Source organism: Topomyia yanbarensis, chromosome 2 (assembly GCF_030247195.1).
Source record: "Topomyia yanbarensis strain Yona2022 chromosome 2, ASM3024719v1, whole genome shotgun sequence".
In the NCBI taxonomy this organism is placed as follows: Eukaryota; Metazoa; Arthropoda; class Insecta; order Diptera; family Culicidae; genus Topomyia; species Topomyia yanbarensis.
In genome coordinates this window covers 125,488,707-125,777,064 of record NC_080671.1, presented here as the reverse complement: position 1 = coordinate 125,777,064, position 288,358 = coordinate 125,488,707, and the positions used below count along the sequence as shown (strand labels likewise).

Sequence of the window (288,358 nt, the reverse complement as noted above, 5' to 3'; positions counted from 1 at the left end):
TTGACGTTCGCAATGACCAGTGATACCGTGATCAGGATATTACTGGCGTCGATTCTGATATGCCGGTTGGCACTACGATTGGGCTAGGGTGCTTTTATTGCTAAGATCTTTGATTTACAAAATCTAAGGATCTTAGCAGAAGCGGCATAGACTCACTTCGTCGAAGCTGCGTTTGGAATTATGATTATTTTAGAGGTTTAACAGAGCCGGATGACATCCACGATGGTTGGGCTTCTGTCGAGTCCGATAACTGCCTTCGATCGCACGATTTCGTCCTTCACCGTACGAATTGGCCTGATCAGTGGGTAATGCGTCTCGTCACAGCTCTCGGTGATCCCGCTCTCCCCTACTCGCGTCACGATCAGTTTTTCGCTCAAACCCGCCGCCGCAATCATCCTTCTGGCTCTAGTGGTGCGTGCTCAAACCGCTTGCCCGACGGCTGCGTGGGAATACTATCAACCGCTCACGTCGCGGGTCTGGCCGGATCACTACTATTATTCGCGAAATCACTACTCTACCGAAATTACTGACCGGTGCGGCTAGTTGGGACCTTTCACTAGTTTTCAGTGGATAAATTAATAACTTTCGTGTATACTGGCACTTACTCTCCCCGCTAGATCAAATATGTTTGGTGACAGTGGCGATTGTGTGCGATCTCGCTTTAGAGGCAGTGGTACGATCACTGTCGCCACTGCGATAATTATGTGTTCTTCCTAGGACGTGAATCCTGTTCCTGAGGTGATTGTTTTCACATAATTGCTTTCATTTAACTCACCATTTCCATCTGTTTATACGTTGGATACCACCAAAAAAGTCCTAAATAAGATATTGCCACACGGAAATGCTAGAAATCGCATGGCAACTAAAATTTTAGTTGCGTTTCTGAAATCGATTAGTTAAAATTTGGTACAGCTAAACGATTGCTGATTTTTCTAAACTTTCATTTTTGATTTTGCTTCAAAAATATAGTAGCTAAAACTACCAAATATCCAGTTGAAAATGTTATGCTGGCAGTTTAGCTAAGACTCACACCAAGCGAAATAACTCTTTGAATTGGTTGCAACAACCACATATATTGTTGATTAAAAACGTTAGTGAGTTGAAATTAAAAAGCAATTTAATTGTTTTAGTAAATCATTTTTTGATTCGATTCCCCAAATTGTTGTACCAGTTAACTATTTTGTAAGATTGAGGAGTTTGTGTTTTGGAAAGGAGGACATAAATTATTACAATTATTTTCCTTTATTTTTAATGGTTATACATGATAAATAGATCAATTAATGTCAAATACTTAAATATAATAATTATATTGGGTCGGATAAACTTCAATCACAATACTGCAGTGGTCATCGGGTAGCAAAGTAACAACTAATCGAGTGCGTGGCGGAAATGTTTTAAAGGATGCATCACGAGATGGACTGAAGTAATTTGTATCGATTTTCTGAAATAGAAAAATTAATTACTTCATTTTAAATAGTATAATATCGATCCGGAGTTACCCGAAGATACTTTTCCTTGTCAAACGCAAATCTACCTATGTCGCAGTCTATAAAAATTATAAAAAATGCAAATAATTAAGTAATACAATACATATATCAATACTTAACTATCTTTCGCTCTTATCCGCTCAAAAGATTAATATAATACGAAATAAGCGAACTGAAGAAAGTTTTACAAACAGATCAATTATACTTGCACATATAAAACGTGAGTTTAGTGATAATCTCACAACGAATTTCATTGCATATTCTTTTCGTCGTTCTGATGTTCGACAACTATAATCTGGCTGTTGAGTATTTTTTTGATAATTGGAAAACAGTTCTTACAATCTAGATTAATGAATATTTTAGTCCATCATGAATGAGGTTTAGCTTTAACTGTACTCTTTTTCAATCGAGAACCTTAATCAGTTTAGCCATTTACTCTGCGTCCATTCTAAGCTCATAACTGGTTTTATGAAATATTCGCTTCAATTGGGATTCTCCTGCAATACCCTTAACGCTTAGAATTTGTCCAAGAACTAGTCCCGGGGCAAACTTTTGAAGTGTACTCTTACAGCAAACTGAACGAATTTTGAAATAGATGAATTACTGAGAGGCTAAGAGCTGCTCAGCTTAGTAGCCATCGTATGCATTTGTATCATTACTGGAAAGTCACAAAGAAAATATATTTTATGAAAAATATGTTATAGATACTTATCTGACAGTAGACTGGAGCCCATCATCGCCTTGTAAATTTTCCTGAAATTCAATTAATTGTGTAAATTGTAAATTTGAAAAAACGATTCTAAATCATACCTCCTTTGTGAATTTGTGTAAAAATGCAATTAGTCATGAATTCATTTCATATACACATTCGTAAACAAAGAGTGAGCAATGAGCATGCAAGATCCAAACATAGAAAGGTGGAAACATTCGTTGTTTTTGAATTAGTCGTTTTCTTGCGTGCGAAATTAATCACGGTGGTCGGGTTCACCAACCAATTGACACGAAGGCTGCAAATAAGTAAATATTCCGAAAATAAGTATATATGCCGGGAATGCAAAAGGTAGAAATTTGCATCACTAAACGATTATTTCCAAAGATCCCTCGAAAAAATAAATAAGTATGACAATCACCAAACATTTAGAAAATGTGACCACCTTTCTATTTTTGCATTTTGATTATCATGAGTTTCCTCTTCTGAATATTGCAAGGATGCCTGCTTGATTTGTAGCAGCAGAAGAAACCCAACATTTTTTGTATTGCCTTATGTCTGAAAGATATTCAAAAAAGTAAATTAGTGTCTAACAAACAAATTTTTAATATGTACCGTTGAATTTTAATTGTCAGATGTATTGTGTCACTTGAACAAACTGTAAACTGAGGTAAATTCTGCAACAATATGTAAAATGGGTATTTTAAATTTATCTCCCATGCGATTTTTGGGCGAACTTTTCATCAATTTATATTATTTAATTGCTCGATTTCGAAATCAAAAATGTTTTTACATTTAATAAGCACTTGTGATACGCACGGTACACAGAATTAGCACATATCCTAGCCTTCGAGCATTCTTCAACCAATCTGTATATATTTGCTATAATCAATATCTTACGTGGGATAAAACTTTTATTATTGCATCTAAAATACGAAATAACAGGTTCAATAAAAAAAAACCTGCAGATTTATTGGCATCCTTGTATCGGGTCATCTTTTGAAATTGCCGGGGATGGCAGGTAGTATTTTTTGAAATCTGCGTAGCATTTGTAAAAAACCTGTTTAAAGAAAACGTCTCAAAACAAGAAGTTGCGATCTTTTTTTAGTTTGTTATAAAACAAGGTAGTCTCTGCTAGTTTGTGTATTGTATCAGAAAACTGTGCAAATCCGTGCAGTTTTAAAACTCTGTGCAGCACATTGAAAATCTCTGAAACGCAGATTAATTTGTGCACCTGGCATTCCTTGACTGTGCTGTGTTTTGACATTTCATGAAAAGGCTTTTGTAAAACCCATGCAGCAGCCCACTGAGAAAGCCAAAAAATCGACACAAAGTTTTCATTAGGACCTAACTCGCAAAGTACTCAAATAGAGAAAAATCAGGTTGAATATTCTAGATATTCTACGATGCTTTTTCAATTGCAGCTTTTATTGTAGATACAAAATTTGTATTTTTATTTAATACTAACTAATACCCATTGCGCGTTGCTGCGACTTTCAACGCAATAGTAGGAAAACACAATTTGGAGCAGATAATCTCCAACCAATAGCACACAAACATGCTCCATAACAAATGCCCACCCGAATAGAAATGTACAGTAACAAAACCATGATTTTCACTGTGACAGTACAGTAATTTTACAATAATTTACAGTAAGTTTTAGTGTTATGCTACAATACAAAAACAATAAACTTTAACGTTTTTACAGTAAATTTCAATGTAAAATAGACTTTTACAGTGAAAAAGGGGGGTGGTTATGTATCTTAACATTAAAAAAATCAATTTTTCTCTATACATTTTTTTCTCGAAAACAGTAAAATTTAATGTGAATGCACTGTATCAGTTTTTTGCTGAACAGTGAAATTTATTGATACATGAAATTTTATTGTAAATCTACTGTGAGAACTTGGCATCGAACAATGTTGAAACAGTAATAACTATAATATTTATTGTTTTACGATTGTTTGTAAAGTAAATGCTATTGTAAAATTCTATCCGGGCACTCTGTATAATTTTTTACGGAAATCGGTTAAGCCGTTTGGAAGTCTATAAATCATATACATATATGTATAGATAGATAGATAGATAGATATAGTTCTGCGTGTAAGATTATGTGGTTTATGTGGATTCCACGTGCCATATATGAAAGAGCATAATTTGACCACCTTTCCATCTTGATGAAATGTGCAATGATTAAGGCTGGATGTTGTTGGCTCGAAACAAAACTTGTCGAAAGTAAACAAAGTTCATTTCATATCGTCAACCTGGCGCCCAGGTGGTGAAATCGTTAGAATTCAACGGGCTGCTGGAGCGTTGCCAGCAAATTTTTATTTCCAGATTAAATCTTACCAAACTTCCCATTTAAGCTCAGCCGGAATGCTGGCTGGTTCTAATTCGTATACCGTCTCCGGTGACACAACCGATTCTAGTAATGTTTAAGGAGTACCATTTCGATGCGGCTTAGCCGCATAAACGAGGCCTAGGAGCCGAAGCGGCGCAAAGCCGCTGAGGATCCGTCGGCCAACCTGTGATCCACTCGTCTGCCCGGCTTACTCAAACATAGGGGTTATCACTAGCTTAAGTCCAACTGAGCGGTAGCGAAGTCGGACAGCACGCGCAAAAGCGATGTGGCGTAGCCATATTGGGTGGTGGACACAAAATAAAATTGGAAACGCTAGCAAAATGTAAATATCAAATGAACACTCAGGATGAACCTAGGGCCCATATTATTGGCTCGGATCAAAACTCGTCGAAATGTAAATAAACGATAGGTTCATCCGTAGTGTTCATTTGTGTTTACATTTTGCTAGCGCTGCCAATTTTATTTTGTGTCCACCACCCAATGTGGCTACGCCACATCCCTATTGATTTTACTTATGTTATGCCTATTGATTTTACACATAGATTTTTGCAATTAACGGAGGCATATAGACACTATTTGCTGGCACATAAGCCTTATATGTGTATTTACAAGAAATATTAATCTTACATTCACATTTCATAACTATTAGGGACATAAAACCCCGTTCTATAACAATATGCACATATAACTTATGTGTGTGCATACATAGTTTATACAGTTGACACATAGAAGGTATGTGTGCGCGTAATAACAATAGCATTTCTTCTTCATATGAATTTTAAGCGGTTTGGAGCTAATAGAATTAACGTTTGGATTTTTTTCAGTGTAGGGATAGCCCCTGTGTTGGGCCCATATTATTGGCTCGAATCAAAACTCGTCGAAATGTCAATTGACGATAGGTTCATCCGGAGTGTTCATTTGTGTTTACATTTTGTTAGCGTTGCCAATTTTATTTTGTGTCCAGCACCCAATGTGGCTACGCCACATCGATTTTGCGCGTGCTGTCCGACTTCGCTACCGCTCAGTCGGACTTAAACTAGGGATAGCCCCTATGTTTGAGTAAGCCGGGCAAACGAGTGGATCACAGGTTCGCTTGCTTCCGACGGCGGGTCGGTGGCCACCTCGCCCGGGCCTCGGTTATGCGGCTAAGCCGCATCGAAATGGTACCCCTTAAACATTCTAACTTGAATCGGTTGTGTCACCGGAGCCGGAATACGAATTAGCTCTAGCCAGCATTCCGGCTTAGTTAAACTGGGAAGTTTAGTAAAATTTAATCTGGAAATAAAATTTTTTTGGCATCGCTCCAGCACCCCGTTGATTTCACCACCTGGGCGCCAGGTTGACGATATGAAATGAACTTTGTTTACTTTCGACAAGTTTTGATTCGAGCCAACAACATCCAGCCCCCTGTGTTTGAGTAAGCTGGGCAAACGAGTGGATCACAGGTTCGCTTGCTTCCGACGGCGGGTCGGATTTAATCTGGAAATAAAAATTTTCTGGCAACGCTCCAGCACCCCGTTGAATTCTAACGATTTCACCACCTGGGCGCCAAGTTGACGATATGAAATGAGCTTTGTTTACTTTCGACAAGTTTTGATTCGAGCCAACAACATCCAGCCATGAACCTATCGTCAATTGACATTTCGACGAGTTTTGATTCGAGCCAATAATATGGGCCCGCATGCTACATGGGTTCATCACTCAGCAGGCCAATTGAAAGCCTTTTGCACTATTGACAATAATTGAATTATTCTCGGCCGTGTAGTATATGCTAAACACGTAACATAAAAGTGTATTTAGCATATACTACAAAAGCCAAAGATTTTCAGTTTGTATGTTTTATTAAATCTTGATAAAATAAAATTAATATTTATGTCAGTTTATACTTGTTATCAGGCCATGCAAATTAATGCGATTTCAGATCCGGATTGAGGTAGGTTCGTTCGAAGCTGTAGTTTTTTGCATTTATTTTGTAAACATTAGAGTTTACCTATACGCTGCTTTAATCCAAAACCCAATGCTGCATTCACGTGTACCCTCTTTGTTATAGATCGGTGTAAGTTAGACCGGACTAGATGACAACGTATTGATTTCGTGAAAAACGAATTAAAAGTTTGAATAGCAGCATTCTTTACGTTATAATTGAAAATAAATTTTTGCTACAATTCTTACGTATTTTAAATCTGGCAAAATATATTGAAGGTAGCTGAAGAAAATCTTAGTCCGGTCTGACTTAACACCGACCATATAATATAATATATACTACTATAATTTATACTTAATTCAGTGCAGTGCTCCCTATAAAATCTTCATGGTATGGTGTTTTGGTAGTTTTTTAGTTGTGTTTTTGCTGTAGTTTGAGCAAGCAATTTCCTTGGTGCTAAATATGTCTATAATTAGTTACGCTTCGAAGTTTTCATGCGGTGTTTTGGAAACTCCACTTTGTTTACTTATGTTAGTATCATTCATTCAAAAACAATCAATTTCTTTGCAGATCCGAAGCTTGATGGAATCATTAAATTATTTTATCTTTACGGATTGCAATGTAAAATAAGTTTCCTCGTTAGTTTTATCCTCAAATATTTTGTGTATTCCTGATGCAGAAGTTGATTGCTCTCTGGCGAACCATTCTCTGTATATGGTGTGGTTGGTAAAATTAAATAGCTGATATTATAAAGGGTGGTTCGTCTAAAAATTACTATGAAATATTTAAAGTTCAAATGGGAGGCGTTTGAAAGAGCTATTCATATCAAAGCGTGTACCGAAAACTATGATTATGCAATTTAAAATGGACTTGTAAACAGGGCACATACATAATGAGTGTTCTGTGAACGTAATTTTCTGAGAAACTGATGCAATGGGTATGCCCGAATATTTCTGATAAATAGCAATATGTTAAAGATGGAGGTGTTTAACTTCACCAATCCGAGAAAATTACATAATTTCAAAACAAAGTAGATACTATGCGCCATTCTAATGATCATACATACATGCTTTAAAGTAATGTCCTTTACCTTGGAATCTCTACACCCGTGGTTATAAACTAATTAGAGGTGGCATTGATGAAATTCAGGACTACCTATGTCATCTAATCAGTATGGCTAGTCAATAATAGCCTCTTCATACAATTCATTTCCGAATTTTGCAAACGTTATTAGCGTTTCTTTGTTTTATCTAGGTTAATATTGTAGCCGAGCTTAATGGTTTTTCATTAACTCGCGAGTATCTATAGTGATGATACACAAATGAACAATGGTTTTTATTCGGGTAATCAAAAATATTGTTATACTTCCATGTCAAATAATCACATTTTAAGAATCACATGTAGCACTCTTGATAGCACTACTTAGTTCCCATCAGTAGGTAGTAATGCGTACTACATTAGACGCTTGCTACATGGAACATGACAAACACTATAATGTACTGCCATTCACCATGATTCATTTCAGCATTTTTACAGCAATTATTCTTCCGAGAATAGAAACTATGTAGATGTATTATACGATTATTCAACAAACACTTTGACTTCAGCGACAAAATATTTTTCTGTTACTATTTGGTGCAAATAAATTAAACACAAATATGCTTCGAAAAATTTAAACTATTAGTAGGGTTTAGAAACTCACTTCAAGATTATTCAACCGTTTTTTTTTATTTTAACTTCGTAACCAATCGCTTTCAGCTTAACTCCAATATTTTTAAAGAAAAAAATATAGAGGGTTATCTTATGTACGTATCCCTTTCAACTAAAGGAGTGGTCAAATTTCCATTGAAGTTGTTGTTTTTCTGTTTGCTGTCTTTCTTTTCATGCAACTGACAGCATTCAAAAACAACAATTTTTTTCAACCAATTGGTGAAGCGAAATTCAACAAAACAGTTAGTTGTAGTAACTATTTTTAGTTGAAGCAGCCAAGACGAAAAACAAAAACTGCAATATTGTATTTTTGTGATTGCGGGGTTTTCCGTGCAGTTACGTCCAAACAGTAGATACAGAACACTAGATTAGGATTGTCGCTGGTGTTCCCATTCCGCTAGTTGGACCAACTAAAAAGCAATCTGACAATTATTAGAGATGTGAATAGATGCAATTACACTACTAACGTCTCCTTTGGAGAGTTTTTGACATCTGTCAGTCGGTCCAACTAACGAATCAAATTCGTTAGTTGGACAGAGGTGTGGCCCAACCAGCGAATCATGACTGTACTTCTATTTTTTCTAGTGATTCGCCGACTAGGGGCAGATCACTCTCATTGTTTTCGTCTCGGAACATGTTTGTTTTGCTTTCGGTATATATCTGTCAAGGTATCGAAAGTCTCTCTAGTAAAAGTCTTTGGTCCGCACTTTTAGTACACGCAGAAAACTATAGCCTGCTTGTAACCACAAACCATTTAGTTGAACTTCAAATTAGTAAAATGTAGAGTTTACCTTTTTTATTTCAGTCTCGTTTATTCTACTGTGATTTTATGCATTCAAAACCGAAAATGTCAAATTTACAGCAGAATAAACAATAGGCAAACAGAAAAATGATGTGATATCTGTTATGGAACAAATTTCTATGTGGCATACTATTATAATTTCATTAATTTTCACATGATATCTATGCGTGACAGATAATTTTGTTGATCTACTACAAATTGCAAAAAATTATGTGTGAAATCAATATATTCAATATAACGAATTTTCTCGGTACAAACTTTCGACTGTTATTATGAAATGAAAGAGTTTGTATATACCGCACAAGGAAATGAAAATTCATCAAAATTCAGTACAGGTTTAGAAGTAGATACAGAACACTAGATTAGGATTGTCGCTGGCATCAGTGGTAGGAACATCATTGTTTTGATTCCGGGATATACCTGCCAAATAGGCCAAATAAAAAAAAGCAAAAAAATAATCCTCTATCGTCGTTTCATAGCGACGAATCATTTTTGTTCCTTTTAGCCAGCAACACAATGGCCATTATTGGCTGATGTATTCTCACTAATTAGAATGCACAAATTATCTAAACCTGTACTGAATTTTGATGAATTTTCATTTCCTTGTGCGGTATATACAAACTCTTTCATTTCATAACAATAACAGTCGAAAGTTTGCACCGAGAAAATTCGTTATATTGAATATATTGATTTCACACATAATTTTTTGCAATTTGTAGTAGATCATAAAAATTATCTGTCACGCATAGATATCATGTGAAAATTAATGAAATTATAATAGTATGCCACATAGAAATTTGTTCCATAACAGATATCACATCATTTTTCTGTTTGCCTATTGTTTATTCTGCTGTAAATTTGACATTTTCGGTTTTGAATGCATAAAATCACAGTAGAATAAACGAGACTGAAATAAGAAAGGTAAACTCTACATTTTACTAATTTGAAGTTCAACTAAATGGTTTGTGGTTACAAGCAGGCCATAGTTTTCTGCGTGTACTAAAAGTGCGGACCAAAGACTTTTACTAGAGAGACTTTCGATACCTTGACAGATATATACTGAAAGCAAAACAAACATGTTCCGAGACGAAAACAATGGGAACACCAGCGACAATCCTAATCTAGTGTTCTGTATCTACTGGTTTAGATAATTTGTGCATTCTAATTAGTGAGAATACATCAGCCAATAATGGCCATTGTGTTGCTGGCTAAAAGGAACAAAAATGATTCATCGCTATGAAACGACGATAGAGGATTATTTTTTTGCTTTTTTTATTTGGCCTATTTGGCGGGTATATCCCGGAATCAAAACAATGATGTTCCTACCACTGATGCCAGCGACAATCCTAATCTAGTGTTCTGTATCTACTGTCCAAACCCAAACAAATTAATTAATTGTTTGGGTCTTAAAGCTAACGATCAGATTCGGTTAATTTTTACCTTCTGTGCAATGCCAATGGTTTACTGGCCAAAAATGCAGGGCGTCATCGCACAAACCATTACATCACTGAGAACTGACATACAAATAGTTTTCAATGTGTGTAAGAAATAAAACCACAGAGAACAGACATATAAGCTAGAACAAACTTTCCCGAAAAACCTGTGTAAACATTTAAATGAAAATACGTTGAAAATCACCATCGTATAGAGGTTCGCATGCGTGAATCACCATTGTATCCAAGTTTGCACACAAGTCCCGTATCGCGATTGCTGGCCGATAGAGGCGCCGACCAGTGACAACACTGTACCAAAACCGTAGCGTTAAATCGAATGATATTCTGGTTGACCTGGCCCTTTAACAATTGGCAGTTGTGTTTTGGATGACTGCCATTTGATTTTTGTTGCAATCAACTTTTCGTCTTTGTATGCAAACATCAAATGATAGGCATACAAAAGATAAAAGCAAAAGTTGTAAAATTCGAAATAGCAATCATTCTGTTTTGAAATGTGATCATTTATTTTTCAACAACTAAAACGTCACATTCGATCAGATAGTCTCATGTTTAATTTATATAGCAAATAAGAAAATCGAACTACTCCAAATATTTTTTCGCATGCATGTCATCAAAAAATTGAATGAAAGTTGCTCGAACAAGCAGTTCAAAGGAATTTGTTTTTATATACTTCGTGATGAAATTTATGCAAACGAATATTATTTTAATTGGTTTATTTAAGAACTATTGGCTATTATAATAAACTTTTGAAAACATCTCTAAATAGTATCTAATAGCTGCTTTTCGGTGAGTTTGTATTTAAACATTTCCCCTTAAGTAGGACACACATATTATCGCAGCCTAGATTTTACAAATTCGTATCCATAAACACAAATCAAATGCTTACAATTTGCTACCGTACTATAAAAAGATGGTTGTTGCATTCCAAATTTTGCTTAGTATAGTTGCCAATCATAATGAATCGAGTCGCGACACTGCACCTTGTAGCTTTAGCATAATTTATGTTACTGAATGAAGTCAGCTGCTCACTGGTCTTTAGCTATTCATTTGAATGCGATTCTATTAAATTTAAATCCCATGCTACACTTATTTGTTGTCGGTTATTAATCAAATGTAAGATATATCTAACGCAATCAAACGAAATAAAATAGTAACAATTTTTTAAATAAGATTATAATGAATTTGAAACAAATTCAAAACTCCCTTTATAATTTCCTCTATTTTTACGTTTGACAGATGGGTTCTTTTCAAATGTTTGGCTAGATATGGTATACAAATAGGATATTACGGAAAGAAGTTACGGAAGTTTGCGGCATCCGATTTGCTCTATTTTATTGAGATGCGTGGTATTAGAAGAATCCTGATGGACGGCTTTGAACAAAGAGAAACAATATTGATCACAATATATTCGCGAACGGAGGTCTTAAGGAGGTGGAATGTACGTAATATTTCAAAGGTTTTCTTCCATTTAATTCCACTATTAAACATAGTGGAATTAAATGGAAGAAAACCTTTGAAACATTAATATTGATCAATGATACTCCATATAATTATCACAGATCCTAGCTGTCGAAATCGTACAAGGATATATCTTCACATTCAACGAGAATTTAAAAAGATGCTACCCGTAGGATGCATCCAGTCAGTCGAGATTTAGCGTAGTTTGGATTTACTTCATTTCCAACCAAGTATTTTTTTGAAAATTACTCTTGGTAATAAGAGACGGCAATTCATAGGTACACCTAAAACTATGGCTGTGCGATGATGTCGTATTTGATACCATCGTATATATAAGAAAAACATCCGTCTTCTCAAGCTTAAATAAATCCAGGACATTGTCGTTTGGAAGTTGATTAATATATAGGAACTCAACGGTTTCTGTAAAAATGGACAAATTGATACGAGCCGCTGATATTTGAAAATTGCTGTTCGATTGGATCAATACTACGTTTTAGTCACATTCGTTTCGGAGAACCTATTACGCCAAGCTCTTTGAATAGAGGAAATATGCTAGCGGAGCATGTCTGCTTCCATTCACGAACAATAGATACAAAGTTGGCCACATCTAGCGAGTCATAGCTGTAGGTATAATTTGTCCACTGGTCTACCAACTTCTTCGGCCAGGGTTTCATTGGTTTCGAATTCATCGGAGCTTTTCAAAGTTAAGAACTTATATGTCGTTGGTGCAGGAGACGCCAGTTGCTAAAGGTTTATTCAAAATGGTCTCCACGGGAATGCGCTGTTTTCAAATATCCAATCAAATCTTGTTTGGAAATCCGGACGTCTTGTACAGTGTGTAATTTTACTAAATTTTTGATTGTCTTTGAACATTATTAGTTTCTTATTCGAGAGACATGTGCAATTTCTTTTTCTCACTATTATCACCGAACATGCCATGATCTTTTACTTTGTTGGCACACGAACATCAGGACCACATTGAGCTATGCGGAGGCATGGGAGCTATACTTCTTAAATCCCTCTCCTCGCGACAGTGATTCGGAATATATTGGGTTAAATATATATGGCATATGGCACGTTCCGTATGTAGCGGCGGCAACAGTCCAGCCGGCGCGGTCATCGGGATAGAACCAAATCCGATCGCATATCGGTTCCTCATGTGGCATATCCTGCAACTCCCGAATGTGCAAAAATTCAGTGTATTGATTGCGGGACTAAGATCGCCTTGAAAACAAGAATCGAGCAGGCCCGTGAAAATTTTCCAGACTTTTGGGTTGCCACACGTAACTACTCGTTGTGGAAGCCATATACCTCCGTAATATTTCGGAACCAGTAGTTCCCAATGATATCCATTGTGCTCTTACTGGGATATCAAAACTTAATGGCCATTTCGGCGTCACAATTGATGTAGGCACCAATTAACAGAGTTGGCATCCGATGAACGCTGTCCTATTCTAAAATGATTAACCAGATCGTGAAACTGACCGTGTACAAACCTTTGCCAAACATTTTACCTCTTGTCTTTTTGACACCTTATCCAATACTTCGTTCGCCTCGTCTTTCACAGTTGTTTGCTTTTTGCAATTCCAAGACCGTCGCGGATGATTTCCTGTATGCTCTCAAGACCCCCATGCCAGTGATATTGTCCGAAAATGGGCACAAATAAATCGTTTGAACTGTATGTATTTTTCCAGTAAACACTATTAACAATATTTGTTATTTTTCTTGACCTGAAAAACAGTTTACACTACCAGGTTATCGTTAACACTAATAAAATTACAAATATTTTTTTGCTCTCGTGAACGGATGTGGTTTTAGTAAATGCTGTTACTAGTAAAGAGAAAAAAAACTAAGAAATACTTCTCCCAATCGCATTGCGCGCATCAAATGATTGTCATTTGGTTCAGCCCGAGCACTGAAAACAGATGAAATACGAATGATGAACTGCTGTGATTTGGAATGATGATTATCAACGCCATCGTTTACTTTTTCGAGTGCAATCAATTCCTTTACAGTTATGTTTATCATTTGAAAATCGACAACCTGTTCATTCCAATTCAAATATGAAGTCATTCGATCTTGAATTCACTATTTTTTGAATGATTGCCATTCGAAATCGTCAACATCGAGTTTTTAGGCCGTTCATATGATAAATCATACGCGATATTGCAATCATTTTTGTTCAGTGAAGTTGCTACTTGCTGTTGTTCTTTTAAGGCGACCGGTATGAGTTACTTCATAGCACTAGAGTTCCCAGTCATGTCGCCATGGACCATGTTGTCCAGTAGATATGAGAGCTTTCTTTTAAATTAATTCAATTGAAGGACGTGAATGATTAATGATCGCGCGAGTGCGGGGGACAGTAGGTTTTCGCTTGAGACCGCGTTTGAATGTTTATAAGTGCTGAGACGTTAATATTATCACCGGGATGTTATCATGTTTGCGTGGATGACCGCGAACAGCATTTGTATGTTTGTTTGTCGCGTGTATGTGACTTCGTGTGTATAAATTCGATTTTTATGTAACGTGTAGTTTAGTGGATATGAACATTATCTTTTTTTTTTAATTGGTCCACCTGAAGGCATTGGACTTATGCTACTAGGCCCGAGATTAGAGGTTTCCGGACGAAACTGATTCATCGATCCATGATCGTGCGAACAAGGGCATTTGGAGGTTGACTCCTGAGACACCGCGTTTGTGAACCTATAAGTGCAAAACCGTTCACCCAGTCACCGGGGTGTTATCCTGTTTGCGAGATCGTGGGTGTGGTTGTGCGTGGATGATCGCGAAGGAATCGAGCGTCTGTATGTTGACGCTTGTGTTGCGTATATGTAACTTCGCGTAGATACATTATTTTTATAAGCATGTGGCCATTCGCATGTTTCTGAATGATCGCGCGCAGACGTCTTGTCTAGTTTTTATTTATATTGGTCCAACTGAAGGCACGAGTCCGGGCTGCTAGGACTAAGGGTAGTGACCAATACATGATCGCGCGATCGGTGTGTTGATGATTAAGACAGCGTTAGCAATTTTTTAGGTGCAAATGCTCACTCAATTACCGGGGTGTTTGAATGTTGGCGAGATCGCGGGCGTTCGCATTTGTGAGTAGGTTTGTTTTATCGCGAAGGCCACGTTTGTACGTTTGGAATGAGATATTGTGAGTTTATATGAGAAAATAAGCAATTTGTGTGAGTGTTAGCAAGGATTTAATTTAAAATAAAGCAATAAAAGAAAGGTGCCTCCAGAGACAACTTGGCCCTAAACCCACATTGTATATTATTTGACCATAATAAAGGTCACCATGTTAGGTACTAAAATTGATCACAAGGTAGCTTAACTAAACAGAAAATAATCGTATCCCAAGTTTCTGTGATATAATCACTGTAATACTACTTTGGTGGAAAAGCTCCCGGACCACATCAAGGTACAGTATCATGCCGAGGGCCTACGCACTGAAGTATTTCGGACTAAAATACTAAATAAACTTCATTTAGCTTCATTTCATTTTATTTCATGATATCTATTATGCATGTAAATGTATAATATACTGTAAATCGCCATCATAAATGTTTCACAACAGAAATACCCCCATTCACTTACTTTTTATTTAATTTATAACTCATTGTGTCTTTTTTGCAGTCCACAAAACAAACAAAAGAATATTATCGGGTAAGTTTGTAAGCAGTGCATTTCTCATACGTACGTTTCAAGTTACTATTAACGTAGCAATTGGTTGTCTCTATCAGTAACACATCCTGACTATAAATATGTTTTCAATAACCATTCTACGTTATTCCATCTGTGTTAGGTTCAATGTTTTATTTTCTATTGCATATCCTGTCCTTTTCTAATATACTACTAAAATTTATAGTATTTCTGTAAGTTTAGCGTTTTGTGCCGATTTGTTCCGGCAATCGAAGGTTAGATCTACCATAGCCCCGTTGCAGCTACAAAGTTTGATTTTGTTTGCCAATGTGGAGTTCATACACTACCTTAGTTTAGTGATGGATTTATTCATATTTTTCTACTCAACGGATTCTTTTTATCAAGTTATCAAGAACCTGTAACACAACAAAATCTTAGGTTTCATTCGAAAAGGTTCTTCCATTTACTTCGTTCTAATAAAAAAAGAATTAGCCATACACAGTTAGTCGAGCTTATCGATCAAACAGAACGTTTGAATTATTTACTAGCAGCGGCACACGATGAAGGAACAATCGGATTTCCCATTTATCTTACATCAGTACCACAGACATAGAGGGTAATAATTTAGTTTACAAAATAAAAATGACCTAAAACTAACTCTCCATTAGTATAACATGTTCAACACAGGCCGATGATAATAATAGTACAAAATGACTACAACCGTTTTTTCTCATTTTAATGTTTGTTTCGCCCCGGTACTACCCGCTGCAGCCTATAAGCTGGATCACTAATGTTCTCACAATGATGCCTACCATCTTCAATTTTAGCCGAACTGGAACTACGACGACACTGACTATCACTGTTAGGGTTCATATAGTCGCCGATTTGCTGATAGATAGGCACAAAGGCTCGAGAGCCTTGGTTTGGGATCGGTTGGTAATGGGCTGCAATCGGGATGCTCAGCACAGGAATGCCACGGTTTTGCTGATACTAGGTGGCACTGTTACCGGCGGTGCTGGTCGAGCTAGTGATTCCGAACACCGGACTGATACGCAGGAATACTCGCCGCAGTACGGTTCGTAGCTCCGGTTTTAGGTCAAAGCACATCAGATCGCACATAAGCACATAGTAGCTGGAGATGTGAGCGGCGAACTGCAAGGAATTGTGAAAATAATCACAAAATTTTACGACTTTTCCTATGTTTAAACAATTGCAAAAGCATTTTTGGGCATTGGATGCACAATCAAGTATGTCATACTATTAGAACCCCAAATTGGCAAATATATCTAGAAAAACTCACCCTTGAATCCGGCATCTTCAGCAACCGTGTCATGACCAGTAGCAGAAGCGATGTCCACGCATCCCGATGCGGTTCACTCTGCAACGACAGAAAATAGTCCAACGCTTCCGTGCAGACGGAAATCAGTCGTTTCTCAATATCTTGCCAGTCGCGCCGCCGACTTTCGTCGCTGTACATCTTGAACAGTATCCGTAATACGCAGGCCAGTGATTGCGTTTCCTGCTTCAGCAGGTTTGGTTTCAGGGAACCCTTGAAACCGGCCTTCCATAGCAAATTGCGTTGTTCGTGGTTAGAATTAAACTTTTTCGCAAACCGATGGCTCTGCAGGAGACAATCGATCAATTGTAGCAGATGAGGTGTTATCAAATAGCTGTACATGCCCTGTTCTTCCCGTTGACATTCTTCCGTAGAGAGTGAATGGTTTAGGGCGGAACTACTACCAGCACTAGATCCGGCGCTGTACGACAATTCAGCAGCGGCCTGGGCGAGTGTTTCAGCGTCCTCCTTTCGGGAGGTGGCCGGAAAGAAAATAATATTATCGATCGTTTGTATAAGTTCCAACTGAACGACACACTTGATTAGTAGGTTAGAGAACAGCACCGATGTGTTGTTTACATCTATTGACTTGGGAGAATGTTCCTGCAGATCCGATTGGCTGTACACTGAGTGTTGGGATGGAGTTCGTTTCAGGATACCCTGACGAGGAATGTCACCATTATGGGGGAAGTGAAGTACATGTTGGTAGCTTTGGGGGTTGGGGTCCGGCTTCCAGTAGAGTAGTTCATTCGGGAGAGTGCTGTTGAATATATCCAACATGCATTGGCAGGTCTTGTCCCATGTCTCCTCGGTGAATTTTAGGCCATTGGAGATTACCAGGTTCTCTAGGCAGTTAGTTCCTGAACGAGCGAGCTGCTCGTTATTCTGCTGAACGCACCAGTGCAGTTGACAGTAGAGGTCTTTTAGCAGCATTGGCCCGAGAATGTCGAAGTATTGGGTAAAGACATCGATAATGGCATACAGGGCGTGGTTGCAGGTGGTAGTCATCCATTCAGCCTTTTCCGTGTGGTGTTCGGGAAGTTTCATATTATCGAAGATCCGAAACAGAATGTTAAACAAATCTCGCCACCAGTTGGCTTTGTATGCATCACCGTGAGTTTTGACAATCTCGAATAGAACCGTTAGCCCTCGTGTTCTAACGTCCAGCTTGCATCGATTAACTACGCATGATAGCGAGAAAAGCATGGGGAACCATCCTCGAACCCAAACTCGGTCCTCTTCAGATACGGACACGTCATTCTCCATGCCAGCATGTTCTGCAAACAAGTTTGGAGCATCGTTCACGCATAGTGCACATGTCCTAACAAGTCGTATCGCTTCCATGCTCGTGTCAGGAAACTTTGCGTTACAGGCAAACTCGGAGAGACACTTGACCGCATCCTGGAAAGAATCTATCATTATGGGAAACTGCGACTGATACAGTTCAGTGATAATTTTTCCTGTCGTGAGGAAAGCCATCTCGACAATTGCTTCGTCGTGATCTCCAGCAGCCAGATGAAATACGGAAAAAATATTCTTCCAACCTGATTTGACATTGTGGGCCTGAGAATTGACCATTTGTGCAACACAACGCACCACCATATCCCGAATCGCTGGCGAACTGTTCTTCTTCATAATGTGTTCGAAAGGCCGCAAAAAGTCCTTCTGGAAACGGAAGTTGGTGAACTCTCCTTTCTCGATAAACTTCATCGACAGTTGACGCAGGGAATCAAGCGCAAAGAAAGCTATTTCCTCGTTGGTGTTGCAACCGACGGCATTGAAGTGCTCGCCCAAAATTTGCCATATCCGGGACCACTGCAAACGGATACGACCCATGTTGTAGTAGGAAATTTCGACAATTTTTTGCAATGAGAACATCCTCGGTTGCGGTCTAGTTAGTTCATCCAACGACACTTGGCACAGGGCTTTAACGAAATCTACAATGGCATCTCCATCTAGCCGGATTGAACCGGTGAAAATTCTATCCACAGCAACTACTATGCTCTGAGAACTGGTCTCGCCAATATGTTCCTTAGCCGACGGATCCAATGCATCCCGATGTGAGGCTGAACCCGATAAGAACTCCGGACGGACACCAGTTCCGATGAGCTGAGCTAGCTCCAAATGGGAAATGCATTTGACTATATCCAACCAACTGGTGCCAAGGTAGTTTCCATCCGTGTGGGCTACCATAATTAGCGTTTTGATAGTATCTATGTTCTTGGCTTTCATCTCATTGATGGGAGAATTGGCGGTTAACAGAGTGAAGCGAGCTAACGCTTGGACGTAGGCATCTCTTTCCAACGTCATGTGGAAAATACAAGTGATACGAATAGCACAACGAATTCCGTCTAAGCAGAGACTAGCAATTTCTGGATCATCGCAATCCTGTAGGCCAACCGAAAAAGCGGCTAGGAACGAGGTCCAAGCCATCTTGAACATTGGTCTTACGTGTTCCAAATGTTTGGCTGATGTAAACGGAGCTTTCACATGTGAAACGGATTCCATCAGATTTTTGGCCGTCGTTGAGAGGGCTTCCATTTCCACATTCCATAAAAGTTTACGCTTTTTCTCGTTAACAATAATCTGCTTGCCCGGCTTGCTTGCGATCGTGTTTTTCATCTTAATCTCATGCCCTGATATCTCATCGTAGATCTGCGACAGGTATTCTTCTGGAAGGTCCTTGTTATCACTTATGCCTCTGTTCATTTTGATGTACTGTTCCTTAGTCATTTTATGTTTCACCTGAGGTGAATGTAAATCTGTGGTTAGCATGATAACCGAAAATGCCAGGACGTACACAGTGTCGGCTGATGCGAATAAAGTGTTATTCGGATTACAATCACAATATCTGCTTGCAAATTTTTCCATCAACCGATCTATCTTCTGCGCCTCGCCAGGAAGACGGAATCCCTCTAAGAAGTATCGCAATGCTGCTACAATATCCAAATCGGAAAAGTTCATAGCATCGATATAGGCGCACATCACAGCCTTGCTTTGCTCATCATTCTCACCCAGATAGTCACCGACCTGTGTCTTGTCCAACCGTTCTTCTTCGTGCAACCACTTGGCGACATCTTCCACAGTCACACCTAACAGAGCTCGCTCCTGCAAAAACTGTATTCCTTTCTTCGGTTTCCTGTTGAACATATCGATACCAGTTTCCATAACTTCCTTGCGCTGCTTTCGCTCCTCCAGTTCTTCTGGAAGATCCAGTACCTCACGATTCCCACCAGAAGTATTGGTACTTCCTACCGAATTGATGCTCAAACTTGAACCTCCGTGTGATTTCAGCGGATCATGGATTTCCTCCGAGCTCCTGGAAACACCGATAACTGCTGACGATGGAGGCGGGGGAGGATCCCCCAGAGTCGTTTGAGAGTTTGGATTGACGTATAAATCCTTGCTCCATTCGACCATGCACTTCAGTATGGATACCACACACTCTAGTCCGCGAATGCGCATAGATTTTTCCTGATTCACCGATGTTCCCAGCTCCAATGCTTGTCTACCTTGAGCAATCTTCGACAGGTCATTAACCAATCGTTCGAACAGATTTGCAGCCGAAAAATCACAATCGTAATTTACATAGATATCCACCACACTCTGAGCATCTGCGCAAATTCTGGTTAAGGCCTGTATGACCATCCATTTGTGTTCAAAAGACGAACTCGTTGCTTCTAAGATGTTGAGAAAAATTTCTTTGAAAAATACTTCAATCTGCTTCTTCAAATGTGTCTTGAAATTGGACAACAGCGCAACAAATATTGAAAGTGACAGTTCGAATACCTCCGGCACAGAACTGCCACCATTCTTGGACAAAGCCACACACAAGTACTGCTTGATCGCCATGATGAACATTTCATTCGAACGGAAGACCGGCCCCGCGTTTTGTAGAATCGACAGCAGTAGATGCAATGATAGAATTTTCGAACGCAACTCGTGTGACTTTGGATCAGGATGCCCCTCCGGAAGCGGCTTCATCGAAAGCTTGCACAAAGCTCGAAAAACCAAAAAGGCATCCTTCTGTAAGATATGAGTGAATTTCGCCGTTACGATGCTATCGTTTTCACTGGTCACCTCCATGCTTTCCTGTGACGGAACTCTAGCAATAGAAGCACTATCCGTACCGCCAATGGACACACCTCCGATGCTACTGGTGTCAATATCACCCTCTGAATTCGCATTTCTGCAAACTTCTTCAGAAGTCGCTGCAGCGGCTATCACATTATCCACCATCTCATCAACTATTGCTCGTACCATGTCATAATCCGGATGCTTCTCCTCTGAAACTTCAACGGCTGTATTGACAGCTGCATCTTCCTGTCCAGCACTTGCAGAGCCGACAACTGGAACCATTGCTCCATTGGCTAGATACTCGTACGCTTGATTTTCCATCCGAGTGAAAATCACGTTCAACATCTGCGTTAATGTCGCCCTCGCCGTCGTTTGATTGATCAGATTCTTGCTCGACAGATAGATATCGTAGCAGGTTCGTACTCCTTGTAGAACCGTACCTTCATGAACTTCCACATACTGTGAGGTAACTACCGTCAACAGTGCCTTAATAATCTGCAGCTGCACTCCTTCGTCCGTTTGCGGGCCCATGAAGCAGTTGCAAATTGTAGTTACAATTCGATCGATGAGAAATTTACCCGGATTCGAAGAATCCGGAATATTTCCCGTCAAATGGCCATAGGCAATCAGTTTCTGCAGGCAGTCCAGTGCCGTTACGACGATCCGTGGTGTCTTGCTCTGACAGGCCAACTCGAACGGCAGAAAGTACTTTTCGGCGTTAATGATGTTAGCCGAGTCGTTCTTTGGCAGCGGCAGGGCTGCCGATGGAATCGGTACCTCTCCATTCTGTTCACTTTGGCCCGCTTCCTTCAGCTCTACCTTGATGTCCTCTGGAAAGAATGAAATGAGGGAGAATACATTATTTTAGCATTCCGTTGGTTGAAAAGGTGATCTCAACGATTTGATGATAATCGAACAAAGTTAGTTTAAACAATTTTATAGGTTTTCAAAGTAGATATATGATTATTTTGTGGTAATAGCTCATTAAATTTTCTGATCAAACGTGAAATTTTGCAATATCCAAATGCCAATTATATCGTTTGGCATAATGTTCATTTGGCATTTTTGTTATTTGGCATAATTGTCGTTTAGCATAATTTGAAATATACATTAAATTCTTTATTATATTAGGTGTTGATGCCTAATGTGGCTACGCCATATCTCTTTAACGTTAGTGCTTAAACTAGTTCATAGCCCCCTATGGTTGGAAAATACGGACAAACGAATGGATCACAGGTTTGCTTGCGAGGGTCTGCTGCTTCTTAAGACGGGTCGGTGACTACCTCGTCCGTCTCAGTAATGCGACAAAGTCAAGGGCTATTTGGTATATAGATTCAAAGAACTGCTCATGTTTGAAAGGAGAATCAACCCTTATGTTAAGTAAACCGCGCAAGCGAGTAGATCAACAGTTGGCTTTGCGAAATCATTTAACAAGCAGATTCAAAGAACTGCTCAGGTTTGAAAGGAGAAATCAACCCTCAAGTTTGAGTAAACCGGGCAAACAAGTAGATCTCCAGTCTACTTGCGAGGGCTATTTGGTATACAAATTCAAAGAACATGTTTGAAAGAAGGTATCGACCCTTATGGTTCTGTTGATTTCCATCCATCATCTGAAACTTTCAGGGCTTCTTTGACGGATCATCACCGAGATGCACCGCTATACAGGTGAATACGACGATCCATCTTTTCTCTTTTCTGTGTCCCACCGTGACTTCGACCGGACCTAGATAATCAATACCCACTGTACTAAAAGCAGGTAATTAGAACAAAAGGTACACATCGATTCACCTTACACCATATGCAGTCCCTATTCGCCTGCAGTACAGCAGCACGTGCCTTTGGTATCCAAAACTTTTGACGTAGTTCATTAAATTCAGTTTCCCTGTTCGTGTGGCCGTATTTGTAGTGAAGGTGCAGGATCAACTTTTTTGTGATGTTATGTTTTCCAGATAGGATGATTGGGAACCTCATGTCAAAGGGCAGTTTCTTGTTCGTCTCCAATCGACCGCGTACTCTCAGAACGTCTTCTGCGTCTAACACCGGTGATCTCTTGTACAGAGTGCTGTGGCTGATCATCTTTCTTATGTACATTCCTTGTTAGAGCACTCATTTCATTGGGAAAACTGTCGAATTGTGGCTGCCGCCACAGAACGGTTTCCGCCTTTTGAAGTTCCTCCTGTTGAAGCGGTTTCTTGATTGTCGAGTAGTCCGCTTTGATCAACCGATAGCGGCACTCAGATGGTTGGTAAGTCACAATCGGCAAACCATTTTTTTACGCCGACAGTTGGAGATGAAGCGCATATCAGTTGCCATCACGCGTACTAGTTTCGTCCAGCTGGGAATAGCTTCGGCTTCGACCCCCGCGTGATGCAGCATAATTCCTCTAGATTCTTCTTAGGTTTCCTCGATTGTTTCAACAGAAGGCCACTGCTCACTCTGTAGGTACAGTACTTAGGGTCCTTAAACTTATTCCGATTCGTTGTGTAATGGTGGATTACGACCTCACTTGTTGAGAACATCTGCGATATTTTGCTTTGTCGGCACCTATCTCCAGTTTCGCATTCGGGTTCGGGTTAATTCCAAAATTTCACCCACTCTAAACGCAACAAACTGCTTGAATTTAGGCTGGTCAGACTGCAGCTACGACAGTACCGTTCGTGAATCTGTCCACATAATAGTTTGACCGAGTGTGTTTCCATAACAGTTTGCCTCATCGGGCCCCCAGAACTGCTGCCATCAATTCTAACCTAGAAATCGACTGCCGCTTCAGTGGTGCGACTTTGGCTCGCGGAGATGCCAGGTACTTTTTTTCAAATGTCTGCAATAATAATTTTAAAAGTCTGGGAAGAACAAAAATGTCAGGAAATCTAGTGTAATCAAAAACCTTTACATTCAAAAATCTGTAAATATCTGCAACCAAACTAAGAAATCTGCAAATATCTGCAACCAAACTAAAAAATCAGCAAATATCTGCGTCATCGAAGAAATCTGCAGCTTAAATTAAAAGTCTGCGAATTTGCAGACTTGTCTGCAAATCTGGCATCTCTGTTGGCTCGTGACATGATCAGGCTACACTTCACTGCTCCATTAACGACCAATCGTAGATACGTAACAAAACCATACGCGTTTTCACTCGCATCAGTAAATATGTGCAGCTCGAGCGTCTCTATTGACGAAGACACAGCGTCTCCAAAATAGCATCACGGAATGCGTAGGGCCTCCACTTTAGGCAGCAACTCCGTCCATTGTTTCCCCAAACACCAATTTGGTTCATCGATCTCTTGGTCCCATTCACACCCACTTCGCCAGAGATGTATTTTTTATTCATTTCGTTTATTTGATAGGCACAAATGCGTTATCTTGGCGGTGCCGAATTCTTTTGTTTTTACACTTTGAATATCTTAAAACTAGGAGGTTACAATGTTCAAATATTTTGTTTATAAACGAGAAAAAATTTACAGCTATCTTAAGACTAGAAAAAAAAATCTATATATAAGAGAGGGGGCAAAAGATTTTTTTTTATGAAAAATTTTAAAACAAGGAATTCAATAGTAATAGTTTTTTAGGAATTTTTTTTTATTTACAGTTATCTTAAAACTAACAATATAGTTTGGTACACAAAAGGGGGAACAAATATTTATGAAAAATTTCACAGATGTTTTAAAACTAGGGATACAATTCTATTTACAAGATGGGGGACAATAGTGTTAACAAAGAGTAGAAATTACAACTATCTTAAAACTAGGAATACGGAATACAAATTTGATTTTTTATCGGATACTTATGCTTGGTCATTTCCAAAATCGGTGTAGAAGTAGTTGTATTAAGGACAGGGGAGAGAAGGCGTAGATGGTGACCGGTAGAGAAGAGCAAAACTTGCACCTTTCGGGCAAACGGGAGATCAGCGAAACAAATTTGCGCCTCAGTCTAGTAGGTCGGATTGGCGGATGGTATTCTTCGGACCCGCGGGGAATCCTTCAAAGGGAATCCTTCGGACCTCGAGTCGCTCTCGCTTCAGATTCCGTAGTGATAAGGGCGACGGCGGTTACATAGTGGCAGTCTGGAGCTTATCTGTTCCACACGGCAAGAGGAAACTTCTAAAAACGAGAAATAAAAAGAGAGGGGCTAAAGTGGGATATTTATCGTTTTTATGAAAGTATAAATAAGGGACATATAGGGGAAACCACGATTTGCCAGCATATCTCGGACTGGGACATTGGGTGGTCTACCTCGGGCCCGAAGGGAATCCTTTAACTGAGACCTGGCGTCCAAATACCCGGCGCATACCCAGACAACGTGCTCGTGGTCGTGATAGCCCTCGTCACAAGCGCACAGACTACTCTCCGCAAGCCCAATACGCCGCAAATGTGCATCTAAGGTGTAGTGGTTGGACATAAGTCGGGACATTACACGAATAAAATCCCGACCCACATCCATCCCCCTGAACCAAGGCTTCGTTGATACCTTTGGGATAATCGAATGTAGCCATCGTCCAAGTTCACCATTGCTCCACGAGGTTTGCCAACTGTTGAGTGTCCTCTGACGACAAATACTAAAAAATTCATTGCCCGGGATAGAACAATGAGAGGGGATCCAAACAAAGGTAATATGATAAGATTTTTCAGATAACGTACACAAGGACTCCTGTATCTTCCCCAGAAAATACGGGAATTGCTTTTTAGGCTTCACCGCACGAAGAGCCTCGATAGGGCTGAGGCTGTCCGAAATGATGAAGTAGTGATCTGTGGGCAGTGTCGATGATCCCAAGGGTGTACTGAATTGCAGCTAACTCTGCGACGTAAACTGAAGCGGGATCATTGAGCTTGAATGAAGCGGTGATAGTATTGTTGAAGATACCGAAGAGATTTGATCCGTCAGTGTAGAACATTTTGTCACAGTCGACTTCTCGAAATTTATTATAAAATATATTGGGGATCACTTGAGGACGTATATGGTCCGGGATTCCACGAATCTCTTCCTTCATGGATGTGTCAAAGAATACAGTAGAATCAGAAGTATCTAGGAAACGAACACGGTTGGGAGTATACGAAGGATTAATGCTCTGTGCCATGTAGTCGAAGTACAAGGACATAAATCGGGTTTGAGAATTAAGCTCGACGAGCCTCTCGAAGTTTTCAATCACCAACGGGTTCAGAATGTCGCATCGGATGAGCAATCGATATGAGAGTTCCCAAAATCGATTTTTTAGCGGAAGAACGCCCGCCAGCACTTCGAGACTCATCGTATGGGTCGAGTGCATGCAACCCAAGGCAATGCGCAAGCAACGATACTGGATTCTCTCCAGTTTGATGAAGTGTATGTTTGCAGCGGAGCGGAAACAGAAACACCCGTACTCCATCACCGACAATATCGTTGTTTGGTAGAACCTGATCAGGTCTCCTGGGTGAGCACCCCACCATGTTCCAGTTATTGTTCGGAGAAAATTGATCCTTTGTTGGCATTTCTGTTTCAGATACCTAATGTGACATCCCCAGGTACCTTTAGAGTCGAACCAGACCCCGAGATATTTAAATGTGAAAACCTGGTTGATCGTTGCACCCATTAATAGAAGCTGGAGTTGCGCCGGCTCACGCTTCCTAGAAAAAACAACCAACTCAGTTTTCTCCGTGGAGAACTCAATACCCAGCTGAAGAGCCCAAGCAGACAAATTGTCCAAGGTATTTTGTAATGGTCCTTGCAAGTCGGCAGCTTTGGGCCCTGTAACAGAGACCACCCCGTCGTCTGCAAGTTGCCTTAGCGTGCATGAATTGGCAAGACAATCGTCAATGTCATTCACGTAGAAATTGTAGAGCAGGGGACTTAGACATGAGCCCTGGGGAAGACCCATGTAGCTAAATCGCGATGTTGTTAAATCGCCATGCGAAAAGTGCATGTGCTTTTCAGACAACAGGTTTAGCAAAAAGTTATTTAAAATTGGTGAAAGACCATGGTGGTGCAGCTTCTCTGACAGAATGTTGATAGAAACTGAGTCAAAAGCCCCCTTAATATCCAAGAAGACTGATGCCATCTGCTCTTTGTTAGCATAGGCCATTTGGATTTATGTAGAAAGCAACGCAAGGCAATCGTTCGTCCCTTTGCCTTTGCGGAAGCCAAATTGTGTATCTGACAGTAAGCCATTTGCTTCAACCCAATTATCGAGGCGAAACAAGATCATTTTCTTGAACAACTTCCGAATACAGGACAGCATTGCAATCGGCCAATACGAGTTGTGGTCGGAGGCTGGTTTTCCTGGTTTTTGAATGGCGATGACCTTCACTTGCCTCCAGTCATGAGGGACAATGTTACCCTCAAGAAACTTGTTAAATAAGTTCAGCAAGTGCCTTTTTGCAGTGTCAGGCAGATTCTTCAGCAAGTTGAATTTGATTCTGTCTAACCCTGGGGCGTTATTGTTGCATGATAAGAGAGCAAGTGAAAACTCCACCATCGAAAACGGTGTTTCGTTCGCGGTATCGGGTGGAGACGCAGCGCGGCACGTTTTCTGTACCGGGACAGAGTCCGGACAGATCTTCTTGGCGAAAGCGAATATCCAACGGTTTGAATATTCCACGTTCTCGTTGGTACTGTTTCGGTTACGCATACGTCGAGCCGTACCCCAAAGAGTGCTCATCGCTGTTTCTCTCGTTAACCCGTCGACGAACCGGCGCCAATAACTGCGTTTTTTGGCTTTCATTAGACTCTTCATTCGCTTTTCTAACGACGCGTACTGTTGATAGCTAGCGGGTAACCCGTCTTCCCGGAAGGCCTTATATGCAGTGGACTTCTCCGCGTACAGCTCTGAGCACTCTTTATCCCACCACAGTGTGGGAGACCGTCCATGGGTATTCGCGCTGGGTACTGGTTTAGTCTGAGCTCGATTCGCACTGTCGAGAATCAAGCCAGCCAAAAACCTGTACTCTTCCTCCGGTGGAAGTTCTTGAGTGGATTCGATTTTAACGGATATCGCGGTCGCGTAACTCTTCCAATCAATGTTCCGTGTGAGGTCATACGAGGCATTGATTGTTTTCGATGGTCTTGAACCGTTAGCAATTGAAATCACGATAGGCAAATGATCGCTACCGTGGGGATCAGGGATCACCTTCCACATGCAATCTAACTGTAGCGAAGTCGAGCATAGAGATAAATCCAACGCGCTTGCGCGTGCTGGTGGTGTAGGAATCCGCGTTATTTCTCCCGTGTTTAAGATGGTCATGTTGAAATTGTCGCAAAGATCTTGGATTAATGTTGATCTATTATCACCATGAAGACAACCCCATACCGTACCGTGCGAGTTAAAGTCTCCCAGAACTAGCCGTGGTGCCGGTAAGGATTCCGTGATATTACAAAGCGTTCGGTGCCCTACCGAGGCTCTAGGAGGAATGTAGATGGAAGCAATGCAAAGGTCTTTACCTTTGATTAAAACTTGACAAGCGACAATTTCAATGCCTGGTGTCGAAGGGAGGTTAATTCGGTTGAAAGAATAGCACTTTTTGATCCCCAAAAGTACTCCTCCATAGGGGTTTTCTCGATCCAGACGAATTATATTAAAGTCGTGGAAGTTAAGATTTATATCGGAAGTTAACCAAGTTTCACATAATGCGAAAGCATCACATTTTAGACTATTAAGTAAAAATTTAAAGGAATCGATTTTCGGGAGGATACTTCTGCTGTTCCACTGTAGAACAGTGATCGAATCGGTGACCTAGTTCGATGACTTAGCCATCGAAGGATACGATCGCTGCAAGGAGGGGTCATTTAGTAGTCAACTGCTTCAAAAATGTTTGCACTATAGGGAGAAAACGTATCAGAAGGCTTTTAAGAGGATCAGTAACACTGAAAGCTGGGAAAATTAAGTCCACTATGTCAGAAAATTTCATTAGTCCGCTACTGGACTGAGTATCTGTTTGAAAAAAGGGGACACTTGGGGTTTTTGGTGTCCCTGGAAGTGGCGGGTACTCCTTGTTAGAATTAATATTTCCAAGTCCTGGAGCAAATTGCTTCGGCTGTAGTGCATCACTTCCGTTGGATTTATTGATTGTAGTTGGTGCACTCTGAGGGGACGACACCCTTACGAGGCAATTTAGGGGAGGCTAGATTTCTCCTCTTCCTGGATTCCCCTGGGTTAACCAATGATGTTCCCTCTTGTGGGTCGTCAGATTCTTGCTCAACGCCAGCCAAAAGAGCAAAGGAATTTTCGGAAGGGACAGATGGCGAAGCATTCTTTAGCATTTCTGCATAAGAATGCCTCGAGCGATCCTTAAGGGAGCGCTTAATTTTATCCCCGCGCTGCTTGTACGCCGGGCATGACTTAAGAGCATGCGGAGGGCCCCCGCAGTAAATACACTTCTCAGTTTCTCCACCGCAAGTGTCATCCTCATGCTCTCCCTCGCATTTGCCGCACCGTTTTTTATTGCCACAATAAGTGGCTGTGTGGCCCAGTTGCTTGCAATTGCTGCAGTTCATTACCTGCGGTACAAACAGGCGAACAGGTAGGCGAACCTTATCCAGGAGGACATAGTTGGGAAGGGCAGACCCTGAGAAAGTCACCCGAATCGAGTCTGACGGAGAATAAGTTGTCTTATCATTTTCAGTTTTTGCGGAATACAATTGCTTGCATTCCAGAATCTTCACCTTTTGAAGTGAAGGGTCCTTAAAGCAGCCAACCCCGTACTTCAACAGGTCTTCGCACTTTAGACCCGGTTCGGCGACGATTCCATCGATCTCCACTGCCCTACAAGGCACATACACTTTGAATTGCTTCGTAAAACGCTCGCTGCGAGCAATCTGGTTTGCCTGGTCTAGGTCATTCACTAAAACGCGTATCTTATTAGCTCGAACACGTGTTATCTGAGCTACGGCCGGGTAGTTAGCAGTCAGCTCCCGTGATATCTCTAGAATATTGGGCGATTTCGTGTTGGGCCGGAAATACACCACCCAGGGTCCATTTGAACTGGCTGGGTATGTTTTAATACGGGGAGGACTGGAGGAATCAGGGGAGGGAGTAATTTCGGGTTTATCCGGTAAATCCATGGGAATATCATTCCCATCCAATGTTCCTTCGCCCTCGGCCCTTAAGGCACGAGGATAGCACGTGGTGTAAACGAGAGATGAAACTTGTATTCAGGGGAAAGGGAAAAATAGAAACCGATCGGGGAAAGGGAAATGAAAGAAAGAAAAATAATACTTAGCTTATATAGCGGCGTGTCCGGCTATTCTGGTATTCACTTCACCAGCCTGGGCACCGGCGAACAAAGACTGTCTCAAACAATGGTTGACCTTCACTGACAATATATATTCTTGTTCACTTTATGCACAGCACCAGAAAACGAACTGCTTCGATCGAGAGCTCGGAGAGTTATGAGCCAGAGATGTTGTATCAGGATCTTACCATGGATCGTGAATGGCGGAAGCAGACCCAATGGGTGAAACAGTCCCATGACACAACTTAAAACGATCCGCTTTGTCGGCCGCTTGTCTTCAAACAAATACGCTTTAGTCTCTGCACGGTGAGTAACGGCAAACGTCAACGCATCTTGGTTCAAGTACCAGAACACTCCAAGCACGCGCTCACTGGACGACTGCTTATTTCGTTGAAAGACCACTGACCTCGACGATTTGTTTTCGCCCAGAGCCGATAGAACCACCGGCTAATTCGAAATCCAGTTCCTCATCTCAAAACCAGCATGTTCATGAATAAACTTCACCTGCTTCGCTCGATCTATCATCGCCTCTTCGATGGTATTGACACTGTCGAAATAGCCATCGACGTAATGCCGACCATCGATGGCTGCTGCTGCTTCAGGATACTGTATTGCATACTCCATACTTTAATTGATGGTATATTTCTCTGATGTCTTCTCCAACGGCGATTCGTCTCTCCCGAAAACCGATAATCACTGATACCAGAGGCGCGAGTAAGTCGTTCCCCTTCAGCAACATTGTGTTAAGCGACAATCCTTGTACGGTTGCCGCCGCGACTCAAATAAGCCGATTTTTTTCGGATGTATGACCTCATTTAACGGAAAATACCACACTTTGTCTTTTCCGGCACCGGTCATTTCTTCTTCGGTCGCTAAGTGAGCATAATCTTTTTCTTAAAATTCTGCTATTTGCTGTCGAACATTTTGATACACCTCTGGCAATTTATCCAACTTTCTTTCTAGCTGCTTCAGACGTTTCAACGCTATGGGATAGCTAGCTGAGAAGTTCACCTCGTCCGTTTTCCAGAGTATCCCAGAGTATCCAGAGTATCAATCGAGTTCGTCGATCCTCAGCCGACTCTTTTTGCACCTTAACCACTGATTCTTCTAGCGCATAGTGGCTCTTCAGGATATCATGCAGTTCTTCATTAGATATTGTTTGATTCCCCAGAAAACGGCTCGAAGAAGTTGAACTCATTTGACGCGGTCTATATACAGTCCAACCGAGCATGCACCGAACAGCGACCGGATCTCTTGTCGTTCCAATTCTTGCTTCCAATGGGGCGAACGTGTGGACGTTGTTAAGGCCGATTAGTACACCCAGTCGACCATCGAATAATGCGATTGGAAAACCGATGTCGATAACTCATTAGCGTCCAACGTTTGGCGAGGAAACATCAGCTTTTCAACAGTGTTAACTGTGCGCAATAAAAACTTCTCCGAGTCCCTAATGCCCACCGCAGATGTCCACACGTTCATCCGCCTTGAATTTTTCTCAACGCGATAAACGTCAGACGTCCAGTTGATAAGTAGCTTCTCTTTCACCCCTTGTGAAGCAAGGACTGTAAGTGATCTGTCTCCACAATGAATCTGCACCGGAATCATTCGGAACATCATGGAACTGCCGGATCTGATATATACACTCACAGTCACCCACGTTGAGGCGAATGTTGAAGCGACATTGACCACTGTGACCATCGAGACAAATGTTGCAGTTCCCATTTTGTCACAATTCGCATCCGATCCGCATGCGGTAGATCGCGGAGATCTTGACAAAACCGAAGACGGTGATTTTTTCGCTGACATGCACGCAAGTTTTTGTTTCTTGCGTTCAAACACATTGGATTCCGATCGACTTACCGCGCTGTGATTATATACTGCGTCTTTTTCCTTCGGCTTGCTTCTTCCGGCTGTGTCGGCTGTAGACCTGGTACCTGATTTTTTAATCGATGTTGACATTTGCCTCACATGCATCTGCCACCAATCTGGAGACGATGTCGGTAAAGGTACGCAGTGTGATTGTATAACATTCCCCCGAAAACCATTCCCCAGAAGAAAAAATACCGAAGCTTTTTCCACAGAAACACATATTCCAGAAGGCACTAATTCCCAGAAAACTGATTCCCAGAAAGTGCCAAAGCCCAGAAAACTTTCACCCGGAAAGAACCATAACCCAGAAAACCGTTCCGCAGAAAGAACCAAAACCCAGAAAATTATTTTACCGAAAATTTCGTTACATTTAGATCATGTGTACTTAAATACTTGTTGTAAGTTTGCTATTCACAGAATTTTTTTTAATATTTACGCATTGTGCTTAAATTTAAACGCATTAAAAAAAGATGGAAAGATCTACGGGTGATGATTAGGGTAAGTGTACCAGTTATAGCAATAGTTAGTTTAGTCTAGCATATTATAACGATTTTTTTGCAAACCAAAAGTCACATTCTTTGCAACTTTTCAAATTAAGGAAGTTTCAAGTATCCGCAATAAGTAAACAAACAATAAAAATGCAGATATTACTCATTGTCGTTCTTAAAATGGTTTTGTAATCCGTTCCGTTTTACACCAGTTATGGCAATAGTGTTCCTTTACTTACCACATACATGTACCAGTTGTGACATATGGTGTGTGCCATTTGTGGCATTACTGTGTAACGGTTTTGGATCTACTGCATACTTATGTATGGCAATTCCCGAAAAAATGTTCTTTAATCAATTAGCATATGTGTACTGGTTATTTTATCCCAAATCTAATTCGCCTTCGTGTTGTTTGTATTATTCACAGTTATTAGTATGTTGAACACTCTAACTCTTCTAAATTCATGAGATTAACATCCGTTTATGCATTACAATCAAGAAAATCGACTTGATGTCCAAACTTCTCCAATGAATAATCAAAGTATTCTTTCATTATGTCTTGAACAGCTTACTATAAGTCTATAATGCAGTATGATTTCATTAGATTGTCCATAAATATCATAATCAAGCATAGTTTTTTTTGGATATTTGTCTTTATTTAAAATACTCTCATTTCATCGCATAAGTATACGAGAAATAAAATTTTATTTCATTTTTCTTTTTTTTTGTTTCTTCTTGAGTTCTTCTTTCTTCATTTCAACTTCAACTTTTTGCGCTTGCGTTCTTCAGCTTTAAGCGTCTTAATTTCTTCGCGTTTAAGCCGCAAAGCAACTCGTTCCTTGGCTTTTATCAATTTCCGTTCTACTATTTCCTTCTTCTCTTCCTCTTTTCTGCGCATTTCCTCAAGTCTCTAACCAGCCGTCAGTATGGGATAATATATTTTGGAATAGTTACGATGCTTTACACTACGACGTGGTGTTAGTGGAAGTTCAAAAAAAGAAGAAAGTCTACGCTTTTTGTTGGATTGTTGACGGTTTGTAACTTCCTGCAGTGGTGTGGATTGGCATGGGTTCTCATTATTGTTCGGTTCATCTAGAAAGTATACAATTTCAACTATGCTAATGTTAGGATTTTTTGCGTTCTTACTTATACATTTATTTGACTGCTCAACTAATTCAGAATCTTGCAGTGGATTGTTGGAAATAGTATTTGATACATTAGCTATCGTCTCTATTTCCAACACCGAATTTTCTGTTCCACTTCGTCCATCTTGCCTATCTGAATTGAAAAAATGTTTATGATTGAAACTTACAACCTTGTTAATTCAAAATTCTACCACCTATTTCAATCGGCTGCCGAATCTGCGAATCAATCAATTCGTATTCAACAACAATTTCCGTTCCGTGGATCAGAGCTTTCGATACCTTGAAACGAATTTAGTATAAAAAAATTTAACTTTATAAAAATTCAATCATGTTACCATATTCAGTTACTTCATGTACTGCTAAAGTGGATTCGTCGTCATTTGTACCTAGATTCTCTACAATACCGAAATCATTGCAACCAGGTTCGTAGAAATTTTCAATAATGATTGGATCCATCCCAACTGTTGGAGCTCTATGAGGCCTGACGAACGGATGCACAAATTCGCGATAGAAGAAGCGTATAATTCTATCTTCACGAGAAAGTTGACTAATATCGCCTTGTATTTTTTGCATTGTATGCGGACCAATCGTGTCAACAGCTTGGACAACCTTATCGAATTCTATTGAAACATATCGTGATTGAGATGTCTCCATAGAGATAGCTGGATGTTCAGATGAAGAAGTGGAACGAACTGACGTCGAAGGCATGTGCTCAGTATTCTTCGAAATTGGTGAATATTCCGCCTCAGAACCACTGCAAACTAGGTTTGAATTTGGATCAACTTCTATGGGTACTGTTGCGGTTGCCAAGGTGGACAACGGGCTATGGTACGAAAGTGTGGGATGAGTAGATGCATCATGTAGTACTTGTTTACGTGCAATGCATTTAGTATAATCTACACTATCAGCTCTAAAAGGGTAAAGGCCACAACTTTGAAAGCCATTTTTAATGCTCTCCGTTTTTATGCCTTGCTCTACTGCCTGCGAAAGTGCCCTACCAAAATGTATTAATGTGAACATTTCTCCGCAGTGTTCAAAGCGCCAACTTTGAACCACACGTCTCCATGCATCTTTCAGCGGTTTGAAAACGGCAACATCCGCCGGCTGCGTAATATGAGTGGTGTTTGGATAAAGTGATACCAATATAATACCCAACTCTTGACAAAGGTCTGCCACCTCCATTGCTTTATGGGAAGCGTGGCCGTCCACAAAGAAAACCACGGGAAGTTTGACAGATTGCTGCACAAGAAAGGGGTGAAACACTTTTTTGATGTAAAACCGAAAATTATCAACATCCATCCAGCCACGATCACTAAGTCCTATAGCCCACTCGCTTGGAAAACCTTCTGCTACTTCTTTACGCATTCGTTTTCCGGGTAGGATTACTTGAGGAGTAACTACCGCACCGGCCGCACTGAAGGAGAACATTACCGTCACATTTTGTTTCCCAGGAGCTTGTTCTACTTCATAGACGTTACGGGACCCAGTTCGAGCAATAACTTCTTTCGTTTTTGGATGAAGATAGAAGGAAGTTTCATCGCCATTGTAGATCCTAGATGGGTCTTCCATAATATCAAAGAATCCATTTTCCAGTAACCAATCTTTAGTCATGGTAAACCATCCACGGATATCTTCTTCACTGACTCGACTACTGGCCGTCGTTACCGCTTCCGGCTTACGCAGTGAAAGACCAGGATTTCTTCTTAAAAAAGCACCAAACCATTTACGGCCTAAACCAAAAAATCTTGTTGTTAACATGAATATTAAGTTTGGCTTACGTGACTGTACCTGGTATGTTGTTTTTAAAAGGCGTTTGGCGGGGATTTGATGCCAAAAACGCTTTTACTTTTGCCATCAGAGCTGCTCGTGTAACAGGAAAACCCCGGTCTTGCATTCCGACCAACCAGCGAACAATACCGTCTTCTTCATTTTTAGTGAGTACTGACCGAGGACCTGTGGTGTTTTTGTTTTGCCAGTTACCACTCATTCGGTATCGAATTGTGGACATAGCAGTTCCGTACATTTTGCAGGCCTTGTACAACGGCATTTCACCCTTCCGTATGCTCGAAATGCACTTGTTAATGGTTTCTTCCGAGCATTTTTCACTACCGGGTTTTCGCTTAGAACCAACCATTGTACTTTGAAGTTTATACTGAACAGTAATTAGGTATGTACAATCACACAAAACACTAAAACGTTATGCCTAGGCAGTTATTTGCAGAGTCGTAGAATGTACACAAGCTTATAGCCACAATTGGAACAGTGAAAAACGGCCTACTTCGCACGATGCGAAATAAGGAACATGGCTAGTCAGGTGTACCAGTTGTAGCAGTAGTGTATGAACAAAGAAATATGGATAAATGATGCATATTTTTTCTTTTTTATCAAAACTACTTCTATTAAATTTACCTAGAACGCTATTTGTTAATATTTATTGTGCGTATTGTACTCATTTTTTATTGAATTGGAAACGTGTATTCTTAGCTGAACTAGTAGATTCACGACGGGTATGACAATTTGAAATAAAATAACAATAAAATATTGCAACACTTTTGTAATGTTATCAAAAGTATCCAAAATAAACAGTACATGTATTATAGTTCCACTCTGTAACAATGAATTTGGTAGTAACCAAAGGTTTTGTTTGATAAAAGTGTTTTTTTTTCAATGATGCCATAACTGGTGCTATTGCCATAACTGATACTCCTACCCTATATGTAAAATGAATGCTCTCGGTTCCTATTTGATAGAAAAAATATTTTAATTGGTTTTGAACTAATTTTTGCATTTAAAACCGCTTGCTCCGCATGAGGCAATAGTGACGCAATTGCTAATTCCAGTTCCTATAGATACAAAACCCATTGATTACTTTTGGAGCATGCAACTCTAGGTACATTTGGCCCACTATAGCTGCAAAGGAGCTCAAAAATCAAGGAAAACTCACTATTTCAGTTGTTTTTTAGCAAATTTCTATAATAAAACTTGTGTTACCTTGCGAGTTTAGTGCGAACTACAAATCAAAAAATAATAAGCGGCGGTTGGCATTTTAATCAAGCGTTTAGCTTACTACTGCAACTAGTAGTACACCGCGGCTATTGGAGCATCCACCCTATTGTTTGTTAAATATTCAATAATCGTCGATTTTCGATATTTGCGGCATCGCGCCGCGGAAATATCCCAAAACTCTATACTACATTTGAGTTGCAAACACATTTTTTTTACGTTTTAACGACATTCAATTAGCTAGAGATTACTGGGTAGGGAAAGTTATGAAACTTAGAGCCATAGTACTCAAGTGAGAGCAAGGATGTGAAGTAAACAGATCGGAAAGCTAGAAGTGGCAGGGTCATTAGAACAGGCTTAATATCATGCGGGCTTAATTTTTGCCTTCTGATAATGAGGGTCGAGCTTAGGCAGAATAACTACGAATCACCCGAGTTCACTATCATGTGTGCCGGTTGTCACGGTAAAGATAGATACGTCTACCTTGCTACGTTGCTATTCCTTAGTGTGCTGGAAAGAATGAATCAACCCCTAGGTTTAAGAAAACCGGTCAGACGAGTGGATAACAAGTTTCATTCCGAGGGCTATTTGGCATAGATATTCAAAGAATTGCTCATGTTTAAAAGAAGGAATCAACTCCTATGTTCGAATAAACCGAGCATACGTGTTGATCACAGGTCATGCCCTTATTGATTCATCTGCTACATAAATTGCCATCCACGGGTCAATCGGAACATTGAGCATTGAACGAACGTTCCTGCCCTTAGTACACATGCTCCTTCTAGATAAACCAGAATTTAACTACAAAAAAGCTCTAGAACTGATAAAAACCATAGCAGCCAACAACAATATTACAATTAATCCGTCGATTGTATTGGCAGGTTTTGAAACCGCTGAGATAAACGCTATAGCAAGGATTGTTCCCAATTCTTTACGATATGGTTGCTTTTTCCACTTAACGAAACATTGGTGGAAACGGATCCAAAAATTGGGATTATCTGGAATTTATTTGAAAAGCATGCAAATGCAGATCTCTTTCAGACAAACCCAGGCCTTGGACTTTTTGAAACCTCAAGATGTGCCTGAAGGCTTGGGTATTGTCCGTGTTTCAGCTCTGGAATAAATGTCCCCGTACTTCGATTACATAAAAAATACGTTTTGGGGAAGCGAAGGGTTGGAAAACACTGCGCACAGGCACAGGCCAGATTTTCCCTTGAATTATGGACCATGCGATACAACACCCTCAATGACATACCCAGAACCTCAAACGCAATAGAAGGGTATCACAACCAATTAAATGCACTCTTAAAAGGTACCAGTGACCTTAAACTTTATGCAGTTGTGAAAGCATTCAAAGAGGAAGAGCAGTCCACGTAGGCGGAATATATGCGATATCTGCAAGGAGATATGATAAACCGGCGTCGCTGTAAAAAAACAGGTAGGAGTGACAAAAAATTAAAAGAAGTTCTAATTTCCGACCAGGAAGATGGTACAACATTAAAAGATACCATTTTATCAATAGATCTTATATTACAAAACCAAACCTGAATATTAATACTAATAAATAAGTTATCTTCAGTTAAAATACCTCAATTTCTAGGAAATGGTTTTTTCTGGGGTATGAACTTCTGGGTATTTGTTCATTCTGGGTAACGGTTTTCTGGGCAAAAATACTTTCTGGGAAAAGGTTTTCTGGTGATTGGTACTTTCGACGGAATGGTTTTCTGGAGAATGGTTCTTTCTGGGGAAAAAACTGCGGTGTTTTAGTTTCTGGGGAATGGTTTTCGGGGGAAAGTCGTACAACCACGCAGTGTTACTATTTTCTTCTTTCTCTTATACTGCACCCACCGACACTTTTCTCCACCTGGGAGTTTGCTGACCAAATTCTGGATCAGGACCGGATTCACTAGATGCAGTGTAAGCTCTGCTGCTTCAAGATGCTCGCAAAGCTGTTTATAAATGGGATGAAACTGGCTAGCCTGTCGGCTCTTGGCGGTTCAAGTTTGCGCACCTTATCTATAACTGTTTCGATTTCGTGCCATCAACGCATGATACTCGACTTGTTCGCATACGTCCATCTTGCTCAACAACTTATTTAATGGACAAATGATTTACCATGGTAAACGTACCGTGGGCATAGAAATACTTATGGCTGATGAAATCACGACAAAATCAACACATGATTCAGGTAGCAAGCCAATGCGTTGCGCTTGGCTATATTTTCCCCTACATCCGAAGATTGCAGGTTCAAATCCCGTCACGGTCACCATGTAATGGAGAAGTCATGGTTCGCCATGTAATAGCGAAGTCAACTTAGTTGATTTGTAATAACGCGAGCACGATTCGGCAATTGTGTAACCAGATATAATGAACTACATTCTGAGAGTGTTGCCGACCCGCCACCGGAAGCGGTGTCCCCTAGCAAGCAAACCTGTGATCCACTCGTTTGCCCGGGTTACTCAAACATAGGGGCTATAAATTAGTCCAGATCCGACGGAGCGACAGCGATGTCGGACAGCACACGACTTGAAGCGATGTGGCGTAACCACATTAGGCGTAAATGTTATTTATTATTTGGTAAAGAAGAATAAACTAAATAATTTCGGTTCAATTTTAGTACTATTAGTAAACAAACTCCTTTAAATTGATTTAAATATTTAGGTAGTTGCTGTTATGCTCAAACGTTTGAGTTGCATGCCAGTGAATATCACGTACAACCGTACATAGATTTAAAAACGAGGTATTAATTCCGAATCGGAACGATAAGTAAAACAAATCGGCCATAGAACCATCGCAGAAACTGTACATGAAGATGCTAACGAAGTTTGACTACGTGGTACAGGATGACGAAACCTATGTCAAGGAAAAACAGGAATATTATACGTCGACTGGAAGAGAAAACGCTGCAGAGGAATATCTCGTGTGGCAGGTCATCTGTTCCTGTGGCTTGAAGAGTGGCATTTACGTCAAAACCGAGACCATCAACCAAGAAATTTTTTGCATGAGTGCCTGGAAAAATGTCCGTTTTATGTAACACAACTGTTCCATTTATTTGGATTCTGTGCTGGCTTTGAGTGGGATTATCCAGCAATTATGTAGACATAGATTATGCAGTTCGCTTATGCTCTAAAATGTAAAAGACGCTACCTTCGCCTTCAGTTTATATCAATATTATAACATGTAAATGCAAGTAAATTGGTGATGGAATGTATATTTCCTCTGAACTGAGGGCATTCGATTCTGCGTGAAACTTTAGTCAGTTTGTAAGTGAATGAATGAGGAAGGCGTTGAAACTGAATGCTAGTTTCGATAAATGCACACAGGAATAGACAACCGAATTTGAGATTTCGCGCTACTGGTTCCAATGTTCTGTTTCAGTGGATTCCTCAAACACAGTATTATTGCAGTTACAGTGTTTAGATTTGTGGATTTTTAAATGCATTTAATTAATTTTTTTGGATCACTGCATTTTGAATATCTTCTCAAGTTCTTCATTTTGGAATTATTTAAAAATAATCGTCCATGAAATTGAAAATGTTGGAATATTTTTGTCTAGGTTTTGAATGATTCCAGCACGTCAATTACCCCTTAAAAATTGGAGCAACTTTTTCAGCCATATCAACTTTAAAGACACCGATCAACAAATAATATTTTCAGCATAAGGTAAAAAAATCTTGCAACGAGGTAAAATTTAAGATGTGCAACTAGAAACATCGCTAATTTTCCGAAATCAGGTAGCCTGTTCACTTGCTTTCAACCCGACTGCTGCTTTTGAATTCAAGATTCGTTACATGCACCATCTTCGACTGTCCGTTCGCTACATCGTATCTGGCCTAATCGTTTAGCAACCATCAATTAAATTGTTTTCTGTTTTGCTCCACCAATCACCAGCAAATAAAAATAAAATAAAAAATCGAATACATATGCTTGCTACACACACTCATTGCAACGTCATCGATTAAGAAAAAAACGAAATATCTAGGTGCTAAGCAAAGCTTAGTATCGATTCCAAGTAATATAAGAAAAATCAATAACCCTTCAGTTTCAATAATTCAGAAACATACGCGCTACACCATCAATGACTAATGACTATACGTTTTTCCCTTTTAGCAAATAATGTAGTCCAAAAGAGACACACTCACCCAACGCCGCATCGCAGGCCCGTTTCAGCTGCGAATGGTGGGACCGTTTGATGTCCTTATCACTGAGTATCTTCTCCAGGGCACGGACGATGAACATTTCTTTCGTTTTGGTACTGCTGCTACTGATGGTATTGCTAGGTGTTGGCATAATTTTGTACCAGCTGTGACTACCCGTGGATCCCTATACAAACCGGATGAGTTGTACGTCCACCATGAACCAAATTCAAGCTAAGGTTTCTTTTCTTGCTTCACTATTGTTTGAAACATCATTCTGATCTAGTTCCATTTGCGCATTACATAGACACCAATTTCACAACATTCCTAAGAAAATTCTTTGCTGCAAATTAGCATTGCTACCTTGCAAATTAAAACCGACCCAGCTAGAGATTCAATGGAACTTCACAGAACACGGGATGACAGCGCAGAGTAGATAATGTGCACAACAGGAATACTGGACGGGATCTCCTCACTCGAGTGATAGCCTTGGAAAAATTGTGATAACGTAAGTAATCCACTTGTCACGGTAAAAACTGGATCGCTCTCAACTCATGTGGAGCTTTAGACAATGAATTATCACTTTGCTGGCACGATTAAACGATGTTTAATAGCTAAAATATGGATTTTTCTCTCGACATTCGTAATTTTCAGCAGTTTTTTCTTTCCCTTATTTTTTTCTGAATTTGTAGGCACGTAATGGAAAAATGTCAAAATGACACTTCACTCGTCTTTTTAGTACAAACGAAAAATAACACAAGCCTACACTGCACAAAAATTGTTCATGGAATTAAATAATTCTCGCATTCTTTTCATATGGGCCAATACACCAAGAGAATTGAGAAAAAAATGTTTATAATAATCTCTAAATTTACTACAGCCAAAACCCGTTTTTATCAGCCCCATCGGTGTATTTAGTTGAAAAAAATGACGGTAACGACAAAATATATTTATTTTTTCCTTTCATAAACTGTATATGTATATAGCGCCATATTTCTGGGGCTGGTAAAACCATAACGGCCAATTTCTTCACTGGATGAAAACCGGTTTTTGGTTTTTATCCAGGTAAAACAATTGGCCGTAAGAGAAGAGAAGACAATCGCGCAAGGGGCAAGCACTAAATCTCCAATACGACGCAGTGCCTCGGCAGTGCCAAAAGTCCTACATAATCTGTTACTTTAAGTACCACCCGCATATTTGGTGACCATTCCTGTAAGATAACCGCAATTGTACTTGGACCTTAAAAAACCATTCCCTGAAGTTTCCTCTTATCATTAACGAAACGATAAACCAACGCTTCCGGCAATCATATTGACTATTCCACTTATTGTCAGCGCCACTTGTACCATTTGCCGAATAGGTCGTTAAGTAACGTTACCATACAAAAATGCCGATTTCCTCGAACAAATTTTAGGGCATATTATAAGGGGAAAGGTGATCTTATAATCCATTTTTGCGGTGCTACATTGTTATTGGATATATATCAGCTAGGTACATTAAACATTCTACCATAAACATTTCTTCACCATGTTTTGCGATTAGTATAATCTTACACTATACACAATTCATTTAATGTTTTTTTTTTACAATATGACAAATCGTGCCGCAAAACAAACATGGTACCATATCACAAATCGTTTCGATCATTTGGTGTATTGCGACCACAGATAACCATTTCTCGAATAGTACAGTTATAGTTTTCGAGCGACACTATGCCATGGGCAAAATGTGATGAGTGTGTATAATAAACTATTTTATCGACACTATCAAATGCGGCAGATGTAAAAAGAACTTTATAAATGTTTTTTTTTCTGATTCACCCGCTCTTCCCCCTCCCCCCTCATCAGTTCGAATAACGTTTTTTATTCTATCGATTTATGGTAATCTGTGATTTGATTGCATGCCATCCTCCATGTTCGGTTGTTGACATCTTATGGTGGTGCTACTGCCGCTTTTACCAATTGAGCTATTTCTGTAATCTTGAGGAACGTATTTTGGTCTTCATAATAATCTAGCCACAATCGACTTTAGGAAGAGGGTAAATCGACATGCCATATACTAATAAACTGCTGATGATTACGAATGACCATGATTGTAAGAGCTGAATAACTACGGATCATACGTATATGGTTGGAACTTCAATTCAAATTTTCCCTTAATTTTCCTTGAATTGGTTTAAGAGGACGTTTGCGAGCCTTTCGGTGATGGTGAGTTGTGTGTTTGATACAATACATTCATATATAATATATAAACCGTTGAATCTGGTTGGTTAGGCAAATCGAGAATCTGGATGATGCATCCGTTATTAGAATTGACCATCTCTCCTCGTCTTGACAGGTGTATAGCAACTTCCGGCAGCTGTGTACTTACGTTGTTAAAAAGACATTTACATTTACATTGATCCACTTAAGAAAAAGGTATAAGCTCGGGTATTAGAGGAGGATTTGAAATTCTTGAGTTGCTAGGACTGCAATATATGGTGTTAGCCCTTCTTTAGAAGTTCATCCTAAATTCGTGAAGCTCCTTCCTACTAACAGAACTTCTTAAATGGCAGTGTTACGATGTGATATATTTTGCCATATACGAAACTTGTTGAATGTGCTTATAAACAAATTGTTGCTATAGATGAAATGTGAATTAATCTAATCGACCTTCGCTGAGTAAAACATTATTGAATGCCTTGTGGATTCATTTCACCATTTACAGAAAGGTATGAAGCTTTAGATTTTGTCCAAAAACGAAACCTGTGCGCCAAAAATTAAATTTGGAATTTTATCCAACCTAAATAATCTGATTTCCACTTGGTAAGAAATAATAATAAAGTATTAAAGCACTTTATCCGTGGATACATTATTATTTTTTTCCCAATAAATATGTGCAATAAACAAAGATTCGTTATTTCATTTTAACAACACATTCAATTTAATATAAAGGATTACTGAAAACTGTAACCAAACGATTCGACTTGAGGTGAACATTATGGTAACTTTGTAAGGAAATTGTAACGATACACGTTTTTCTTTAAAGCAAACCTTACAGAACCATATGAAAACGACTACCATCATTGTGACTTCAATTCAAATCGTTTCGATATATTTTTTAATAATTCTGCGGAAGCACCTCAGCTCTTTTGTAACATACAATATTACATTATAACTATTCCCTATATTGTAACAATAACTCGTATCTTCATTCTATAATTTCATATAATTTTACAGGAAAACGCATTTATCGTAATATCATAAATAGACCTTAACGTATGTGATTACCATAGCACTTATGATTTTTGTATAATATGGAGGATTCCAGATAAAAATTTTATTTATGCGGGCATAAAGTACATTAAGTACAGCAAAGATTTGAAAAAGTGCACGTCAAATTTATTGTACTTTACTGAAACGATTTTAAGTACCACGCGTTCGTTCTTTAAATACGCAAAGTATTTTAATTACTCTCAAGATGTACTTCAAATACTTTAAGTACGTACACATCTAGGGACAGATCACTCTAGAAATGTATAACAAATTTGCATCAAATTAGAAAAAATGCATTTAATTTCCATCTTTGCATCAACTTTGCACTCCCTCGCAGAAAAGTTTGTTTAACAAACGTCCTACGCTGATTCACTTTGTTCGACGTTTTGTTGAATGTAGGGCTAATTTTTTGTAGGGTTTTGACGTCTTACACGCAACGCAAAATATATTGCACGCAACGCAAAATACATTATGAATTTCTATTTTGATGGAAAGAAATGCATTTAGCTGATTTTAAAAAATTCATCACAAGTGATCTGCCCACATCGACATTAATTGCATTAAGTATATTATAAGTACAATGGGAGTATTTTTAAATTTTCAATACGACGCACTCAAACCTGCTAGTTCTTGCCCCTCGCAATCGCGTAGCTATTTTGATCCAATCCTAACCTTAATATCGAACCAGCTTCTGATTGATCGTTCTGCCAATCATGAGCGTTCATTATATTTTCAAACAGGATGGAAAACGATGCTGCTGAATCTATTCTGGTTACTTGGCACACACATTAACCTTCCATACAAATTGAATAAAAGTCCTGAGTGACGATATAACTATGTGTATTGAGACATGAATAAAAATTAAATTTTATTTCTAAAAGCAGCTTGCATTGTAAATTCATGGTTGAGGTGCGATCTTTGAGGTACAATTCTTTTCGGCAATTGCGAAAAGCATACAAAAGGAATCTGGCAACGATGAAAGCTTGTTGTCTTTAGATTTACGGGATTTAACGGTTTTTGGATACAAGAGCGAATTTTGTTAAAATGACATTTATGGATATATCACCTCGCAATAAAGCTTTCGGTAATTATTAATTTTACAGTCCAGCAAATTCTATGTACAGATCATCACATGGAAGATCTGAACCAATTGTAATCTGGAATACATCAAAAGATCCAGAGCGAAGGCGTTTCGTGGCCCATAGTAAAGAGATTAACGAGAACCAAGAAAATCAAGCGCTGCGAAGATTACATTTATAATTAATGTGTTCGATAAAGATTTGTTTTTGTTCTTCTAAACTTTCCAATAATTTTTAATATTGAATTAGTTATAAGCTTATTTGGTCATGAATAATAATTTGGCTTTTTCAATTCATAACAAAAACTAAAGGGTGAAGAGTTGTAGGGATCGAAATATTCAATCAGTCGGTCCGATCGCTTTGAGATTAAGAAATGTCATTATATAACCGCCATTTCTAATGTAGGAGTTTAGAAATTGGAATGCGAATTAAAGAAGGTCTCTTTAAGTAAAAGACCGTCATAAAGTGAAGACCTAATAATTAGGGCGTATAAGAAAACTGTCAAAATTTGGGCAAACCGTTACCAAATGCAAATATGTTAATACGGAATACTCTAACGATTTTTCGAGGAAACGTTTTAAACAACCCGGTAAACTAAAATAGTACAGTGTCAAAGTGACAGTACACTTTGATGAAATAGTTACAAAACTAACTGCACTGAAAAATTATAAACAAATTGGTTGTTTCCACGGTTACTACTCACGTAAAACCAAACATTTTAAAAACATTTTGATAGTTTGCCGTATGTATTGATATCTATCAGTAATTATTAATTGGATTGGGCAATTAAAAATAAAATTATTTTCAATAACGTTTCTTTACACAAACGCAGTAGTCCAGCTATTCCATTATATTGACGGCTATCCGAAACGTGAACTTACCAGTCATTGAAACAGTTATGACAACAATTTTACCATCAGAGCTAAGGGTATGCAGTTTACTTGAGGGAAAGCAGGATCACCAACATATATATATATATATATATATATATATATATATATATATATATATATATATATATATATATATATATATATATATATATATATATATATATATATATATATATATATATATATATATATATATATATATATATATATATATATATATATATATATATATATATATATATATATATATATATATATATATATATATATATATATATATATATATATACAAATGAACTGATGAATTTTGTATCAGTGGTTTTTTTGTACTAAAATTGAAAATTGAAATCGCAAATTGTAGCCCTGCTGAACACTCGGCTTGTCATTTTCCTTCTGCTTTCTGAAACTGAATTGAATTTTCCAGATACGTTTTTTGCCATTTGGTCGCTAGTAAATCTTCAGCAGTGAAAATAGTGTTTTTTCGTGTTTTATACATATTTTTTTTATACAATATAACTATCAAAAAGTGCATATCTTGAACAGCTATCTTTCAATTGTACGCAGATATATCTGTAAAGGTAGGTACCGGTACAACGAAAGAATTGAAACATAAGTTGCTATTGAAATCACATCATGGCGGAGCCGGAATCATTAAATTTCATTTTGGGAAACGCTAGCTCCCATACTAGTTATATTGACTTACAGATAACAAATTATGGTATGTGTATTTCCTCAATCTCTATGGCCCAAAAAAAATTCCCAACGTCGTAGGAAGGCAAATTTGCAGTTTTTAATTTTTTTAGCATATATCGAGGACCATATGTGTTAAACGGTATTGATTAAACTTTCCTTGACCTGATGTACAGTGTAAACTAACAAATTTTCGTACGCAATAAAACTACAAATTAAAATTAAATTAATTCGCATGAAGTATGCTGCGTATTTGTACCGGTAAGGCATGGTAATGTAAATGCGTGTCAGATCTTTTTGTGCAGACGCCTTTTCAGCTATACCGTTAGGCTCATAAACGGCTATTGGACATTATCTTAAATTCATTGAATCAAATTTGGATTCGATTGAAAAGTCCAAGTAGAATTACATTCAGAACCCAAGAATTCGAGTTGATGTTTGATGTAATCAAATTGTACATGATTGTCATCTACTTTCAGAAAAGCACAATGGATTTACCTCCAGCAGAAGATTTGAACGGAATAGTTGCCGGTGAGAACCCTCCTGTGGGTCAACCGACGAACCAACCGAAACGCCAGTCTCGAGGTGTAAAAAAGAATAATGTTGGAGCCCAAGATGCTCTTCCCATCGAAGAAGCTCTTAAGACGGAGTTGACTGGGTCCAACAACATGAAGACACCAATTTCACTGCTGCAGGAATTATTAAGTCGTCGTGGAATAACACCACAGTACGATCTGATGCAGGTGGAAGGAGCGGTTCATGAGCCAACCTTTCGCTATCGGGTGTCTTATCAGGACAAAGATGGTATGGTCGAAATTTTTTTTTCATTCAAGATAATTTCAACTATCATTTATCAGCTATGGGAACCGGGAAGTCGAAAAAAGAAGCAAAACATGCGGCGGCAAAGGCGTTGATCGATAAACTGACCGGTATATCTTTCAGTGATCCTCCGGCGGGAGGGATAAGCATAAAGTCGTTAGAGTGCGTTATTTAAATGTACAGTAGTTGATACTTGAATGATTATTGTTTTTAAATTGGCAGGCAAGTCGCCGATGGCGATGATGAACCGACGGGTAATCCTATCGGGTGGTTGCAGGAAATGTGTATGGCTCGCCGTTGGCCACCGCCAACCTATGAAACGGAGATGGAAGTTGGTCTTCCCCATGAACGGCAGTTTACCATTGCTTGTGCGGTATTGAAGTACCGTGAGGTCGGCAAAGGTAAGAGCAAGAAAATTGCCAAACGACAGGCGGCTCAGCGAATGTGGCAGAGGCTACAGGACCAACCGTTGGAACCGAACCAGATCATGCAGATGCTCGACGAGGAGGGAAATGAAGAGGTAATTTAAGGTTATGATGGGTATTCTCAGGGTTGAGAATTAGAGAGGGAGGTCGACCGAAACAAATATTTTTTAAGCATGACGATATATGAGCGACCGAAAGGACGCAAGGATAGAACAGGCTTCGTAAAACCTGTTTCAAATATAGTCTGAAAACGGGATATAAACTTCAAGCATCAAAATTGGACCGGGACTTTTCTCTGTAAGAGTCGGATAAAAAAAAACTCAGTATAAAAACCGGTAGAAAATATTTTCAATTCATACAAAGTAGTTTTTGTTAGCCGACTTTTGATTTTGAACATCACGATAAACGGATGCTTCTGCGTACGAATTATTTATTTTCAACCGAGTTTTATACTGGTGGATCATTTTTGCCGAGTTTTACGGGTTAACATTTTTTAGCGATTCTTATGCTGAAGGATCTCCATCCGATTTTTACGCTTGAAGTTAATTTCCGATTTTTATATTCTAATATATTTGTAACGGGTTATACGAAGCATGTTCTGTCCTTGCGATTTTCATTTTCGGTTCCTCATTTATCTCACTGAGAACGGTTAAAACATGTTTGCAGATCACCCCAATAGCTGTAACTTGAGCTTGTTTCGTCTTCGACGCATCAGTGTGGTGTAATCTAGTTGATCAGTACACATTAGAGATGGGCAAAACGATTCAGTTTGGAGAGTGAATCGTGTCCGATTCACTCACTAAACGGATTTGACTTTTTTGATCGATTCAGTGAATTGTTTCAGTACTTTGTAAAATATTTGCGATGAAACGGGAAAAATGTATTTACTAGTCGTTTAGGGGGCGGGTAAGGGATTCAGCGTGAATAAAAACACTTGCGATTTTTTCTAGCAATTAAGGCGAAGCGTGATCAATTTTTCATAACTTTTGTACATTATAATGTATTATTTCAATAACATTATGTAATTTGTATATGCAAAAATATCGACAAGCGACTCTGTGACGAAGCTTTTTGTAGAATGTCTCTGTAAAAAACACGATTTGTGGTGTTAACTGTCATTCAAAAACTACTTAACCGTTTGAAATGAACCTGCATACACATTCTATGTATGAGATACCTAACACCGGTGCACATCAATCGAAAATCCCATTACTAACAAAAATATGATACTTGTGGAGTGCGCAGTAGTATATACGGCCTCTATCAAAAGCAAGTATCGGACCAACAATTCCTCCCTTTCCTTCTGCGATCTACGTTCGGGCTTGACCGGCAACGGTATTGATCAATAAACACTTTAGGATTACCAGGAGTAGTTGCACATTGAAAGATGTAGTAGCGAAACATCTTAAGCATAATTATCCTTTTATTCTCTGTGCGACTTCAGCTAGACCACATCGATAACGGAGTAGCAGCCAGGGGTGGTCGCACAAGCTCTAGCTCATTTGAAATAAAATTTTATTATGCGCACATCCACTCATTGCTGAACTACCTTGTATCTGTGTGGGGCCGTGCCAGTATTTCGAATCTGAAAAAGCTACAAACGCTTCAAAACAGATGTCTTAAAATTATTTATAAAAAACCAATTATGTACCCTACTATTTTGTTATACAATAATAATGCCCATAGCATTTTACCTTTGCTTGGGTTGACTAACTACCAAACAATAATATACATCCACAATGCTTTGCATAATACTATTGCTCATAATAATCTAGAATTTACAACAGGCATTCGAGCTCACAGCACTAGAGAAGCCAATCATTTATTATACTCCAGAGTATCCACGAACCTTGGTCAAAGACGCATTTCTTTCATCGGACCTAAGTTATTCAACCAGCTTCCTACTGATTTAAAGCAAATAACATGTCGCACTCGTTTCCAAGCAAAATTGAAACTAATTTTAAAAAATAAAATAGGAGAATTTTTAATATAAACTTCGTTCACCACCAATCGAGCTTATTCCTTTAGTTAATTGGTTAACATTTTTTTTAATAAAACAATTTATAAATGCATTTTTTCTAGCAATAAGTAATAAATAAATTTAAATTATTATAAGCTTCCTACAAAGCTACGATGGGACCCTTAAATTCTGTGTGTCAGTATCGACATGTTGCTTATCAGGTTCGTGACAGTCGTGCAGTTATATATGCTCATCAAGTGTAATAAGAATGTAATAGATATTTCCACAATGTTATATTGAACATAACCAGCCATTAAATCATAGCTTGGATAAATGAGAAAGGGACAATTGCATCACTAGGTGGATTAAAACAGGTTTTTTTTATAGTAAGATTTAAAAGCTTCAAAATCCTGGCTTTTAGTGTATTGGCACTGTGCGGGACTAACCACTAAAACACTTCTTACTCTTCCTGCCCTTTTCCCACACAGTACTACATCAAAGTACTACATAGCTTTCGTCGCGTCTCTTTCTTTTGCTCGCGAGTTTTACGCAGCTATCTCGGAACCGCCCTTGATTCATGAAACGACTCGACCATTGAGCCATTCAACTCTCCAGTCTTCTCTTGCTTTCCGTCTGCATCTATGATGTCGGCATTTAGCTCTTGTCTCAGTGAGTCGTTTAGCTGTTGATTCTATGAGTCCCCCGCGGTGCACTCACCCTACCACAAGATGAAAGATACCTGGCTGCGGAATTTCCTTCGGTACCGATGTCCGTGAGGCAATTGGCTTCCATTTTTGTTACGATATAGTCGGATAGTCCACGGCTGTGAACCCGGCGCTAGATTTCTCCCGAAACCGGTATTCGTTCTCGTAAGCCATCTTGCTCCCCGCTTCATTGCCGTTATAAGCATATTTGTCCCATGTTCTATAGGATTTCCTATATACATAGGACAATTAAGCGTAGAACGCCAGTTCAACCCGATCTAGTCTCCGGCGGTGGACCTAGCCTATTCAACGGGTCAGCCAGTACGTGCTGAAGTCTGTCCAGAGATTCCGGGTGGAGCGACATGTTTTACGCGCTCTAATCCCTGGTTGTGAATCTAGCCTATTCAAGAGCTAACAGGTAGGGTGTCGAGGTAGGTCCAGCGATTCCAGTAAGGTTGACACCGATGGAGAGTTCCCCGACTGCGAAAATTCCGATTTGAGGTTGGGCTTTCTAGCCGGTGGCGTTACTTTGATTGTCCCTTCATCACTTTCTACACAGTTTGGAGAGTATACTCGTAACTTCTCTGTTGACAGCATCCTAGATATATTCGTCGTGGCACATCACTTCGACGATATTATCAACTGTCACTCCACGCACACCCCTTCGAATGTCTTCGAACCTAGAGTATTCGAAGATCATATGTTCCACCTTCCTTTCTCCGCGCTTTCTCACTCCTGCTGCCCCTTAGCCAACGAGTCCGCTCTTATCAGTCTCCTTGCGTTACGTTCATTCCTCAGCTGATAGCATTCCACGTCCTTAGCCAGTGATACAGATGGGGATACTCCCGGCGATTGCGGTAATTCTGCTATCTCACTCAATCTACTGAGTTGATGCGCTTGAGGTTCACATTCATTGGGGAGATGGGACAACTAGATCCTGGGCTTAGTAGATCACCCTTATTTTTGGGTATTGGTTTCATCTGGGTGATTTTCCATCTGCTAGGAATATCTTCGCAGGCGAAGGCTTCCTGGAAGGGAGTTCCTGAAACTACGTTCGCTTTGCCCATCTAATGAGTCTCTTTAGGATTGCTCTTGTTTTGACAAATCATATTGTCATGGTTTTAAGTTGGTTATGGTTTGTTTCGCAACATTTCTCGTTTGGTCTTGTAGGCTTGATTTATTTCCTCGGACCACCAGTACTTGAGGAAATTGCCCTTTTTGGCCTTGACGACGAAGCTGGCTTTACTAACTCTCTCTTCGATGATTGTCTGCACTTTCGCTGGGTTGTTGACATATTACGATTCTGATTGATTAGATCCGCTACTTCTTGATTACCCGTTTCACCGTTCCTGATGCCAGCGGGATCTTGTCCCGATTTCTAGTACGATTGACAGGAGATTGCTCCGAAATCCCTGTGGAGTCACTTCCTAGGATGTTTTTGATGCAAAATCTCGTGGCGGTAGTGTGAGGCCAATTGCTGTACACGTTGGAGTACCATCGTTGAGCAATACGAATTTGGAGTTTCAAGATGCTGTTGAGCAGATTTCTTTTGGGGCAGTTTAGCGAATTAGTCCCAACTTTGGTGGTGACTATACTGCCTATAAACGCAAGTCAGTCCCATGTAGATAGGGAATCCCATAGAACATGGTACTGACTTGCGATTATGAGCAGTATAGAAATCGCCGTATTTTTGAGTGTTTCAAAGAATTCCATAAATATCCTTCCGGTTTCTCCGGAAAGGTTTTGCCCCGGCGGGACGTACACCAAGATCAGTATAAGTAGCCTTTTGATAGCTTGATACCTACCGCATCAATATGCAGGATGCTCTTGAATTGAATCGTTTTGTAGTCCAACGTCCCGAGCATCACAATGCCTACTCCGCCCGTAACCTTGGTTCTGTCTGGCGAATTTCAGTTTAGAGTGTGCCAATCTAAACGGTTCTTCCTTCTTCAGCTAAATTTCCTGCAGCAGTGCCACGGTTACCGAATTTTCCATGAAGAAGTAACTGAGCTCTTCGCGTGTTTCAACGAGGCAAAGCCTTTGGGCATTATCTGCTGGATTTTCAGTTTTATACACGCTGCTGTGGCGGTCTGCTGGTTCTCGTGTATTCTTCTTCTTCCTGGATCTTGAGATCGCTTATCTGCGTTCGGATCCGTATCTCCTGGAGAGCCAAATACGGTCGTTTACTCCGAGCCTTGGGAATGAACCTTCGTCTTGTTCGTCTCCCATCTCCTCCAGGAGATTGTGAACCGATTTTGCAACTTGGAGAAATGAGTTTCCACCTGGACGAAAGGAATTTGTCTCTCACTCATTGATTTCCGTATTTGAATGTGTCTTTGTCTTTCCGGGCACGGGTAATTTGCTTCGTATTGGAGCTTGCAGTTCGGCGAGTTAGCGTCTATGTTGCAACACACGGTGGGATAGTTACCTTCACAGGTGGCACATCTTGTGCAGAACTGGGTTCCATAGCCGAATGTCCAGCAGTTTTTACATTGGTGTATAAGCAAGATGTGCGGCTCAGGTCTAAAATTGCAGCCGAAAATTTTAACCAATTTTGGCACTTGTGCTCCTTCAACTGTCATCTTGATGTCCATGGTGTCCTGGAGTTAGCCATTACTGCCTTGTCGTCTTTTGACTCGTTGAATCTTTATTGCTCCTTGTTCCACTTGTGTGCTCTGTAACATTTCAACCTTCTCGCAGCTTGTGGGGACCCCTCTAATGAATACAGTGAAGATCCGATTTTATCATCACCCGATTTTAGCACCCCCCCCCCCCCCCCCCCGATTTTATCTACCCCCGATTTTATAAGCTTTTTGGCCCGATTTTATCAGCTTCATATAAACATTGATAGTTGGTAGTTTGATGGGCTCTAGCAGACAAACCAAGTTGAATTATTAGAGATCCGAAATAGGCAACCTTTTTTTTTAATTTTGCACTGTCAGACCCCCTTAAGGGAAGTTTAAACTAAATAATCACCTTCACTGATATGAGGCTATATCTAGGGACTAAAGAAGAATATTTTAAGAGCTTCGGTTTATTAAAAAGAAAGAAAAATACATGTCCCGATTTTATCAATGTCCCCATTTTATTAGCTCCAAATTCACCAAGGGGTTGATAAAAGCGGGTCTTCACTGTATAATGGTTTTGTTTTTGGGGTCATACAGTCTCGACTTTGAATCGGAACCTCCTCAGTTTGGTGATTTCTGAGAATTTGGCAAAATCTTTTCCCTTCAAAAAGTGTCTTGGGAAATTTTACTGCTTTCTTCGTTTGTTGCCTTGGATACGGCCGTTGGGTTTTTTCCTGCACTCTATGATTCGTTCAATCCTCTCGGTAGCCTTCGCGCTCGCTACCGCTATGTTTGAGCCGTGTACTGGTTCCCAGCTGAATCCTTCCTTTTCGATCGATACTGAAGTTTCGATGGGCGAGAGGCTTTCCGCACTTTTTATTTTTTATTGAACTCTCCGCGATTTGCCGGATTGTTCGCGTGGTTTGATGCTCTGTCGATTTCACTGGGACGCTTCGATCGAACTTCTTCGCGACGGGAGTTATGCCATCTTTTTCCGAATTTTTCCACTTGTTGAACCTGCACTATTTGAAGGGATTCTTCTTAATAGCACTCCACCAAAAATTATAATTTCGCACTTATATTCGCTCTCGTCGAAGGGTTTCTCCTCGTTGGATCATGTGCTACATCCCAGTCAAAAAGGGCAAGTTGCTGGCTAACGGGCGGCTATTTGCCAACTCGGATGCGCTTATTGCTCTTCAATTTGTCAGCAAATTGCTGGCAATTAGAGGGCCATTTCAAATGCAACATTTGGGCGATTTGCTGCCGTCATTTTTTGCCTACCCCCACAATTTCTTACATTCGTTGGCTTAATGAAGTGCACTAAACAAACAAATTACAAGCGAGAACATGCCAATTGTCCAAAAAAATAATTTTAAGCTTAAGCTAAACATGAACCGCCATGCTGGAAACACGCGACAAACAGTCCATTTTAGCCGCCAGAAAATTTTAAAATTGCCTTTAAATCGCATTCGCAAATTGCATTTGTTCCTAGGGGTAAGTAGCACAGGCAAGTTGAGTCAAACGTCAAACTGTTTAAATTGCCTGACCATGCTCGTCCGCATTTTTTTGACTGGGATATTTTCCTTTTCCGTCTGAGTTTTAGGTTATGTCGCTAGTAACTCGACATGTGATACGCGCACTGGCCGGTTTTCAGTTCATAAATCGCGGTCTAGTTCGCTTTTATCACTTCGAACTGTTTTATCCACTCGAGAACAATTTCCACTGCATTTCTAAACATTTTTAATGTTATGTTTTATTATTCTTGTTTTACTTATTGGGACTTTAACCTCGATGGGTCATTCGTTCCTTATTGTTAAGGTCAATCATAGTTTTACTTAGATGTCTGAATAATGAATAAACGATCATTGCTATATGCAAATTCGAAAAATTTAAACAATCCGTGCAGTTTATGGTATAGGTTTTCGCTAACGTTTCTAATACTATGTTCACACTACAGAGTTAAAACACGTTTTAATAATTAGCTACAAGAAAAATGTCATCAAGATAGCGTTAAAACGTGCTCGTAGTGTGAACGTAGTATAAGGGACAACACTAAGTGAAAGTTTCATGATTTAAAAAATAATAGACCTATTAGTAACTGGTAGCTTTGGAGAATTAATTGCTCCATTAAAAGTCTTTGGGGATCTTTCCTAATATTACATTTGTGTTGAAAATGTATCCAAACTGCAGAAAAATGTAACACATTGACAAACTGCAAATTTTGCCAAGTCCTTATGTTCGAATATAGCAAAAGTCACACAATTTGTAATTTTAGCGAAAGATTGCCAATTTCCTTTCTCAGCAGAAACATGCTAAACTCTGAAGAGGATTGGTTCGAATAGTGTTAATGCTGTTAAATGTTGTCATCGCTCCTAAACGAATTGTGTGCTTTTTCTGTATTCTAGCTGAAGGCAGCCACCATTTCCGGACGCTATTCCGGATTGAAAGATGCTCGCATTTCCAGTCTAACAACCGGGCACGGGCAGAAGGTTTCGCAGTTTCACAAAGGATTGAAGTCGCGCTGTGGCGAAACATTGCGCAAACTGCAGGTATGTGCATTCGTTCGTATTTTGATACTTTCCTAAATATTTTCAATATATATATATCATGAGATCCTTGTGTACCTCACAGGGTCAAGCTCAATGTGATTATCAAGCATCACAGAAAAGGATGCTAGAAAATTTTAGCCAGCCTATTCCGTCGTTGAAAATTTTGAAGAAGATTTGACTTTTGTTCGTTTGAATTGTATTGTCTTAATTGTAATCGGATTTGTCAATAAACTTATTATCAGCTGAATCAATTGCACCGTGCCACGAGGAGCTTTGCGAGTCGCTAATATTGACTCACATTGCAGCCCCCAGGTTGGCGTTTTGCGTGGCTCCGCCGCCGGGGAGAAACTGAAACGAAAATGCCCATGAGCCAGCCGTTTAGTTTTTTTTTGCTAAACGTGATATGGGAAGGCCTCCAGATCGATCCCACATTTTTTATTGCCGACCATTTCCGCTTCAGGAGGCCCGGATTCTGGTTTAGCTTGGGAACGATCGGGATGTAGAGATACCCCCCATGCCTGTCCTCGGGCACTTATTTTTTTCGGTATCTCCACCCTCGCAAAACGGCAATTCGTTTCAGATTTCGACTGAACCACTGGTTTCGTGGCTAGCGCCAGGCTGTAATGGTTGTAGTAAGTATTTCAAGGTAAAGTAACACAACAGTTAGTGGAAGTTAATCTGCAGGACAACGAAACGAAATAGATATATTTCCAATGCTAATGAACGCATATAAAATCGTGTCAACTGCATATTTAAATCAAACAAAGTTCTTGAAAGTCGCTTCAAAATATTCAGGATATAAGATTACAAAAGAAGAGATATTCTAGTAATAAGATTGGAAAAGAGTGAAAACATACTAACAAAAGAAACCACACTTCATCAAAAACTAAGAACAATGGAGGCAGTAAGAGTCAGAGGCGGGTATGAAAAGTGCTGCTATGGTTCGCAAAATCCCAACACATGTTCACGGGTGGTGCACACTGTGTGATATTGATCTTGTGCACAAGGTAAACAAAACAAAAATTAAAATTGAGTTTCGGTTTCGAAAACACAACATAATCCATCGTTACACGTTCAATATATAAATGTTGGACTATAGATTATTATATGTAACTATTTTTTTTTATATATTTCGGAAAACTTGTTTACATGGCCTTACGAAATTTTTGATTCCACCCAATCTACAGGATATAGAAATGATCTCCGCATACTGGATACCGGTGAGACCGTTTCATGTACCTATTTTAAATATCACTGCAATATGGCCTGTATTAAGCAATAACATTTTTCAGAGATTTGTATGATATGAATTTATATAATCTCCAGCCAACTTTTTTTTTCGCTTTTTTGATATCTCCGTTATCTATGATAACTGTTTCGGTTTCGAGCGTTTTCCTTAAGTAGATGATAGAACTACTATAGAATAAAAATGCTTGTAACGACGAGGCCAGGTGTGTGGAGATGAGCGGGTCTACGTCATTGTAGATTGTGGCGAAGCCTGATATGGCCAAGGATATGCTCAATTCTGCAACTCCATCTACGATTTGTGCAGGTGTTCGTGCAATGCTATTCTATGCACAAGAGCATACTGATTTCTCGTTGAGAATAATGGAGCTCTTATTAGTATTTCTGCAAAATTTGCTATACATGAAGGGAACCTTTCAGGTTATTCGAGCGTTGTTTGTCCGCGAGGTAATATAATAGTTGATGTGGACTCTCCCCACAATAGGCACACTTTCCAGCAATGCAAGAGTCATCCTAATGATTCTCTACGTACTCACGTACCGAGTCTTATGGCTACCATGACTCATTTTCTTGTAATTAGTGCAATGCATGACGTGCGGTACAAATAACAGACTGCAGGTCACCCATACATGTTTGTAATAACATACAATTTTTCCCCGTTCTGTGATATTGACATTCCAAAACTCCTTATAGCAAAGGGTCCTTGATCCAGTTAATTTTGTTCTTCAACAGATCTACGCAAGAAAAACTCGAATTGGTAATCACACCGTCAATCTCAACATGGTGGGCGGGCATGTAGACGCGGTAGTCTTTCATACAGTACTTGTCGCCAGTAATGCCATTTGGTTGCTGGAAACATTCTGAACTTGGCGAACTTCCGAGATATCTGTCATAGATGCATATTTCTGCGCTCTATCGAAATTTTTAGAATACATTGCGGATTATCTCTGATCCTAAAAAAGATCAGATATGGCCCGACTATGTTCAATGTGTATGATTTTTAACGGGAAGTTGGAGTCTTCGATGACGAATTTTGTTCGACATCCATTTTACCATCAACTAGGCGACGCAAAGTGAAAATATTCATAATGAGTACGAAGAGACTAAAACTACGGGAGGTATAAGAAATTGAATGTCGAGTAAGGGAATAGTAAAGTAAAACCTCCTATCTGTTGTACTCGATGTATGGTTGGATACTACCGATTTACTTAGCAAATGGCAAAAAATAATAATTCACATATTTTTTTGCCATTTGCTAAGTAAATCGGTAGTATCCAACACCTTTAACAGCAACAGATCCATCTCTGTGTCACCCGCTTGCGCACAAAGATAAGTAAATAATATCAAGGATATAAATGTCGTGGAATGTCGTGCACCGTAATCAGCAATCCATAAACCAGATCATAGCTTCTAGAAATTGTCTCCTCTTAATACGTGTACAGTCTCCCGGACATATGCTCCATCTGTTACCTAGCATCTCCCTAGAAAATGTTTCAACTATCGAAATGATGATATTACAGACTAATTTGCAGTGAACTTATGTTTAAAATTTGACAAAGCTTCAATTTTCTGTTAGTGTTGCCTATTGACGGTTTTGCCCGAAACAGCATGGGAAGTTTCGGATTTCCACATCGGTTTCGAAAAAAGATCTGAGAATTAGTTTCTGAGTTTCTTATAAAATTATTGTATGCTTCGAAATTGAATGAAAATTATATTTCTCCGACTGATGTGTTCACTCTGCTAAGGAAATAATAATTTAAAATGGCTTCTGCTATCCAGCTTTTTATGAACCATAATGACGGCCAATATAGTTCCATTCGTATATGTCAATAACCCTTATTTTAACAGTAGTCGTTGCGCTATTTGTCCAGTACGAATCATTAATTGCACGTTAGCCCAATGCGGTGGACGTTGGTTCTATGGGTGGTAAAAGCATCGCTAATGATGTAATTATAGAGGCAGATTTCATTTGCTAAATAACTGTTATTCCAAGCGACTATTATGCCAAACAAATGCATCTTTTACTTTGAAGTCATGCCAAAAGAAAATTAGACTAACGAACTTATTTTAAGCAACACTCCCCCCTCATTCGAGTAGATTGAATGCTATTGAATATCAGGACAACACGAGAGAACAGCTAACCTATTACACATTTTGCTCTTCTCACAGGTCACTTGCTTGAACGATAGAACCGTCGATTTCGTTCAGATGCTTCATGACATCGCTTCTGAGCAACGCTTCGAGGTGACCTACGTGGATATCGATGAAAAAACGATGAGCGGTCGTTTCCAGTGTCTGGTTCAGCTATCTACACTACCGGTTGCAGTGTGCCACGGAAGCGGTGCTACGGCCAAAGATGCACAATCGATGGCGGCGCGTAACTCACTTGAGTATCTCAAGATCATGACCAAAACTTAAGCCCGTATGATGGTAAGCAAAAAAAAGTTTATTAATTGGCTTTATACTACTATATTTTATTGTTTAGCAAAATGTACCCAAAAGCTCAGTCGATGATGTTACTATCGATAAAATAATGGTGATCTGCAGGAGTCACGCATATGACGGTGTTCAAACCTTCTGTTTATTCCTATATCTTGTTCTGAAAATCTACATTGGACGCTGTTTGAACACACTAAAAATAGTCATCATCGACACATGACTGAGCCGTAATCAAGTTTTGGCCGGAAGCAGCTGACGAACATCCCCTCTTGACGCACTCGTGAGAGTGCGAAACAGCTGAACACGCCATCCAACGGCGTCAATATTTTTTAAACACATTTTTACTTTATGTATTTGTCGAAACAATTTTTACCAATTGTACTTTTTGTTTGCCATTTCTATCATCTTCGATTCTCATTCGTACAGATGATTGTATGAACTTGAACGAACAGTGTGATTGTTGTGTTTCTACATTATTTTTATTTGTTTGGACGATTTTGTCAATTATATACACTTTAGCAATTAAGAATTTCTTCAATTGGCTCTCGGTTTTTTTATTATATTGTGTAAACTCAAACGAACGTTTGTTGACACTAATTAACTAAATACATAAATAACTAGTATCGCTATCAAGTATTTAAATAATAAACGCAAATTTTAATTACTCTTAGCTACATGCAAAAATGATTGCGATTGGCATTGCACTGGAGATCTACCTCCTGCAAACATTGATGGTTATTATTAAAAAAAATCTTAATCTATAATTGAACGGTATGAATATACGATTAATATGAATCATGCAAGAATGAGCAGTCCGAAACTCACAAAGACATTCGAGTTATTTATGTGTATAGTATAATAGAAATTCAAATGAACATAGACGCAGAATAATATGATCAAACAAAGAAAAATGATTAGAATACAACAACAAAATTAAACTAAAATTATTTTACCTCAAATATCGGAAGCAAAAATGTGTACGTATTGAAGCCAACATGTGCATGCAAAACCCTTGCCGATCAGCAATAAATCGAACAAGGGTGAATTCTTGCAAGCATTAACATACAAGCTATACTTTGCATAGAATTAGTGGGTTTTATTTTCCAAAAAATACAACATACAAGTTTAACTAATCGTCTACTATTTAACTAGCAACATTTTTATCTATCATTTGAAATCTTATACCAATAATGTTTGTTTTGTTTTCGTTCTCGAATAACTTTTTCTACATAGTAACAAATACGTTTTGATAATTGAACACGCTTCTTCATATTAATTGTAAAAAAAGTGAATGTATTTGCTGTTCTTAACCCAATTTTCATATCGCGCAAATATTTAAAAATATATTGTAACATGCTACATAACGCCAGTCAAGGTATATTTATTACAATTAGTGGGATTTTGTCAAATATCTAATCGAGCAAATTAATAAATGAAACAAACATGAAGGATAAAAGTCCCATATTTGTAGGAAAATGGGCATTATTTTAATGCAAAGTATAGAGGTTGTAATGAGTCATAACAATAAAAAATACGCGAAAGCATACACCATACAAAATGTTTTACATGCACCGAATACGTTTTTTTGGGAAGGGTTCCAGTTCATGTACGCTGATCAACTTGTGAAGATCAGACTAGAGACTCACGCTTTTAAAGGCGTATTGGGTGCATCATTTTTCTGTCTTGTAGTTTTCCTGTATTTCGGGCAAATAAGTATCAATAATCTAATACACTGTGTTCTTAACATAATGGGACAAAAAGAAATCCACGGTTACCGTCCAGCAGGGCCGGCGGATTACGTGGGTAGTATGGGTTGTACTACCCACTTGAAAACAACCGAGGGGTTAATTACCCACTCCGAAACCTGATATTTCAGTCTGCTATTTTACTCAGCACGTTTGCGTTAACTTGGCAATGTAATTTCTTTGCTTTACAATTAAATTTCTTGAAAAAAGGGGATAATAATTACGAATTGTTTGAAATTTTCAATCTCCCTCCCCAAGGTTTAGGGGTTTGACGGTATTGCAAACATCATCAAGCATATTGCGTGCATCAGTCCTACAGAACCTCTGACAGACAATTGCTTTAAGGTGGTTGATCCTGTAGTTGTGAGGTTCCTGCGGCAGGCGATGGAGAGGTGGATGACAAAACAGCAGCACAGAATTTGTGAACACGCGTAGCGGTCTAGAACGCTCCGCATCTTATGGGGGACATTCCAAGGCGATTCATTTAGCCCACTTTGGTTTTGTTTGGCGATGAACCACTTCAATATGACACTCAATCGAAACGGGAGTGGCTACTAAATAAAGTATGGAGAAAACTAACCGGATGAGGTGACCCATACCTTCTACGATTGGACGATCTCAAGATCTGTGCTGACTTGACGGAACGACTGGGTGTAGCAATCAAATTAGTAAAGGATTAATTGGTCGACTCTAGCTGCTACAAGATCGGCGAAGGCGACATGTTTTAGGACATGATTCGTGGCGAACGTATAAGTATTTCGGATTCCGGCAGCTCCTTGGGATTTGCCACACCGGCATCAAGCTTGAGCTCCGAGATAAGTTCTTGAGTCGAGTGAACGGTGTCTTGAAGTCTTTCCTAAACGCGAGGAATCAGGTGAGAGCAATAATTATGTTTGCCATCTACATGTTGCCCTACAGCTTCGGCGTCATCAAATGGAGCAATCGGTAATGTCAGCCAACAAAAATTTGATAACTAGAAACTAATAGTTATGCATGTTAACGAACAGAAAATTATATGTCGTGAGTACACATTATAAGTTGATGAATTAGAGATGCTTCTTTTATTAATTATTCTTTCTTCTGTCGTGCTTCGCATCACGCATCGCGCGATGGTGCAAAAACAGACTTTTTCTTTGGTTCTGCGTTTGTGAAAAAAGTGGTTCAGAATCTAATCTCAGAATTTGTATTTCAAATAAAAAAAATATATCTATTTCTATAAACGTTGCTGAATATATAATTAAACTTTCTTTGAATACACTATATACTATCTCTGTCGAAAAAAGGAGGAAAAACAGAAATCAACGCGAAAATTTACGATAACGCTAACGTTGAATTCAACGAAGTGCGTTGACGATGACGATGAAATCAACGCCAAATTCAACGCCAGTAATGGCGCTGAATTCATCGTTATCGGCGGGAAAGTTGAATTCAACGTTAACACCTACCTAACCTACAATTAGACCAATTAAAAAAAGAAAGCTCACATTTTCACTGAACAACACCCATGTCCCATGCTGACATGGCAGGGAACTCTAGTGATATGGGGTAACTCACTCTCTGTCAGAATGTGAACCGTACACCGAAAACTAACTATTAGAATGACGGACCATCTAAGAACACACGCCAATATGTGAATGCCCACACGGTTACAAAATTGAGTTTATACATGCGAAGTTCACATACACGCGAGCATACGCGACAAACATGTTAACATACGAACGCATGCGCTTTCCACGATAATACACGCACCCCTACGTCCGCGACAGCGCAAACTAAATAGCACCCCGGTAATAAGGCGAACATTTTAGTTTGTCGCGTCCGGAAATCTTTCCATACATTCAGTTGCACCAATCAAAAATAAATCTCATATCCACTAAGTAACACGCTCCATGGCGGCATCACCGAAAACTCTAGTGATATGGATGAACTCACTTTCTTCTAGCATCTGAATCGTACACCGAAAATAAAGTATCAGATTCACGGTCCGCGTGCGATCATCCAAGGACACACTCGAATATGCGAAAGGTTATAAAATAGAATTTATACACGCGAACTTACGTACACGTTAGAACACGGAAGATACAAACGTACACGTCAAACGCCCGAGGCCTTCGCGATGATACACGCGATCGCGAAGCCTAACCCGCACACATCGGAATCTCGTCTGCAACTAAGCTACCAAAAATATAAGTAGCAAGGACAGAACATGCTTCGTAAAACCCGTTTCAAATATACAGTCGTGATTCGCTGGTTGGACACTTTTTAACTGGACCGCTTTTTAGGTTGTTAGGACCATTGTTCAACTAAAAAGCATCTGAACGTCAAAATCATATGTCAAATTCATTTTGACAATCTATCTAACAATCTTTTACACTACTAATGTCTTCTTTGGAGAGTTTTTGACATTTCTCAGTCTGTCCAACTAGCGAATTAAATTCGTTAGTTGTACATAGGCTGTGGACCAACCAACGAATCACGACTATATTAGTATATAAAAAGCGGAAATGAGCTTCAAGCATAAAAATCGGCCAGGGACCTTTGTTAGAGTCGGATAAAAAATCTTTAGTAAAAAAACCGGAAAAAATATATACGATTCTTACAAAATAGTTTTTGTTAGTCGACTTTTAATCTTGAACATCAAGATATACGGATGCTCTTACGAGCGATTTATTTATTTTTAAACGATTTTTTATACTGGAGTTCATCCTTGCCGAGTTTTACGGGTGAGAATTTTTTAAGCGATTCTAATGCGGAAGGATTTCTGTCCGATTTTTTTGTTTGAATATTTCCGATTTGTATATTCTAATATGTTTGAAACGGGTTTTGCGAAGCATATTCTATCCTTGCGACTTTTATTTTCGGTCGCTCAATTGTAGTGAGTGACTCTGACGGGGAGCCTTTCCGAAAACCTTGCTCTACAGCTCCAGTAGGACAACTCTCAAAAAAGAAGGTTTCCATGTCACTGTTAGCATATCAAGCAAAACAAGGAAACTAAATTTGAATATTTATCTTGTTTAAAAATATGTATATGAGACATATTGGGCCTAGCCAGCACATATCGAACTGGAACGAGGCCGAGGAAATCTGTTAGCGGAGATCTGACGCCGTTATACTAGGCGCACGACCAGACAACATGTTTAATGTAGCGATACCCATCTCCAAAAACGCAGAGACCGCTCTCCACGACCCCAATACGCCAGAGATGCGCATCCAACTTTTAATGATTCGACATGATCCAAAATATCACCAAAGGTAGTCGCGACCCTCATCCATCCCCTTAAACCTTGGTTTGTTGATATCATTCCAAACCATCCATTGTTCCACGAAATATGTCGAGTTTTGAGCGTCCTTTGACAAAAAATACTGAAAAAATCGTTGAAGCGCTAACCGATTTTTCATGTAGGCATGGTCGTTAATAGATACCTATGAAACCATGTTTCGTGCGGTACATCTTGCAGCATAGCCTCTTATGGTCACCCTGACTACTACTATCATAATAATTAGCGTAGAAGCGATGCATAACTGTCATAATCTTCTATGCTTAACTCGAGTATCTGTGATGTCAGATAAATTTGCGCTTTTAAAGAACAATTATTATGTCTATATACAGTATTATCTTTTCATCGCGAAACGTCTATAGTTTGAATGCGGATCTACATGGAATGCTGCAGTCTTAGAAAAAGAATTCGTTGTACCGTGTATTCCGATCAAATTTTTTTTTTCTCTAGTTAATTCGTCGGCGAAACGGCGCCAACATCCGCGTTTTTCAGCTTTCATAATGCTGCGTAAATTCGGACGATCCGTCGTTCAAAAGGATATAGGACTTTTTCGCGTACAATTGGGTCATTATTAGAGAAAAAAAAATCTTTTTTTTATTACATACATCGATAAAGCTGATTTTCGTGATTACAACAATGTTTTTTTCCAACTCAGGGAACGTGAAAATAAAATTTAAATTTAAAATAAAGAAATATGTTGTCAGTTTTGATTTGACACTATCAGAAGCATTTGACATCACTAAAAACCAACTTGAGTATTCTGAGTTCAAACATAATTTTTCGTGAAGTAGACGAGAAATGATGAAAAACTACGTATTTGGTTTGCTTCTAGCAGATCAGGGTCGATTTTTATGACAGTTTGAAGATTTTCTCAATTTTGGCCAATAAAAATGAATTTTTATATGAGAAAATCGGAGTTTTTCCCTTCAAAACGGTATATCTCAGGATGCGCTAATATTATATTGGGATGATAAGTGTTTTTTATGTAAAAATGTCTGAGGAACGCGATGGCATTAAAATTTTCAAAATAAAATATACGTATTTTGAGAAAAATTAACTTTTAATATTTAACTGAAAAAAATGCATAGTTGGCAACACTGTCGGCAAAAAATAATATTTTTTATAGTCTCCTTGAACAATTTTCTTCAAAAGCCATCTTGTGGTTTGATTCTAGATTAAATAGAACCGGAGATATGATCAAAAGAAAATCAAGGGTTTTGGCAATTTGCCAAAACGGGGGGTGCTCCCATGACCCGAGGGGTGGTTCAATTGACACAAAAATTTGGGTTTTTATATATTGGCCCTAGATGAACAATTCCTCCAAATTTTGTTCAAATCCGTGAAGGTCGATTTCAAGTTTGCATCTTTTTTTGATCACTTCGCGTGGAATGACCCATATCGAATTTCACGACAAATGATGCCCTGTTAGAAAAAATTAATACATGTTTTCCTGGTTTTCCCGCAGGGTCATTTTTATTTGACATGAACACCATTGAGTTCTTTGCGAACGGTCTCACGAACACTAATGAAGCTTTCTGGTTGAAAACAATCCCATTTACTTTTGCCGTCTTTGTTTATTATTTTCCACCAGCTTGTGATGTAGTGTTTGTGTCATGTGGCGTGTACGTACATGAGCCGTAGAAAAGTCTATACAATGTATATAGTTTTTTTTTTCATTTCGGGGGTTGTCTTGATAGGCCAGATGTAAACAACCGCAGTTTTCCTATGTATGGTTGTCTATGTTTACATAGGATTTATTTAAAAAACAAAACAAAAAAATCGTTTTTACGTATCACAATGAATTTTTTTTTGAAATAATGTTATATATAGGACCTAAAATTTATCGAATGGAACGGAAAACTATATATAGCCCAATGACCCAATTCTTAGCACACTCTGTCCCAGCATGGAGTGCGAGACCGTTAACGGGTGTTGGCGCCGGGTACTCGTTTCGCCTGACCTTTAATTGCAGTATCGAGAATCAAGCCTGTCAAAACTTTTTATTCTTCCACCGGAGGAATTTCTTCTTTTGATTCGGAGGTTTCGGATATAGTGGACTGGACGTGTAGCTTTTTCAATCAATGGGTACAGCTTAATTGTAGCGAGCTCGAGTACAACAATAAATCCAGCTCGCTTGAAATTGTTACAAATATCATGCAGTAAGATAGAAATGTTCCACTGGTTTGAGAAGGAAGGAGGTCAGATTGATTCGTCTGAAGCTCTATTTCTTATCCAGCTTTTTTATCCACGACCTCATCCAATTCGATTGCATATTAACTCGTAGGAAATATCCATGAACCCTAGCCGCCATACCCTAATAAACATCGTATGATTTAAGAGCCTAACAAACTGTTCAGGGTATCACCCAAACAATATATGGAATCGTTGCACTAGATGGGCTAAAGTTCGTGTATAATTTATTTTTATTAGGGTACCATTTTCGTAGAAGTCTAATTTCGTAGATTTGAGATTACGGTATATGACTATATCTAGCGAGACGTTTAAATGATCGCAGACGATGTCCTTATTTATATTTAGAAAGCAAACATACCGGATTCTTGTGTCTGAGCTGAAATAAACTTTACGATCTGGGACAAACGTTTCAAGCTTAGATGTACCTAGATTGAGATTCTCATGTCAAAACTAAGGTTGACAGTATCAAAACAACAGTTTCAGATTATTGTTTCCAACAAAAAAACTGTTCGCTTAAATCGATTAATCGAAATCAAAAAATCAACTTAACGTTATGATGAATCAGTTTTCCGTGTAAACACAATTCATTTTCAATATGTATCCGAGTTATTTTTTAATTTCAAGCTTTCAAAAACAAAAAAATTAAAACCGTCTTCGCGAGTTTAATCTCAGAAATCCAATTCTCTGGAGCTACAACATCGCCGGCCAATCGATAGAGAGTGTCAGTTATCAGAGACCTTGGTGCTAGAGGAAGATCACTCTAGGAATTTATAACAAATGTCAAACGAGGACGTGCTTACATTTTTTTTAGAAAATCAAATAAAAATATTTCTGATGTTTTAAAGATTGTACCTAAATGCTGTTATATTTAGAAAAATGAGCTCTACCGTTTTATGAAATAAAAGGAGAATTTTATTCTTCATTTAATGACCCAACTGGGTGCATGAAGAATAAAATTCTATTTTTAATATATAAATCGTTACAGCTCGATTTACAAATGTAACAATATTAATGTCTAACTCGTAAAAAATCAGTACAATTTTATATTAATTTACTACGAAAATGTACACAAACCCTTGAGTGACACTATCGGTCTTACTTGAAAATGGCTTTAGCCACACCTTTGAAAGTTAACTCATCAAAAGGATAGGGGCACCCTAATAAACATCGTATGATTTAAGAGCCTAACAACCTGTTCAGGGTATCATCCAAACAATATATGGAATCGTTGCACTATATGGGCTAAAGTTCGTGTATAATTTATTTTTATTAGGGCAAGGCAAGGTGTGGCCATTTTCATTCGATTTGCAAAAAATCTTTCTTTTTACGTAGCAAAAAGGTAAAAAAACCTAATACGTATCTTTAATGTCAGCTGCATCGGGAAAATAATAAAAACAGCATATAGCTTAATGACCCAATTTCTCACTCACAAACAGTTATAGCTATATACCTTTTTATTATCAGGCAATCCATTAGACGTTTGTTTGACAATTCAGCGGTGGGTCCTGTCAACAAGTCTACTCCTGCGAACAGAAAAACTCGTCCGACAAACAACTTTCGTTAGTCCGATTCGTTTGATGTTGGATCAAATCAACGATATTGTCGGGCGTCGCACCCCTCGGAGTAACGTCAGAATGAGTAAACAAGAAATAATCAGCTGATCCGAAACGTCTCATGGATTGCCTAATTAAAGGTGTCGTCTCATCCCATAAATGAGTAAAACAAAATTGGCGTGCATTTCTTGACATTTCAGTTTGACACATTAGTGACAGTGGCATATATGACAAAATAATGTGTTGGTATTTATCAAGACGAATTGATGGATACGCCATCACACCCATACAGGAAACTCGTTTGCGGAAAAGATCAGTAGACTCAGACGGTAGCGTCTCAATACAAAATGTGATTGTGTGGAAGCCTTTTCCTGTATTTATGCCCACATGCACCCGTGCTCCTGAGGATTAGCTAAAATAGCTATGAAGTCAGATTTCGTTTACGCATACAATCTTACGAAAAAACTACCTTTCTCACGTGAAGACATCTTAGTTTGCGATTCCTTCGTTTGAAGGAAACCAACGAATATAATAGCGAATCATACTTTTTCGGTGAATTTCCTTCCTGTTGCAGCGGTGTGAGTGTTTTGAATTTCGCAAAATTTTCAGCCAAATTGATCAGAATACTCCGGAAAATAGCATTTTTCCGTAGATTGGGTGTCGCCACCTTCGGTAGGAAGTACTTGCAGACAACATTTATCCGTAAAATCGGATATTTCCGTGGTTGAAAATCTTTGTTATCTTTTAGCTCGTGTTCCTAGTAGAGAAAAGACTCTAGATTAATAATCGATTTTCTCGGCAGTGTATTGTGAAACCGAGTGCGTAGTTTCTCTGCACACCGAGTGCTGAAGAGAAACCAATTAAAGTTTGGACCGGTTTTTCCGGATTCACCGGAAGATAACCTATAGCCTTCGTCGCCGAGGTTCCTTGGAAGATATGTTGCCCTTCAGCCCTCCGATTGTGAAACGTCTGCTGGGCTGGAAGAAAGCATCGCCGGACGATTCCGTGGAAGGTAAATGGTGTGAGAAAGCAGTAAAAAGTCTGGTTAAAAAGTTGAAAAAGTCCGGCGCCCTAGAAGAACTGGAACGGGCTATCACGACACAAAATTGCAACACCAAATGTGTCACGATCCCAAGGTAAGTTTACGCTGCGATACGGATAGTTTAATCTTGTCAACCAATGCACAGAATCAGCTGGCAGGGATTAAGTACTATCTAGTATATTGCTGATAGTCCAGTGGAGGCTTTTTGCTGATATACAATAAACGCTTGAACCAATCTTATTAGGCTCTTCGTTTTGTGTTGTAGAAATTAGGTTTGAAAGGAAAATTGAATGGACAAAAATAGAACATTATAACCTCATCCAAAGTTTTGTTGGCTTTCAATTTTCTTTACTAGGTTAGGGTTTCAATTTTATTAGGCATATGTACCAATCAAGCCTTAGTCGCAAAACAGTGAAGTGCTTGATAATCTAATCTTGTTTTTCTATCTCACGTTGGTTACAGTTGGGATTATAGCATAAGCCAGAAAGTATCCAATTCGTCATGTAATGGGAATGCTATTTTACGGCGTTATAGAGGATGTCCGTGATAGAAAAAAATTCTGGTGCACCGAAATTGTTTATTTTCATACTAGCCTTGAAATGCTTCTAATGCTCTGATGAATTTCAAGCACACAAATCTGCATTACGCTTTGGTGAGGCCATCGGCAGGATGGCGGTAATTAATTCTATTCGCAAACCAATGCCTCGTCTCTCGCTCTAAAGAACCAGGAGAGTAACACTAATACCGTCAAAAGTTTCGAGTCTGTGAACTAGCTCCATGCTTTATACTGTACTGTGCGTCTGCAGCGCGTCACACCAGACATAGATTTCTGAGGGGTAAATCAATAATCAGGATTCATTGCACTCTGGATACAATGCAACACACAGGCGCAAGGTCAACAACATTTGACACTGTACATAATATACTATAGCGAAAAGGAACAGACGGATAACGCTTTTGCAAAAGGAGTATATTGTATGTGCCTGTTTTGGGCTCATTTGTCATTTCTAATCCTTCAGTCAGTGTTAAATGGTATGTTCCCAAAGTTTAGCTTATTGATTCTAATGTCTTTAATAATATTCGGCACAGTATCCATCCAAACAAAGTTTTCGATATTTTTGGTTTAAATTTATTGTTTAGCCACAAATGTTTGCGTTTATGGGTGTTGTGCTCATCACGCGTTAGTTTTTCAATACATCAACCAAGAGGTATTCAGAGGCAATTTCAGGAAAATCAATTTTTTGTATTTTTCCATCTTTCACTTAGATGAGGCATGAAGGTGCGGATTTTCCGAAAGGATACGTGGGTTGAAAAAGGTTTAAAATCACTGCTAGTATCATAACAGAAAAATGACTTATTGCAACTTGTGGGTTTATTAAACAAGATTGGAAGAGTCCTAAAATCCTGATGAGACCATAGCAATATAACAATGACAATACAGTGCATTCGTAATGGCTGGCTATCCGAACCATGCTTCGATCTGGATATGGTCCCATTAGAATCAGAGCTTCTGTTCTAACGGGACGTCGCCCGTTATCAGTCATGTCATGTGAACCATAAATTGTGTTTAAATTTTTGGATTTAACATCTATACTTATAGATGTTAAATCCAAAAATTATTAATTAATTAATTAATTAATTAATTGATTAAAGTTTGCTGCCGTATACTGACGAGATAAAATCGGAATGTAAACCCAACTAAACCCCATCAGCACAAATTGTTTCTTCCCGATTGTCTCCTTGGGGAGAGATACAATTAAGCTTCTTGAAAGGTTTCGAATATAGTTTGCTTTGTTTATCCTTTTCTTAGATGTTTCTATCCTTCAATAGATTGAACCTAGGTTTAATTTCGTTTTGTATATTTTGATAGATGAATTTCGCAACAACATTGCATAATATAATTATTACTGATTATTGGAGATGACCTACCAAATAACGTTTAAAACTGTATGAAACAACGTGATCAAAGACAGTGGAAAAAATCTAAAAATTTGTTCCCAGATACAAGGAAGCAATGCTATATCGTATGTGGTTTATGTTATTTATTTGCTAAGAGCGGTGCAACATTTCTGAAAGCATTAATGACTCAACAAAACAATTAAGGTTCTTGACTGGATTCTTTTTTTCGCTCTATTCTCCTTCCATGAATCGCACTAGGTGGACATTGATCGGAACGTACCGATTCTCTCCAAAGCTACCAGTTGCAACATTTTAGTCGCTCTTAATAGTTGCTGATTCTCCCTGTGTACTTTTATCACGTTGTGCATTCGACTGCCAAGAAAAATAATGAATTTTTGACAACTCAATCGGCCCACCCCTGAGTCGATTCCTAATCCCATCAGGAGTACTTGCACCAAATTTGAAGCAAATCGGATAAGTCTAACTACCGGACCAACGTGCCTGAAGTTTGCATGGGATTTTTCGACAATTTACATGAAAAAAACCCACTAGCTCGCATTTTCGCACTGTATGCATCGTATTATCACTGTAAGTGAAAATAAGAAAGATAATTTAATCGTCTACAACTTTGTCGAAGACTGCTAGTCAATCCGACTTTGTTAAAAGAAGTTATTAAACTTTTAACGAAGTGATGTCTGAGTCAGTTTCGCATGGGGCCTAGCAGTGGATGGTTGTGTACCAGATGAATATAAAAAGTACCGACTGTAAGTTAAAAATCTATTAATCTTAAACACTAATTAAATTTGTAGTTTGGTAGTAGCATCGTGCTTCGAAAAAATGTAGTTGATCCAAAAAATCAAGGGAGGTAGTAACTCGTATCAACTGACAACCATTGATTCGCGGCGCTTTTTGGAAATGGTTCTAATTGTTTTAAAACCAACGATCGAACAAATAAAGCTAATGTTATACTAGTTTAGCAAAATGTGCACCACGCCGAGTTATGTGATCACATTATTGTGTTATCAAAAAATCTAAGTCAAAAAACCCTTGCTAAATACGCGTTTTAGACTACATTCTTTTGCGTACTTTTTATTATTTTTCAAAGACAATTGCACTGAATGACGCCGAATTTCGCATCGAATTCATAAATACGATAAAATGAAATCCGATCGTAGTGGCGTTTATGTCACACTTGCAGGCAAGAGCTGAATAGGAACGATGCTTTGTTTAAAAGTTAGCAGTAATTTGATCATGTGAAATAAACTAAAACTTGTAAACCATTCGAAGTCCACTTCCAGATCAAGAGAGATAGCCATTCAAGTTTCATAGCGCATTTTCCGTAATGAAGAAATATAACCTGAGAGGTCGATTTAATTTAAAATCATGACTTATCCTGGTCTGGTGGTTCAGACGGTAAGACGTTGGTCTCATAAGCCAGTCGTCTTATGTTTGAGGCTCCACCAGAAATATTCTTCAGTAGCGTCATACTGATCGGAGATCTGTGCCTAGAATAGTCTCCCGCAATCTCGGTGGCCGCTGAACTTCTTTTGTTTTAAACAGTCATGCATTCCTCGCGCATATTTGCTATAACATAGGGTGATGAGCCTATTTTCACCATACTAAGCAAGGTGTCTCACTAATTCAGTAATTTCTTGCCTTACAATCAATGGAATGCGTAAAAATTGACATCAACCGCTTTGCTTCGTTGCTAAGAACCAATATAATAACACAAATGCGTTGAAAACAGTAAAATTCTCGTGTTTGAGCACAATGAAAACTCGAATCGAGTGCCCCTGTTGTTGCGCTACCATTTGACTCAATGCGTTGAACAAAGATGGCAGACACTGCTCTAACCAACGGCTTCAAATGGGTAGGGTGATAATAGAAACATAGCGCAAATAGGCTCATCACCCTATGCAAATTTCAATCTATCGGCAACAATTTTCGAAAAACTGACCGTGATAAAAATACAGTGTAAACAATACACTCTAAACTACTTCTACCCAATATTCTTAGATGCTGAAAGTGTCATGTACATTAAAATCGGCTGCGGTAAATTTTGCGAAGGAGTATAATCTACCCAGTAAGAGCGTGATTGACGATACAGTTCGTCGTTATATTTATTTCGAAGTTTAGTACGTTTATTTAAAAATAATCGATATTTCAAAGCATTTACTTTAGCAATCTAGCTAAATACATGTGAGTTGTTGATTGTTTACCCTCCTTTGGAAATTAAAATTAACGTTACTCATGAAATGATTCGCGCGAAAACGACCATTGATACTGGTAAATTAAATTACAGAAAATTTTATTTCGAAGATCTTGGTCGATTTCTTAGTGATCAAGTCTAGTCATTTGTGGTGGTTGATGTACTCAATTTACCTGTCCAAAGTTTTACATCTATTATTACATCATGGCATAACGATAATTTACCAAAAATAAACCATCAACTCTCCTTAGAATAATGCTGTCCTGAAGTATGCGAAACGAATAAAAATTCAAGCTTTACGAATAACCACCGCCTGACAGTCACTAGAAGAAGATATCAATACACTCAAGTTTTTTTTACGCGGTTTTTTTTTGCGCGGTATTTTTTTACGCGGTTTTTTTTTCGCGGATTTTGAAATTTACGCGGTTTTCATTTACGCGGATTTTGAAATTTACGCGGTTTTCATTTACGCGGATTTTGAAATTTACGCGGTTTTCATTTACGCGGTTTTTGAAATTTACGCGGTTTTCATTTACGCGGATTTTGGAATTTACGCGGTATCCATCAATGAGGTTCCCTTTATCGCGGATTCTTAAATTTAAGTGGTCTTCATTTACGCGGATTTTGAAATTTACGCGGTTTTCATTTACGCGGATTTTGAAATTTACGCGGTTTTCATTTACGCGGATTTTGAAATTTACGCGGTTTTCATTTACGCGGATTTTGAAATTTACGCGGTTTTCATTTACGCGGCTCGTATCCCCCGCGTAAAAAAAAACCTGAGTGTACCTGAATAGCGCTTGCTACCACATATAGGGTTACTGTGCTCTAATTCACCCTAGCACCTCTATTCATCCCACCCATTTGAACACATTAGTTAGAGCAGTGTCTGCTATCTCTATTCAACGTATTAGCTCAAATGGTAGGATCTATAAGGGTGCGTTGTACTCGACTTTTCGCTTCGCTCTAACATGAGCATTTTACGTTTTCCGAGCCAGATTTTTTATTAATGTGCTGCTTAAGGACGAAAAAAAGATGTTAATACCAATTTAAGCGCAATCCAATTACTGTAAACCGAGTAATTAACGAAATAGTGTGACATCGCGACTAATGAGATGAATAAGGTCTCGTCTACCCTTTTTGGCTCGTGTACAGCAAACCTTCGAAGTAATCCTAAAATATTTTGAAACTATGTGCACTACAAGCACAAAGTCAAATGATTTTCGGCAATGGTTAGAAGTATTTTTTTTTGCAGGTTACTTTCATAGTGGTTTCAGTCGAGACAACGCCCCCACTCTCCTTGAAACTGAAATTGCTACTGAACACGTCCCGTGTTATCTTGTCGATATGGCTGTTTAACATTTCAGATGAAATGATTTGTAGAGGCACACAAAAGCTTAAGACCTCTTATTCGTTTAGACCAGATGCAAAAATTAATAAATGTGTGTTTTTCCGTCAATCTGGAATTGATGTACCCGGTCTACAAACATGATGAAAAAATGAATGAATTTTTGTTTTTTTCTCATAACTTTTTAATGAAATAAAAATTTCAATTGCAAATTACGCCATCTTGTAGTCAATTCGAATTGTAAGAGCTATGGATAATATATCGAATACTATGTCCCGTCGGTAATATGAACATATTTGAAAATCATGCCAAAACGAGGTTTTGTAAAAACGTGCGGTAACTTGATCTCCCGCCTACTGGGACTAAAGAAACAAAGCACACTATGATCTATAGGCACGAAAGTTCAGCTAACCACCTATCCTGACAAATTAATTAATAAGACTACCTTTTTAGATGCACGACAAACTTTAACCACAGTAGAAAGCCAAGACAAGTATTTGCGGTAAATCTGGCTTTTTCTACCTTCAATAACTTCTGCCATCATTTGTTTACGGAAAAAACATTTCAGATGAATTAATAGTGTCAGGTACGTTATGAAAATGAAGTTTTCTGTTTCTTTACATTTTGAAAGTGTTTGAGAGAACTAATGATAGGGATCAAGAATACCCAGCGTTACAGGGATCAAACATACCTGTTGTATGAGGTGAACAAAATTCAATTTTAAAACTTTTTATTCGAAAAACGTGTTTTCTAGGCAAAAGCCCTTAGAAAGTAACCGTACTTGAAAATATTTATAAATAATTAGTTCGACGATCTCATACAGTCATTCAAAAAATTTGTGAAAAGATCTTCGAGATGGATTTAAGCACATATTTTCTAAAATAATACACAACTTTTCCAAACCAATACATCAGATTTGTTTTTTAAACATCATAAACGACCAAATACTTCATTTTCTTTTTATATTGTGATAACTTTATGCGTGTAGCTTAGGAGATATGGCCAGGGAATCAAATATCCCCAAGGATCAAGTGTCCTCACTCTCCCCTACATCCGTTACACTCGACATTTGGAGAATCTTTTCCCCGGGTATTCCTAATGGCGTTCTTGTGGTGAGAATGCGGGTCGAAAGATCTATTCCCTCCTACTTAGCTTTAGAACTCACGGAACTACTATTAAATTACATGAGTTGCAAACTCCTTTCTTGCATGGTTAGCAACCGATTGCCAACTCTTTGGAAAACGGAAACCCAATCCAGAAGTAGGGAAGAACATCTGATGGCGGGTTCCAAAACAGCTTTAACGATGATGACCTTGACTTGAAAGACACGAGAGAATTGGATGACTCCTATGACGCAGTAGGCAACAAACAAACGTTTCCCCATCACGAAAGAAGGTCCCCGCGTGCAGTAGACAGTTATGTGCACGAGTTCCAGCGGACAATTAATTAGATTTGTTTTTATGTAAATATTTCACATAATGTAAACATAAAAAACACCCACGGTTCCGTTAAGCTATCACTATGAGCCGTGTCAAACAAACGAATTAAATATATATATATATATATATATATATATATATATATATATATATATATATATATATATATATATATATATATATATATATATATATATATATATATATATATATATATATATATATATATATATATATATATATATATATATATATATATATATATATATATATATATATATATATATATATATATATATATATATATATATATATATATATATATATATATATATATATATATATATATATATATATATATATATATATATATATATATATATATATATATATATATATATATATATATATATATATATATATATATATATATATATATATATATATATATATATATATATATATATATATATATATATATATATATATATATATATATATATATATATATATTAGATTGTTACGGCGAGAACCAATCATCATTTATGTATGTGAAAAAATGAGTGATGTACAGGGTCCGACACTCGAAGTGTAACCAACTTCAAACCGGTCGCTCATCTGTCGCAATGGCATCAGCTATTTATACATTAGATGAATAACATTTCGGAGAATTTTTCACAAACGTCAAAAGTGAGCGCAAAAAAGTGATCAGCGAAGGAATTAAAACGCTGATAAATCACAATCAGCGGTTGTTCGTGAGCTCAAACATCAAAATTCGAATAAAGTTTTTGTTGATGCACCATAATTCGTTATAATAATACTGGTAACATCACAAAACGCCATGGAGGTGGTCATCAGACGACTGCATAGTCACGTGAGATGAGAGATGATTCGAAACGTGAAGCAGCTACTTGAGCGAAATTAACAAAGAAATTCCAATCAAATTGCTAAAGTACTGATAATAGCCGACTGCAGCATCCGACGTATAATGAAAAACGAGATCAAGGTCAAGTCATACATAAGAGTTTCAAAAGGTCCACCATCTCACACCGAAGCAGCAGCAAGTTAGACTTGAGAGAGCGAATAAGTTGCGCGCTTGGCCAGATGCGGTCAGATTTCGAACATCGTATTTTCTTCCGAAAAAAAAATAAATTGAGCCATTCGTACTCTCAGAGCGATAAGGTTTACTTGATCGTTCACAAGAGAATTTGAGTCGTCTGTTGGCCACCAGGAGGCAGCACTTGCCACAAATAATAGCAGAAAGGCGCTCTCCAATCGATATATTGTTGGGAAAGTGTTCTGGAGCCTTCTTTGAAGTCGTGGGCAGACAAACATTTTGATCGAAGACGTTTCAACAAGACTCGGCAGCATCTCACAAAGCGCGAGTGAACCAAGAATGGCTGAAAATCATGGCGATCAGAAATTCATTACGACCACACTATGGCTCTCGTATTCATCGGACGCGAATCCAATGAATTATTCTCTCCTGGGCCATTTTGGAGAGCAAGGTCCGAAGTAAAAAATACACCAGGCTCGAGATGCCGAAGAAAACCTAATATATGGCCTTTTTAATTTGTTACACTTCGAGTGCTGGGCCCTGTATGTAAGACATGTATTATATAAATGTATAAAAAATAGTAAACTTATGCATGATTTTGTGAAGGGCTATAGGCAATATAGCTTGACTAAGAAGTAGTTCGAAAAATAGTGCGAACCATTGCATTATATGGTTAAAATGAGCTCATCGTCCAACTACTGTTCAGACAAACACAACAATTTTGCCAAAAATAAATTTCGTGGGCCTCGTTCAAAACTGACTCAAACATCACTTCGATAAAAGTTTTGTAACTTTTTCTGATGAAGTGGGATCGATTTGCAGTCATCGCCAAAGTTGTAGACAATTAATTTACACAATGCCATCTAACGGTGAAATTGCGAGCAAACGGGGGTTTCTCCATGTAAATGGTCGAAAAATCCTATCCAAATTGGTCCGATTTAGTTCGAAATTGGAGCAGATACTCGCGGCGGGACTAACAATTGATTGAAGGTTTGGGCTGGCGGCCAAAATTTTTCTTTTTACTCTAGTGTTCATCTTAAAAGTATTGCAGGTATGATTAGTTAAATCGTTAATGTGACTAAAAGAGTACACAAATTCGTTGTTGATAGAAATTTGATGTGCTAGGGTCATAAAATTAGTTTTTGTTCTATTCTAGAGATCACAACCACAATCCTTCCAATCTTAGAAAATTGACAATACAATTTCCGCTTAGTTGTCCTGGCGATGTGATGCATCCCGCCGATTCAGCTGTGTATTTTGATGCTTTTTATAACTATTTTGTTGCAGTTATAATAAATACAAATAGAATACATCTTGGTGTGACATAATGTTTAGTATTTGTGCACGGATCTAGGTTGTATATGTCAGTGATTTGTTCCGTATACATGTGCAATTCGCCAAAATATGTTTTCACCGTTCTGCCTCTATCTTTATAACTACGTTCTGCTTCGCACATTTCCGTCTGGAATGACTGCGGGGGTATTTTTGCATTATAAATTTTGAAGTGAGTCTCGCATATACAGGCGACAAATGAATAGTTTACCTCTGTATGCGTTTTGAGTTTCATAACGTATATCTAGTGTATATGATTGCCATGCGCCATAATAACCATCATCATGTAGAACGCAAGAATTTACACAAAATATGCGATACCTGGAAGCATTTATGCATAATACTATATACATTTTGAACTGATGTCTTTAATAAATTGCTCGTCCCGCTTCAACTTCGGTGGAGTCGGCCATCAGCTAGGGTTCTAGTCAGTGCCTTCGCCTAACTACAGCTCACCTGCATATACTTTTGCCTTTCGCAAAAAGGCATCCCCAATGAATGACGATGGCAAAACAGAACACAAAAATGCTTTAATTGAAGAACGACAAGACATGAAATTTGCTCCCGAACTCTGTGCTTTATTATGCATCCACCAGTGATGAAAAGTTATTGGTCAGTGTAATAGAGCGAATTCGAAGAAAAATCAAAACGAGACTATTTTCATGGAAATTGTTACTAATTTAGCGATGTAGAAGAATAAGATTGATAAGTCTAATAATACCAAATCAATTGAACGCATAGCTGATTGATGGCGTATCGCACTGCAGTTAATAGTCGATCCGATTAATGATTTTATACAGTACGATACGCACCCATAGAAATGAACCACGCGGCTCCATTATTGTTGTATCATAAAAGAATCACCTACGTTTAAATTTCATGAATTGATTCGATAAGCATGTTCATCTCCCCCATTAAGATTCTTGTTTACCTCTCCTGTCGCCCTGTGGGCAACTTGTGCAAAAGCAATATCCATCCCAGGCCCCCAACCGCCCCCTTGGTGTCTGGCGCTGCACATTTTTTTCCTAGGTGGTGAGTAGTAACAACATTTGGCTGGAGTATGGTAGACAGTAGACACATACACACGGAAAGCAGTCCTTCTCTCGGGTGTAACATTTATTCGTGCAAACTTAGGCGCACCGCTAGCTGGCATGTGCTGAGTTTTAACAGCAGGGGATGTTCACTTTTCTGGCAAACCGTGAATGAGGTTAAATAGTTCCAATCGTGCAAAAGTTTAGCATGAGTGAAACTATGAACTCTTGTTTATGGATTCATGGTGCGTCGGAACTCACATGATACTTGCAAGTGTTGAAAAGTTATGCTGAGTCACTCGAGAACAAATTTCCATGAACCCATACCCGAGAAGAAATGTGAAGTAGTAGTACAGTCATTATATGAACAGTAACAGTCAAGTTTAATGTTGTGCTGCAGTACAAAAACAATTTATAGTATTATTATAGTGTTTTTTTATGTCAAAGCTTTTTATAATGAATCGTCCAGATTTTATTAAACTCGAAAATTTTGTTTTGACAAAAATATGCATTCGGTACAGTTTTGCCTTTCTCATATAGGAAAGTTATGCAATATCACTGAAAATAGACAACGCTTATCATCTTGTTTCAACTCCCTCCGATGATAAAATTCTGATCTTGTGATAGTTTCTTGTGTAAACAACCTTCCTTGTGGAATGATAACAGTGATGAACAGTTAACTTATCTCATCTTATTTTTGAAAGCCATGGAAGCTGTCTTTATTCACATTGTTGAATGCAAACAAGGCTTCAATAATTCTATGCATAGTGACCAAATTTTAAGTATGAACCAAATACTACTGATATGGTTAACGAACGTCCTGTATTCACAAGTCTGTATCACTTATGGCTATAAGTAGCGTTTCTAGACATATCCGTGATTTTTATATTTCCAAACTGTGTCAATTGAAAAATACATTCTTACTTCAAAACAATAATACAGAACCGAACCAAAGATAGATTGGTATCAATTTACAATTATCTGCAATTGTGTAGTTTAGTGAAGTATCTTATGACTGTTAGGGTTAGTGCCAAAAAAACAAGAGTTGCGGTAACGAGATAGGCGTTGGCATTGATTGATATGAGTGTTGAGCTTTTCGGCGTAACAGGTGATGTTGATATAGTGGCTCGTAATTTTGAGACTATGCTGGAATCATATATCTGACTGAAGGCTAAAGCAAAGCGGATTGGAATGATTTCAAATAGATCCAAGACAAAATACATTAGAGCAAAACGAGCTCGAAGTAACCGATGAGTTCCTGTATTTGCACTTATTGATTTCCGCAGATAACGATCGTAATCGTGCCTAATTTGCATCAGAAAAAACATTTCAGTCGAACAAAGCACTCTGTCGTAAAAAGTTCGATTTAAAAATCGTTCATTAGACTAGTTGTCTTCTACGATTATGAATGTTGAACTATGCTGGCAGAGGATGCAAGCGCCCGTAGCGGTTTCAAAGACCGAACATGGAGATATGAACCACGAATTGCAACAGTTGCTTGGAGAACCACTCGTCATTCGCACAGCAAAAATAGTTTGTCTGTGATGGGCTGGGCATGTAGGACTCTTTCCTTTTCACACTGCGGGAAGCTGGAAACAAAATGTATCTTTGTAAGAAACGTGGACTTTCGCGGAGGTAGACTTTAAACTTTATTTGAAACTATACCCGAATGTTTTACAAAACGAATGAATAAGAAGTAAAAGTGCTTTGGCAGTGGTCATGACCAACGAAAAGGACGAAAATCCGTTGATAGATCGCCTGCTGAGTGAAAGGAGTACTTTGTTTTGTTATTGGACTGACACACAAATGGCGAATGCATAAATAGATAAAGGAATGAGGATTATTGATCCAGAGTGTACGAATTAATCCATCGGGATAATCTTGGTAGAAAACTGACTGCTTTGATGGCCTCATAAGCCCTATCTACAAGAAGAATTTTAAAGTAAAACGCAATAATCAATCGAGACATAACGAACCATAATACTCTGAATTGTTTCCGGTTGGATGAATTGTTTATCGGCAAATTTCGAAGCGCATTTTGCGAAGGGCGATTAACGACGGATTAAATGGTTTTGTCTGAAAAAAATCCATGAATATTGTAAGTAGGGGTTTGCCCACTACTCGGGTTCTTGTTTGCCCGGCGAACCCTTCTTTTCAGGGCGGCCTAGGTGCTTCTACAGAATTTCGGATTTTCGTTTCACAAGAAAAAAGTGTAAACAAACAAATAAATTAATAGATTTACCGATTTTTATTCCACCAAATTTCCTCTGCTGCACTGTCAATGAAGTTGATTAGCTGCTTCTGACGATGGCGGGAAGGCGGGCGGTTTCTTCCGGCCGCGTTCTCCTGCTGGTGTCGTTAGCTGCTCCGGCAGCGGTCCTTGGCTTTTAGCTAGGGAGGTGAGCTTGGCTCCTTTGTTGGAACCTCCCTAGCGACGTTGGCGACGAATCGCCGGATCGTCTACTCGCCGTAAACGATCCCGGAAGTTACCGCAATAAACTTCCCAGAGGGAACCTTTGTCCGCCCGGCTTCGTTCTCCTTGGCAATTAACTGTGAGAACGGCATTGGTGTCACTTGGGTCCTTTTTATTTAGCCGGGGAAGCGAGTGGCTCCTTAGCGATTAGCTTCCCGTCTCGGCGACCCTACACCAGGACTTTTTCGTATGCCCGGACCACACACCGATACACTGACGGATTTCACTTGCCCTCACACGCGCGCACTGAACTTTTGTTACGGTGGCGGGAAACTGTCCCGAACAAAAAGGAATAAATCTGGAACGTCTGTTCCTGGCTGTGGTCCGTCACTTTCTAACTTTTTCACGATGGCTGCCTTCTGCACTCGACTATCACAAACCGCCAACCGCCTTGTCGCACAGCTGTCAACGATGAGCAGCATAACCAGTACACACGAATTTTTGCAAGAGGAGAGCGGTAGCCTACCTAAGCCCTATGTTACTAATTCACAAACATAAAACAAAAATTATCTAACCTATCTGTACGAATAAAACCGTTCACAAACGCGAAAATGAACAAAAAATTACAACTAAATGTGAACGGTACCGAACAGCGGTGAGCATAATTTTACGTAGACAATACACTCTACGGAGTGTATACGCAAAAAGGGTATATTTCCGCCCAGTGCTAAATTGTTACCCTGACGGGCTACAATATGAATGGTAGACTCATTTCTCGTTCATTTATTTATGAATTTAAAAGCAGCGTACGATTCCGTGGAATGAGACGAACTGTGGCAGATAATACTTAAATATGCCAAAACTGATTGAGTTTATTGCTATGACTCTAGTTGGATAAAAAATAAAGGTCAAAATAGCCAGTCAGATATTAGAATCATCTGTGACGTTATAACGATTGGAACAGGACGATGTACTTTCTAATCCGCTGTTTAACAGTGAATATCTGGTATACAAAGGATAGGAATTATCATTACGAAATCTGACATGCTTTTAGCTTCGCGGATGACATCGACATCGTCGAAGTCGATCGAAGAGCAGTGGAAGAGGTGTTCGGCTGACTACAAAAAATGACTAGACAAACTGCATGGTAGCTGGTAGATAACGAGCCAGTCCAAATGGTGCTGATTCCGAAGAAGAAATGGATAGAATGAAATTAAATTTTGCGACACATAGTTATCGACGAATTTATATACAACTTTACATAAAATTCATATGGGTCATATAATGAATATTTGGCTTCATTGAAGGAGTAAAATTTAATTCCAACAAAATTTGGCATCGAAATCTAAAAACCTTTTAACCAAATATTAAAATCGGGATTATTCCGGTATTCCAAGTAGTAGCGTCCAAATTTTACAACCAAATATAACTTTTATTAATAGTAATCTTTGTGAATTGGCCGATATGGTGAAAGGTTCATTGTATGAGCACGAGAAATCCATTTTAATGAAGTTGTGTTGCTGACAAATTTTCGCCCTTTCCACAAAGAGTTCGGGACGGTTTCAAACAGATAATATGGCCAATGGATCATCACATAGTCATCATTTGACTAGATATATCACATCAAACCTTTTGCCGTTCATAGATTTTTTTTAATCTTAAATTTCATCTCTCTGCTCAGAGATTCCGGACCAATTCTTGATGGCTAATGATGTCATTGGTATAATAACCAAATTTGCCATTTCAAAAATTTGGGTAACTTTCTGATCTTCGAGTGAGTAACAATCGCTGGAGAAATCCGTTTTCGTTTTCAATTCACAAGAAGGGGGACAAGAAGAACATCGAAAATTACCGTGGAATTTCTGCACTATGCGGCATCTCAAAGCTATTCGAGTTAGTTGTGGGCAACCGGTGTTTTTCACTGTAAGCAATATATCTCAGCATAGATCAGCATGGGTTCATGCCCAGCCGCTCTACTATGACGAATCTATTGTCGTTCCCTTCTTTCGTCCAGATCCGAGAATGGTTTACAAGCTGATGCTATCGTTAGGGTATTGAATAAAAAATGAGAATGATTTCAATACCTTTCTGTAATTAAAGTAAAGAGCGTAATTTTTTTTCTCTAATAGAATTGCTCTCTGGACTCCCCAGAAATGGCATGTTTCTTTTCGCTTGGGTGCCGTCAGTTAAATCGAAGATGGCGTCGAAACTGCAAGCACTCCGCGAGCGTGTTGTACGGTTTTACGAAACGCATGGTCATCGTGGAAAAAAGATTACGGTAGACCACTTTCGAGACGTAAAGTGCCCGTGAGTACAGTTTACCGGATCCTGGCATCCCTGAGCGTGGAGTCCGGTGCCGGTGGTTAACGAAGAACTACCGCGGGACATCGTGCTGGACGATGAAAGTAATTTTCCGCTCTCGAAAAGCCACATTCCAGGAAATGAACGCTACTATTCTAGCGACAAGTCGGCCACACCCCCGGAAGTAAAATATAAGTATAAGCATAAATTTGAAAATAAAAGTTATACTGTACATCGCCATATCGTACAGAGGGATTTCAAAACCGTGGCTCAAGCCGACAACAAGTGTACCAGGAGGAGTGTCTTAAGAAAATTCTTCTGCTGTTCTGAAAGGAGCATCATGCGGATGGGAAGTACGTCTTCTGGCCAAACAAGGCGTCTTCCCATTACGCCAAGAACACGCTGGAGTATCTTGAGCAGAAAAAGATACCGTACGTGCCGAAAGAAGGGAACCCGACCAACTAGCCCCAGTGCCGTCCCATTGAGGATTTTTTCGGCTCCCTCAGGGTCCTAGTGTACAAAAATAATTGGCGGGCCAAGGTTACGCAGTTAACCACCAGGATCCGGAATTGTATCCGGAAGATGGACGTCATTGCCGTCCAGCGCTATTGTGAGAGCGCCGCGACTAAGTTGCGTCGTACGGCTAATCATGGTCCCTTCTCCAATATTCATTGACGTTTTTTGAAGAATAAACATGTTTTTAATAAAAAAATGCTGAATTCGTTGATTTTTTTTGTTTTTTAACTCCATGACTAAATAAAATTCTCATTTTTATTGAACACCCGTCACACCGATTTGTCCACTGTTGTTGGCAAAATCAACAACGACTTCACCATTGCCAAATTAGTCCAAATAGGATTCAATGGTTCACTCATTCGTTGGCTTCAGTCATACGTCGTCGGCCGTAGGCTAAGTGGTAATATACGAAACGAATACTCCGAAATGTTCTACAGCTATATCTGGCATGTCGTAATGAAGCCATCTTGGACCACTCATCTTTTTACTTTACTTCAACGATGTGAACTACAGACTGTGTGGACTGAGTTGCACGCGAATGATCTCAACATCTTCAATAGTACTTTGGAGGCCGCACATTTCCTGTAGCAACAATTCGATATCTTCAGGATTTCGTTTAGCGATAATCGAATGTTTCTGAAATAAGTTTCTCTAGGAAAAGAAAAACTGTTAGCTCCGATTACAAGGGTCTTTTAGGACTGGCTATTCCCCGAGAATGTTTCGTGAAGGAACTTGGACAACCTTCAACAGTGAGAACACTTTGAAGCAGTTTCCTATTAAATGGCTCTCCTTGAGCGAACGTATCGTTCAATTGCTAATTCATCGAGCGAAGTCATGGATTTGATCACTGACTCCCACCAGCGCAGCTCAATTTCAATATAGTTTTCATATACCTAGATCGATAGTTTGTCCAGTAATATAGAATATCGAATGAATTGAGTTATTTGTTTCTTACGCAGTATAATAAATGTTTCATGTAACTCATAGTGACGCATTATTTCCACGCGCATGCAAACATAGATTCTTTTATTACGCAAACTGTACCAGTATGATTAAGTCGATTAAATATTGCATTAGTGCAGTTCCGTTCACACACGATGCACTGCAAAACGACGACACCTTAAATGAACACCCCTACAACAGGTGCATTCAATGGATCACGAACACTATCCCGAATATTTTTGTTGTGCAAATTCGTACGAGAGCACCATTCAGAACCGTACGCGTCCGTATAGGAATCGTTTACCCGTGCCCAGACACAACAGCAGACGGGGAAAATACAGAGAGTGAATTTAGTCATCCGGTCGCTCCATCTAGCCAGTCAACCTCCCAGCCAAGCCGCGCTGCAGTGCAGACCGAGCTCGGTCGGTTGGGCATAGTTTATTATATGGATACACATATATTACATCCAACCATTCCAGCGTGGGCTTCGAAGCGCCTCAGGACGTCGTGTCGCGCGTATTGCGTTTCTCAGTCGGGACCCCCACGGAAAGACGTTCCGGCATAGTAACGAAAACATTGCTTGCGAAAGGATAGACTTTCTCTTCCCGTGTGTCTGGAATCTCTCGCGTCTCTTGGATGGTTCGAAGCGTAGGAAGCAGAATCTACGATGTGTTCTGTTTGGTTGTTTCCCTTTTGGAAATAAAATATGAATGTTATGTTGAATGGGGCGGAAAAACTAGAAGCTTCCCTAAAATGGCGTACAGTGCTTGAAAGAGAAGTTTGTTATTAATCGTTGGTGTTTTAGTGGCAGAATTGGTTATTGTTAGTGATTTTCGCTGGATTAAAAACGATACCACATCGGATTAACGAGTATAGCAAAAACGACAAGCTGAATCAACGAGGGACGACACGAGTGCGACATCGTCTAGACTGGCCTCGGCATTGGCAGTCAAAACAAATATTGATTAACCACGATTGTGACGGTAGTAGAGAAAACAACTAATATAATAGCACCCCTGTTCTATAGAATGAAGAGCATGTTTGGGGAGGCGTACTTCGAACACAACATAACAAGTGCTTATCGTCATTATCTACAACCGAAGACGCGTCATTGCTGCTTCTGTTCGGTTGAAAGCGCTGGAATTGATGTGAGTTGCTAGATAGAACTGGCACCTATATCTAATTATGTCGAAGGTTTATTAAGTGCATTTTCTGATATGTGATTATAGTTCGGAAGCTTGTGGTCTTTGTAAATATCGTTTAATAATGTCTAACAATAACTCATCAAAGCTTTGAATTAATTTATGTTCCTGGTTTTTTTTCTGTAACAATATCGAATTTAGTTGCGCGGTTCTTCTAAAACAGCTAGACTGCTATTAATCCGACTGTAAATTCTATTTGAACATAAAACGTATGTGCGTAAAAATTGTTAGTTTTATCATCCGCAAAATTGCGTGCAAACTGTAAAATTTATTCAAGTAGGCACATATTTTATGTGTGCGTATTGATATAGAAATTTCATCTATCGAAATTATGTAATATGAATGTAAGATTATTTTACTTCAGATTGATGTGCAAATAGTATTTAGAAGCCGCCGCTAATTGCAAAACTAGAACAACAATATTAATAACCATTACATGCATATTTCTATACCGTTTATTCAGAACGTCAAATCTAACAAATGTAAACAAACTGAGTTTATTATGCCAAATAAAAGCTAAGCATTGACTCTTTATCGTCCACAAATAATAGAGTAAAATAATAACTCTTTATATAATAATTTAATCTTAAGTCAAAATGTCACATACCATATACCAAAATTTTGCTAATATTTTGTAGATGTGATGTTTTGCGATGTGATGTTCATATAAGTCGACTGTTGTTAGCATCTTTTACCAATGCCAAACCTCATATCTACACTCTCGGTTGCAATAAAGCACATGAAATACATCACAACTACAAGCCCGTCTGTTAAAACGTTACAGTAAAATGTGCCATCTACAAACGGTGTTGCCAAGACCACATATGTAAAAGAGCATAATAGCAAAAGTGATCGGCGAAATGTAATAAAATAATAGTTATCAATTATCTCCCTATTATCTTCGCGAAAAACATATAATATGCTTTTACGATCCTGCAATGAGTAAATGCAGACGTGATTGTAGAATTGATAGCCTTCTGTGTGCTTTAAGTGTTAAATAAATTTAAAAGTTCCAAGGAAATTTATGCTAGCGATTTTCTCCGTTTGATGTTTCTGTTAGATATGATGTAATGAAAAAAACTCTAGATTTTTATATATGCATACTCAACAATACACACACATCGGAATTTATATGTATCACCAGGATTAATTTTGTGCGGTTTCCTGAATTAGTACCGAAATTTATGCAATTTTGTTGCATGTAAGTTTTGTTGTACTATCAGTGATTTACAATCTGTTTAAGTTCACTCAATTGCGATTTGGAACAGTTAATTTATACTAGTGATAATTAACGTCAATTCGATCAAGAGTTTTGCTAACTGTTTTTTCAATGTATTATAATTTTAATTTTCAAGAAACGAAGATACTATATTGACCATTTGGTATCAAAAAAGCGACTTGATAGAATACAAAGCACGGTTATCGAAAATACACCTTATGAAAAATGCTATCATGCTCGTTTTGCCTTAATTTGTTAATGTTTATTTTTATAAATAATGGCTATACAACTGTGTATCCGTTTTACCCGAATTTTCCCCAAATGCTGGGTTTTTAGTTTAAGTTTACTCAAAATCTCGGAAGTAGGTTTTATTCGGCTGATCAAAAATAGTGTTTCTTATACAAAAAAGTTCAAGGATTCGATTGTAGATACATAGAATGACCTCACGAAACGCGTGAGTCTGCTTTACCGCGATTCTTCTTAAAACTCAAAAGTGAAGTCAAACATTGCAATGTGGTTGATCAATAGTTGTTTTGCTTGTGTTGAAAGGTCCAGAGAATCAATTGCAAATAGTTAGAATGTCCACACGAAATGGGTGAACCTGTTTTATCCTTATTCTTCCCATAATTCAAGTTTGAAGTTAAAAGCCAGGTTTTATAGCTCTATCGGAAATCGATTTTGATTCTTTGAAAGTTACACATTAGAAATATTACTTATATTCTGTCGCCTTCAACCTGTTTCCTAGAAGTATAGCCATGGTAAGCTTCAAAATTAAGTTAGGGTAAAACAGACTAACATGTTTCGTGTGATTATTCGAACCATCTTCAATCGAGTTCCTGGACGTAAGAATTACTATTTATGATCAACCGGATTCAGCTTCTTTCTGAGATGTGAAGCCAGATTTAACTTCACACTTGAGTTAATGGAGGAATTGGGGTAAAGCGGGTACACACGTTTCGTGCGCTCATTCTAACTATCTTCAATCAATTCGGCGAACTTTTTACATAATAATTACTACTTTTTAAACAATCACATTCAATTTATTTCTGAAAAGTGGGGCCAGGTTTAACTTCATACTTGAATAATGTAAGGAATTGGGGTAAATCGTAACTATCTTCAATCGATTCCCTTGAAAAATTGCTTTTGATCAGCCGCTTTCAGCGCCTCTTACAGTATCGAGTTTGTACAAAGTCACACATTCAATAGTGGAAGAATTGGGGGAAAACAGGTACACACGTTCGATGCTGTCATTCTCACTAGCTTCAATCGATTCCCTGGACTTTTCTGCATAAGAATTATTGCTTTTGATTAGCCGCATTCAGTTATCTACCGCAATCAAGATTCAAACACAAAGCCTCCCTCAATCATTCACTTGAAGGCAGAATTTTCATGACAAAACCGAACGTCTCAATTTTAAATGGATGCTTTTTCATTCATCAACCAAAACTGTCATCTGCTCTGTTTATGTTAAATGTTTACATGTTTGGAATTTTCAAGAATATATGAACGGTATTGAGTATGTTAAATGTAGTTTTTTTGAAAACCCTAGTCTGTGTTCCAGTAAATAAACGTTCACAGGGTCAATAAAATTGAAAATGAATGAAAAATGACTGAGCGGCTCTGTTTGAATGAATGATGCAACTAATACTGCGTGTTCGGCACACACGCTATTTTGTAAATATTTCTACTAGACTTAAAACTACTGTGAAATCACTGAACTACAATTAGAAACTAAAGTAAAACTATATTTTGTATACGTTAAAATAGTAACGCTACCCTTGGACTAGAAATGATTATGCCAAATACTCAGCCTGTGTAATTTGAAACGAGCACTACTATACATACACTCTGCTGTGTAGCAGTAGGTAGAAAATATTTGGAGAGAGAGAGAGAGAGAGAGAGAGAGAGAGAGAGAGAGAGAGAGAGAGAGGAATGAAACTATCGTCTCGATCACAGCTGATCACGGCTAATACTATGTATATAAAGCAGCGTTGCCATAGTTGCGGATTTTTCCGCAATCTTGCGGATTTTCCGCAATTTAAAATAGAGTGGCGGATTTTTCAGCGGATTTTCTGCATTTGCGGATTTTTTGCGGATTTTTCATGATTGAATCAAATGGTTGGCCTTAATTTTTCAATTTTAAATTGTATGTTTAATCACAATACGTACATTATATTATTTTAATAAATTAAATTGTGCAATTATTGGCGTACAGGAATGTAACCGACTTTGACATATAGGGGAACATGGGGAGACTTGCCCAGGTTTTCAGCTAAACCTGCATAACTTTCTAAAAAGTTTTAAATCCTTCAAAACTCATTGAGATATGATGTAGAAAGGGAATGTGCGTGCTCATGATTTTTTTCGCAGAATTTTTAAAACATTTTTGCAAAAGATGTAAAAGTTTTTCTGTGAACGTTTTCTGTGGTCAACTGCGGGGAGACTTGACCAAGGCCTGGGGAAACTTGACCAAGCAAAAATTGAAAAACCAGGACAAAAAATAAAGACATAAAACATACTGTAATCCTTTTTTCCATATTGTACAGATCCTCAGGTAACAGTAAAAAATATAAAAGGGTTGCGTTTCATAAATTTCGATTTTTAAATGTATTTCCTTTTAAGGATTATCTGTACTGCTTACATTGCATGTTCACACGTTACGAAATTATCCATATTACTGCTAACTTTGACTACTAATACTAAAATATATAGACTGGTATTTTAGGTGGGATTTTTGTGTGACGTGATTAACGTTAACAGTAGATACCACAGCGTAGTAAAGATCAGAAATTTGGTATACTTCTTCAGATTATTGTCACTTGGTCAAGTCTCGCCAACATTGGTTCTTACGTTCGATGTCGTGCAAATTTTAGTAATAATAATTCCAATGTTCCGATTAATGTAAAATCGTTTCACTATAAGGAATAAGATGTGATATAAGTACTTTGAATGTAATTATTAGTTGAGTGGATATGTCTATACAAAATTTGAAAAAAAATACATAATTTAACTTAAATTTATTAATAACGGAATATTTTCTATAAGGAAAGGATTTTTTATTCCAAACTTTTAAAATTGCCTTTTAAAATTACAAAGCATAGAAAATTTTTTGAATTTTTTTTTGGAACCTCATAGAATTCGTCATAGCCAATAATAGAATTCTGCGCTTGGTAAGTCTCCCATGTTCCCCTACTCACTTAACTCAGCTAGGAAATTTCTGGAACGAGTAAACAATTGATTTCGAAACGGCAAAGTAAATTTTGGTTGCTGAATTTCAGCGAAATAGTTTCAGTAACCATTGAGAACTCAATAAAAATACATTAAGTGTTGATTATTTTCGACCGTGTTCCTCATCAGCTTGCTGTGGAAAAGCTAAGGCGGACTAGACTGCCGGACTAGACTGGACCGGCGGACTAGACGGATCTTCTCGTACCTTGCGAACTGTAGCGCCTCGGTGCAACTTGGAACTATACTCTCGGATCCTCTTCACATTTCATCTGGCGTTCCTCAAGGGAGTCATCTCGGACATCTTCTATTTGTGCTCATTGTGAACAACCTCTGCAGTGAATTATCGTCTTCTAAAGTCATGTATGCTGATGATCTGAAAATTTACCGTGTCATAACAACTATGATAGACTGTTGTGCATTGCAAATGGACGTCGATAGGATCATTGACTGGAGTGACAGAAACGGAATGAGTGTGAATATTCAAAAATGCAGCACAATCACTTTTACACGAGTTGGACTCATCAAACGCAACACTATGCATTACACTGGTTCGCTGTATTCTAGAATATGGCGTTACTGTTTAGGCTTCTTATCACACCATACATATTAATCGTATCGAACGGGTACAGAAGAACTTTATCAGGTTTGCACTTCGTCGGTTACTCTGGCAAAATCGTTTCCAGCTTCCTTCATATGAAGATCGCTGTACCCTCATCAATCTCCCTACGTTGCGAAACAGACGGATCTTTCTGCAACGACTTTTCATTTTCGACCTTCTGACAGACAACGTAGACTCTCCTGCGCTTCTAGTAAAACTTGACCTCAACGTTCCTGGAAGATCTTTCCGAAGAATTGTTTTTTTTCCTACGCTCCACACATTGCACGCAGTACGGCCAGAATAATCCTTTGGATGTTTGCTGTCAACTCTTCAACAGTGTCTATCATTTGTTTGATTTTAATATTAGTAAAGACTCGTTCAAATTAAAAATAGGTTTAAGTTAGTGTGCGATGTAATTTTTTTTAATCGACGACAATACAATACAAGTGTTGAAGTTCGACAAAAAATACTATAAACTGAGATTGTTTCTTCAGTTCCGCTTTTCTCGTTGTTTCAACTATTCACTAAGTATATCTTTAAATTTTTAAGCATTCAAATTCAAAAACGCTAAAGTTTTAAAACTTTACAGATTTAAAAGTCTATAATTTTGAAAGTATAATGCTTTAAAATCAAATTTATGAATATTTAATTTTTTGTTTTGAATTTATGAATATTTTTCTTATTGATTTTCAATTTATTAAATTTCAAAATTCTTGGATTCTCAAATTTTTATATTTCTGATTTTTAAATTTTGAGAAGAAATGGAACTTTAAAATCTTTGAATTTTAAAGTTTTTTATGTTTAATCCTTTAAACCTTATGTTTTTAAACTTTTTAATTCTCAAATTTTGATATAATCTTTATATCACAAAATTTTCAATTAACAAATCTTCAAATTTTAAAATATATAAATTTTTAAATGTTTAACTTCTTGAAGTCTCAAATATATTTACTTTTCGAATTAAATTTTTTTAACAATGATATTTTTAAATTTTTATGCATTTCAATTGTTTAAATCAAAAATTTCAAATTTAATGTTTAGGCCTGTAAATTTTTAAATTTCCAGTTGAACCTGCAAAAAAAATATCTTAATTGTTTATTAGATTTTTAAATCTTCAATTTTTTAAATTTCTGGATTTCAAATTTTTAACTTTTTAAATTTTTGAATCCTCAGATTTTAATATTTTTTTTAAATTTTTATATCTTTCAATTTTCAATACCTTTAAACTTTTAAACTTTTGAATTTTGAAATTATTTTCTTTTTGAAGTTTTAAATAACTTTTTTAATTTCATAGTTTTTAGATTTTTAAAATATTTAATTTCTAAAATTTTAAATCATTAAGCTTGAAATTTTGAAGCGCGTTGATTTTTAAATTCGTGAGTTCCTGAGTTAGATTGTTTTTATTTCGATTATAGACGTTTTGGCCTTAGGGTCATTTGCCTCCTTTATCAGGATAGAAAAATCTCTTTAGAAAACCCTCTAACTCTATGTGCGAGATTGATAATTGAATCCAAGTGAGCTGCGAACGAGGCAAACAATTTATTATCTACGCTATGCCCGCCCCTTTGAAATTGATTGACGCATCCTTAAATTGTTGTGCTTTTTGGTCATTTTTCAGTTCAGGTTTTTTTTTAATTTTTAATTTATTAGGTTTTAATTGTGATTTTTCGATCATTTAATTTTCAATTTTTATATTTCCAATTCATGTTTTTTTAAATGTTCCTTTTTGAAAATTTCTGGTGCGCAGAACTAAATATGCGTCTGGTCGAATTTCCGCAGCTCCTTTAGTTCATTGAGAAAGTGGATTTTCTCCCACATTCAGCGGTGAGTGTGGAAAAAGTTTTCAGTCAAACATTGAAAATTGAAAAATAAAAGTTATTCATACAAAACGATAATAGATTGTAAAAAAGCTTAAAAAGCCCTTAATAGTGGAAAAAGAGGGGCTTTTATTGCTTGCGGATTTTTGCGGATTTTTACGTCAGCCAGTGATATCAAATTTGCGGATTTTCCAAAATAAATAATGGCAACGCTGATATAAAGTCAGTTGAAAATAGATCTGGTGAAGGAAGGTTGTTCGTTTTCGTTCTCGGTGCGATTTAAAAGAAAGCCGTCGGTAATTTTGCCTAAGTCAGCAGGCAGCAAATTTTACAAGTCCCCAGCGGGTTGGTGGACTTAGTGTTTCGGTTCGTTTTTTAATACGGTGAGCCACAGTGCAAGTTGGCTAAGTTCCCTAGCGACAGGTGAACTATTCGGTGCGGTACATTTCGCGTGTTGTACCATCGGTGATCGCGGTGAAAGGGCGATTCCGATCGATACATTAAACCGGCCAAATTGAAGACGGTGAGTGACAATAATTGGCCGTGTTTGGTACTGTTTTCGTGCGCGCTTGTGAGTTGCTGGTTTCTAAAACCAGCGAAGAAAGTCCTTCGGTGGCCGGCAAAGGTTCGTGCTCGAACATTTTGGTCCTTCGAGCCGGATAGAAGGCAATTCAAACCGCAAGTGCGTTGTGCGGTAGTGAGTGAACCGCGGGAAAGGTACCGCTTGGGCGAAGTGTAGCCATTGCGTGGCTGAAAAAGATCGCCATCGCGTTTGTGAACTGGCGGGTGCGCCGTAGTGAAAGTCGTTTTTTCGTGCGAACGCGATCGCGCGGTTAACATTAACGTTTTGCGCAAAGGTAAATGCGCTAGTGGAAAAGCCGAAATACGACGGCTAGTGCTATAGATTGTGTGGTGGAAAGATTTTAGCGCTACCGCGATTACTGTCGCGTGTGAAGCGCTTGGACTGTGGCCATTTTTCAAGCCATCGAGTGGGCCATTGTGACTGGTGGCCATTCAACGGATCGGGAGGTAGCTGAACCCCGATAGCCGCGTCTGCAGAGCCATTTTGGACGCTGAGTGAGCGTCGCTTGGGAAGCTGTTGTTGTCAGTGAAGGTACTAGTGATAAATGTCCCTGCTTGTCATTGAGCAACACTTCTGATTCCGGACTGGAATCCCCGGTGAGTCCTTTCCAATTTTCCGCCACACGTGGCTTGCAGTAGCATTTGTTTTAATTTAAGAAAGTGGGTGACCTTCAGTCATTGTGGCAATCGGTGGACGGTCCGCGAATCGAGTGGAAAATCGTTTCGCGCCCTCGATTTGCGATACCGCGTAGAAGTGGGTTAGTTCGCGACGGGAAGGAGCAATCGTTCGATTATAAACTGCTCACTTCCGTTCGAATTTCGCGTTCGCGAAGGGCAATTCATCGCGTCGGGAAGGATTATTCGTGTCGAGTGTGTTTTGTCCTCATTCGGTTCGGTTTCGCGTAGAAACGGTTAGTTCGCGTCGGGAAGGAGTCCGTTATCGATTTAACTGCCGTTTCCGTTCGTAGTGCGTCGTGATGCCACCCAAAGAGGAGAAAGTGTTGGGAGACCGGCTTGTCCAGCGCAATGGATTGCTGGCAATTCGTGATGCTTTGGAGAAGTTCATCATTCGGTACGATCCTGCACGTGATGCTTTTCAGTTGAGTGTTCGTATAGAGTCGCTGGATAGGGCTTATGCACAGTTCATGGAGGCGCAGGATGCAATTGAGAGACTGGACAAGGAGGAGTTTCTGGCATCACACCTGGCGGAACGTGTCGATTTCGAGCAGCGATACTGCGCAGCGAAAGGCTTCCTACTCTCCAAGGTTCCTGTAGAAGCGAGCAACTCAGCTTTGAACACATCCATGATGGCAAATCAACACACTTTCTCGACAGGATTCCACCTCCGTCTTCCAAAGATCGACCTACCGAGATTTGATGGCGATTTCTCACGTTGGTTGTCATTTCGAGACACCTTTACGTCCATGGTTCATTCCAATGGGGACATACCAACGGTCGCCAAGCTTCAGTACCTTCTACAATCGCTTGAAGGGGACGCAAAGAAGCCGTTCGAATCAGTTGACGTCGAAGCTGACAACTATGCGTCAACATGGGACGCCCTACACAAGAGGTACGACAATCGCCGTTTTCTCAAACGTCAGCTGTATAGGACACTCTACGAGCTGCCAGCGGTCAAGCAGGAATCTGCTAAGCGCATCCACAGTCTGGTCGACGATTTTCAGCGCCATGTACGGGCGTTGGCGAAATTGGATGAACCTGTGGAGCATTGGGATACGCCGCTGGTGAACATGCTGTCGTATAAGCTGGACCAATCCACATTGCGAGCATGGGAGGAGAAAACGAGCAGCCAGGACGATGTCAAGTACGAGGAACTGGTTGAGTTCCTGTACCAGCGGGTGCGCGTCCTCAATTCTGTCGGGTCAGACACGCAGCAACCGGCACCTCCAAAGGTGGCCGGCCCCCCGAGTTGGAAGGGCACGAAGGTGAAGTTCGCAGCTAACGCAGCTGCTACGCCCAACCAAGATTCTCCATGTCATTTAGCATGTTCAGACAGCCACTCCCTCCGCAACTGCCCAGTGTTCCTAGGAAAGGATGTCCGCCAGCGCCGAGAGCTGGTTTCGCAAAAACGGTTGTGTTGGAACTGTCTGAGCTTCGGTCACCCAGCCAGGAAGTGTGTATCGAAGTTTACGTGTCGTACGTGCCACGAAAGACATCATTCCCTGTTACACGATTCCTCTCCATCCAGGGTGTCGTCGAGTCCTGCCATTACGGGATCATCACAACAATCTCCACCGGTTCAACAGCCGCATTCGTCCAGTTCGGGTTCTGCTCCACCGCAGGTCAGCATGGCGGTCCAAACCGCATGCAGTATGGTTCTACTGGAAACGGTTGTTCTCAACGTTGTTGATGATCACGGCAGGGAATTCAAGGCTCGTGCTCTACTCGACTCGGCGTCAATGTCCAATTTCATCTCCGGTCAGTTAGCGAAGGTTCTCCTCAGCCGTCGCACCAAGGTGGACATTTCGGTCGCAGGAATCGGTCTCTCAACGCAAAGGGTGAAAAATGCCATCACCGCCTCCATTGAATCGAGAACTCAGCCATTCTCCACTAAGCTCGAGTTTCTCATTCTGAAGCAGCCATCCGCAGAGCTGCCGACCATGCCGGTCGATACGTCGGCGTGGAAATTCCCGCAGGTTGGATTAGCAGATCCACAGTTCCACGTCCCAGGAAGGATTGACCTCGTCATCGGAAGTGAGGCCTTCTGGGAACTTCACACCGGTAGGAAGATCTCGCTCGGTAACGGTCTTCCGTGGGTAGTCGAAACACCATTCGGATGGGCGGTCTCTGGTTCCGCGTCCAATGGATCTACCTGCATTCCCCGGATCTGCAATCTCTCCATTACCAATGAAGATTTGGAAGCCGCACTTCAGAAGTTTTGGGAGTTAGAAGCGATTTCCACTGGGCCTGCACACTCACCCGAAGAAAATCGCTGTGAAGAGTTATACTCCAGTACAGTCAAGCGTGATTCGACTGGAAGGTACGTCGTACGTCTTCCTCACAACGAAGATCCAGAAGTCTTCCTGGGGGCCTCTAGAGCCATCGCAGAACGCCGTTTTTACAGTCTGGAGCGCCGTTTGCAACGAGATCCTGCAATCAAGGAATCGTATCATCGTTTCATGGACGAGCACCTACAGCTCGGTCACATGAGAAGGCTTGACGAGCCTGTAGATGACGTGAAGGCTCACTGTTATCTCCCACATCATCCCGTGTTCAAGGAGTCGAGCACTACTACGAAAGTTAGGGTCGTTTTCGACGCGTCCTGCAAGACGGCGTCAGGATATTCGCTGAACGACACGCTGTTGGTCGGACCCGTAGTTCAGCAAGATCTACTCTCCATCGTGATGAGATTTCGGACACATCACGTCGCTCTGGTTGCGGACATCGAGAAGATGTACCGGCAAGTATTCGTGCATCCTGAAGATCAGCCGTTTCAGCGAATTCTTTGGCGCACGGGCCCTGATGAACCCATCGCTACGTACGAACTGCAGACAGTAACGTACGGAACAGCGAGCGCTCCGTACCTAGCTACGCGTACTCTGCAGCAAATTGCACAGGATACCAAGCAGTTGTATCCAATCGCAAGTGGGCCAGTTACGGAAGACTTCTACGTCGACGATTTTCTTTCTGGGGCGCCGGACGTAGAATCCGCCATCAAGCTGCGTCGTGAGGCATCGGCAATGCTAGCTTCCGCTGGATTACCGCTCAAGAAATGGGCATCGAATTCTCCTGAAGTTCTTGGGGATGTACCACCTGATGATGTGGCAATTCAGCCGTTCCATAATCTTCAGGATGACCAGGCCGTCTCCACGCTCGGCCTCATTTGGGAACCAAAGTTGGACATACTCCGGTTCAAGGTTCAGTTGCCGTTGGCCGCATCCGTACTGACGAAACGCAAGGTGATGTCGTACATCGCCCAAATCTTCGACCCTCTTGGACTCGTGGGTCCAACGATCACCAAGGCCAAACTCTTCATGCAGCGACTTTGGGCTCTGAAGCAGAATGGCGAAGCATGTTAATGGGACACGCCGCTCCCGTTTACACTCCAAGAAGAATGGAAACTGTTCCATAACACACTACACCTGTTGAGTGAAGTTCGCGTACCCCGCTTCATTTCGATGCCCGACGCCGTCAGCATCCAGCTTCACTTCTTCTGCGATGCGTCTGAGCGCGCATATGGGACATGCTGTTACGTCCGAACCGAAGCACACGGCACAGTTTCGGTCCAGTTGTTGGCGTCCAAGTCCAAGGTAGCTCCGCTTTCTACTCGCCAGACAATCGCCAGACTGGAACTCTGCGCCGCACATTTGTCGACCCAGCTGTACAAGAAGCTGAACGCGACGCTGAAGCTTCCTGCGACTGTTCATTTCTGGACAGATTCCACTACTGTCCTCCAATGGCTTCGCGGGAACCCGAGTCGTTGGAAGACTTTCGTCGCAAACCGAGTCTCGCAGATACAGCTTTCAACCGATCTCAACCGCTGGAAGCATGTTCCTGGAGTCGACAATCCTGCTGACGACATTTCCCGAGGATTGAGTCCTACTGATCTCCTCAACCGTACACGATGGTGGACTGGGACACAGTGGCTAGCAAGGTCTCCGGATTTTTGGCCAAATCCAACGTTACCCGCAGCAGAAACTCCAGAAGTGTCCGCCGAAGGACGCAAGATACCACTAGTTGCCATGACCACGACACAACTGAGTTTCTGCACTGATTTATTCGCTCGCTACTCCAACTTCTCCAAGCTGCGCCGAGTGACAGCGTTCATTCAGCGTTATCTGCACGTGCTTCGTGAACGAGCCTCGCAACGTCGTTCGGAAAAGGAGAAGTACAAGCCACTCGTCATCCCGAACATTAACCCGCACCCAGTCCATCCGCTTACCGCACAAGAACTCCAACACGCCGAACTTACGCTCTGTCATCTCGCGCAGGGTGAACTTTTCGCTGAGGAGATTTCCGATCTCGCTAGTGGCGAACGTGTCGCAAGATCTTCCACGCTGAAGTGGTTGAACCCGTTCGTCGATCCCGAAGGCACCGTACGTGTCGGTGGCCGGCTTCGCAATGCCGCGCTGACCGATGCGAAGAAACACCCGATCGTCCTCTCTGCCAAGCATCCGCTCGCTGTTCTGTTGGCTAGTTTTTATCATTTGAAGCTACTGCACGCAGGCCCCCATTTCCTGCTAGCCACTCTCCGCCAGAAGTTTTGGATTCTGGGCGGCAGAAATCTTGTGAAATCCGTCTTTCACCATTGCCACACTTGCTTCCGTAGCAAGCCCACACTAGTCCAGCAGAGCACAGCAGATCTTCCGGCATCGAGAGTATCTCCAACCCGACCGTTTTCCGTCTGCGGAGTCGACTATTGCGGACCTTTCTATTTGAAGTCCGCTGTCCGCAACCGTGGCCCAACGAAGGTGTACGTGGCCATATTCGTCTGCTTCTCTACGAAGGCAGTTCACATCGAGCTACCGCTTTCAAAGGTGCATCGAATGCACTGAACCGCATCTACCGCATGCTGAAGGTCGATGAGTCTGATCGGAATCAGATCTTCGACTGGTGCTCCGACAACGAAATTCGCTGGAAGTTCATCCCACCTCGAGCACCACACTTTGGCGGTCTTTGGGAGGCTGCAGTGAAGTCAGCGAAGACACACCTGTTGAAGGCAATCGGCAACGTGAACGTTGCGTACGAGGACATGCTCACACTGCTGGCGCAGATAGAGATGTGCCTCAATTCTCGTCCGCTGACTCCAATGCCGGACGATCCGTCCGATCTCGAGGTCCTTACGCCAGGACATTTTCTCGTCGGGAGCAATCTCCAAGCTGTTCCGGAAGCTGATCTGAAGGAGACTCCTGACAACCGCTTGGACCACTGGGAATTAACTCAAAAACGGTTCCAAACTATTTGGTCTCGCTGGTACCCGGAATACCTGCAACAGCTGCAGTCTCGTGCTACGAAAGGCTGCAACCCGCCTGTCTCCGTCGACGTTGGCAGAGTCGTCATCGTGAAGGATGACAACATCCCGCCAACCAATTGGCCTCTCGGCCAAATCATCAAATGTCATCCCGGAGCCGATGGCATCGTTCGTGTGGTCACTCTACGAACCGCTGCAGCCAAGGAGGTTGTGCGTCCTGTGGCCAGAATCGCTCTACTACCGACACCACCAACTCAACGAGCCGACTGAGAGTTGTCATCCAGGTAGAGCAACCCGGACGGGGAGAAATTGCTCGATGCGCACCTGCGCATTGCACAGGTAATTGCAATTCCAATCCCCTAACCCCAATCGTTCGATCTACCTGATCTTTTCTTATTTCTCGGTCGATGGCGATGAACTACTCCAAGGGCAATGGTTGCCAGTCGCTGGATTTGTGGTGGACATTATACACGAGCAACTCAGCTATCACATTCCCGAGTAACATCTGCTATCCTCAACCGAGATCATCGACATCCACTACCCGGAGCAAGCAACACCAGAACAAACACACTTTAATTTTTTGTTGAAACACCGTAATGTTTCAAGGTGGCCGGAATGTTCGGCACACACGCTATTTTGTAAATATTTCTACTAGACTTAAAACTACTGTGAAATCACTGAACTACAATTAGAAACTAAAGTAAAACTATATTTTGTATACGTTAAAATAGTAACGCTACCCTTGGACTAGAAATGATTATGCCAAATACTCAGCCTGTGTAATTTGAAACGAGCACTACTATACATACACTCTGCTGTGTAGCAGTAGGTAGAAAATATTTGGAGAGAGAGAGAGAGAGAGAGAGAGAGAGAGAGAGAGAGAGAGAGAGAGAGAGAGAGGAATGAAACTATCGTCTCGATCACAGCTGATCACGGCTAATACTATGCATATAAAGTCAGTTGAAAATAGATCTGGTGAAGGAAGGTTGTTCGTTTTCGTTCTCGGTGCGATTTAAAAGAAAGCCGTCGGTAATTTTGCCTAAGTCAGCAGGCAGCAAATTTTACAAGTCCCCAGCGGGTTGGTGGACTTAGTGTTTCGGTTCGTTTTTTAATACGGTGAGCCACAGTGCAAGTTGGCTAAGTTCCCTAGCGACAGGTGAACTATTCGGTGCGGTACATTTCGCGTGTTGTACCATCGGTGATCGCGGTGAAAGGGCGATTCCGATCGATACATTAAACCGGCCAAATTGAAGACGGTGAGTGACAATAATTGGCCGTGTTTGGTACTGTTTTCGTGCGCGCTTGTGAGTTGCTGGTTTCTAAAACCAGCGAAGAAAGTCCTTCGGTGGCCGGCAAAAGTTCGTGCTCGAACAACTGCGGTTTGAACATAGTAGGGCATTATTTGAGATTTGTTCCTCCTTCAAGACCAAACAAACTGTACGCTTTTGAAATCTCTCTCTTTTTTCAAATATAAAGCAGAAAATGTTTGTGGTTGTTTGATGTGTTTACTGTGACCGACCTTCCACCACTCACACCCGTCAAACCATTCGGAATTTGATTCGGAATCCTGAATGGAGTCAGTATGGATTCCAAATCAAATGCAACAACCGATTCTGAGTCAGAATCGGTTGTTGCATTTGATTTGGAATCCATAATGACTCCATTAAGAGATCCGAACCGTTTCCGGAATGAGTTTAACTGGGCAGTTGACACAAGCCTTTGGGAAGCACACTACCCCGCTTGGAAGAAAAACGGGCAGCCAGCAAAAATCCGTCAGGATTCCGGCAGCTGTCAAAATTATCAAAATTGCGCTGCCAGAATTCAGCTATACTCCTTCCAGTTATGGCAGGCAGATTCGCCTCACCGGTTCTGTTTTGTTTATCGTTGTTTCATTTTCGCCATATTTACATTTTTCCAAGAAGGATTTTTTTGGCAGATGTAAAAATAAGGAGAAGCAAAGATTTTGGTTTCAAACATGGTAAATAATATGGATTTCATGTCTCTAGACATGTTTTTATTATAAATTTACATAAATTTTAAAAAAATTAAGAAAAAATACAAGCAAAACCTGAAGCGGTACGGTCCTGCCGGTGCGTGCATGGCAGAAATCCGGCAGAAAAAAACCGTTAATAACCGTAAGGCGAAAAATTCTGCCAGAAACGGTTGTTGCATTTGAGCCCGCCGGTTTAGCAGCGCTCTGCCAGCCAGACCCCCAAAAATTCTGCCAGACTTTTTATTTCGCTGCCGGTTATCTGGGGGAAATTCTGCCAAGCACGTCCGAGCGGGACCATCAGCATCCCGGTCAGCGTAGCAAGCAGAAAGTTAGCAAAAGTTGAGCAAAGCGAAATTGATGCTGACAGAGTTTCTGCGAGCATTTTGCGCGATTTGTACGAGAATTCTGGCAACGAATTCGCTCAAATATAACAACCGTTTCTGACAGAAGCGGTTAAACCAACCAATGCTGCTCACTTTTATCCAGAATCCAGCCAGAAATGTACGACCACATCTTTGTCAGATGTTTTGCTCGATTCGTGCTACATTCTACCAGGTAGGAATTGCCAGGATCTTTGCACAGTTTATGTCCGAGTTATGCCAGGGTTTTGCTCGGTTCCTGTCAAAATTTGCCAGAAAACGCGAGCGAAACCGAGTTCGCCCTAGCTCAACTAACCCGGCAGGATACGCGCAGAAATCTGACAGGGCTGCCAAACCAAGACTTACAGAAATCTAGCAGAGCGGTCTCTGTCAGAAAATTTGTTCACTGGGCTGGACCTAAGCCAGGGCAACAACCAAAGTGTAGTGAAAGTAGTGACTACGAAATGTGGCCGTCTACAGCAGCCCCGTGAGATGAATTGGGTCATTAAATGAAGAATAAAACTCTTCTTTTATTACATAAACCGATAGAGCTCATCATTCTAAACATCGCCTTTGTATAAGTTTAACCCTTAAAACATCAGTATAATTTTTAATTGATTTTCTACGAAAATGTAAACATGTTCTCGTTTGGCACTATCGGTTTTCTTTGACAGTGAATTTAGCCACATGGGTTAGCATTTTTGATAGTTATCCCAGCAAAAGGATAGGGATCAAGGTAGTTCAATTGGAGGTGTGGTATCAAAAATTCAATTTCATAAAATTATTTTTATTTGTTGTTTTGTGTACAAAAAATTGAAAAAAATGTTTGACTACGTATCTTTAAGGTCAGCTGCATTGGAAAAAATCAAAAACAGCGTATGGCTTAATGACCCAATCGTATTCATAATCTTCGTAATTATCTACGGCGTGATATCGTGATAAAAATCACGAGACTTATCTCAGGTTCTCATGAAGAAGTAGACATCCAATTCTTGGCCGAATATCAGCTTATTTTGTGTCTTTTGTAGAGATCTGAACAGCTGAGATGCCAGCAAATAATTTTTTGGCTGACATCTCAGTAAAAGTAACATTTGTTAGCTGTGACGCACTGTAAATCACCAATCAAATGTTGAGATATCAGTTTCGAGATTTGTTGAGTACACGCTCGACTGATTTTTTTTTTGTATTTGTGTATCGCATACTCACATATATCACCAAAATAGTAGATCTACATACTATTATTAAGCTAATTGAAGTTCACTGGATATACACTTGTTTTCATTACCAGTGGAATACCGAAGCACTTCACTATTATAAACACGAATACTATCCTACAATAAAAATCGGTGCACAAAAGACATTGAGTCAAACATATTTTTAACAATTTTTTATGTCAATCGGATATTTCGTTTCGGAATCCGTAAAACCTACACAGTCAGTTTGGCTTTTATAAAAATAGATTGTGGGATGCTTGTGATCGTAAAATTACCTCATAATCTTCAGCCTATGTCAACATTGCACTCCGATCCCTGAGGTCATCGTTGCATTTTGCTGCTGCATGTGGGACGAACAGTGCACTCATTAAGTATTTATCCATTTTGATATTTGCTGCGCCAGCACCAATACGAATTTTGTGCTGTACATGGCTACCTATCTACCTTCCTATTCCATGGATGTATCTTTCGGGTCCAATAGAGCGGCGCGTATCGGTGATGGTTTCATTTCCTTCGCCCATGTGGGAGACACATAACGCGTGAGCGTACATACTACAGCCAATTAATTAGGATAATAAGCTATTGAAAAATCCACGCGGTGTTCACAGCATTTCGGAATTTCAGCATTTTTCCGCCGAACGATCGGTATCAACAATCACTAGTGAATGCTGGTCAAAATGTCTTAGCGATAACAAACGAATATGTTTTGTGAATGTCAGATTTAACAAGGTATCGTAAATCACTTTTTTTTCTTGCAGAGCCCGCCCAGCCAATGGTGAAAATGGAGTTGCGTTGAGGAAAGGCCTTCCACACGTTATCTACTGCAGACTTTGGCGCTGGCCCGATCTTCAGGTATGCATGATCATGAACGCTATCAGTGCCCTGCATGATTAGCATAATTTATGCGAGTTCGTTCCTGGCTATATCATTCATAAAATGTAGCAAATGATCTAACTATTGATGTTTATTTCTTCGCAGAGTCAAGCCGAACTGAAAGCGCTGGATATTTGCGAATACGCGTACCACTTGAAAAAAGACGAAGTGTGCATCAACCCGTATCATTATACCAAAATCGACTCACAATCGCAGCAACCGTTGACGATCCTCGTGCCGAAGAACCTATCCACATCTCAGGGAGGCGAAGGTTCCGTTACCTATACCTTGGATGATTTGAGCAATACCGTACCGGTTAACATTCAGTACAACAATGCGCTGAAGTGAGTGTTTTTCTTTGTATCATTTTGTTTACAATGTAACCAAACCATTGTTTTTTTCTGTATTTGTAGTGACAATTATGTAACCAGCCCACAGCCAGTACAGCAACAACCTCAGCAGCAACACCAAACCGCACCGTCATACATGGAGGTCACACTGGGTCAGCAGATCCCGACCAACACCACGATTATGGACTCGGTGAATGTCGGAGTGAGCACTATTCCAAACACAGAAACACCTCCACCCGGATACATGTCGGAAGACGGTGATCCTCTGGATCAAAATGATAATATGAGTGAGTTTATTGTTGGTATCCCACTGTATGTTGAACTATGTTTCAGTTTGCGTTAGGAACCATGTTTTCAGTTGGTGTGTCTTCGATCTGCTAGCTTTTGAAAAACTGAGACATTGTTGATATTTTGATCCATCAGGATTTATTGAAAATGGGTTTAAACTATCCGGTAACTCGTCCGTTGTGAGCAGTGTTGAGACCTGAGAGCATTCTAGATTCAGTTGGTATACGATACGATTCCCTCTTTGTGTAGTGGATGGGTTAGATACCCTCATCGAGTTCGTTACTGAATGTCGTGGTGGCTTATTCTTAGGGGACGCGGTAAAACCTTCCTTATCCAAAGTTGGTCGCCGGAGGTTAGTTAGATCGAATTATATTTGATCGTAGTGTCCAGTGTCTATTAGAAATAAAAGCGGAATATCCTCGATTATCGGATAATTTGCGATGATTTTTTCGGCAGTAAGTGGTCAATGTACACACAAATTTTGAAGTTCGTTGAAATTCACTATAAGGCAATTTGATATGCGGTAGAATCGACTCAATAGATCATAGTAAACTTTATATGCGCTGCATGAAGTCTGAAGAATACACTTTGCTTGGTTCCGTCTTCACGTTTGTCCCATTTGAAGGGTTTACTATAAACAGGTAATCTTCTAGAGTGTCGAATAAAGTGAGTGGTTGCCTTCTCGATAAAGCTTCTATTTATTTTTAATTCGCTTATTTGACACGGCTCATAGCGGTAGCTTAACGGAGCCGTGGACCTTTTATATGTTTACAATATGTAAAAATACAAACAAATACACTAGTTTACAAATTTTGGGTTAATTGCATGAAGTTAAGAAAAAAGGTGTTCTCTAAGTCAATTTTGGGTCGCTGAGCACGAAAATCATATTCATTTTCTTTTTCAAAGAACCGTTTTTGTGATTTTTTTAAAAAAGGTGTATTTAAGCACTTTTTGCAGTTTTTAGTCAATATCTCAGGAAAAAATCTTCCGATTAACACAAACGACTCACCATTCGAAAGTTATTGATGTGCCCATTCCAAAAATGTAAAACATGCTAGTAATAAAATATCAATAATTTAGGGTTAAGAGCAACCAAAGTCAAAAAAGTAGTGTTTGGTAAAATTACAAATTTTTAGTTGATTTTTCATAAAAAAAAAAATCAGCGAAAAAAATCTTTTAAAATCTTATGTGACAGGCAAAGTTCTCACGTGAATTTTATGCCTAAGATCACGAAAATCCGACAAAAACTGGCGATGTTATTAGGTACCGAGTGAAAATTGCTCTGTTTTTCACATATCTCTTTTGGTCTTAAATAAGATTAGACTAGTTTACAAGAAAAAGGAAGTTACGAGAAATGATACTTTATTTCTCTTTCAAAGCAGTTCGAGCTTAAAAAAAAATTCTTTTGCTTCCGCTTTTTTGTTTTTGGTCTATTTTTTATTACAGTAAAATAATTTTTCATATTTTCAGAATATAATGTGAAAGATTTTAACAATTTTAAGGTAATCGCGATAAGCTAAGAAGAAAGGTGTTTCCTCAGTTAATTTTGGATCGCTGAATACGAAAACCAAGTCCATTTTTTTTTTTCAAAGAAGCATTTTCAAGATTTCTTTGAAAAAGGTGTTTTGGGCACTATTTTAGTTATTTGTCAATATCTTGTTCAAATAGGATCCGATCGAAACAGTTCGAAAGGTATTGATGTGCCCTTTCCGAACATGTATAATATGCGTAGATCAAATCTCGACAAACATATGATTACGGCTTAAAAGCCAACTGTCAAAATTCTCTTTATAGTAAACAAAAGAAAAACGTTTTCTCTTGCATTAACTGTTATGAACTGCGTTTAGCGAGTAACGGTTTGTCCGGAATTTCCTTTCAAAGAGAATTTTGACAGTTAGCTTTTAAGCCGTAATCGTATGTTTGTCGAGAAATGTACATTTATAATGATTACAATCGACCAAAGTAAAAAGTCTAATGCTCGACCTTTTTTAAAAAAATGCACATTTCTGGTAAATTTTTAATAATAAATCAAGGACAGAAGGAAATTCTTTTAGAATCTAATTAGATAAATAATCTTTTTGCATAAATTTTAATCCAACGGTCACAAAAGTCGGATGAAAAAAGGAAGATATGAAGGCATGGTGGTTTTTTTTTTTTTATTCAAATCGTTTATTTGATAAGGCACGTTGCGTTAGCTTAAAGGTGCCAATTTTGTTTTGTTTTACATTTTAAATTGCTTAAAACTAGGGGATTACATATTGATTTTTTTAAAAATGAAACTAATGCGATTTTATAGCTATCTTATATATCTACACAAGGGGATAATATTGTTTTCGTAAGATTAGGGAGGTCATTTAGTTTTTGTGGCAATATGGTTTGACATTTTTATCAGTGAGATTATTGGAGCAAATAATGTTTAATTAAGGGGGACAATTTTTTACGACTAACTTAAAACTAGGAATAACTAGAGGGCATGATTGAATTTTGTAAAGATTCGTAATTATAGTTATTTTTGTGGGTAGTAGAGTTGGGCAATTTCAACGAGATTATATAATATAATAGTTAAAACTAGAAGAGACAAGAAGAGCTAAATGCTTCGTGATGATATTGGGGGGGGGGGGGGGTAGGGGTGTTACTTCTGGGTATAAGAGGCAGGGGAGGGAGGGTAGACAAAGATGGCAGGGAGAGAAAATTATTTCAGTTTCAGGCATCGTGAGATCAACGGATGGATTACAAACTCGGGTGGCCTTCATCAGGGGAATCATGTACTGGGACGCCGGGTGGTCCTCCTCAAGATGGCAGGGGTTTTTCCAGACGATTTCGTAGTACGGCTCAGATGTGGATCGGCTACATTTCGAGTTAAGCGTGTTATGTTCGTGCCGTAGGTCCCGTGTTTGTTGGCTCATTCGATACAGATGCTTTGATACAGGTGGAAGAGCGTTCTGAGAATGATAAGGAGATAACAAGGGGCAGTTAGACTTGTATATTGATGGTTTTCACAAAGGTGTATATAAGGGACATATAGAGAACATCGCGGCTTGCCAGCACATCTCGAACCGGGACGTTGGTTGGTCTTCCTCGGGCCCGCAGGGTATCCATTAGCCGAGACCTAGCGGAACTGTACTCGGTGCACGCCCAGACAATGTGCTCGATGTCGTGATAGCCGTCGCCACAAGCGCAGATACCACTATCCACGAGCCCAATACGCTGGAGATGTGCATCCAGCGTGTAATGGTTTGCCATGAGTCGGGACATCACACGAATGAAGTCACGACCCACATCCATCCCCTTGAACCAAGGTTTCGTCGATACCTTAGGGATTATCGAATGTAGCCACCTTCCCAGCTCTCCACTGCTCCACGAAGTTTGCCAACTTTCGAGGGTTCTCTGATGAGTAATACTGAAAAATTCGCTGAAGCAAATTGGTCTTTCGTAAACGTCTCCTTCTAAGGCACCCACCTTAGCTAAGGAGTCTGCCTTCTCATTGCCCGGAATGGAGCAATGAGAAGGGACCCATACCAAGGTAATCTGGAAAGAGTTGTCAGATAAAGCACTCAGTAGCTCCCGTATTTTCCCCAAAAAATACGAGGAGTGCTTGCCTTGTTTCATCGAGCGAATAGCGTCAATGGAACTGAGGCTATCCGAAACGATGAAGTAATGGTCTGCGGGTAATGTTTCTATGACTCCAAGGGTATACTGAATGGCAGCTAGTTCTGCGGCGTAAACTGAAGCAGGGTCACTGAGTTTGTAGGAGGCGGTGAACTTTTGATTGAAAATACCGAAGCCAGTGGATCCTTCGAGGTTTGATCCGTCAGTATAAAACATCTTAGAACAGTCGACTTCTCGGAATTTATTATAAAAACCACTTGTGGGCGTATGTGGTCCGGAATTCCACTAATCTCGTCTTTCATGGATGTGTCGAAGAAAACAGTAGATTCAGAAGTATTTATGAAATGCACACGGTTGGGATTGTAAGAAGAAGGATTAATATTTTGCGCCATGTAGTCAAAGTACAGGGACATGAAACGGGTCTGAGAATTGAGCTCAACAAGCCTTTCGAAATTTTCAATCACGACCGGGTTCAAGATATCGCATCGAATGAGCAATCGATATGAGAGTTCCCAAAATCGATTTTTCAACGGGAGAACGCCCGACAGCACTTCGAGACTCATCGTATGGGTCGACTGCATGCACCCTAAGGCGATACGCAAACAACGATACTGAATTCTTTCGAGTTTGATGAAATGTATTTTCGCGGCGGAGCGAAAGCAGAAGCATCCGTATTCCATTACCGACAGTATCGTTGTTTGATACAACCTAATTAGGTCTCCTGGGTGGGCACCCCACCATGTTCCGGTTATTGTACGAAGAAAGTTGATCCTTTGTTGGCATTTCTGTTTCAGATACCGAATATGGCATCCCCAAGTACCTTTCGAGTCGAACCAGACCCCTAGATATTTTACTGTGAAGACCTGAGCGATAGTTTGACCCATTAATAGAAGCTGTAGTTGTGCTGGTTCACGCTTCCTTGAAAATACAACTAGCTCAGTTTTCTCCGTGGAGAATTCGATACCCAGCTTAATAGCCCAAGCAGACAAATTGTCCAGGGTATTCTGTAATGGTCCTTGTAGATCGACAGCTTTGGGTCCCGTAACAGACACCACGCCATCGTCTGCAAGTTGCCTTAACGTGCAGGAATTGTCAAGACATTCATCAATGTCGTTGACATAGAAATTGTATAAAAGGGGGCTTAGACATGAGCCCTGGGGAAGGCCCATGTAGCTAAATCGTGATGTCGATAAGTCACCATGCGAAAAATGCATGTGCTTTTCCGACAACAAGTTTAGTAAAAAGTTGTTTAAAGTCGCTGAAAGACCATGCTGGTGCAGCTTCTCTGAAAGAATGTTGATCGAAACTGAATCAAAAGCCCCCTTAATATCTAGGAACACTGATGCCATCTGCTCTTTGCTAGCATAGGCCATTTGAATTTCAGTTGAGAGCAACGCAAGACAATCGTTCGTCCCTTTGCCTTTGCGAAAGCCAAATTGTGTATCTGACAGTAAGCCATTTGCTTCGACCCAATTGTCGAGGCGGGATAGGATCATTTTCTCGAACAACTTCCGGATACAGGATAGCATTGCGATCGGACGGTACGAATTGTGGTCGGAGGCTGGTTTTCCTGGTTTTTGGATGGCGATGACCTTCACTTGTCTCCAATCGAGTGGGACAATGTTAGTCTCGAGAAACTTATTAAATAAGTTCAACAAGCGTCTCTTGGCAGAGTCAGGCAGATTCTTCAACAAGTTGAATTTGATTCTGTCTGGCCCCGGAGCTTTATTGTTACACGACAAGAGAGCAAGTGAGAACTCCACCATCGAAAAAGGTGTTTCGTTCGCGCTATCGTGAGGAGACGCGGCGCGGTAAATCTTCTGTGCCGGGGCGGAATCCGGACAAACCTTCTTGGCGAAATCGAATATCCAACGGTTTGAATATTCCACGCTCTCATTAGTACTGTTTCGATTTCGCATACGTCGGGCTGTTCCCCAAAGAGTGCTCATCGATGTTTCTCTCGTTAATCCGTCGACGAACCGGCGCCAATAATCGCGTTTTTTGGCTTTCATCAAACTCTTCATTCGCTTGTCTAACGTCGCGTACTGTCGAAAACTGGCGGGTAACCCGTCGTTCCGGAAGGTCTTAAACGCGGCGGCCTTCTTTGCGTACACGTCTGAGCACTCTTTATCCCACCAGGGCTTGGGAAAACGTTTTTGTATGTTCGCGCCGGGTACTGGCCTAGTCTGAGCTTGATTCGCGCTGTCGAGAATCAAGCCAGCCAAAAAGCTGTACTCTTCCTCCGGAGGAAGTTCTTGGGTAGATTCGATGTTGTCGGATATCGCGGCAGCATAGCTCTTCCAATCGATATTTCGTGTGAGGTCATACGAAATATTGATTGATTTCAATGGCCTTGAACCGTTATTGATTGAGACTACAATCGGCAGATGGTCGCTGCCGTGGGGATCAGGAATTACCTTCCACGTGCAATTTAACCGCAGCGATGTTGAGCAAAGGGACAAGTCTAAGGCGCTCGGGCGCGCTGGAGGAGCAGGAATCCGTGTCATTTCACCCGTGTTTAAAATTGTCAAATTGAAGTTATCGCAAAGATCCTGAATTAAGGAAGACCGGTTATCATCATAGAGGCAACCCCATGCTGTACCGTGAGAGTTAAAGTCTCCTAAAACTAGTCGCGGTGCTGGCAGGGATTCTAAGATGTCTTGTAGCCGTCGGTGCCCAACCGCGGTGTTGGGGGGAATATATATGGAAGCTATGCAAAGGCTTTTACCTTTGGTTGTTACTTGACAAGCGACAACTTCAATACCTGTTATCGAGGGAAGGTTAATTCTGTAGAAGGAATAGCACTTTTTGATCCCCAAAAGCACTCCTCCATAGGGGGTGTCTCGATCCAGGCGAATAATATTAAAGTCGTGGAAGTTGAGTTCTATGTCGGAAGTTAACCAAGTTTCACATAATGCAAATGCATCGCAACTCAAATTATTTATTAAAATTTTGAAGGAATCGATTTTCGGGATGATACTTCTGCAATTCCACTGTAGAACAGTGATCAAATCCGTGACCTCGTTCGATGAGTTAGCCATCGAAGGATACAATCGCTGAGAGGAGGGGCCATTTAGCAGTCAACTGCTTCAAAAATGTTCTCACTGTAGGGAGAAAAGCTAACATAAGACTTTTAATAGGATCAGTAATATTGAAAGTTTTTATTATCCAGTCCACTATGTCCGAGAGTTTTATAATTCCAGTGCTGTGATTACTCTCGAACTGAAACAAAGGAACACTTGGGATTTTTGATGTTCCTGGAAGTGCTGGGAACTCCTTCTCTGAGCTTAATCCTCCGAGACCAGGAGCTAATTGCTTCGGTTTGGTTGCAACACTTCCAATAGATGTGACTTTCGGAGCCCCCTCAAGGGACACCTTCTGGCCTTTACAAGGAACTTTACGAGAGGAAGTGTTCCTCCTCTTCCTATAAATTCTAGGCACCCTAGTAGATGTTCCCTCTTGTGGGTTACCAGCCTCGCCCTCGTCAGGAGGCAAGTGAGTATAGATGTTTGCTGAGGATGGTGGCGTAGCATTCTTTAACATTTCTGCGAAAGAATGTTTGGATCGTCCCGCAAGGGAACGTTTCAGTTTATCCCCGCGTAGTTTGTACGCGGGACATGCCGAGATATCATGCAGACTCTCCGCACAGTAAGGACACTTTTCGGCTTGCTTACTGCACGAATCATCTAGATGATTCTCCCCGCATTTTCCACAGCGGGCCTTGTTGCTACAATGGGTGGCTGTGTGACCCAGCTGTTTACACTTTGTGCAATTCATGACCCGCGGCACAAACAGACGCACAGGCAGACGAACCTTGTGCAAGAGCACGAAATTTGGCAAAGCGGTACCAGCGAAGGTCACCCGATAAGAGTTTGATTGGGGGTACGTTTTTGAACCATCCCCCGCAACTACTACTGAGTGCAAACGTTTGCACTCAAGTATTTTAACTGGCTGAAGTAAGCGGTCTCTGAATCGGCCAACCCCGTACTTCAGCAGATCCTCGCACGTCAAACTCTCATCGGTTACGACGCCTTCGGATTGTACTCTTACAGCCGGAATATACACGTTATAATCCCGCGTAAAGTGCTCACAGCAAGCAATATCGTTTGCCTGCTTTGAGTTGGCTAGCAACACCCTTATCTTGTCCGAGCGGACCTTTGAAATTTCGGTCACAGCCGAGAACCGTTCCGTCAGGTCTCTAGAAATCTGAAGAAGATTCAGTGATTTAGTCTTGGGCCGAAAGAAGACCACAAATGGACCAGTTGAGAGTTCTGGATAGCATTTGGGCCGGGGGGGAGCCTTAGAAGTTGAACCCGATTCAACTTCCATTTGACCATCCGGAGAGGGAACCATAGAAAACGTCAACGCACGGGGTCAGCGCCCGCGCAGACGGAAGAAAGCAATAAATGTGTTACAAAAGACAAAAACCACTTAGCTTTAAACTGGTGTCCAACGACGAACCGATCCAGCTTATACAGCTGGCTATTGTTTAATCCTCACACGCGAACAAAAGACTGAGGACCGAACCGAACTGGCAAAATAACCTTGAATGCGGATTAAAACTATTCTTTATCGCCTCACACAGCACTACGGACTAGAAAAAACAACCTCTGTCTCGATGGAGAGCTCGAAAACGAATGAAGGCATGGTGGTATGAAGCACTGAGTGAAAATTGCAACTTTTTATTTTTCGCACATTCATTCTTTCAGCTGAAATAATCTTCTATACTTGATAGTTATTGTTTGTGTTTGGTACTGTCTTCTTCGAGCTTGCATCCATCCATCCTGCGGCATTTGAATGGTTTTGGATATTTCATTGTACAACTAAGTGCTCTTTTTAAAATGTGGAAATATCGTTGGAAAAGTTTTGTTTTGTCTATGGTGAGTACATATTTTACGAATTAAAGGAATTTTAGCCTTCTGCTTCAACAGACTTCACAGCAGATTCTCAATGCACAGAAAATTACGTGGCTAGTGCGACGATCCCACTGAGACTCCTTCCCGATAGGGACTCGAATATTTGACGACTGGCTTATGAGACCAGTGCTACACCCAGAGATGCCAGGTACTTTTTTCAAATGTCTGCAATAATAATTTTAAAAGTCTGGGAAGAACAAAAAATGTCAGGAAAGCTAGTGTAACCAAAAGCCTTTATATTCAAAAATCTGCAAATATCTGCAACCAAACCAAAAAATCTGCAAATATCTGCAACCAAACGGAAAAATCTGCAAATATCTGCGTCATCGAAAAAATCTGCAGCTTAAATTAAAAGTCTGCGAATTTGCAGACTTGTCTGCAAATCTTGCATCTCTGGCTACACCCTCTAAACCGCCGCACCAGGGCAGGTCCGCTAAAATCATAAAATTTCTATTTCGCTCAATGTGCCATAGCATCAACATTTTTCATCCGATGTTAGGCTTAAAATTAACGTAATCATATTATTTGTTATCTTAGATTTTAAAAGGTCCGAAAAAAAAATTGTTTTTCGGTAAAAAAATCATTTAAAAATGAGTAACTTTTAAAAATGGTCAAAAATACACTTTTTTTAAACTTTGGTCGCTTGCAGCACTAAAAAATTTACATATGATCGACACATATTATATGTTTTTGGAAAGGGCATCTCGGAACATTTCAAACTGCATATTGACTAAATTAATTGGATGATTTTGACACGAAATATTGACTAAAAACTACAAAAAATGCTCAAAAACGAGGTTTTTGAGAAAATCACAAAATCGCTTCTTTGAACAAAAAAATAAATATTGTTTTCGTGTTCAGCGACCTAAAATTTGTCTAAAAACACTTTTTCTTGAAGCTTCATTTTTCTTGTAAACTAGTGATATTGATTATCATCTAACATCTGTCAGCTCGCGTACTGCGTCGGGGGGGGGGGGGAAGGGGGTACTGTGTACTGCGTTAAGGTCATTTAATTCTCTCTTGTTTATCACGTCCAGGTCATCATCGTTGAAGCGGTCTTGGTACCCGCGATCAGATGTTCTTCCCTCCTTCTTGCACTTACGGTTGATGAGTGTATAACCGTCGTCACTGCTGTTATTATCCTTGTCGATGTTTCTTACAGTTGATTTTGAGGTGCTTGTATGCTTCTTTTGCGGCTGTTATTATTGTCTGAACGGTTGTCCCAAATTTGGCCACCCTTTGTGGATCAGGTATTGGTATTGAAAACTCTGTTTTGGGTTGGTTTGCATAGATGAGTCGGCAGTCGGTTTAGATGTATTCTGCTATGCATCTTCTGCGCAAGCTTGCAAAGCGTTGTCTGTTTAATTGTAGTTCCGTGAGTTTACAATAGGAAGGAATAGGTTTTTCGAACCGCGCCCACACGCCGTTAGGAGTTCCCGGGAAGCATTTTCTCCAAGTATCATGTGTACGTGTAATAGATTCTACTTTTCCGTATTGCGACATTCATTTTACAATTGACTCAGAAGGGGTATGAGGTGATAGGTCATGTAGTCTTTCTTCTATATAGTCCTTTTTTATGCACACGGGAATCTTAATTCCAACGTTATCACTTTCAACCACTTGTTTCAAGTTGTTTTGCAAAACGAACCGCTCGGCTTGGGCTAACATGTTGAATGATACTAATACTGCATTGCCAACATGATGATACTGAAGGTAACCGACTTCCTTAAGCTTAAGCTGCCCTTTCATTTTCAGAAGGTGCTCACAAAAACTCGGTCGTATTGAACAAAATTTAAAGTCAATGACGGACGTTGAGACGAAGTAAAGCGTTTTCATTAACTAATTTGTTCTCGAGACAATGCACACTAGGTCGAGAGGCAAGGGGTGAGTCGCTTAGAACAATGTGCCATACACACTGTATCACCTACGATAAAACGATATAAGATTGCGATTCACATTAATACACGATCATTTCACTCGTTACCACAATGTGTGGCACAATGAGGCACACTTCTGACAACTCAAAAACTGTCAACAAAGTGTAGTTAAATAATCATAGCAACCATTGCTTTTGTTTTACTGAACACCATGGCACATCGTGGCACATTGCGGCACAAGCTACCACGCTGTTTATTTGTGAGCACAATTCGATTTGTGCTAAACGACTCACCCCTTGTCGAGAGGTCTGTTGTTCACTTGACTCCATTGTACGTATGGCTCCGTCAGAAGCAGAAAATCAGGTACCTGCTACGCCGCCTTGTGTTGCAAGCCAAGATCTAAAACGTCGTGTTATGGTCGCTTTCAATTGGCGGAATCGATTCCATACGACACGGCTATTTGGTGTTAGAATTCATTTTATTATACACCAATTTGTCATGATGTAAAATATTTGTCATCCATCAACATGACGGAAACATTTATTTTTCTTATATTTGTTGTCCAATATTTTAGCTCGATGACAAACATCTGAAGATCTACTCATGCCGTATCGTTTCTATCTAGTGCGGATCGAGCTTACAGCAAAACGAGCAAAACAATCAGCATTGTCAGTGGGGCCTATAATGTGTGTACCCACAAAGATGTGGGCTCATGTCAGTTCAATACAATCGGGATAGGGGTGCCATATACGACTGAAGTTCCGAATTCTATCAAAAGATGGATCACTGGCAGTTCGACCGAGTACAACGAATTTTCGTTGTCTTCGACGGCAAAATGATCGCTCCTGACACTGCTACTAGTCTCAATAAGCCTCAATTTGTGCGAAAAAGTGTCCGAATTCACCAGTTTCGAAGACTGAACTGGCGGATAGTGAATTCACGAAAATGGCAACTGGTACATCTGCGAGTGTCATCAAGAAGATGATAACTGGAATATCTGCTAATTTTTGGAAGATGTCGAGAGCGACTGCAGTCACTTATGCCGAGAAAACCACAACGGAGGGTATCATCGGGCCAGTAGTAACTTGCCACGGGCGTCCGTGGGGATGCGGACGTTCGTGTATTTGTTGTTGACTAATTGTTGATAGATATCTGCACTAGGGATCGCCTCTGCTCATGTTGAGAAAGTATGACAAATATTTGGAGCTAAAGACCCGCGAAGAACCGATACATTTTCATCGCCGACTGAGATGGCGCATAATCAGCCTCTGATGTTTTCGTGTGCGTTTGCTGAGATTACTGGCTGTGCGAAGCAATCCACTTTGTGATCGGGATGTTCTGGGAGGAAGAATGGCATTAAAATAACTATCGAAGCACAACGATCCTCAATGCCGCCTAAAAGGTTCTCTATCGGGCTCTGTTTAGCAGACTGCGTCCGTTGGTAGAATCTTTTGTTGGCGAATACCAAAACGGGTCTCAAGCAGGATAATCAATGCCTGACAAAATGTTTACGCTGCGATAAATTCTGGACAAACTCTGGGAAAATAACTTGCGGAGATACCATCTGTTTGTGAATTTTAAGGCGGTGTATGATTTAGTGATATGAAACGAACTGTAGTAGATAATGCTTGAACACGGCTTCCTAGCACAACTAATTAGGTTTATTAGTGTGACGCTGGATAAGTCAACGTCAAGCGTCAAAATAAGCGGAGAGACATCGGACTCGTTTGTAATGCTAGATGGATTGAATCAGGATGATGCACTTTAATCTCTTGTTCAACATAGCGCTCGAGGGTGTGATACGATTTTCCAATCTACGAAACAACGGGACTATCGTCACGAGATCTCACATGCTTCTTGGCATGGCGGACGATATCAACATTATTGGCGTTGACCGCAGAGCTGTGGAAGAGGTTTTAATGGATTTTAAAGGGGAGACTAGGAGAGTCAGGCTGACTGTAAACTCTGATAAAGTAAATAACATGGTAGCTAGTAAACATCGAAACGGTCTGAACGGTGTAGATTCCGAGGTGGAAATCGATAACATACGGAGGGAGGCTGTCGACGAATTTATATATCTTCGAACTCTGGAAGGCATGTGATAAATATGTTAGCCGCGAGCATGTTGGAAGGCGAAGTAAAAAGCATGTTGCGCACAGAAAATGGAGACACAGATCCCGGGGGCACTCTATTAGAGTCGTTGTGTGTGTCCTGCTTGTAACCACCAATGCGGACTTTGAAACTATGCTTGCTGAGCTAGTTTAGGAGAAACTAGTCAAATTTTCTGGTAACTCATTTACCTCAATAACTGGCGAAGCACTTGCACCCACTGAACTATATTGTAGGCCTTGGCAACATTTAGTACCGCGGCATACTGGTTCTAAATAAGTTCATAGCGAACCGAGGCGTTGTTGAGTTTCACATTGGTGATCCAACACACTTCCCATCCAAGAAGGACACCATTTCAATGTGGCCCCTCATGCCAATATCATGTGTAGGGATGGTTTAGCTGGGAACCAGAGAAAGGAGTACTTAAGTTATATTCCGAGTCCCAGGAAAATTATTTAGGTGAGATTCCAAGTTCCTCTTCCGATTGACAAAGGGTAGTTGCAGTGCGGTGTAGATGTACCATGAGGAGACGTGATTTCCCATGGCTCTTTGGGAATTGATTTCTAGATTATCTTTCTGACCTAGTTTTTTGAGTGACGAAAGTCGGCTAATCTCGCCTTCCGAAAGAAATGCTAATGTAGTGTCCTGTGGAGAGAGCGTAAATCTTTAAGGTATACTTTGATTGCTGACTCGACCTCAGGATCTTATTGGTTTTATTGCAGTATACTTCAGTTCGGGCTACCTGTCGCCAGAAATCCAAATTCGCAATTGGTCACTGTTTCCTTAAGTACTGATCGAGGTTCAACTACAGGGCTGGACAAGAGTGCTGGAAGGGATGGACACATTTTAAGCAGTCGTGTTGCGAAGTTCGCTCGGATGGGAGTGGTGGAGTCGTTACTGAGAATCACAGTGTTGTGACTTTGTCTCTACGATTCATCTCTGATGTTCGTTTATGTACCGGTGTTCTTCCCAAGTACTTGAAATATGCACTGCAGTTTGTCGAACGGCTTTTTTTTAATTTTATTTGATACGAATCAAGGCGTTAGCTTCACGGCGCCAATGTCCAAAATAAAAATCAAAAATGATTAATAACGGGAATCTGCCCGTCTCGTACGCGCGACTTACCATCGCGCGCGGAGAACTTTTTTCGAGTCGGGGAAATATTTGCATCCACGCAAACTGTATCTTGACGGTAATTCATATCTCTTTCCGTATCATCATCTGTTATCCTTGCTGTTTGCGATCAGGTGTTCTTCCTAACTCTTTCCTTTTTGGGTCACGAGCGTGAACCCTCCGTTATTGATATTAGCTTTTTCACTGATGATATTAGCTGTTAAGTTTGTAGTACTTGTCCCGGCTTTTGCAGTTGTCATTATTGCTTAAACAGCAGTCACAAATTTGACGACTGTTTGTGGTTCAGGTAATGGTATTGGAGACTGGGTGTTGGCATTTATGGAGCTTTTCTTAGTGGTTTCCGGGCAGGGTTGCCCATTACGTGCCATTTGTTCACAAAACTGGAACGTATTAGTTTGTCCTTGATGTATAATGAGCTCGTTGTGTAATGGTACTACTCCCTTCTGTTTTGTACTGCAGGGTAAGGTAGAAGGGAATCGAGTGGTCTACCCGCATTCTCACTACAAAACCACCATTTGAAATACATGGAAAGTAGTTCCTCCGTGTATCCTGCGTATAATGTATTCCACTTTTCCGAAATAAAATATGAATCTTTTAAATGTCACTTTGTAAGTAAGTGGTGCCAGATCATGTAATTTGACTTCGATGATTCCATTATCGATATATACATGGATCTTGATTCTAGTATTGTCACAAACAAGCACGTGTTTAAGTTGTTCTGAGAAATTATTATTTTCGCAGAAGCTGCATTTTACCTTCCGTAGATGTTTCACATCACGAATGCTTGGTCTTATGCATAAAGATCGGAAGTCAATGGCCACTGTGTTAGGCCGAATAATCACGTTTTGTTGATGAGACTCAGTCATCTCGATAGATCACCACACAAGAATAAAAGTAACGGTCTCGTTTGTTCTTCAGACAATGCACACAAGATAACAACAACTGTTTGGGCTGGCTTAGGTAGCTGTAGCCGATGTCTCTGGTGGTTGAGAATAGATTGATGTCGAATGGCTTGTCAAGTTTACTCCTGATGTTTCTAGTAGATATATTTAAGGTTGAACAACGAAAGGGCAAAAATCGAAAACGAAAAAAAGCAGTTTTTTCCACACCGTGTGTTAGATCTTCATTAAAATCAATCAGCATTACTGTAACAACATTCTACATAAGCTGATTGATTTTTATGAATATCTAACACACGTTGTGGAAAAAAACTTCTTTTTTCGTTTTCGATTTTTGCCCATTCTCTTTCAACCTTAAACACAACAGTACGTAATGATTCTCCCAACCGCAATATCGGTGGGGTCAATGGAATTCAACCCTAATGCCGAGTTCCATGGTTGGGTACATGTTTGATCCGCTGGATGGTGCTCATGTGAATTCGTTGATAAAACAAGACGAGAAGTTCCTTATGCCAGTTTCCTGTAATGCGGGCCATATCGAGTGGGTACGGATTTATAGGATAAATTAAGCTGTTGGAACTCGTTGATGAGTATGTGAGATGACCAGTTACGAAACTTGTTGAGAGGTTAGTAGGGTACTGCTGAATTTTTGTAACGAGTGGTAAGGTTCATACCTTGTATACTGGTTGATCCTGACGAGTTTCATGGAGACAATTACTTGCTTTGTGCATCCGTGTTGATGAGAGGTGAGTGAACCGGTTAGTTACGGTTCGTTTTCCCCCAAAATATGTTTTGATACATTGTTGCTCGGTTACCATGTTACACAATTTCTTTAATCAACTTCATTTTTCCAGCGGACATGTCCCGCCTGTCCCCTGCCATGGACGCACAACCGGTGATGTATCACGAGCCTGCGTTCTGGTGTTCGATTAGCTATTACGAGCTAAATCTACGCGTCGGCGAAACCTTCCACGCCTCCCAGCCCTCGATCACGGTAGACGGCTTTACGGATCCATCCAACTCAGAGAGGTGAGTGCTGTCCCTTTTTTATTGTTCGATTCTCGATTGATTTTTTTTATTTTTTTACTTTGCCCCTAGATTTTGTTTGGGACTACTGTCGAACGTAAACCGCAACGAGGTAGTCGAACAGACGCGTCGCCATATTGGCAAAGGTGTTCGATTGTACTACATCGGAGGTGAGGTGTTCGCTGAATGTCTCAGTGATTCTAGCATCTTTGTACAAAGTCCTAATTGTAATCAGCGGTATGGCTGGCATCCGGCTACCGTGTGTAAGATACCACCTGGTGAGTGATAACAGGGAGCAGTGAATACCTAATGCTAACGGCCATTTTACCATTCTAGGATGTAATCTAAAGATTTTCAACAATCAGGAATTCGCAGCTTTATTGTCACAGTCCGTTTCGCAGGGGTTCGAGGCGGTCTACCAACTCACACGAATGTGCACAATTAGAATGTCCTTCGTCAAGGGATGGGGCGCAGAGTATAGGTAAGTGTATGTGTATGTGCACATAAGCTAGATTCCTAATAAAAATTTTGCAGACGACAAACTGTTACCTCAACACCGTGCTGGATTGAATTGCATTTAAACGGTCCACTACAGTGGCTGGACCGCGTTCTAACCCAGATGGGTTCACCACGATTGCCATGTAGTTCTATGTCATAAAACAATGTAACCTGCAAGAAGCGAAATGAAATTGTGACACGCTGAAAACAAATATCAGACAAACTACAAATTCGTACTATTAAGGAATGTCAAGAAATACGAGAGATATTGTAAGTGAAACGACCGATACCAGTTTTGGTTAGTTTAGTTTTAAGTTTGGAACATTTTTTTCTGTTTGATAAATACTGCTGTTTCAATAGCGCTAAAACATCCCAAGCTTCCTTCATAAGAGTAGCGAAAACAGTTGAGATCAGGCCAAAAAGGCAGTTAATTTTTTTTTTCGAAACGTGTACAGACAACAAGAATGCGTATAATTATTAACTAACTATTAGAATATTTTTATGTTGGCAGTGTCCCCATTCAACTACTATTTTTTATAAGTATAACGTTTGTGTTTTGCTAATAAACGGGAGAGTATTCTTCCAATCGTACTGCTATGAGCATTATATTGAAGAAAATCAATCAAATGTAGTTTCATAATACCACAAAGTTTGTTATAACATATTTTTATGAAACTGTTGAAGGCAAACGGAACGTGAAATTCAAAATTTCCCAAATTTTAAGTCGTTGACACAAAGGTACAGATTCGGTGCATTGGAGATACTCGAATATAAGACAAAAATTAATAATATTGGTAAACGTATAGATTTGAGAGAGAACGGTTAATTTGGTTTTTATTTCAAAAGTAGAAGTCAACTGAATGACAATTAAAACACAGCGTACTATTTTCGGAGAAGGTTCAATGAACGTTTTGAAGTGATACGACATAGGATTAGGAGAGAGAGTAAAAGCAAAAGTAACGCATATATGACGTTTGTGATTTGTATCCTTTGTCCTTTCTTTTCGAAAGAAATGTCAAATGGTTGAAATATTAGTAAGACACAATTTAGCGATTAGTTGCTTGAAATACATAATAAAAATACACGTTCGAGTTGTTCTGCGAATGGGTGTTATCCGAAATCCATTGTGATATTATTCACCACTATTTTGTTCCTTTTTATGTTGCAACGACAAGGGACTGGAAATCATGACGTAATTTTAAATACAAGATTATTCCTAGGGCAGACGAGCCCTTATTCTTCTCATTAGTCAGGATGTCATAGTGTCGATTGTAACTCGGCTTACAGTGATTGGATTGCGCTTAAATAGGTATCAACATGCTTGCTTCGTTCTTAAAAAGCAGTAACAAAATATCTGGTTTAGAAAATTTAAAATACTCGCGTTTAAGCGAAGTGATCTTACCATTTGACCCAATGCGTTGAAGTGAATACTTTACGGTGACGTCACAAATGAACTATGCGTTCATTTTTGACAGTTCGCTTGTACTGTTTACATGGATTTAGACAAATTCTTTGCGATTTGCTTCGAGCGAAGCTAGTCGTCCAATAATTTTCAAGTCCGTGTAAACAGTACAAGCGAACTGGCAAGAAAAGTGAGGTTAACTGTGTCAGTAAAGAACTTAATAAAGAGCGTAGACACTGCCCTAACTATTGTATGTAAGCGAATTGCCAAAAATGAACACTCGAGTTAATTTGTGACGCCACCGTGCGGTTTTTTCAAAGTTATGCGGTTTTTTTATGAGGATTTTCAAAGTTATGCGGTTTTTTTAATGCGGATTTTCAAAGTTATGCGGTTTGTATGCGAATTTTCAAAGTTATGCGATTTTTTTATGCAGCTTCCTTTTAATTTCTAGGGCATCACCTGAAGCGACTTTTATCGAAAGATAGATCCTCGTGAATGCACATGCTTAAACAAAAGACTTAAAATGTTCATATTTTTATTTTAGTATATAAATTACTAGTCTTTGGGTTAAGGATATGAGAAGCATTCTTGATGCAGTGAAAATAAAAACAGAAAATAACTGAATACCTTTTTACTTTTCTCATAATAAAACTTGCATTGCAGAATTTCGACTTTTTAACCGAGGCCCGCAGAGCCGAATCTCTTATACCATTCAACTCAGTTCGGCGAGATCGGAAAAAAGTCTCTGAGCGTGTATTTTTTTACTTGGTGATAAAGCTTTTATGCCGACCCGGCACATGCTCTATGAACCCTATTCCTCTAAACTCCACCAAGAAGTCCGACATTTGCCTGATCCCCCGGATTCCATTTGACATGACTACTTCGCGGGGAGACGTGCTAATGCACTTCACTTGATTCCAGGTCTAGCTGGTCGTGCTAGATTTCGCTTGTCTCATAACCGCCATATCAGTCCTGCACGGCATTATATCCTACATGCCCTCCTCTCTACGTTGACCAGTTGGATGCCGTGGCCGATTCGGCGATTCCGGTTGGGGGGTGGCTTTCGGTTGGGGGGTTGCTTCCGGTTCACTGGTGCCCCGACGACCCTGGTGGTTTGTCGCGTTAGGTGCTACTCGGCGTAGTCCCTGACGGTGGAGCTAGCCGACCTAGGCGGAGAGTTCCCCGACGAAAGAATGTCTCACGCTACCGTTGACGGACGCGTTATTCTTCCTTAGATGCAGTCCGGCAGAATGCCGAGGTCAGTCCAGCGATTCCCGGTGGAGGATTGCGTCCGGATCTTCCGAAACCGATACTACCCGGGCAGATGCCGAGGTCGGTCTTGAGATTCTGGATAGAGGGTGACTTCTAGGTGACAGGCACCCCGACGAGCATCTGCCGGAGCTACTTCCCGATCTATTCGAACTAGTCCCCGGCGGTGGGCCTAGTCTACTCCGACGGAGAAATTTTCCGATGTTGAAATTTCTCTCGCAATCGTTATCTCGATGCTGGTCGGTTAGGTGCCGAGGGCAGTCTTGCGATTCCGGGGAGTCACGGTTCCGACAGCATAAGTCATTAAGTGACTTTACGCTTGTCTGGACGTGCCGCAGACTCAGGTGATTCGCATTTAATGCCAAAAGATCATGACTCCTGCGTTGCAGAAGAAAAAGAGTTAAGTATAGCCATGAAACTCTAAGCTTGCTCATATGACCCTACTCCACGCTTTTCTCTAAAGCTTCTTACTTCAAATCCTTGCTCTTCCTTGAGTACAATGGCTCTCAATATTGAAAAATATATCATACCTTATGTGTTTTTATGAGGATTTTCAAAATTATGGTTTTTTTATGCGGATTTTCAAAATTTTGCGGTTTTATTTTATGCGGATTTTCAAAGTTATGCGGTTTTTTATGCGGATTTTCAAAGTTATGCGGTTTTTTATGCGAATTTTCAAAGTTATTCGGTTTTTTATGCGGATTTTTTTTATGCGGTACGTATCCCCCCATAAAAAAACTTCAGTGTATCGGCATAGAGAACAGACAGAACAGATCTTCAGCATTCAACTTGTGTAAAATCTCTAACGGTTTCGAAGGTAGTTTGGATATCTAAACCAGGTGCGCTACTGTCGTCATGTTTTTTTGCAGCTGAGTTCGACAGAATTGACAGCGGTTATTCCTCTACCCAGTCAAACTAGTCCGGAACCGATTCGGACTTCCAGCATGAATTCCAGCTCAAATGTGTCAACCGATAGAGTCGGAATCGGTTGTTTTCTTTGAGCTAGATTCCATGCTGAATCCATCCAGGATTTCGAACCGGTTCCGGAAACGATTTGACGGATAGTTGGGATAGGTTGGTGTGGCGGCGCTAGTGTTTTTCGTATATTAATTCAAATGTTTACACACGTTTTTTAAATATTTTTGTTCGATCATGGATGTCTGTTCTCTGTGGTATCGGATTAACACTTCTTCGCTTTCCTTACGCGATCTACGTTCGGGCCTGGCCGGCACCGATATTGATCAATAAACACTTTAGGATTACCAGGAGTTGCACATTGAATGATGTTTCGCTACTCCCAAGCATAATTATCTACTGATTCCCTGTGCAACTTCAGCTAGTTCAAATCGATAACGAAGTAGCAGCCAGGGGTGGTCGCACATGCTCAAGCTCAAGTATCAAAACCCAAAGTTTTTTTTTCGATTGCTTAGGATAGCAAGCGACGTATTTTTTGGATATTTTGATTTTCTGAAAAAATGGCCTAAATTAATTAGAAAACGCTGAAAATCGACAAAAAATTGCTTATTGAAAGCAATTTTGAAAATGCTATGAACATTTCAGAGCGATCAAAAATCATTTGAGCTTTCGAGACAAACGCGGTTGAAGTTTTAAGTGCAATTGAAGTGAATTAAAAATTGGAATTGGAAATTGTTTTTGTTTCTATCGCACTCATATAGCAAGAACTCGACAAAATGCTAGATTATCTCGAGGTAGACAATAAAAAAATTGCGATTTTTTTTAATCCTACAGTGGAGTAACCCATTAAGAAAGTCTGGCAACGCTGCTCATATTAAACTCGTCTAAATTCAACAAAACGCGTGAAGTTTGCAAACCACTGGGATCTGCTGTGTATGTGTCAATTTATGCTACAGTTTTATACCAGTCGTTTCGTCGAATGTTTTCGTGAGATCCGTAGAGCATACATCGCATACATCTATCATGTTTTACTACAGGGATGCCATATCCAGAAAATCCATAAGAGTGAAAGAGATCGTAGTTTTGCAAAGGTTGGGTTCTTTTCTTTCTGCGTTTCATAAAAATGTATGCACTCGATCATCAGCAGTTTTCATATGTACACGCAGAATTTTATTTATGCATCAATAGCATACTTTTCTATCTGCCTCTCGTTTCTTCTGCTGTAAATTTTATGCATTGGACATATTCGGTCTATCCACTCATTGAATGCTTACTAGAAGTATATGCATGAAAATGCATAAAAATCACAGCAGAAGAAAAGAGACGGGAATAGAAAGTATGCTAACCATGCATATTTTTGTTTCTCAGTGTAGTGATGTTGCTCATGGCAGAGGAAGTACCGCTGGTTATTATTTAGTTGGAACGGGTTCTCGTACGTTCGGATGCAATTTTTCTGCCAAAAAGAACCGTATTGCGTTTGTAAAACATTGTGGTTTATGGTAAAAGAAAGCTTAATCGTGAGTATGTTGAGTGGGTGATAGTCCGAAACTATAGTGTTGAATTGTGGATAAAGTGTAAATCGCTTCTGCGAGGGAAGAGTGGGTGAAAATTTTACTTTGGAAAATTTCCTATACGTGTGTGGTGACAGTGTCCCGTTCTACAACTGCTATTTTCGTGGAAAGAAGAGAAGAAAGAACTGCATTACGAATTTTTCCACACCAACTTGAGTTGCACATTTTTTTAGGTATGTTTAATGTTCGATGTTTTTCTTGTGTATCGATATTTTGGCCTTCTAGGACTCTGCCCTCATTTTGCATACATACCTTCACTCACTGTATGCAAAAATGGACAGTAGGTACATCGAGTGAAAAAGTCTTGAAAATGAATCGATTGTTCATTGTGTGTTCCCAGCACTAATTTCCACCGAAGCATTGCTAGTTTTAAGATGCGATAAAACACTGGATTAGTCTCTCCAATGTGTAACTAATAAATAACTGCGGTAGATTTTCTGGCTGAATGAATGGCCACGTTTAAAAAGTTATTGTGTGTCCAATAAATTACAATTACAAAATCTAGTCACAATGTTGAGGCAACAGAAAAATTCTTGATGTGATTTGAATTGGAGACAACAGGAGACAACATAACAATCAGTATATTAAATATAGTAGTGTGTAGGAGAACTGTGCCCAAAACGGACACCCTACGGTTAAATAACAAATTCGACTCATCCGTCGATGCATTGCTCGCAAATTGTACGCAAATCGTGATTTGAGATCTTATTCCATAAATATAGTAATTTAAACTAAAAAAAAATTAAAACAGATGTTTAAAGTGGTTGTAAAAAAGGCACAAAATCGTCATTTCAAAACAGATGGGAAAGACGGACACATGTCATGGGTAAGGTGGACATGCGGTATTGGTAAAGATAAACGTAGGACAAGGGCAGAGTGAGATGCTTCTCGATCAATACATTTTGTTTTCTGTCGGTACATCATAATGATGCGATAATAAAGAATAGCCCAAGGGTATGCAATTTAATAGCATGCTGCTTTGTACTCACTACTGTATCCATCATACCCGTTATGATACCAAATTCTAAAAATGCTCTTAAATTATGATCGACTTATTAAAATTTGTTTTTTTCACCAGTCAAGTGCTAAATAACCAGTACATCATGTCAAGCTAAAAATATATCCCGAGGTCAACGGTTTTCAGCTTCAAATCATAATTTTCTGGCGTCAAAAACTTATATACATTAGCGTGCTCTAGAGAAAAAAGATCGGTTTGCTTAAATATCTAATAATTCGCATATTAGATAATATCGGTATCTTTCAGAATTATTTGAAATCTGAAAGTGGTACAGTATTAGTACATTTCACCTACATTTTTCCAGTTTTAGAGACGTAGTGTCCATCTTACCCCGAGTGTCCGTATCAGTCTACTTTTCCCTAATTCTGAAGTTATTGGTTAAGACGCTATAAATTTTAAGCACAAAAATAGCATTTTAAAACAGTGCGTAGTAGTAACTGTCGCATTGTCTTGTTTTGGAGGATTTCAAAGCCGCTGAATCCCTCTGCATGAAGACTCGCCATCTCTATCGTCAAAAGCACCTAATCCGAAGAAAATCGCTTCGAATCCTTCTGGAACAAGGGTCATTGACAGGTCTCGTGCTCGATTGGAATGACACTGACAGATAATTGGTAAACAAACGATAAAGATGGCGAATCTTTATCCAAAGGGATTCAGCGTCGTTAGAGGATCTGAATTCGTTTGCGCTGTTTTTTGAATGCTAGGAACATAATAGAAGCGTTGTTATCAAAATGAGGAGCTGTAATGATCTTGTAATTTTAGATTAAAGTGGGCGTAATCTGTTAATCCTACACAGAACGTCAAACCTTTTGGCAGCTTTCCGGATTGTATTGTTCACTTCATTTAGCTCAGTCAAGGATTGTTTCAACTCTTCTTCGTATAATTCATCACTCATACCTATCAGTTTTGTTGTCGCTTTCATGCAATTTCACATCTATACTTCCTACACTTTTTTCTACGTTTTTCCTTCCAGCGAGGTCAAGTTTATCACCTCTGACCGCTCCGGAAACTGCAAGGAACTGGATATTTAAATTGTTGACGATTATAGTGACTTGACGAAAACAGTCTCAAAAAGTGCACCGATTGTCAATTTACATTTAGAATATCGTCAACTCCTATGTTACGAATATGTGGTCTTGCTTTGACAGTAGTTCTCGACTCACTGTCAACATCTGTTGCGCTTGTATCTATTCTATTTTATTCTCCACCTTCCATTTTCATTATCACTGTGGGAGCTTCATTTGCCTTCCGTAGAAATTCAGCAATTTTCCCACGACAGGTGTGTGAGTGAAAATGTTGGGTTCAGTTTTGTTTTCCATTGATCACCTTTTGTTTACACTATTTTTTATCTTCTTGCGCAAACCAAAGAGTACCGGCTAATCTCGTCTCTCAAAACACTGTAAAGATAAAACACCGTTTGTATTAGCTAGTTGTTTATTTGGCTGCTTTCGCTTTTGTTATTTTTATTGCATATTTCAAATTAAAAAGTGAAAACATTGTCAGAATGACGCATTCTGCTCTGTTAGTTGGATGGTTTCAAATTCCGTGCTGATGCTGTTTTCAATATTGAACCAATATTTTTCATTTCCGTACGAATTGAACTAGTCCAAATTGGTGGTCAAATCGAATGAACACTTTTATTCCGTATCTCGTTTCAACATAAATCACGGTCCAAATACTAAGTGCTGTGGGAAAACTTTCTCCAATTTAGTGTGGCTGATTTTTTTTATATAGGACACCTTTTATCCGATGCCGCAAATATCCAAAATTCAATAGTGCTCCATAGCACTTTGATAGGCAGTCTCAACAATTCTCCAACTAACGATAAACCACGGACGGGACTGGGTGGATTCGAAATCGATCTCCGCTTCAGCAGCGATGCGCGAAAATGAACTGTTATTAGGAGGGTATTATTTATTATTTACTTATTGATGTTTCGTTTTCATAATGGTTTTTTATTCGGTTTGTTATTATTAGTTTTTTCGGGGTTTTTGTTTTCGAGTGGCGTGGTTTCCGCAAGGAAGCTGAATTTGTTATATTCCCCATTTAGGTGCTGGGATCGGTGCTGCTTTCCGTTTATTTTTGCCGAAAATAGATATGTATATCTGTCGTCGAGTATATTTCATGAAATGTTTTTACGGTTTTTTCATTTACCGGTGCTCGACTGACACAGTTATTACCACCAAATGATTGCACCAAAAATATTGCTGTTTGCTCACTAACGAGCACTGGTGCATTCGTTATCTCACTCGGGTTCAATTGGTAGAATGAAGTTGGACAGCGAAATTCAATTAATTACTCTGCATCGGTTTAATTGGAATATAAAAAAAAACAATTATGAACTACTTCCTGACACTGATATTACTATGAATTGATCTCACAGTAGCAAATAGTTGCATCAGTTGAATAATGTGAATGGTATGAGAGTTCAGTTTCATGGTTAGTTATGATAATGTCATAGCGTAATGAACTAATAATGAAAACTATAATTTACTTTACTGCCTGCACATTCAAACATCTTTCAGCCCAATAACACAATCAATTATGATCCAGATGCACTTCTATGAACTGAATAAGGTCGGAGATATCTTAGAAGGAAAGCTCAGCATAGTGCAATAAACGGCACAGCATTCATTTCTTCCTCTTTAATAATCGTTGTTTTTTTAATTTCATATTGTTGGAATTACATTTGCTCTTGCTTTGTTTTCCTTCGTTCCATTCGCCGCGAAGTGTTTTATCTATGTACATACTCTGTTAGCCATGGTAGCAGTGGCTGCCAGTCGATTTGAAATATATCTTTAACCTACATATTCAGTGGAATAGATTTGATTGCATCAGATACTGTCGATTGAGAATGGTTGCTGTAGGGCAGCGAAGCGAAAGTTTGTGAGTTAAGTTGCTTGGTATCTATGGTGAGCATTTTGAGACTTGATTTTGATACCGCATTAGCGCCATGATGAGTAAATTCTATTAAACGGAAAGATGGTTCATTAAAGTTCCAATAAAAAATTGGCTATTTTTAAAATTTTCGCTAGTTACGTTTTTGATCTGTGTGTGTGTATTAACCATTCTATCGCACACTGGCAGTAAAAAAAGTGGGTAGATATATCTGAACATCAAACAAACCGACTTAAGTACGATTCAGACGATACATCAGCTTCCGTCAACGTCAACGGAACGTCACCGTTCCGTCAGGATAAGTTTAATACTTTTCTCTTGTGCCCGTTCACACATGCCGTACGTCAAAACGTTCCGTACCGTTGATGTTGTGTGTGAATGCCTCCATTTAACTGCATGTAACTTATCCTGACGGAACGGTGACGTTCCGTTGACGTTGACGGAAGCTGATGTATCGTCTGAATCGTACTTTAATCTATCCAAAAGTGAGATTTCTTACAAATAATGAATTATAGTTAGTTTACAGAACTAATGAGAAGTAGGCACCCAGCAAGAGGAGAGATAAACACAGTTTTGAGTTCTGCACGAATGAATAAACGAAACTTAAAAATTAATAAAGTAAAAAGATGATCAAAAGTTATCAAATTCATAAAATGAGTAGAATGATAAATATTAATTAAATTAATAAAATAAATGAATCATTAGTTCAGCTCATTTAATGCAAAATTAATCAGCATAACAAAGTTATTAAATCAATAGAGTAAACTAAATTGATTCAAAATAGCAAATTGGATTAAATGAATGAAAGACTATCCGTAGACTCCATTAGCCGAAGATTCGATTATCCGTAGAAAATGACTCGATTATTAACACCACCTTAAAAATTTTTATATTTACATATTTGAACTTTTTTTTTTATATTTACATTACGCATGCATTATTTTTTATCTACATTACGCACCCATAGTTTTTATTTTATTTTATTTCAGCTATAATTGGTGGAAATGTCGACATTTTCTAAAAAAATTAAAACTAACTTATTTATCAAATAACCTTGAATTTAATGCGATGTGATACATGTTTTCATGCACAAATCGATTACAATTGATAGTAGCTACAATTAAAAAAACACAATTTTAGATTCTTTAATATAATCACGAAATTACGTAAAATTTCGCTTAGTTAGCAAAAAACTTTGGGTTCATCGCGATGACCTATATATTTTAATACAAAAATCAATTGAAATTGATACTGGCCACAATTTTTAATAGCACAAAATTCGTAGAAATACAGAATCTTAATTATTTCGACAAATAGATTTGAATTCAATGCGGTGACCTATAGAATTTCTTAGACCAATCGATTGCAGTTCAGAGCTGGCATATTTGTCAAATTAATTAAGATTCTGTATTTCTACGAATTTTTGAATTTTATTAAGAATTTTATACTATTAGAAATTGTGGCCAGTATCAATTGGTCGGTGTTTAGTCAGACCAGACTAAGTGACAAAATATTGATTTCGAGAAAAACGAGTTTAAAGTTTGAATCGCAGCATCCTCTACGTTATAATTGAAAATTATTTTTTGCCATAATTCTTATTTATGGTTACATATTTCAAATCTGGCAAAAGTTGAATGTAGCTGACGAAATTCTTTATCCAGTGCTATCATTATCTCATTTTTTTATGTTTTGCGACTTAGTCCGGTCTGACTTAACACCGACCAATTATAAGCATAGAGAAAAAAATATTCACGGGAGTGAGGAAAAGTAGGACCATACCATGAAAATAGCGGTAGACTGGTAATATTTGAATTGATGTTTATAGAAGTCAACAACTAGTAGTTTGAAAAAAATAGCTTGGAATTGAAAATCTTGCTATTCGACTAAAAGATACAAAATCAGCGTTCTAATAGGTAGTTTTAATTTCCGGCAAAATTGGTACAAATGGGCACATTTTTGCGCTTTCTTGTTTCTTAAAATAAAATACTTTATTGCGAAAGTAACACAAGTACATATGCTGTTGTGATTTTATTGATTAATTTCCCTAAAAGTGAGGTTTGCCAAATTTCCTGCAAGTTTTTATTCTGAAATAAGCTCTTCGGCAAAGCTGTAGAGCATACTTTGGCCAATAACTTCGTTGAAGACGAAAAGTCTTCCATCTTCATTGCTTTCAGCTTTATTGTTTGATTTGCAATGATCGCTTTTAAGCCAAACTGTGGACTAATATAAAAATCATCCTGACAAGTTCGGGACGTACTTTTTTAAAACCATCCTGACAAGTTCGGGACGTACCGTTAAAAGGTCTGTATCCAAATAAACAACTTTCTATATGATAACATTGGCTTAACCTGTAGGTTTTCGAAGAAAATTAACAATTTTTGCAGAAATAGTTATTCAAATGGTGATTAATTGTTTACTTTGAAACATTTGGATAAAGTACAATAGTGTCTTTGGAAATACTTAAGAAAAATGTCATGGCCTGTCATTTAGTGCTATGTTTTAGTGAATAATCCTACTTTAGAAGCTAGAACGCGTTATATTTAGATAACCATTAAAAGTCGTTTTATTTTTATTATCTTTTCAAATATCATTCTTTTAAGTTTGAAATATTAGATAAAAGTCCAATCTTCAAAATGCATAACTTTCATTAACGTATATATTTTCTTATCTCGCTCCCATTTTGGCACACTCCGCTCCCATTTTGGCACACTCCGATTTTGGCAACAAATGGGCTCCGTTTTTGGCAACATTCTTGTTGTACATAATAAGTGCTTGATAAATGTGCAGTACATATTTTTTTCGTATCAATTGACATCACATTTGACTTTATTTCCAAACATGGGAGTCATATCAACCCTCAAAGGCGCAAATCATTTTTTTTTCAAATTTTGTTAAAATTGTCTCGTAGATTCAATACATTACTGTGATAATTTTGAGATGTTAAGTATAGAAATGTATTATTTATGTATAATATAACTGATAACAGTGTAACTAACTAGTTGACACTAGTGTCTGACGGAATCAATTTTTATAGTAAGACCCAGAGCTTGTACACTTTAAAAGTCAAGTACAGAGGAATGCGCTACACTGCATAATAAGACTAGTTCTGGAGAAAATTTTCAATAGAACCTTAGTAACATTGTGAGCCTCTTTCTCCTTCAATTATTACGACGTCACCACAAAACAATTTTCAGTACATATCGAAAACCAGTATTTAGGAATACAATAATGATAGCTTCCAAATAGTTTGTTTAAGCTTTATGATGTCTTTGGCAAATTTGTTCGTTTTTTATGGCAATTGGCGATGAATGGAATTAGGGCGGTCCTTGTGGTTAGGGGTTCAAAGTATCGACTGTTTAGATGTGTGAATTTTACTTGGTTGAATAGAGTCTTCTCAAAATATCACGTCTTGAGGACAAAAGATAGATTTTCTACAGACCTTCAAAGGTACAATAGATGATCAATTCTGGAGAAAACTGTGATCAAACCTATGTTATTGAAATGATTATATCGTTTTTGTTAAGGTTCCGATTAGGTTCAAACTGATTTCATTTGTTAGATTATTTACTGGACTCATATTTGCCATTCAATTTAGTCGATACAAGGCTTTCTTCTCAGTCACTCTTTCTGAAGAGCAAATAATAAATCATGCATTAAGTTAAAATTATTTGTTCAAAGCGGCTGTACTTTTTTTCTAAACAGTTCGGAAAGATCGCTTGTAGTTCATGACTCTTGAAAATTAGTGTACTTTTCGAAACTAAATGTTTTGTTTTGCCCCTTTCTGCCCCGAGGTATGAATAAGGGTGATTTTTCATGATATGTCTGAAGGAGATACATGGTAACGTTTGATTACCCAGGGCTCGCAATATAATTTATAAATGTCTCTTAGCATTATCAACAATTGAAAAAATGTGTATTCTGCTAAAAGTTCAAGAAACCAATTTTTTTAAAATTAATTTTCAGATATAGTGCACTTTATATTCGTAAATGTTGAATGGTACCTAAATTTTGCGGTAAAAAAAAATTAACACCAAATATAAATTCAGCGACGTAAAATTACTCCAATGTGAAGTTTTCATCAAATTCGAACCCCTTTTGAGGTTTTGTCCGACTTTTATATGGAAAGTGATCACTGTGCTACGACTGAATTTGATAATAACTTGAATAAAATTGAATTTTCTTATTATTTTCTTTCATCTCATTCCATTTCACACATGATTAAAAATCCTTGAAACATTTTTGAGGTCGTAAATTGAAAATCCAAACATTAAAAATAAGCTTCCATTTTTGGCCCGGTTCCGGTTATGGCAACTGAAAAAAATACAATTGTTGCCAAAAACGGAATCCTACTGTACTATTAAAGCTTTTGTACTTTTGTTTAAAACTGCACAAAAACTTCCAAATCAGGGTTACCAAAAATACAGAATAATCCGCATTATACAGATTTTTCAGCCATTTTCAGACCAAGAATCTGTATGAGCAGATATACGAATTTTGGTTAGATGTACAGATTTTTGAGAAATGATGTTACAGAAACTATTTTTAGAATTCTTTTTACTTTTTTTTATTTTTAGTATTTTTTTTAACTTTTTTTCAGTATGAATAATACTTCCTCTCTGTCTCTCTCAGCTTAGCCCTCTATATTAAAATATATCTTCACTTTTGAGAGTAGTCGCTCACTTTGAAAGGTGAAGGTTTGTAATACACTCAGGTTAGCACCCAGCAAACGCCTGGTTGAATTCTACTTCCAGAAACATTAATTGTAATGCTCTGTGAGTTTGATAATTCTCAAATTGCTGTCCGAAAATTTTGCAGCTACATTGGTCGACTTAATGTATATAACATTATATATCAACAAAAGTCATTAAATGAGGAAGAAAATTATTTTTTCTATTGGGCACATCGATAAAATTTAAGTTACTGGATGTAAAATATCAGAACGATTTGTAGTGTTTTTTTTAGAAAATGTAAACAGGTCCTTGCTTGGACTGCTTTAAACTACAGGAATTAATATCTTCGATAGATAATCCAGCAAAAGGTTAAACAACTCAACTGATCCGATACAGATATCGACACGGATTTCTCGAAGGGTAAGTACAGGTGAAAAGATTTTTAGGACAAAAATACAGATTTAATTTTGGAAACACTGTTCCAAACCTTTGCACTTTTCTGGGATGATATGTATCCAAAAAAACCGAGGCACAATTTGTGTTCCTAAGCAAACCACTAGTAACTACAAAGTAAATAATATGGATAAAATGAATAAAATAAAAAAAATAATCAATAGAAGGTAAATTGAATAAAAATATGAAAAATTAAAAAATAATGAATTAAATTATTAAAATGAAGTTATGTGATATTAAAAGAGTTTTAAAAATTATAGTATAAATTAATTCTTGTCATATTCATAATTTGGGTGCAATAAATAAATGAAACCGAACAGAATAGATAAAAATAATAAAATGAAGAAAATAAATAGAATACATGAACTGGAAAATGTACAAAATGAAAACAATGAATAAAGTTCATTAAATGAATGAACTGATCAGAATGAAACGAATGAAAATAAACAAAATGAACTCAAATGTACAAAACGAATAAAAAGAATGTTAAATAAAACAAATAATTGAAATAAAATGATCTTATGTTTAAAGTTAATCAAATATTCAAAATGAATAAAAAACGAATGAAATCCATGAAACGAAAACAGTAAAAAATATGACTCAAATAAAGCAAATGAATAAATCGAAGTTGAGAACCATTGTTTTAGAAAGCTCTGAATTGTTAGTGAAAAGCCCATGGCTATTTAATATACAATGCTTTCTAGCGTTTCCATTTTTTTGTTTCGGCCTTTTCGTTTTCGTTCTTCTTTTCTTGACGACGTCGTTAAATATTATCTGGTGTTTCCACTTTATTGATGGACCTTAATTAGTTATTAGGAAAATGTAACGTTCAATTTTTTTTATCCCTTTATGGGCAGCTAGGGCCGAGGGTGGTGGCTAGCGGGTTTCATATATCCTTGACCTGACGGACAAAGCTATGGTGCCTTGAACACAGGCAACGCAGATCCAAGGCCATCATTGAAATGATAAGTTCTGCGTTTGAGATGCACTTTCCCCGGTTGCCGGACGGATACCTGTAATTATTGCTTGTTACCTTGTATGCATAAATCTGATTGTGAGTCCTGTGGTGGTGTGTATGTTGAAGGTGAGAGTTTTAGCGTTCGAGTCCAGGGGTGCATATTTGTCTGGGTTGGCGTGGGCGTTTACTAATTGTGTAAAAGTGTGATCGCAAAGGGCTCGAGTATTTGAATGCTAGCGTGACTTAATTCGATTTTAGATGCATGTGGCCATTCGTATATTCCCGTGTATTTTGAACGATCGCGCGTGTATGGTAGAGGAGCGAGTTGTTTGGTGAATATGAGCATCATTCTTGATTGGTCCAACTGAAGGCATGAGTATAAGTTGATCGAGAGTAAAGAATTTCGAACGTGGCCGATCCATGATTGCGCGAGCGGTGGGTTAATGCTTGAGTCCACGGTTGTAAAGTTATAGGTGCTGAAAAGTTCACTTAAGTAAGGGGGTGTTTTAATGTTGGCGAAATTGTGAGCGATGGTGTGCGTGGATGATTGAAATTGTAATGTAAGTTCGCTTTTGTGATCAGGTTTGTGATATCGCGAAGGCTAGGGGCGTTTGTGCTTTTTGGATGAGAGATTGTGAGTTTATATAGGGGAGAGTATGCAATATGAATGCACTTGGCCCAGTCACCAGTCAAGCATTTGTGTATTTGTGTGTGTATGTTTAGGTGTGTATTGGAAGTCTTGGGCGTTGAGATATGTTTGGTGCCTGTAAATAATATGTTAATACGAATAATACGTGATATGTTAAAGTAAGATATGTGTAATATGCTACTTGCAGTTTGTTGGTCTTTCCTACTTATCTGAATCAATCGAGTATGAAAATACATCTCCATTGTTCTAAAACCTGGCGACGTCTGATGGCAGAGAATCATCATTGTTGGCAGCAATATTTCCCTCTTTTGTTGTATTAGCTCGAAAAAGTCATCAGAAGAATATGACGCATGAGACCGAAAAATAAAAAAAATGAATAAAATAAAGATAAAGAGAACTGTTAGTATTGTTATTAATTATTAATTGTCGTAATGCAAAATAAAAATGAAGATGGAAAAAGACCAAACCGGGACTAAACTAATCCATGGAAATAGAATCTAATAGAAAAAATACGAGTAACATTCAACTACTTCAACTCGTCTAGGGGTAAAGGCATGATCAGAAGAGCACAACCAAACTTGATCGAGGTATTATATATTTTATCACCAACGCAATTTTTTGTTTTCGAGAGCTGTCCTACTGGAGCCCCAGAGCCAGGTTCAGGTATGTGCGGGCGTGGGAACTTCGCGATCGCGTGTATCATCGTGAAGGGCTCGAGGATTTGTACACCAACGTGCTCGATCGCGTGTGCGCTTGTATGTCGCGTGTGCTAACGTGTATGCAACTTGGCGCGTACAAATTCTATATTAAAAACCTTTCGCATATTCGCGTGTGCTCCAGAACGATCGAGCGCGGACCGCGAATCTGATACTCAATTTTTCGTGCACGGTTCAGATTCCAGAAGAAAGCGGGCCCCTTCACATCGCCAGAGTTCCCAGTCATGCCGCCATAGAACGCGCCGTCTAGTCTATATGAACTTTATCTTTTGATTGGTATAACTGAATGTATGGATCTATGTTTCTAGAATGGAGGGCAAAGACATCCGGACGTGACCGATTAATGATTGCGCGCGTTTGCGTTAAAGACCGCGTTTATAACTTCTTAAGTACTAAAAGGTTCACATTGTTACCGGAGTGATATAAAGTTTGCACAAACGCGAACGCAGATGTGCGTAGATGATCGCGAAAAGCTCAAACCCTCGAATGTTGACGTGCTCCCGTGTATGTGACTTCGCGTGAATAAATTTGATTTCGTAACCGTGTAGCCATTCACATCTTCGCGTGTTCTTAGATGGCCTCACGGACCGTCATTCTGATATTTAGTTTTCGGTGTACGGATCACATTCTGACAGGGAGTGAGTTATTCTATATCACTAGAGATAGAGACTTCCGGACATGACCGATTCATGATCGCGCGAGTGCGGGGACGTTAGGTCCACGCTTGAGACCGCGGTTGAATGTTTATCAGTGCTGAGACGTTCATACTATCACCGGGATGTTATCATTGCTGCGAGAGCGCGGGTGCAGGTTACGTGAATGATCGCGAACAACATTTGTATGTTTGTTTGTCGCGTGTGCATAAATTCGATTTTTATGTCGCCATGGGTGATCGCGCGAACATGGGTATTTGGAGGTTCTTTCTTGAGACCGCGGTTGTGAATTTATTAGCGTTAAACCAGTCACTTAGTCACCAGGGTGTTATCCTGTTTGTGTGATCGTGGGTGTGGTTGTGTGTGGATGATCGCGAAGGACTCGAGCGTTTGTATGTTGACGTTTTTGTCGTATGCAACTTTGCGTGGATACATTATTTTATAGGCGTATGGCCATTCGCATGATCGCGCGTAGACTTCTTGTCTAGTTTTTATTTCTATTGGTTCAACTGAAGGCATGAGTTTGGGCTGCTAGGATCAAGGGTAGAGACTTCTGGACGTGGCCGATTCATGATTGCGTGAGCGGTGGGTTGATGCTTGAGAACGCGTTAGTAAATTTTCAGGTAAAAATGTTCACTTAATTACCGGGGTGTTTGAATGTTGGCGAGATCGAGATCGCAGACGTTCGCATTTGTGACCAGTTTTGTGTTATCGCGAACGCCACGTTTGTACCCTTGGAATGAGAGATTGTGAGTGTATATGAGAGAATAAGCAATTAGTGAGTGTTAGCATAGATCTAATATAAAATATAACTATAAAGAAGGTTGCCTCCAGAGAGAACTTGGCCCTAAACCCACATTGTATATTATTTGACCATGGCAGTGTATACTAAAGGTCGCCAAGTTAAGTACTAAAATTGATCACAATGTAGCTTAACTAAAAATAAAATAATCGTATCCCAAGTTTCTGTGATATAATCACTGTAATACTGCTTTGGTGGAAAAGCCCCCGGACCACATCAAGGTACAGTATCATGCCGAGGGATTAGGAAAATGTAACGTTCAATTTGTTTTCAAATTCAATGTCATATTTTTGGTTACAGATATCGAAAAAAAAAGATTTTAGCGCAGAAGATAATTGTCAGGTCCAGTATTTTTATGTATAATTGGCAATAGTAATCTGAGATATGGTTATATGTGCTTTCAAGCCACAGTCATCCTTGCAGCTTGCGAATTGTTTCGACTGAAATTCCCGTTCCGGAGATATGAATTAATGAGTTCTATATAAATTATGGGTAAAGTAATGTCCATTGAAAATGTCCCTGGAGATATACATTGCTTTTGTGACATGAACATTTTTGAGCTTACAAGACTTAATTTTTTGCAAATAACTATGTGTTTAGCTAAATTGATCATGATCAAGAGAAATTTGAGATCTTAGTACAAATCAGTGTCATTCGTTGCTTCACACTATGTGTATGGCAACAATGTAGTCAGCTCAACTATCTGTTTAAAGCTTAAACTCTGATTGGGATCCTCGCCAATATACCTGTAGGATACGGAACACTCATACGAAACGTGTACTGAATTATCCACCACCTTTTTACTAATTATGCCTGTCATTCAAACTACAATTGAAGCTTTCGGAGCATAGAGCAAATATGGGCAACGATATCCCAATGAGTTTGAAGATTCATTATAATTGCATACCCCATCGAGAGTTCACGGGGAGTTTCAGAGGCTTTTCTCCGGATCGTATTTGTGGATATTTTTGAATATTTTCGTTCCATTACTTTTCATCAAAGTTCATACCAATATATAGAATATGCTTTTTCAATAATATCATCACAAAACGTGTATTCTTTCTTTTTAAATGACATATTTGAAGATATGTTTCACTCAAAAATTCAATGGACATACGAAGAGTTTAAAAAAACGCACGTGGAATTTCTCTTTTAAAATTTTTTATCTTGGAGCATCCATAATACCCAGTTAAGTCAGATATTTTGCTGAAATACCCAAGGATTTCCTTAATTATAGTGTATGTAAACACTTACCATAGAAACGAATTAAATTGGAGTTGATGTAATTTTTGGTTTTTGGTCTTATGCCTCCCTCAAAGTGCAAGTGTTTCGAAGGTTTTCTCATCATCATTCATTATTGCAGCATTAACAATATAGCATTTTCGCTCTTTTTGTGTGCGTATATAAAGCTGATATAACGCGTGCAATGTACGCCGTAATTGCTTCAAGTGGGTGTGTGTGTGTTTATACAATCCATCTCCCACTGATCGGCAGTGTTTTTATGGAAGAAATTTGAAAGATGTAAACATTTTAGCCCTGGAGATGAAAGGTGGTAACTCTACTGTAAATCCAAAGACCCATTTCAAGAATGCTTGTTCCTACACGTACATTCTGAAGTCGTTTTCATATACAATAAGTCCCGCGCGAATTCATCTATGCATCAAATGGATACATGCAATACATTCACACTTCCCGAACAAAAAAATATTATTTTTTGATTCTGGTACGTATTTAGTATACGCAAAAGATTATGGTAGTTTACACCCAGACATAAAAAATAACATGAAACAATCTCACCAATTTTCTGCTCTAATTTTTTACATTTTCGCTAGTAGACATCAATCAAAACGATGAGTCAGACAGTCAGGTACAGATGTCGCTGTAGGCGCTAAGCAGAATTAACGGGTGCATTTTTGGTGGGTCGATTCACGCATATGCTTGTCAAAACTATTTCCTGTGATGATAAAAACACTATACACTAAGGTTTTTTTTTACACGGTTTTTTTTTGCACGGTTTTTTTTTACACGGCTTTTTTACACGGTTTTCGCAATTAGCACGGTTTTTTTTGCACGGTTTTTCGCAAAAATATTCTAAGTCCTTTTAAAGGCAAAAGACTTAGACGATTTCTCAACAATTTTTTTTTGCACGGGTTTCGCAAAAATGTTCTAAGTCCTTTTGGAGGCAAAAAACTTAGACGATTTTTGATCAATTTTTTTTGCGCGGATTTCGCAATTAACACGGTTTTAGCAAAAATCCTTATGAAGGCAAAAGACTTAGACGGTTTTTGACCAAGTTTTTTTTGCACGGTTTTCGCAATTAACACGGTTTTTCGCAAAAATATTCTAAGTCCTTTTAAAGGCAAAAGACTTAGACGATTTCTCAACAATTTTTTTTGCACGGGTTTCGCAAAAATGTTCTAAGTCCTTTTGGAGGCAAAAAACTTAGACGACTTTTGATCAATTTTTTTTTGCGCGGATTTCGCAATTAACACGGTTTTAGCAAAAATCCTTATGAAGGCAAAAGACTTAGACGGTTTTTGACCAAGTTTTTTTTGCACGGATTTTGAAATTTACACGGTTTCTGCTTTTCCATTTTGAATGCAAAGAATTTCGAAGATTTTTGGAAAAGTGGAAGTGATTGCTTTTGGAACAGCATTAACGAGTAGATGCCAAATGTTCATGTCTGAGGCCATTTAGAAAACCAAGATGGCGACTTCCGGTTCAGTGGAATTCTCTGAAACCCCATCAATATGGCTATTTTTGGAACGGGATTGATGAGTGGACGTCAGATATCGATGTTTAAGGCCATTTGGAAAACCAAGATGGCGATTTCCGGTCCAGTGGAAGTCTCTGAAACCCCATGAATATGGGTATTTTTGGAACGAAATTGATGAGTGAACGTCAGATATCGACGTTTAAGGCCATTTTGAAAACCAAGATGGCGATTTCCGGTCCAGTGGAAGTCTCTGAAACCCCATGAATATGGGTATTTTTGGAACGGGATTGATGAGTGGCCGTCAGATATCGATGTTTAAGGCCATTTTAAAAACCAAGAAGGCGACTTCCGGTTCAGTGGAATTCTCTATAACCCAATCAGCATGCATATTTTCAGAGCGGGCCTAATAGAGCGCATGATAGAGATCAGTGTCAGAGGCCATTTGGAAAACCAAGATGGCGACTTCAGGTTCATTGGAATTCTCTAAAATCGAATCAATATGGGTATTTTTGGAATGGAATTGACGAATAGACGCTAGATATCGATGTCTGGAGCCATATTGAAATTCAAGATGGCGACTTCCGGTTCTGTGGAATTCTCCAAAGCCCAATCAATATGAGTATTTTTGGAACGGGATTGACAAGTAGGTGCCAAATATCAATGTCTGAGACCATTTCGAAAATCAAGATGGCTACTTCGGTTTAGTAAAATTTTCAATTACCACAACAATGTGAGAATTTTTGTAATAGCGTTAATGAATAGATACCGGATGTCAATTCCGGAAGTGTTTCATGTTTTCATCTAAGATGGTGACTTCTATTTTAGTGCCAAGACGATGTTTTAAATATAAAGACACGCGGCGAGAAAAACAGTAAATTTCGCTGCACGGTTTTACAAATTATTTGTCTGCTAGTTTTGGCAACCAGGAATATTGTGTAAACAGCGAGTGACTTGTAGTTTTAATGAATGCTTGGCGAATTCCTTTTTTGAAATATTTCCCACAATACTCAATCATGTAACTTGGAAACGCATTGATTTACGTTACTGAGCCTGTCTACATGTTTTTCGTTGCACTAGAAAAAATGTATCGATGATGCAGGATGCAGACATGCATTTCTTTTCATTTCAATCTCGATACTCCCCACGCATTACTTCCTAAATCTGCCATATTTGTTTACATTGCTAGTTTGGAACCGTTGTTTTGGGTTCGATTGGAACTTTTGGCTTCAGTCTTCGCGCATCTCTATAAGCATCATCTCTGCTTTAGTGTACATCTCATTCATCTTAAGAGTGCTTCTGGTGTAGTGGGCAAAAAAATCGACTTCTTTTTTATCCGCTTAATTGTTAGTATTGAGCCTCTAGAATCGTCTCCCGCAATCTCGGTGACCACGCTGAACTTCTTTTGTTTAAAACAGCCATGCATTCCTCGCGCGTATTTGCTGTGACACACGCAGATTTCAATCTATCGGCAACAATTTTCTTAAGACTGACAGCGATAAAAATACAGCGTGAACAATACACTTTAAACTACTTCCACCCAAATTTTTAAGAGAAAATACCAAATGGATTGTTTTCCACGTCATTTTTTCCGTGATGCAATTTGATATGGAGTATCATTTAATAGCGTTTTTTCGAAACCGCGTTTTTCAAATTGGTGAACACGATAACTCAAAAACTAATCAAAGAATTGACTTGATTTTTTTTATGAAAATGCACAATATGTGTAGCCTGTCGGTGAACCACAGAAAACGGAATGAAAAAATTGTTCTCTCTATTATTTTGAAGAAAAGTGCACGAATTTTACAGAAAAATATGAGATTTTTCGGTTTACATGAAGCCATTTTCCTAAACTCGAACTTTTTTTGGGTTCATCGAGTAACTACAAGTCTAAGCTTTACAAATTTTACTTAATTTCCTGTGTCAAACAATTTTATCAAGAGTCATCGTGTTAGCCGCGGCGCTCCTCGACGTGGAAATGGTTGGACGTCTACTCTTGGAACGCTCGTATGTGTGGCTCTGCGTGGCTGCCGACCCTATTCTGCGCGGCGTGTAACGTGAGACGACTAATCTCACCTCACTCTACGTGACTTCACCCAATTCTGAAGAGTCACTTCGGGTGACGTGAGACTCCCATTTAACCGCAATGAGGAATCTCACCTCACCCGAGTCGACTCTCAGAATCGGGTGAGAAAAGTCACGTAAAGTGAGGTGAGTTTCGTCGTCTCACGTCACATGCCGCGCAGAATAAGGCCGTGCAAATATTTTTTTCGTACAGAATAAACGTACAAATTTAAAGCTTAACATTACATAAAAGATGCATTGTTCCCCCTTAATAATACAGCGAAGACCTGATTTTATTACTTCCCCCTGATTATGTCAGCTTTTTGATTCGACTTTGAGTCTCGCATGAAGATTCGCTCGATGAGCTCTAGCAGACGAACCAACTCAAATTCGAGTAAATCCATTCATGAGCACATTTTTCTTATCTTATAAATGCAAAATATACAAAAATTAATGTATCTTTTTGTTTTACGCTGGATATTTATACTAAATAATCAGAACCATCGTGGGTGTTACAATGACGCCAGACCTCTGGCAACTGCATATTTGTCAATCCAGTTCCAAAACACTCCATGTTGTGAGTTATACAGAATATCGCTAAGCCGATAGTCTCAATGTTGTATTTCAAAATGGCCTCAGACATTGATCTCTATCATGCGCTCATTAGGCTCGGAAAATATGCAAACTGATTGGGTTATTGAAAATTCTGTTAGACCGGAAGTCGTCATCTTGGTATTCCAAATGGCCTCAGGCATCGATATTTGGTGCCTACTCGTTAACACTGTACCGAAAACAACCATATTGTTAAAGTGCGGGACAAAAGGAAACCTCAAGATCCGACGTTTCCACTTTTCCAAAAACCTAAGGAATTGGAAAAAGCAAAAACCGTGCTACTTGCATAATCCGTGCAAAAAAAACCTGTTCAAAAATCGTCTAAGTCTTTTGCCTTCAAAAGGACTTACAACATTTTTGATAAAACTCCGAAATCATCCCTTTTCCTAAAATCGTCTAAGTCTTTTGCATTGAATGTAACGCGGTTTTTTTTGCACGATTTTCGGAATTACGCGGTTTTTTTTGCACGGTTTTCTGAATTAACACGGTTTTTTTTACACGGATTTCGCAATTAACGCGGTTTTTTTTACACGGATTTCGCAATTAACGCGGTTTTTTTTTTACACGGATTTCGCAATTAACGCGGTTTTTTTTGCACGGTTTTTTTTACACGGTACGTATCCCCCGTGTAAAAAATAACCTTAGTGTACAATACCGCACTATTCTCACTATATTTTCACAGCACTTCACATGAGAAACGAATTGAAAAACGATTTATCTTGAATTCGCAAACTCAAAGCCACGTACAAGCGATTCGGCAGTGCTGCTACTCTTCTCCTTCAGCATCCCTCTGAAGCCGATCTGCCCTAAAACACCTACGCCGTACATGCTTCAAGTATCTTTAAAGTATGTACGCTTTACATGTGTATTTAGTGCCATTATGAAGCCGATATAATTCTATCGCAATACTTGTAATGCAACTCCTCTTGAGGGTTATATTCGACATATTTCATTTCGATCGAACATATGCAATATAGCCCAGGCAGCAAAAGCAGCGCAATTATTGTAAAGGACGAGGCAAGGTACCTCTGCCCGGAATTTAATAGGCCGTACACAAATGACGTAGCTTTTTTCTGGCGATTTTCGACCCCTTCCTCCCCCCTCGTAGCATTTGGTCACAAAATTTTAACCTCCCCCTTGTAAATGACGTAGCATTTCCCTACCCCCCCCCCCCACGCAACGAGACCATGAGATGAAAAAAATTACATATGTTTTTCAATTCTTTTAAATACATGTCCTTACAAAATGTTTGACGACTTTTATCAACATTTTCATTATAACAGCAAATTGCCTACCAGCAAGTACATTTCATGACAAATGTAGTGTGGATTGTTTTGTTTAGAATTTTACATGTCATAGAGCATGAAGAGAAGTTCACATCCTGCAGCTGCCAACGATTTTAGGAAGCATAAGCTCAACTAAATTACTAAATTTTCTTTGATTGAATCCGAAAGAAATTTTAATTCAGCTACCAACATAAGTCTACTAGTTAGCAATATTAGCTAACTAATGTGGCAATTTAAATCCGCATGAAAAATCTTCCCATTTCTTTGCGAGCCTGCCATTTCGCGAACAGTAAAATTTACCAAAAGAAAAAACCTCGTGAAAAGCAACTTGGGAATGGAGGAACATTAAACTGTTTTCTCTAATTAATGGGTTTTGATGCCCGTCAAAAAAAACTTAAACTTCATGCTACGTCGCACAATTTCTGACCCTACCCTCCCCCTCGTCACACTTCGTCACAAATTTGATATAACTCCCCTACCCCCTAAAATGCTACGTCATTTATGCATGACCCCTAAAGGTAATTTTCATAAAACATTCATATCGTGTGACAACAAAATTCAGTTAAAGATATTCATTACAATGCATCAGAAGAGAATCAATTACGGTTTTGAACAGTGATATTAGGGTACTTTATAATGCTCATAGGTTAGGGGAACATGGGGAGACTTGACCAAGCGCAAAATTCTATTTTTGGCTATGGCGTCTTCTATTCGATTCTTAAAATTTTTTCAAAAATGTTTCTATATAATTTTAAAAGTTTGTAATGAAAAATCCGTTCCTTACAGAAAATATTACGTGATTAATACATTTGCATTAAATGATGGAATTTTTTTATCAAACTTTGTATGGACATATCTACTCGACTACTAATTACTATTAATCTACTAATATACCGTCTAAATCCTTGTGAAGCAGTGAAATGATTTTACATAAATTGGAACATTGGAATAGTTATTACTAGAATTTGCATGACATTGAACGCAATAACTAATGTTGGGGAGACTTGACCAAAATTTCATGGGGAGACTTGACCAAGTGGCAATTAGCTGAAGAAAATACAAAATTCCTGATATTTATTATACTTTGGTTAATGTAAATCACGCCATAAAAAATCCCACCTCAAATATAAGTCTTTATATTTTAGTTTTAGTAAACAAAGTTAGCAGTAGTAGGACTGATTTCGTGACGTGTGAACATGCAATGCAAGCAGTACAGTAAATCCTTAAAAAGAAATGCAATAAAAAAATCGAAATTTATCAAATGCAACCCTTTTATATTTTTTACTGCTACCGAAGAATCTCGAAAATATGGAAAAAAATAATTACAGTATGTTTTATGACATTATTTTTTGTTATGATTTTTCAAAATTCTCTTGGTCAAGTCTCCCCACGCCTTGGCCAAGTCTCCCCGCAGTGGGGAGACTTAACCAAAAAAAAAAACGATCACAGAAAATTGTAACTTCTCAAAAATTAAATTAAAAATTCTGCACAAAATCATGAAGACGCACAATAACTTTGCACATTATATTTAAATGACTTTTGAGAGATTTAAGGCTTTTTTAGAGATTTATGCAGTTTTAGCTGAAAACCTGGTCAAGTCTCCCCATGTTCCCCTACTTGGGTTATACAATATTTTGTCTTTAAAGGGAACTTACATATTATTGTTTGAGAGATAGTTAATTCATTATTCAATAAATTCAAAAAATGTATTCGGAATCAAATTCCTTGAATAACGTGTTTTCATACCTTTATATTCAAAATCGGTTTGTGATAAGTGAGGTATAGAAATATAAAATGTTTAGGGGTCATGCATAAATGACGTAGCATTTTAGGGGGTAGGGGGGTATACCAAATTTGTGACGATGTGTGACGAGGGGGAGGGTAGGGTCAGAAGTTATACGACGTAGCATTAAGTTTAAATTTTTTGACGGGCATCAAAACCCATTAATTAGAGAAAACAATTTAATGTTCCTCCATTCCTAAGTTGCTTTTCGCGCGGTTTTTCATTTTGTAAATTTTACTGTTCGCGGAATGGCAGGCTAGCAAAGAAAAGGAAAGATTTTTCATGCGGATTTAAATTTCCACATTAGTTAGCTAATATTGCTAACTAGTAGACTTATTTTGCTAGCTGAATTAAATTTTCTTTCGGATTCAATCAAAGAAAATTTAGTAATTTAGTTGAGCTTATGCTTCCTAAAATCGTTGGCGGCTGCAGGATTGTGAACTACTCTACATGCTTTATGACATGTAAAATTCTAAACAAAACTATCCACAGTATATTTGTCATGAAATAAGCTTATTTTGTAGGCAATTTGCTGTTATAAGGAAAATGTTGATAAAAGTCGTCAAACATTTTGTAAGGGTATATATTTAAAAGAATTGAAAAACATATGTAATTTTTTCATCTCCCGGTTGCGTTGCGTGGGGGGGGGAGTAAGTAAATGCTACGTCATTTACAAGGGGGAGGTTTGAATTTTGTGACCAAATGCTACGAGGGGGGAGGGAGGGGCCGAAGATCGCCAGAAAAAAGCTACGTCATTTGTGTACGGCCCCTTATTATCTCTGCCGTGGATTTTGACAAGCTGTAGCTTGTTAGAAAGGTATTATTATAAACTTTCTAATTGTATGCACAAATTTCGACTAAATTGCGTTATATTATTTTTTATATTTTGATTATAGAGGTTTTCACATTGTGGTCATTCGCCTTTTCGGGTTTGAAAAATCGCTTTTAAGAAAATATCTAAAGCCTTTGTGCGGGGTTGGGAATCGAACCCAGGTGAGCTGCGTACAAGGCAATCGATTTACCATGCCTGCCCCACGTTATATTCTTCAGGCATGTCGAGTTTTGTCAAAAACACCCATATTTCGAAAAGTAAACAACATATCGAAAAACAAAAATAATACAGTCAAATGGTCACGTAAAAATCAAATTTTTTCCCGCGCATATTTTTCACAAACAGTGGCATCTAATGTTAATTTACGATTTAACGTTATTCTATTGTGCTAGATAGTCCTCGCCGCAAACGGTATATGAGATTCTCGTGGCACCGAAAATTTTCACTGTTTTCACACTAAAAACCTTGCTATATCTTTGGCTGCTTTGGCTATAGTATATTCTTATCTGGTCGGTGTTAAGTCAGACCGCATTAAGAGACAATTTGTTGATTTCGAGAAAAACAAGTTTAAAGTTTGAATTGCAGCATCCTTTACATTATAATTGAAAAAATATTTTTGCCATAACTTTTGCTTATTGTTACATATTTCAAATCTGGCAAATGTCCCTCTCGCAGGTTGATGGGATTGACGGTATTGTAAACATCATCAAGCCACAATAGATTCAATAGAGTTATCTAAATGTAAGGACCTTCGCTCTTTTTAGTTTTTATTTGCACCAAGTTCTACTCCTAGAGGTTAATTAGTTCTCATGTTAATAATCCACCAAACATTATGACTACTGAGGATTTGATTTATATAAGAAGCCCGCTTCAAGATGTTGATTACAATACGCCTCGATAGTGGTGTGTCGAGGAGGCCGGTAGGGCTGATATGAGCCTTTTATCTGTTCTATACCTTTCCTCTATTTATCAGCTCATAACCAACAATCAACCAGTAACAAATAGATAATTGAGAAAGGATGTGCTATGTGTGGTGATTGGCTATTCAAGTATTAGTAGTGTTTGAAGTACTAATGTATGTCTCATGTGATGATCATAACTTCAGCTGTATCTTGTACCTATCTAATCTATTACGTCTCTCATATATTTTCTTTTATTTCTTCTTTTCGAGTCCTATACTGCCATTCTACACCCGTCTTCAGCTGGGTCAACAAAGATGGTGATAGTGAACGTCTTAACACTCACACATTCTCAAACGCGATCTCAGCGGGAACCTACAAAAATGCCATCGTGCACGCCATTACGAATCGGTCACGTCCGAATAGACATCCTTGATCCTAGAAGCCTAGGTCCATGCCTTCAGCTGGACCAATTAAGAAAATACGCCCATACCTATTAGACAACACGTCTCATGGCGACATGACCGGGAACCCTATCGATATAAACGATCCCACTCTCTGCCAGAATTCTAACCGCGCACTGAAAATTTAATATCAGACTCACGGTTCGCGCGACCATTCAAGAACACACGTTACAAAATCACGTCAGCGCACAAACGTTAGAGCCCCTCGCGATTTTCCAAGCAACCTACGAACTCGCAAACATGATTACACCCCGGTGATAAGGTGAAAATCTCAGCACTCATAAACTTACCAACACGATCTCAAGCGTTAACCTACAATCTCCCGCGCTCGCGCCATCATGAATCGGGATCGTCCGGAAGTCTCTATCCTCGGTACAAACAATCTAGGTCCTTGTTAATTAATAAAAAAAATAATAAAATTGAAAAATAACTCCCATATCCACTAGACAAAACGTTCCATGGCGACATGACCGGAAACTCTAGTGATATGGGGTAACTCTCTCTCTGTCAGAATGTGAGCCGTACACCGAAAACTAAAGATCAGAATGACGGTCCGCGAATATATGAAGCGCCGCAGGGTTTCAAAATCGAATTTATACACGCGAAGTCACATACGCGCGAGCACACGCGACAAACGCGTCAACATACGAACGCTTAAGCCTTCGCGATCATCTACGCACACCTATGCCCGAGATCGCGTAAACTTGATAACACTCCAGCAATTGTGTGAACGTTTTAGTACTTACGACGTTACAAACGCGGTCTCAAACGCGAACCCGCAAACGCGCGCGATCATGAATCGGTCACGTCCGGAAATCTTTAGCCTTCATTCTAGCAATTTAGGTCCATACATTCAGTTGGACCAACCAAAAAAAAATAAAGCTCATATCCACTAGACCACGCGTTCTACGGCGACATGAATGGGAATTCTAATGATATGTAAGAACCCACTTTCTTCTGGAATCTGAACCGTACACCAAAAATCAAAAATTAAGTATCAGATTCACGGTCCGCGCGCGATCATTCTAGATCACACGCGAATATGCGAAAGGCACACGGTTATAAAATAGAATTTATACACGCGAAGTTCATACGCGTTAGCACACGTGACATACAAACGCGCACGCGACATACAAACGCACACGCGATCGAACACGTTAACGTACAAATGCTCGAACCCTTCGCGATGATACATGCGATCGCGAGTCCCTACGTCCGCACATACCTGAACCGTACAATGAATATCACATTCAGAATCACGGCCCGCTACAATTGGCCTAATGCAGTGTTTTATTGGGCGACATTGCCTGTCTCGTCTGCAAATTGTAGTATGTGATTCTGACGGGGAGCCCTTCCGAGAACCTAGCTCTACAGCTCCAGTAGGACAACTCTCGAAAAAAATGCTTTCTAGCGTTTCCATTTTTTTGTTTCGACCTTTTCGTTTCCGTTCTTCTTTTCTTGACGGCGTCGTTAAGATTATCTGGTGTTTCCACTTTATTGATGGAGCTTAATTAGTTATTAGGAAAATGTAACGTTCAATTTGTTTTAAAATTCAAAGTTATATTTTTGGTTACAAATATCGAAAAAAAGATCGAAAAAAAGATTGTCAGGTCCAGTATTTTTATTCGTAATTGGCAATAGTAACCTGAGATATGGTTACATGTGCTTTCAAGCAACAGTCATCCTTGCAGCTTGCGAATTGTTTCGATTGAAATCCCCGTTCCGGAGATATGAATTAATGAGTCCCATATAAATTATGGGAAAAGTAATTTCCATTGAAAATGTCCCTGGAGGTATACATTGCTTTTGTGACATGAACATTTTTGACCTTACAAGACTTAATTTTTTGCAAATAACTATGTTTTAGCTAAATTGATCATGAACAAGAGAGATTGGAGATCTTAGTACAAATCAGTGTCATTCGTTGCTTCACACTAATGTGTATGGCAACAATGTAGTCAGCTCAACTATCTGTTTAAAGCTTAAACTCTGATTGGAATCCTCGCCAATATACTGGTAGAATACGGAACACTTATACGAAACGTGTACTGAATCTAGACCTATCCTTTTTACTAATTATACCTGTCATTGAAACTACAATTGAAGCTTTCGAAGCATAGAGCAAAATATGGGCAACGATATCTCAATGAGTTTGAAGATTCATTATAATTGCATACCCTATCGAAAGTTCACGGGGAGTTTCAGGGGCTTTTCTCCGGATCGTATTTGTGGATATTTTTGAATATTTTCGTTCCATTACTTTTCATCAAAGTTCATACCAATACATAGAATATTCAATAATATCATCACAAAACGTGTATTCTTTCTTTTTAAATGACATATTTGAAGATATATTTCACTCAAAAATTCAATTGACATACGAAGAGTTTAAAACGCAAATGGAATATCTCTTTTCAAAACTTTTATCTTGGAACATCCATAATACCCAGTTAAATCAGATATTTTGCTGAGACACCCAAAGATTTCCTTAATTATAGTGTATGTAAACACTTACTATAGAAACGAATTAAATTGGAGTTAATGTAATTTTCGGTTTTTGGTCTTATGCCTCCCCCAAAGTGCAACGTTTCGAAGGGTTTTCTCATCATCATTCATTATTGCAGCATTAACAATGCCATCAAGCCCTATATTAGCATCAACAATGCATACATGCAAAGCCGAAATATAGCATTTTCGCTCTTTTTGTGTGCGTATATAAAGCTGATATAACGCGTGCAATGTACGCCGTAAATGCTTCAAGTGGGTTTGTGTGTGTGTGTGTTTATACAATCCATCTCCCACTGATCGGCAGTGTTTTTATGGAAGAAATTTGAAAGATGTAAACATTTTTAGCCTTGGAGATGAAAGGTGGTAACTCTACTGTAAATCCAAAGACCCATTTCAAGAATGCTTGTTCCTACACGTGCATTCTGTAGTCGTTTTCATATACAATCTATGCATCAAATGGATACATGCAATACATTCACACTTCCCGAACAAAAAAATATTTTTTTTTGATTCTAGCACGTGTTTAGTATATGCAAAAGATTATGGTAACTTACACCCAGATAATAAATAACATGAAACAATCTCACCAATTTCCTGCACAAAGTTTTTCCGCTAGTAGACATCAATCAAAACGATGAGTCAGACAGTCGAGTACAGATGTCGCTGTAGGTGCTAAGCAGAATGAACGTGTGCATTTTTGGTGGGTCGATTCACGCATATGCTTGTCAAAATTATTTCCTGTGATGATAAAATCACTACACAAAACCACACTATTCTCACTATATTTTCACAGCACTTCACATGAGAAACTAATTGAAAAACGCTTTTAATCCACCTAACAGTGTGATGAGACATTTCTTATAACTCTTATCACTCTTTTCGGATATTATATCGTTTGAGAACATTTAGAACTTGATGCTTCGCGATGTTTTTGATAACACATACTACATGGGATTGTGGCAGGACTCAGAGAATCGCTCAAATCAGCATAGGACAACATCAGTGCTAGAAATCTCAAACCAAATCAATGGGAAAGCGAAAAAGTGGCCCATAAAATACACATACAAACGAATTATTGCTAATGCTCTGTTAATAAAATATCTAAATTCCTCAATCAATGCATTGTGGTGGGAAAACTGAATTTTCCTAAAGGGGTTATGTATATTGTACTGAGCCAAAAAATCGAATTTTTTTTTGAATCGGAATGAAGTTTATACTTTACTCAAATTTTCAACGCGACTGAGACCTAAATATCAACGCTTTTTCTGGAATAAAGCGATACTAGCAGTGACACCATTCAAAGAAAATCAACAGTGAATATTTCCAGACTTGGTTTTATTTCCTATTTAAGAAATATTGTGTTTTTTACATCCTAGATTGCATGATTCAGTGATCGAAACCCAAAACTTCATGAAGTATTTGAAATTATTAAATTAAAATTTGTGTTTACTATTGAAATTGTCAAAATGATAGTATCGCCCCTTTGACGATTGTTTACTTTTTCGGTCCCACCTATCAGCATTGAAGTATCACCCTTACATTTTGTTTACAATACCAATTTTACAATTGGTGGGGGTTTGGTGAAAATCGATCTTACTGTCCAAACGGCATAATTCCGAAACCGTAATTTTTGAAGTTTTAAAATTATGCAGAATTAATTTTTCAAAAAATAATAACAGAGTTCGTGTTTTTAGCGAATTTGTTGAGACTTTATTGTAGTCATGAATATTAACCTGAGAAAATTCACCATAAATACTTCTTGGACGATATACCGTCAAAATTATTTTATCAAATGATGCGCTGTTTAACGTTTGTAAAACTCATCGAAGATACTAACCCTCCGAAATTGGCGGTTTCAAAATGATGTTATCTTGACCTTAAATTACTGTGTTTGAACATTTGACCTATACATATAATTGGTCATACAACAAAAATCAAATTCTCATCAAAATCGATCAGAACCTGCTAGAGTCGAATGGAAATCGTAATTTTTCATAAATTTCTCTCTACATTCGGATAGTGTTATCCTCGATATTAATCATATTACGTTTTCGTCTCAACTCGACGCATTCCCAAAATGAAAACCTGTTTTAATCCACCTAGTGGTGCAATTGTGCTTTTCTCATTTGTCCAGACTACGATTCCATGGCTGGTTATGTTCAATACAATGGTGGAATTAAATATTACATGTTCAGTTCGATTTGCACATACGTACAATGGATCGACAGCCACGATCTTGAGATACTGACCGCCGCTGGTTTCAAGCGATGTTTCAGTATCACATAGTAAGATCCGGGAGGTTCGGGTCCTGCCGAAAATTTTCAACTTGTTAAGAAATTTTAAACTAGTTTTAATTTTAAAGTAGCAACCACTTACTGCATACTCCCTCCGGGCCGGTATGATTGACGATTTTTAGAGTGATTGGATAACCTTTTTATATGAGAAAGGCAAAAATGTCCCAAAAAAATCAATTTTTGTCAAACATTATTTTCAAAAATACAAATTTGATTTATAAAATTTTTCATTTCAGTTTATATGGGAATTTGCTGTGTGATTGCACTCTTCAACTCGTAACTCCGGAACCGGAACTCCAATCAATAAAAAAATCAATTGCAGCCGATGGGAAGGTTGTACCTTTCATTTGAGACAAACTTTGTGCAAATCGATCCAGCCATCTCTGATTAACAGAGGTCACATTTTTTTCCACATACACACATACACACACATACATACATACACACACAGACATTTTCCGATCTCGACGAACTGAGTCGATTGGCATATGACACTCGGCCCTCCCGGTCGGAATTAGATTGACGAATTTTAGAGTGAATGAGAAAGGCAAAAACATTTTAGCAAATGTTGAAAGTTACGCATTTTTTTGGTGAGCTGTTCTATGTTTCATAGACATTAAATCAATTTTAACTTCGCTTCCTATTAAATAAAGACCCTTATTACAGTACATCTCTACAAAAACGAGCTCAATTTGAAAAGAAATCTGACGATTATGATTGATTACAGAACTCTGGAATTTTCTATTGGAATGTTTTCAGGCAGGATTTTGATATTTATGCAATTAGACCACTGTGAAATCAAGACCAATAGATCAGTTACATATCAGGACACCATTCCGACAATTTATCAAAAGTCCTCATGATGTTTAGAACAACAGGATATCAATGTACGGATCAGATAATTGTTATTGTAATATTGAATTGAATCAGTCTGCATCAATAAATTTTCAACTTCAATCCATTTTTTTGGGTGTGGTGGGGGGGGGGGGGGGGCGTTGTATGGTGTTAAACCCCAAAACCTTCTCTTGGCAACGCCATTGCTTGGAGTTATTTATTTCGCTTTTCATTTTCCGATATGTTTCAGATCGATCCGATGGTCATGAGTTAGAAAAATTGCAGTCAGAAGGTTCGCACAAATGAACATTTTTGCACTGATAAGTTATCAAGTTCCTTCCAGACAACTTGGAAGTGTTCGGTGATTATTTCTAGCGGTTGTAGATAGTAAAATGAAATACAAAATTCGTTTTATCGAAATAATGTTTGGCTTATTTCAATGGATTATTACTATATTGAACAATAAATAGGCGACAAAGAGTAATCCACAAACAACAAGCCATAACTTTTAAAGTATTCAAAATAGATATTTAGAGTCTTCAGTAAAGTTATTCGCAAAAGTAAGAGCTACATATTTGCTGAAGGCATCATTTCGATATAATCACTTCCAAGAACATTTGTGAAAATATCTCACTCATAGCGGGATTAATCAGCAAAAGCACAATACCAAAAGAAAGGGCATATTGCCTCCATTAAATTCTCCGAAGATACTATTGACCTAAAATAAGCCGTTTTGGCGTTAATAATAGCTTACATGTTTTTGGTCATATTTCTGGCAATGGGAAATGATAAAAATCTTTCGTCCGCATTTAATGTTAAATATCTCTTTTGATAATAGTCCGATTTCAACAATCTATAGCTTGTTCGAAAGGTATTTGTTAAAGCTATCTAAAAACATATAAATTATTAATCTATATTGTCAACTTCGGCAAATAATTCCAAGAAACTGCAAAAAACGCCATTTTTACACATTCAAACATTCATATCTTGGAAACTAAACATCAGAATCAAAAACAAATTAATAGCGTTCATACTGTTTTTTAGTTCTTTCATTTAAAATTGGTTTGGATAAGATCGGTTCAGCCATTGCTGAGAAACACGAATGAGAATTTGTCCGTTACATACACACACACACACAGACACACACACACACACAGACATTGTCCCAAATCGTCGAGCTGAGTCGATTGGTATATAAGACTCGGCCCTCCGGGCCTCGGAAAAAATCTTGAAAGTTTGAGCGAATTCTATACATTTCTTTTATAAGAAATGTAAAACGATTTATCTAGAATTGGCAAACTCAAAGCCACGTACAAGCGATTCGGCAGTGCTGCCACTCTTCTCCTTCAGCATCCCTCTCAAGCCGATCTGCCCAAAACACCTACGCCGTACATGCTTCTCAGTATCTTTAAAGTATGTTTGTTTTACATGTGTATTTAGTGCCATTATAAAGCCGATATAATTCTCTCGCAATAATTGCTATGAAATTCCTCTTGAAGATTATATTCGACATATTTCATTTCGATCGAACATATGCAATATAGCCCAGGCAGCAAAAGCAGCGCACTTATTGTAAAGGACGAGGCAAGGTACCTCTGTTCGAGATTCAATAAAGGTAATTTTCATAAAACATTATTCATATCGTGTGAGAACGAAATTCAGTTAAAGATATTCACTACAATGATGCAAGAGAATCAATTACGGTTTTGAACAGTGATATTAGGCTATGTTATAATGCTCATAGGCTACTTGGGTTATACAATATTTTGTCTTTAAAGGTTTGTTTGAAAAATAGTTAATTCATTATTCAATTAATTCACAAAATGTATTCGGAATCAAATTCCTTGAATAACGTGTTTTCATACCTTTATATTCAAAATCGGTTTGTGATAAGTGAGGTATAGAAATATAAAATGTTTATTATCTCAGCCGTGGATTTTGACAAGCTATAGCTTGTTAGAAATGTATTATTATAAACTTTCTAATTGTATGCACAAATTTCGACTAAATTGCGTTATATTATTTTTTATATTTTGATTATAGAGGTTTTCACCTTGTGGTCATTCGCCTTTTCGGGTTTGAAAAATCGCTTTTAGGAAAATATCTAAAGCCTTTGTGCGGGGTTGGGAATCGAAGCCAGGTGAGCTGCGTACAAGGCAATCGATTTACCAACTACGCTATGCCCGCCCCACGTTATATTCTTCAGGCATGTCGAGTTTTGTCAAAAACACCCATATTTCGAAAAGTAAACAACATATCGAAAAACAAAAATAATACAGTCAAATGGTCACGTAAAAATTATTTTTTTTCCCGCGCATATTTTTCACAAACAGTGGCATTTAATGTTAATTTACGATTTAGCGTTATTCTATTGTGCTAGATAGTCCTCGCCGCAAACGGTATAACAAATAGATTCTCGTGGCACTGAAAATTGTCACTGTTTTCACTCTAAAAACCATGTTATATCTTTGCTTGCTTTGGCTATAGTATATTTTTATCCGTAACATACGAAACCCACTCAGTGGTGTCTTGGCTAGACATTTCCCCTACAACCGAATCCGTCAACGCAAAACAATATTGCATTGCTTTCCACGCAAATTAAACACCCTTCACTTCGCTGACGCATGCATATTAATGTGGGTCACGACCTCCGGCTTTGGCTCCAAGTTTCAAGAGATGGTGGGTATCGCATTTCATGTCAGCCCACGGCTCGGCAGGCTGTAATGAGCGACCCGATGGGACTGAAAGTTTTCAACTGACAAAATAATCATGCTGCAAAAACAGCCCATCCGTTGGTGCGCCGAGTGCGCTGGTTCGGGGTATGTTATTTCTCGAACAACAACGGTGATAAGCTTCAAGGCTCCCGAGATTCATACCTCTGTTTATGAAGCATAACCAATCCAGAACTAAGAGCTCGGTGCTTATGACCACAAGTGTACTTTCTGAAATGTACAGTGAAGTTCATACGTTGCTGATGCTTGTTTTTTTGAGTGTGTAATGTGAAAATAGGCTCCGGTAAAATTTGTACAGTTGAGGGAGTGAAAGATGACTATAAGCATGTTGCGGTATTTCATTCATTGCAACAGGCATGATAACTTTTCTGACCTAGGTACCTATTTCACACTACATTCACCTGTGGTCTTGTACGGATAACAGTCCACGAAGTGGATCAAAAAAAGCTTCAAATTCAAAATAGCAGCCGTGTGAAATTCGTTTCAACATATCTACTACAGCATCAGTTCCAAACCATTGTCACCGAAGTCGGTTGAAATACCAACCAACTTGCTCAACAGCGCATTCACACAATGTCCACATAAAGTGAGTTAAATTTATACCTAATAGTCTAAGTTGCGGGTTTTGCCGGCAGAAAATCAAACTGTTATGAGAAAAAGTAAACAAAAATATAGCACATCGCAATGTCAGCGTGACTCTTCACGGTGCAATCCACATCAGCATAGGAAAAAGCTACTTTACCTCTAGGCGACGGGACCGGCTCGGAATCTCAAGCACTAGACTCATATTCACTCCTCGTGGCGGAATGTTTACGTTGGTTCATTGTGTGTTCGTTGAAACGCGATTTATTTTTGGATCTACTCGGCCTAATAGATTGGTGATGTGACAAGACAACTGCAGTTTGCAATGGCTTTAGCGTGCGACAGTTTTAGTAATGGCAACCGATCTGATCTCTTGGGTCATCCTCGCCGGAGCACTGTGTTCACAGTCATGCACGGTTGTGATTATTTGAACATCCCACTCGTGAAAATTGGAACTGCTCGCGGCAAGCAGCAAAGTCATCGACTTATGATGCTCCGACTTGTCACAGACTGCCGGTCTCGCATGAAGATGCGTCTAAAAAAACTACATCGATGTGATGATCAGTTTGAGTGTTCGCGGCGATTGGCGCTATTTGAAGAGAGAAGGAAATTGTAAGCACGTGTTCATTTTGGGTGATCGTAGATAATGACCTGTGCACGCGTCAACTGGGAAATGTATACGACACAGCCGTAGTTGGCTTACATATCCTCGTCAGTGTTACAACCAAAATTTTAGTCGCTTTAAATTTTTTTTAGAGCGCCCTTTAGATGAAAAATAATTGACTACTTTTTTTTGTTCAGGCTGAATATGATATTTTTTTCAAGTTATAATTTTTTGAACTTTCGAATTTTATCGAATTTAAAATTTTGCAATCACCGATAACACTAGCTTACAGTAAATTGTATCCTGAACATTATTATATGTTTTCCGTAGTAAAATGACTTTCATGGATGTTGAACTTCTTTACCACGAGAACCAGTTCTCATGGTAAAGAGATAAGACTCATTAAGAGGCGAATGACCTTAAGGTTAAAACCTCTATAATCGAAACAAAAAAGAGATGTCTGTTTTGGCCAAGAGACATATTGGTAGACTTGCGAGATTCGTAGTAATAGTGCCTAAGCTCGACTCCTACCAGTAGAAGACAAAAGATTGGTCCATAAGATTTTAAGCCTGTTGCTAATGACCCTGAACCCTTCTAGTTTTCATAACTTTCCCTAATCTCTAGCTAAGTGAATGTCGCTAAAAAGTAAAACAGAAAACGTTAGTACATATTTGAGGAATTCCACGAAGATCCGTCCGAAAATAATTAAATTCCTGACCGAGCATCTTAGATTCCTATGAAATTTTACACATTTCATCGGCATGGAAGACTAAACATTTCCACAATCAGTAAGATTATTTTGACTCAAGAACAATTTTTTAAAAGGGCGTAAACATTTCTACGTGCATCAATTTCAAAATTTTCCGTTTCTATTGCTGTATTTTATACAGCGAAACTTTCTGAGAACGAGTTTCAGAGAATAAATATTATTGTGCTAAAAATATACACTGAAAAAAATGTTGTGTCATTTTTCACAAAAACAAAAATTTGTGTTAAAAGTTTAAATTGTAAAAAACCGATTTCTTCTAATTTTTATTTTGTCAATAATACTCTCAAGAGAAAAGAAACATTCTGAATGTGATTGTATGATGGAAAACTTATCGGTAAAAAAGTTTTTCTAACACTAACTTTATACATGTTTTTAAATTTCATACTAATTGACATACAAAACTGTAATTTTATTACAGAATATAATTCTAAGTCTCGTTTTAAATCAAAATGTATTTAACAAAAGTCTTCCAAAATGCGGTAGTTTTCGAGATATTTGGATCTTTGTTCCAACAAAAACAGTTAATTCGTGTGATTATGCCGTTTTTAAAAGTTATTCGCGTTACCCAATTATAAAATGTCAAAAATCTAATGTTTATTGTAAAAGAAACTTTTTCAGTGTATCTGGATCATGGAGAAGCTTTCAATAAAAAAATTTCATAACGGCAACTTTTGACATATTTTGATAATTCATAATATTTGCAGTCAAAAATACAATTTTCTTTTTAAATATGATTCTAAACGCTATTTTAAATCAAAAGGCTAATAACAATTTTTTTTTGAAATGTAGTAGTTCTTGAGATATTTCAAATTTTGTTTTTACAACATAATTCTTTTGTTTTTTGACGACCTTTTCAGAAATTATTCGCGTTTCTCCATCAACAATAATAAGCTATTCAATAGGCCCATAACATTTCCTGTAACTTTCTCTTTGACATCAAGGTGATATTGTAAACCATTTGAAAGCTATACGAAAACAAACAAAATACTATTCAACCATAGGGTCTTATGATTAAACTAAATAGTTCGATCATATTTTGGTTTGCCGCACTTCTAGTAGTTTGCTTTTCCACTACTCCTGTGTACCTAAAATAATGTCGATCAATTTATACGCTTCTACTTAGTTTATTTCCAGTTTTTTTTATTCGGCAGGTTATTTTTCCTTTTATTATTATTTCTTAGTTTAGAATCATACTAACACTCACTAAAGCAATAAATTGCTTACTCTCTCATATCCTTTCACTCTCTCATTCCAAGTGTACGAACGGGATAACACAAAACTGGTCACAACGCGAATATGCAATTGCAATCATCCATACATACTTACGCCTGCGATCTCACCAACATTATAGCACCCCGATAATTAAGTCAACGTTTTAGCACTTATAAATTAACAGACGCGGTCTCAAGCAACAACCCACCGCTTGTGCGACCATGAATCGTTTACGTCCCGAGGTCTCTACCCCCGATCCTAGCAGCTTAGATTCATGCCTTCAGTTGAACCAATAAAGAAATGACGGTCATATTCACTAGAGAACACGTTCCATGACGAGGAGCTAGTGAAATGGAAGAACTCACTCTCTTCTAGCATCCGAACCATACACTAAAATTTAAGTATCAGATTCGAAAAAAAGTATGCACGCGAAGTTACATACACGTTAGCGCTCGTGACAAAAATATTAACAAACAAACGCTCGATCTCGCAAACGAAATGATATTCCGATGACTGAGTGAATGTTTCGGCACTTATAAATTCACAAATGCGATCTCAGCAGTGAATATACAAAGTCTGAAAGGTGGACCAAAAAAAATACGCTCATATCCACTAAATAACACATTCCATTGCGACAAAAAAACGAATTTATGCACTTAAAGTCACATACACGCTACAAACACTAACATACAAATGCTTGAGCCCTTCGCAATCATCCACGCAACTTACACCCGCGTTCTCGCATACATGATAACATTCCGGTGATAAGCTAAACGTCTCATCATAATATTGTTTTTATTATTTTCAAATGCGTTTTGAAGTGTGAACCTACAAATACCCGTGCTCGCGCGATCATGAATCTGTCACTCCTAGAAGTCTCTATCCTCGGTACCAGAAGTCTAGGTCCATGCCTTCAATTGGACCAATTAAGAAAGCTCTCATATCCACTAGACAACACGTTCCAAGGCGACATAATCGGGAACTTTAGTGATATGGGGTAACTTACTCCCTGTCAGAATGTGAACCGCAGACCGAAAACTAAATATCAGAATGGCGGTCCGCGTGACCGTCCACAATGTCAATGGCCACACCATTATAAAATCAAATTTATACCCGCGATGTCACATACACACGAGCACATAAAGTAAACACGTTAACGTACATGACTGGGAATTCTATTCGATATGAAGAACTCAATTTCTTCTAGTATCTGAATCATACACTGAAAATTCAGTATCAGTTTCACGGTCCGCACGCGATCATTCAAGAACACACGCGAATTTGCGAAAGGACACATGGTCATAAAATCGAATTGATACACGCAAAGTTACATACACTTTAGCACACTCGACTTACAAACGCATATGCGATCGAACACGCGAACTTACAAACGCTCGAGCCCTTCGCGATGCCACACGCGATCGCGAATTCCCTACGTCAGCACATATCTGAACCGTACAATAAATATCACATTCAGAATCACGGTCCGCTGCAATTGGACTTCAGCAGTGTTTTAGTGGGAGACATTTCTTGTCTTGTCTACAATTGTAGTGAGTGATTCTGACGGGTAACCCTGGCGAGACCCTAGCTCTGGCGATATGTATGCTTCAATCGCATGGCTGTAAATAATTATTTTCCCCGAATGTGGAAATCACAAATTTATGTGAGTAAGATCGCAATAGAATCCGGATGAACCTCCATAACTGTATTTAAATACACGAGTTATTCAACCCAAACCCAAAAAAGTAAACAAAGCTCAATACAACACTTAAAAAGAATGACATCACGTAGCCGCATTGTTCCAACGATTTCAAAACACACCCTAGGCCCAATAAATAGCGCCAAAGCACGCTCAAATTGCAATACGACCAGCTAATGAGAGAAAGTTTTTAACTGTTGGCCCATTTCGCCGTCGCATAGCATATGTAGTTGTTATGTCGAGTTGTCAGATAATTGATAAGCGCACACGTGGAAAGCGTTCGGTTCTCTTTGCTCTCAATTAAAAATTGGATTTCCGTACTGCACTAATTTTATTATCACAGTCACAGCCCACCAACCATCACATTCATCCAATCAACCGATCCTAGATTGGCAAAACCCGGCAACATAAGACCAATTTTGCGAAACAAACCAACATAGACCCAACATGGATGGGCGCGTGTGCTCGTTTCGAACCGAACCGGCGGCAAGGCACCGTGCTATAAGACATCTACAACCTACACTAACGCCAGAAGAGTTATGATCTACCGAGCTCAACATACTAGTCTCAATTGAATGGGCGTTGCCGGTGAACAAATTAAAATCTCGCATGATTTGGATGACTGGATTTTGACATTCATTGGAACAGGTCGGTTCGGTAGAGTTGTGTGGTGCAAAAGCAAAACATTATCCAAGTTCTCGACCGTAACTAGGAGAACTAATAAGAACCTTTAAAAAATAATTGCATAGGCAGCAATGACGAAATATTTTATACATGGTAGCGAAACACTCTATTCGACTTCGGTCTACTCATTACGTTATTTATGCAAGGATGCCTACATGAGCTGTTATCGTAGTTGATAACAAGGGTGCCGGTCGATAGAACAAACCGGGAAAGTAATAACTGGCATTCACAGAATGCCGTGTTGAAAAAGGTGCTCGAGAATATATAATGCTGCGTTCTACGTTGTTTGCTTTGGTCTCAATGTATTCATGTTTACAAATCGCATTGAAGCGTGGGTTCATTTATAAATCAAACACTTCAAATATGTGTCCCACTTTTGTTTATTTAATCAATAAAACTTAGGATTGGGGTGTAGCACCGTGTGGGTTAGATTAACAATTTGAGCTACGATCACGGTATGGTACAGCTCGGAGTAATTTGTTATTCATTCAATAAATGGGTAAATAGACCGATTCAACCTTAAATTAGATGTTGACAACATTAACATTTAAGTATAAATTATGAATGAAAGATAGTGTTTTAATCGCACACGCTTGGAACACTCGCAGAATATCCTTACAGTCTTATTTGTCATATTGAATGGATTAACTCGATGTCGAATAAGCATTCGGTTACCATAATCCTCTCCGATTATGATGCACATATGGAGTAGATTGGAGTTTGAGAAGCGACGAATCATCGGGACCGGTAAAATGGTAGTTTCTCATAAATGTGTATTTGTGTGGAGCAAACAATCATCTCAGTTCCAATATTTATTTCATATCTGCTAAATCAACTGAAGAAAAAGAACTTCATGAACTCACTGAATCAACAGTATAGACCTTGGAATTGTTTGTGTGACATTCAAATCGATTATCTATTCTATGGATGCTACTAGAGCTTCCATCCCGGGAATTTATTTCCCGGGAATCCCGGGATTTTTGGATTTCCCAGGATTCCCGATTCCCGGGAAATTGGATTCGGGAATCCCGGGAAAAAAGATTTTTAATTTATTTCAAAAGGATTAGGTTCTGCGAAAGAAATTATGTAGGAAATATCTTTATTAGCAACATTTGGAGTGAGCAGTGAATGCAGATGCTTTTTTAACTGATTTGCAGATTTTTGGACTATATATCTTTAGGCTCGCTGATATGTTCTCATGATATATAGTGATAGGTATATAGTCCAAGCCTTGCTTAAACTACTACAAAAAATGTTGATATTTTCATGCAAAAATGGATTAATTTGCCGGCCGTTGTACCGAAGCATTTCCTTACAGTAGCGTTAGTGATATCTCTGCAACCGATGAGTCGATTGATCAGATTTTTTAACAGTTCTTTTAATAGTTAGATCTTGAATGAATGCAATCAAATTAGTAATTGAAATGGCGGTAATTTCTTAAAATATCGATGAGTGTGTGTGTCAAAACTTGGGATGGTTTGTAGTGATATCATGCTTAACGCAAACGCTATTTAAAATAAAGAATGTTTCTAGAACGTCTGCAGAAATATTTGATCGGTTCATCGAATGCATATTTCGTCTAATTTGTTATACCGTAACTGTAATATCTGTAAATTTTTGGATGTATGAAAAGAAAGACATAACGCTGTAGCTGTCCAATATCATGCGCATCCAACCTATTTGAATGTCGCTTTCAAGGAAGCAGGCAGGATTTTTGAAGGGATAAGATCAAGCAATTTCGGGCAGTAACTCCAGCAGTTGCGTTGAGTATATCGTCCCAATCGTATCCGTGATTACCAAAATTTAGGTTATACATATAGTCAAGAAAAATCAAAAGAAGTTGTTGTTGACGATTTATCAAATGATTGAATAATGTGTAGGACACCAAATCGCCTTTTTCTGACAACTGCTTTTAGCACAGATATACATGCAATCAAAGATTCAATTTATTCTTTTTTTCTTAAGAAAATCAGTCACCTTTTTATTTTTCTTCTGTATTCCCGGGATCCCGGGATTTCCCGTGAAATTTATTATTTATTTCCCGAATCCCGGGAAGCTGAAAACCGTCGAGAAATGGAAGCTCTAGATGCTACTACCAAGCTCTTTTCCATCTCACACACTAAATATATGCGTGCATTGTGCGAAAATTACTATATACTGAAATTGAAACGTCAGATTCATAACCCAATTTTTATTTTCTTCGAAATTTGTTTTTCACATTCGATGTAAGGAAAACGTTTTCAAATAATAATAATTTAGTGTGAGCTTACCGAAAACATATCTGAAATATTTTTTGCTATTTCATTTTTTTTTCTTTTTGTCAATATGTAGAAAAATGTTGGGAAGATAGTGCAACATTTTCACACTGGATCTCGAAATACTTTACAACATATTTCAATTATAATAACTTAATGATGATACTTATATAGTAGAGACCATGTGATAGGCCCGTGGTTTATTCGTTGATTATATTGTCTAATTGATGTATGTTAAGGGGGGGGGGGGGGTTTAAAGGGTTTCAGCGTGAAAAAAACACTTTTTGCGATTTTTTCAGAAATTCGGGATAAGCGAATTGATTGAAACTTTTGTACATTATACTGTATCATTTCAATAACACTCCGTAGTTTTTCTGTGCAAAAATATCGACAAGCGACTTGGTGACAAAACTTTTTGTGGAACGTCTCTGGAAAAAAAACACAATTTGCGGTGTTGCCTTTCAAAAACTGTTTTACCGATTTATTTCATTTTGCATACATATTCTATGTAAAAAATGCCTAACCCCTGTGTTGAGTTTTCGAGATGATTTTTCAATTAAGGGGGCTTTCTACTCATAAAATGACGGAATCTTTCGTGAAAAATAGCAAATCCGCCTTTTTGAGTAAAAAATCACCTTAATTGAAACATTATCTCATAAGCTCAACGTAGGGGCTAGGTATTTTTTACATAGAATGTGTATGAGGAATTCCATGAAGATCCATCCGAAAATCTCCAAAAAGGTGACCGACTAGCTTAGATTCCGATGAAACTTTACGGGTTTCATCGGCAGGGAAGACTATGCATTTTCCACAGCAAATAATAAGATTATTTTGACTCAAGAGCAATTTTTTAAAAGGGCGTAGAGATTTCTACGTGCATTATTTCAAATAATTTTTTGTTTGGTTGCTTTATTTTTTACAGCTAAACTATCTGAGAACGAGTTACAGGGAATGAATACTTCTCAACAAAAAAAATATACACTGAAAAAAATGTTGTGTCAATTTTCACAAAAGCTGAAAATTTATGTTAAAAATTTAAATTGCTAAAAACCACATTTTTTTAATATTTTATATTTTGTCAACAAAAACCTCAAGAGAAAAGAAACATTTTGAATGTGACTGCATTATGGAGAACTCATCGGTAAATTTTATTTTTAATGTGATTCTAATTTAAAATGCTCCAAACAAAAATTTTCTGAAATGTTATAATTCTCGAGATATTTTTAATTTTATTTTAACGCCACAATTATTTTGTTTCATTACTATCTTTTCATGGTTTTTCGCGTTACTCCATCAACAACAACGTTTTCAAAAGAACCATAACAATTCCTGTAACTTTCCCATAGACATCAAGACGATATTGTAAATCATTTGAAAACTACATGAAAATAACTAAAATATGATTCAACTATATAGTTAAATCATCAGACCCTATGGTTGAATAATATTTTGATGGCGCTTCTGAACAAATTGTCTCCTATTTCGTTGGAAGTCGCAGCAACGCGCGACGGGTATTAGCTAGTAAACTATAAATTTGATTGTTGAATAAGTATTCAGGTATCCTACGGATCTACATTTTCGTTTTATTGAATTGAAAAGAAGAACCAAAAATAAAAAAAAAAGAATAGCACAGTGAAGCTTGTATAACTGATGCAACGATTATTTTCATTCATGAGTTTCAAATCCTTATATTTTTTATCTGGCTTTTTTAATCTCTAATAGAAATTAGAGGAGTTTTTATGAAAAAGGATATCTCAGAATTTTAATTTTAGTTGCTCATATATTGCTTATATGCTTATTGATGTCTTTTTTTTTCTTTTTTATTTACAGGATACAATATTTCATCTGGATGGTAAGTTTGGTTTGTATTTTTAATTTAATTCCACGATACGAGAATTGCATTTACCATTTCTAAAGCTGCTATACAACCCTAAAATAATGCACAGATCTTTTTTCCTTTTTTATTTCGACTATGTTAGTCACATTTTCTTTTTAACATTTTAACGAAATTCAATTTGCTATAGATTAGTGGGTAGGGAAAGTTATGTAAATTAGAGCCATAGTACCCAAGTAAGAGCAAGGATGTGAAGTATACAGATCGGAAAACTACAAGTGGCAGGTTCATTAGAACAGGCTTAATGTCTTACGGGCTTAACTTTTGTCTTTTGTTGATGAGAGTCAAGCTTAGGCAGCATAACTACGAATCACTCGAGTTCACCAGCATGTCTTCTGGCATAGACAAACTTGTCCGTCTTTAACGTGAGAACCGACAAAAGAAAAGCCACGCAAGATCACCATTGAAAACCTGTCATGAGGCAATAGTTCTTTCGACCCGCATTCTCATCATAAAACACCGTTAAAAGTACTCGGGAAGAAGCTTCTCCCAGTATTAGGTGTAATGGATTCTACTTTTCCGTATTGTAGCATTTATTCTGCAATTCGTTCAGGAGGGGTACGTGGTGACTAGTTTTGTAGCCTTAATTCTATATAGTCATTTTCTATATATACGGGAATCTTAATTCCAACATTTCACTTGCAACCACGTGTTTTAAATCGGTCTGCAGAACGAAGCGTCTTAGGATAACGTTGTGAATGATATCATACTGTATTGTGGAGATAATGATACTGACGATACAGGACCTCCGTAAGCTTAACTTCTATTTTCACCTTCAATAGGCAATCCGCTCCATGAAAACTCGATTGTGTTGAACACAATTTAAAGTACACAACCTTAGCTTGGAGCAGAGCTTTTTTATTGACTTTACTCATGGTTGCAAGAATGAAAACAATGTTTCCTTCGTTCTGTAGACAATACACATTGGATCGAGAGTCTGCTAGTTTTCCTTCATTTGGTTCGATTGTAAGTATTACTCGGACAGAAGTAGATCAATTGCGATAGCAACAAAGCTGAAAACACGCCGAAGTTCGGTAGCAGCGTTGTGGCGACTGTAATTGGTTCTCCTGAAAGATATTCGCAGAGCTCGAATGCGGGATTTACAATTCAGGAGATGTTCGAGAATTGTGAAGCAATTCACTCTGTTGGACAGAGAGGTCAGGTCAGAGATTTCCGTTCTACGCATAATTGTCCCATGTTACTTTTTGAACATTTTCACTTTTTTCATCAAGTAGTTCTTTCTCAGGCATATTTTCAGAAAACACATTCAAATCATATAATTTGCTCGAAGACTTCGTAAAAAATACCAAGTTTGTTTGTTCCATTATTGAAATTCTACGCATAATTGTCCCACTAACAAAAAACCCAAAAAAGGTATATAATAAAAATAATTACGCAGCGCTTAATTAAGCAACACATTATGCTAGATTCTGGGAACTGAAAAAAATAGTAAAGAGGAAAAGTTTCAGTACATAGAGATGGGCGCGGTTTTAATAATTGCGATAGTGAGATCAATCCTGTAAAGCTCCTCATCACTGACATCGCTTCCAAATACTTATTACACGGCGAGCTCATCCAATTCCGATTTTGATGTAGCCAGAAATCTCCCGAAAGCTCTCGAAGCGAACTATTTTAAACAAAAAGAATAATAAACATCATTTGCATAGATCGTGATGGGACATGTATGCCTAGAATTTTGCGGATTCTATCTGCTTTCTCGACATAACAGCCCAACTTAATCTATTTTGTAAAATCCCACGTTATTGAGCTTTTCTAATGAAAAACTGGACTGTTCACACTGGAAATGTTGACACTGGACATAATAACAGGCAACAAAGCTTTATTTATTGCACCGTTTATCTGCAGAGTGCTGTTACAATGCACGTCTTCAATCGCGTTTTTCGCAATTATCGGTTTTGGGACATGGACAATTGAGCGTAGAACGGCAGTGTAACGATTAAGCATTTACTCGTGTTCTAAACAATTCTGGTTAGATCACACCACGTACCATTGTCCAGTTGACTCTGGAAAATTCTGCCTTGGTTGAATTCCGTGCCCGTCGAAAAATCTTCATGTCATCAGCGAACGAAAGGAAAAATTTTACTGGGCCTAGATGGCTTCCTTGTGGGATGCCGGGTGTAGCGAGTGGTCGATGTATCGAGGAAAGATAGGAACAAAACCAATGAGTACTATGAATCATGATCATGCTAAAGAACAAAAATGAGTTCATAAATAATATTCCATTTTTTCACATATATACGTGAAAAATTTACATCATGCACAGAGCTATATGGAAGTGCAAATGATATTTAATGAATTTGTTAATTTATTTAGGGTTATGTGAAACGGATCGTGATTAATATAGGGGGACCCAGGGCTATTAAGACAGTGGGGGTAATTCGGACCCTCTCGATTTCTCAGAAAATAGCAAGACTTTCTGACTATCGTATATATTCGTAGAAGTGTTATTCTGAAACCTCAATTTTGAGAGCTGAAGTTGATTCTTTGTTCTTTGTGGAAAGGAGATACAACGTGTTTTTTTGCCATCCCTAAAACAAAAATCATTATAATGGTAAAGCCGTGATTAAAGCAATAAATAAAAGTGAAAAAATAAAAAGTAAGTGTTTTGGACAGCTTGAGGCTTCTATTTAATGGAATGATTCTTGTTTGTGCGGAAACACAGATATATTCTAGACGCTCACCACTTCTGCGCGAAATGAGCGTACGGGGCTATTCGGACCCCCTATTCCGTCGACCACCGTTCAGCGGCTTACGGCTGCGCACACCATTCCATGCGCCACAGCAAAGAAAATACATTGACAGTTGTGACTTATCAGATTAAGTTTTTGTAACGCAATTTATTTTTTTTTTTGCTTCTTAAGGAGTGTCTCTTATAAGTATTTCATAGGTAAAAATAATTCCATTGTAAAAAAAAAAGAAAAATGACGGTCTCAATTGCCCCGTAGGGAGGTCCGAATTACCCCTACATTGTAAAAGGATGAAAAAACGTAGAGGTTTGCAAATCGTCGCCTAGCGCTGCCATTGAGTGGTGCAAATGAACCTTTTATGGCACCAAAATGTAGCTGAGGTTTCAAACTAACAATAACCTTTGACCGGTAATTTTTTTCACATCTATCCACCTAAAGGGGCGATTTGCTTAAGTAGGTACGAATAGCCCCGAGTTCCCCTACTATAAATAAAGAACTAGTTCGTGTAGCAGAACTGGATCGTTTGATCAAATTCTAAATTCTGTGAAGTTAACGTGAAATGAGGATCGGAACCAAATTGCACACTTAGGGCCGATTTATTCACCCTCGCTTCACTTTTAAACCAGGTTCACCAGTACGTTTAAACCAGATTTACGCGCTAAGCGAGGGTGAAGAAATTGGCCCTTAGTATATTAACCAAATCATGCAGTGGAACCTTCTTTTTCGACTTTGAGAAATATTTCACGTGAACGAATAATGAGTCGTTACTAATATTCTATGAATCAGGAGCCAGCTTAGGAGCTGGGAGCGGATCCAAGAACAATATTCTAAATTTTGTGAGTAAGTTCAAAAGCATTTCGTGTTTTGATTTCGCAAATTAATTCGCAACCATGAAAATCAGATCATGTTCCACATGTAATGAATCATAAATCAATTCACGATGTGTACTCGAACGACACAGAGTGTTCCTTAAACTGAGAATAATATGAAAAATTATGGTGAATGTATACTTCATTAGTAATGGTCTTGAAATTGTGGTTTAGTTCACTAGCAACAAAACGAATTGGTAATTGATAATTTACCAAAAATGAAATATCTTAATTTCAAAACACATATTTCTTGTACCAGCATACATGGCAGTTATTCACGAATTTGAAAATACATTTCGAATTTGAAAATACAAGTAAGCTGTTCCGTCCGAATGCATAGTCTACTGCATCATTGCATCCTGTCGTAAGGCAGTAAGGGCTACATAGTGAGCAGTTTGTTCCGGTATTTCTCAGCTTTGTTCGCGATATAGCATTTTTAAAACGCCTAATATGTTGCCGAGCACCCGCAATAGTTTCCACAAAGTTGGTCAAAGCTTGTTGTTGTTTGTTTATTTATTAAGGTTTTAACCTCGAGGCCTTTTTGAAAATAATGTACATTTCAAAAATTACAAATTCAAAATTTCATTCAAAATAGATAACAAAATATATATAAACCACCGAACATTATTTCTGTCAACTATCCTGGGCGCACTGCTTTCCGCTTCTTGTGTTGACTTTCTTTCTTGGTGGTGAGCGATGGTCGGGTGCTGCTTGCTGATCAATCTGTGTTTTCGAGTGACTTTGATATAGCCGTCTTCTTTCTTGTATATTTCAACCTGCGTACGGTAAGTATTGGCTTTGGGATACTGTGGAATATTGTTTATCCGGCATTCGTTTGCTGGCCGGCTGTCAGTTGTGTATCAGCAAATGTTGAAGGCTGTTTGATAGTGGTGGTTGTAGATGAGTTTTCTTTAGTTGTTTTGGCGCATGGCTTACTGTAGTGTGCAGTCTGATTACAGAACTGGCACGTGGGCGTCTGCCCAGGGTATGTGCATAGGGTTCTTTGTATGTAGTTAACACCTTGAGATGATCTGCCCTCGAAAGTCAAGTAAGACGGTATGGGTTGGTACAGCCGCATTCGCACAACCCGAACACCGTTGAGAATGCCAGGGAAAAAGTTTCTCCAAGTGTCGTTAGAGACGGATTCCACTTCTCCATACTTCGACATGAATCTTCTAATATAATCCGTGCTAGTACTAGGTGCCAGATCATGGAGGCGTATTTCCGTTAGATCAAGGTCCATATACACGTGGATCTTGGTTTTGACGTTTTCATATTCGACGTCATGTTGCATGTTGTTCTTTGCTACGAAGCTTTCTGCCTCGGCTAAGGAGTTGAACGTTATTAGTACTACATTCCTTGTGTGGTGAAGCTGGACGTGTGAAACCTGTGTAAGATCAAGTTCTATTTTTACCTTGACCAACTGTTCCACCTCGCGCACTGAAGGTCTAAGACGGGTTTGCGAAAAATCAATGGGCGAAATTTATTTTGTTGTTCAGTCATTTCACTCGCAGTTAGGTGCAACGGAACTTTCCTGTGTCTATACACGTTAGAGCGGCGCGGCGCGGGTAGTATTTTTTGCTTGTGAGCGTTCGGAAGCGGGTCGCCTTTTGGCTTCTGATCTGTACTAGATGAGGAAGCAGGTCAAATTTTTTAGTGCAAGAACTTTTTAGAGAAAAAAATAATAATATTGTTCTTAGAAGATGTCCTACATTTTGTAAGAACATGGCACCTGTAGAGATTCAACATCAGGGTGTGTTCAGGGATTTAGTTTAGTTAACATGCAAACATTGCACTGATTCTTAATTTTTTCTATCATATTTAGTCTAGATAGTGGAGTTACCTCTCTAGTGCCGGCCTTTAGCTTCGTAGCGGAAATAGGCTGATGGGAAATAACTAGAACATGAAGAAGAATCGCACCCCTATACTCTCTAAAAAATATCCTCCTCCAGTGATACCTGTGGAGTGTGCTACATGTGCCGTATATACGGCCTCTAGCAAAAGCAAGTATCGGACTAACATTCCTTCCCTTTCCTTCCGCGATCTACGTTCGGGCCTGGCCAGCGCCGCTATACGTCAATAAACGCTTTAAGATTACCAACAGTTGCACATCGACAAATGTTTCGCCACTCCCAAGCATAATTATCTACTGATTCCCTTCAGTTTCAGCTAGTCTAGATTGATAACGAAGTAGCAGCCAGGGGTGGTCACACAAGCTCATCACTTGACATAAATTACATTTACATTCATTGCATTTCGTCGCTGTTGTGCTATCTTATGACAAACGCCATTTTGGGGTAAACTGAGTTAGATATGCCATATTACTCGTCTAAAGAATCTCTACAAGATAGCGTTTCCAGAATTTTGAAATTTTGCTTGTTTACTGAAATATAGCGAGAAAAGTGATTAGAAATTGTGAATGTTTTGCTTCAAATCATTATATCTTGGGATTGACTCAAGTTATAATAAAGTTTTAGTTGCTTTTATGTGTAAAAATGTCGTAGAAACACAATGGAATAATTTTCAAAAGAAAAAAAACATGTATTGGGAGAAAAACGCAGTTTTAGTTTTAAATTGGAAATATTGCCTATTTGGCAACACTGTAACTAAAAATAACTATTTTTTCTAGATTCCCTTACTCATTTCCTTCGAAATGCATCTAACCGATTGTTTATAGACCAAATGAAGCTAAAGATATGAATTGAAGTTTATAATTGGTGATTTTTTTTCTATGGAAAATTTTCCATGCACGATTATGACACGTCATACAATTTTTTTCATCAATACACACCTATGACACGTGTGAGTGCGACTTTTGTTTACATTTTTAGTGAAAACTCGCAACATAGTCAACCGATGTTCGTAATATTTGAGAGATTAGTACAGAATAGGTAGAAGCATCAATTGTCTTCTCTGAATTGTTTCTACCATTTATAAGCTTCATGATATTCAATCTCAAACTTTAAAAATCGTTTTTCTCGAAATGTGCAAAATGGCTCTTGTCATAAGATAGCACAACAGCGACGATTTAGGACTATTCGCAGTAACATTCTAAAAGAAATTTTCAATTGATCATTTAAATCAGCCATAAAAAAATTGGGATTGAAGTGATTGTCTTTCGTTGGATGCATTTTTCACAGTAGCGTTTTGGTTTGAGTGTATCTCATGACGTTAAATATATCAAATTATACTTGATCTACAATAAGCTTAAACGATATATAGTTCATAAATCATATTTTAATATCCTTAGGCTAGCGGTTTATATTTTCTTTTATAAGCACTGCCGATTGAACCTTCAAATTATTGTTCTTGTATCTCTCGCCTTCATCAGTTCCTTTACACAACTTTAATCAAATTTGGTCGTAAAATCTATTTTTACTAATAGGGAGAATTGTGGTTTAACGCAATGAATATAATTTGAATGACAGTCGTAACAGGCTTTCGAACCCAAATCCCCCTAGCGTCGGTGGTAACATTATTTCCGAAATCGAAAGTGTTTCCATATGAAACCCTGCCACCTCATGCAAATGGGGGCGGTACCACCATGGAGTAGCGAATGGTATAGGATCGATCAGCTCGAACGACTTGACGTAACCCTCTGTCGTTTAACATAATTTCACTACCGCCCTGCACCCGCCACTAATCATGCCAACGGAAAACTGTCGATATTGAATTACCAACACAACGCGCTTCTGATGAGAAATGCACGGTTGAATACGCGACGAGATGCAACTGCGCCACCGTGTAGCGTTCATGTTGTTGCGTCTTTTTTGTTGTTCAGTTTTGGAAGTGTATGGAAGCAAGACACCAAATTTCACTTTCAATTATAGCGTTTAGTGCAGTTGCATGTGTATACTTTTTTGTTGGTTGAAGCAAAACTGAGAGTATGTTCGGTAATTTATTGATATGTTCCGCGGTGTGAGAATGGGAACATTTCATTTGCCGCACCTGAGTTAACACGCACATGCTACGTTCGCAAAAAGTTACTTTCTGAAGGTAGACCGCCTTCGGTCTATTCAAAATGCTGTAGTGAGTTTCAACTGATGGATCACAAATTCATAGCATGTGGCCCGGTTTGTTTGCCAAAGAGAGAAGATAGAAACACCCTGATGCGTTAGAAAATAGAAAGAATCTTTATGCATTCGGTTGGTTTTGTCATCGGTTAACTCATTTTTATTGGAATAATTTTAGCTTTCGGAGGAACATAAGATTCCAGCGCTGCTTAACGCACCATCGCAAACCGGTCCCAGTATGAAGACTTCCAATGAGACATTGTCACTTACAAATGAATTGAAATATCGCAAACAAATTCCGCTTCATGATGACCTTTCCATTTTGGAATTCATAAGCCGTCATTCAAACATTTCTCAACATATCATAGCTTCCTAAAAAGGCAATGTTCAGATCCGCCTTTAAAAACTTAAATTTCTCTTTCATCCATTGACTCGTACAACACATAAATTTCATCTACCCTGATGGGAGGTCATAAATTAATGTATCATCCAGGATCGTCATCAACGCGCGTTTCGTTGAACTTGGACAAAAATAAACGGCCCGCTACATGCGTTTATATTTCATCACTCTACTTTCACCAGATATTGGGATAGCTAGTTGTGCATCTGTACGTAGTTTAATTTAAAGAGAAATTATTTATGAATCACTCGTTACGACTGACTATCATTTCGAATCGGTTTTAGTATATAGTAATCTACCCAGTCCAACACTCTCCGATTTACTAAGAAGATATGCGAAGGCAAGAACACTTATTGTAGAGTGAAATGCAATAGACCTCAACCGCTTTCAGTTATCATGAGGCATGTGTTAAGAACAGACAGAACAGTTAAGTTCTCTAATGTTGTATCTCCCCGGTAAAGTTATTTTATTAGAATATATTACAAATGTTTCACGGCATACACAGCTGCTTTGAAATTTATAATTTCATAAATTTTTATCCGTCTCTTTTACAGTGTAGTGCCCAAAAAGACTAAACTAGGCCTTCATATAATAACTATACAGGGCAATTTGCCTATTCCAAAACTATTGGGCAAATTTCTGATTAATTAACTGACCTATTATTGATCGGTAGTACGTTAACTGCTTTGATTTGTTTTTAGAAGTTTGGATCATTACTTTATTTAATACCTTATTTAATAATCTTACACATAGAAACATAAGTCGGATAGCAGGTCATAAATTACTATCTCATCCTAGATCGATCGCCTTCATCACGTGTTCCTCGGATTTTTTGACAGCGAAAAATCGCCGGTAATAGTCCGATAGTCCATAAATACTGCACCATCAACGAAGCAGCGAAAATATCTTGACATGCTTGCGGAGGCCTCCAACCAGCCGCACAAGCACACGGCAATTTAATTATTTAATAAGCTTACCATAAAAATAAATCTCGTATATAGGCAAAAATTTCTTTCCTGCATCTCGAAGGTGTATATTAAGCCTTTGGCTGAGAACGTGAAGGCGTAGTAGATAGACTGTACGAACACCAATCCGAGTGGAATAAGTTGGCGTAATGGAGTCAAAACTGTATTTGACCATAACTGGTGACTGCATGGCTGGTCGGTTAGACGTTGACTCTAACGCTGCACAATGGTGTTGGTGGTGTTAGATCAGAACCGAAAATAGTGTCTTTTGCAATGGACAAGTCAATTTTGGTAAAACTGTTTGACCCGGTTACTTTTGGCGATGTGAGCTTCAGACTGTTTGTAATTCTACTACTTCCAAACCCTGGCACTGACAGCTTCAAATGCACAACTCAGGGGGGCGGATATAGATAAATTGCGCAATTGGCGCTGTTTTTTGCATTGCCTACGACGGTCAGGTTGAAAACAACGATTGCTTGACTGGTTCCATTTGCGTACTTGCTATTAAGTAATGATTGCATGATATGATAAGCGTTCCTGGTGATGTGTACAAATTAAATGTATGTTGTCTGATTTAGTGAGAGATGTTAGTTCGTTTTTTAGTACCTTGACAAGTCATAGATGTGACTCAAATAGTATTTTTTTTTTGTAAATCAGGTTAAGTTAAAATAGTTTTTCAAAGTACCTGTAACCCTCTCTAATGAAATCCCGTTTTAATTCACATACTGATATAATTGTGTTTTTTTCATTCCTGTATACTGGACTATGTTGACCATCAGTAATCTAAGTCGAACCAGAAAGTGATACCTTCAAATCCAAGCAATTTGGTATTTATAGGCTGAATGGATTGACTGACGGTATTCTCGAATATATTGCAGTATATGAGTCATCCGTCTAGCCTTTACTGAATGAATGACTAATTTTTGTGTAGTTTCTTGCATTATTATTGCTTTTTCTGCGATACTCAAAAGTTCACGAGATTATGAAAACGACTACACCGTTATGTAACCGCATTCCTACACGCGAAATTTCAAACGCACTAGCATACACGACATACAAACCCCACGCGATAAAAAGATTGCAAACACTTACTTACAAACGCTCGAATCCTTCGTGGTAATACAAAGTAGGTCGTAAGCGCTCATGATCTCGCGATCATAAAAACGTCCCGGTAATTAAGTTAACGTGTTTATAAATTCGTAAGTGCTGGTACTCGACTGGAAGCTCTCACACTAAAATACGGAACTTACATACACTAGACAAGTCTCAGGGCGCCATAGTTGGAGACTCCAATGAGATAGATAAGATTGAATTCTTCCTTGTACACTAGAAGTCTCAGGGCGCCACGACCGGATACTCTAATGATATGGGAAAACACACTCTTCTACACCTGAACCATACACTTAAAATCGGAGTTGGCGCAAACATTCAAAAGCCCACGCAAATATGCAAGCGGTTACGCGGTTATGCAAAAGAATTTATACACGCGTTACATGTAAGATACACACACGCTTACGAGAACGAACTCATTAACATACAAACGCTCGATTCTACGCAATAATACAACCCTGGTTCCAACGCGAACATGCAATTGTGATTGTCCACGCAAACTCACGCCCGTGAACTGGCCAACATAAAAACACCTCTGTGATTAGGTGAACGTTTTAACACCTACGAATTTATAAACGAAACTTCAAGTGCAATTATACGAGCTCGCGATCATGCATCGGTCACGTTCGGAAGCCCCTATCCTCGGTCCTAGTAGCTTAGGATCCTGCCTTCAGAAGGATCATTTAAAATAAAGCACTGAACACTGAAAATTAAACATTAGACTAGCGGTCGGCGCGAACATTCAGGATCCCACGCGGTTATTCAATTGAATTTATATACACTTAGTAACGTAATACTAGCACACTTGGCATACAAACGCCCACGCGGTCAACAGGTTAACATACAAACGCTCGAACTCTGCGAGAATTCACGCACACCTACGCCCGCTATCTTGCAAACATGAAAACGCCATGGAGATTTAGTGGAAATTTTAGCACTTATAAATTTTAAAAGCAATCTCAAGCGCGATCAAAAAACGCTCGTTTCCATGCGATTATGAAGTTTCAATGCCTCCACAGCTGAACCGTACACTTCGTACAACAATCAGAATTACGGCCAGCTTCAATACATCGTAAGTACACTAGTGGATGATATTTACCGTAATTCTCAACAGGGTGATGAAATGCACGTAGTATGACAGTGATCTGTCAAATATTTCTTTCTAGGACGCTATAAAGAACTGATCTGAATTAGTTTCAAATTATTCAAATCACCTTTTCCATTGTGCGGCGAGAGTGCCCTTAAGGCACTATATTTGGTCCAACGGTTTGAAACTGTGCAAAACAGGGGTGCCCTAGCGATATAGCTGCCCAAAGGAGTCGAGATAGTTTGATTCGCAAATGACGTCTTCCGAAAGATAACAGGCGGAATGCTGAAAGAGGTTAAGCCGCCACGCTCTACCCGGAATGGACGGACCGACCTCGACACCCTACCAGATAGCGTGTGAAAAAGCTAGACCCCCATCAACAGAAGACACAAGTTAAGCCAGTAAGGTATTAAGCATGTTCTAATGACTTTGCCACTTCTAGTTTTCCGATTTGTACCCGATCAGAACATTATAACAGAGAGCTAACAAATTTATATCTCATGTTGATATTTATTACTCTTGGTGTTATCTTTATGATATACCGATCAGGAATGCAAGAAAACTTATATCAATATTATATCTTCTGGTGCTGTCATTGGATTAATAATATGATATTAATGTACGCATACAACGATGATGTTACAGTAAGTTATACATTCTTTCACAATTATCTTTGAACGTTGAAGTCTCTTTTTATGTGTCGTAATTCAACTTTTTAAAAGCGAATTTTCGAAGTTTTTGATTTTTGATTTGCGTTTTCCACATGGATTCTCTAAATTCCGCGTTTTGTGTATAGACAAGATTTGATGCATGTGGTCGGAAAACTTTTCGTGAGGTGTTTGATTGACTTACTTGGTTGCAGTTGGATTAAGAGATGACATTTCCTCTTTTCTGAGATACTCGCATGACACACAACTTCGATTAGGAGGTGTATGATTTAAATGTTAAAGCCATTATTATAAAAAAGCTTTGGAATCGTGAAGTTATCAAAGAGCTTTTCTAAAGATTATAATTTTCTTAGACTTATTTCTTAAAACATACAGGAAGTATCAAACAGTCCAGATGAAATAAAGAAACGCGAATTAAAATAAAAAAGAACTTGAAACTAGTTTTTATGGCTTAGTCAAATGAGTATATAGTAATTTTTCTAATCTATGCTGCATATTGCGAAAACGAATTTTCAGGTCACAAAATACTATCTGATATATTATACTGATCTCCAAAATTTTCGTAGTGTATTTTGAGGATCTTAATAAGACTTCCAGTGCGATTGCTCCAATTTATGTGGGTTTTTATGAACAATCCAAACTTATCCAGTTTGTGGGTTTCTAGTTTGTGCGTTTTTTGAATTTCTAAATTATCGCGACATTTTTATTTTATCCTCCGCATAATAAGTGTTTGAGTATACTTGAGTATTATATCTTTTCATCCCCCGTAAGATACGTTTGATATTTAATGGTTGAACTGACAAGTGATTTGAATGCGTTTTAAATAATCCTTGAAATATCTAAAAACTTTAAAGCTAAAATATTGTTAATTTCCTCCTTAAAATTTAATCAAATTTGGAAAAAAAATGTGCAACAGAAAAAAAACATTAAAATATTCAAGAATTCATCCCATCGAAGAAACATCAAAAATTTCTCGAAGTTTCTCGTATATCTGTTATATTCGCAGTTGATAGACATAACTTCTGTGAAAGATTTGCATTTCTAGCAATTTATTAGGTGCGAGATAATTGTACTGGTTTGTTTAGTCTTCCCCATATCAATAATGCCAATAACAAATCCACAAAAGAGACTTATTTTGAAACCTCAAAACTCATTTGCTGCTTTCAGGGTGGCGATTCCTGGAAAAAACCTGGAAAATCAGGGAATTTCAGGGAATTCTATTTGACCTGGAAAAACCTGGAATTTTCAGGGAATTTGTATTGAAATCAGGGAGAAATTTCGACCTGGTGTTCATATATTTTTTTTATAAATGCGACTGGAAAATATTGCCTCAAATATTCGGTTGAGCGCACTCCTCAACACATTTTATACTAGGGAGAATAACAATATTCGATCCATCTCATAATTAGAACTTCTCACAACAATGGTTATATGGGTCATCCCCCGCCAGATTTACAACCAAAATTTGAATTCCTTCCAATTTATTTTCTTGCATTCTTTAGCTAAAAATAATTGACACGCATTTTTTGTTTTGGCTGAATATGATACTTTTTTCAAGTTATTAGATTTGTAACTTTTGAAGTTTATAAAATCGAACATTTTTCAATCACTGATAACTGCATGGAAAGAATATTTTTTACAAAAAGTAGTTTTTGCACGAGCTTACCGAAAAAACATAAAAAATATTTTTTGTTATATAACTTATGAAATTTGCAATTATTATAAACAAATTGATTTTTTTAAAGTTGGGCCAATTTTAAATATTAAGAATCATGTTTAATCTTTTTTTGTGAAAAAATATGGAGTGGATATCAAAATACTATGCAAGATATTACAGTTATAAACTGAAAACAAGCCAATTTTACACTAAACGACCAGTGACAGACCTGTTATAATTGTATTATCTCGTGAAGCACTTGGAGATCCATTCCGAAATTTTTACCTAATCTTCGCAACAGAATTATAAATGATTTCAAAAAATAATAAAATGTTTTTGGTGCAACTTAAAAAAAATTGCTTCTAGTATTTGCAGAATACATAAGTTACATAGCAAAAACAAATATGCATTGCTAAAACAATTTCGGTGAGCTCATGCGAAAAGGAAACTTTTATTATTTAATATTTTTTTCTACAAATTGAATAGTTTCTGAGTAGAAGATCCATTGATTCCAGCGGATACTGAGTAGGTGTAATTGCCTACGTGTCCGCTACCCCCTTTTGTTCTTTCATACAGTGGTATGCTGAATGCAGAATTGTAACGAAATTTGAGCGTACTGTTAAGTGGAGCCGCATGCAGAGCAAGACTCGAGCTAGGATGGTGGCTACCAACATACATACATACAAATTGAATAGTTTCTGAGTTATCAATGATTGAAAAATGTTCAATTCAATAAAATTCAAAATTTTACAAACTCATAAATTGAAAAAATATTCAACAAAATCAAAACTTAGTGTGAACAATTTTCAGCTAAAGATCGCAAAAAAAAATCTCTGACATTACAGAAAAATCTGTAAATATAGTAACCCTGCCAACAAATTAGATATACCTACATTAGCCTCAAACCTAAGCGAACAAAGCAAAATGAGTCAACGCTGATGATGATGGGTAGAGCGAAAGAGACAACTAGTATCACGACACTATGATAACCGTGTTTGCAAATGGAGCTCGAATGTACAAGCGATTTTGTGTAGGAATAACTGTGTTCGAGATTGTACATAAAAGTGTGCTGGAAACGAGCACAACACAAAAGAAAGCATAGCACTGAATAGCGTACCTCCACAAGCAGTGTAACGGACTTCTCACTCAGCTACACTGGCTGCGAAAACACACAGCGCAGTGATCTGCTCCGCCTGCCGTTCAACAGGCAACTGAGCTTGTCCGGCCAAATCCGTTCTTTAAATAGTCGATAATGACGTCATTCATAGAAACGTAGAGCGCTAGGTACACAAATCTGTCGTACCGGGCTTGGGAAGCGCTATCTTCTGTGTGTAATTGCGCGATATTTTGACAAGGTTGTATATTATTTAAATTTTTAATGCCATGATATCAAAAATATTGGAATCTATTCTTAAAAGTATTTCGGGGCGATTCGTGCAAAAAAATTGAAAATTTATCGTGAGATGGCTGAATTAGTTGCGTTCAAAATTGGACCACTTTTCGTTACATACCATTTTTGTAAAATTTGCAAAGTGCACCCCCATATCGAAAACAAAGACGTAGTCCTACGTCAAAAAATTGCCGATTCTTGAAATAAATCTTCATGACCGTATAACAGTATATGGCATTGTAGCTGATCTCTTGTTTTGCGGCAGCTTATTTTTTGCTTATATGACCAATTTTGGGGTTTGTAATCAACTAACTCTCAACGGCGTAAACTTGTTTTATTCAAGTTCTTTCATGTACTAGCCATCGAGTTAATTCTAAGCGCAACTCAATTCCACTCGTGTTCAGTGCTAGTCCACAGCAGCATGAGGTAACGCACAGCTTTCATACTTCTTATTCGCGCACGTTCGCTGCCCCTATTTTTTGTCTGCAGCTGAAGTCATTTGTCTGCACCACTCACTGACAGACAGAATTATTAAGAAACTAAATAAAGTTGTGACGACCGCTCCGGGGTCAAATTATCAGATAGTCCCATGACGATTGTTAACAATCTCTGTGGCAAACCCAAGAATTTTGACATCCATATTGCTAGGATTCTTTGAAATTTACAAATAGTATTTCAAAGCTGGAACACACCTCCAGGACCGGGTGTCCGGAAACAAGATCTCATACGATTCCTTATAGCAGGATTAAAAAAATAGATGACTTCCTGATTCCAAAACACCTACAAATATTTGAATAAGTTTAAAATTATAATAGTAATGACCATTACCCTGTCAGTCTGCTATGCGGTAGAAACGACCAAAACGTTCGCTCAGGTCTACATCTTCAATTTTATCTCACTAAAATTTATGCCTTGTGATGTACTATGATGTCACCAAGTTTCAGGTTCTAGTTATGGAAAGTACATTGAAATTTTAATTGAAATCTGGAAAGGTACTCGCGTACTATGTCGTTACCTTACGGTTAAACACTCAACTCCGCCTAACAATTCAACGTTTTCAATATGGGTTTCCGTGGATAATAGAACTGTATGAAGATGAATTTCGCAAGCTTCAGTTTCAATATCATCTTCCGCTAACAGACGGGCGGATACGACAATATTTAAAATCAACACATAGTGTATTTCACTGAAGTTGCCTCTCTTTTGCTGCGAAGCTTCACTCATCTCACAACAAACAGACAAACGATCATCGCAAAAATAAAATCGGCAGTGTATTATCACTCACCATAGATCGTGGCGACTGTTACGATTGCTTAACTTATAGCACTAGCTTGAGCAGAGATAGCATATACACTAGTGTCCTTTTTTGTGTGCTGCTATTGCCAGATTGCATTAAAAATCGCTTTATTTATTTGTTTGTATTTATTATATTCCAAGATTTCCATCTGACCTTTTCACTGCCGCTCAACACATAATTGTCTTATGTATAGAGGAAATCTCATAGAACATGGGACGAACATGATCTTAACGGCAGTTTAGAGGGTACTTAATTTCTGAAATGACGAATTGATGGGAAAAATCATAAGCAGGCAAATGAGAGACTAAAAAACTGTTTGTCTCAAATCACACAACTTACCAAAAACCGGTTTCTATAATTTGTTCGCAGACCTGTCTGTTTTTTCTTGTGATTATTCGACATTTTCTTGAATTATGTCCCTATTTTAAAGTTGTGAAAAAGTGCTGGATTATTTTGTATCAACAACACAATCATTATTAACCCTCCGGAAGTCGCGCAAATGGCCCACTGAACGAGCAACTGCTGGTGCGCTCAGACGATTTCGCTAGATTTTCAGATCAGCGTGCACTCAGTGCACTAGCGTGACATCCGGAAGGTTAAAAAGAACCAGAACATAGAAAGCGGATTATTACTGCACAGAAGTGGTTAAAACCGTTTCTGTAAACAATCTTCTTAGTACATATTCTGGGATACCTTCCTGTTGGTATGAAGTTTTTACTGGTTCACCCTCTGTTGCAGATCGTCGCTGTTGTGCTATCTTATGACAAACGCCATTTTGGGGTAAACTGAGTTAGATATGCCACATTACTCGTCTAACGAATCTCTACAAGATGGCGTTTCCAGAATTTTGAAATTTTGCTTAGTTACTGAAATATAGCGAGAAAAGTGATTAGAAATTGTCAGTTTTTTGCTTCAAATCATTATATCTTGGGATTGGCTCAAGTTCTAATAAAGTTTTAGTTGCTTTTATGTGTAAAAATGTCGTAAGAACACAATGACATAATAATTTTCAAAAGAAAAATACATGTATTGGGAGAAAAACGCAGTTTTAGCTTTAAACTGCAAATATTGCCTATTTGGCAACACTGTAACTAAAAATAACTATTTTTTCTAGATTTAATGACTCATTTCCTTCAAAATGCATCTAACCGCTTGTTTATAGACTAAATGAAGCCAAAGATATGAATAAAAGTTCATAATTGGTGATTTTTTTCTATGGAAAATTTTCCATGCACGATTATGACACGTCATACAATTTTGTTCATTAATACACACCTATGACACGTGTGAGTGCGACTTTTGTTTACATTTTTAGTGAAAACTCGCAACATAGTCAACCGATCTTCGTAATATTTGAGAGATTAGTACAGAATAGGTAGAAGCATCAATTGTCTTCTCTGAAATGTTTCTACCATTTATAAGTTTCATGATATTCAATCTCAAACTTTAAAAATCGTTTTTCTCGAAATGTGCAAAATGGCGCTTGTCATAAGATAGCACAACAGCGACGAGATTACCTGCTTAACCAAATATTTCTTGAGAAACTTAGACTTCTCTATCGTTCAGAATTACTTTAATACTTCATTTCGTTACATACCATGAAGCATGGTTGAAGTCTTCTACGTCCAAGTTTTGTAATCCATTGCCACACAGGAAAAATTGGTAGAATATCCACGTTACAATTTTCGAAGAAGTGTTTAGCCCTCATATTCTGCCTATCACTATAATTCGGAATAATCAATACCTTCAATGACTTCGTTCCTTAATGATGTTTCGAATTATACTCAAACACATTTGACGTTTTTATTTTATTATTATTTTATTAGTTTACGAACAGAATGTTTGTCTCACTATCGAATCCTCCGGAATTCGCGCATGACACTGAATGAGCAGCCGCAGTTACCCGAAGAATTCGCTAGCTTTTCAGAGCTGCGTGCACTCAGTGCACCAGCGCGACTGCCGGAAGTTTAACGGAAGATCCCAGACTCATCACCATTTCCACACAAACTAAAATAGTGTTATGAGGAAATTCATCCCCAAAATGTCAATCCGCTTATTTTTCCAGAACACTAGCTCCTCCTTTTATACACGGTCCCATACACTCATTTGCTTGTCGGTCATCCTTCGGGCCTAGTAACATTTTTTCAGATTTGGAAATATTTAAATTACATGGCAGTTAAAAGACCAAAAGTGGTTTAATTGAAATGGAAAATACAAAAAGTTTAAAACTAACTGAAAATGAAAAAAATGTGTAAGCTCAAACGATAGACATTGAAAAATGTTAATTTAATTTGATTTGTTTGAGCACTTTGGAAAATTTATAAAAGGGTCTGGAAAAACCTGGAAAATCAGGGAATTTCATTTTCGGAAATGAGTCGACACCCTGTGCTTTGAATCTATGCGAAATCCTAAATAAGAATTGTCGTATTCTCCGTAAAATAATGTACGTGAAATATCCGCTCAATGTTACCATGTCGCATCGACATTATGTCTAAAAACCAGGTGAAACAAGTTAACGTACAAGGAAAGCGCCAAAGCGCACTATTTAGAATCTAAAAATAGCCACTCTTTCCTAATCTGAAAAGATATTATAAAGCTATTCAGTCTATCGTCATATAGGCAGCTGTATTAGTAAGTAAAACTGAATAGAAACAAAGCGTATGACACTAGGAAAACAAACATCACTTAGGCTTGGGCAAAGTTCAATGTGTGCGTTCTGGAAACGTCTTCTGCCTCTATAATCGTTTTGCCCTTGACGAAAGCGTGGAATATTATGCTAACATTAAACATCAGTCGAAAACAACGTCGTTGGTTCATGCAGGAAACTTCCCCATCAAACTCTGAATACCCAGGTTCAAAGCGGCAATATCGTCAAATAATAATAATTTGCGTGTCATATATTCTCAATAACAATCAGCCAGCATGTATGCAATCATTTGGCAATACTATAAAAGCTTATGCTGCATGAAGCTTTTTGCTCCCAGCAAAAAGCGCCCTAATGTATGCTTTATTTTTCTCGTATTCTATTTTTAGACGTGCACGCTAAAATCGTTGATATTATACAATAAGTAATACAAGCTATGTTGGGGTCAATTATGCTATCTCAAGTTGTTATGATTGTGTTATATTGCTATCAACGTTTGTTATTTTAACACCTAACGGTTTCTACTTTATAACAATATTTGATAGGAAATTTTTCGTAACAAAATATAAGCATGAGTTATAATTGTGTTATTTCCTTCTGATCGGGTATACTTCACATCCTTGCTCTCACTTGAGTACTATGGCTCTAAATTTTCATAATTTTGCCTGCCCAGTAATCTCTAGCTAATTGAATGTCGGTATAATCTAAAAAAGAAAATGTGACTACATATAGTTGAAAAAAAAGGAAAAAGTAAACTCAAACATTTGTATATACGTGAACAAAAAAGTAAAGAATTTTCCTATGAAACGTATGAAAAAATGCGTTGATGTTCCATATAAATCTGCAATCGGTTTGGGGCATATGTTAATATGGTTAAGTTTCGTTTGAATTTTGCGTAACATTCATATGTTTGGACCTAAGTTGATTTTATGACTGGCGATCAGAATCTATACAATGAAGGACGAAATTAAATCGATTCACGTACCGTAAACCGGGGTGACTTTGATCACTCGAAACTTTTTTCGTAGATCGCTTATTAAACCAGAATAGTCTACCTAATCATTTTAATTTGAAATGATTTTTACTCTAAACTTATAAAATACTGATTTGTTATACTTTTGAGTATATTGTTCGGTTTTTGGCTACAAAAACTACATAAAACCGAAATTTGACTTTACTTTATTTTCACGAAGCTTCGTAAAGCGTCTATTTTTTATAAAACAAATAAATTTCAGATTTGAGCAAGAGTAATAAATTACAAGCGAGTTTTTATTTTCCTTTAGAGTGGGATGTGCCAAATTTACTTTTAGGAGTATGTTTATTTTAAATACATTTTTTGTGAGACTAGTTGGCAATTATTTCGAATTATTTTAAGCTAAAACTATTATTTTAAGCTAAAATATTTTTTTATTGTTATCAAAGTCACCCCGAATACGAAAATGGACTTCAACTTGAAATCATTTTTGGAAAAATAGCTGTAAGCGGACAATTTTAGGTAAAACCATCCAATCTTGTTCCCCATACGTCAGTACATGGTTTAAAAATATTAAACTTGAAAAAAAATGTGTTGCGTCTATAAATATGTAATGATTACTTCGAAAAGTGATCAATGTCACCCCGGTTTACGGTACGTCTAATCACTGCCTTCTTCGTTACTAAATACATACAAACCAAAACAATGACGACAAAGCCACCCTTTCAATTGAGTCGCAGAAGTAACGAGTTTCATTCCCTATGACAATTCGAATATTCAATCTAGATTTTATTTATACTCAGTAATTTTCGTTTCTCATGAAAGTGAAATGAAATTATAGCAAAGTGTATTATAAAACACAATTAGAACACAGCAAACACGGGAAATGTGCACACATAACGTGCTTCAGTCTTCCAATACCATCGCTAGCTCATAAATCTACGTAAGCAAACAGCGTCCAATAAATAGCATTACTAGTGTAATATCGTTTCCCCATCACTAAGATAAATATCGAATGTACTAATGTCACTCTCAAATCGAAAATAAGTGTACGGAAGAAGTAATTAAATATAATTTAAACGCATGCTTTGTCGTAGGTCGTTGTTTCATTTTCGTTTTCGAAAATTTCTGGTGGTATAGCGTCGTTCTTTCGTTATTTTTACTTGATATTAAATAAAAATTAAATTAAATGAAAAATACATTTCCCGATTCTACCGGGGATGGATGAAATTCCAATAGCGCCAAAATTTCTTCCACCATAAAGAAGCGTCAGTATTTCTGTGATTTTTTTTGTTCATCATTTTTATACCCAGTCATCTATTGGAATGCTTTGTGTTTCACTCGTCTGTAACTGACACCAACTTGGTGCCAGTTAGGCAATTTATTCGAACAGACGCCATTTTGTGACGTAGGACTACGTCTTTGTTTTCGATATGGGGGTGCACTTTGCAAATTCTACAAAAATGATATGTAACGAAAAGTGGTCCAATTTTAAACGCATATAATTCAGCCATCTCATGATACATTTTGAATTTTTTTGCACATATCGCCCCGAAATACTTCTAAGAATAGATTCCAATAGATAAACCCAAAGATTTTTGATATCATGGCATTAAAAATTTAAATAATGTATAAGCTAGTCAAAATATAGCGCATTTATACACAGAAGATAGCGCTTCCCAAGTCCGGTACGACAGATTTGTATACCTAGCGCGCTACGCTTTCAGGATTGACGTCATCATCGACAATTTAAAGAACAGATTTGGCCGGACAAGCTCAGTTGCCTGTTGAACGGCAGGCGGAGCAGATCACTGCTCTGTGTTTTCACAGCCAGTGTAGCTGAGTTAAAAGTCCGTTACACTGGCTGTGGAGGGACGCTACCCAGTTCCGTCGAACACGCGGCTGAGCTTGTCCGTTCAAACACTATGCTTTCTTTTGTGTTGTGCTCGTTTCCAGCACACTTTTATGTACAATCTCGAACACAATTATTCGTACCAAAAATCGTTTGTACATTCGAGCTCCATTTGCTGTTTGCAAAGTGTCGTGGTACTATTTTTCTCTTTCGCTCTACCGGTTTACATAGTGTCGTGGTACTAGTTTTCTCTTTCGCTCTACCCATCATCATCAGCGTTGACTCATTTTGCTTTGTGCGCTTGGGTTCAATGTTTGAGGCGAATGTGTGGGTATCTGTATGTGTATCTTATTTGTTAGCAGGGTTACCATATTCACAATTTTTTCTGTAATGTCACAGATTATTTTGCACAATTTTTGATCACAGATTCTTTTCCACAGATGGCAGATATTTGGCATCTTGAGGAAAATTTCAGATTTTTGGAAATATTGTGATTTTCCGCAGATTTTTCGGAAATTTATCACAAATATTTTTCCTATTTCAGTTATCACAGATGGTAAAAAGATATTTTCGACCGAAACACATATTTCAATGTGGCATCCCTGTTTGTTAGCGGTTTGTGCTTTCGTTGCGTAAAGACGAAAACTTTCTTAGCAACAAATTTACGCGGATCGATGGAAAGCACAACGAAAGTTTATTATTTACGTTGGATCAATTCATTGATTCATTTCCACTCAGCCTATCCTAGTTTGATGCTGCTAATAGTTACTACAAAGCCTATTTATGAATGAATACCCTGCCACTCAAAAAACGTTAGTCCTACGTCTACAGTTCGTGCAACCCCATAGGGCTGCCGCTTGTAGTTTTTCCTCAAGGGATAAAAATGTTGCATATTCGCCAGCGCTTGTCTGTCATGCCAAAAGACGAGAGTTCGTTTCCCTACACTCGTCGGTGACCCAGCGCTTCTGTGCTTGGCTAACCGCGACTCGGCATCAGCTAGCTGCTTTAGGCGTTCACAAATGTTGTGTGAACTGTTTGGATTTAGTGTCAATTGGTGCCAATTCGGTGTTAGTTTTGATACATCATCTAACTAGCAGCAAGATACTGACGAGTGAAACACGAAACAGTCAAATTCAACTCTTCTAAAGCTAAGTGTTGTGCGCTCATGCGCAAATTGGTTCATCCATTTTTTTCTTTAGAGAAAAAATGTTGCATAGTCTCCACGTCAGCCACGGATCGAGCATTGCACTTAAGTTTTCTCCTAATCGACCCTGATTCAATCTCTGCTTCTTCACTGCAACATTCATCAACCGTTTGCACATAGGCCTAACCAAATTTATCCAAAGAGATTTTCGGCGAACAATGTGCATGAATAAATATTATCTATGCAATCATAAATTTCCCCCCGAATCAAGTCGATGAAACCTTGCATCGCTGCTAAAATTTGATCAAAACTTTCCCATCTCCCATATTTAGCAGTAACAGTTTTTTTGTGTTGGGTTCATTTCACTTTCACTGGTAAAGATGATGGCGTAGGGTGGCAATGACGTTCACATGCAGTGCAATGCCTCAGCAAGGTGCGATATCGGATGGGCTATATGTTACCCCTGTCGTAGGGTTCGAGGGAATTCCGCGAAACATGTGTTTCCATTGCGATCATGGATGCAATGTTGTATAACACTAACCGTTGACTGCTTTTGTGCACCTGAGCAATAGGTAACGGTTTATAGCAACATGGAATTATTTGTTTTTTTTTCGTGCCTAATCAGTTTTGAGAATGTGTAATCTTTGTGAAAGAAGAAACTGAACTGGTAGCTGCCCCACTGGAACGAACGATTGACTGGGTACTAATTATGTCTATGTTTGGACTTTCTACGTTACACTTGATCACTTAAAACATCTGCCAATTTCTTAGAAATGAACGTTATTTTCTCAGGTATTATCGCCCTAGTAAACTCGCTTGTGAAAAGTTTGAAATCAGCCCAAGGAAATTTTCGAAAAAAAATCTAATTCTTTATATTGAGATTGTTACGTATTATATCCTTATGAAAAAAATGGACAACGGATTACGTTTGAGTCGCAGTGATTTTTTTCAATTTTCGTCTAGATTGATTCCTTCAGGTTTATCTGTTCAAGCTAAACTATTAAATATATCAAATTGAAATTAAAGTTCTGTTCGAACTAAAAGAAAGTTAAGTATTGGGTCATGTTGTTGAATTCACATTTCGTTTTTCACAACCCTAAAAACATTTTTCGCTTTCATCTTCCCCACCAGATAGAAAGGAGCAGCACGTATAATAATTATCTGTCGTGTGTCACAGTCAGTTAGGCAAACTGAAAACCTCAATTTTTATCTCTTGCATCGCATAGCTTATGACACGAGTGTGTCACGCAGTCGTGGTTTAAAATTAACATTTGCCATAATTTCTCCTGCCTGGCTGGCCCCTCTCTCCCCGTGCACCTTCGCGGGTAATCTAATCAAGAGATTTTTTTTGTTCCACGCCATGAATGAGCAGTACATTGAATTTTCAACATTCACTAGATTGGTATAATTAGCCCGTGCAGTCAAGGAAGGCACGGTCGCTGGCCCCGGAATCGCTCAATGAAGCACAAACGTTGGCACTCGTGTGACCAATTAGTTGTATGTATTGTGCGCAGAATCAGTCATATCCATCATAGTTTGAGATTTTCCTGTTTGACGAACTGTGGCACAGTTGAATGCAAGACTACGACAAAAAGTTTATGATCGCTGGATGACTTCATTTAACATGGCTCCGGTGACCTATGCGCAGTTGATTTCCACGGAATTATCTATGCTCCGGCAATGAACAACGAGTTCAGCATTTTGAAATTGTAGGGTATATGCAGCAAGAAAAAAATGTGACAGCGAGCTGTACTAGTCACAAGTACCGATTTGTACGGATCCTCCTATGTTTCTGCAACACTTATAATACAGAGCTTCCCAGTTTCAGATACGAACCAGAACCGGTACTCAGTGTAGCAAAGCATCGTCTTGTGGAGAAACTTACACATGCTACAGTCGGCTGGTAAGTTATGATTGTACGAAACGAGGTGCAATCAACCGCGGCATAAAGTTCATCAAATCGTGCGGTTGCGCCAGCGATTTCCTGTTTTACGGTTCTGTCTTACCGCAAGCAAGAAACGCAAAAAGTTAGCCATGCCGCCGTAACGTCTCTCTTTCACTGCGGCTTTGGAATTGGTTTTAGCACTCCCCAGAGCCAGAGCCGTGGAGTAAGATGCCAGTGTGCAATCTTTCCAAGTTCCACACTAAAACTGTACATTGCTTACTGCAAAACCACCCGCCGACCGACCGGTTCGGATCGGTGCCCCGCCTGCCTGTGGGATCTTTTCGCCAAAAGCATGCCCGGATGGATTGTAATATTGCTGCGGCGAGCACTTGAAAGCGAGGTGAAACTTTTGTGTCTTCAGGAAACCATCATTCCGGGTAACCTGCTGCAGTTCTGCTGTTGGCACCGCAGGATTTATTAGTTGTTATAATGGTGTATAGGGCGAATATCATGCTCGGATGTAAACGTTGGATGATTGTGGAGTCGTAGGAGACCAGTTTAAAGATATAGCATACATACACTTACCACCTCTGGTTGGATACCCAATATTTTGAATTAGAAATGTAATGTAAGCTAGGAAATATAATCAAATAGAATGTAATAATATTAAAAATTTGTAGCGTATGTTGAACATAGCGCGACTCGAAATATATTTAAAATTCAGCTTAAAGAAAAAAACACTTTCTTTGCGATTTTTTTAGAAGTTTGGGTGAAGCGAATTGATCAAAACTTTTGTACATTATCTCTTAAATGCATGAAACTCATTTTTCATTATTACTCATTTTTCGGTATGGATACGATATTTAGCTCTTGCTGAGGCTTTATATCAGAATTCGGTATGTTGCCAAATAGCAACAGTATGCATTTAAAGGGTTATAATGTATCATTTCAATAACATTATATAATTTTTCTACGCAGAAATATCGACAAGCGACTTGGTGACGAAGCTTTTTGTAGAACGTCTCAGGTAAAACACAATTAGCGGTGTTACCTGCCATTCAAAAACTACTTGACCGATTTATTTCAAAGTTTGCATAATCATTCTATGTAAAAAAATGCCTAACCCCTACGTTGAATTTTCGAGATAATATTTCAATTAAGAGGTTTTTACTCAATCGAAATAAAAATTTCTATTTTTCACACAATCTGTACGTTTTTTTACCTTTTTACTATGTAGGGGTGAATCGGACCTCTCTACGATGCGATTCAGAAAGAAGCAAAAAAAAATAAATAAATTGCGTTACAAAAACTTAAGCTGGTTAGTCAGAGTAGTCGATTGGCGCACCATGTATTTTCTTTGCTGTGACGTGTGCAATCGTGTGGGTAGCCGCAAGCCGCTGAACGGTGGTTCATGAAATTGGGGGTCCGAATAGCCCCGTACGCCCATATCGCTTAAAAGTGGTGAGCATCTTGAAAATATCTGTTTTTATCCAAAGAAAAATCATTCCATAATATAGAAGTCTAAAGCTTTCCACAACACTTACTTGGTGTACGACTGTCTGAATTACACCCACAGTCTTAATAGCTCCGGGTTCCCCTGTATTCCTATCAAAAGATGTTCATATATATTTTATGCGGAGAACTCAGCAAAAATTGTTTTACTGAATTGATTACCGAACGGAATACTGTTCAAATCTCCAGGAAAATTTTACTGAACCCGGTTAACCAAACTTAATGTAGGGTAAGGTGGGGCAAATCCGACCATTGGGTAAAGCCGACCCCCCTCTGTTATCGAAAATCGGAAGCACTAGGTAAACTAATATCAATGTTGTCGTGTAGAGCATCGAAAATAATCGTAATGGTGGTATAACAGCATTTTGTTAGTCTACATTGAGATGCTCAAACGACAATAAGTGTGTTTTTACTACTTTTGATTTGATTTTTGTGCATCATTGACTACGGGATATTTTTTATTGTTAAAGTGATAACATAAAAATGTAAGTGGATTTAAATTCTTTGATTAAAGTCCTACAAAGTGCATAGATGAATTTAGTCCAACTTTCTTTATAATTTTTTCTAATTGCATCGTAATAAAAAATGACGCGGTGTCCCAAATCCGACCACTTAATAGTAGGGTAAATCCGACCGCTTTTTTGCTAAGAAAATGATTATTTATCAAACTTAAATATATTTTTATTGTTATTTGTTATTATTTTTTTGAACAATGATTCATAATTACAAGCGAAAGACACAAAAACGTGATAAATATAGTATTCGTCGAGCAATTGCTCCTATGCAAGTGGGAATATCTTTATGTGCTACTGCTCGTGACTTTGACACTCCAAGATTGACATTGAATACCATTTTCTTCATGTTACAATTCAATAACATTACATTCATTGATTTATCATTGAAAAACCCTAAAATTTGGATAATTTCTGTACTAAATCAACCAAAACATAGGCGGTCGGGTTTACCCCACCATTTTTGAAAACAGCAAAAATGAACGTTTTCGTAAAACGCTTGAATCCCATTTTTTCCCCAGGATGCGAATAAAATGCTATACATAGAAAGTTGCCCTGAAGTCTAACCTTTAATTTGGTGTGTAAAACGACTTGATCCGATGTAAAATGAACATTTTACAGCCAAAACCATTTACTAGGTCGGATTTGCCCCACCTTACCCTATAAATTTAGCCGTTGTAAAGAGATGCAATCAGAATTTTAATAATGCCAACGAATAGTTCAATGTCAACACCACGGTTATGTCCCGGACATTATCCGACCCTAGTTTTTTTCATTTCCCGTCTACTACCCGATAAATTATGTGTGAACTTTGAATGTTCAACTCATGTGATTAGAATTGTGAGTTTTTGTAGTTCAAAAAGGTGTATCTCGGGATCGTTTTAAATGCTTTTTATGTAAAAATGTCTCAAGAACACGATAACATTGAAATTTAAAATGTATTTATAGCGAGATAAATGCATTTTAATCCATAACTGAAATTCTCGCATGTTTGGAAACACTGCAGTTAAAAACCAATTTTAATTAAATGCATCTAGCGGATTGATTGTAGAGTAAATTGTACTGGAGATATAATCAAAAGAAAATCGAGAATTTTGACAATTTGTCAAAATGGGGGGTGGACGTATTTGATTTTTGATTTTATATATGCACAATTCCCCCAAAATTGGTTAAAGTTTGTGAAGGTCGATTACACGTGCCTTGAGCACTTCACGTGGAATGATCCATATTCAAATTTATATATAACAAAAATCAAAGCAGTACACTAGATACACATAAATACTACATAAATAACATAAAACCCACAACTCATATCTTCTAAAATAAGTATTTAACTAACATTCTATTCCCTTTGACGATCATAAGGATATGGTCAGTGGAGTGGTTCATATTATATGGCAAAAATGATCCCAATTGGCGAAGACAGTGCTTTTCGTGTTCCTTTGTAGCTCCAAGTAACTGCGCTAATTTTGTGAGTGATTAGTTTAAAGTTTATATGAAAATTAGCATGGAAAAATGTTCTTTTAATACTTGTACCTTTTTGGCTTTTCTAATCAATGAGAGAGAGCTTTCAATTAAATTTTAAAAACATAGTGCTATAAAAGAGTAGTCTAGGACGTGGTCACATCAATTTAAGTAAATAGAAATCCATTAGGCTGAATAAATCGGGTCGAAATCGCGCGTAGCTAAAACCCGAGAGCTAATGCATTCGGGTCATCCCTGTATAACATTCATTTTATTCGAAAAAACGCTTCTGTTTAGTGAAATCTATAAGTAGAATCTATAGTTCCAACCAAATACGGTGGTCATTGATTTGTGGTCTTTTAGTATAAGATCGAGTTTTCGAGAAGCGAAAATTTTACTAAAAGTGCAAGTGGAAATCGCCTTTATTCAGTTTTATCATATCAACCACGTTAAACAAACTGGTCCAGACAAGAAGATAAATTTGCATAAATTCTAAAACACGTGTTAGTGTGACAGCGTTTAATTCAAGATCCCCATGTAGGGTGATGAGCCTATTTTGGCACCATTATGAAGAGGGTCACACTATTTTTTGAACAACTTAAAAAGAAGCCATATTACCTATAACCTTTTTCAGAATAAAGTATCAGTGTACTGTTTCTTAAACATCTGCATAATGCTTATTTGGCAGAATTGTCTCAATTTTCAGCATAAATGAAAATAAATGTTCTATTCTGTGCATCTATTCCCACCTGAACGTTCCAATTATCGCCTCACGGGTGTGCCGATTTCCACCTCATCGAAAAACAATCTAGTTGAAACGCAATGCCTCATATTTCATTTGCTAGGTATCCAGATCATGGACGCCAACGCGTGATTTGTAAAACGAATCATTCTGCTTTTTTCAGCCGATCAAAACAAACGTAAACATTACGCACACGAAAGAAACTCATCAGCTGTTAGTAGAAGAGCGCCCAGAACTGCGCATGCAGGAAATAACCATGCGAAAGTTAACAACTGGAATATAAAGTTTCACATCACACATTACTTCCTCCCGATCCAAATTGTATGTGCAGATGAAAATAAAATATCTGCAATCAACAATTAGTTGAATAGCTTGAAATAATTGATTACTTATACATGAAATTGCATTACAATATATTTTCAAGTTCATGTTTTGGGTTGGCCGCACTGGTGATTCTTTTCTGTACGATGGATGCAAAAAAGTTTGTTTTGATTGTGGTAGTGTATCGGCAAAACATGGCAAAATTATGAACGCCAGTATTTAATATTTTCCTATTATAACACTAGGCATATCCTAGTGTTTGACGAGTGCTTTTAAAGTGAAATAATCGTAAAAAGGTTCTCCAGCTAAAATAAAGGTATGTATCAGTGCAATATTTAATATATTTGTGCCGGAATAACGAGATATGAGGCGGTAAATGCTGGCTCGAAAGTATTTATTTTGCTAAGCGCCGTTGCTTCGGTTCACTACGCGAGTGAGGCGGATCAGCAGATATTTCAATAAGGTGATTTTGTTTTAATTAAAAGTTGGATTTAGTGGATAGTTCTGAATACGTATGTGCACAACAAATAAAGAATATAACTTGAGCTTATTTTTGCACACCTGTTTTAGCCAAATCGATATTGTCATTATCTCATATGCTTGGTTCGAAACCACGGGGTACGAAATAGGGTCACAATAGGCTCTACTGCCATAATAGGCACATCACCCTATATGAATTATGATAACATCGAGATACGACTACGCGATTTGGCACAACATATTGTAATACGGAGATGTGAATTCAGGTACGGAGAAAACCTGGGGAAACTATTTCGCAGATTTGATGAAATTCAATTGAATCGATCTATTCCTATATACCTAATCCTACAATATAAATCAGACGATAGACAACACATTGCACATATCAAGAACAAACTCCTACGTGTCAGTTCTGCTGTCGGATGGCGCATTACGGGAAATTACGCACTACGCTAAGCGCTAAGTAAAATTCAACCATGGAAATCAAATACAACATATAATTTACAAGGTAAATATGCAAGTCTCACGTTGGGTTCGTAAAACCGACTCTTTTTGGTTAGAACTAGTTCACCGGTACTGTGTGCCTTAGTATCAGTAAAGCCGGTAAAATACCGGTGCAGACATGTTTGTTAGAGCGATATAAATTGTTAAAAAATACCAGCAGAAGCAAGAAAATACTCTGTTATAGCCATAGATAAACCAACCAATCAACTTCTACTGCTTTGTTGCATATCCACTGCACAAACAGTACAACACCGGCTGAGCAGTGAAAACAGAACATCACAGAAGTGAAATGTGCCTCTACTACGAGAATTACCATAGCGACTAAACCTTAACAAATTATTAGATCGTATTAGACTAAATGTACGCTTGGTGGAACAATTCCGTTAATCCTCACGGAAGTAGCTAAATCGTGAGCGTAATGTAGTACTGCCAACGTTCACAGAAGTTTAACCGAGGCTGGAAGCGTCATTGTGAAGGATTTCATGCAACAAAACATCGAATAAAAGAACGTTTGAGCCAAGATCCCTGTGTATATGGATGACGATGAAATCAAGGTACGGTGATTTGCACCGCGCACTAACTTGTATTTCCAACAGTTCATGACGAAACATATTCTATCTTACCTGGCTTTGTATGCAGACCACATATAATCAAACACGGCTGATTACAACCTTAGGACAGATCCCTTCTGGCCCTACTCGGATCGAGGCTAGGTGCTACGTCGGTGTTCGTTCTTTTATAGATTAATATTTAACAGCAACATGTATATAGGTGTGACTTAGTCCGAAACTTATCATTGCTGCATATAGCAAATTATGGGAAACAACCTGAATGTCGCTTACGGGGCATTCCAAAAACCAAACCAGTTGTTATTTTATTCATGTTAGTTTAAAAGAAAGATCGTTGTATTTATTTTGGAATAAATAATTGAAATTTCTGTTGCAAACAAAGGAAGTTATATTCATTAATCTTCTAATGCCACCTTGCTGGCCGATCAAAAGCTTTGCATAGTACCGCAAATACGTGTACTTACATATATTCAGTACCGTTAGTTAGGTACTAAAAATGGGTCGGTACTCCCGGGATTTTCGGTATCGGTACCGCAATGCTAGTCTCACGGCAGTGTTCAATTGACGCATTGATCCTTGTCGAATAAACGAATCAAAAATCCATATATTTCAATGTATTTTTGTATTATGTTGCCAAAGCAGGCGATATTTGACACATCAGTTTATTTACACAAAAACCAAATTACGTTTTTCAACGACTGGAGTTATATGTTATGTGGATGAAACGTGATTCTTATTATGTTCGTGTTGGTGCAAAATTGACTGCTTATCTTATCCGAAAAGCTTGCAAAGCTGTATCATATGGAACCCATTAGGGATCATCCATAAATGACGTAGCATTATATGGGGGAGGGGGGAGTTTTGTATTTTGTGATGATGTGTGACGACAGGGGGGGTAGGGAGTCATGTCATAATACGTAGCTTTTTTAAAGGGGAATAACTAACATCGTTTTCCTTTTTTTTAAATTTTACGGGGACAAGGGGGGGGGGGGAGAATTACCGCCAAGCAGAGGGTCAAATAATCGAAGCCCTTTTTTGACGGCTGAAAATGAACCTGATGCAACTCGCACTGAATAGAAAAAATATTCATTCAAATATCCATGTCATTCATTCAGTTGAATATCGTACAATATATTCATTTCACTAATTATCAAGGAAAATGTTTTCAAATGCCGGTAAAGCATATGAAACAACAATCATCAGCGCTTACATTGTGCCAGGGCCTACTTTGATGCGTTTGATTCGCTGCTGCACGGTCGCTTCGTGTAGTAATCGGAGACGAATGAAAATCTGCATGGATGAATGGGCAGTTTGTTCGTTTGACGTTTTCAGCTGCGTCATTGAGTATTGAAAATGAATGTGGCTGAATATGATCAATTTTCATTCAATGAATTTGAATATTTTTAACTCTGCCGCCAAGTCACGTAATTACCAGGGGGTATTTAGAGGTTTGTGACGAAATGCTACGATGGGGGAGGGGGGTGTTAAAAATCACTCAAAAAATGCTACGTCATTTATGGATCGTCCCTTATGTGATTATCCACCTCTGGTACAGATCTCCTATCTCTACCTCCACGTGGCGCTAGCTGTGGTACGAGCAACCTTAGTAAAGATCAGATAACCATCCCCGGTGGGATCTTTAGTCGTATACCGGCAAAGAATGGCGAAATGGAATAGAGTCAGTTCTTCATGTTCAAAATCGAAATTTCAAACCCCATCCAAAAAATTTTTTTTGGTCGCCCCTGGAATGAGAATTGGAAATGATGGACAAACTGTGGATCCACCCACACTAGACGAATTTATCTATTGTTCAACATAACGCTAGAAGGTGCAATGCGACGATCTGATGTACAAAGGGACGGAACCATGGGATCTCACATGCTTCTTGGCTTCGCGGACAACATGGACATCATTAGCGTTGAGCGCGGAGTAGTGAAAGAAGCAGTTTTGCCTTTTAAAAGAGATGCTTCGAGAATCGGATTGACTGCAAACTCTAACTAACACAAGGTACATGGTAGTTGGTAGAGAACGAGCCAATCAGAACGGTGTTGGTTCCGAGGAAATCGATGGGGTACGGTACGAGGTTGGCGACGATTGCATGTATCTTAGAACACTAGTGAATTTGATAACAATGTTAGCCGCGCAGTAAAAAGGCGTGTTGTCGCTGATACTCCCTGTTGCTCTGTACGGCCATGTGGCGTGGCAGGAAGCAGACTATCGAGTGCTCGGTGTGTTTTAGCGAAGAATTCTGCATTCGACGGCGCATTTAAAAATGAATAATGGGATAGATGCATAAACTGAAATAAATATACCATAATGCTGGCATTGGAGGACTAAACACGGCAGACTACAGTGAGTTCGGCACTTGAAAGTTGTGCGAATGCCGGAAGAGACACTAGCTAAAGTTATGCTCAGTAGAGTACCTGGAAGAGATCGTTAACTTCTGTGCAGACTCCGCACTTGCAGGCTGTGTGCAATCGAGTAAGACGGGCGTTCAAGAAAACTGGAGACTGGTGGCCCAAGATCGAGTAACCTGGAAAACTAAAATACATTTGGTCGTGATTCGGAGTAACCGGTTTGTTCCGCCGCGGTGTTGATGCTCGGAAAAGATGAACGTGTGATTATTCTTTACTTACGTTAGTGTCACCAAAAACCCTCTTGGCTATGACTTGACTCACTACCGACTCTTTAAGGTAACCATAACAGCTGGCTTTCTAATTAATAAATTGCATGATTCCCGTTTAATATCATCTTAGCAGTTACAGACAAGTAATTCCGGGCAAGCTTTTATCCGAAACATGCTTATTTCTAGACAATAACTAACTCACACTCTCATATCGTCAACAACATTCTCCAGTTTGTGTTTCCGGCATTCGCGTTACAAGTTCAACTGGACGTTCGTTCTGTTGCCTCAAAATGACCATATGCTAGTGCTAAAGTGCCCGATAAATCATCGGTAGTAGGACCATGTATCTTTCTTCACGTTATGGTAGGTAGCGAAAAGCCGTAAATTTTGAAACGAGATTCTTCAGCATCAGCCCATAACAGGCGCGACGCCAGCCACCAATTCGTCCTGAAGTGTGGGCAGTGACCACCACGCACGCGTCCCTCGTATACAATTTAGCAGAAAGCTTGGCACACTCCGAACCAAACACAGTCCCAGTAGTCTCTCGGTTCTGGTAGGATAAATATAAGCAGTCTGCAAGTCCGCATTAAATTATAGTTCGAACAAGTTTATAACCACGATTTGTTTCTGCACGGGCTTGCATCGATTGCGTCAATTGCGCTCGTATGTAGGAGGGTTATGAATCGAGCTAAAAAAAATAAAAAGTGCAGTGCTTCCCTTGTCCAAGTGATTTGTCATTATGTGTTATAGAAAATGGTAACATAGCTGTTCGGGTTATATACACATGATTTTTCGATTTTAATTTTGGCAGAAATACGAACATTTGAAAAAAAAAATTATTGACAGGAAAAACCGCTGCCACTGTCTTGATGAATATGTGTTGAAAATAGTCAGACAGGTACTTCGTAGCAGCTAACGTGCAATGTTAGGTCGTGCTTGCAGCTCCCAGACAGCCGATTCAATTACATCAAGTAGATAATATGCCACCAAAGGAAGTCGCACCACATCATAGAAACGTAAGTGCGTTCAAACTGGAGTGATCTCAAAAGTGCAGTCGGAACACGCTACTTACCATTCGCACGCGGTTGCATATAGCAACAAGCAGCGGTCGTCTTCTCGTTTCCAATGCCAGCTGTGAATGACGACAATGACGATATCGATGGTGGTAATGTGCAGTGTTAAACAAATAATTGGCATTTCGGAAAGGCCATCAATGCGTGATGCAGTTAATGCGGCGAACGGTGATCATGACATAATTCTCGCGTAAGGCAGTCATCTTCGAGAGCGGATTTTCTCGCATAATCTCGTCTGCATTGGGGATGCATTTTGTAACTGGACCATAACAAATGAGGCTGCGATGGTAATTATTTCCGTAAATCAATATGGTTTAACCGTATAATCAACGGTTCCATAATCATCGAAACTGAAGAAAGGAACCATAATCTGAGAAGGAATTTTCGATAGATTTTAACAATTTATTTACTCTCTTGGAGGTACTGTGAATGTGTCCCACAGGGCGAATGCATCCTAGCATTCTGAAATGCGTCTAAACGTGTCCCAAAATAGAGCACTCTATTTTTAATCTAAATCCTCGAATTCACTCATCGAGCTAAAACGCTAGGCCCTGATGCTATCGGCGGTATACCGTTTTTTGGGTTTATTTTTCCCCTCCTGGCAGTTAAATTAACTTAAATCTATGCCTCGTGGATGCACCGTTGGTAAAGATTTGAAACTTTGTGAGCACGCGCCATTCCCTTTTCTCCCCTAAAACCCATGATGGTAATGATGGTTTATGGTCTGAGATATCGTCGTCTCTTCTCCTGTAGCAGCTAAACACTATAATGCTTGATGGCAGTTCAAAGTGTAGTCTATATTTATATTCTAGTTCTTGTGCCCCATTCGAGTGCGTGTGCCATTTGATTTTTGAAGGGAAGAAGAGTTTTGAAATCTTGTTGCAAGTAATTTTTAACATGGCTGGTAGTAGAGAAACGGATTTCAAAATTTATTTGGAATAAAATTTATTTACAAATGTGAATTGCCCGAATTATTTGTAGACTTGGTGCGAATTCTATTTCGTATAGTTTATGTACTGTACCATATAGTTGATCAGTTCAGAACCGTAACTGCTCTAGTAACAATCGAGGTTTTGTGGTAGTTTTATAGCCTTGTAGCATGCTATAAAACTTCAATTGTTACTTAGGTGGTTTTATAGATCCAAAAAAATCTTGTAGCACATTAGTGTTGTTATCTACATGAAGCTGTACAAAAATGTATCATTTACCACCATTCAGTCAAGTTTCACATCTAAAGAAACAAAAAAAGAATTACGATTTATTTGATTTTTCCTTGTTCCAAGAAAGACATTTTTATAAGTTCGTAGAAAAAAATTGTCTCTTTAATTTAGGCATAAGTGTAAGAAGTCGTAAGTGGGTTGCTACTACGTTATTGGTCAGGATTATTTGGGATTTGAAAATGATAATTGGATTGTTATTTTTTTGCGAATCGTGGATTCTCAAATGATAGTCATGTTCCTAACATCTCATTCAGGGTTTGCAACAAGTGATTAGTTACAACGCAACGTGTTTGGCACCATCTATTTTCCAAGTTTATTTATTTATTTATTTATAAAGTGGACGCAGAGTTTGTCGAGACATGTTGAAATCGAAAGCTGAAGCAAACTGGTTGAAAATTCTTTGTAGACCAGTGATGGCTCCATGTATACTACAATTTGTGTTGTCGAAATATAATATTGAGCGTTACCGTGCTGCGACGTTTATATTGAAAATAGCTGTGGCATTTATACGACCTTGTAGAGTGTCAGCGATGAACAAAGCTTTTGCTGTATTCCTTCGAATCAGCTCACATCTGCTATATTTCTTCTTAGCGGGGAGTAATTTCTAGTCTAGTCTACACATACACAGCCAATACATGTAGGGATCCTGGAAAATTGCAGGCGATCGCCTACAATTTTTCTTCTCAATATTAATGTTTGTGGTACATATGGCATATCATATAAACATTTAAGCGGCCAGGCCAACTGTGCAGCGTAGATGATTAAAAAACATACGGCAATTAAATTATTCATTTAATGATTAATTTAATCAACGAACTATTTCAAACCATGAATAAGGAAGAAACGTGGACAACTGTACCGACCGTTTCAATTTGATTGGGATTTGATAAATCGTTGGGAGTGACTTGGCTAAGAGGGTTAATGTTACTCCTTTGATCCTAGGTTCCTGGGATGAGACAAAAGTATTTAGCTTTACTTTACTCGCTTTAAGTAAAAACTATTTTCTCTCCATTAAGAAGAAAATTGTTTAGAAGTATTTTTGCGTGTGAAGAGCACAAAAGTATAACTAAATTAATTATGGAATTTACGTTTCGACTTCGTCTCATCAGAATCCGACACTAACTTAGTGACAAGACTAAGCTAGCTTAGTTGACCGCCCGTGAGTTTCCCGTAATTGATCAAGGTCGGTTCCGACAGCATGAAGTAACAAGTTACTTTACGTTTGTCCGGACATGCCGTAGACTCAGGTGATTCGCAATTCTAATGCCAAAAGACCCTGACTCCTACGGTAGCAGACAAAAAGTTAAGTCGCCGGTGAGCTCTAAGCTTGCATATATGATCCTTCCACGCTTTTCTAAACTTACTCCCTTCAACGCCTTGCTCTCCCTTGAGTACTATGGCTCTAAATATTGAAAAATATAGTTCACCTTCCAGTTCCTTGCTAATTAAATGCTGTAACAACTGTTTACAAATTGACTCAATAGGTTGTTAACAAAAATAGTTAACAAAAAAATGGTAAAAATACAAATATTCGAAGCTATTCAGGCGATTGTCCGAAATAATTGTCCCCTGCATTGACGAGAGACACAAGAAAAAGTTTCTCTTACTTTGGAGTGAATTCCGGAAATGAAAATGTTTGATGACTATTTTTGCACTGTAAATAGTACCGCCACCTTGCCCCGTGTGCGTCACCGCCATTTTATACCAGCAGCATATTTTATGAAAGAGGATTTAAAAAATTACATTACAATTAAATACAATTAAATAGGTTAATATCTATACGGATACTGAAAGCTCTTTTCACGCACTATCGAAAAATATAATCATTCAAGGAATAGATTGAAAACTACCTTAAATAACATAAAATGTTTAAAATTATGACAATTTACAAAGTATGCTCCAAAACACAATATCGCCCACAGCTTCTACTAAACAAAATGTTTTGCAACAAAAACACATTGGATAATGCGTTTCACATTACTTGAGGTTTACAACGAGAGATAGCGCGTTATGTCTGTTAGAAACGGAGAAAAGAGGATTCCGCAAACCTACCCCAACCGCCAACTAGCCCCGGGCTCCCCGAAAGTCGCTCGCGATCAACCTCCGAGAATCCGAAACGAGCAACTTGAACTCCGAACAGTACTGCATCTCATCAACACTTCAATGATCATTTCCAAAGCTTACAGTACAAAGCAAGCGTACAAAAAGTATAAAAGATATCCCAAATTAATGTGGAGAAATTCAGTGAAATGTTAGTGACAAGTTGGCATCTCAACTCTCCCTATCAGACACGTTTCCATAACTGCGTTAAATGCCAAATTGCATACGATATGTTTCTTATGCGTAATAAATATAATACATACAACGGCAAAGGCTCTTGATCCATCGGCGGCCCATAAGAAGAATGGATGGGAGAAGAGACCATACGAGCGGTTCAAATTCGAAAGAGTGACGCATAGTACTGCACTGGATGATTTTGAGGAGAGGATCAAGAGTGCGATTATATGAAGTTTTAACTTCCCATTGCCCCTTCCTTTTCTAACAGAGTAAAGTTCTGGAGTGTTGAAAAGGTTACCACTGCTTAGGCTATTGTACAACCGCCAGAAGAAACTTATAACGTTGGTACCGTAAACCGGGGTGACATTGATCACTTGAAGTAATCGTTACATATTTTGAGACGCAATACATTTTTTTCAAGTTTAATATTTTTAAACCATGTACTGGTGTATGGAGAACAAGATTGGATGGTTTTACCTAGAATTGTTCGCTTACTGCTATTTTTCCAAAAATGATTTCAGGTTGAAGTTCGTTTTCGTATTCCGGGGTGACTTTGATAACCTGCATGTTCACCCACATTAAGTTATTGATGTCAATGTTTTTCATTCAAATGTTCGGGTGTGCCACAAGGGAGTTATTTAGGCCCACTGATATTCGTGTTATTCATCAACGACCGTTGCAAGCTACTTAAGTACTCCGATAATTTAGAGGTTTTTTGGGTAATAGCATCACCTTTGGATTGCTACGCACTTCAGTCTGATGTCGACATGGTCGCGGCGTGATGCCAAATCAACGGGATGGAAGTTAACACAGGCAATGCAACCTTCTAACGATTGCGATCTCCAATTTCCTTCGATTACAGAATCGCATCGAACACCATCAGCTGAGCTACTGTGATAGAAGACCTTGGCACCTTGATACCAAACTAAGGTTTTCCGAAGACTCGTCTGTCTTTTTTTTCAATGCTTGGGTCTATTCATTGTAACACTCAATCATTTATTGAAATTTATTGTCTAAAAACTCTGTATTGCTTCGTATTGCAAACATAGTTCCAATATGGACTCTTTATCACAACACTTAAATCAGGAGAATCGAGAGTAGTCAAAAATGTGTTATTCGCTATGCTTTGAATTTGTTGCCTTAGTCTGATCCCGCACATCCACCCCCGTATGAAGATCGATGTCAGCTGATTCAGCTACCCAGGTTGGTCGACCATAAACTTCCATTCAACGTTCCTGGAAGACAGACTCGACCTAATTATTCATGTCTCTCCGATGGTTTCACAAGGGCTCTACCGCACTGAGGTCAAAATGGGTTTCAACTCAAAATCAGCAATGATTCAAATACTATTATCACTTGCGGTAGCTAAATAATGATTTGAGAAGCTCAGAATTGATGGAATGCTTAAGTAGCACATATCTGCATATACTCAATGCAGGAAATCGCCTAACGTTAGCATGATCTGGAAGAAAGAGATGTTAGACATAACTCTCTGGTCCGACAGTATATTATATGGGTAGGTAGGGGGTGGGCGTAGCGTATTGGTAAATCGATTGCCTTGTACGCAGCGCACCTGGGTTCGAGTCCCGACCCCGCACATAGGGTTAGAAATTTTTCATAAGAGATTTTTCTAACCCGAAGAGGCGAATGACCTTAAGGTTAAAACCTCTATAATCGAAATAAAAAAAATATATATGGGTAGGCGATTTGATTCGTGCCTGACACCTAACATATCGTCGAAATTGATCATTCTTGGATCATTTTAAAGTAACGTGCGAAGTGTGCTTCGGGTTGTGCGTTTTTCTGGAGAGTGTAATGCCAAATTTCGAAACTCGAAACTTGTAGTCGCACATCAAGTTCAGTTCGAAGAGCTCAGCATGTTCCTTTTGTTGGTTCTGGTCATTCTGGAATTACTCTCTTTTTCAATGTGTTGCGGAAGGACGCACTATTTATACGGAACGTCCCTTATTCAGTATGTCATCGGGGACAGCAATGTCACATAAACCCCTTTAGAGTCCATGGGCCAGAATTCCTAATTTGGGAACAATCGAATAAGCCATTTTCGACCGATTTTTATGATCAAAATGTCGTTAGATACGGATGTTAAATGTTCTTTAGTTTTGTCATTATAACAAGGACATGCCTTCGGAAAAATGTTGGACCATTTGCATATTTTTCATGAAGAAATCGCAAAACACTGGCAATTATCATATTGTTATCCCAAAATCGCACAATATTTCTACATGGCAACGTAGCAAAATGCTCGATACAAATTTTCGAAAACTTGATCGGGAACGACTTTCGTGCATATTGCTAAAATCGTATTCTCTACCAAGACATAGGGGGTTATTCCGAACAGTCACTTTAGGTGAGGTGACACTTTATCTCACTCGCGCGATCACCGAAGTCACCTAAGGTGAGACGAGTCACTCACGTGACTCTTTGTCACGCTATTCCGGTGTGTCACCGCATTCTGTTAGTCGTTTCAGGTGACGGCAAAGTGAAGAAAAAAAATGAGAGATGACGACGGTGCAAAAAAAACATTAAATCGAATTGTTGTCCGTTTATATTATGATTGTCTGGTATTCGTCGTATTTGTTGCTTTTTCAAGCAATTGCATAACATATTACAACTATTTGTAGTAGTTTTGTTAATTTAAAAAACTAATACGGAAACGCTCACTAATAAGTTTGTATTTGTAAAAAGCACTGGCAGCATTATCAAAAGACGGCATGAATTGTTAAAAAGTATAAAGTTAAACAAGCTTATTGTGTATTAAGACGGTTTGATTTTTCAAACGAATGCGTTTCGATCGAATCCGACTCGTGTCGTTATATTGAGAATGCAAATCACATTCGTTCGAAAAGTGATCCGTCGTAATTCAGAATAAGCTTAATAATAATGTTATGACTAATCTACTCTACCATAAAGTTCTTTTCGGATGCCAGGTTTCGTAGTTACTGTTTCATTGGACACAGAAATTCGAAAAAAGGTTTTTTTGCGTTCTTACGTATATATAAATCTTATTTCATTCGCAGTTCCATATACACTAGGTTGATATGTAATAACTACACATTAAAAGATATCATTCAACACCTAATCAGTACTTTTTTGCTTTGATGTTACTAATGTGGTCGTTAGCCTGACATCCCGGATGATTTCTTCGACGATAGTTTGATCTCATCCAGCCCAAATTCTATTTGGTAGAGTGATTGAACACGGGATGCCATTGAATGGGTGCACGCCCTAAAAACATTGTGTGATTTAAGAACCTAACGACCTGTTCAGGGTATCATCCAAACAATATGTGAAATCGTTGGACTATATGGGTTAAACTTTGTGTATAATATTTTTTTTATTTGGGCAGTTTTGCTGCTTGAGAAATGTATTGATTGGGGATCTGTTATTTCGCCGGGAAAACACCGTCTGGTCTGTTATGGCGAACGACAGACAGATTTTTTTTGGTGAGACCAAAAGAAGTTTAGCTAGAACCGTATAATAATGTCCTATTTTTATCAATTGTGAATAAAGAACCACTCTAATCTAGGTCGTAATCTATGATTGTGAGCGATTGCTAATTTAAAGCAATTGGTTTTGAATTTGATCATACATTTAAATTTAGATCAACATTCTGGGGTCGTTATTTTAGCAATTTATACGTTGGCGCATCGTTAAACTTTTCAATGATTTTTATTAGATAAGGTGTTCCTAAATCATAATATATGCTGATAATGTTGTGGTACTACTACCTATTGCAGTAGGTCCATCAACCATAATCCTTATACAATGGACAGTGGTTCAGAACAACAATTTAAGGGGAAAATGCATTTTTCGCAAAAACTTTTCGTTCAAACTTTTCATCTTCAGAGGAATTTTTATAAACGATTTGAATTTTATTTTATTGTTCCATTCCAGCAAACACCGAAAAGTCTCAATACATTTTGCATGTGTACCTGCAAACATTTTTTATTAAATGATGGCTGCTAAGGTATTTTCGTGGGTGAAAAGAGAAAAGTAAGACTAGTTATGTAAGCTATGCAAGCTAGGCTCAATGGAGATATCCAAGTCAGTTTTGGATTCCATACATTTGGAGGAACATCAGATGTTGCTTCAAGCTGTTCTCAACTCCTATTTGGCAGTTTTCACTTCGTTGTCTGACGTATTCTTGATGGTCACATCATTAGAGCTTCTGCATTAGAATTGGCAGACAGCCTTTGTTGATTATAAGATTAGGGAATGTGGGGAATAAAGTAAAATATAATATCTTTTTTGCGCCAGTAAAGCTCCTTGAGAGTCTCATGTACGAGTTCCGAAGAAAATTGAGGTTTCGAAGAAATGCCGGAAGAGATGAGGAGCAGTAAGCGAGTTTTACAAGAGGGACTGAGACACTTACTACTACTGAAATCTGTAAGTAGCACTAATACATGTATAATTTCAGGAACGGTTCGGGATAGCGCTGGACCTGTGGCGTTCGATTGGCATAGTCTATTCTCATTGGTTCGGAAGTTTTCTTGGCTGGTTTTGGTAGATGTGTGCAAGTGAATAGATCAATTCACTTGGGTGGGGGACATGTGGATCCTGCTAGTTGTCGACTCTTTTGACCTTTGGTATGAAGCTAAATCAGGAAAGGTTATTTAGCTCGACCAAGTACAGCGGCTTCTAGAAATGCTGAGTAGCCTTTTCGGGTCGGTGTCGGTGTGATCTGTTCGAGCCGAACCAGATGGACATTCGGTTCGAGAAAACTTTATGGGGAATCGAGAGTAAATATTACTTAAATTCTTTATGGGCAGAGATTCTTTTTGTGAAACTTTGAAATGTCTTCACCCGTTCAGTTAGTCAGAATAATGATAATAGGAAAAAAGGAAAAAATGAGTATTTGCTTGATCTATATCCTGACAATCACCACTATTGACTAGAACAGGGACAATCGAATTCTGGTTTAAGATGAAGGTGAAACAGCACAGTTGAGGGACAAAGTATTCGCGAATAAGGACTAACACTGCTAGTGTTTTACCGCTTCCATAAATAGTCGATTGATCCGCTTCGAACCAAGGAAACAAAAAGAAAATTAAGAAGAGACGTAAGTGGATTCAATGTGAAATACTCACTATTGTTTGTTTTGTTGTATTAGGTACACCGAAATGTGCAGTTAAGGACATCCTGAGCAGAGTCACAAAAAATGGCTGTTGTCGAAACGGCTTATTTTTATTTCATCGTCAAAATCAAAACATTGCATTGGCTCGCAAGACAAAATCGTTTGAAACTTGAATGTCTTAGTTCAGATTGCTTAGAGATTTTATCGCTGTATGTACGCATGTTAGCATAAGCAGATGAATAGATTCTCTTCGCGGAATTTTAATTCGTTTAGGAAATTCGTACCTTTTTGTTTTTCAAAACAAATTAAACACGCGGTAAAAAATCAGCCAGTTGGTTACTGAACGATACACTTGTGTGTATCCCATCTACTACCGGTATAGCACGCTCTAGCTGCACACAGATGGTGTAACGTAAGCCGAACATACCCGAACATAACCGAACCTTTGTTGTGATTTTGGCATCGCTTCACCTTAAGTAAACTATGCAAAACGAAAAAATTGTTGCCACTGATATATGTCAACAGAGATATACTTACAGTACAGATATTTGCGTTCCCACTAAGCAATTACATGTACTTTCTATCTCTATGGCAAGCACAGAACATAGCAAGGAACCTAAGTAACCATAAGCATTGCACAATATTTTCTATACATTTGCACTAATGTTATTGTTATTTATCAGTGTGCAATCGGGCTGTCTCAACTCTCAATAACCTATTTTTGCAACCTATGTACATTAAATGTACACCTATCGGCTCACCGTTGCACATGTCAGTGTGTGCAGTGCTCTGTGCATCTAGAACTGTGCACCCGCCTTCCCATGAACGTTATGGTGGCTCAGAGTTTGGTCTTTCGTGTTGCTCAGGGATACATTGCTCCTATGCACATCCACACATAGGCACACATGCATACAGAATTTGATCATCCCTGTTGCATACAATATTCATATTTGTTACGATCCTCATTTTTTCTATCATCATTATGCTGAGTAGCCAGACGGGAAAAGTTCTTTTAGGGTTTCACAAAAAGAATCTCTGCCCATAAAGGAAAGGGTTGCATACCATTTCTAAGAGCCGTTGTACTTGGTCGAGCTAAATGATCATAAAAAAGTCCTGAATAATTGACTATTTTTAGGCGCCACTCCTGTACTCCTTTCCCGAACTAACCCGTACCCAAGGTCAAAGTCGATAACCAACAGGATCTTCATATCCCTCCATCCAAGGGAAAAGATATATCCATTTGTAAGTAGAAGCACACGTCTACCAACCAGCCGCGAAGACATTATAACCAATGAGAATGGACCATGCCAGTCGAAGGTCACAGGCCTAGCGCCATCCTGTACAGTCCCTGAACTGTTTGAGCTGGAATAATAATGTATATTAGTGCTACTTACAGGGGTAGTGTCTCACTTCCTCTTTTAAAACTTACATACTAAGTTGCAGCTTACCACTGCTCATCTCTTCTGCTATTTTGACAACGTCAGTCGATCGTTTCATAGAATCGATATCTCTGTCATTGAATCCGCAATTTTCTTTGGAACACTGGTGGCGTAACTATCAACTACCTGAAGCAAAAGATACATTATATGTCAATTCATACATATTCCCTAATGATGTGACCATCAAGAATACGTCAGACAGCCTTAATTGACCCCTTTCGACACTAGTCTAGCTTTACCAAGCCGTAACGTGGGTGGCGGCGTGAAAGCTGCCAAATCGGGGTTGAGAACATCTTGAAGCAACATCTGATGTTGCTCCAAATGTATGCGATCCTAGACTGACTTGAATAGTTCCATTGAGCATTCATACCTTACATCATTAGACTCACTGTTCTCCATTCACCCACGATTATACATTTGCACTAATCTACCCCTTATTATAACATTTACAATGCAATGAAGCTCAATCGGAATTACACTTTCTGATTTGATTTTTCTTTACTGGTCCGGGCTTTGAAGCTCAATCGGAATTACACATTCTGATTTGATTTTTCTTTACTGGGCCGAGTTTTTTTACCAAACACAATCGAAAAGTTTTTACAAGCTAATCTTATGCTATAAAGATTTAGTACCAGATATTAGTTCGGTCACAGTTTTCTGTCTTCTTTCTTCAGATCTTCTTAAATAAGTTTAATCGGATTCGATCACCTACTACAAATGAAATGACCTGATAACCAAGAAGGTTTGGTTCAATATGTAATATTCGATGTTGATTGGTTGTGATTAAACCATACGTAAGAAATATATTTGATTTGTTATTACTATAAATGTACTAAGAAAATAACTATTTTACATTAAGTAGTATAGTCCTACGTCTTCTTATCACGATGACAATTTTTTAATAAAGGTATTCTGAAAATGCGTGCATGCGTTGAAAAGCGGCCACCACGAAATCTCAGAAACCAATTTATCCACCATTCTAAAAATTTTCCTGCCAGAAAATCCTATTTGCCAAAAAATATAGTGAGTGCATGAAATTGTTTTCAGCAAACACACACTAGAGTTCGCTGCACCCAATTATGCGAAAAGATGATTCGAAAACCTAGAAGCACCAGATTTAACGGGAAACGTAATTTCCTCAATTATCGTACTGGGTCACTGTAATTGATCGCAATGGTAGTAAAATGCAATCCCAATAGGTGAGCAGAGCCCACCATATATTAACTAAATGTTAACAACTGTTCAAATCGTTTCAATAGTCCCTCCCAAACTCAATGTTTAAATTATAAGCGTAAAATATTCAGTGAGTCAACATAGAATGTTTGAAATAAAGTATCTATTTACTTAATCGGTCGAAGATCTTCATAAAAACACTTTCTCCAAAAGGGTTCGACTAAAATTCCATAGGACCCCCGCAACAATTTATGTTCATGATACTTCTGAAAAATGCGGCAATGACCATATAGAGTAGTTACACCAATTCTGGATATATTATGTCCGTCATAATAATGTTTTCAATTTGTTAGTAGTTATTATTTTTTCATTATTTTCAATAGGAACACAATTTCCAAAATACTTATGGTGGGTATGCTTCAATTTTTGAACTTCTGAATCAATGGTAGAATATGAAAAATATATTTCATGCATGGTTATATAACACAATAATTTCACAGACTGGCTAGCATAGACTTAAGTTGCCGGTGAACTATATAAGGAGCAACTTAGAACTTGCCTGGCTCGCCCTAATCAGTCCTAGTTCTGGACCTTGAAAGAGACAACAGGCCGTCGTCGCGGGCTACATAGGCCGTGTGTCGGGCAATCTTAGCTTAACACTCTAAACATAAAAGACAATCGCGCGCCGCAGCAGAATACGAAACGTCAATCTACTTCTATCACTACATAACACCGCGTGAAAACAACCACTCATTAATAGAAGTAAGCGGATAAATCCAGAACTTTAGGTACGAACTTGAACCTTAAACCAGATCCGAAAACCTTCTTACAACAAATTATGTGCCCGATACCCGAAGACTAAAAAGAGGCTTTCCATTCTCACCCCAGAACGTCAATACCAAGCGATGGGAATTAAGCAGGCCTCTTCCGGAATCGCAACGACTATCCCCGGGGGATGAGAGTAGCCGCGAACACACAAACAGTAACAAACAGTAACACACTGAAAAATACTATCTACAGTCGAACAGAAGTGCAAACAAAGCTTATCTCTCTCTTATATCATTTAATTGTAACGAACTGTTTCAAGCGTATCCTGAAACTGTCACTTTCCTTATTTCCCCTTGTTTGTACCATCCTCCACATCCCAAAATGTTATCCAAAAACAAATTTGTCACACAAGTCGTGCCTAATAAAAATGACTTTTTGTTTGACAATTATTACTTCTAAAAAACCAACAGCTATGTTTTTGTCATCTTTTATTTCATCAGTGCTTTTATGGTCGTTATCGTAGCTCAGAATAATATAGCGGAGAACGATAACTCCAAACCTTTAACACATTCCCTCTGATGCAAATATTATTCAAAAAATCGCTGTGCAGCAGATAGATCCTTTAGTCGCTCTAATCTCAAAAATATTTCATATACCAGAGTCACAAAAAACTGGTTAAATTAATTTCAATGGTTAATAAAATTATAGAAACTCATACACCATTACAAATTTCCAACAGATTTAGCCTCATCTCAGTTGCATCGTTTTTTCTTATTCCAAAAGTCACCCCCATTAGTCACTTTCCATATTCCCTTAGTCACCTAATGTGACAAAATTTGTCACCTTGGTGACATCTCTCACTTTAAGTGAGATGACTTGAAAATTTCCGATCACCTTAGTCACGTGAGATTTGTGTCACCTCACCGAAAGTGACCGTCAAAATAACCCCCATACCTTCTTTCTTTTACCACTCCTACTAACACAGGAGCTGCAGAGGTAGTCTCTATCAACAGCAAGTGTCTTCATTTCCTTTCGGAATTATGGTTGCTATTAACCCTTAATTGTTGATATGTAATCCAAACATGTTATACATTTTTCGAATGGGTACATCAATACCTTTCGAATGGTGAGTTGATTGTGTTAATCGGAAGATTTGTTCCTGAGATATTGATCAATCACTGCAAAAAGTACTCAAAGACAATTTAAAAAAAAAAACTCAAAAACGATTCTTTGAAAAAAAAAATGGATGTGATTTTCGTGTTCAGCGACCCAAAATTGACTTAGAAAACACCTTTTTTCCTAACTTCATGTAATCACCTCAAAATTTGTGAACTAGTGTGAGCGAATTTCAGGGACAATATATGGTTTATGGTCAAGTGATTACATGCTTACTACAGTTACACCATTTAGTAACGCTCATTGAGCTCAATTACCATTTAAATGCAAAATATGCGGATCCCCTATATAGTTTCTGCATTATGTGTGAGAAAGAAGTGGTTCGCAGACGAAGCACGCGCGTCAAGCAATTCAGCTATGATAATATTTATTGTAGTTATAATGGCTAATTAACATTAACATTAACCATTACACATGATACTGCTAGGTGATCTCGATACTGGTTCTTCCGAAAAAAAATCTCCCTATCTCACCGGCACCGTCAGCGTATAGTTTTAAACATCGTTGCACTGCTGAGCTGAGACCGCTGCCAGCAGTGTGGCCACGAGAAGATCATTAGATGTTTCATTTATGTATGTTTTTATTTCTTTTACTTTTTTTCCAGAGAGCGCCTTCACTCATGACACGAAACCGTGCATCGCGGCAGCAGTAGCAGCAGCCGCGGGTCTAGTAAGTTTGCTACATTAGTTCAGTCACCGGCACTCATCAGAGAGAGACGCGTCGCGACCGTTGCCAATGGATCCGAGAAGCTTCAATTATAGCTACAGTGTGACTTACAGTCAGCAGCAGTAGCAGCAACGCCGGCAGCAGTAGAACCGTTGTCGTTGAAGCAGGACCGGTCCGCAATTCGGATTTGAGTGCATCCGAAAACGGAACAACCCCGAGGGAATCGTACTGCAGTCACTGTGCTGCAATCGAGTGGAACTGCTGCTTTGAAGTTGTGGGGTGGATGGGCAGAATCACTAAAGTACAAGTCGGAAGAACAAAGTTGGCGGATTTTCAAATTCATTACTGATTTTGTTCGCCGTGCTTCAACTGAACATCACTGTGTTTTTAGTGATCGGAATAAGAGTGCAAAAATTAATTAAAGTGTTCCAGTAGTTGGATAACTGAATTGCAGCTAGTACGCTGATCGTGATTCGCTTTTTTAAATTTGGTACAGAGAATAGTAGTTTTTCTCGGTTGGTTGCAGATGGTACAAAACTTGTAAATTTTGGTGTGTGTTTTGACGCACGATCTACGCTGAGTGATTTCTGACAATCGTGACATCAACAGACAAATTATTAAGTGAAAAAATACAGAGAATAGCCAGAGAGTGGAGAGGTGTAGGTCGCAGTAGTGCTGGCTTCTATCCGGAGTCCTCCAGAGGAATATGGATAGGAGTGTAGATTCCATTGGTAGTTGTTCGCTTGATGTAGATGCTGATTCGACAGACTTCTCAGGTGAGTTTGGTAGTCAATTCGAAAATGTTATTTTTAGGAATCTAGTGATAGTGAAGTTGTGTGAGATATGATTACCAAAAATGTCAATATTTGAACTAATGCTAAATTTTTGAAAATGGTACACCTGAGCTGTTGCGTAACAAAAAGTATTGAAATGATTACATTTTGCTTAGTTGTAGGCTAACGTATCCGAATTAAAGGATCGTAAGCTTGACCTGTCTTGTTTGGACTGCATGCCCAAAGTTTGTATTTTGAGTAGGATGCCGTCAGACAGCACGTCCATACAGATGTTGTTTATTTTCAATTTTGCTTTTGAATCAACTTTTAGTTCGTGACGTTTTTTTGTTAGTTTCCAGTCCCGAAAGTTATTTTTTTGCGTTTCAACTGGTAAGGTATGTGACCTTCGCGCGGAGCCATGAAAGTGGTTAGCAATTTCACGATCTCGCTAATGAAATTCATTTGCGTGTTTGTGTTTGTTTTCTGTTCATATGAAAATCTTGTTGGAGCACTTTTTCGATGCTTATTTTATTTTTGCTAGCTGCCGATTGAACCGGTTTGCTTAATAGATTAGCATAACAAAACTCGTTGGGGTGGTCTTTGTTTATGTTTTTATCTTTCCGTACAACTTTCCTTTCAGTGTTTCTATGGTAAAACGTTGATTGATGGAATTGCACCGTTATATGTACCAGTCGTTTCCCAAAAAATGGGAACCTATCTATCAAACTTTCTAGTAAATACAGTTTTTTTTTCATTTGCAATAATTTAAATATTTTATTTCGAAATTTGTGCATACTATTGATATGTACTCTGTTGACCAAATTTATTTCTCAGAATCTAATAACAAGACTACAAATTGCAGAAATGTCGTTTTACATCGTGAACGTATTATTTTAATATTCCCATACCATATGTTTCAAATTGCGTTTAACTATAAGCAAAAACTGAATGATATTATGTGCTTATCCAAATAGTGCAAATTATTGCATTATAATCTTCTGAAGAATTGCAATTTCAAAAACTTGTTTTCCTAAAAGTTTGTTTGAGTATCAGTTTATTGATCAAAATTAGGGAAATGATTTTTTAACTTTCTTTTATGAAACAGTCGCTACGTTACGTTACCCTTTTTCTGAAACACTGGAGGCGTTCATCCCAAATAATTGATTGATTGTTTTTTCAAACAGCTTGCAAAAATCCTGTAACTCGCATTATACATACCGTCACAGTTTTCACGATTTAGTACAAAACCGGTCTCATACTTACGCCTTCGATCTCACAATCATACAGGGTGTTTGGTTCATGGTTAAGAACCTCTCGAGGGATGATTGACTGTCTTATTTGGAGAAAAAAATCGTTCTACACATACCATCAAATCTCACCCGTTACTAAGTTATTGAACTTTTTGTGTTAAAAACTTAGTTGTCCTAAAATAGCTCTAACTCAAAAAATATACTTTGTATTTCAAATCTTATAGATCCATTGAAAAGGTGAAAATAATTCCCATTGAATGATGTCCTCACATGTTTCAGCTAATGAGGTTTAGTACCCTTTTCACAGTAATTTACTTAAAATTTAACAATTTCGATCGATTTTTCGTTCATTTCGCGAAAATCTTAATCGTTAACATCACCATGTTAATAATAGAGATTGTTTGTCTTGAAAAGCTGCATAATTTGTTTTTTGACATGATACACTTATCTTTTCTTGTTTTCATGTGTTTGGGTTATTGAACTTTGATATTTTTATCTCATTTTCACTAATACTAGCTCTAATTGAAAAAGTATGGCGCTTATTGTACCTTTTCTTATTTTTATTCGAAGGTCAGAAAAATTTTGCAGAAAAAAGTGTATTAATACCTTTCAGTTAGGTGTATTTAGTATTCTTTTTGAAGTAAATTAGTCTAAAGTTAATGTTATTTTTATCATTTTCGCTAATTTGCTTAAAAAAGTCAATAATAACATCACCATTATTATCATCGAAATAATGCATCTCAGCAAGTTCTACAATTCCTTCTTTGACTCCATTCAATTATCTCTTTTAGTTTCGAAGCAAAATCATTTTTATCACCTCGCTTCATATGCAAAAACAACGATTTCGATCCCACTACAATTGTAATGAGATCATGCTGTGTTAACTATTAAATTGCAGCGAAATGAAAAGCGATAGGGATAAAGTGTCAAACAACAAGTTATAGAGAATGTTAAGGGACATCAAATGAACAATAGTTGGGATAAATTTAGTTGAATAGTAATTAGAATAATTACAAAATTCTTCAAAAAACGCTAATTATGAGTTATTTTACTAGTAAAAAGCAATTCAGTACACTTAACTAAAGGATATTTGTACATAAATCGAAAGAAAATTTTCTCAGCTTTCCAATGAAGCCTTAAAAATAACGCTTTAGCATATTTTTTAGATTAAAGTCTTTTAAATACTTGCAAGTCGATTACAGGAAAAGTTTAATAATGAAATTACAAAGAAACGAGAAGAGATAGGAATATGATGTTGAGCAAATTATGAATCGTCCTCAAACCCAAATTTTGGATAATAGATATTGCTATAATCATAATTCATTATTTTGAGAAAATTATCAAAAACCTCATCAAAACGCCAACTTTTAATCACTTTACAACTTAAAGGTAATTAAAACTAATTAACTGAAAGATATGAGAACACCACTCAATAGAATATTTTCTGACCTTTCCAATGGAACTAAAAGGTTTAAAATACGGAGTAAACTTTTCGAGTTAGAGGTATTTTAAGATAAATAAGTTTTTTACACAAAAAGTTCAATAGCTCTGTAATGGTTGAGATTTGACGGTATGTGTAGAACGATTTTTTCCTCCAACTATGACAGTCAATCATGTATAAATCAGTGATTCTCAACCTAGGGTTTGTATGATAGCATACAAAATCGATGTTTATGCGTGGGAGTCCGCAGCAACCCCGGGGTGATTTCTATGCCCAAGTAGTAATTGAAGTTTTATAGCACACTACAAGTGCAATCTAAGTTTTATGAGTATGTATGTATGTAGGTAGCCACCATCCCAGCTTGAGTCTTGCTCTGCATGCGGCTCCACTTAACAGTACGCTCAAATTTCGTTACCATTCTGCGTTCAGCATACCGCTGTATAAAGGGCCAAAAGGGGGGTGGCGGACCCGTAGGCAAATACACCTACTCAGTATCCGCGGGCATCAAAGAATCTCCTTCCAACAGTAAGATCCAGCAGATTGAATAACGAATTTTGCAATACTTGTCAAGCTTTCCACGAGATGGTTTGTTGTAGAAGAGCGCGTCAAATTGTTTACAACTGTTGGAGAGAAATTTATCTGTCGCGAACGACGGACACTTTTCCTCCTTGACTCTGATTGGCTTCCACTTCATTGTCCAGTTGTAACTTCAATGATGCCCTGATGCACCCTCCTCACCCCTTACTTCATATGCATATAATGTCAATATAAATATATCAATCAATATATAATGTAATATAATATAATACAATATAATATAATATAGCTCAATGTAATATAATTCAATATAATATAATATAATATAATATGACATAATACAATATAATACAATACAACATAATATGTAATAGATGTAATATAATATAATCTGTGTATATATAAAAGTCAATGTTTGTATATATGTGATCCATGGTGATGTGATGTGATGTATGTTACTGCCACCTATTGTAGCAGGACCACCGCCCATAGCACTGAGCAGTCCTAGCACAACAATTTGATCAAGCATGACTGGCTACTCCACTCTTCCTGTCCAAATCGCTTCAATCAACTCCCAATTTCTATACATTTTATATATCTAGCATGTGGTTACATAACGAAAAATTATGATTGCATATATAAATAACAATACAACGTAATCAATAAGATCTGTATATGTAGATATTGTAAATTACGGTACCGCTTTAGCTGAAAAAATATGTTGTTAGTGCAATATAAAAAATCTTATTTATGCATCAACATATATTGATATAATATATTATAATTTATTTATGAAACAGTAATGGGACTATTGGGAAAGAATAACATAATTAGTCGCCCAATGGATACACTTTTAATATACTTGACCACTTGGCGTAAAGCATCACTGAACGAGACACTACTAGAGAACTTCACATAATTTCTTCATTATAATATAATATAATATAATATAATATAATATAATATAATATAATATAATATAATATAATATAATATAATATAATATAATATAATATAATATAATATAATATAATATAATATAATATAATATAATATAATATAATATAATATAATATAATATAATATAATATAATATAATATAATATAATATAATATAATATAATATAACATAATATAATATAATATAATACAATATAATATAGTATAATAGGCAATTGCTCACTCCGGGCCCCTCCCGTTCAGATCCGCCAGACGAGGGGACACGTACTCGTCCTGCAAACGAGTTGATCACAGTGTGGATTGCGCTTCCGATGATGAGCACGCGGCCAACTCGTCCGGCGGACCCTCTGTCACCCCGCGCCGCCCCGGACTCCTGGACTCGGCTCTGCAGCACAGCCGCATCAAGCCAGCTCCACCCAAAACCCCACCTTGGGGAGCACAACAACTCTATGAACAAGGCTAGCAGACACAACGCACTCCCTAAGCTAACCAATGAACCACCGAAATTCCCTCCATCCGCCAACTTTTTATGAATCTACATTATTAAATCAACATATTTCTAAAAGAAAAACATATCCTCCACCTACAAGGGAAGAAGCACTCAAAGTAAACAACTACCATACAATATAACAGAACACAGTATAATTTAATATAACATAATACAACACAATATAATACGATAGAATATTACTGTCAATATCGCCATTTTATCATCCAAAGGGGCTGATAAAAACAGGCTTTCGCAGTATCTCATGCAATATAGTGGCTGTAATGTATAGGTATATGTAATGGAAATGAAGAAACCCGAACCCAAGCTAACCGCGCTCATCCACACAAGTCTGCCGCAAACACGGACGAATGACACGCGCAAGGCCAAATGTGTCAACGCTAGCGATACCATGGCAAGGAAGAAATACATCGATGCTACATTCCTGTACGGCGCACTTATACCGCTATAGAACAAAATACATATGCAATAATATGAGAAATCATACTGTTTTATGATGATGATCAGTCTTCCTAATTAAACACCGAATATCATGCTCCCTCCTGCTTTGCGAACGTGTATGCACGCACACATAGGTTTATGGCACCAGTCTTCTACCACCCTCCCACCATCTCCACCGGCAACGATAAATCTCACCACGAGCACATCCGTACAATGTATACGTACCCGCATACTTGAATTGCACGCCGTTCGTCCGGCCTACTGTTTGAGGTATACACCGATACGCGCAAATGCATAAACCTATTCATGCTCACGGTAAGACTGCTGAAGAATATATAAAATATAAATATAATGTACATACTTTGTTGCTATATATAAACTTGCATTTTTCTGACTTCTAAATAAATCCAATCAGAAATCGAAGAATTGAATGTTGTATTATAGCGAAGACCACTTAACCCGAAAGACTGGCATCTCTTGCCTTTACACACAAATGAATAGAAACCTAGATGGAAACTCAATGTAAAATTATCTGTATGCGTTTTCCAGTAGTACATATAACTGGAATAGGTGTTGCTGTTCTATCGGTCGTTCTCCGACGTTTCGACGTCGACGGCTCTACAACATTCACTCTTTATATTAGCACAAATACAGGCTACAATGAAAAACAACCTGATCCCTAACTAACACATGTAGGCTACATGTGGTTGAAACCTATTTAACAAGAGAAAACCCCTTCCACTCAGAACAAGCTCACCCAGGTCTGCGATAGTATTTGTATCGCTCTGCACAGCCAGCCATGACTCCTGCTCGGGTTGAAATTTCTCTTCGCCCGGGCATTGCCATCCGAAAATCCGCTTTGCACAATTCATATTGTCTTCATTTTTTCCAGCATCAAAATCACTTGGACTACACATAGCAAATCACTCACTTCCCAACACTTCAACACATTATGATACTAATTGGGACCATTTATATTCTCTTCTATTTCATATACAATGCGCGGTGTACACGTAACGGAATAAAAGACGTCCGATTGCAACCGCGACACGATGTGAACTGTGCAATCTAAGTTTTATGAGTGGCTATAAAACTGACATAAAACCTCAATTGTTACTAGGGTGGGGTCCGTGATACTAAAAAGGTTGAGAACCGCTGATATAAAAGATCCGGTCATTACGTCAACGTGGTAGCACTTACAAATTTATAAACGCCGCGTCATGTACCAACATACGAACGCCCGTTCTCGCGCAATAATGAATCATACTCAATTGGGAACTCCCCAACTAAATTTCTTATATAGAGTAGAATAGGGTCAAATAGGTATTGGAGTGCAATAGGTATAGGGCATTATCTTTGCTATGTTATTGTCGCTCATGTTGCGTGAATTAGATACACGTTAGAGAACATTGTTGACGTTTGTTATTTCGGCTGTTACTGTATTAGTTACGGCGTCGTTTCGTGTTGTTCTACGAAAACGCATTATCCTTTGTCCTCAGTAGAGTACATTTAATCAATATAAAAAATGTCAAGTGATTTTTTTTACGTAATAATTACTGCTAAACACACGAGTATTGTGTTGGTTTTTCGATATTTTTTGTTTTTTGAAAAAAGTGGACATGAAACATACGCTTGGGGGCACGATAGGTCAGCTTTTTGGGGACATTATTGGTCAATTATCTTGACAGAAAAATTGTGCGTAATTTCGTGCGAAAAGCGCCAAAACGAAGCGAAGAGGACATAAAAAACGCAATTGCATCTGTTGAGCATGGCGTTAGTACTCGATCAGCCTCTAAACAATTCAAGGTTCTGTTCAAAACATTGCGTGCTCGTTTGAAAGGAAATGGCTCATCGTCAATGAAAGCGCGTCAGACATTTCGTGTGAGTTGACGATGTAATAATTTAAGGTGTTTAAGTAGATAATCGAAAAAACGTGGTTGAAAAAGAGAAGGAAAGGGAATCCGAAGCGCAAACATGATCGTTGCACATCTAAGCAACCACGTGAGCCAGAATGCACAACTTCAATTCCACACTCTGGTGACGACGAGGACATCGAAGAAGTCATTCGCAAGTACAAAACCAGGCACAGCGGCTGGAAAAACATGTTTTTAAAACAATTTTTCAATTTTTCCTTCCGCGATTCCACGATTTTTCACATCATTTGCCACTTTCTCATGTTCTTACCTTTCTTACCTTACCTTAACTTTTAAATACTCTGCGGTATTCCTACTCTTTAAATAAAAGTTCAATCGCTGATTTTCTAGAGGTGCACATTGTTTTAGTTAACTTTGACCTATCGTACCCTCAGATTTCAAAAACATCGAAAAAATGCCTACTCCTTATTTGATTAAGCTTGAAAATATTTAACCAGGCATAAAATCATTGTTGCCAAACCGTTGTCAGATGTATAATAGGGTGGGGCAAAATGATCGTTTTTACAGCACAGCACTTTTTTGGTTCCTTTTGGGGTCCCAAACAACTGTGCAAAATTTGGGGTCGATTGGTGTTGACCCGGCGTGGCGCATTGCGTTTGAAATTTGTACCGAGATTAGTAGTCCAGGATATGCTGAACAACTTTGCCGAAGGATATATGGTGTTAGAATGTCTCTAAGTCAAGTTATAGCTGTTCAAAGCTCAATACATCGAATTAAATGCCAAAAATAATTTTTATTGCCAACACTGCGGGTGTACCAATGGAATTTCATATAGAATTCCAAAATAACATTATATATTTTAGATTTACCACATTGGTATGTTTGGATGAATTATTCAAAAGCCTTAGCTCAATTTCATGAGCGTAGGTAGTTTAGCAATAGGGTGTAATGAGGGGTGAGGGGGGGGGGGGACTTTAATATGTAGAAATTCGAACTGAAATGTTGTCGAGTTGGAATGTGCAGATGAATTATTTCAAAACATTTACACATTGTCCTACGCATTATAGTAACGATGAAATAAAACATACTGTATCCCTTTGCCTTGACTTTTATCAATAGAAGTTACGTTACAGACTGAATCAACTGATGTCGAGTTGATATGTCAAAGGATTATATTTCGGTATAATATGCATGCTTTGATAGCATGCTCATTTCTATGCTGTTCGATCACGAGGCGTGAAGCTAATTTCTGCATTTCAACATGAAATCCACCAGATCCCTACATCAATTTTTGCTTCAGGTGATCGAACAGCATCGAAATGAGCATCCCATCAAATCATAGTGCGTATTAAACTGAAATATAATCAATGAAATCCTCTGACATATCAACTCGACATCAGTTGATTCAGTCTGTAACGTAACTTCTATTGATAAAAGTCAAGGCAAAAGGATGCTGTATGTTTTATTTCATCGTTACTATTATGCGTAGGACATTGTGTAAATTTTTTGAAATAATTCGTCTGAACATTCCAACTCGACAACATTCCAGTTCGAATTTCTACATATCAAAGTCCCCCCCCCCTCGCTACGCCTTATTGCTCAACTACCTACGCTCATGAAATTGAGCTAAGGCTTTTGAATAATTCATCCAAACATTCCAATGTGGTGAATATAAAATATATAATGTTATTTTGGAATGCTATATGAAATACCATTGGTACACCCGCAGTGTTGGCAATAAAAATGATTTTTGGCATTTAATTCGATGTATCGAACTTTGAAGAGCTATAACTTGGCTTAGAGACATTCTAACACCATACATCCTTCGGCAAAGTTGTTCAGCATATCCTGAACTATACTTCTATTTGTTGGCATACTACAGGAAGAATTGTAGTCTGTAGAATTAAAAATGCAAAAATGTAGGTTTTCCCATACTAATCTCCATACAATTTTCAAACGCAATGCGCCACGCCGGGTCAACACCAATCGACCCCACATTTTGCACAGTTGTTTTGGACCCCAAAAGGTACCAAAAAAGTACTGTGCTCGGTTGATGTGGTTATAATTACGTTTTTCCATATAACAATGCCCCACCCTAATGTATAACCTTTCCAACGAATGGTTGTTTGTCAAAATCAGTGCAAAAACACAATCGCGAGAGCTCCCGCAAAATAAAACTGACCTACTTGACCCCACTCTACTCTATACATTAGAGAACATTTCTCAAGACGCCGTAGTTAGAGCCCATTTTTTTTGCTTCATCTGAACCGTACACTCAGAATTGAGCATCGAAATAACGGCCGGCGCGAGCATTCAAAAGCCAACGCGAATATGCAAACGGTTGAACGGTTATGTAAACGAATTGAATAGAAACACTCGCGCGAGTAAATATGCCAACAAGGAAACGCTTGTGTCCTTTACGATAACACAATTCTGGTGACGCATGCGCACATGTAATGCCGATTTTCTGCGCACACTTACGCCCGCAATTTCGCATACATGAAAACGCTTCGGTGATCAAGTTAATATGTTAACACTGACGAATTTATAAACGCGGTCTCAAGTTCGATTATACTAACTCGCATTCCCACGCAATTATGGTGCGGTCACGGACGACCTTTTACATTAGAAATCTTAGGGCCCCACAATCGGATACTCTACTGATATTGGGAAGCTCACTTCCTTCCAGATACGAATCGTGCACTCAAAACACTGGTTCGCGTGAATATTCAAAAGCCTACACGAATATGCAAGCGCTTAGACGGATATGCAAACGATACACGCGACGTTAGATGTACGTTACACACACGCCCTCTTAATCAAACCCGTTAACATACAATCGCTCGAGCTTTGCGCGATATTAAAACCACGTTCACAAACGTTCATCCATGCACACCTGTGCCCGCGATAATGCAAACATAAAACCGCCCCTATGATCCTGTGTTTAAGTGAACGTTATTACAGCTATGAATTTATAACTGCGGGTAAAACTATACAATCGCGCATTCTCATGCGAACCTGAATTAATCACTTCCGGGAGCCTCTGCACTCGGTTTTTGAAGCCTTTGTCCAAGCCGTCATTTGGACTATTTTCAAAACAATTACGCTCATATGCATTATGCAGCTAATTTCAGGGGACATGTTTCGGGAACTCTAGTGATATGAGGGAATTTACTCTCTACTAGCATCAGAACCGTACACTCAAAATTAATCATCAGATTCGCAGTCCTTGCGAACATTCAAGAAACCATTTGCATATGCAAACAGCTACAAATACAACATACAATAGCCCACACGTTCAAACGCGGTAACATACAATTGCTCGAACCCTTCGCGATCATCCATGCACCCCTACGTCCGCGATGTCGCCAATATGAAAATATCTCGGCGAATAAGTGAATGTTTTAGTGCTTTTTTGTCTGATGCATAAAAACGAATAATTCTACGTTTCTTCCCCGTTCCTAGGCTGATTGGATTGAGAGTATAACAAATATCTCCAAACAAAATTACATGTATCAGTTTGAATAAACTTAATAGCGGAGGAACTAGTACTTGGTGCCAGGTCATGTAGCTTTATTTCAATAATGTCACCATCTACATACGTTGGCATTACATTCGACGACGTGTTTTAAGTTTAAGTTTCTGCGAAGTGAATGATTCTGCTTGACTAATGGTTTTGAACATAATCAGTACCACGTGACGAAAATGGTGGAATTGCACCGCATTAACTTCTGCTACGTTGAGCTTCATGTTCACCTTCAACAATTGCTCCACTTCACGAATCGATGGTCTTACCGGACACTTCGAGAAGTCAACAGCAACACAGTTTGCCCGCAATGGGATATACTCTTGGTTTGTATTGTCACTCATTGTTTGTTCACGTTTCACACACTAGGTAGAAGGAATCAATTTTTGCCTTTGCAAATAGAACAAGCGGCGCGCGGGTAAATTTGATTACTTGCCCTACTACAGCTAGCGTCTGAACTGAGCGAGATGAGAAACCGAATTGATTTCAATACGCCTTGATAGTGGTGCATCGTGGAAGCCGCGTGGGCTCTTTGGGCCATTTTATATTGCATACCTTTTCCTACTGTCATCAGGCATAGTTCAGACATTAGTTAGTGTATCTACTACTTATGTGGTGTTAGGAATACTAAAGCTCTTTTTTCGTGTGCTGTGTGTTTTTGACTTTCTCCCGTTTCAGCTCATTTATTGTATTGCGTTCTGCGCATAATTTTTACAATATCTAATATCGTTCTCTAATATATTGTTGTATACGACTCGTAGGTCCCTCTAACCTTTACTGAATACAAGCCAAGTAAATGTGGTGTATCCTTTGCGTTTTCTTTTTCGGTGAAATTTGGAACACGAAAATAAACGAACGTGCTAGCACACGCGACATTCAAACGTCCACGCGATGAAAAGAACGCGCACAATAACAAACAAAAGTATTTCGTAATGAATCCAGTGCGTAGTGATTCACACGTTATTTCCCGTGGCATAAAAACACCCACGCGATCAAACAAGTTAACCTAAAAATTGCTTGCGCCCTTCGCGATAATACAAATCTGGTCACATGCATACGAATGTGCAATCGCGATCGACCGTACACATATACGCCCGCGATCTCGCATGCGATGATTATGAATTCATAATCGCGGTCTCAAGCATGATAATATCAACAACCGTTTCCACGTGATCATGAATCGGTCACGTACTTCTATGAATCGTCACGGCAGTCTTCACTTTCGTCTAAACAAAACATTCATACTAGAAGTCTCAGTGTGGCATGGCCGGATACTCTAATGATATGGGAAAGCTCACTTCCTTCCTGATCCGAATCATACAATCAAAATCGCGGATCGAACGAAAATTCAAAAACCCAAGCGAATATGCAAGCGGTTACACGATTTTACAAATGAATTGACACACGCGACACACACGCCCACGACGTGTTCAATCCCGTTAACATATAAACGCTCAAGCCCTCTGCGATAAGACAACATTGGTCTCAAACGCGAACATGCGATTGTAATTATCCACGCAAATCCTCGCCCGTGATCGCAAATATAAACAACTTTTTAACACCTACGAATTTATAAACGCGATTTTAAGTACGATTATACAAATGCACGTTCCCATGTAATCATGAATCCGTCACATCCGGAAGCCCTTGAACCCTTCGCGATCATCTGCGCACACCTACGCCAGCGATCTCGCAAACACCCCAGTTGTGAAGCGAGGTTGTAGCACTTGCTTACACTACAGCATTAAATTTTCAAACACGGTGTATTGTGTTCCTACAAATGCCCCTGATCGCGCGATAATGAATATATCACGTTCGGAAGTCCTTACCCGCGTTCCAAGACCTTCAGTTGGACCAATCATAAAAGTAACACTCACATCCACTAGATAGCGCGTTCTATGGTGAAATGATCGGGAATTCTAGTGGTATCTGAACCGTATATATCCAGCTCTGATTCACCATTCAACCCGTGCGAATATGCGAATGGCCACGCGGTTGTAAAATCGAATTTATACACGCGAAGGTATTAACTGTATTGCAGATTGATACGTCATCTGTTTAGGCTTTCATTTTTCTGGTTGATGCAGTAAATCGGAATCCTCTTCATCCGATGAACTGAAGGACATAATCTGAACCTGGGGGTGCAGATATCTAGACTACGCAAATTTCTGAAATGGAATATAACTATTTAAAAGTTTAGTTCCGTAAACAAACTTTATACCCATCTAGCTAATAACGAATGCGCGTTGCTGCGACTTTCAACGAAATAGGAGAAAAACAAAATTTGCTCCGAAGCGCCATCTGGCGGCTGGATAATCCCCAATCAATAGCACACAAATACGCTACATAACAAATGCCTACTATGTATAATTTTTTATGGCAATCTGTTAAGCCGTTCCGGAGTCCATAAATCATATAAATACAAGCATTGCTCTTTTATATGTAGATGTTCTGAACCTGCGACACGGTAATCGACAGACGAGACCCAGAAAATTTACTTTTCTGGAATCCATAATAAATAAATAGGATAAATTAAATAGGATTCAATCCTTGCGATATCGTCTTCTGAGGAATTCTAGTTGCGAATTTCAAGTTCTGCATTAGAAATAATCAGTAGCAATAACAATTAGGGGTCCTCGACTCTTAAGGACCGAAGTTGAACTGTATCTTTTAGAAAAAAAAGTCTTTATTTTTTATTGTGAAGCTACATGTTTTGACTTAAACTTTAATTTTGAAGATTAAAAAATACATCGGCTTCCTTGAAACGGCTTTGATTACATTGCTGTTGAAACTGCACTCGCTTAAGTAAAGTTGTGGCCAGTTTGGTAATCTGTAATCAGAAAATAATTATTTTGCATTATCATAGTTACGTTGGCTTAGTTCTCCCGAGACAGTTTTATGTTATTTTGCAAAATTTTTAACTGAAACATTCAAAACGATGTTGTGTTTCTTGAAATTGTACGCTTACTGCTATTTTTCAGAAGAGAGGAAGCAGTTTGAAGTCCATTTTCGAATTCCAGAATGACTTTGATCACCTGTATGCTTACCAGCATTCAGTTCTCATTCAAATGTTTGAACTAATTCTGAAAAGCTGCTCTTTGTTAAATAACCGTCAATCTGAATTGAACAAAGTATTTTAGTATACTGTAAAATTCGAGTCACCAAAATCTGTATAATTCGAGACAAAAAAGAATAAGAAAACATTTTCAAATGCTAGATTAATTTTATTTAACAAATAACATATTTTGATCCGTTTAACACGATGGAGCATTGAATACAAAATAATGCAAATCAAAGCTTGAAATAGTTTAATATAATTGTCTCACAAAGAATGGTTTCTAAAATTGACAAGCTTTTAAAAATACATTTGGTACATCAGAGTCTAAAGAAACATAAAAATAATTGTTACTTTTACTAAAATTTAAGATCTATGTGTTGTAAAAACACTTAATGAACCTGCATAAAAATAAGGCCAAGTAATTTTTTTTTTATTTTATGATTTTTGAACACAAAAATCGGACAATATTTTCAAAAAGTATAACAAATCAGCATTTCATCAATTTAGAGCAAATCCCATTTGAAAGAAAAATGTGAGAAACGCATCACCAAGATAATTATTATTTATAACTACCTATGAATTCCGGTATTGGGTGCCCATTCTAAAGAAAGTTTGAACTTTCTATTTATAAACATATTTTTATTTAGTTTGGTGAAAACGGTTAAAGTATTTCAGTAATTTACTTATCGATTGTTGGGCATTCATCGCAACGAAATAACTAGTAGATAGTCTCACCTTTGATTGAACCGTGTAAACGTTTTGTTAAAACGATTTGTGTGTTGGTTTGCTATAAACTGTTATATTACAGCGTGTATTCAAATTGTTCCTCGCTCAAGACATTTTTGCCGGTGCTAGTCTAGTCACCACTGCAACTGCCACTGCATTTAAGTGCATGTCTGAACGGTACAAAGTTGCGATGCATTCAGTCTAATATGCATATCGCTTTTGATGGAAATATCCGAGCGTAGGAGGAGAGCAGGCGGATTCAGCAGAGTATAGCTAGCCTGAATTGATTTACACTCAGATTCATTTTCTACCGTGGCGTTCACTTGCTTGTAGCGGACGGTGTTCTTGTTTTGTTTGTTTATTAGGCCCGATGGCGGCTGATCGTTTCAATCACTACATGTTGACGTACGCATATCTTGAATCGTACTACCACTTAAACTACTGCTAGGAGGTACATTCCGTAATGGCTACAAACATCGTTGCTGACGCCGTCGTCGGTTGGTCGCATTTATACCTGGGGGTAGTTACGTGGCCTGGCTATTGTGCATTTTGGTTGGACGTGTTATTCGAAAGACTTTCGATTGCTGCAGGCCGCGTAGTTTAATAAGCGAACAATTGATTGATCGATGAAATGGAGCCTTTAATCGCTGTGAAAACTGGATTTAAACAATTTCGCTTTGATTGAGAAGTGTTAAATGTTATACTCAGGGTAATGGTTTTAATTGGACGTTCAAAGCTCACACAAAAAAATTAATTCGCTTTTGTGACTGGTAAAGCAAGTGGAGCGATGAAAGCTGAGTCTGTTTGAAGTGTGGTATTGATTCAGGAAGTTGAATCTTCAAGTAACAGTATGTTTTCTAAACCAAATTTAATTTAAAATAAAGTTATTTACCCACATCATGGATTGACAATGGATAGCTGCCACTTGATGAAGTCTACGTTTCCTTACAGATCATTGGTGGCTGTGCATGCCTACTGTTTCGACTTAGTTCCATATTTTCAGGTTTTGTAAACCTATATTATTTATGGCCATAAATAATCTCTTTGGTCAATCGGGAATCAGGAATCAGATTCAGCCATGATCAGCAGGCTACAGTGTTGTTTCGAAAAGTGTAAGAAGTTTTTCGAAATTACTGGACACGGTTTTCTCATAAAAGCTTTGACGACAAGTTTGTAGATTGCGTCAATAGTTGCTGTGCTCGATTGAAGCCTAAGATCGGAATATTTCCCTTATCCAACATGTCGAGATTAGCAAAGCAGGCTTAGGACCCACTACCAATTTTTGCGCCTATTTTGGCAAATTTCTCGGCCCATTCATTACCAGTAATACCGGAATGTCAGAGCACTTAAACGAGCTTGATAGTATTGTCAATGCTAAGTTCTTCTATTTGAATTCGGCATGCAATCACTGGCTTGGACTGTGATTTGTCCGAGCTAAGGGCCGTGGTTGCAGCTTGGTCATCGAAGCAGAAATTTATAGCTTTGCTGGACATTCTCTGTTGAAAGGCCACAAAGAATCGAGAAGATTTCTGTTTGGAATACAGTACAATATCTATCCAGCGAGTGTGACTGTTCCATTCTTATTTCACAACAATAGGCATCAGCACCAGCACGTCCCTCCATCAGGGAGCCGTCGTTTATTTAACCTGCTAGCCTCGTTCAGACCAGCGATATTAGCGCATAGAATTCTCCAGCCAGCCCGCTCTGCAGATCTAAGAAATTTCTAACATGCACTACGAGCTGGCCTGAAAGCCCTGGAATCATCACGCTGACGCCACTTCCACGCGCTCCTCACATCCTTCTTTATTCATTTAAGACCAGCCCTCCAACAGGGGGTTCCCCTAGTCGATTTAGCAGTACGAAGCGGGCAAGTTTCTTCGTATGATGCTGCCAAGAGCGAGTTTGTCATATATATACATATATATATATATATATATATATATATATATATATATATATATATATATATATATATATATATATATATATATATATATATATATATATATATATATATATATATATATATATATATATATATATATATATATATATATATATATATATATATATATATATATATATATATATATATATATATATATATATATATATATATATATATATATATATATATATATATATATATATATATATATATATATATATATATATATATATATATATATATATATATATACAGGGTGTTTGGTTCATGGTTAAGAATCTCTCGGAGGGTGATAGACTGCCATATTTGGAGAAAAAAATTGTTCTACACATACCATCAAATCTCAACCGTTACAGAGTTATTGAACTTTATGTGTAAAAAACTTATTTGTCTTTAAATACCTCTAACTTTAAAAGTATACTTTGTATTTCAAATGTTTTAGTTCCATTCGAAAGGTGAGAAAATTTTGCATTGAGTGATGCCCTCATATGTTTCAGCTAATGAGTTTAAGTAGCCTTTTCAAAGTAATTTATTGAAAATTAAACAATTTCAAACGATTTTTCGTTCATTTCTTGAAAATCCTAATAGTTAACCTCATCATTTTAATAATTCAGATTGTTAGTCTTGATGAGCTGCTTAATTTGTTCTTTGACATGATACACTTACCTTTTCTTATTTTCATGATTTTGGGTTATTCAACTTGGATATTTTTATCTCATTTTCACTAGTACCAGCTCTAATTGAAAAATTACAGCACTTATTGTACTTTTTTTTCTTTTTATTCGAAAGCCAGGAAAATTTTACAGTGAAAAATGCATTAATACCTTTCAGTTAAGTGAATTTAGTATTCTATCAAAAGTAAATTAGTTTAAAGTTAGTGCTATTATGAGCATTTTCGTTAATTTTCTTAAAATAGTAAATAATAAACATCACCATTATTATCATGGAAATAATGCATCTCAGCAAGTTCTACAGTTCTTTCTTTGACTCCATTCAATTATCTCTTTTGGTTTCGACGCAAAATCGTTTTTATCACATCGTTTCATATGCAAAAATAACGATTTCGAACCCACTACATTTGTGGCGAGCTCATGCTGTGTTAACTATTAAATAGCAGCAAAATGAAAAGAGATATAGACAAAGTGTCTAATAAAAAGTTATAGAGAACATTAAGGGGCATCAAATGAATAATAGTAACGATAAATTTTGTTGATTAATAATTAGAATAATTAGAAAACTCTCCAAAAAATACAAATTTTGAGTTATTTCGTTAGTAAAAAATCATTTAGTACACTTAACTAAAAGATATTTGTACATACACTGATAGGACATTTTCTCAGCTTTCCAATGAAATCTTGTAAATAACGATATAAAGCATATTTTTTAGATTAGAGTCTTTTAAGCACTTGCAAGTCGGTTACAGGAAAAGTATAGTAATGAAATTACAAAGAAATGAGAAGAGACAGAAATATGACGTCCAAGAACAAATTATGAATCGTCCTAAAACTCAACTTTTGGATAATAGATATTGCTGTAATCATACTTCATTATTTCGAGAAAATTAGCAAAAACCTCCTCAAAAACACTAACTTTTAACTACTTTACAGTTAAAAGGTAATTGAAACTACTTACTTAAAAGATATGAGAACACCATTCAATAGGAAATTTTCTCACCTTTCGAATGGAACTGAAACATTTAAAATACAAAGTATACTTTTAAAGTTAGAGGTATTTTAAGACAAATAAGTTTTTTACACAAAAAGTTCAATAACTCTGTAACGGTTGAGATTTGATGGTATGTGTAGAACAATTTTTTTCTCCAAATATGGCAGTCTATCACCCCCCGAGAGATTCTTAACCATGAACCAAACACCCTGTATATATATATATATATATATATATATATATATATATATATATATATATATATATATATATATATATATATATATATATATATATATATATATATATATATATATATATATATATATATATATATATATATATATATATATATATATATATATATATATATATATATATATATATATATATATATATATATATATATATATATATATATATATATATATATATATATATATATATATATATATATATATATATATATATAATATATATATATATATATATATATATATATATATATATTATATATATATATATATATATATATATATATATATATATATATATATATATATATATATATATATATATATATATATATATATATATATATATATATAATGTCATCCAAGTCATCTGCCGAGGTCGTTGAGATTTTTCTGAGGTGAAAAAATTTGTGGTCACGTCTTCCTTCGGAAGGGAAGTAAAGCCGTTGGTCCCCGGTCCATGAAATTGTTGGATCGATATCTAGTTCAGGTAGTGGAATTACCTCTCTGGCGTCGGTAAAGAAGAAGTATATCCAACTTCTATACTCTACTAACAAAAATATGCTCATCCCGTGATACTTGTGGAGAGCGCAGTAGTATATACGGCCTCTAGCAAAAGCAAGTATCGGACTAACAATTCCTTCCCTTTCCTTCCGCGATCTACGTTCGGGCCTGGCCGGCGCCGGTATTGATCAGAAACACTTTAGGATTACCAGGAGTTGCACATTGAAAGATGTTTCGCTAATCTCAAGCATAATTATCTAGGGGAACTGGGGGTAAGACGGACATGTTAAGGTTATACTCAAATAAAACATAGTAAAAGCATGTTTTTGTCAACATGAAATACTCTATGTTGTAGCTCCATATGTTGGCTTTCGAGTGCCCAGAGGGATTATGTTACAAAAATCAACAAGTATCTTTTTTGAAAGAAATATCTGAACTTTTTACAGACTGCGGGTGAAACGGACATATGGTGGGGGTAAGACGGACATGTCGCCGAAAGGATGATCCCAATACAAAATATTAAAATTTACTGTTTCTAACGGATGTTTTGGATAGTTTGTGGTTCTTCTTAATATATATGTTCAATTCGAGGTGAAAAATAACGTTTTGGGGTTCAATTTAAAGTTGATGCAAATGATGTATTTTCTAATATCGTTTTTTCTGTTGTCATAAAGAGAGCTATACAATCACTTCCAATGATCAGACAAATCATTTATACAAAACTGGAAAGTTACATATTAAATACGCAATTGGTAACATCAGTTCCTCGATTACACATAGCCAGAATATGGGACCTGCACAAAGTCTTGTACCTTTTCCAGGTCCTAGGAATTCCGTATTCAGCCTCGGTCACATTAACGAACATCTTGCGGTCTACTACATGTGAGACTTCAGCTAACTGGATGGTTTTCCACGTTTGACTGCTAGAATTTCGTTTCTATACGCGAGACATTCATATAAGGATGAATCAATAGAATTAATCAAGACTGGCCGTCTTGCCCCACCAGTACACACATTTTTTAAACGCTTGCACTTATTTACTCGTATAAGAACTTACCTGTTATTTTCCACGAAGATGTCATTTAAGAGTTACATGATCGAAATAAAAGAAAAAATTCGCTAAAAAATTGATTTTTTCCTCGATAAACCTTAAAATCAGAGACGTAAAAATTACATCCGCACGAAGATGCACTACTGATTATCAATGTTTACTTACATTTTGCGCTTTTAACAATATTCAAGGCCTACTGAGTGCTTCATAATTCAAGGATATCCATGAAGAGAGAGTACTCATATAATTCAATTTAACTTTATATGTTATATGCCTAAAATAACCATGTGTCCGTCTTACCCAAATTGTCCGTCTTACCCACAGTTCCCCTACTGATTCCCTGTGCAATTTCAGCTAGTCCCGATCGATAACGGAGTGGCAGCCAGGGGTGGTCGCACAAGCTCAAGCTCTCAAGCTCAAGCTATACAATGTCATCCAAGTCGTCTAGGCCGTGGTCAGCTATTTCCGTCCACGTTGCTTATTGGATGATTCAACAGTGCTATCTTTGAAAATGAATTACCTTGATTGTGCAACAATTTTTTTCCGATCTTATTTTATTGCAAAAAAGTAAATAGTCTTCGTTTTATTATATTCAGAATTGCACATAATTTGCCGTATGTAATTTTAAACGTTCTTTGAGTTGTTGGCATTGTAAGGCTTGGTGATGTTAATCGAGCCGACAATTTCTTTGGACTGAGCAGACTAATTTCTTTGTCTGTTTAGTGTTTCTTTAACCAACGAGGGAACTAATCCACTGGGTATTTAGTGTACGTAGGGAATACGCACTGCTTTGTCTGAGTGGAACGATGACAGTTTATTCATGTATGAGGATTAAGATTTGACAATTCGCGAGAAGAATCGAAAACCAGTTACCAATTTGCGACAGTTATATCAGCACGAAGAACAAATTGTTGGTGTTAAGTCAGACCGGACTAAGTGACAAAATATTGATTTCGAGAAAATCGAGTTTAAAGTTTGAATCGCAGCATCCTTTACATTATGATTGGAAATTAATTTTTGCCATAATTCTTATTTATTGTTACAAATTTCAAATCTGACAAGAGTCGAATGTAGCTGACGAAATTCTTTATCCAATGCTGTAATTATCTCATTTTTTGATGTTTTGCGACTTAGTCCGGTCTGACTTAACACCGACCAAATCTATTATTGCCATATTCATTGATTTAGTTTAGTCCAATAAATCATCAATCAATTACAATAATTGGTCTCATTGTACTTAGTACATTCATATACTTTGGAGTAGTACATGCACTATATAATTGAATCTTATGTTAAACATATTTCTTCATGAGTAAGAAAGTAAGCTTGACTATTGACGTGAAAGTGGCCTAAACCAGGAGTCCCTTCTATATTTCTAGCATTTTCTTTGTTTTAAATAAAATTAGTCTCTTTTCGTTCTTATTGTCTCCAATCTTATTCTAATAATTGGCATAAAAAACCATCGCGAATTTTATCGGTTGTATATTGGTCTTTCAAAATTAGTCGATTCAAGTATTTCGGTAGTGCTTATTTTATACCGGTTAAAATGCACTTCAGTTAGCATAACAACGCGTACGAATAATGATGCTATAAGAATCAACACCTTATTCAAACGTTCGCGGAGAAAGAAACCACCAATACATAATTGTTGTTTCATTTCTTATAATAATAATACACGTTAATTCACGAGAAATAATATTTGTATTACGAAATCTAATTAAATACATATTAGCATATCTATTTCGATTCTCGAGACAGTAAAGGTAATCACTTTTCATTATATAGGATTGTTTTTAAAAAGTCGTGTTTCGTCGGGAGAAAGAAACAGGAATAAATCGTTTACATGCCATGATACAATTAAATATAGATTTGTGTATTTCTTCACTTCATCCTACTAACAAAAGCTTCGAACAATATACTACCGTGGGTAACACCAGCAAGTTAGATACTTAATTTGAAAAGAATCGAAAATAATTTTATTATTAAATTTTAATTACTGTAATGATATAATTAGAACAACATAATTTGTACTGTATTTTTAAATAATTAACAGAATTGGTATCATTTCTGTAGCTGTTTCGATATTAAATATTTATTTAATGAGGACATACGTACAAATTATGGAATATTTTACTGAGCTTAGTGCTCCATAAATACATTGCTGGAATCAGACTTCCCATGAACATCGACAAGTATGTACCTGTGTACAAAATTTCGCGCACGCGTGCAACAAACATGCTTCCTCTCCATGTACAGGTTCGCCTCAAATATCAAACTCAAGCGAACGATGTGCAAACTCTACTTCAAACATCCGTGTACGTACACCGCGTGCGTACACGACAACGATTCGCACAAGGCAAAAAGAGTCAACGCTAGTGACGATGAGAGTGAGAAATAAAAAACTAGTCACAATATATACGCGAACGGAGGTCTTAGTGGAATGTACGTTATGCTTCAAAGATTTTCTTCCATTTAATTCCACTATGTTTCATAGTGGAATTAAATGGAAGAAAATCTTTGAAACATAAAAAACTAGTGCCTAGAACCTACGTGTAAGCACACTGTGTACGTACATGGGTTTCGGTTGTGCAGGCGAACATCTGCACGTGTTTAGGTACGAAATAGCGTGTTTGAGTTCATACACGAAGTGTGGGTTTAATATGAGCACAGAACCAGAGCGAACATTGTGTGCGATGTGCATATAGGAAGACTGGCTGGAATACGTACAAACCCTCTATTTCATTGTAATCGATTTGCATTCATACATATTTTACAATAAGCTGTATATTACCGCTCCTAGAATTGAATTCCAACGTTTGTTTATACATTATTAGACGTAAACAAACTGACGAATGTTATTGATGGATCGCAGGAACAATGAAAATTATTGTACGCACATTGTTTTATATACAGAATGATGGTTGCTCTCAGGGACATATAACCTCATAACCATAGAGTAAAAAATTACAGGGATAAAATTATCTGGCACAATGCCAACAAAAGGACGAAATGTAATACATCTACATATGAACATACTACATGAAACGTATCACACTTTCAACTCTTTTCCATGACTTTTGCTCTCTTTTTCACTAAGCCAGCGGTTCTCAATCTTCTTCGTATCGAGATCACCCTGGGTTGTTGCGGTCCCCCCACCCACACAAAGTTACTGCGCGCAGGAAGGTCTTGTGGATGTAGCTTGCTGCTACGTGCTGTGAACCCTTTTTTCGCGCTGATGCATTAGCTGTGTTGTCTACAAATTGGAGTCAATCCATTTGTCTTCTCTTGCGTTATTGTTGACGTTTATGTCTTGATCGATGCAGCTTTCAAGATGTTCAATTTTTTTTATTTGTTTCTTGCTCTTACGGGTCGCATTCGTAAATCCGTCTTTATCGGCATTTATTGTGCTGTTTGTTGATTTGGAGAAACTAGACCAATCGTTATTTCGTTGTCGGTACAGGAAGTTAGTTTCGATGTACAAAGCGCATTAGTTATTTATTGTCCAATTGAAAATGTTTTATCAACATCTGTTGAACACAGTTTTTGGTGTTGGTTGCAGTAGGTTGATTTTTTTAGCGATTTCGAACCATTGTTTTCCTCTCTGCTTAGAAAACTGGCACGTAGGAATCTGATCGGGATAGGCGTACAGCGTTATTTGCCAACCGCATTTTAACAACACGAGCGATGTTGAGAAGGACACTCAAAATTTTTCCACAAGTAATAGATTACAGTTCTCCGTATTTTGCAACGGATTCCACTTCCCCGTATTTTGACATAAATCTTTTAATGTGTTCTGGTCTAATGCACGACGCTAGGTCGTGTAGGCGCACTTCAATTTTATCGTTATCCATATATTTAGGATCTTTTTTTTACGTTCTCATATTCGATGCCGTGTTGCATTTTGTTAATCGCAATGCAATTTTCTGCCTGGGCTAAAGTTTTAAACATTGTTATACACAGTTTCTCACATGGTGTAACTGTATATATGTCACTTCCTTGAGATTAATCTCAAATCTGAGATTTATTTGTTTTATAAAAAATAGACACTTTACGAAGCTTCGTAAAAATAAGGTAAAGTCAAATTTCGGTTTTTTGTAGTTTTTGTACCCAAAAACCGAACAATATACTCAAAAAGTATAACAAATCAGTATTTTATAAGTTTAGAGTAAAAATCAGTTCAAATTTAAATGATTCGGTAGATGATTCAGGTTTAATAAGCGATCTAGGAAAAAAGTTTCGAGTGATCAAAGTCACCCCACTGATCAAAGTCACCCCGGTTTACGGCACATTGCTAATCAATATATTGTTATTCCATACACCAGCAATAAAGTTGTGCCTTAAACATTAATCACGGATAATTTCATCTCACCCTGTAGGATTTAGTGTGTCAAATGTTAACTGAAGTCTTGTGTGCTCTCAATAAAATGTGTGCTTTAATGTGGAACAAATCTTTTCTAGCTGAATCAATTAACAGAAATAGTAGCTGTATAGTCATATTGTTATAGAAAAACAGATGAAGTCTTGTGGGAGATACTCAAAAACTATTACTCTATATACTTAACCCCTTTCTCCTCACGATCGGATTATCTCGTTAGCAGCCGTACTGGACCCGCTGGACCTGTCCAGTAGTCACTCAAACATTCCAATTTCCTGTGTGTTGCCAGTCGCTCTACCAGCTTTGTTGTACGCAGTCACGCAGTCAGTCAGTACCCACACAGTAAACACAGTTCAGTACATCCATTCAACCGGTGAGCGTGTGAGTTGGTGATGTTGCGTAGGCAGTCAGTCTCATTCAGACCTTCGATGGGTTTATAGCTCCTTTCAGTTCGTCTAGTTATCGTGTGCGACGTGATCCAAACGATGCAAGTGATAGATTTGTAGCAGTCGTGTGTTTGCGTTAAATGAACTGTATCCCAGTTCCGACACTAGTTCAAGACCACGCGTATCGATCTGAGGCAGCAGCAGCAGCAACTGGTGTATTTCCCATGGGATAATCGGTGTCCTTTTGACGTAAGATTCAATGACCGTTGTAGGAAGTTATAAAGTTAATAGTAAATTACTATGCGGTTCTATTCCCGGTGCAACTCAATCCATGAATGAGATAATTGAGAAATCAAGGGAAAATTGTACATTCAAGTGTGTGCAAAGTGGACGGTTATGGAATTGGAATGTTGAGGCTTATCCGCGAGAATGGCTCGTAGCAATAATCAGTACGACGGTCATGTACTCATGAGAATGCCTCTTGGAAGCGATATTGCTTCAAGTAGTGGTAGCAAAGGAAGGTCATACATATGGTGAAATTGTTACCGAGTGTGGTGCGACGACATGCAAATGATGCTGGCACAAGTTGAAATGAGGTGCAGCGCGTAATGCGATTGTCATTTTTACGGTGGCCATCAGATTATTTCTATCTAATCGCATGATTCACGCTCTGTTTGCAAAGGCAGTTGCTACCATGACGGTACCAGAGTGGCTGCTTACGTTACCCGATCCAAGTCAAGAAATGTCGTTTACAGTTTATAGTCTGTTTTAAAGTGGACATTCAGTGTAATGTTTTAGAAGCGGAAAATAAGAATTGACTTGTGTGTTTGTCATTGGGTTGGAATTAGGGTCAGCTACTTTGATACGGAATTTAAAGAAGAGTAAACAGTTGCACTGACTAGACGTTGTGATTTTGTTTGGATTTTGTGTGTCAGTGTAAATCGTTACGATTGACCTGGTGGTGGTGTGTATATTTATTCATTCGCGTAGGACTGCATAATGTTTAATCCTGAAACGTTACATTTCGTATTCCCATATTTACGACCATTGAAGTGTGCGAAGTGCAGTGAAATAGGTGAAACGCTGATTAGAATGACTCATTCGACCACCAACGTAGGCAACTAAGCTGGCGTTCTTGGAAAAGTGAATAATTTCGAGTAAATTTCGGAAGCTATCTAAATGCGGTAAATCTCGATGACACAGAAGAGTCGCCCTCTTCCATTTAGGAACAGCAAAGTTTGAAATACAGACAAGTGTAAGCATAAAGGTTTCTCTATTTATAATGTGGCCCCTTATACTACTGTTGCGCCTCTAGTTGTCGTCGTGAGAAAATATTTATATTGTATTGCTCCGGAAGGATTATTTATCGACTGGTGAACATTTCATCGTGATTTAAAAAATCGTTAAAAACATATCGAAGAAGGAAAGCGAGTAATGTGAAAATCTGGTCGCTCGCGCGGAAAACCCAATGTGGGTAGGAGTAATAATCGCAAAGGTTGCTAAGTTTTCAATATCGATTGTATTGATTAATTACTCACATGTCTTCAATTTACGAAAATCTGGTCGAATGGTGGATTGATACTATTTCATTAAAATTGACATTGTTCTGTTGAAACTATTACCATCCTATCTGTGATGCCAGCTGGGTGAGTCAGGTTAGAATTTTACGGGACCTTGTGTGATTTAATGAACCGCAAAATTGTTTTAGAGGCATTTTTTTGTAAAGTTTTCCATTTATTGGCATTCCAGTGATTTTTACTTCCATAATTGCAAATATCTTGTCAAATCATCAACTTGCAAGTGAATTTAACCAGCAAACACAAATTTGAATTTGGCTGGAGCAGGGATTGTAATTCTCTCTCACTCACGCGAGAAGTAGCTTATCCGATGTCCAACTTTTCCGAGATGAGTCGCAAAATTCTCCGTCTCCACAAATAGCGTGAGAATGATTTTCCGGATAAAATTTATTTGACTTTTTCCTTCTCACCGGAGAAAAAGGTGATAAAATTTTAATTTCGTGGAAATCAATACAAACTTCAAAAAATACACTTAATTACAAAGAAAAGCGGCAAAGAAGTATGATAGACTTGTTTTATCGTGTTTTAGAATAACGACATCAAAGCAGGGAACGCAAAAAGGATACCGTGATAAACTCATTCACTCATTCTCCGGCTGTTTTATTTATCCGGAGAAATAACACGTTGTATTTATCTGGAGAAGTTGTGTGAGTGCCAATAACTTTTTGTGTGAAAATATGAGTTTTTATTGTCGCAGTAGCAAACTATCCGGGTGCATTTACTCATATGAGCGATAAATGCAATGCCTGGGCTGGAGCATCTCTCTTACGTCAAGTATTGTAAAATGTTAGGCCCGGGACTTGCCCGAATCCAGAATATATCCGCTATACATGGAAGATTCTGTTTTCTTAGCTTTCGATTCTGCTTTCCTCCGGTTTTATCAATTGTTACATCTGATTTTGTCTCCCGGTTGGATTCGCCCGCATTATTTGGGGCAGCTCAGAGATCAATTTGAGAGGCCTGGATTGATGGATTACTTAAGTAGTACAAATCTGCATATACTCAATGTAGGAAATCGCCCAACATTTGCACGAGCTGGCAGAAAATTGGTGTTAGATGTAACTCTCTACTCAGACAGTATTACGCATGAGTTGACAATTTGGCTCGTACCAAACGAGCTGAACCGTCGTTATCTGATTATAAGTACATCGCCTTTGATCATTTAAACGTCTCGCTAGATATCCTCACATATCGTAATCCCAAATCCACGAACTGGGACCTCTACGAAGAAGGCTTGGAGACTATGTTTCAGGGGTATCTTCCAACAATTTAATCTCAAAGTAACTTTTTTTTTTATTCATTTCGTTTATTTGATAGGCACAAATGCGTTAGCTTGGCGGTGCCAAATGCTTTTGTTTTTACATTTTGGATATCTTAAAACTAGGAGGTTACAATGTTGAAATATTTTTTTTTTACAAAGGAAAAGAAAGTTTACAGCTATCTTAAGACTAGAAATAAGATTCAATATACAAAAGAGGGCCAAAAGATTTTTTTATGAAAAAATTTAAAACAAGGGATTCACTTTGATATACAAGAGGGGGAGTAATAGTATTTTACGAAATATTTTACGGTTATCTTAAAACTAACAATATAGTTTAGTACACAAAAGGGGGAACAAATATTTATGAGAAATTTCACAGAAATCTTAAAACTAGGGATTCAATTCTATTTACAAGATGGAGGACAAGAGTTTCAATAAAGAGTAAAAATTATAGCTATCTTAAAACTAGGAATACAGAATACTAATTTGAATTTTTTAACTAAAACTTATGCTTGGTCAAGATATTCAAAGGGTGGCTTATTTCCGCATCAGTGTAGCAGCAGTTGTATCAAGGACAGGGGAGAGACAGGGAAAGAAGAGCAAAACTTGCAACTTTCGCTCGAACGGCGGCGGGGGGGGGAGGGGGATCAGCGAATCAAATTTGCGCCTCAGTATAGTAAGTCGTCGAGTACCGGATTGGCGGATGGTATTCTTCGGACCCGCGGGGAATCCTTCAAAAGTCATCGGACCTCGAGTCGCTCTCGCTTCAGTTTCCTTCTATGCAGGCGTAGTGGTAAGGGCGACGGCGGTTACATAGTGGCACTCTGGAGCTGATCGGTTCCACAAGGCAGGAGGAAACTCTAAAAACGAGAAATAAAAGAGAGGGGCTAAATTGGGATATTTATCGTTTTATGAAGGTATAAATAAGGGACATATAGGGAAAATCACGAGTTGCCAGCATATCTCGGACTGGTACATTGGGTGGTCTACCTCGGGCCCGAAGGGATTCCTTTAACTGAGACCTGGCGTCACAATACCCGGCGCACACCCAGACAACGTGTTCGATGTCGTGATAGCCCTCGTCACAAGCGCACAGACTACTCTCCGCAAGCCCAATACGCCGCAAATGCGCATCCATGGTGTAGTGATTGGACATAAGTCGGGACATTACACGAATAAAATCCCGACCCACATCCATCCCCCCGAACCAAGGCTTCGTTGATACCTTTGGGATAATCGAATGTAGCCATCGTCCAAGTTCCCCATTGCTCCACGAGGTTTGCCAACTGTTGAGCGTCCTCTGACGACAAATACTAAAAAATTCGTTGAAGCAGATTGGTCTTTCGTATATGTCACCATTTAATGCGCCCACCTTTGCTAATGAGTCGGCCTTTTCATTGCCCGGGATAGAACAATGAGAGGGGACCCAAATAAAGGTAATCTGATAAGATTTTTCAGATAACGTACACAAGGACTCCTGTATCTTCCCCAGAAAATACGGTAATTGCTTTTTAGGCTTCACCGCACGAAGAGCCTCGATAGAGCTGAGGCTGTCCGAAACGATGAAGTAGTGATCTGTGGGCAGAGTGTCGATGATCCCAAGGGTGTACTGAATTGCAGCTAACTCTGCGACGTAAACTGAAGCGGGATCATTGAGCTTGAATGAAGCGGTGATAGTATTGTTGAAGATACCGAAGCCAGTGGACCCATCGAGATTTGATCCGTCAGTGTGAAACATTTTGTCGCAGTCGACTCGGTATTTATTATAAAATATATTGGGGATCACCTGCGGGCGTATATGGTCCGGGATTCCACGAATCTCTTCCTTCATGGATGTGTCGAAGAATACAGTAGAATCAGAAGTATCTAGGATACGGACACGGTTGGGATTGTACGAAGAAGGATTGATGCTCTGTGCCATGTAGTCGAAGTACAAGGACATAAAACGGGTTTGAGAATTAAGCTCGACGAGCCTCTCGAAGTTTTCAATTACCAACGGGTTCAGAATGTCGCATCGGATGAGCAATCGATATGAGAGTTCCCAAAATCGATTTTTTAGCGGAAGAACGCCCGCCAGCACTTCGAGACTCATCGTATGGGTCGAGTGCATGCAACCCAAGGCAATGCGCAAGCAACGGTACTGGATTCTCTCCAGTTTGATGAAGTGTATGTTCGCAGCGGAGCGGAAACAGAAACACCCGTACTCCATCACCGACAATATCGTTGTTTGGTACAACCTGATCAGGTCTCCTGGGTGAGCACCCCACCATGTTCCAGTTATTGTTCGGAGAAAATTGATCCTTTGTTGGCATTTCTGTTTCAGATACCTAATGTGACATCCCCAGGTACCTTTAGAGTCGAACCAAACCCCGAGATATTTAAATGTGAAAACCTGGTTGATCGTTGCACCCATTAATAAAAGCTGGAGTTGCGCCGGCTCACGCTTCCTAGAAAAAACAACCAACTCAGTTTTCTCCGTGGAGAACTCAATACCCAGCTGAAAAGCCCAAGCAGACAAATTGTCCAAGGTATTTTGTAATGGTCCTTGCAAGTCGGCAGCTTTGGGCCCTGTAACAGAGACCACCCCGTCGTCTGCAAGTTGCCTTAGCGTGCATGAATTGGCAAGACAATCGTCAATGTCATTCACGTAAAAATTGTAGAGCAGGGGACTTAGACATGAGCCCTGGGGAAGACCCATGTAGCTAAATCGCGATGTTGTTAAATCGCCATGCGAAAAGTGCATGTGCTTTTCAGACAACAGGTTTAGCAAAAAGTTATTTAAAATTGGTGAAAGACCATGCTGGTGCAGCTTCTCTGACAGAATGTTGATAGAAACTGAGTCAAAAGCCCCCTTAATATCCAAGAAGACTGATGCCATCTGCTCTTTGTTAGCATAGGCCATTTGGATTTCTGTAGAAAGCAACGCAAGGCAATCGTTCGTCCCTTTGCCTTTGCGGAAGCCAGATTGTGTATCTGACAGTAAGCCATTTGCTTCAACCCAATTGTCGAGGCGAAACATGATCATTTTCTCGAACAACTTCCGAATACAGGACAGCATTGCAATCGGCCGATACGAGTTGTGGTCGGAGGCTGGTTTTCCTGGTTTTTGGATGGCGATGACCTTCACTTGCCTCCATTCATAAGGGACAATGTTACCCTCAAGAAACTTGTTAAATAAATTCAACAGGCGCCTTTTTGCAGTGTCAGGCAGATTCTTCAGCAAGTTGAATTTGATTCTGTCTAACCCTGGGGCGTTATTGTTGCACGATAAGAGAGCAAGTGAGAACTCCACCATCGAAAACGGTGTTTCGTTCGCGGTATCGTGAGAAGACGCGGCGCGGTACGTTTTCTGTACCGGGACAGAGTCCGGACAGATCTTCTTGGCGAAAGCGAATATCCAACGGTTTGAATATTCCACGTTCTCGTTGGTACTATTATGATTACGCATACGTCGAGCCGTACCCCAAAGAGTGCTCATCGCTGTTTCTCTCGTTAACCCGTCGACGAACCGGCGCCAATAACTGCGTTTTTTGGCTTTCATTAGACTCTTCATTCGCCTTTCTAACGACGCGTACTGTTGATAGCTAGCGGGTAACCCGTCTTCCCGGAAGGCCTTATATGCAGTGGACTTTTCCGCGTACAGCTCTGAGCACTCTTTATCCCACCACAGGGTGGGAGACCGTCCATGGGTATTCGCGCTGGGTACTGGTTTAGTCTGAGCTTGATTCGCACTGTCGAGATTCAAGCCAGCCAAAAACCTGTACTCTTCCTCCGGAGGAAGTTCTTGAGTGGATTCGATTTTAACGGATATCGCGGTCGCGTAACTCTTCCAATCAATGTTCCGTGTGAGGTCATACGAGACATTGATTGTTTTCGATGGTCTTGAACCGTTAGCAATTGAAATCACGATAGGCAAATGATCGCTACCGTGGGGATCAGGGATCACCTTCCACATGCAATCTAACTGTAGCGATGTCGAGCAAAGCGATAAATCCAACGCGCTTGCGCGTGCTGGTGGTGTAGGAATCCGCGTCATTTCTCCCGTGTTTAAGATGGTCATGTTGAAATTATCGCAAAGATCTTGGATTAATGTTGATCTATTATCATCATGAAGACAGCCCCATACCGTACCGTGCGAGTTAAAGTCTCCCAGAACTAGCCGCGGTGCCGGTAAGGATTCCGTGATATTACAAAGCGTTCGGTGCCCTACCGAGGCTCTAGGAGGAATGTAGGTGGAAGCAATGCAAAGGTCTTTACCTTTGATTAAAACTTGACAAGCGACAATTTCAATGCCTGGTGTCGAAGGGAGGTTAATTCGGTTGAAAGAATAGCACTTTTTGATCCCCAAAAGTACTCCTCCATAGGGGTTTTCTCGATCCAGACGAATTATATTAAAGTCGTGGAAGTTGAGATTTATATCGGAAGTTAACCAAGTTTCACATAATGCGAAAGCATCACATTTTAAACTATTTAGTAAAAATTTAAAGGAATCGATTTTCGGGAGGATACTTCTGCTGTTCCACTGTAGAACAGTGATCGAATCGGTGACCTCGTTCGATGACTTAGCCATCGAAGGATACGATCGCTGCAAGGAGGGGCCATTTAGTAGTCAACTGCTTCAAAAATGTTTGCACTATAGGGAGAAAACGTATCAGAAGGCTTTTAAGAGGATCAGTAACATTGAAAGCTGTGAAAATTAAGTCCACTATGTCAGAAAATTTCATTAGTCCGCTACTGGACTGAGTATCTGTTTGAAAAAAGGGGACACTTGGGGTTTTGGATGTCCCTGGAAGTGGTGGGTACTCCTTGTTAGAATTAATATTTCCAAGTCCTGGAGCAAATTGCTTCGGCTTTTGTGCATCACTTCCGTTGGATTTATTGGTTGTAGATGGCGCACTCTGAGTGGACGACACCTTGGCACCCTTACGAGGCAATGTAGGGGAGGCTGGATTTCTCCTCTTCCTGGATTCCCCTGGGTTAACCAAAGATGTTCCCTCTCGTGGGTCGTCAGATTCTTGCTCAACGTTAGCCAAACCAGCATAGGGATTTTCGGACAGGACAGATGGCGAAGCATTCTTTAGCATTTCTGCATAAGAACGCCTTGAGCGTTCCTTAAGGGAGCGCTTAATTTTATCCCCGCGCTGCTTGTACGCAGGGCATGATTTAAGAGCATGTGAAGGGCCCCCGCAGCAAATACACTTTTCAGTTTCTTTGTCGCAAGAGTCATCCTCATGCTCTCCTTCGCATTTGCCGCATCGTTTCTTATTTCCACAATATGTGGCTGTGTGGCCCAACTGCTTGCAATTGCTGCAGCTCATGACCCGCGGTACAAACAGGCGAACTGGTAGACGAACCCTGTCAAGGAGGATGTAGTTGGGAAGAGAGGACCCGGCGAATGTCACCCGAAGCGAGCCTGATAGAGAGTAGGTAGTCTTACCTCCCTCGGTGTTTGCGGTATACAATTGTTTGCATTCTAAGATCTTAATCTGTTCAAGAGAGGGGTCCTTAAAGCAGCCAACCCCGTGCTCCAACAGTTCTTCGCATTTCAGGCCCGGTTCGGACACTACCCCATCGATTTCACAGGCCACACAAGGCACGTACGCTTTAAATTCCCGCGTAAAGCGCTCACAGCAAGCAATCGCGTTTGCCTGGCCGAGATCATTCACTAAAACACGTATCTTGTTTGCCCGAACACGTGTTATCTGAGTTACGGCCGGGTAATTAGCAGTCAGATCTCGAGAAAGTCTTAATATATTAACCGGTTTCTCTCCGGTCCGAAAATATACCACCCATGGCCCAGAGGAACCTTCTGGGTACTGCTTTATACGGGGAGCAATGCGAGTATTAGGGGGATCAGGGACTTCCATGATTACATCAGATGGTATTTCGCCCTCGGCCATTTAAGCACGAGGGCAGAGCGTTATATAAACGGGAATGTGTCTTATTATTTGATTACAAGGTAGAGTAAAAGTAGGGAAAAGGAAAGAAAGCAAACGAGGAAAAAAAATAAAGCAAAACTTATCTGCAAACAACGTCGATTGTTCCGCACCAGCGAAAACAATGTACTGGATTTACTGTCGGCACCAGCAGAACGGCAGCTAACGAACGAACAAAGGATGACCTTGACTCACTAAAATTTACAAACCGAACACCACTGTGAAATATAACGATCCGTTCCGTTCAAAGGTTGGGAGACGTATGATCTCAAAGTAACTTGGATGAGGTCGTAGATAAAACAAACTCACTCATAGTAGCAGCATATCAAGAAGCTTGTCCGCTTCGAGTTATGCGTGTTTCTAGAGGAACATCTTGGTGGAATACCAATCTTGTTTGATTCAAAAGGTTATGTTGAAGAGCTTAGAATCTCAGACCCAGATACGGGCAGGAGGATATGCTCTTCGATCATCTAAATGAACTGATTGAAAACAGTCTGCAAAAACGTCTCGTCACAACGAGACTAGTAGACTAAATAAGTTATTTTCGTAATTTAAAGACTTTCATGTCAGTTCTCGTTAAATCTACTAATGGTGATCACTCATCTGACGAAGATGAAGTACTCAACTGTTTTTAAAACACTTTACAGGCTGTACGGAGCCATTACCGACGATTGCCCCTGAGATCTATTTCGGGTAACCATTTGCTCGTAGAATATTGACAACCAAATCGAAGTAGGCGATTGAAAGTTTTGCTCCGTATAAGTCTCCGAGAAAAAATGGAATCATCCCGTTTCTATTTCAAAGAGGATATGAACACTCCGAGTATATTTTGCAAAAGTTCTTGCTTGTAGTCTTACAACAGGATATATTCCATTAACTTTAACATTCAGTCAGAGAGCTTTTTCTTACATCGGTGGAACGTTCAATCGATCACTACATGCTGGATGTTAGTTTGAGTGAGCATCGGCTTCATGCAATGCAACACGCATCTGTAGGGGAAGTCTACTACCACCTTATTTCACATGGTTATCTACAACATTGAAAAAACATTTTCACAAAAGAATTCAAGTTTGGGAGGTGCTATTCACAATGTGTCATTTTTAAAGCAGCACGAGGTCATACAGTGCCTTTATATATCACGTACTGGATCCACGCAATGCTCAGTAACCGACTCTGTGCTCATCGTTAGGACAAGTAGAAATTAGGTAACTGATTGTCTGTTTATGCCTTCAAGGTGGTGTGCTGTCATCACTTATTGCCGATGGCTTTTAAAGGAAACTTAATAAGCTTGGGTTTCCCGATCACCGGTATTTGCATTGACACACTTTTCGATTAAAAAACATTTCACGCAATGAAACATTACAACCGAAGTTCATCTGTTGCAGTTCTTTGACTCTGAAATTACTGGCGCAGTTAAGTAGATTGGAGTAATTCTTGACTCAAATGTACTTGACTGCGTCTGATCACATCGATCTCAAAATCAAGAGAGCTTAAATGGCCTTCGACCAATGCAGACTGGCTTTTTACGAAAGTGTTCTTTGTTCCCTTCGGTTTTCGCGGTCTGTCCACTTCTTGAGATCTCTTTTTATTTCATGAGGGTAGCCTCAAGGGTTCCTCCACTGCTCGGATGCCTTCGCCATGGGTGCCCTAATAATCTTGGATGACGGAACCTCTTTGGAAAACAGAGCGCGCGAATGGCGGCCGAGCGTGGTTCAACGGTAAGCCTCCTCATTATCGCAGATTCCATTTGCCCGGGAACCCAGTATATGGTGGACGACGGGTCGCTGGATTGCTCTATGGCTTGAACATAGGAGTACTTAGACTCCCCTGATTCCAGTGCTTTGATTACCGAGATGGAATCGAAGAAAATCGCCGCCGGATTATCTTCAGGTTTCTTGATGATGGCAATAGCGATGGCAGTTGCACTTCTGCGGAGAAACTGAGCAAACAAAGGCTAGGCGACGTGCGAGGCCCTCTCCAATTCCGCTCACACCCGCCCCCAAGCTCTCGCTAAGTTTCGAGCCGTCAAGGTAAAGGATGATTAGGGTATCTGCGTTCGACCATTTTGCGGGACTTAGCTCTGGCAGATGATCGTCTTAGTACTTCTGCCAGGCTTCTGTGTAAGTTTGGGCCAGGCTCGTGCCAGGCGCGGTTGCGGACCCGATGCAGCTGTGCGATTGTAGGGAGAGGCGTATTGACAAATGTGGCTGTCTATAGCAGGTGACATTCATCATCCACGACTCGTTTCAGGGTGGATACCGCCAGTGCTCACCAGCAGGGAAGTACGCCGGTCTCACTTCAGGCGGCTTCGTCGGGTGTGCTGGGCAGTAGATTCGCAGTCAGTCTGACTGCTCCATGTTACAGCGGTGACAGGATATCAACTAACCTTTGTCAATTGCGACTGGTCATCTCGAGGCCGTTGAACGGGCGACTATGGATAAGTGTCTGGCAGATGTTGAGTGCAGTTCGCCTATTCTACTTCGGGTGACGCAAATAGATGGTCTGGATAAGTCGTTTTCCACTTTCGCAGTCCTTTTTCACCTGTCGGAAGCGCGGAAGAAATATCATCTTCCGGTCGACAGTCACACCAAGGATTTTAGGCTCCTTCCGGAATTGAATTGCGGTTCCAACAAGTTTGACTGGCTTACCGGCGGCTACAAGATTAATCCTGTTAAGACAGGTTTCATCATTAACAGGATTAATCGTAATTTTCCACTAAGTCGCTCAAAAAGTTTTGAATTTTGTATAAAAAATCATAGGGTACATGATGGTTATTGCAAGAGTGCGTAGCAGCGCATGTTGAGGCTGAGATACGGTAACCGACTGAGTCGACCCACCGGCCGACAGCGTTGACGGCTGCCTGTAGCTTCAGTCTTATACGACCAATCGTTATTCCGATAGCTTTTAGTATTATATCGTCGGCGTAGACAAACACGTATATACCTTTCGGGAGCGTGGCAAAAAAGGAGCTCATGCTGACTAAGAATAATGTGACTGAAAAGGCTGACCTGGGTACTGCTAGATAAAACAGCTAATGTTTCCGCGAACACTCCATTGGTTCAACTGGCGAAAAACTTCTTCACGCCATACCGTGTTGTCGGCTTTGGCGAGATCTACGATGGTGAAATCTGCATTCAAGTCGTTGGTTGTGACGTCACTTACTATTTCACCGAGGCAGCTAAATGCATGCATGTACCGGGTCCCTTACAGAATGCGAACTGTCGATGGTCGAGAAGATCTTGTTCCTCGAGGAGGGTCATCAGGCGTCTGTTTAGCTTGTCACACGGTTGCGTTTCGGCTTCGCCTCATCAGAAACCGACACTAACTATTTGTTGGAATAGATTAGCGCCGGCTTGACGCAAATCCCTTAAAACAAAAACACACTTTGTGTTTCAATCGAGCGACTGATCAAACGTGATGTCCCGTCCGAGCAGATGTTCTGTTTATGCCGATGAGACACAGTGAAGTCGAAACATTGCTTGGCTTAGCAGGCCTATACGAAAGCACTATGCTATATTTCACCCTAAGGAGGAAAATTGGGTAAACACCAAAATTTCCCACAAGGGCGAAAATTTTTTTGGTAAAACCAGTCTTTGCACTTGAAGGACACAAATCCTTATTTATTACACGGTTGCGTTTCCGCTTCGCCTCATCAGAAACCGACACTAACTTTTTGTCGGAATAGATTAGCGCCGGCTTGACGAAAATCCCGCATAGAGGGCGCCAACACTAACTTTTCAACGGAAATAGATAGATATTAGGTGTCTTCTACAAAGTTGTAGAGCAGGTATTTTTCAATAATTCTTCCGAACGTTTCGATATTCTATCTCTTTTCTATGAAAAGTTAGTGCTGGCACCCTCTATGCGGTTACAGTTGAAACTAAAATTTTCTAACCAAAACATGACTCGTATTATTTACTACAATTCTTCTGGACATACTATTAAGCTAAATCTAACGGTTATTTCACAAAAATGTTCAGTTCGTGGGAATCGAGTACTGATACACAACCATGCACTGCTAGGCCCCATGGAAAACTGACTCAGATATCACTTCGTTAAAAGTTTAATAACTTCTTTTATCAAAGCCGGATTGACTTGCAGTCTTCGACAAAGTTGTAGACAATTAAATTTTGCAGTGCCACCTAGTGGCAAAAAGGCGAGTTAGTGGGTTTTCTCCATGTAAATTGTGGAAAAATCCCGTACAAACTTCAGGCACGTTGGTCCGGTAGCTAGACTTGTCCGATTTGCTTCAAATTTGGTGCAAGTACTCCTGGTGGGACTAGTAATCGAGTCAGGGGTGGGCCGATTGAGTTTTCAAAAATTCATATTTTTTCTGGGCAGTCTAGTGTGCAGTTTATTCCGTCGGGTAGTGAGGTTGGACTGGGGCTGGCGCTACTCCTGACCGAACTGCTACTGGATACTATTTGGATGGGGCTTAAGGAAGTCAGTAAGACGAGTGGCAACGAGTTCGCCGCGGGTGTGTATTCAGAGGGTCTTTTGCTGGTTTTATGTAGAAAAGGTATAGGCGGCAGCAGTAGGGTTCAGGTGGATTCTAAAGTTATAGGGACTATCCGGAGAGGACCCCTGATTCTCCATGCCGGTAACCGTCGGGGACTCATCCGATGACTCCGGTACTTCCCAAGTCGAGGGCGACACGAGGAAGTGGGCTTTTTGATGTACGGCGAGCTTGATTTGTTGTAAGCTGCTTTGGGATTGACGTTTTCTGACGACGCTGAGGTTTGGCGTTAATGCGGCTGATTTTGTGCCATGGCGCCCTGTAGGAAGGTAGAATGCAATAGATGGGCCCGGTCAGATAACGGAGTTAGGGTTCCCCGCGGCGGCAGCTGTCAGGGACTCACCCATATTCCCGAGTCAACTAGCTACCCTGAACGCACTTAGTTCGGTAGATTTGAGATCGAAATTTGTAATCACGTGTCCACCTCAAATCGAAGAACTTGGCGTTTTAAATGCTATCTACCTTTTATGGGTACCTGGTCATTCTTGTTTTACTGGAAATAAATTGGAGAACGAATTGGCTAAAACAGGCACTACAACTGACTTCGCTGGTCCAGAACCAGCTTTACCACTGTCGAGCAGCTGAATAAAGCACAAGATAGATTCGGACATGCTAATTATTGGCGTAGCTTGCAAACTCAAACAAAAACTTTTCTGTCGAATGTGAGTCCAAAAATGCCAAAGAATTTTCTGCATTTTTTAAAGTACACGGTACTGCTTGCTCAATTATCACATGGCTACTAGCCAGCGTACTGAGTTTTGTTCGTGTGAGCGCTGTGAATCCGATTACGGATCTTCATATCATTTGATATGTAACTGTCCTGCAGTAATGCAATTGCATATCCGGAATTTTGGTTCTGCTTTCGTAGTTGAATCTGAATGTACAGGGAGCTAAAACTCGATGATATGTTATTGTTCCTAACCCATTGAGGTAAAGAGCTATTGCTTTTATCAGTGGGGATCATTATTTATTCTGGAGTGAAGAATTTAGGCCGTTTACTATTATGGGCCATGATTGTAAGGTTTTGTAATTTTTCATTTCCCACCCGTTTTTTCCAGGGCAAGGCAAACATTTCCGAATAATATGGAAAACGTGCCAATCTAGTCAATATATTCTGATTCCTGATTCCTGCTGCTGGTTGTTGGTTTGGAGGTACTAGGAGCAATCGCTGTTACTCCGTTGTTGGTACTGGCCGTTGAATAGGTTGAATATGTATCAGCATTACTATGCCTATTCTAAAAATTTTCGTTAAAGATATCGTATTTCTGTCTCTCTTCTTTGAAAAGTTTTCGTTGACGTCCGCTTTGTGGGCAATATGGACATGCCTTATATTATATACTAAAATTCTTCCAATCGTATTATTCAGCTAAATCCAACAATTATTACGCCTAATTCTAAAATTCGTGGGAATCGACTACTGATTCACCACCATGCGCTGTTAGGCCCCTTGCAAATCTGTCTCAGACATCAATTCGGCACAAGTCCAATAACTCTCAACAAAACTGGATTGATTTGTAATCTTCGATAAATTTGTAGACAATAAAGTTTTATTTCTTATCCTGCATACCGTACCACCTAACCGTGAAAATAAGAGGTAGTTGGTTTTCTTCATGCAATTGGTCGAAAAATCTCATACAAATTTGAAGCACATTGGTCCGATAGCTAAAGATGTCCGAATTGTTTCAAATTTGGAACAGTCACCTCTTGGTCTTTGCTTTCTTGTCACTCTAATATACAATTTACAACAATTTAGTCGCGCTCTTAGGTTACAGCGCTATTATAAAACTTGCCTATAAATACTTTAAGGTTTTTACACGGTTTATTTTGCACGGTTTTTCACATGATTTTTTTTATTTTTTTAAGGTTTTCGCAATAAGCATGGTTTTCGCAATAAACACGGTTTCGAAAAAAAAGGCAAAATATTTCGATGATTTTTCAACAAGTTTTTTTTGGCACGGATTTCCCTATTAACACAGTTTTAGCGAAAATATTAGTCCTTTTGAAAGCAACAGACTTAGACGATTTTTGAGCAAGTTTTTGCAAGGATTATGCAATAAACACAGTTTCTGCTTTTATTGTAAGTCCTTTCGAATGCAAAAAGCTTTTAACAGTATTAAAGAGTAGACGCCAAATGCCTATTTCTGATGCCATTTTGAAAAACAAAATGGCTGCTTCCAATTTCGTGGAATTCTTTAAAGGGGGCGTTCATAAACCACGTCGACTCATAGGGGGGACGGGGGGGGTCTGGCAAAAGTCTACGTTTGTCTACGAGGGGGGGGGGTCTTTGAAAAAATCTACGTAGACTTATTTTTTGTTATTCTCGTATTACTAATTATGAATGGGATTTAAAGAGAGTTTTATTCAAAATATCGGTCTATTCAGTATTTATGCAGAAACTTCAGAGCTAGTACACTATTGAGGTAACTACTCGTTAAGCGACCACTCAACCCAGAACCCACGATTTTTTTTGGACAACCTCACACGTTTTTGTTTCTTGCGTATATTTCGATATAGTTTTGATCTGGGAATAATACAAAATAAAAGTTCCAAAGACGATCGCCAAAAATTCCTCTCGTCGGAAGATTTTGACTGTGAAATCATCTGAAGCACCACTAGTTAGCAGACATGCATGGACCATTAAATGCATGAACCATAAAAAGTTAAAAAATGTTCAAAGTTAAGCATTGTAACAACAAAACGCCCGATTTTTAACAATAAGTAGATTATTTTTTTTATTTTTATTTAATAATTTCGGTGGTTAAAGCAGTAGTGTAGTTAAACTTCTACAACAAAGTGTTCACTCGAGTTAATCAGTTTCTCTTGCAATCATTTACACTGATTTAAAAATTAAACACCCGTTAAATTTTACGTCTTGACCCTATGCAACTCCGTGCAAACCGGCTCTACTATATTTATCTTCGAAAATATTCGGAGTTAAACTTTGATACTTTGCGATAATACTCTAAGGTGATACGGCTATTAATTACATAAGAAATATAAATATTTTTGGGAAGATTTAAATAGCTTCGTTCCCTTAATCAAATAAGGCAATTTAGATTATCTTATCATCTTAGAAATATTGAAATTTGTTCTCAAAAAGTTAAATTTGTGTGCATGTTGGTTTATCATTTTAGTCTAGATGTTAGTACACATCGACAATATTAATTTGTACTTGTTTCTTATAATTTAACAATTTTGAATGCACCAGTAAGGCTCAAAAAGTTTTTAGCAATTCTGCATTGTTGGTGTAGGTCGCACTTCGGCCAAAATTTAAGCTAGTTATAGCAATGTATCAGTGAAAAGAAGTATTCCGCTACACAAACGTTGGAAAGCACCTTGAATCGGTATTAATCGATTTGATCAATCATAGACAAAAAACCAATGTGAAAAATCTTTCCTTAATATTTAAAAAGCTTGAAATAAATCTAAACGCTTATTTTTAATTGAACATTATGATGTGTTTCTTGCTAAATTCACATTTCCTGCGAATAAAAAAAAATTAAAAGTCTACGTAGACTTTTGGCGGGGGGGAGGGGGGTTGGTAAAAGTCTACTAAGGTCTACTAGGGGGGAGGGGAGGGGGGGTGCTAAAAATTCTCATATTTCGGTCTACGTGGTTTATGAACAGTCTATCTAGAATATCGCTAAGCCGGTAGGTGCCATTTTGTATTTTGAAATGGCCTCAGATATTGACCTCTATTCCGTAAAGCCGAAAGAAAGATGGCGCATCTTGATATTCAAAATGGCCTCAAACATCGATGTTTGACGTCTACTCGTTAACCTTCCGGCAGACGCGCTAGTGCACTGAGTGCACGCTGCTCTGAAAATCTAGCGAAACTGTCTTACAGCACCAGCGGGTGCTCGTTCAGTGAGCCATTTGCGCGACTTCCGGGGGGTTAATACTGTCTTGAAACAATTATATTGTTGAAGTGCGGACCGTGAATAAGTGCAGTTTTTTACACGTGCGTATTTCCCGTGTAAAAGCAAACCTTAGTGTAAATAAACTGCCAGCACATAACTTTCATAGATCGGATCGATTTCATTTTCATATATAAATTATTGATTTGATAGCATCGATTTACTACAAATTTCATGTTTTGTGTAGAGCAGCAATAACCGGTAAAAATGCGGCTTTGTAAGCACTAACATGCACTCATAAGTATTTACGCGATGAATAGAATTTGAACCGTTAAACTGTATATCTTATATTTTCTGTTTAGTTGCACCTGGTCTTAATTTCTGTTTTCCGCTTTTTCCTGTGCATTAAGAGTTTCAACCCATTACTCACTCTCAAAACCAAAAACATTACGTTAGTTGTTTACGTCTTACCCATCAACTCAATCTGGGTTAGTAGTAGCTATCTCTTTCATTTCCACCATTAATATGCTTATAAACAAAACAAAAATAAATAAATTAAGAAGGTATCCACATCGCTTCGGGTAATTTTGTGCTTTTTGTTCTATCTAATATCTCGTTTTTTGTGTGGGATCTATTTTATTCTGTCACTTACTCGACCGGGCAATGGCTTGTCGGCCTTCCTCGAACAGAATTTATTCTGACATTGAAGTATTATTCACGGTTGCGACGTTGGCACTGAACGAAAGCCTCAGTAATACATTTAGTTTCATAACTAGCTACATTACGGCAATTGAATCATTAAATATTACCCATTATATAAGAACACGATAGAGGATTTATGCCAATAAATTATGTAGCTTTTTGTTTCGTGATAGCATTGCGAAGCATTTGTTGAAGGTCCTGGAAACGAAAGAGTCACGCGATTTGACATCATGTTTTCACACTAAATGAACGTGAACCGAAATGTTCCGACCATGCCCTATTTATTCGAATCAATACAACTTTCATTACATATACATTTTGTTTCTTCTCTTATCCAACAGATACTTCCGGAGAGTTAAATTTTCTCACGCCCAGTTCGGCAAAGGACATTCAGCGGGAATTCACCGCCGGCATTAAGGAGCGTTGCAAAATTCCAGTTATCAACTGTCAAGCCGTAACGACCGTGCTGGATCCGGTAACGGGCAATATCAGTACCGTCCTGACGACGACTTCGCCGCAGACAGAGACGGCCACGACGGCGGTCTCGAGCAAGAAACCGAGCTACCTGAATCTGGCCTGCTGCGTCAATGGTTACTCGAACCTGACGACGTACGATTCCAAGCTGAGGCAGGACATCAACAAGTCGCGCGAAGTATCTCCGAGCCGGCCAATCATCGCCACGTTGCACTACAATCGGTCGGATGGTGGCAATTTTCAGCTGACCGCGCCCACACTCAGCTATATAAGTATGAATAATAGCATAAATAATAACATCAGCAACGGAAGAATGGGCGGAATGGTGAACGGAGCGGGACGATACGGAGGGGCTGGTGTAGTCGGTGGCCAGGATGTGACGGATAATGCGTCAATGTTCAATGGAAACGGATTCGGCGGCGGATTGAAGACCAACGTAATTTCATCGCAGTCCCAAATTAGTAGTGTGCGCGAGAGCGAGAAGGTAGTGAAGAAGAGCTTCATTCAGCAGCGCGTGGAAAAGTTGTACGGTAATGCGGAAGGTGTCGTGATAAGTAAGCAAATTTACAATAGCAACGAGAGGAAATATTTGAACAACATCGCGAATGAAAATGTGAGCAAAAATTACTGCAATGCGATTCTCATGAATGGGAACGGAAGTGTAGCTGCTGGCGTCGGTGGGGCTGCTGGTGGAGGTGTTAGTTGTGCCGGTGGGGGTGGAGGGGTAGGTGGTTACGGTGGTCTCGGATCGAAAGAGAATCTCGACGAAAACAATAAGGAAATCGATGATGATCCAGATATGGAAGCGCTACCGGTGTTGCGGCATTTGCGGCCCGAGTTTCGCGCTCAGCTACAGCTTTTTTCGCCCAAGAAAGTTCTCAAAACATCACCGAATCGGAGTGTTGTTGGCAGCAACGGTACCGGTGGAAGCTTGAACGGCAATAACGGTCACATAATGTCCAATGGTTCGGAGTTAAGGTAAGATGGTTTCTTGAACAAATCAGAAGATTTTAGCAATATTTGGCGGAGCAACAGTATTCGTTAAACCGACCGTTATTTCCGATTGCATAACTTACCTAACGGAATTTTTTTGGGCAAGACCATAATATATTGTGTGTATAAGGACACAATACCTAACATAAAAGTTTGGTTTTAAAGTGTTTCGGATTCTACTCGTCAGTAACTAGCATTAAGTTGGTGCTAGTTACTGACGAGAAGAATCCGTTACATTGGAAAACTAAACTTTAATGTTAGGTATTGAGTCCTTATGTACAAAAAAATATTTTGGTCTTGCCCAATAAAATTTTTTTCGAAAGGGAAGTCTTGCATAGTACCAGGCTTTTGGGTCTCATCCCAAAAGACGGTTTCAGTTCAATATTGCTCATCAGCAAACATGAACTTCTGCGCTTAGTACTGAGACATCACTCGGTACCAGCAAGTTGTTAAGGTGTTCACGCAAGACGTGTGACTTTTTGGATTTTAGTGCCTAATTGGCATCAGTTTGGTGCTGTTTTAGACTTATCTAATTACCATTAAATAGGTGCCAGTTACTGACGAGGATAATCCGAAGCACTGAAAAATCAAATTTTTAAATTTTTCAATTGTTCAACGTGTTTCTATTTAAATAGGCCGACTTTGGCCGATCTCTCTAACTGCGATTGAATAGGCAAATTAGGTGACAAACAAAGTTTTTTTTAAACAAATCAAATTGAAAAAACGCTTTCTGTTAAGTTCTTATGATCGGAAAAGCAACGGGTTTAATGCGCGTTAGAAATAGTTTCTGTTGTTCTTTGCCACTAGACACAAAACTGTCTATGTTCTATGGGATTACTTATATGGGTCATTCATTTTGGAGGAATTATACATCTAGAGCCAACATAGAGAAATCTGAATTTTTGTGTTAATTGAATCACCCTTCGGTCAGTGTCCTCGTTTTGACAAATTGCTAAAACCCTTGATATTCCTTTGATTATATCTCCGGCTCTATTTACTCTAAAATCAAAGCGCAGGATGTTTTAAAATGAAATTGTTCAAGGAGTTTAGATAAAATATTAATTTTTAGCGACAGTGCTGCAAACTATGATATTTTCCCAGGTAAAAATGAAAAGTTCATTTTTCTCGTAATACATATCTTTTAATTTTTAAAATTCTAATTTCATCGTGTACCTCAGACATTTTTACATAAAAACACTTCGAATCTCAATATAATTTGAGATAGTCCCGAGATATGCCGCTCTGAAGGAAAAAAGAACGCATTTTGCCATATTAAATTCAATTTTTTATTTATTTATTTATTTATATTTATTGAAGAATCTTTAAATGGTCATAACAACCGAACCTGATCTGCTAGAGGCAAAACAAAAACGTAATTTTTCGTCATTGCTCGTGTGCTTCACGATAAATTATGTGTGAACTCAGTATACTAAAGTTGGATTTTTGTCATTGCGCTTGCGATTTTATGCGAGAAATTGATGTTTTTTCGCATCAAACTATCTCAGGATAAGCTTAAATTATAATGACTAAAAGTGTTTTTTATGTAAGGATGTCTGAGGAACGAGATGAAACAAACACCCAAAAGTTGGCCGTAATACCTTTCTGGTAATAAGAAAAAATGCTCTAGTAGCAAGACGTTTAATAATAAAACGATCCAAAAAAAATCCCCAAACGGCAAAATCAACACATTCAAATCTTCTCTGCGTCGCACTCATGTTTCATCAATTCGTATAAATAAATATTGACGCGTCGGATTGTCTGGAAGTGTGTAGCACATCGCTTGTCATTGTATTGCACATCAAGCGAAGCGAACACAATGTGGAAGACTAGCTTCGATTTTCTCTACACGACACATTCCGTATTTGAAATTCGTTGCTTCAAAGCACGGACAGACAAAAAACCGACTCGGAATAGTGGTGGGGTATTTCGGTCGGTGTTAAATTGAAATTTCTTTTCGATCACGGACGTCAACAGCAAGGTAGCGACTGCACAAAACATGAAAAGTCCTTCCCGCCATGTATGAGAAGCAAGACCTACGGTTTGGATCCACGTATCCGAACTGAGGGTCCAGATCCAGACACTTGCCTGGATCTAAGCACCAAGTCTGGACCTGATTCAGGTCCGTACTTGGTTAGAAAAAAGGGGATGGGCTAGACCCAGGTACTGGTCCAGACCCGGGAACTGGTCTGGGAACTGGTCCGGATCAGGAACAGTGCCGGATCCTGGAACTATGTCGGATCCGAAAACTGTCTAAAATTTTGATTTCGCTATCTAACCTACCCAGTAAAAAAAATCTATAATTCCAGCCGATTTCTGCCAATATTGGGGCGGACTCCAGTCTGAATTCGGGCAGAAAACAGAATTTCGGTTGATTTGGTTCATTACTAATACTATCATAGAAATGGACCAACTTTTAATTTTTGCCTTGAAAAATACCATAGTTGGCAGCACTGCCGCAAAAAAACTAATAATTCTAGACTCCTTGAACAATTTCCTTCAGAAAGCAACGGAGGTTTGATTTTAGAGGAAATGAACCGAAGATACCGTCAATTCACCAGTCACCGTGCGTTTAAGCGGATTTGGCGTGACCTATTTTTTAATCAAAATGATATCCGCTCTCATAGTCACCGTAAAAACATTTTCATAATACGTTACAATTTAGAAATAATATCAAGCTATTAAAAACAAAACGAGAATATGGAGTTGAGGACATTTGTTTGAAACATGTCATAGTCACCAGTCACCGTTCTATGTCACCATTAACCTGAACATGAAGGGATCCATTAACCGTGTATATAAAATTTTGATTCAATTTTATTTAGAATGTTTCAATAAAATGATAAATGGATAGGTAGTTTTTAAGCAACTAGTTCCGTAAATTTCGTGATTTTGAAACTGCACGAAGAATGGAGCACGCACGGCGACTGGCGACTTGACGGTATAATAAAAAAAAACAAGATTTCACCAATTTGTCAAAACGAGGGGTGTTCCCATGCCACGAGGGTTGGTTCAATTGGTACAAAAATTTGGATTTTGATATATAGGCCTTAGATAAAAAATTCCTCCAAAATTGGTTCAAATCCTTGAATGTCGATTACACGTGCCTTGATAATTTCGCGCGGAATGGATGGTACCAATTTACATGGGACCATTATGCGTAGAACGACAGCTATTAATCATCAATTAGTCGAAAGAAAATCAATGGAGTGAAAATGTTGGGAACGGTAAATGGAATATACATGCAAGGAAAGCCACTCGATAAAGAAAAATCAAATAAACAATTTTCGTTTTCCTAATTTCAACGAAAAGATCAAACAAAATAACTGGACTTGGCAGATAAACCCGAATCCAACCGATTCAAAATGGAGCCTCCGCAGTTCTTTTTCAAGAGACTTTCTAATCGATACAGTTCTTATGGAACATGGCCATCAAAGTAAAAAATTATAGGTAAATGAACTTGTTTTCACAGTGTAATTTAGAAGCAATTCGAACCCAGTTTCTTAAGCTGTGGTAAATTCAAAAAAATTCTAAATCCATTAAACCTAAGAGATAAGAAGATCATCGCGTAGATTATTTGATCCAGTCTTAACCTCAACATTTTTACACATCAACATTTCAAACAAATTGAATGAAAGTCCAGAATGACCATATAGCTACGTGTATGGTTAAGAAAGACATACAAATAATTTAATTTTTAAAAGCGGAGTATTGTGAATTCTTGGTTGAGGTGCGACCTTTGAGATACAATTATTTTCAGCAATTGTGAAAAGCATGCAAAAGAAATCTGGCAACGACTAACGTTTGTTATTTTTAGATTTACGGCACGGCCTAGTACAGAAAATTAATAAGAGCAGAAGCCTGTTGTTGTCTCTTCTCGTCTTCGTCTATGTCTCTTTAGATGGAATCAAGCTCTCTTTTTTCGATTATAGGGGTTTTAACCTTAGGGTCATTCGCCTCTTTGGGTTAGAAAAATTTCTTATCAAAAATTTCTAACCCTACGTGCGGAGTCGTTACTCGAACCCAGGTGCGCTGCGTACAAGGCAATCGATTTACCAACTACTACGCCCACCTCCTAAACAAGCTCTCTGAATTTTCAAAAAAGTGAGGTTAAACATTTTCATGCAATATTCAATAGCCAAAGCTGTAGAAGGGTTTCCTCCTTGCAAAAAATGGAATAGACTTATAATAGACCTTTCGACGAAACTAGGGTTGGCATTTCCGTTGACCAGGAGATTTTTACTGACTTATGCGTAGACCCCAGGAGAAACATGAGTAAGCGCAGATTCTATACATAAATTTTAATCAAATCGAATGCTCAATAAAATTTTGAAACGCTTTCTAATAAGTTAAATAGAAATAAATTGGTTCTCTTGTGTTTCTTTTGTAAGACACCGGGGTCACAATTGAGCACTGGTTGGAAAATTACTCACATTCATCATTGGGTGTAATGTTTTATCGAAACAAAATGCTTGACCACTGTTCTGAGTAATTCACATTTTGTTGTCAATTTAGTTTGTTTTCGTGTTCCTGAACCAGCAAAACTCGAGTTATTTAGGTGTAAACGTCGCTCTCATTTCTTATCGCGGAGAACCCAAATGCACCAGCCGATCTCGCTGCGGAGTAAAAACCTAACGAGCATAGTTTTCCTCATTAGCTAGCCGTCAAGGAGAGTGGGACAAGCAAGACAGCTATTTTCCTCCAGTTGACAATCAAGGAGAATGAGGCAGGCACGACAGCGGCATCGTCTCGGAAGCACTCTGCTGTGTTTTTCGGAATTCTAGGGAGGTTCCAACAAAGGAGTAAAACTCACCTTCCCAGCTAACAGTTAAGGAAAGGTGCAGGACCAGCTAATGATAACACCGGGAACTAGATTGTTGAACAAGCCTGACGATCGGTAGACACAACCTACCTTCTCGTCAAGCAACACCAGTGAAATTAATAACTTTTTTAAACTATTATATATTTTGTTTTGGTTATTTCTTGAGGCTTTTTTTTGAAAAACATCTACAATGAGTGACTCTAATTGACTCTAAGTGAAAAGTTCTATGGTGACGCCGCAAAAATCGAAAGAGAGGGTAAGCAAAGAGAGTCACTTATTGTAGATATGTCATTTTGAATAAAAGCTCTATATTTGAGCGTAATATGCATATTTCAGTTTAGAACACAATTCGATTTTCAGTTCAGTGTCGCATAAACTAGGTTCGAAACTTCAAATAAACGATTTGACAGCAGTTGGGTTCGAAACTGAGTTATGTCGTTTTCGATTGAGAACCTAGACACTAACCCAGGTTAGTTGCTTCACACAAACGTTTAATGGAACTGAGTTGGGTTCTCGCAAAACAGCGGTGGTGTGAGCGAACCCCAATATATTTCAGGTTAGAACCCAATTCGGTTTTCAGTTCAGTGGTGCATAACCTAGGTTCGAAACTGGCTTCAAACAAACGGTTTGACAGCAGTTGGGTTCGAAACTGAGTTAGTTTCTGCTCAAGTAAAAACGACATTAGTTTCAGCTTCATATGAATACGACATTAATTGAAACTTCAAAATTGCGGAATACTTTGACCAAAGTTGTACTAACTGGTGATTTGGTTTTCGTTGGCCTTGTTTTGCATACGACATCCTAAACGAAGGATCAGTTGGGAAAATCAAATCTGAGCCCACTTAGTGGAAAAGCTCTACTTACACCTTTCAAATATATTTCAATGAAAAAAATTAACTTCAGTTTTTAGTACTGAAGTTAATTTTTTTCATTGAAATATATTGAAATAATTTCACCAGGTTGGGAAAAAATAATGCGAAACACGGAGGCCCGGAGACCGCTGGGTCAAACCCGGATAGGCAATAACCCTACATAAAATTGCTTACCTTCACGGATACGAAAAACTACCAAAAGTTGAGCTCGGGGTATCGTGGACAGGCATGGAAAAAATCATTTCACGAAACGATCAATTTCAAATCATCCGCCAACATGCTTCTACTGTGAAACCCGACCTCGGCAACACTTCTTGTGTAGAGTTACACGTTCATGCAAAAGCGAGAAACAAAACAAAAAACTGAAAAAAGTGACAGCGCACGGCAATGTTAGTGATCACCCAATGATTCATTCTCCATCACATATGTAGTGTTTTGAATGAAAGGAGAAAGGATCGCAAATGAATGCATTCTTTCATTCACAAAGATTCATTTCAAAACATTCACCAGATCGTTCTAATAAAAAAAAACTTGTCGGTCTTGTTTATAGACCTGTGAAATTTTCACTAGGTGATCTCTAATTGTCAAGTAAGTAGCTTACAGCTAGCTGGTGAAAAAAACAATTTTTAGAATGAAACACAGCTGTACCCAAAAAAAAATTCTGTTGCAAGTTATCCAGGAGGAGGGCAGAAAATTCCATTGCAAAGCAGATGAGAATTGCGAATGTAAGCAAGCACCGCTGATACTCGAAAATTTCAAAAGGAATATTTTTAAAATGCATCCTACTGTCTACGCAGTAATGAATTTACCAGCACCGCCAAACGAGAAAATCGAACCGCGCAGCCGTAACATGGATTGTTTGAAAAATACGAAATTGTTAATTTATACAATTTTCAATTATACAATTTTCATGTATGTCATGTACAAGCATGCATTTGTCCAGAAATAACTTCATAAATCGAGTCACTGCATGTAACAACATCAATTTCAAGTGGATTCTAGTGCACTATACTTTCCAATAATGATTATAATGTACATTTGCAGTATAAAGTTGACCTAACTCAACCTGAGAATACAATATCACATTCATTTGTGAACTAAAAGTTGATTCATTTGTGAATGTTTACAATACAATCCTCCGATTCAATCCGCGGATAAAGAACCACAATCTTCTTCATTCAACTTAGTACGTGTCATTCTTTTACCTGCCTCACTTCTTTGGAAGTTCATCTCTACCTACGTTGAGTTGTGTTCATTTGGTGAGTTTTCATCGGATCTTGAATAAACGACTGGCTGCTGTCAAAGCAATGAACGGATTCGCCAAAAATCATGCGAATGAATGATAATTCCCATCCCTGATCGTGGAATAAGGAAAAATTAGGTAAACCGTGTTGAAGGTAGTTTCCCTTTAACCATGGCAAAAATCACAACTCATTGAGAGGTTTTTTATACTCATCCTTGAGTTAAACATACTTAAATTTAAGTTTAAACTACCTAATTTTGACTATACTTCAAACAACTCAAAAGTACCTTATTCCATGGAAGACCCCGACTGAGTCGAATCTCTCTCTCTCTTTATTTTTAACAACACTAATAAGTGCGAAAGTGACGCAAAACTCAAAACTACCTAAATTTAAGTTAAAAGTACTTATTCTGCGGGTTGTTATTCAGCTTTTTTACTTGGACTTGGAGATTTTTCGATTCTACCCAGTAAAAGAATCTGAGTGCGTAATTCTAACGCCATGTAAATAAGCTCGCTGAACTATCATTTTTCGAGCATTTTCACTTCGATGACGTCATCTTGCAACGTTCCATTGTTGTATCTAGCACTGTTTACATTCTCCGTGAAAATGAACGTGAACAAGTGTTGAATACCTTCCATTGTTCACGGTGGATGACGTAGTGAATAGTTTCATCAGCGAACAGCAATTTCACGCTTAAGGCCTATTTACACCCTCGGTGAAAATGAACGTGAACTCGATGCGAACCAAATTGTTTTTTCCAATATCTCACTTATTAGTGCATAGAAATTGATGAAAATGGAACTAAACGATAGTTTATTAATATACTTAGCGAATCCATGCACAATTATTCGATATAATTGAACCTATGTAATAATATTCGTATTCCCCGATCATTTTAAATATTCCACGGTGAAATATGTTCGCAGTGGATATTTCACTTGTTCACCGGGAGTGTAAACGCGACGATGGGCGGAATTGATGCGGAGTGGTGAATATAAATGTCATCGCTGTTCACGGTGAACGTTCACCTTCGAATACCAAATTGCATTCTGACAAACTGTAAACTGCCAGTTGAGCGTGAAATGGGTGTTCGCTGATGAAACTGTTCACGACGTCCTCCACCGTGAACAATGGAAGGTATTCAACACATGTTCACTAGAGTGGGACATGGTTATATGAAAAAAATAAAATTTCGCTCCGAGTAACTTTTTAGGTCCCATTTAGCTCCCAGAACAACTCTGTAAATTTTTAGTTCGATCGGTGAAACTATATTTTTGCGCCCATGGTTTAAAGTTTACATGGGATTTCGTATGGGGAAATCTACTTTTGCAAAATAATTCTTCCAAGAGTCGCCCGTTATCGCCTAAAAATAAATAGATGACTGATTTTTATAGGAAATTTATCAAGGAAACAAAGTCTAGAAGACCACGAAACGATCTGATGCTTGTGGAAAAAGTTATTAAGAAAAAACCGATTGATGCCCTGAAGATCGATGAAATTTTCACTTTTCATAGCAGCACTGCTGCTGACGGTCGAATTATATACAAAATTTTTAACTTTCTCTTATTATGTACAAAAGAAGCCCCAATTTATCCCCCAAAACCCTTGCGAAGTGGCCAAACAGTATAGATAAGTAATTTAAACACATTAAGAGAAGATCAAAACAAAATTGCATAGAATTGGAAAACCAATAGCAGTGGTGCTAGAAAAAATTAACATTTTATCAATCGTCTGAGCATCAATCGGTTTCTGCTTAATAACTTTTTTCTCAAGCGTCAGATCGTTTCGTGGTTTTTGAGACTTCGTTTCTTTGTTAAATTTCCTATAAAAGCCACATAAAGGTTTATTTTTAGGAAGCAATGGGCGACTTCCGGAGGAATTATTTTGAGAAAGTTAGTTTTTCCATGTAAAATCCCATGTAAACTTTAAACAGTGGGCGCAAAAATATAGTTTCAGGGATCGAGCAAAGAATTTGCACAGTTGTTCTAGGACCCAAATGGTATCTGAAAAGTTGCTCGGAGCTGGATTCTATTTTTTGTCCCACCCTAATGTTCACGTTCATTTTCACCGAGAGTCTAAATAGTGCTTTAAGGCCTATTTACACCCTCGGTGAAAATGAACGTGAACTCGATGCGGACCAAATTGTTTTTTTCAATATCTCACATATTAGTACATAGAAATTGATGAAACTGGAACTAAACGATAGTACATTAATATACTTAGCGAATCCATGTAAATCATTCGATATAATTGAATCAATGCAATAATATTCATATTCCCCGATCATTTTAAATATTCCACGGTGAAATATGTTCGCAGTGGATAATTCATTTGTTCACCGGGAGTGTAAACGCGACGATGGGCGGAATTGATGCGGAGTGGTGAATATAAATGTCATCTCTGTTCACGGTGAACGTCCGCCTTCGAATAACAGATTGCATTCTGACAAACTGTAAAGCACTATTTAGACTCTCGGTGAAAATGAACGTGAACATGTGTTGAATACCTTCCATTGTTCACGGTGGACGACGTCGTGAACAGTTTCATCAGCGAACAACGATTTCACGCTCACCTGGCAGTTTACAGTTTGTCAGAATGCACTGCAAACAATTATCCACTGCAAACATATTTCACCGTGGAATATTTAAAATGATCGGGGAATATGAATATTATTGCATTGATTCAATTATATCGAATAATTGTGCATGGATTCGCTAAGTATATTAATGTACTATTGTTTAGTTCCAGTTTCATCAATTTCTATGCACTAATATGCGAGATATTGGAAAAAAACAATTTGGTGCGCATCGAGTTCACGTTCATTTTCACCGAGGGTGTAAATAGGCCTTTATGCCAGAGAAGAAATTTTGCTACTCTTATGTAAAATAACTTTATATTTTAAATAGTTTACAATTGTGATCTTCCTCGCTTTACCAGACGAAATGCCACCTAGCTAACGTAAACGTGCCGGGTAAATAAGCAAACAATATAAAAACAGGGCTTCAGATGCAGTCAGACATCTTACCAAAGGCCATATTGTATGTTTTATCTTTTTAGTACTAATTTAAAAATTCAAATAGTTGCTCAAATATAATTAAAATTAAATCGCCCAATTTATTGAAAAATTGACTATGATTAGAAATTTTTCATATTTAATTTAAAAAAAGTGCAACTGTTAAATCCAAAATTTAAAGTAGGAAGAAAACGGGAAGCTCAGTTTAATTATTATGGCGATTTCTGAAAACCTTTCTGAGTGAATAAATTTTCTGTATTTCTCCCGTGACTAGCTCACCAGACCAGAAAAAAAAGAACTAAGAATAAAATCATAATGGATACTAAATCGTTCACCTCATGCACCAACCATTTGATTAGTACACTAATCTAAACTTTTTTTGTTTTTATTTCAATTTCCCATTCAGTCACCAGCACTTGCACTCTGCGCTGCTTTCGAGCAAGGGTAAAGTGGCATCGAACGGTACAACGACCAAGACGCTGTCGTCGTCATCAGCCCCAACAATACACACGTCGAGCAGCGTTCAGTTGGCGGCTGCCGGTACAGTGGGGGTAGAAAAGCGAATAGAATCCGAATCAGATCTATTATCAGTGGTCACTTCGTCAACCGTGACGTCCAATCATTGTGATGAAGGCTCAGTGCCGACAACTGCTGCCAATAATAATATCGCCCGTGCTGCTGCTGCTGCTCGGGAATCTCGCTCGCCGATCACGATAGCGAAGGTGTCAGTGACAGAACAGACAGCAACCGAAAAGGATCCTGTTTACGCGGAGGAATCGAATCTAGCGTTGGAAAATAATCAACCGCAAAAGATGAAGTTGAACCATCCCGCAGTGGTGACAGTCAACGGCGATGGTAGTGATAATGGGACGATTGTTAGAAATGGAACTAGCGGGAAAAATGGTCATTATCACACGGTAGTAGCCGAACCAAATGAGGAAAAGGAAAACCTGAACGGCACCGTTCTGGAAGTGACACTGTCCAAAACCCAGTTGAAGGATGGCAATTATTTCTTGCAGGTGCTAAAAAATGAACAGAACCGAATACTCGCAATGGCAGCCGAAGTTGAGAGGGAGGCTGAAGCACTGAAGGTGAGCGAAGTCGCTATGTGACAATGATATCCATCTAATTTTTTCTGATAAAATGTGTTCTTTTTGCAGGCGGATGGCATTGAAATCAGCGAAGAAATTGCTGGTTATGTACTAGTGGCTGCTGGCAAGGCACGATTACTTTGCACGCAGAAAATGAAGCAATTTGAAGGTCAGTGTGTGTTTTTATTTCAAACAATAGATGTGCTAGGCTTGTATTGTGTTTCAGTGATTAGGCAAATATTTTTACTGTGTGTTTCGTCTGAGTTTAAACGAATTCAGTTAATAGTCCTATAGTTATAATCTATAGTTTGTTAGTATTTTTCGTCCCTAACTAGCAATCCATAATGTTGCTAACAAGTGCCTATTGTCATACAAAAAAATAACTTTTATTACTCACGTTAGTAACACGCCAATTTTTCTCGGTTCAAATTTAAACACGATTGATTATTTCCGTGCACGTCGCACATTTATAAAATTTGCAAAACTTAAAATGCAGACAAAATTGGCGAAAGAAAATTGCTGTGGATACAGGTATCTTTCACGGTTCTACCGTCCAGGCTTGTTGGCGTCTGTTGCTGAACCGAAAGAATCGTTTGCATCGCAAAATGGGATGGTGCTATAGTATAATTCAACTTTTTTGGCGCTCATCCAAATTTGAAATGTTCACTATTCTTTTCGTACCGTACGGCTTCTGGCGTAGGGGAATTGTTCAATTATTCATCTTCGCGCCCATATTGTTCTGATTTATTAAACTTTAAATTCATAAAAAAACATATAAATGAACTCATTGAATCAACAATTTAGACTGTAATAAATGTATTGGTTTAATTCTGTTCGATGTGATTGGAAGATGTATTAAATTTTACTGAAATTTTCGAAGTATACTTGAGGTATTGTAACAAAGAGAGAATTATTTTCTTACCTTTAAATCAATTGTGAACTACTAGTCTTTTTATTTGAATTAATTAACATCTAGGTGTAATGAGCCGCCAAAAATAACGAAATTTTATGACAGCTTAATTCATTTCGGTTAGCTTCGTGAATTTATATTGAAATCATGAGCGGTTTAGTATTTTAGAGCATGTTAGTTACTCGTAGGACTTCACTGCGAAAAGCAAATGAGGAGTCAAACAGAATAATGTGTCACTGTCAATGCCCGGTTCGAAAAGAATGCTAAACCACGGGTAGCTGTCTATGGTTAGCTGTTGTGCATTTTCAAATTTTGTCGAAAATATATTGACAGGTTTCTAATGCGTATATCACATTGGGGCAAGTCTGCTTTGACTTACTAATTGTAGATCAATTTTCTTGGCATGGTTTAAGAATTTAACATTTTCAAAAAGTGCATTTGATAATGAGTAATCAGAAATAATAGGTCATATTAATTGAAACACAAATGTGTTGATCAACGAACATATTTTAAAGTTTCCTTGATGTTTTTCTCTGCTTAATCAGAGGATTTGGAACATGGCAGATATATGATTGAAACGGTAGTGCGTTCAGATGGAAAATTATGATGAATAATGCTACAAACACCCTAGCAAGCAACAGTTCGAAAAGCTGCAAAGGTGCATTTACTTTCATCGTAGAACGTCCGATAGCCTGGTTTCGATTGATGTTTTGGACTTGTAAATTAATGACGACAATCAGTTTTGTTTTTGGCGTTTGTGATTATTCGCTATTTGCGTTAGCCTAAGATAAGATAGGTTATCGTTCTTCACTTGCGGTAGACAAGCTCTGTCTTATCGGAAGCGTATAGTTGAGAGGCAACTGCAATAATATGCGATAATAGGAATGATAAAAATGTAATGTTTGCATGATGATCACGTGTTTCGCGAAAATGTTTTGTCTTAGAGCTACAAGCGGTCGCCTGAATAGGGATAATGACGCGAGTAGAGGATGCATAATTACAATGCAATGGTGATGTCATTTCCGAGCTCCCTCGGCATGATACTGTACCTTGACGTGGTCCGGGGGCTTTTTCCACCAAAGCAGTATTACAGTGATGATATTACATAAAGACTTGGGATACGATTATTTTATTTTTAGTTAAGGTACATTGTGATCAAATTTAGTACTTAACTTGGCGATCTTTGTTACCCACTTATGCTATGGTCGAAATAATGTACAATGTGGGTTTGGGGCCAAGTACTCTCTGGAGGCACCTTGGGCTTAGCGACGAGCCCCGACCTGGGACTCTCCTAAATTTGGACTGTACCATGTCAGGGCTCCCGAAGATGAAAATATACCAAACAATCTTTGACAGCCCTACGCGATAACTCATGCACACCTACGACCGCGATCTCCAAATCACGATAGTACCTCGTTGATAAAATGATCGTGATAGCATTCACAAATTTACAAACGCTAACCCACAGGCGCCCGTGTTCGCGCGGTCATGGGTCGATCACGTCCGGAAGTCTGCTCCATGGCCGCACGACTACAGAACCGAAACTACTCGCGAGGCTGCATACGCGCCATCACACGCGACATTCATAGGCCCACGCGATCGAATACGCTACCATACAAATGTCTGAGTCCCTCGTCGTGAATTGGCAGGGGCGAACATGCAAATGCGATCGTCCACCAATACATCCAAAATCTCGAATACGCGAAAGTGATATGGAACAACGCACTCTCTTTTAGCATCTGAGCCATACTGCGAAAAGTAAGTATCAAATTCACAGTCCGCGCGCGGTCATCTAAGAACACACGCGAATATGCAAATGGAAACACGGTTATAAAATCGAATTTACACATGCGTTAAGTTACATGCACGCTAGCACACGCGACATACAAACGCCCACGCGACATACAAACGCCCACGCGATCGAATACGTTAACGGACAAACGCTCGAGCCCCTCGTGATGATGCACGCGATCGTGACGTTCCTGTGTTTGCACATGTCTGTACCGTACAACAAATATCATTTAGAATCACGACCCGCTGCAATTGATCTCGTCTGCAATTGTAGCGAGTGATTCTGACGGGTAGCGCTTCCGACACCCTAGCTCTACAGCTCCAGTAGAACAACTCTCGAAAAAACATCCACACACTCTTACGCAATTTGTGAGCATCCACGCCAACTCAGCCAATTATGCACCCTTGGACTCGAACGTTAAAACTTACACATTCCACGCACAAACCACCACAGTAGGACTCACATACAAAATCACACGTAATAATTACAGGTATTCGTCCGGCAACCCGGTGAAGTACGTCTCAAACGCAGAACTTATCATTTCAATGATGGCCTTGGATCTGCGTTGCCTGTGTTCAAGGCACCATAGCTTCGTCCGTCAGGTCAAGGATGTATGAAACCCGCTAGCCACCACCCTCGGCCCTAGCTGCCCATAAAGGGATAAAAAATGTTGATATCATTTCCGAGCTGTTTCCAAAGCTTGGCAAAGGAGGTGGCAATTCGTCGCTGTTGCGTTATCTTATGATAAATGCCATTGTTGTGGCACAGCATCTTCTCTGGCCGTACCCCGAATTTGTCAGTGAGCTTAGCATAATATATGGAGATGTAATCGTAGTTGAATAGGTAGCGTCATCGATTCTATATAGTAGTAAAGTTGCACAGACTCAGCGTTGACCGTGATGCCAGACGGACAGATGTATTTTAAAATTATAAATTTAGCATGAAAAATAATTGTTAGATTATTGGTAGTCGCTATCCGACCACCGCCAAGAGCGGTTGATTTTCAACATAGAAGTTTAAATAAAGTTATTAAATATATTAAACCGTATAAATTACCGGATGTGCCAAGGAGAGAAAAGTACACTGCTTACCTGATTGCCTGGATACCATCCGAAGAGTGATCTGTAACGAAAATAACCCTGAACCCACGTTCCTCAATTTGGATTTTCGACACCTGACCAATCCCGGTAAGGACGAACCACTCATCCACAACGTAGGGCTTAATCATTGGACGCATCAGCCATTTTGGGGTAAACTTAACTAAGCTACATTACTTCTCAAAAAAAATCTCTGCAAAGTGGCGTTTTCAGAATTTTGAAATTCTGCTTGCACGCATACGAAAAACTACCTAAAATTGAATTCTTTTGACTCAATCTCGGGGTATCGTGGAATAAGGTAAACCGTGTTGAAGGTAGTTTCCCTTTTAACCACAGCAAAAATCATAACTCATTGATAGGTTTTTTAGACTCAACCTTGAGTTAAATATACTTAAATTTATGATAAATTTACCCAATTTTGAGTATACCTCAAACAACTCAAAAGTATACCTTACTCCATGGATGACCTCGAGTCTCGACCGAATTTCTTGTTTGCTTTTGACAACACTAATAAGTGCGAAAGTGACGCAAAACTCAAAAGTACCTAAATTGAAATTTTTCCGTGTGGTTATTGCTGAGATATAGCGAGAAACGTACTGAGAAGTTGTGAATTTTTCGCTTTAAATAACTTTAAATCAACGCTCGAGGACGTGTGGTGTCCGGCAGGCTAAAATCTTTTTGCACAATTTTAGCCAAGAATACCACCACTAGGAAACCTGCTCCCACGACTAACAACATGCTAGGAGTTCCTAGGTATTGCTCCGTACCGAAGACTTAACCGGACGGACCTTAAGTTTTTGCATCATAGCCTTTATCCGTTCTGTATTGAGTGAATCACTGTCATATAGTCACCTTTTCTGATTCGCTATTCCCGATTGTGTACCAATGTTTTAGGTTTCTTCTGGAGGTTGTACAAGAGCCGTAAAGGATGAAGTCCAATTCTACACTAAGTAACAGTGTATATTAATGTTCCGGCTTTTCCACGCCAAGGTATAACTTTTAAAGCTTTGGTTTGAAACCCGTATTTTAAAAACAAACTTTCATGTAGGAAATTTATTGAATTGGCCTAAGATGAAGCTGTTGAATTGCACAAAAACATTTATGTGGCAAGCAATATGTAGATGTGCCAAAACAAACCAGTTTTTTATTAAATCTGGAACCGTCTACCGATAAATCTACATTGACGAATACTTCCAAAAGTGACTCCTTGAGGTCTCATGAAAGTCTGACACTAGCTTTGTACTACAGTGGTAAAGATTTCAACACTCTGTCAGAAAATGTAGGGCTATCAGAAGCTAAAACTTCGTAAAATCGCACTCCTGGTCCCTTCTTTAAAATTATCCAGTGCAGTACTCTGCGTCACTCTTTCGAGTTTGAACCGCTCATATGATAGTCGGTCTTTGCCAGTATTGCTCTTCTCCCATCCATTCTTCTTCTGAGCCTTCGATGGATTAAGTACCCTTGTCGTTGTGTTTATTGTATTTATTACGCATAATAAACGTGTCGTTTGCAATTTGGCATTTAACCCAATTATGGAAACGTGTCTGATAGGGAGAGTGGAGATGCCAACTTATCATTATCATTTCGCAGTGAATTTCTTCACATTCATTTGGGATATCTTTTATACTTTTTGTACGCTTGCTTTGTACTGCAAACTTTGGAAATGATCATTGAAATGTTTATAGGAAGCAATACTCCCGGTGGTCGGCTGTTCGGGGTTCAAGTTAGTCGTTTCGAATTCACGGAAATTGATCGCCAGCGACTTTCGTGCATATTGCTAGGATCATATTGTCTATAGATGACCTTTATTATATTGCACGCAGTTTTTATGTAACGTGCTGCGGAAGAATAAATAAATGTCCATTCGAACGACATTCATATTTCAACTGGAGGTCACACACTTGAAAACTTTGATCTAAAATGAAAAGACAAAGTGCGTGAGTACTTAGCTAAATCACAATATCTACCAAGATATATCCTGAATCATTTCCCTACCTACTAAAACCAATCCTTTTCTGTGATACTTGTGGATGATGCAGAGAATTACTCGGTCATTTTAGTCACAAGTGTTGAACTAACATTTCCTTCCAACCCAAAATTTACCTGCATGGGCGTGGCCATCTACGTTATTGATCATACTATAGTCTTAGTCTCTTTAGGTTGCATGTATCATACAATTGGTTCACTATGCAATTTCAATAGGCTTTGGTCAATCACGGGAAACTCACGGACGGTGAACTAAGCTAAGCTAAGTTATACACTCAGATTTTTTTTCACGCGGGGGATACAGGTCGCGTAAATGAAAACCGCGTAAATTTCGAAATCCGCGCGAATGAAAACCGCGTAAATTTCAAAATCCGCGTATATGAAAACCGCGTAAACTTCAATATCCGCGTAAATGAAGACCGCGTAAATTTAAGAATGGGAACCTCGTTAATGGACACCACGTAAATTCAGAAATCCGCGTAAATGAAAATCGCGTAAATTTCAATTTTTCGCATAAATGAAAACCGCGTAAATTCAAAAATCCGCTTAATACAAACCGCGTAAAAAAAACCCTGAGTGAATTCACAATACCTCACAGTTGCCGAGCGCCCGTAGCTTACCACAATTTATCGACGTTGATCTGCATGTCATTCAGAAAGCAGCATTCCTCTATATTAGTTATATAATCTTGGAGCCTAAGTTAAAAATAATCAAAGCTCTTTTTTGACAGCTGAAAATGAACCTGATGCGACTCGTGGTGAATAGAAAAAATATTCATTCAAATATCTATCTTATTCATCCAGTTGAATATCGTACAATAATATTCATTTCACTAATTATCTAGTCAAATAATTTCAAATGCCGGTAAAGCATATAAAACAACAATCATCGTCGTTTACATTGTGCCAGGGCCTACTTTAATGCGTTTGATTCGTTGGTGCACGTTTGATTCGTGTAGTCATCGGAGACGAATGAAAATCTGCATGGATGAATGGGCAGTTTGTTCGTTTGACGTTTTCGTTTTGCGTCACTGAATATTGAAAATGATTGCGGCTGAATATGATCAATTTTCCTTCAATGAATTTGAATATTTACAACTCTGCTTGGATCACAGCAGAGTCGAGTTTTGAGGCAATTGAACGAAAGATTTTCAGATCATCAGTATGGAGTAGTCTTCCAGTTCTGATGCGGCCGCAGAGATCGTTGATGAATCAGAGAAAGATAAGTGGCCCTAGCTGACTTCCTTGAGACGCACTGGTTGGCGTATCAAACGCACTTGAGCGTGTGGTGCCAATTCTAACGGAAGCGGAGCATTCGGAGGGGTGTGAATGCAGCCATTTGGTTACTCTTCTGGGAAAACATAGCCGTCGCTGTTTCAAAACAGCAATGTTATGGGCAATCTTGTCAAATGCTTTCGGCAATCTATATATATTAGGTTCACATTTTTTACATATCCGTGCCGTGACAGAGCACTGAATACATCGGTATTATTAACGTTAGGACGAGAAAGGTTGATACACGATGGGAATGTTTCAAGGTACTGTTGCGATTGATAGACAGGAGGACTGTTAAATACATTTCAGAAGTGGTCTGCAAAAATGTCCACCAACTCTGCTCCGGACTGTGATTTTGTGTCTCGGAGATAGATATTTTCTGGTATACTCCGGAACCTTTTCTGCTATTTATAAACGTTCAGAATATCGAGCGTTTATTTCGAAGGCTGTGTTGGACTTGATTCAGGTATTTACTGAACGCACTGTTCCGGGCTGTTTCATATTGCAGTTCCATTTGACGAAGAATAGTTTTGTAGTCTTCGGTCCTATGACGTAAGTTGTTTCTGGAGTAGGTAACCAAGCTCTGCGTTCCTCCATGGAACTTTATACACGGTTTAGGAACATTACCGCGAATATGGCCACGTTTTTAGGAACTTTACTAATACATGACCCCGAAGAATATTGACAACTGCCTGATCTAAATCATTTCCATCGAGTGTACCACGTCAATTGACTGCAGCAATGGCCATTGAGACCTCATCAAGGTTGCATCGAGTAAAGTCAAAGTTGAGGTCGTCGTTAATTGTATCAAAAGCGTCACTAACATCAGAACGCATTTCTTAAAGCGAAGGGTTTATGGTGACAACAAATTTGATGTAAACTACCAGTAACCAGCGTTTCTGTGCTGGTCATCTCTTGTTCCGTAGTTGCATTTCATCATCGGAAATCCACCAAAGATGGAGGCGATTATAATCGCCGACAACAAGTACATTGTCTTGTTTATTGGCTTTCTCAAGAATGTTTTGGACCGGAGCAGTGAATGCTGTACATATCAAGATCGTTGTCCGCCAGATAAATGCAGCAAACATAGGGAGTTTGGAAGAACCCCTGACGACCTCCGAACGCAGGGCCGAAATGACTGGTAGCGCGACTGCGTCGGGGTGCTCAGGGGCTTCCGTAGTACTGTATAACGAGCGTCCCGGTAATGGCAGCGCAGCATGAGTTTGTAGATGTAGTCTCGGCGATGAGCATGAGTTTGTAGATGATGGCGATGGTGTTGTACCCACGCACGCTAGAAATCAAGTAATATTCAGAAGACGAAGTTCGGAAACTATCTGTACCATGTGTCAGGCATCGTGCTGTGAAACCATCCTCAGGATTACGGGCCTAATTATTTGGTAGCATCGATAATAGCATTGAAGCAGCATGCGGTAACATTATCAAAAAGGGGAGATTGGTGCAACATGGAGCGAATGGGTGAAAGAGTTGTGAGAAAATTTGCGCAATACCCACTATCCATGGGATAGTGGGTGAATGGTAAACAGTGAGTTTAGTTATGTAAGGTATGTAAACTAGGCTCGATGGAACTATCCATGTCAGTCTTGCAAATCACATAAAAAGCGAACACGAAATTATTTTCTTATAATGTTTAAAATCAAACCAAAATTTTAGGGTAGTTTTATACATATATTTACTTCAAAAATCAAAAGAAAAGTAAATCGATGGAGCCTTGAGTGTCAAATTGAACGCATTTTCGCTTGATGCCCTCCATCAATGTCTTTACAGTGTCATCCGGGACCAATTTCTCAGTTTTTTTTCCATTTTCTTAACATGTCCTTCTCGTCTTTGACTGTCTTCTTGCTCTTCCGAAGTTCCCGCTTCATCGTTGCCCAGTACTGCTCCACCGGGCGCAGCTCCGGACAGTTTGGCGGATTCATGTCCTTTGGAACAAAATGGACAGAATTGGCCTCATACCACTACAGGACACTTTTAGAATAGTGGTATGATGCCAAATCTGGCCAAAATAGCGGAGCTTTCGTCGTGCTGCTGCAAGAACGGCAAAAGGCGCTTCTCGAGGCACTCAGATTTGTAGATCTCGCCATTTACTGTGCCCTTTGTCACGAAAGGCTCACTCCTCAGTCCGAAAAAGCAGGTGGCCTGCCAAATGAGATATTTGGAGGCGAACTTCGACATTTTCTTCTTCTTAAATTTGTCGTCCACATAGAGCTTGCTGTTGCTGGTGAAAAACTCCAACCCCGGAATTTGCTTAAAATCGGCTTTTATATACGTTTCGTCGTCCATCACACAGCAGCCATATTTTGTCAGCATCTTCTCGTAGAGCTTCCGTGCCCGAGTTTTAGCCGCCGATTGTTGCCTCTCATCGCGGTTTGGGAATTTCTGTACCTTTTATGTATGTAGTCCAGCTCTCTTCTTTGCATTCTGGACGTAGCTCTGCGACATGCCGATCTTTTTAGCCAAATCACGACTTGAGACGTTCCCGGTCCCGGTTTTCTTTCAGCTCCTTTGCCGTGGTCCAACGTCAACCGCTCCTGAAACCGCTTCAACACTCTGGAGACGGTTGAATGGTGAATGTTCAACATTTTTCCCAACTGCCGGTGCGACCGGTAAGTAAATTCCAGGTGTTTGGAAACAATTTGTTCTCTCGACTCGCGTTGGTTCACCTGGTTGAATCGAAAAACACGACTTCGAGTTTGACAGCATGTAAACAATACACATCAATGAGAAAGTGTGCAAAATTTGGTTGATTTTTACCCAATGGTAAAAAAGTTATGCCCTGTTGAATGTGTCGCAATAATTTCGTGTTCGCCCTTTACATTTGGAGCAACATCTGAGGTTGCTTCAAGCTTTTCTCAAACCCTATTCGGCAGTTTTCACGCCGCCACCCACGTTACAGTTTGATAAGGCCAAACTAGTGTCGAATAGTGTTGTGGTACCGGTAATACCGGTACCGAAAATCCCGGGAATACCGACCCATTTTTGGTACCGTAATATCGGTACTGAGCAAAAGCCAGTACCGGTATTTTCGGTACCATACAATTTTTTTATGAAAATTATGTGGACTCTCTAGGGGGACCTGCTTCAAAATATCGGTCTGCAAGATGACTTTTAATTTTATTAATTACCTTCTAGATAAATCATTGAGCTAACACTTTTGTGGGGGAATGAGGTGGGGCCATCATCATAATAATTCTAGAAGTTAAACATTACTAGTTCCCGTTGTACTGAACGGTATGTTTAAATTCATGCACTATTTTGTCGAAATAAAATTTTAACGATTTTGTACTAAATTTCAAAATATTCACATCTAGCGTAAGAGACGAAATTTTTTTGCCATGATTTTGTTTTATTAGCGACATCCCGATTGGTTTCCATTATTCACTGTGTGGCGCGTAATAATACTATGGTCTAAGTCATGTCTGTATTTGGTTTGCTCATAAACCTTTATCTATAAAAGAACGAACAGCGATTTAGTAGCTAACAATTTTAGGCTTGGTGAACTGTTTCAAATGACCGGTACTTTACCGGTACTACCGGTACTGAGGTCTTCAGCACTGTAGTACCGGTTCTCGCCAAATGGGTCAGTACTGCGAATCCTAGTGTCGAAGGGGGTCAGTTGAGGTTGTCTGACGTATTCTTGATGGTCACATCATTAGCGTTTCTGCAGTAGAATCGGCAGACAGCCATAGTTGGTTATAGGATTAGGGAATATGTTTAAGTAATAAATAATGTCTTTTTCGCTTCAGATAGCTGATATTCGAGTCAGTAGAATTCCTTGAGCGACTCATACGAGTTCTGACGGGAATTGAGGATTCGATGAAGAGATCTCTACTATGAGAAGGTACTGTAGGAAAGGAACTGTACGAGATGACGCTGGGTCTGTGGCCTTCGACTGGCATGGTGCATTCTCATTGGTACAGAAGTCTTCTTGGCTGGTTGGTAGATATGTGCTCTTACATGCAAGTTGATTAATTCTCTTGGGTGGGAAAAATGTTGAGCTTGCTAGTTGTCGACTTTTTTGACCTTGGGTATGAGGCTAGTTCAGGAAAGGAGTGCAGGACTGGCCCCTGAGAGATAGTTAATTATTCAGAACTTCATTATTTAACTCGACCAAGCACACCGGCTCTCAGAAATGGTAAGCAGCCCTTTCGGGTCGGTGTGGTCTATTCGAGTCGAACCAGACGGACAATCGGTTCGAGCGAACGTTATGTGGAATAGTGGATAACTATTTTTTATGTCCTTTATGGGCAGAGATTATTTTTGTGAATCCGTAAAATACCTTAACTCGTCCAGCTACTCAGCATAATGATAATAGAAAAAAGATTGAGGATTTGCCTAGTCCATAATGAAATGAATACGTATATTGACTAGAACAGGGATAATCGAATTCTGAAGATAGAGATGAAAGAGCACAGTTGTCTTCCATAGTGGTGTTGCAACATGATAATTCAATCTGATGCAACAACTATTTAAACAATACACACTAGAACAGAAAGAATAACTGGTAGAACAGTTGGAGGAAATTTAGTATTCGTGACCATTGCGGTTTACAGCGCTCTCTGATTTACTTAATAGTCGATTGATTCGCTTCAGATCTAGGGGACTCAAGAGGAGATCAGGAAGATGAAAAAAGCGGTATCAATGGCGAAATTTTAATTGCATCACAGACGACTTGGCTCGCGTTGTTAGGAGCAGGATACCTTGGACTAGACAAAATAGAGGACTTGACGTTACACAATTCGAGACAAACAGGCGCTAAATTTAGTCCTCCCGAGAACCGGTGTTTACTTGGCAGACAGTTGCTAATTCGTCCGATTTTGCAAATTTTGGCTCGCGGGACGGACCGAGATCTCTTAAGCTATAAGCTGCAGTCCTATTAACCCGCAAAAAAGTGTAGCTATTTTAATTGTATACGGTCGCGTTCTGATGCTTATGCTCTTTATTTGTGTAGCTTTTGCTTTCTGTCAATACGTGCGTACTGCGCACACTATCCATCATTATTTTATAAAAATTGCTAAGCGCTGCCATTTTTTAGGTTTGTGCTACAACAATCTAAACCAGTCACCGGATGAGAAATTCCAAACGACAAATGAAGATCTGCGTGGATTTTGGGACATGTTGTTGCTGCAGGTGGACAAAGTTGATGCGTCCTTCAGGGAAATTGATACGTTCCGAAGAAACGGTTGGAAGGTGAGTTCATACATTTAATATGAGTAATCAACTGTAGTTGACACACACACACACTATTAACTGCTATATCTCCCCAGGAACCGACACATCAAAGCCCAGTCCCGCAAGCCCGCAGTACGAAACTGGTGAAACGACCATTCAAATCTTCGGCGACTTCCGCTTCGGCGGCGGCCACCAATGGATGCGGAGGTTCTACGAACGGCACCAGCAATAGTACAAAATCATCGGCAGCAGCAGCAGCAGCAGATGCAAAGAAGGCGGCTGCTGCCAAAAGGGATGCCCAGCGCAAACAGTTGATGGAGATGAAGCGAAAGCAGAAGCTGACCAGTACCCAACAGAACGTGGAAATATTTGTCCCCGGTACCTCCCCTGCAGTAGTGACGAATGCTTGCGAATCGACAAACGGTGCCGCTGCGGTAGATGCGAGTTGATCTCGCTGGACATAACTCCCGGATCAAACTGATGCTGCAGCACAGGGATGGTCGGGAGTTACATAATTGTGTGGCGTTTATTCGGCTTTGTCGTTCCTTTATTGTGTTGAACCAAGCAAAACAAACACACACGCTAACAAACACACACATGCAGAACACTCACATGTAGATTGTTATGTTTGGACTGACTGATTTATTAGTTATGACTCGAAAAAGCGAACGAGAGATGGGAGTGATTGAAATTTGAATGCAAAAGTGAGTATAAAGGTGTGTCTCTTACCTTGACAAAACCGCGCACGCGAACGCGAGACCGAGAGTGCATTTGGGCATAAAACAAATTAAAACCGTAACTAAAATACATTCATTGTGATTTTATGAGAAATGACAAACTTTTTATATGTTGATAATACTTATTATTAGTTATGGGTATCCGAATTAAACTAAAATAATGCAAAAAAGTAAAATATTTATTTAGTTTTAAGAGTCATATTACAAATCTAACATCTATACAGAATTAAGCTTCGACATTGAAAAATTAACGAAAAGGAGGAAAGTTATGTATACTTATTTCTATCATTTTTTTGGTTCACTGGTTGAAATTACGACATCGAAAAAGAGCGCAAGTTGCTACATAGTGTTTCTATGTTTCGTGCAAGAAAGGAGCACCATTTATTCTGACACAGACTAGATTGCAAGCACCTTTCTTGGAAACCATTAAACTCCACTATAATCTACTTATATGAATGAATGATGCATAATAAAAGAAAAACACTAAAACCTGTAGGTAATATAACATCTAAACATTAAACAGTTCTAATATTTGATGATTACATTTGTTTATTTTATGTTTCAATTTGATTGTTACTCTGACTGGTTTTGTTTTGACCGGTAAAAATCTTTTAATTTATAACTTCGTTTCGTTTTCTTACACTGAAAATACCTATATCTAGTGCGCTTCTTTGTTTGTTTCCATTTTCGGCTCGACATTTACTATTAGCAGACTTTTCAAAATCCACCCAACCGTGTTGTCGAATCCCCAACATTCCACCCGTCTTATAGGTTTTTAATGTGAATGTCTTCGAACGGTATATTTTCATTTAACATCACGTAAATATTAGTGCCTTTCGATCATCGATCATAAACATTAGTACAAATGATACATTTTTAATTTGTAATTCAATTTTTAGTAAATCTATTTTTCTAGTTTGTGAATGTCGAGTTGAAAAGAACCTGCTTGCTGTACCTTCCCTAATCTCACCTAAACGTTTGCTCACGCTTTCGAATGATAGATTTACAATCAATATAACGAATACTATAGAAAATGAGCCACATGTACACATATGCTTCTAGGAGGTCGATTTGGGTTCAATTGCGAAGGAAAAAATCTAATTATAGAGTTCCGAATCAATGTTCTGCAAACGATATTGTAACTAACAAAAACGAAAAAAAAACACGTTTGGGAATATACCCGTTTCGGCGAACCAAGATACGGAAACGTATATTTATTATACGAAGAAATGTATTGTGAATACGACGTGAAATGTATGAAGCTATTCTCGCATGTTTTTCTAAGTTGAAAGAAATTCCTTTTTTTGTTTTTTTCTAATTTCGCATCATATCTGTTCTTTTATTATTGAAATTGCAAATAGTCATATTTCGGTTGAATGGGCCATCTTCTGTGAGAAACAAGTGGTCCAGAATATGAGTTTAGCAGGAATTTTAACTTCTTAGTTACTTCAACTCAGCTTTATAATATTCCTGTATTTCGCAAGGTCCTTTTTCAAATAGCAGATAGGGAGGCTCTAATTGTAGCAAGATGTTAAATTCTGCTTTTTAACGTTTTAATGTCTTCAACGAAGTTGTACAAAAACACATTTTAGACAAATTTGCTGAAGACATGCTAGCTCTATCTTTTTAACTTTCCATTTCACAAGTAATCCAAAAGTAAGCAATTATGTGAAGCTTTAAAGGCGATTTTATTGCTATAGCATTTGTGGTTTGGGTGAATGGAGAACAGATAGCTGAGTTATGTACGGTGTGGAAACTAGGCTCGATGAATAATCCAAGATAGTTTTAAAACATATACATTCGAAGCAACATCAGGTGTTGCTTCAAGCTGCTCTCAACTTCTATTCGACAGTTTTTACGCCAATACCCGCATCACTGTTTGGTAAGGCCTAACTGGTGTCGAAGCAGCTCAAATAAGGTTATCTGGTGTATTCCTGATGGTCACGTCATTAGCGTTTCTGCATTAGAATCGACAGAAGGCCATTCTTGATTATGAGATTAGGGTGTATGTATAAAGTGATATATAATGTCTTTATCGTTTCAGATAGCTGATGTTTGTACCAGTACAGGTCCTTGGACGTCTCTTGTAGCAGTTTCAAAGGAAATGGTGGATTCGATGACAGCGATTCTGATTTTATGAGGCGATCGACTGACGGTGTCGAAACGCTGGAATAGGTTAGTAGCGTTAAGCTGTAGTTGGCGTAAATAAGTAACCGATACAGAAAGAGTGAATGAGATACCACAACTGAAATGAAACCAGTACTACACTAACACATGTATTGAAAACATAATTCCATGTCGTAGTTCAACATGTGTATGGGTTTTGGGCTGGGTATGTGGCCTTCGACTGGCATGGCCCATTCTCATTGGTTCGGATGTCTTCATGGTTTGTTAGTAAACGTGAGTATCTACTCCTACTTTTTTGATCATGAGTATGAGTTTGGCTCAGGAAAGGAGTGCAGGACTGGTACCTGAGTTAATTATTCATAATAGTTTTTATGGTTATTTAACTTGACCAATCTCTCCGGCTCTTGGTAATGCTGGATCGTCTTCTCGGGTCGATGTGATCTGTTCGAGCAGACATTCATGGGGTTTCTCAAGGGGATTGGTCAATAAATATTTCCCACATTCTTTGTGGGCAGAGACTCCTTTTGCGCCAAAAGTCCTTTTGGTGCTACACCGCCAATCGTATTCCAACGCGTGCCGATTCTTTATTTGGCCTTACGATGCACAATCAGCTTATTGAAAACAACATTTTGTGTGATATTTTCCATTCCATATTTTCCAGTGTTATTTCTTACACACTTTGAAAACTTAATTTGGATGTCAGTTCTCAGTGATGTAATCAGGCATGTATTTGACAAGCAATCCGATTTTAGATATTCTATGCTAAGACAAGACGAAACGAACTCGTAACGCAATTTTGAAGCAGGCCCCGCAACTCAACCCATCTCACATCATGTCTTCGATTTTGACTGTTGCTGACATGCAAAACAGTAACTTCTCACATACAATGTTCGATCCATTTTATAAGAGACACTTGCATTTGCTCGAGCTCCTCTCTTGACCAACATTACCATACTGATACCCATGGCTTATTCAATTCGGGCTATTCCAATCTGTACGAATATTAGGGGAGAGAGGGTACCAGTGGATCAGCAGGAACTATGAAACATTCGCAATAAAATCATAATACATGATCATAATCGTCTCATTCCCTCATATTTCACGATTTCTAATTCTTTACACGTGTTGCTATATTTTGGAAGAGATCTGATAACTTTTAATATTATTTTAATATTAATATTATTAACATGCTCCTA

The 288,358-nt window shown here is 38.6% G+C and overlaps 4 protein-coding genes across 5 annotated transcripts; 3 read left to right on the top strand and 1 right to left on the bottom strand.

Annotated features, from left to right (window-relative positions):
• Positions 1 to 15,395: 15,395 nt before the first annotated feature.
• Positions 15,396 to 41,497, bottom strand: LOC131680933 (brefeldin A-inhibited guanine nucleotide-exchange protein 1). The gene is made up of 3 exons (XM_058961650.1): positions 40,809 to 41,497; positions 16,852 to 21,794; positions 15,396 to 16,703 (listed from the first exon to the last, which is right to left on the bottom strand). Exons 1-3 carry the CDS (start codon positions 40,954 to 40,956, stop codon positions 16,542 to 16,544), a joined length of 5,253 nt encoding a protein of 1,750 aa, XP_058817633.1. The 5' UTR covers positions 40,957 to 41,497; the 3' UTR covers positions 15,396 to 16,541.
• Positions 41,498 to 46,432: 4,935 nt separating this feature from the next.
• On the top strand, positions 46,433 to 61,154 carry LOC131680926 (interferon-inducible double-stranded RNA-dependent protein kinase activator A homolog). 2 transcript variants are annotated; one of them, XM_058961643.1, is made up of 7 exons: positions 46,433 to 46,606; positions 47,198 to 47,522; positions 47,576 to 47,699; positions 47,760 to 48,057; positions 55,599 to 55,742; positions 59,157 to 59,417; positions 59,473 to 61,154. In XM_058961643.1, exons 2-6 carry the CDS (start codon positions 47,207 to 47,209, stop codon positions 59,403 to 59,405), a joined length of 1,131 nt encoding a protein of 376 aa, XP_058817626.1. In that variant the 5' UTR covers positions 46,433 to 46,606; positions 47,198 to 47,206; the 3' UTR covers positions 59,406 to 59,417; positions 59,473 to 61,154. The 2 variants fall into 2 exon arrangements, with proteins under 2 accessions (XP_058817626.1, XP_058817627.1); XM_058961644.1 differs by lacking the exon at positions 55,599 to 55,742.
• Positions 61,155 to 68,713: 7,559 nt separating this feature from the next.
• LOC131680917 (mothers against decapentaplegic homolog 3) lies at positions 68,714 to 122,528 on the top strand. The gene is made up of 8 exons (XM_058961632.1): positions 68,714 to 69,331; positions 104,624 to 104,717; positions 104,844 to 105,082; positions 105,152 to 105,375; positions 120,775 to 120,949; positions 121,019 to 121,224; positions 121,283 to 121,427; positions 121,481 to 122,528. The coding sequence occupies exons 1-8, from the start codon at positions 69,132 to 69,134 to the stop codon at positions 121,602 to 121,604; spliced, it is 1,407 nt and encodes a 468-aa protein (XP_058817615.1). The 5' UTR covers positions 68,714 to 69,131; the 3' UTR covers positions 121,605 to 122,528.
• Positions 122,529 to 126,404: 3,876 nt separating this feature from the next.
• LOC131680906 (uncharacterized) lies at positions 126,405 to 286,296 on the top strand. The gene is made up of 8 exons (XM_058961623.1): positions 126,405 to 126,774; positions 168,075 to 168,096; positions 216,356 to 217,193; positions 259,885 to 260,995; positions 271,365 to 272,049; positions 272,119 to 272,218; positions 284,162 to 284,316; positions 284,394 to 286,296. Exons 3-8 carry the CDS (start codon positions 217,124 to 217,126, stop codon positions 284,745 to 284,747), a joined length of 2,475 nt encoding a protein of 824 aa, XP_058817606.1. The 5' UTR covers positions 126,405 to 126,774; positions 168,075 to 168,096; positions 216,356 to 217,123; the 3' UTR covers positions 284,748 to 286,296.
• The last annotated feature ends 2,062 nt before the right edge of the window (positions 286,297 to 288,358 follow it).

Excerpts from the sequence above, each read along its gene's own strand:
- LOC131680917 (XM_058961632.1), top strand. The coding sequence starts at position 69,132 with ATGTTGCCCTTCAGCCCTCCGATTGTGAAACGTCTGCTGGGCTGGAAG. Across the intron at positions 69,332-104,623 it reads AAATGTGTCACGATCCCAAG|AGCCCGCCCAGCCAATGGTG; the intron begins GTAAGTTTACGC and ends TTTTTCTTGCAG. Across the intron at positions 104,718-104,843 it reads GGCGCTGGCCCGATCTTCAG|AGTCAAGCCGAACTGAAAGC; the intron begins GTATGCATGATC and ends ATTTCTTCGCAG.
- LOC131680906 (XM_058961623.1), top strand. The coding sequence starts at position 217,124 with ATGGATAGGAGTGTAGATTCCATTGGTAGTTGTTCGCTTGATGTAGAT. Across the intron at positions 217,194-259,884 it reads TGATTCGACAGACTTCTCAG|ATACTTCCGGAGAGTTAAAT; the intron begins GTGAGTTTGGTA and ends CTTATCCAACAG. Across the intron at positions 272,219-284,161 it reads GAAAATGAAGCAATTTGAAG|GTTTGTGCTACAACAATCTA; the intron begins GTCAGTGTGTGT and ends GCCATTTTTTAG.
- LOC131680933 (XM_058961650.1), bottom strand. The coding sequence starts at position 40,956 with ATGCCAACACCTAGCAATACCATCAGTAGCAGCAGTACCAAAACGAAA. Across the intron at positions 21,795-40,808 it reads GGCCTGCGATGCGGCGTTGG|AGGACATCAAGGTAGAGCTG; the intron begins GTGAGTGTGTCT and ends CATTCTTTCCAG. Across the intron at positions 16,704-16,851 it reads TGAAGATGCCGGATTCAAGG|TTCGCCGCTCACATCTCCAG; the intron begins GTGAGTTTTTCT and ends AATTCCTTGCAG.
- LOC131680926 (XM_058961643.1), top strand. The coding sequence starts at position 47,207 with ATGGATTTACCTCCAGCAGAAGATTTGAACGGAATAGTTGCCGGTGAG. Across the intron at positions 47,523-47,575 it reads GTCTTATCAGGACAAAGATG|CTATGGGAACCGGGAAGTCG; the intron begins GTATGGTCGAAA and ends ATCATTTATCAG. Across the intron at positions 48,058-55,598 it reads ACGAGGAGGGAAATGAAGAG|CTGAAGGCAGCCACCATTTC; the intron begins GTAATTTAAGGT and ends TCTGTATTCTAG.